This window comes from Pipistrellus kuhlii, unplaced genomic scaffold, assembly GCF_014108245.1.
Source record: "Pipistrellus kuhlii isolate mPipKuh1 unplaced genomic scaffold, mPipKuh1.p scaffold_m20_p_1, whole genome shotgun sequence".
In the NCBI taxonomy this organism is placed as follows: domain Eukaryota; kingdom Metazoa; phylum Chordata; class Mammalia; order Chiroptera; family Vespertilionidae; genus Pipistrellus; species Pipistrellus kuhlii.
In genome coordinates, this window is record NW_023425404.1 from 134,203,815 (window position 1) to 134,455,447 (window position 251,633).

The 251,633-nt window shown below is 39.9% G+C and overlaps 4 protein-coding genes and 1 long non-coding RNA gene across 10 annotated transcripts; 4 read left to right on the forward strand and 1 right to left on the reverse strand.

The window, feature by feature from the left end:
- Nucleotides 1-875: 875 nt before the first annotated feature.
- On the forward strand, nt 876-47,278 carry LOC118721315 (sodium/hydrogen exchanger 9B1). Its single transcript, XM_036442200.2, is given in 8 exon segments — nt 876-1,125; nt 2,377-2,504; nt 15,475-15,650; nt 22,883-22,989; nt 24,297-24,446; nt 44,076-44,184; nt 44,949-45,085; nt 47,081-47,278. Coding segments are annotated over 8 exon segments (1,146 nt in total). The 5' UTR covers nt 876-984.
- Nucleotides 47,279-52,157: 4,879 nt separating this feature from the next.
- Nucleotides 52,158-68,728, forward strand: LOC118703475. Its single transcript, XR_004983054.2, has 3 exons — nt 52,158-52,168; nt 52,309-52,314; nt 68,445-68,728. It is a non-coding gene; the product is annotated as an uncharacterized LOC118703475 (long non-coding RNA).
- On the reverse strand, nt 53,037-67,787 carry CISD2 (CDGSH iron sulfur domain 2). Of its 2 annotated transcripts, XM_036410379.2 has the most exons (4): nt 67,614-67,754; nt 61,209-61,378; nt 55,738-55,952; nt 53,037-53,911 (listed from the first exon to the last, which is right to left on the reverse strand). In XM_036410379.2, exons 2-4 carry the CDS (start codon nt 61,291-61,293, stop codon nt 53,822-53,824), a joined length of 390 nt encoding a protein of 129 aa, XP_036266272.1. In that variant the 5' UTR covers nt 61,294-61,378; nt 67,614-67,754; the 3' UTR covers nt 53,037-53,821. The 2 variants fall into 2 exon arrangements, with proteins under 2 accessions (XP_036266272.1, XP_036266268.1); XM_036410375.2 differs by lacking the exon at nt 61,209-61,378 and having other exon boundaries at nt 67,614-67,787.
- Nucleotides 68,729-93,992: 25,264 nt separating the features above from the next.
- On the forward strand, nt 93,993-127,968 carry UBE2D3 (ubiquitin conjugating enzyme E2 D3). 4 transcript variants are annotated; one of them, XM_036410404.2, is made up of 7 exons: nt 93,993-94,132; nt 109,598-109,661; nt 109,750-109,781; nt 120,222-120,299; nt 122,737-122,842; nt 125,072-125,165; nt 127,101-127,968. In XM_036410404.2, exons 1-7 carry the CDS (start codon nt 94,109-94,111, stop codon nt 127,144-127,146), a joined length of 444 nt encoding a protein of 147 aa, XP_036266297.1. In that variant the 5' UTR covers nt 93,993-94,108; the 3' UTR covers nt 127,147-127,968. The 4 variants fall into 4 exon arrangements, with proteins under 4 accessions (XP_036266297.1, XP_036266311.1, XP_036266283.1 ...); XM_036410418.2 differs by having other exon boundaries at nt 94,051-94,132; nt 120,203-120,299; XM_036410390.2 differs by lacking the exon at nt 93,993-94,132 and adding an exon at nt 94,456-94,507.
- A 17,502-nt stretch (nt 127,969-145,470) lies between these two features.
- MANBA (mannosidase beta) lies at nt 145,471-237,193 on the forward strand. 2 transcript variants are annotated; one of them, XM_036410353.2, is made up of 17 exons: nt 145,471-145,712; nt 159,654-159,748; nt 164,502-164,607; nt 165,436-165,606; nt 171,782-171,905; nt 180,954-181,129; nt 182,042-182,152; nt 199,201-199,352; nt 200,737-200,854; nt 203,556-203,642; nt 207,243-207,410; nt 213,803-214,021; nt 217,507-217,671; nt 229,452-229,596; nt 231,618-231,760; nt 233,004-233,261; nt 236,326-237,193. In XM_036410353.2, the coding sequence occupies exons 1-17, from the start codon at nt 145,536-145,538 to the stop codon at nt 236,548-236,550; spliced, it is 2,640 nt and encodes an 879-aa protein (XP_036266246.1). In that variant the 5' UTR covers nt 145,471-145,535; the 3' UTR covers nt 236,551-237,193. The 2 variants fall into 2 exon arrangements, with proteins under 2 accessions (XP_036266246.1, XP_036266237.1); XM_036410344.2 differs by lacking the exon at nt 145,471-145,712 and adding an exon at nt 158,319-158,596.
- Nucleotides 237,194-251,633: the final 14,440 nt, after the last annotated feature.

Consider the following 251,633-nt stretch of genomic DNA (forward strand, 5'->3'; position numbering starts at 1 on the left):
TCTCTACATATACACAGATTTTTTTCTGAAATATATCTTTAAAATAACAATTATACTCAGTATATAATTCTTGTTACTTTATCATTTAATAGGACATTTTTTACTTAATTTTAAATATCATAGAAAAGGAAAAATTAGGGAAAGACCAAATTTTTCTATAGATAACGTAACTCAAATTCAATTACAAATTTAAGTATTATAGTGTCTATAGCATCAAAAAGTCACAGTTTTTGAGTAAGCTGCGTGGGTATCTCCACTAGGTGTATTCATAGATATATCACCTGCCTGACGTGTTTATACCTATTTCATCATCTTTTTACATAACCTCCAGGTGGACAGAGGAAAATTAATGGAAAAACTATATCTTCTAAGTATTCAATACATTCAAACATTCAGTAAAATTTTAATAGACATAATCTTCATTTTATTTCTAACACCCTTTCTAAGTCCATTACACTCTTTCAGCACTTAATAAGTATTCGTTGAATCTTCTTTCCTCCTCTTCAAAATTTTACTCTTATCTTAGTTTAAGTAATGTTTCCAACTCTACCATGGACTACGGCAAAGCCTTTTCAATGTTTTTCCTCCAATGTTATTTCTATCTATTCACCAAGACCATAAATGCAAGAGTCATTATGTCATTTCCTGCCTAAAACTTTTCCATGATACCTTACTCTGCCAAAGCAGGTGGGAATGTGGAGTGGGAGTATATATTCACAATCTGAAGCCCATTCTCTTGCCCATTCTCCCACTCCCGTTTTTGCCTTTTATGTTCTAGCAACACTAGATTACTAGTTATACCCCATTAAGATATCATTTTTTTACCTTCATTTCTTTATGCTGTCTCCTCTACATGTGTGTAACTTGTCCTTCACCAAAGTAATGAAAGATATAGTGTGTTTGAAAAAGGGAAATTAAACGTATCTATTTTCCTCTTGGAAAAACGAACTGAATCAAATATGATTTATTTTCTTTTTTGAAGGGATGTTATTGGCTGGTTTTACTATTAGGAATGCTCCATATATCAGTGAGCACGTCCATATTAGTAGCGACTGGTCTTCAACTATAAGAAATATTGCCCTTACCCTTATCCTAATAAAAGCTGGACTTGGACTCGATATACAGGTATATTTCCCATCGTACTGTGAGTAAAGATACTTTAAATATTAGAGGCTGGTAGAAAAGAAAAAGAGGATGAATTTTTGTTAATAGCTATTTCAAGTGGAATCTGTGAGCACAACTAAGATAAAAAACAAAAATTTGTGGAAATATTGGGACCTTAATTTATGCTTCTTGTCATTATTACTGATATGAAGAGACATTACTGTGATGTAATATCTCCATTAGAAATAGCCTTTAATTATTTGCATAGAGATAAATGGCCCTTATCCAACATTTGTATTATTTGGGAGTTGTGAGTCTTCATTGGAGAACTATTTGCTTTTTAGTTAACAAAGGATAAAATACCCTATAAAAGGTTTTGCTTTTGTTTTTTTTTGTTTTTTTCCAGAGAGATTAAAAATGTCAATAATATTTTTGTTTTATGACTTTTCCCTGTTAAAACATGTTCCTAATTATTGTTGCATTATTGTAAAAGCTAATCTTCTATAACATTTTCTAAAATATTATTATCTAGGAATCACAAATCTATTTGGGTTTTAAAAAGATTCATATAATAGCTTCTCAAATAGATGTGACAAATATATAAGTTTAGTGGTAATATCTCAGGAGTATAAATATAGACAGTGCTAATTTATTGTTCTCCAATAGAAAGTTTAAAGCAATGAAAAAAATTATTGTTTTCCCTTTTAGTTAATTATGCAGCTTTTAAGTGATATTCTTTTTTATCATGTTGATATTTTCTATTTACAATTATTAAGTTAATCAAATAGTTGATCTCTGAAAGTCAACTGATGGGTATAAACCTATACTTTCATTATACTATTTACTAGGAAGATTAAGGGAAATAAAAATAGTTATTTAAGCACGGAGGAATTGATCTTTTTTAACAATTAAAATACATCAGTGTTTGACCCTGTCTAGGTAGTTCAATTGGTAAGAGCATCCTCTTGCTACACCAAGATTGCTGGTTCGATTTCTGGTCAGGGTACATACAAGAATCAACTAATGAGTACATAAATGAGTGAATCAACAAGTTGATCTCGCTCTCAAATCAAGTAAAAATGAATTTGATAAAATGTGCAATGGTTTGTAATCCAACCTATCATGACATATAAAATGATTTGTATTAACATTTCAAGCCCAGGAACAATCAGGAAGATTTAATTTAGTAAAAGACTATATATTTTAAATTTTCCTTCATTTTCTTGCTATCCGTTATAAGTTTTTCTAAATATGACTGTGCTTATATTTCAGGCTTTGAAGCGTTTGAGGAATGTTTGTTTAAGATTGTCCTTTGGTCCATGCCTCATGGAGGCATGTGCGGCTGCTGTTATTTCCCACTTCCTTTTGAATTTTCCCTGGCAATGGGGATTTCTTTTAGGGTAATTTTTTCTCATTTTTTCCCCTATTTACGTAAGGATGTTTGGTTTAAAAGTATTGATATATTCAGAATATTGCATAGGCAAGCTTCTCATTAGGATTATTTTCACATGGTAAAACACCTTGGAAATCAGTAGGTCAGAAGCAGTCATGTTCTAAAATTATCATATCCGCCGAGACTGGTTTGGCTCAATGGATAGAGCGTCAGCTTGGGGACTGAAGGGTCCCAGGTTCGATTCTGGTCAGGGGTATGTGCCTTGGTTGCGGACATATCCCCAGTGGGGGGGGTGCAAGAGGCGGCTGATCGATGACTCTCTCTCATCGATGTTTCTAGCTCTCTATCTCTCTCCCTTCCTCTCTGTACAAAATCAATAAAATATATTAAAAAATTATTGCTAAAAGAAATGTCCAAGATTTAAAAAATAAATAAATAAATAATAAACCTCTAAAATAAATAAATAAATAAAATAAAATAAAATAAAATTATCATATTCTTGTCAAGCATGTATAGTTCCTAAATGTCTAACCCTATCTAATAAAAGCAAATTAACCATCACTCCACCACACCCATAAGCCACGCCCATCACCCAATCAGGAGAAAGTAGGCAAATTAACCAAACCAATATGGCTGCAGTCACAGAGTGAGCAGGAGGCTTGGGTTTCCCCTGCAATGGAGGAAGCCAAACTTTCCACACACCCTGGTGGGCCCAGGCCTCCACTCAAGGCTACAAAGTTTCAGTTATAGGAGATAAACAAATCCCAGATATCAGGGCCTCCGCTTGGGTCACTGGAGGCATGGCCAGCCTGCAAACCACACAGGTCCCACATCCCAAGGGAACCCCCACCCTGATCCAGAACACCCTTCACGGAAAACCAGCTGGCCTCCACTTCTGCACCAGGCTTCTATCCTATATAATTAAAGAATAATATGCAAATTGACTGTCACTCCAACACAGAAGATGGCTGCCCCCATGTGGTCAAAGATCCTGTCCCTATGTGGACACAAGATGGCCGCCACAAGATGGCAAGCATGGGAGGGCAGTTGGGAAGGACCAGGCCTGGCAAGGGAGGGCAATTGGGGGTGATCAAGCCTATAGGGGAGGGCAGTTAAGGTGATCAGGCCGGCAGAGGAGGGAAGTTGAGGGGGCAGTAGAGGGAGTCAGAATATAGCTGCTTTTTATATACCAAAGGGTTTTTAATATATTTTAACAATATTTCTCTTTTTTTAATTTCTTTATTGATTAAGGTGTTACATATGTGTCCTTATTCCCCCATTATCCCTCTTACCCCCTCTCATGCCCTCACCCCCTTGTTGTCGTCTGTGTCCATTGGTTAGGCTTATATGCATGCATGCAAGTCATTTGGTTGATCTCTCCCCCAACCCCCAACCTTTCCTAATTTCCCTCTGAGGTTTATTGGTCTGATTGATGTTTCTCGGTCTCTATATCTATTTTTGTTCATCAGTTTATGTTGTTCATTATATTCCATAAATGAGTGAGATCATGTGATATTTATCTTTCTCTAACTGGCTTATTTCACTTAGCATAATGCTCTCCAGTTCCATCCATGCTGTTGCAAATGGTAAGAATTCCTTCTTTTTTACTGAAGTGTAGTATTCCATTGTGTAGAAATACCTCAGTCTTTTAATTCACTCATCTGCTAATGGGCATTTAGGCTGTTTCCAAATCTTAGCTATTGTAAATTATGCTGCTATGAACATAAGGGTGTATATATCCTTCCTGATTGGTGTTTCTAGTTTTTTGGGATATATTCCCTAGACGTGGGATCACTGGGTTGAATGGGAATTCCATTTTTAGTTTTTTAAGGAAGCTCCATACTGCTTTCCACAGTGGCTACACCAATCTGCATTCCCACTAGCAGTGCACGAGAGTTCCTTTTTCTGCCCATTTTCACCAGCACTTGTCCTTTGTTGATTTTTGCTGATAGCCATTCTAACAGGTGTGAGATGTACCTCATTGTCATTTTTATTTGCATATTTCAGATGATTAGTGACTTTGAGCATGTTTTCATATGCCTCTTGGCCTTCCTTCTGTCTTCTTTCTAAAATATCTATTTAGGTTCATTGCCCATTTTTTGATTGGGTTGTTTATATTCCTTTTGTTAAATTATATGAGTTCCCTGTAAATGTTGGAGATTAAGCCCTTATCCATGATAACATTGGCAAATATGTTCTTCCATGCAGTGGGCTTTCTTATTGTTTTGTTGATAGTTTCTTTTGCTGTGCAAAAGCTTTTTATTTTGATATAGTCTCATTTGTTTATTTTTCTTTAGTTTCCATTGCCCTGGGAGGAGTTATAAGTAAAGAAATTGTTTCAGCATATGTCTGAGATTTCTCTGCCTGTGGATTCCTCTAATATATTTTTATGGTTTCCCATCTTATATTTAAGTCCTTTATCCATTTTAAGTTTATTGTTGTGTATGGTGTAAGTTGGTGGTCTAGTTTCATTTTTTTGCATGTATCTGTCCAATTTTCCCAACACCATTTATTGAAGAGACTGTCTTGACTCCATTGTATGCTCTTGCCTTCTTTGTGGAATATTAATTGGGAATAGTGGTTCAGATCGATTTCTGTGTTCTCTATGCTATTCCATTGATCTATATCAGTGTTTTTCAACCTTTTTTGGGCAAAGGCACACTTGTTTCATGAAAAAAATCACGAGGCACACCACCATTAGAAAATGTTAAAAAATTTAACTCTGTGCCTATATTGACTATATATAAAGTAATTCTCTTGAATAGGAATCAAATAAACACAAAGAAAGTATTTTATAATTACTTTATTATGAAATATTAAGTAAACAAAATAGTGAAAAATTATAAAATTCTTGTCTTGTCTGCACCTACGGCACACCAGGCAACATCTCGCGGCACACTAGTGTGCCGCGGAACAGCGGTTGGAAAACGCTGATCTATATGTCTGTTCTTTTGCCAGTACTAGGCAGTTTTGAGAATGGTGGCTTTGTAACACAGCTTGATATCTGGTATTGAGATCCCTCCTACTTTGTTCTTCTTTATCAGAATTGCTGCAGGTATTCCGGGTCTTTTTTTATTCCAGATGAATTTTTGGAAAGTTTGTTCTAGGTCTGTGAAATTTGCCATTGGTATTTTCTTTTCTTTTTTTAAATTTATTTTTTACAGAGAGGAAGAGAGAGGGATAGAGAGTCAGAAACATCGATGAGAGAGAGACATCGATCAGCTGCCTCTTGCACATCCTCCACTGGGGATGTGCCCGCAACCAAGGTACATGCCCTTCACCAGAATCAAACCCGGGACCTTTCAGTCCGCAGGCCGACGCTCTATCCACTGAGCCAAACCGGTCTCGGCTGCCATTGGTATTTTAATGGGGATTGTATTGAATCTATAGATTGCTTTGGGTAGTATGGACATTTTAATAATGTTGTTTCTACCAATCCATGAATATGGAATGTTCTTCAATATATTTACATCTTCCTCTATCTCTTTTTTCAGTGTCCTGTAGTTTTCCACATATAGGCCTTTCACCTTCTTAGTTAAGTTTATTCCTAGGTATATTATTTTATTTATTTATTATTTATTTTTGGTGTGATGATATGTCTTACAAATTTTTTTTGTTTTTTGTTTTTTTGCTTTTTTGCTTTTTTTTTGTCTGTTTCTGTAAGATCACTATTGATATATACAAATGCCATAAATTTCTTGGCATTAATTTTGTATCCTGCTACATTGCCGAATTCATTTATTAAGTCTAATAGTTTTTTGATGGAGTCTTTAGGGTTTTCTATGTATCATGACAGTATCATGTCATCTGCGAATAAGGACAGTTTTACTTCTTCTTTTCCAATATGTATGCCTTTTATTTCTTCTTGTCTGATTGCAATGGCTAGTACTTCCAGTACTATATTGAACAGGAGTGGTGAGAGTGGGCATGAGTCATTCAGACAGTCCTGCTTGCCCCTAGTTATAAATATATACCTTCCTCTATATTTTATTCTTATTACTTTTATTAGCTCTATTTTTTAAAATCTTTAAAACAGCTAGAATTTATTATGTGTGGGGATCTAGCCACATTCTTTTCCACATGAATAGGTAATATCTCAACACCATTTATAGAAAAAGTAGACTTTATTTTCTTTATTTTTATTACTTTTAATCTTCACCCAAGGATATTTTTTCATTGATTTTTCCCCCTCTTTCTAGAGAGTGTGAGGGAGAGGGGGAGGAGGAGGGAGAGGGAGAGAGAGAGGGAGACGGGGAGGGGGAAGGGGAGGGGGAGGGAGAGAGAGAAACATCAATATGAAAGACACACATTAATTGGTTGCTTCCTGCATATACCCTTACCAGGGCCAGGGAATTTGCCTCTGAGGTACATGCCCTTGACCAGAATCAAACCTAGAAGCCTTTAGTCCATGGGCCAGTGCTCTATCTCCTGAGCCAAATCACCTAGGGCAGATATGTAGAGATTTGTAAGACATAACCCTGTCCTGAAAAAAATTCAGTCTCTCTAGAATTACAGGCAGGTAATAGCTAACTCATATAGTGTGATAACTGCTATGATAGAATTACATGTAAAATCCTACAAGAGCAGTAAGATTCCTCTAGTTGTGAGGTATGTAAGAAACTCTCTCAAAGATATTTAAGCTAGGCCTTGAAGGATGTGAAAAATTAGTTGGGGACAAAATAATAAACATGAATAAAGAAGGCATTGTCTCTTAAGTCCCCAAAATAGAGATTTTCATGAACACAGAGAAGCATGAATGAATTAGGTGTATTTGGAGAATGATGAGATATTACAGACAGTCCTCAGGTTAGGTCAGACTCAACGTACTTTGTTTTGTTCTTACATCACTATCTCCCATTTATTTATTTTAAAAAAAAAGTTCCATCATTTTGACGTATATACATATGTGCTTTATGTTTTTTATTATTTATTTACCACAAGTAAAGGTCAGGAATTGTTATCTTTTAAATATTTTTACTGTTGCCCTTCATTACTGCTGTGTATGTGCTCCATGTGAGTGACATAAGTGCTTATGTAGGTGAGTTCCAACTTATGATGAAAACCATATTACATCGGGCTGTAGAAACAGATCTCTGATGTAACCCAAGGACCTACTCTATTTAGTTTGGTTAAAACATTACATGTCATAGAAGGAGAGGTAAGAGAAGAAGCTACATATATGGTTGGAGCCAAATTGTCAGAGGTCTTATACACTGAGTGGGAAGATTATTATAATCTCTAAAAGCATAATAATCTGGCCACTCAGTGTGTGTGTGTGTGTGCATGCGCACACATGCGCGCGCGCATGTATGCGCGCTCCGGCAATATATTTTAGCGGTCCGGTGCATGTATTCATTACATGGGTAGGGTCCCGCCAGCCTGGCCAGGAGGAAGGGACATGGGCAGTTGACCAGCCTTTCTGCTGCCCCAACTCTTTGTTGAGGGGACAATTTGCATATTAGGCTTTTATTATATAGAATATACACTGAGTGGCCAGATTATTATGCGTTCAGAGATCATAATAATATGGCCACTCAGTGTATAGTAGACTGACATTGTTGGGTTTTTAAACAGGCAAACATACTTAGTCTGCATTCTACAAAGATATTTGATAGAATACAGGATTAAGTGGAGAGAAGTTGAGGCTGGAGGTGGATATTTTAGTTTGAAAACTTCATAAAAGATATCAATACCCCCCAGTGATACCAACAACAATCAATGCTTAACTTCAACAAGACTGCACAGATAGCCCACAAAGGGGTGCACCAAGAGCATCCACCTCAGGTAAATGCGGAGGCTGAGCTACTGGGCCCTGCTAGGACACCTTGCACACAAAGCAACTCTTATCAACTCAGGGAAGCAGCCAGATACGGAGACAAAAAGGCATGCGACAAATGAAGGAAATGGAGGAATGCAAAAGATTGGATATAGAGTTCAAAACCACAGTTATAAGGTTTTTCAAGAATTCCCTAGAAAAGGCTGATAAATTTAGTGAGACCCTCGAGGATATGAAAAAGGATCAACTAGAAATGAAGCATACAATGACTGAAATAAAAAATATTATACAGAGACCTAAAAGTAGATAAAGGATCCTAAGAATCAATTCAAAGATTTGAAATACAAAAAATACTCCTCCGGAAAAGAAAAAGAATCTAAAAAGTTGAAGATAGTGTAAGAATCCTCTGGGACAACTTCAAGCATACCAATGTCAGAATTATGGGGGTGTCAGAGAGCAAGATACTGAAAACCTATTTGAGAAAATAGTGACAGAAAATTTCCCCCATCTGGTGAAAGAAATAGACCTGTAAGTTCAGGAAGCTCACAGAACCCCAAACTAGAGGAATCCAAAGAGGATCACACTAAGACACATCATAATTAAGATGCCAAGGGCAAAAGACAAAGAGAGAACCTTAAAAGCAGCAAGAGAAGAAGTTACCTATAAGGGAGTGCCCAAAGGACTGTCAGCTGATTTCTCAACAGAAACTATGCAGGCCAGACAGGAGTGGCAAGAAGTATTCAAAGCAATGAACAGCAAGAAACTACAACCAAGATTACTCTACCCAGCAAAGCTATCATTCAGAATTGAAGGTCAGGTAAAGAGCTTCACAGACAAGAAAAAGCTAAAAGAGTTCATCACCACCAAACCAGGATTGCATGAAATGCTGAAGGGTATTCTTTAAGAAGAGGAAGAAGAAGAAAAAGACAAAGTCAAAACTATGAACAACAAGAAGACATCAAATACATACCTACCAACAAGTGAATTTAAAAATCAAGTGAAGAATCAGAATAAAGTTGTATTTCAAATATCAAAAAATAAAAAAATAAAAAAAATAAAATAAAAAAAATAAAAATAAAAAAAAAAAATAAAAATCAAGTGAAGAAAAAATCTGAAGAACAGAATGGACTGGTGAATATAATAGAATCAGGGACATAGAAAGGGAGTGGACTGACAATTCTCAGGGGGAATGGGGTCTGAGGAGTGTGGGAAAAGGTTGGACAAAACCTTACACCTATGGATGAAGCCAGTGGCAGGGGGTAAGGGCATCGGGTGGGGTGGGAATCAGGTGGAGGGGAGCTTTGGGAGGAAAAAAAGGAATACCTGTAATCTGAACAATAAAGATATATATTAATAAGAAAATGCTTTCTTAACATAATCATTAATTCAATCAGTATCACTCAACAACAACAAAGAATTCTTATGCTATATGTTTGACTTCCAACCCACATCTATTTTAATTTCTGGAGCTTCAACTAAAAGCTAACCTAGACTATAAGAAGCAAAACTATTTCAATGTATGGATTGCTACAGCTTTAGAGGTGTTGCAGTACTGCAGATAGACCCCTGGGGATGCTCCAGAGTAGGAAAAGGCAAAACTCTTCTCCTGGAGATAACACACCCACACCAGAGAAGACATATCCCAGAAATATTTGAGCGGTGCCTAGAATCTCTAGCTGGGCTGATTGGTGAAGATATCTCCCTAGTGAAGACAGTCCATAAAGACTGTTTTCAAATATGCAAATTTCACCAAATGATAACAAGACACATCTAAGGAACAACTAAAACTCCAGAAACCATTCCTAAACAAATGGAAATGTGTGAATTACCAAATAATTCAAAGTAGTATCCTTTAAATGCTCAGTGAGCTAAAAGAGAACACAGATATCTAAAAATGTCAGGAAGAGTAAAGACAATCTCTTCAATAAATGATGTTGGGGATATTGGACATATACATGGAAAAAAAAAAAAAAAAAAAAAAGAAAGAGAGAAAGAAGCTAGACCACCAACTTACATCATACACAAGAATAAACTCAAAAAGGATAAAAGACCGAAGTGTGAGTTGTGAAACCATAAAAAGTCTAGAAGAAACCATAAACAGCAAAATCTCAGACATCTCTTGTAGCAATGTTTGCCAATACATCTCTTAGGGCAAGGAAAACAAAAGAGAAAATGAACAAATGGCACTACATCAAAATAAAAAGCTTCTGCACAGCAAAAGAAACCAATAACAAAATGCAAAGGGATCCCATTGTATGGGAGAACATTTTGCCAGTGATACATCAGATAAGGGGTTAATTTCCAAAATACATAAAAAGCTCATACAACTTAAGAAAAAAAAGACAACACAATTTAAAAAATGGGTCAAGGACCTAACTATATACTTCTCTAAATGGGACATACATGTGGCCAAGAGATAGGAAAAAATGCTCAAAGTCGCTAATCATCTGAGAGATGCAAATTAAAACAATGAGGTCTCCTTTCACATCTGCCGTAATGGCTACAAATGCTGGTGGGAATGCAGACTGTTGCAGCTTTTCTCAAAAAATTAAAAATGGAACTGCCATTTGACCCAGTGATTCCCAAATCTAGGAATATATCCTGAGAATCCCAAAACACGGATCAGAAAAGATGTAGTATGCACCCCTATGTTTATAGCAGGGTTAGTTACAATAGCTAAGATCTTGAAACATCCCTAGTGCCCATCAGTAGATGAGTGAATAAAAAAGAGGTGGTACATTTACACAATGGAATACTACGTAGCTACAAAAATGAAGGATCTCTTATCCTTTAAGACAACATAGAGGGACATGAAGAGAATTATGCTAAGCAAAATAAGCCAATCAGAGGAAGACAAGTATCTCATGATCTCACTTTATGTGTGGAATCTAATTTAAAAAGTGACAAAAAAAAAATAGATCCAGAGACATGGAAGTATAGAATCCACTTTTCTTCTTCTTCTTCTTCTTCTTCTTTTTTTTTTTTTTTTAAATGAATCTTAGAGGGAAGAGAGGGCAGTAAAAGATTAACCAAAGAACATAGGTGCATAACCCTTGGACAGAGACAATAGTGTGAAAGTTGTGGGAGGAGGGGTCCTGGGAAGGTTTGGAGGGGGTCAATGGGGGAGAAGGGGACATAAGTCATACTTTTAACAATAAAAAAACAAATTCAAAAATGTAAAAAATAGAGAGAGGATCCAAGATGGCTGCTCTGATAGACACCTAACCGCAGCAGCACACAACAATTTCAATGGAATACAACTAAAATGTAGAGTGGACATCACCCAGAGCTACAGGTAATCGACTGACTGAAAATTCTACAACAAGAAGGAAAGAGAAAACCAGAAGGAAAATCAGAGGAGCTGAAAAAAGCCTAAGGTACGGAGACATGCTGCACGCACGCTCGCGCGGAGAGGTCGCAGCCAGAGAGGAGGAGAGGGCTGGGTGCTGCCTGGCGTTCCCTAGCAGGAAGAAAATAAAACCCCCAGCCAGGGCTAAACCCCCGAACCAGTAGTGCTGACCCCCAGTTATGAGTCAGACCCTGGGGACCCAGGCTCCGGCGGGGGGAGACGGGGCTGTGAGGCGGAATCCCAGGGGAGTGGCAAAAAGCAGGGCCCCTGGAGTTGCGCACACTTTGCACGCAGAGGACTGAATGTTGACTCTGATCCTAGACTCCCCTAGCGGGAAGGAGAAAAAAAAAAAAGCTCCAGACTGGAGGAATACGACAGGGAGCAGGAGCCCCTGCCAGACACCAGCCAGGACACCAGCCAGCCGGGCGCCGGCAGGAAGCCGGGCGACGGGGCTCCCAGGGGGGGGGGGTGCCCCCGAGCCATCGACCTCTGAGCGCGGGCAACGGAGCCAAGGCCGAGGGCTGCTTCCTGGGCAGCGCCGACCCCGGCAACAGGCTGGAGCAGCGCGGGAGCCCGCGGAGAACAAAGGGGTGCCACAGGCCAACCTGCTGAGCTCCCAGGACAAGGAGGAAGAAACCAAAGTTCTCAATGTGAAGAAATCAAGTGAGAGCAAAAGATAGTAAAATTACTTAAGAAAGAATACAAAGAAGATCTTGAAAAATCAAAGACTAAGTCAGAACTCAACTCACCAGCCAACATTACAACATAAATGCGTTTAAAAAAAAAAAAAGGACAGAATGTTGGAACAGCGGCGGCCAGGCCTAGAGTGCCCAGGCACAAAGCAATGGCAACCGGGCCCGGAGCAGCAACGGCCAGGCCCCAGAGCAGCAGCAGCCAGAACCAGAGCAACAACAGCCAGCACTGGAGCAGCCAGACCTGAGGCGGAGGCAGCCAAGCCCAGGGTGGCCAGTCCAGGAATACCCAGACCCGGAGTGGCCGGACCTGGAGAAGCCGGGCCCAGAGCAGCCGGGTTGGGAGCAGCCAGGTCCAGAACAGCAGTAGCCAAGCCCGGAGCATCCAGGCTGGGAGCGGCCAGACTCGGAGCGGCCTGGCCCGGGGCAGCCGGGCCCAGAGCAGCCGGGTATGGTGCGGCCTGGCCCGGAGCAGCGGTTGCCAGGCTGGGAGCGGCCAGACCCGGAGCAGCCGGGTCTGGTGCGGCCAGGCCCAGAGCAGCAGCTGCCAGGCTGGGAGCGGCCAGGCCCGGAGCAGCGGTTGCCAGACTGGGAGCGGCCAGGCCCAGAGCAGCGGCTGCCAGGCTGGGAGCGGCCAGGCCCAGAGCAGCCGGGTCTGGTGCAGCCAGGCCCGGAGCAGCAGCTTCCAGGCTGGGAGCAGCCAGGCCCAGAGCAGCCGGGTCTAGTGCGGCCAGGCCCGGAGCAGCGGCTGCCAGGCCCGGAGCAGCGGTTGCCAGGCTGGGAGCAGTCAGGCCCGGAGCAGCGGCTGCCAGGCTGGGAGCGGCCAGGCCCAGAGCAGCTGGGTCTGGTGCGGCCAGGCCAGGAGCAGCGGTTGCCAGGCTGGGAGCGGCCAGGCCCGGAGCAGCTGGGCCCAGAGCAGCCAGGTTGGGTGCGGCCAGGCCCGGAGCAGCAGCAGCCAGGTCCAGAGCAACTAGGTCGGGAGCGGCAGTGACCAGACCCGGAGCAGCTGGTTGTGGAACGAACCAGAGCAACAGAGGCCAGGCCCGAAGCAGCCAGGCCTGAAACAGCTCACTTCTCACCTGCCCCTGCCCCTGCCCCACGGCGGCCTCTCAGACATGGCTGGAAACTTTTGCGGGAACTTGAGGGTCTGCTGAATCAAGTGATAAAGGCTTAGATCTGGATGTGTTGAATTAGTATAGGGCTGGGGTGTTGATCTGTGAGTGCCTTGGTTGGGGCCTGGATGAGGCTGGTTGACCTATTTGGAAATGTCTTTTGTGTGAAATGTATCATTGGGCATGTGGTGGTATTATTGATATGAGAAAATGCTAAGTAACAGATTTACTATCTGAAAAGGGATTTACTATCGGGGAAAGGGAGGGAGGAAGAGACTGAACATAAACTGTGCACCTATAAATGAGGACAATGGGGGATGGGGATGGGGAAGGGGCGGAGGGTGGGGTGGGAACCTGGTGGAGGGGGGAAGAAATGAGGAACCTTTGTAACAATATGAACAATGAAGATTGATTTTAAAATAATAATAATAATAATAATTATTATGTATAGTATTCTTTTATTCTTTGGCATATTTCTCATTTGAGTGAATTTTTTTAGTAGATTGCTGTCGTTTAAAAGGTCATGAAAATTTTCACAAGAATTTGTTAAATTATATTTCACACATAAAATGGCTTTCAAAGTCTCAACACTTAATTGTAACGTAAGTCGTGTCACTTTCAAGGCCGGCACTAGATTTTTTTGCTGCCACCATAAAATAGAAATAATACGAGTACTGTCTGCTAAATTCAAGAAAATTTATGTATTTATGAAATATATAAGTAACTTATCTAAATTTAAAAAAATGTAAAAAATAAGCATATCAGGAAAATCAGGCATGAATCAAATGAGGTTACCAAAAAGAAAGAGAAACAATAAAAAAGGAAAATTAATTCTAAACTATAGTATACAATAACAAAATTGAGGGTGTTTTGGAATGACTACAGGAATCAATAACAGACTGAATTAATCTGAAGAATTAGTGAACTTGATGCCAAGGTTATTTGAAATCAAGTCAGAGGAGCAAAGAGAAGAACAAAGGAAAATGAAGAAATTCTAAGGACTTATAGAATACCCTTTAATAGACCAATCTACAAAATATGGCAGTTCTAAGAGTAGAAGAGAGAGATAAATGGTCATAAATCCTATTGAAGAAATAATGGGTAAAAACTTACAATAGAGAAAACGGACATACAAAATTTAAGAAGCTCAAATACGTTCCACTTGAGTAAAACCAAAAGACCTACATTGAGACACTAAAACTGTCATAAGTCATTGACTTTCTCATTGATGTTTTTATCTTTTTATCCCTCTCCCTTCCTCTCTCTCTCAAAATCAATAAAAGTATGTTTAAAAACAACAAATAAACCAAAAATAACAGTTGACCAAGATGTGCAAAAATTGGGAACCTTGTGCATGACTATTGGGAATAAAATTTGAAAACCAGTTTAGAGTTTCCTCAAAAAAATTAAAAATAGGATCACCATAAAATTATTAACTCTATTTCTGAGTATATATCTAAGAGAATTGAAAGCAGGTTTTCAGAGAGATGTTGCAGTAGTATTCACAATGGCCAAAAGTGGGAAAAGCTCAAATATCCATTGGCAAATGAATAGGTAAAGAAAATGTGGTATATGCATACAATAGGATATAATTCAGCTGTAAACAAAACAAAAACATGGAAATCTTGTCATTTTCTACAACATGATGAGCCTTGATGACATTGTGCTGAGTGAAATAAGCCAGGAAAAATATGTTATTTTAGTGATATATTTAGAGTAGTTAAAAATCATGGTAATAGAAAGTAGCATGGTAGTTGCCAGGGGTTGTGTAAGACCCCAAAACCGGTTTGGCTCAGTGGATAGAACGTTGGCCTGCGGACCAGTCAAGGGCATGTACCATGGTTGCAGGCACATCCCCAGTAGAGGGTGTGCAAGAGGCAGCTGATCGATGATTCTCCCTCATCGATGTTTCTATCCCTCTCTTTTCCTCTCTGTAAAATATCAATAAAATATATATTTTTAAATATATATATCTGCTATAAATTTTAATAAAATTAACTATTTGGTAAAGTGTATTTTTAAAACTGGTTTTCAAAGTCTTCTCTCAGTTTTGTAGTAGGTGCTGTCTCTCCTGCTGTTGTTGTCCCTTCCATGCTAAAATTACAAGAAGATGGATATGGTATTGAGAAAGGTATTCCAACCATACTAATGGCTGCTAGCAGTGTGGATGACATCTTGGCTATCACTGGATTCAGTATATTCATGACCATAGTCTTCTCTTCAGGTAAAGAAGAAAATACAACCACTGCCATATAATTCATAACTTTTTTGTTGTTATTTCCTTCAGTTATTAAGCAAGATTTTTATAAATTCAATAACTTTTTATTCTTTAAAAAATATATATATATATATATATATATATATATATATATATATATATATATATATTTTATTGATCTTTTACAGAGAGCTAGAAACGTCGATGAGAGAGAAACACCGACCAGGTGCCTCTTGCACACCCCCTACCGGGGATGTACCCACAACCAACGTACATGCCCCTCACCAGAATCCCCCTCACCTTTCAGTCCACAGACCGATGCTCTACCACTGAGCCAAACTGGTTTCGGCAACTTTTTATTCTTTATTGAAAGCTCACTCTAGACCAGGGAGGAAATTTCAATGGGTTAAGAAACCACTACTTGACACAAATTATTTCATTTTAATAACTATATATTTCAATTAATTTGATAACCATTACCACTTATCTGCTGAAGTTGCTTTGGAATTTTATCACAGTTTTTAATAGATAATTTTAAGCAGTAATATTACTAGTACTAATATATTTAATAAATATTTTTGAAATATACCTTTGGACATCATCTTATATAATAAAAAGGTAATATGCAAAGTGACTATCACTCCAACACACAAGATGGCCATCACAAGATGGCCAGCAGGAGGGGCAGGAGGGAGGGACCAGGCCTGCAAGGTTGGGCAGTTAGGGATAACTGGGCCTGCAGAGAAGGGCATTTGGGGGTGATGAGGCCTGCAGGGGACGACAGTTGGGGGCAGCTAGGCCTTCAGGGGAGGGCATTTGCAGGGGGACCAGGCGAGCAGGGCAGAGCAGTTAGGGGCAACCAGGCTGGCAGGGGAAGGCAGATAGAGGCAATTGAGCCTGAAGGGGCAGTTTTGGGCTATCAGGAAGTAGGGAGGGCAGTTGTGGGCAATCAGGGAAGTAGGAAGGGACCAGGTCAGCAGGGGAGAGCAGTTAGGTGTGATCAGGTCAGCAGGGGAGAGCAGTTGGGGGTGACCATGCCTGCAATGGAGAGCAGTTGAGGGTGACCAGGTCAGTAGGGGATAGAAGTTGGGGGTGACTAGGCCTCCAAGGGAGGACAATTAGGGTTGACCAGGCTGGCAGGGGAGGGCCATTAGCGGCAGTCAGGCTAGCAGGGGAGCAGTTAAGCATTGATCAGGCTGGCAGGGGAGTGGTTAGGGGGTGATCAGACTGGAAGTCAGAAGTGGTTTTGGGGCAGGCAATGGTTGGGAGCCAGCAATACTGGATTGTGAGAGGGATCCCAGTTTGAAGAGGATGGAGGCACATACCGCCCCCCCCCCCCCCCCCTATATGAATTTTGTGCACCAGGCCTCTATATGTAAACTAGAAGCTGGTGCATGAATTTCATGCATGGATACAGTCTCTAGGCTTGGCCTGCAATCAGGGCCATCCTCCCCAGCTGCTTACCCTTCATCACCACCCATGCCTGCTTCCCCTTTCACCATAGGGTGATCAGTGCCTGACAGCCAGAGAAAGGAGCTGAGAGGTCGGCTATTACTGCCCGCTCACCATCCCTGCCCCTGCCATAGGTTGCCCACTTTATGGAGGGTAACCAGTGGGGCAGGAGCCTTGGCCAGGCACCAACCACATCCCCTGCCATCTACCCCCAGTTCCTTATTCATCATCAGTCAATCAGTGCCTGCTAGCAGAGGAAAGAAACTGAGAGGTGGTCAGTGCACCTCATAGTGACTGGTCTAGCAGTTGTGATTGTTCTGCCTTTAGGGCCAATTTGCATATTTCCCTTTTATTATATAGGATAGAGGCCTGGTTCATGAGTGGGGGCTAGCTGGCCTGCCCTGATGGGGGCCCCGGATCAGGGTGGGGGGCCCCCGCTAGGGGGGTGGGGCTGGCCAGGGTAAGGGGCTGTGGGCAGTTTTCAGATCAGCCATGTACCCTATTGGTGTGGGGGGTTTTACAGGGCGTTTCTACAGGGGGGTGGGGCCAGGCTGGGTGAGGGGCCATGGGTAGTTTTCAGGCCAGCCAAGCCCTCAATGAGGGTGGGGGTCCCCACTGGGGGATGGGGCATGCCTGGGCAAGGGACTGAGGTCAGTTTGCAGGCCAGCCACACCACCATTGGCGAGGGCCATGGAGAGGTTGGTCAGCTTCTCAGTCCTCAATCAGGATGGGAGAGGCTGATCAATGGTGGGGCTGTCTGGGGGCAGGGGCTGGGAGTCATAGTGAGTAGTCACTCCCGTTCTCCCAATCAAGTGACCACCCATGGGGACAATTTGCATATTAGGCTTTTATTATATAGGATAGGATTGTTTTGGACTTAATTGTATGTTGCACACAGGTTTCTCTTCGGTAAATAGATTTCTATGACATTGTAATGGTCCCATAGTACTCAATTATCTGTATTATAATTTCCTGTTGAAAACTGAAGTTTCTATTCCTATAGTTTCTATTAAAATAATACTTGAGTGAACATCTTATAACTAAATAGTGGTACCTAAAGTTAATATTTTCTAAATCTTAAAAGAATAATCATTGAGCCTGATAGGAGCTAGAGAAACCAAGATGGTGGCATAGGTAAACACATAAACTGCTACCGCACACAACAATTTCAAAACTGCAACTAAAAGACAAAATGCACAACATCCAGAACCACTCTGGAAAGCTGGCTGAGTGGAAATTCTACAACTAGAAGGAAAGAGAAAACTCACGGAGAATCAGCGGAGCTGCAAAAGGCTGAGGTATGGAGACATGCGTGCAGAGGAAGGGTGGCTGAGTAGCTGACTGGCTTTCTCTGGTGGGAGGGAGAAGGAATTTCTCGACTGCACTGAACCCCAGTTCCAGGTGAGACCCTGTGGACCCAGGCTAATACTGGGGGAATCTGGACTGTCAGGAAGAGAGAAAGGTACACAGAAACGCAGAGGGAGCTGCGGAAGGCAGGGGTCTGGAGGCGCACACACGTGCAAGGCACCCAGAGAGGACTGACTGCTGAGATTGCCCTGGCTTTCCCTAGCAGGAGGGAGTTGGAAGCTCCCAACTGCACTAAACCCCAGTTCTGGGCCAGCCCCTGGGGACCCAGGCTCATACGGGGGCCAGAGGGGAATCAGGACTGTCAGGCAGAAACTCAGGGGAGCCATGAAAGGCAGAGGTCTGGAGGCGTGCGTGCAAGTGCACACAGAAGGACTGACTGCTGAATGTGCCACTGGCTTTCTCTAGCTGGAGAGAACTGGAAGCTCCCGACTGCGCTGAACTCCAGTTCTGCTTAAGAATCTGGGAATCCAGGTTCATTGGGGGAGAAACTGGACTGTCTGGCAGCAGGTGAAACTCGAGGGCGGCTTTCTCTCAGAGGTGCTTGCAGTGATTACAGAGGGACACTGAGACCTAGGGGCCTCATAGGGCAGAGCTGACAGGAAGCCAAGACTGTCTGCTCAGCCCTGAGACTACGCCCCATCCAAGCTGAGCACAGAGGCTTCTGCAAGTCTTGTCTCATAAGGTTATTTCCAGCATAGAAGTTCTCCCAGCGTAGACACAGTTGATCCTTACGGCCAATTGGCTTAGAGGTCAATTCCTCCCAGTGATAGCAACAACAATCAAGACTTAACTACAACAAGGCTGTACACACAATCCACAAAGGGGTGCACCAAGAGTGTCCACCTCAGGTAACTGGGGAAGCCGAGCCACTGGGCCATATAGAACACCTAGCACACAAAGCTATCCTACCAATTTAGGGAAGCAGCCAAATGCGGAGACAAAGAAACATCACAAACGAAAGAAACTGAGGAAAACAAATGACTGGATATAGAATTCAAAACCATGGTTATAGGTTTTTCAAGAATTTCCTAGAAAAGGCCAATAAATTTAGTGAGACCCTCATTGATATGAAAAAGGACCAACTAGAAATTAAACATATACTGACTGAAATAAAAAATAATATAGAAAGACCCAACACCAGATTAGAGGATCACAAGAATCAAGTCAAAGATTTGAATTACAAAGAAGCAAAAAATATTCACAGAGAAATAAAAAAGAATCCAAAAAGTTGAAGATAGTGTAAGAAGCCTCTGGGACAACTTCAAGCATATCAACGTCAGAATTATGGGGGTGCCAGAAGAAGAGTCAAAACAAGGTACTGAAAGTCTATTTGAAGAAATAATGACTGAAAACTTCCCCCACCTGATGAAAGAATTAGACTAACAAGTCCAGGAAGCACACAGAACCCCAAACAAGAGGAATCCAAAGAGGACCACACCAAGACACATCATAATTATCATAATTAAATGCCAATAGCAAAAGACAGAATATTAAAAGCAGCAAGAGAAAATCAGTTAATTACCTACAAGGGAACAACCATATGACTGTCAGCTGATTTCTCAACAGAAACTATGCAGGCCAGATGGGAGTGGCAAGAAATATTCAGTGATGAACAGCAAGAAACTACAACCAAGATTACCCAGCAAAGCTATCATTCAGAATTGAAAGGCAGATAAAGTGCTTCACAGATAAGAAAAAGCTAAAGGAGTTCATCAACACCAAACCAGTATATGAAATGCTTTAAGAAGAGGAAAAAGAAGAAAAAAGTAAAGAAAAAATTATGAACAACAAATACATATCTATCAACAAGTGAATCTAAAAATCAAGTGAGTAAAAAATCTGATGAACAAAATAAACTGGTGAATATAATAGAATCGGGGGCATAGAAATGTGATGGACTGAAAATTCTCAGGGGGAAAGGAGTGTAGGGGGTGCAGAAAGAGATTGGACAAAAATCATACACCTATAGTTGATGACAGTGGGGAAGGTAAGGGCAGAAGGTAGGGTGGGAACCAGGTGGAAGGGAACTATGAGGGGGGGGAGACAATTGTAATAATCTGAACAATAAAGATTTATTAAATTAAAAAAGGATAATTATTGAGCTGAAAAGTATATAGAGTTGATAAGCTTTTGAAAAATATTGCCGCAATATCATGTCCTATGTTTGCCACTTTCTCCTCACCCTTTTCAAAACTAGATATTATTCTTTTCTTTTTCCTTTGCTAATTTGGTAGGTGAAAAGTGAGACCACATTAAATGGAATACTTTTTCTACTAGTGATGTTAAACATATTTATTGGTCGCTGACATTTTGGCATGTTTTATATATTTCTTTTCTTGGAATCTTTTGCGTTATAGATGTGTTCATCTTTTGTTCTTTTTGATTTATCAAGATTCTTCCTAAAATTAAGAATGATAACCCTTTGTATTATATTCTTAGGTTTCCCCAATTTTAATTTGACTTAATTTTAGAAGAGTTCTTTTTGGCTATTCAGAAGTTCTAAAATTTCTGTTAACAAATATGGTCATCATTTCCTTCATTAATGAATCAGTTATTCTCTCAAAAAATATTTATGGCCCTGGCCTGTGTGGCTCAGATGATTGGGCATCGTTTCATGCATCAAAAGGTTGCTGGTTCAATTCCTAGGTCAGGGCACACACCCAGGTTTCAGGCTTGATCCTTGATAGGGGTTCTTGATCCTCAGTAGGGACATGCAGGAGGCAACCATCCATGTGTAGCTCTCTCATCAATGTCTCTCTCTTCCTCTCCTTTCCACTTTCTCTAAAAATGAATATATATATATATATATATATATATATATATATATATACATACACATACATATACATATATATATATATATATGTGTGTGTGTGTGTGTGTGTGTGTATATATATATATATATATATATATATATATATATCCAATACCGGTTTGGCTCAGTGGATAGAGCATGGACTGAAAGGTCCCAGGTTCGATTCCGGTCAAGGGTATGTACCTGGGTTGCAGGCACATCCCCAGTAGGTGGTGTGCAGGAGGCAGCTAATCGATTCTCTCTCATCAGTGTTTCTAGCTCTCTGTCCCTCTCCTTTCCTCTCTATAAAAAATCAATAATATATATATATATGTGTGTGTGTGTGTGTGTTCCTTTTCCATTGTGCGTGCCATTATGACAAACACTGAAGATAAACAATGAATAACAATATTATTGGGTAATTGCTTCATACTTGTTTTAAGTTCTATTGATGTTTCCACCCATTTAATGGTCACAATAGTGCTATGTTCATTTTATAGACAAGGAAACTGAGGAACATAGGTTAAATAATTTGCTGGTTTGCTCAGTAGAGTATCAGACTGTCGATCAAAGGGTCTCAGATTCCATTCCCAGTCAAAGGCACATAAATCAGTTACAGGTTCAACGTAGCCCAGGTCGATTGCATGTGGGAGACAGCCAGTCAATGTGCCTCTCGCATTGATGTTTCTCTCCACCCCCACCCCCCCACCCCCGGCACTACTCCTTCTCTCTACAAAAATCAATGGAAAAAATATCCTCAGGTGAGGATTTAAATAAGTTTTCTCAAAGTCACTAATCCATTAAGAGGGGTAGCCAAGATACAAATCTGGCTATTTGACCCTAGACCTGCACTTTTAAGTACTATTCCATACAGATGTGGTTGAATAAAATATATTGATGACTCAGTTGACCCTTGATTAGTCCCAGGATTGGCTCTAGAATAAATCTTTTATGTAGTTATTGTTAAATTGTTCTTTTGATATTTATCTTTTTAAATATATTTTTTATTTCAGAGAGGAAAGGAGAGGGAGAGAGAGATAGAAACATTAATGATGAGAGAGAATCTTTGGTTGGCTGCCTCCTGCATGCCTCACACTGGGGATCAAGCCCCCAACCCAGGCATGTGCCCTGACTGGGAATTGAACCATGACCTCCTGGTTCATATGTCTATGTTCAACCACTGAGCCCTGCCAGCTAGGCTGTTCTTTTTATATTTCAATATTTTTTTCTTTGTAATAATCGTAAGTCAGAAAATAAATATTACCAGCCTTGTGCTAGGTGCCAGAGGCGCTTCTTTGTCAGTCTTGTCCATTCTTCTACCTCACTTGATCTTGTAGTCAGGGTGTGTAAGGGAAGCACATTGCATATTACTTCTTTGTTTCCTGGCCTACTTATTCAATAAACATTTCTGAATTGAGTGTTTGTACTAAATTATTTAAGAGTACATATCTAATGTATCAAATAGATCTGCATACATTTTTATATTAATATTAAAGATTCATTTTTATATATTCTATAAAATACATACCTTTCTTCATAAATCACCTACGTTTGATTTTCTGATGTGTTAGGTATTTAAAATTTTTTCTCTATGATCTGTTTTTCCTTATGTGTGCCCTTATAGGTGGCGTACTTCAAGATGTCCTAATTTCTTTTCGGAATGTAGTTATTGGTGTGCTACTAGGAACATTTATGGGAATTTTTCTTCAATATTTTCCAAGTGCAGATCAGGTAAATAAAAAATTAGTCAAACTTTAGAAGTATAGAATTTGTTATTATTTTCAAAATTTGAACTTTTAGAATATCAATGAAATATTACATTTAATATTTATTGTCCTTCCCCAAATGTAGCCTCCATTGCCTACTTTGCTTTAAACTAAGCACAGTTTTGATTGATAGGAGTCAATGGCCTTGACTAAAATCTTTGCTTCTGGACTTGGCAATTAAGGAAGATTAGGGAAAATTTTTTTGATGGAACACTGTGTAAATCTTGTATTTATAAATGTAATGAAGGTGTTGATTAAAAAAATTACACCTTTTATAAAAGATTATGTACTTACTAAATACCTTTAAAAATATTTTTTGAAACCTGTTCTACTATGAGGATAACATATATTTTTACTATGCTGCTGCTGCTGCTATTTTTTTTTATATTTATTTCAGAGAGAAAGGGAGAGGGATAGAGAGATAGAATCATCAATGATGAAAGAGAATCATTGATCAGCTGCCTCCTGCACACTGCCTACTGGGAATCAAGCCCACAATCTGGGCATGTGCCCTTGGCCGGAATCAAGCCTGGGACCTTTCAGTCTGCAGGCCGACACTCTACCCACTGAGCCAAACCAGCTAAGGCTATGCTATTGCTTTTTAAATTAAGCTTCCTAATGCATAATACTTTGCAATGGATACTCTTTAAAAATATATAATTAAATCAGAATACCATCTCCATTCCACCCCACCCCTTTCTTCACTAAATTGCCTACTGACTTCTGACAACTTTTTCTAATCTTTCTTACTCACACTTTCCTTTGATCTAAGTTAAATTTACTCCCACTCCCTTTGATTAAGGCAACACTATTAAATTCAATCCTTTTCTACCCTAAAGAATGTGCCCCCCCCCCAAAAAAAATGAATGCGCCATTACTCTGTATATCTGTAATGTCTGTTTTGATTTCCCTGAAACAATTGTTATAGCTAATGAAACTTTCAGAAATTTATTCTTAAGAATCCATTGGATATGTTATATAGAACTACAGGTTATATTGCTCTCTTTTTTCTTTCCCTTTTCACTTACAGTTAAAATATTTTAACCATTTTACTGACATAATATATAGCAGAAGATGAAACTTAATAATTATAAATTTTGTCACTTGTTATCAAGTCTTCTAAAATATTTGGTGAGGAAGAAAGCCAAAATTTTATGCATTATTTAATATAACATATTATAGTATCAAAATGTCAATAATGAATGACAGAGAACATAAATGTTGTATTATATGTTTAATGTAAATAATTCATAAAAATTTATATAATTCTAGACAAATCTTCCAGTGAAGAGAGCATGCCTTATTTTGAGTTTGTGTGTTTCTGTCGTCTTAGTCGGCAATAGCATGGGTATACATGGAACTGGAGGATTATTCACACTAATGTTGACTTTCATTGGAGGGATGAATTGGAACAGAGATAAGGTGAATATTTTTAATACACCATTTTTATAGATAAAATAACTGAATTTTTTATATTATAATGGACATTTAGGAAACCTCATTCAGGTTGGAAGATGTTCCAAAAGTGTCTTGGAGGATGTTTATATAAATCAATAAAGAAAGTATTTAAGAAAAGGAACTGCACATATACTAAAACACAATCAGGAGTTGAGTTATCTCATCAGGCCCATTTTCCCCAAGTTTTATATAATATGATTATATAACTTTTATTGATTTAATTATTTTATTAATTAAAATTTTAGTTATACAGTTAGGACATGAAAACATTCTCATAAAAGATTAAACAATACACATATAGAATAAATTGTGAAATAGTTCTTTTTCCTCACCACTCCCAAATATCAAATAGAATTATTTCCTCTAATCAGTCCTCTATTTGTAGACATTTAGATCATTTCCAATTTTTTATTATTATAAACAGTGCTGCCATGAACAGTTCTTTTCATATATCTTTTTGCAAGTGTACAAATACTTCTATAGGAGTATATTCTTAGAAATACAATTGTTGAATTTTAAAATGGTACATTTCTATTTTGATGGGGACTGCCAAATTCTCTAGTCAAAAAGTTTTATATATTTACACTATTTACTACCACCAGTTATAACAGAGTTCCCATACCTCAACCCATCAATACACTGATATTACCACTAGTTCTATTATTTTTAATCTGATGGGGGGGAGGAGTATATAACATTATTTATGAAATATTTTTCAGCTTTAAAAAAGAACAAAATCTTAACCATTTGCAACAACATGGATGGATGTGGAGAGCACTGTGCTAAGTGAAATAGATAGAGGACAAATACTATATTCTTTCACTTATATGTGTAATCTAAAAAACAAAACAAAAATAGACCTATAGATACAGAGTATATACTGATGGTTGTCAGAAGGGAGTGGTATGGGGAATAAATGAAAATGGTGAAACACAATAAGAGCTACAAACTTTCAATTATAAACTAGTGGCCCAGTGCATGAAATTCGTGCACTGGGGTGGGGAGGGTCCCTCAGCCCGGCCTGCATCCTCTCGAATCGGGAATCCCTTGGGGGATTTCCAACTGCTGGTTTAGGCCCGATCCCTCTGTGGGATTGGGCCTAATCTGGCGGTCAGACATCCCTCTTGCAATCTGGGACTACTGGCTCCTAACCACTCACCTGCCTGCCTGCCTGATTGCCCCTAATCCCTTGGCCTGCCTGATTGATCGCCTCTAACCTCTCTGCCTGCCTGCCTGATCACTCCTAACTGCCCCTGCCTGCCTGATCGCCCCTAACTGCCATACTTTGTAGGCCTGATCTTACCCCCAACTGCCATCCCCTGCTAATCTGATCATCCCTGATAGCCTCTGTTTTGGCCCCCACCACCATGGCTTTGTATGGAAGGAAGTTGGACATCCGGAAGATGGCCAGTCGACCTGGTCTAATTAGCATATTACCCTTTTATTAGTATAGATAAATTACATAGGATGAGATTGCTTAAATGGGGTGGGGAAAAACCTTTTTCATCAGGAGGAGATGCTCTTAGCAGACTAAAATACATAATCCCCATATCTGCATTGATAGCCAACTGTATGCACTATACTGCCAACTAGTCATTAAAAAATTGAACCGCTTTCTTACATCTTACACCAAATAACTGTTGCCCTTAAAACCTTTCTTCAGACCCAGCCTAAGATTCTGCCTTCACAGTTCACCCAGATTAGGTTCTGATTGGTAAGTTTCTATGCCAGTCAGCATCAAAAGCTCTGCCTTCTAGGAAGCCATTGGCTCCTTATACTTCACCCAGATTTGGTTCTGATTGGTCAGTTCCTATGCCAGTCAGTGTCTCCAGGCCTATCAATATCAATAGGCCTGATCAGAGAGACAGAGCTGATCAGCAGCCCAGCAGAGACCCAAGAGAAAGAGAGGCATGGCTGCTGGCCAGGCCCAGAGCGAAAGAGAGAGGCAAGTGCAGATTAACCAAGGCTATGGATCAGACCCTTCTCTCTTCAGACCTCTCTCTGGGCCTGATTCACAGCCCCCTTGGCAGTCAATGCTGGTCTGGGCGCCCACAGCAGTGGCAATCAGTGCTGGGTCACCACTGCAACCCAGCACTGACTTTGGTTGGTCAAGCCTTCGGTCATTGTGGACTCTGGGTCTTTATATATATATAGATAAATCACACTGATATAATACAGCACAAGGAATATAGTCAATAGTATAGCATAGGGGTGTCGAACTCAATCAGAGAAGGGGCCAAAATCTAAAATCCAGCCTAAATCGCGGGCCGAATGGTTTACTGAACAGTCATAAACTGTCATTGTGATGGAAACGCAGCGGAGTGCAGTGATGACAGCGCGGTGTGGGCCACATTGCAAGGCCTGGAGGGACGGATTTGGCCCGCGGGCCTTGTGTTTGACACATGTGGTATAGCAATAATAAGTCTATTTTAAATCATAGGTCATAGTTTTATGTCTCAAAATCTAATATAGATTTTCTCTCATTGAATTTATTTTTAAAATACTTCTTGGCCATTCCTGAATTTTAGAAAAATTTTTGAATCAGCTTGAGAAGTTTCTTTTTTTTCTCCCCCTCTCATTTTTTTAAGCTATTATATGTATACATACCTTACCAATCCCCACCCCACCCCCAGTCATACATGCCCTCCCTCCCCAGAGTTTTGCATCCATTGGTTATACTTATCAATATATGCATGCATACAAGTCCTTTTGTTGATCTCTTATCTCCCCCAGATCTCCCTACCTTCCCCGCTATAATTTGACAGTCTGTTTCTTTTATTGTCTCTGTATCTATCCTTTTGTTCATCAGTTTATAATGTTCTTTATTATCCATAAATGAGTGAGAACATGTGGTGTTTTTCTTTCATTGACTGGCTTATTTCACTCAGCATAATGTTCTCCAATTTCATCCAGGTCGCTGCAAATGAAAAGAATTCCTTCTGCCAAAACCAGTTTGCTCAGTGGATAGAGCATCGGTTTGCAGACTGAAAGGTCCCAGGTTCGACTCCGGTCAAGGGCATGTACATTGGTTGTGGGCATATTTCCAGTAGGGAGTGTGCAAGAGGTAGCTGGTTGATGTTTCTTTCTCATCGATGTTTCTAGCTTTCTATCCCTCTCCTTTCCTTTCCTCTCTGTAAAAACTCAATAAAATATATTTAAAAGAAAAGAAAAGAAAAGAATTCCTTCTTTTTAATGGCAGCATAGTATTCTGTTGTGTAGATGTACCATAGTTTTTTGATCCAATCATCTGCTGACAGGCACCTAAGCTGTTTCCAAATCCTAGCTATTATAAATTGTGCTGCTATGAACATGGGGGTGCATATTTCCTTTTGATTGGTGTTTCTAGTTTCTTATGATATATTCCTAGAAGTGGGATTCCTAGGTCAAATGGGAGTTCCATTTTCAGTTTTTTGAGGAAACTCCATACTGTTCTACAGTGGTTGCACCAGTCTGCATTCCCACCAGCAGTGCACAAGGGTTCCTTTTTCTACACATCATCGTCAGTACTTGTCGTTTGCTGATTTGTTGATGATAGCCAAATCTGACTAGGTGTGAAATGGTACCGCATTGTTGTTTTGATTTGCATCTCTTGGATAATTAGTGACTCTGAGCAGGTTTTCATGTGTCTCTTGGCCTTCCTTCTGTCTTCTTTTGAAAATATTCTATTTAGATCCATTGTCCATTTTTTAATTGGGTCATTTACCTTCCTTTTATTATGTTATATAAGCTGCTTGTAAGAGAATCCAAGATGGCTGCACAGGTAAACACTTAACCGCAGCCACACACAACAAATTCAATAAAATACAACTAAAATATAAAATGGACATTACCCAGAACTACAGGAAAGTCGACTGACTGGAAATTCTACAACGAGAAGCAAGGAGAAAACCAGAAGGAAAAGCGGAGGAGCTGTAAAAGCCTAAGATACTGAGACACCCTGCACGCACGCAGAGAGATCAGAGCCGGCGAGGAGGGGGCGGCTGAATGCCTGGCTGGCATTCCCAAGCGGGAAGGAGATAAAAGCTCCAGACTGTACTGAAACCCAGACCCGACAGCGCTGCACTCCAGTTCTAGGCCAGACCTTGGGGACCCAGGCTCAAACAGAGGGAGCCTGGGCTATCAGGCGGAATCCCAGGGGAACGGCGAAAGGCAGAGACCCCTGAGGCGTGCACATTGTGCACAGAGGATGGACTATTGACTCTGCTGCTAGATTGCCCTAGCGGGAAGGAGACAAAAGCTCCGGACTGTGCTGAGCCTCAGTTCCGACTGCTCTGAACCCTAGTTCTAGGCCAGACCCCAGGGACCCAGGCTCATACAGAGGGAGCTGGGGTTTAAGGCGGAACCCCAGGGGAGCGGCAAAAGGCAGAGACCCTGGAGGCGTGCACATTTTGCGCAGAGAAGGGACGGTTGGCTCTGCCGTGGGATTGCCCTGGTGGGAAGGAGACAAAAGCCACAGACTGCTCTGAACCCCACTTCCAACTGAACTGAACCCCAATTCCGGGCTCATTGGGGGAGAGACTAGACTGTTTGGTAGCAGGCGAAACTCAAGGGGACCTCACTCTCAGAGGTGCTTGCAGCGAGTACCGAAGAACACTAAGGAACACTGAGACTCAGGAGCCGCATAGGGTGTGGCTGACGTGGCTGATGGAAGCCAAGGTTGTAGGCTCCACCCTGAAACTCCGCCCCATCAGGGAAGCTGCGAAAATGCCGAGACAAGGAAATAGATCACAGATGAAAGAAATGGAGGACAAAAAGCAACTGGATATAGAGTTCAAAACCACACTTATAAGGTTGTTCAAGAATCTCCTAGAAAAGGCTGATAAAATAAAGGAGACCTATGAGGATATGAAAAGGGATCAACTAGAAATAATAAGGGGTCAACAAGAAATAATAAGGGATTAACAAGAAATAATAAGGGATCAACAAAAAATAAAGAATACATTGTCTGAAATAAAAAATATTATACAGAGTCCTAAAAACAGAATGGAAGATCGCAAGTATCAAGTCAAAGATTTGGAACATAAAGAGCCAGAAGACACTCCTCTGCAGAAGCAAGAAGACAAGAGAATCCAGAAAATTGAAGATAATGTAAGAAACCTCTGGGACAACTTCAAGCAAACCAACATCAGAATTATGGGGGTCCCAGAAGATGAGAGAGAGCAAGATATCGAAAACATACTGAAAGAAATAGTGATAGAAAACTTCCCCCACCTGGTGAAAGAATTAGACTTACAAGTCTAGGAAGCACACAGAATCCCAAACAAAAGGAATCCAAAGAGGACCACACCAAGACACATCATAATTAAAATTCCAAGAGCAAAAGACAAAGAGAGAATATTAAAAGCAGCAAGAGCAAAGCAGGTAGTTACCTATAAAGGAGCACCTATACAATTGTCAGCTGATTTCTCAACAGAAACCATGCAGGCCAGATGGGAATGGCAAGAAATATTCAACATGATGTATAGTAATCTACGGCCAAAAATAATCTACCCAGCAAAGCTATCACTCAGAATTGAAGGCCAGATAAAGAGCTTCACCAATAAAGAAAAGCTAAAGGAGTTCATCACCACCAAACCAGAATTATATGAATTGCTGAAGGGGGTTCTTTTGGAAGAGAAAGTAAATAAAGATAAAAATTATGAACAACAAATATGTAACTATCAACAAGTGAATCTAAAAACCAAAAAAAATCAAAAAAAAATCTGATGAACAATATTAACTTGAATATAATAGAATCAGAGGTATGGAAAGGGAGTGAACTGACAATTCTCAGGGAAAAGGGGAGATGGGGGAGTAGGAAGAGACTGAACATAAACTGTGCACCTATGGATGAGGACAATGATGGGTGGGGAAAGGGCAGAGGGTGGGGTGGGAACCTGGTGGAGGGGAGCAACGGGGGGGCGAGGTTGGGGGGGAAGAGGAACATCTGTAATAATACAATATGAACAATAAAGAAAAAAATCTAAAAAAATAAAAATTAAAAATAAAAAAATAAAAAAGTTATATAAGCTGTCTGTAGATATTGGAGATTAAGCCTTTATCAGTGATAACATTTGCAAATATGTTCTCCCATACAGTGGGCTTTCTTGTTGTTTTGTTGATGGTTTCTTTTGCTGTGCAAAAGCTTTTTATTTTGATGTAGTCCCATTTGTTTATTTTCTCTTTAACTTCCATTGCTCTAGGGGCAGTTTCAGTGAAGAAGTTCTTTTGGCATATGTCTGAGATTTCACTTCCTGTGGATGCCTCTAGTATTTTTATGGTTTCCCATCTTATGTCCTGTATCCATTTTGAGTTTCTTTTTGTGTATGGTGTAAGTTGGTGATCTTGTTTCATTCTTTTGCATGTATCTGTCCAATTTTCCCAACACAATTTATTGAAGAGACTGTCTTGACTTCATTGTATGTTCATGCCTCCTTTGTCAAATATTAATTGAGCATAGTGATTTGGGTTGATATCTGGATTCTCTATTCTATTCCACTGATCTGTATGTCTGTTCTTGTGCCAGTACCAGGCTGTTTTGAGAACAGTGGCTTTGTAATACAGCTTGAAATCCGGTATTGAGATACCTCCTACTTTATTCGTTCTCAGGATTGCTGTGGCTATTAGATCTTTTTTTATTCCAGATGAATTATTGGAGAGTCCTTTCTAGGTCTGTGAAATATGCCATTGGTATTTTAATGGGGAGTACATTGAACCTATAACTTGCTTTGGGGAGTATTTTGATGATGTTGATTCTACCAATCCATGAATATGGTATGTTCTTCCATCTGTTTACATCTTCCTCTTATCTCTTTTTTCAGTGTCGAGTAGTTTTCCATGTATAGGTCTTTTACCTCCTTAGTTAAGTTTATTCCTAGGTATCTTAATTTTTTTGGTGCGATGATAAATGGGATTGCTTTTTTTGTCTCTGTTTCTGTAAGTTCACTATTGGTGTATAGAAATGCCATAGATTTCTTGGCATTAATTTTGTATCCTGCTACATTGCCAAATTCATTTATTAAGTGTATTAGTTTTTTGATGGAGTCCTTTTGTTTTTTTAAATACAATATCATGTCATCTGCAAATAAGGACAGTTTTATTTCTTCTTTTCCAATTTGGATGCCTTTCATTTCTTCTTCCTGTCTAATTTCAATGGCTAGTACTTCCAGTACTATGTCAAACAGGAGTGGTGAGAGTGGCCATCCCTGTCTTGTTCCTGTTCTTAGAGTGAATGGTTTTCGTTTTTGCCCATTGAGTATGATGTTTGCTGTGAGTTTATCATATATAACTTTTATTATGTTGAGGTATGATCCTTCTATTCCCATCTTGTTGAGAGTTTTTATCAGGAAAGGGTGTTTGATTCTATCAAATGATTTTTCTGCATCAATTGATATGACTATATGATTTTTTTCCTCTCAATTTGTTTATGTGATGTATCACGTTTACTGATTTGCGGATATTGTACCACCCTTGCATTCCCAGAATAAATCTTATTTGATCATGGTGTATGATCTTTCTGATGTACTGCTGGAGCTGATTTGCTAGAATTTTGTTGAGGATTTTGGCATCTATGTTCATGAGGGATATTGGCCTGTAATTCTCTTTCATTGTATTGTCTTTATCTGGTTTTGGTATTAGGGTGATGCTGGCTTTATAGAAGGAGTTTGGAAGTGTTCCTTCCTCTTGTTTTTGGAATAGTCTGATGAAGATAGGTTTTAGTTTTTCCTTGAATGTTTGGTAAAACTCTCCTATGAAGCCATCTGGTCCCGGGCTTTTGTTTGCTGGAAGCTTTTTGATGACTGCTTCAATTTCTTCCATAGTTACTGGCCTATTGAGATTTTTAGACTCTTCTTGAGATTTGGAAGGTTCTATTTTTCTAGGAATATGTCCATTCCCTCCAGGTTGTTCAGTTTGTTGGAATAGAATTGTTCATAGTAGTTTGTAACAATACTTTATATGTCGACCAGGTCTGTTGTTATTTCACCTCTTTCGTTTCTGATTTTGTTTACTTGGGTCCTCTCTCTTTGTTTCTTGGTTAGCCTGGCTAGAGGTTCATCAATCTTGTTTATCCTTTCAAAGAACCAGCTCTTGGTTTTGTTGATTTTTTATATTGTTTCTTTGGTCTCTGTGTCATTTATCTCCGCTCTGATTTTTATTATTTCCTTCCTTCTGCTTACACTGGGCTTTCCTTGTTCTTTTTCTAACTCAGAGTTAGATAATTTGTTACCATTTTTTCTTGTTTTTTTGCAATAGACTTGTAGAGATACGAACTTCCCTCTCAAAACTGCTTTTGCTGTGTCCCATAGATTTTGGATTGTTGTGTTTTCATTGTGATTTGTTGCCAGGATGTTTTTAATTTCTTCCTTGATTTCTCTGGTAACTCAGTCCTTGTTTAATAGCATGCTATTTAGTCTCAATATGTTTGATTTCTTTGGATTATTTTTATGGTAGTTGATTTCTAATTTTATGCCAATATGATCTGAGAAGATGCTTGATATGATTTCTGTCTTCTTGAATTTGAAGAAACTTTGCCTATGTCCCAACATGTGGTCTGTCTTTGAAAATGACCCATGTGCACTTGAGAACAATGTATATTCTTTGGCTTTGGGGTGGAATGTTCTGAAGATGTCAATTAATTCCATCTGGACTAGTGAGTCATTTAGGATTGATGTTTCTTTGCTGATTTTTTGTTTAGATGATTTGTTCAAAGGTGATAGTGGGGTATTAAATTCTCCAATTATGATTGTATTGCTATTAATCTCTCCCTTAATGTCCTCCAGCAGTTTTTTTTTTTTTTTCAGTGTATTTGGGTGCTCCTGTATTTGGTGCATATATGTTTACCAGGGTTATTTCTTCTTGTTGGATTGCTCCCTTTAGTATTACAGAGTGGCCTTCATTATCTTTTGTTATGTCCTTCACTTTGAGATCTAATTTGTCAGATATGAGTATTGCTACCTCAGCTTTTTTTTCATTAACTTTCGCCTGGAAAACCTTTTTCCATCCCTTCACCCTCAGTCTATGTGTGTCTTTTTTTCTGAAATGGGTTTCTTATAGACAGCAGATATATGGGTCTTGTTTTCTTATCCAATCTGATACCCTATGTCTTTTGATGGGAGCATTTAATCTATTTACATTTAAAGTTATTATTGATAGGCACTTATTTGACACCATTTTTATTCTATATTCCTGTGCTCCTTTTTCGCTTCCTATTTCTTTTTTATTTTTACAGTAGACCCTTTAGCATTTCTTGCATTGTTGGTTTGCTGGTGATAAATTCCTTTAGTCTTTTTTTGTCTGTGAAGTTCCTGATTTCACCTTCAATTTTTATTGATAGCCTTGCTGGGTACAGTATTCTTGGATTCAGACCCTTCCTTTGCATATTTGTATATTTCATCCCATTATCTCTGGCCTGATGAGTTTCTGTGGAGAAATCAATTGCTAGTCTGATGGGAGTTCCTTTATATGTAACTTTCTGTCTCTCTCTGGCTGCTTTTAAGATTCTTGCTTTGTCGTTGGTGTTTGCCAATTTAATTATAATGTGTTTTGTCATCAGTCTTTTGGGATTCATTTTGCTTGAGACTCTACAAGCTTCTTGTATTTTTGTGGGTTGTTTCTTCTCTATCTCAGGAAAGTTTTCTGTCATTTTTTTTTAAAGAAAAAAGTGTGAACTTTATTTTTTTAAATAAATCTTTATTGTTCATTTATTACAAATGTTCCTCATTTTTCCCCCTCCATTGCTCCCCTCCACCAGGTTCCCAATCCATCCTCTGCCCTTTCCCCACCCCCCATTGTCCTCATCCATAGGTGCACAGTTTATGTTCAGTTTCTTCCTGCATCACCCCACTCCTCTTTCCCCTGAGAATTGTCAGTTCACTCCCCTTTCATACCTCTGATTCTATTATATTCAAGTTAATATTGTTCATCAGATTTTTTTTTTGATTTTTTTTGGTTTTTAGATTCACTTGCTGATAGTTACATATTTGTTGTTCATAATTTTTATCTTTATTTTCTTCCTCTTCCTAAAGGACCCCCTTCAGCAATTCATATAATTCTGGTTTGGAGGTGATGAACTCCTTTAGCTTTTTTTTTAATTTGTGAAGCTCTTTATCTGGCCTTCGATTCTGGGTGATAGCTTTGCTGGGTAGAATATTTTTGGCTTTGGGTTCTTGCTATTCATCACGTTGAATATTTCTTGCCATTCCCATCTGGCCTGCATGGTTTCTGTTGAGAAATCAGCTGACAATTGTATAGGTGCTCCTTTATAGGTAACTACCTGCTTTGCTCTTGCTGCTTTTAATATTCTCTCTTTGTCTTTTGCTCTTGGAATTTTAATTATGATGTGTCTTGGTGTGGTCCTCTTTGGATTCCTTTTGTTTGGGGTTCTATGCGCTTCCTAGACTTGTATGTCTATTTCTTTCCACCAGGTGGGGGAAGTTTTCTGTCACTATTTTTTCCAGTATGTTTTCAATATCTTGCTCTCTCTCATCTTCTGGGACCCCCATAATTCTGATGTTGGTTCGCTTGAAGTTGTCCCAGAGATTTCTTACATTATCTTCAACTTTCTGGATTCTCTTGTCTTCTTGCTTCTGCAGAGGAGTGTCTTCTGGCTCTTTATGTTCCAAATCTTTGACTTGATACTTGCGATCTTCCATTCTGTTTTTAGGACTCTGTATAATATTTTTTATTTCAGACAATGTATTCTTTATTTCTAATTGATCCCTTTTCATATCCTCATAGGTCTCATTATTTTATCGGCCTTTTCTAGAAAATTCTTGAAAAACCTTATAAGTGTGGTTTTGAACTCTATAACCAGTCGCGTTTTGTCCTCAATTTCTTTCATTTGTGATCTGTTTCCTTATCTCGGCATTTTCGCAGCTTCCCTGAGTTGGTACCCCTAAAAGTCTCTGTGCTCAGCTTGGATGGGGCGGAGTTTTAGGGTGGAGCCTACAGCCTTGGCTTCCATCAGCCCCGCCATATGAGGTTCCTGAGTCTCAGTGATCCTCAGGGTCCTCGGTACTCACTATAAGCACCTCTGAGAGAAAGGTGCCCTTGAGTTTCACCCACTGCCGAATAGTCTAGTCTCTCCCCCAATGAGCCCGGAATGACAGTTCAGTTCAGTTGGATGTGGGGTTCAGAGCAGTTTGAAGCTTTTGTCTCCTTCCCGCTAGGGCAATCCAGAGGCACAGTCAACCATCCGTTCTCTGCACTCAATGTGTGCGCCTCCGGGACTTCCTTTCACTGCTCCCCTGAGTTTCCACCTTACAGCCCAGCTCCCTCTGTATTAGCCTGGGTCCCCAGGGTCTGGCCTAGAACTGGGGTTCAATGCAATCGGAACTGGAGCTCACACATTCCGGAGCTTTTGTCTCCTTCCCTCTAGGGCAGTCTAACAGCAGAGTCAACAGTCCATCCTCTGTGCATAATGTGTGCACCTCCGGGACTGCCTTTTGCCGCTCCCCTGGGATTCCTCTTTATAGCCCAGACTCCCTCCTTATATGTCCGGGTCCCCAGGGTCTCACCCAGAACTGGGGTTCAGTGCTGTCGGAACTGGGGCTCAGCACAGTCCAGAGCTTTTATCTCCTTCCCACTAGGGAATGCCAGCCAGGCACTCAGCCTCCCCCTCCTCTCCGGCTCCATTCTCTCCTAGTACACAATGTGTCTTCATACCTTAGGCTTTTACAGCTCCTCTGATTTTCCTTCTGGTTTTCTTTTTTCTTCTAGTTGTAGAATTTCCAGTCAGTTGATTTTCCTGTAGTTCTGGGTAATGTCCATTTTGTATTTTAGTTGTATTTTAGTGAAATTGTTATGTAAGGCTGCAGTTAGGTATTTACTTATGCCGCCATCTTGGTTTCTCCCGGTCATTATTTCTTGAAACAGGTTTTTTATGCCTTCCTCAGTTTCCTTTCCTTTTTGAACCCCTATTATTCTAATATTGTTTTGTTTTATATTGTCTCTATATTCCCTTAGGCTCTCCTCCTGCTTTTTAATTATTTTTCCCAGAAGCTGCTCTAATTGGGTATTTTTTTCCATCTTGTCTTCTAGCTCACTGATTCGATCCTCTGCTTCTTCTAGTCTACTTTTGATGCTTTCTATTGAGTTCTTTACAGTAGCAATGTCATTTTTCATTTCTTCTTGGTTCATCTTAATTTCCTCTTGGTTCTTCTTCATTTCCTTTTTGTTCTTACTCATATTGTCAAATTTGTCTTCCATTCTTTTTAGCCATCTTATGTCATTACTCTGAATTCTTGCTCTGGTAAGTTGCTAGCTTCTAAACTCGTTTACTTCCTTTTCTGGTGATGCCTGCTTTTCTTTCATATGCGGGCTGTTTCTTTGCCTCCCCATGATCTCTCTTTTCAGGATGTCTGGTTATGTAGTTCTATCTCTCCTGTGTTGATTTAAAGGCACAAAATACAACACAACCAGGTACAGTACACAAGGCACTTAACAGAAATGTGTTTGCGATATTAACCTCCAAAAAGGTGACCATTAAAGAAAGGGAAATTGGGGGGTAGGAGAGATAGAACAGAAAAAGAAAGAAAAAAGGAGGGGCAAAATGAAGTTAGGAGGAGAAAGAAAAAAAGAGAGGAACTAGAATGATACTATATATACAAAGGAAACTCCAATAGAACAACCTTTAATCACAGCAAATGCCAGCAAAAAGTATTTGGAGATTAATACAACTTACATCACCAACTAATATCAAGCAAGGAAAGGGAAAGCAGAAGTAAAAACTAACTAAAACACAGCTAACAAAAACATACAATCAAACAAAAAGAATAAGCAAAAACAATCTCACAAAAAAGCATAAAACTTCAATATAGTTAACATTCAACATACAACTACAAAAGGATAGAGAGACTTTTTGTTTTTTGTTGTGTTTTTTGTTTTTTTGTTGTGTTTTTTGTTTTTTGGGGGGTTTTTTGACAGCAAAAAGTGAAGTTGTGTATGTGCTTGGAGCAGGAGGTTGGAAATTAGATATACACAAGGAGGGTGAAATTTTAGCAAGTGGTAAACAGAAAGAATAGGCAAAATCTAGAGCAGGAAAGGGTTAAGATAAACAGGACACCAAAGTGGGAAAGGTTAGGAAGAGAGTGATGGCATAAAGGTAGGGTTAAAATAGAATAAAACGTTGGTGAAGGAAAGATAAAAATAGACTATAGAACACTAATCTTCAAGTAAAATAAAGAGCAAATAATATGGCACTTAAAAAATAATAAAAATAAACAAAAGTAAATAATATAAAAAGGTAAAATAGTAGTAGTAATAATCCTAATTACAAATAAAAATGTATTAATCAGAAAGGTAAAATCAAGTGAGGACAAAAGAAAAAAATAGTTTCTTGAGTAGATATTGCAAATAATGGAAATAAAAACAAAAATTAAAAAATTAAATAAAATGTGCAGTAGTAAAGGTCATTAACTTCCTCTTTCGTTCTGTTTGGCATACCTGTTTCCCAGTCTGGACAGTATTGCACTTCCCTGCATTTCACGGCTCATCATTGTTGTAATCTGGTCCTGATTTTTAAGCAGGCCTTGCTTTGATTTTTTATTACACTAGGGTCAGTTTGTAATTTAGCCTCTGGTTGGCAGTGTTTCTGGATTGACTTCCAGGGCTCTAAAGCCTCTCTAGCTCCTTTTTTTTCTCTCTCTCTCTCTGTGACACTGATCTGTGGAGGCTGGGGTACAAGTCTGAGCCGACTGCACTCCCCTTTATTCTTCGGATATTCCTCCGCGTCAGATCAAAATGTGTTTTTCTTTAGATATCTTCCCTATTAGGATCTCGTTCCACAATAAGGGGATACACCAGCCCAACACCCCAGGGCTTCTCCTTTTAAACACCGCCTCAGTCCTCCACTACTGCGCACACAGTGCACACGGGCTTCTGTCTTCATAGAGACTCCCTATCTCCGCGAAATCTGACCTTTTCGCCGTGGGGTGGTGGGCTCCTTTGAGTCCAAGTGTTCACGCCACCTTGGACCGGCTTTCTGGGGCTCACAGCTGCTTGGTGGTTGCTGCGGTTGTGGATATTCAGGCCTCTGACAAGATCCACTTTTTTTTCTTTTTTAAATCAATCTTTATTGTTCATATTATTACAAAGGTTCCTCATTTCTTCCCCTTTCCACCAGGTTCCCACCCCACTCCCCACCCCCTCCCCACCCCCCATTTCCCTCATCCATAGGTGCACAGTTTATGTTCAGTCTCTTCCTCCCTCCCTTTCCCCCAGAACAGTCAGTCCATTCCCCTCCCATATCGCTGACTCTACTACAATGAACCGCTATTATTGTTCATCAGGTTTTTCAATCTCCTTTTTCTGTTGTTGTTGTTGTTGTTGTTGTTTAATTAATAAATTTTTACACTTCTAAGAATAAATTTTAAAATCTAATAATTTTAAACCTTTTTTTTTTCTGCCCTGGGAATTGAGAGCAAACTTGTTTACATGTAAACTTGCCCTTAGGCTATCAAAAGGTGTAGTCATTCAAGTGTAAATGGACACATTGTTTAAACATAGCTGCTGGTTGGAATTGGATTACCTGTTCTGGGTGGAAAGGGCTTGTCATTCCCTTTCTCCATTAAAATTAAGGTGTTAGCTTTAAAACCTCTTTTTGGCAAGAGACCTTAAACTTTCAGAACTTTAAATTTTTCAGATAGTAAATCAGTTACATAGCATTTTCTCAAATCAATAATACCTCCACATGCCCAAGGATACACTTCACACAAAAGACATTTCCAAATATTGAATAGATCAACCAACCTCATCCAGGCCCCACCCAAGGCACTCACAGATCAACACTCCAGCGCTATACTAACTCAACACATCCAGATCTAAGCCTTCATCACTTGATTCAGCAGACCCTCAAGTTCTCACAAAAGTTTCCAGCCATGTCTGAGAAGCAGCTTTGGGGCGGAGGCAGGCGAGGAGTGAGCTGTTCCAGGCCTGGTTGCTCCGGGCCTGGCCTCTGTTGCTCTGGTCTGTTCCACAACCAGCTGCTCCGGGTCTGGCCACTGCCACTCCCGACCTGGCTGCTCCGGGCATGGTTGCTGCTGCTCCGGGCCTGGCCGCACCCGGACCCGGCTGCTCCAGCCCAGCCCCTCCGGGCCTGGCCTCTCCCAACCTGGCTGCTCCAAGCATGGTTGCTGCTGCTCTGTGCCTGGCTGCTCCCAACCCGGCTGCTCTGGGCCCGGCTGCCCTGGGCCTGGCCGCTCCGAGCCTGGCAGCTCCCGGCCTGGATGCTCCGGGCTTGGCTGCTGATGTTCTGGGTCTGGCTGCTCCTGACCCGGCTGCTCTGGGCCCGGCTTCTCCGGGCCCAGCCACTCCGGGCCTGGGTGTTCCTGGACTGGCCACCCTGGGCTTGGCTGCCTCCGCCTCAGGCCTGGCTGCCACTGCCCCAGGTCTGGCTGCTCCAGGGCTGGCTGTTGCTGCTCTGGTTCTGACTGCTGCTGCTCTGGGGCCTGGCTGTTGCTACTCCAGGCCCGGCTGCCACTGCCTTGTGCCTGGCCACTCTAGGCCTGGCCGCCGCCGTTCAACATTCTGTCCTTTTAAAAAAAAAAAAAACTAAAAAAAAAAAAGCTTTTATGTTGCAATGTTGGCTGCTGAGTTGAGTTCTGACTTAGTCTTCGATTTTTCAAGATCTTCTTTGTATTCTTTCTTAAGTAATTTTACTGTCTTTTGTTCTCACTTGATTTCTTCACATTGAAAACTTCTTCAGTTTCTTCCTCCTTGTCCTGGGAGCTCAGCAGATTGGCCTGTGGCACCCCTTTGTTCTCCGTGGGCTCCTGTGCTGCTTCAGCCTGTTGCTTGGGTCAGCGCCGCCCAGGAAGCAGCCCCCGGCCTCGGCTCCATTGCCCGCGCTCAGCGGTCGAAGGCCCAGGGGCACCCCCCCACCCCCATAGGGGCCCCGTTGCCCGGCTCCTTGCTGGCACCCGGCTGGTCTGTGTTCGGCAGGGGCTCCTGCTCCTCGTCGCGTTCCTCCAATCTGGAGCTTTTTTTCTCCTTCCCACTAGGGGCATCTAGCATCAGAGTCAACAGACTGTCCTCTGCGCGCAATGTGCGTGACTCCGGGGGCTCGCTTTCGCCGCTCCCCCAGAACTCCACCTCACAGCCCAGTCTCCCTCTTCTTGAGCCTGGATCCCCAGGGATTGGCCTAGAACTGGGGTTCAGAGCAGTCGGGAGTGGGGCTCAGCACTGCCGGAGGTTTTGTTTCTTCACACCAGGGCAATCCAGCATCAGGGTCAACATTCCGTCCTCTGCGCGCAATGTGCACGACTCTGCTTTTTGCCGCTCCCCTGGGATTCCGCCTCACAGCCCCATCTCCCCCTGCCCGAGCCTGGGTCACCAGGGTCTGGCCCATAACGGGCTCAGCGCTGCCGGTTCTGGGGTTCAGCCCAGGCCGGGGTTTTTATTTCCTTCCTGCTAGGGAACGCCAGGCAGGCACCCAGCCTTCTCCTCCTCTCCGGCTGCATCCTCTCCATGCGTGCATGCGCGCAGCATGTCTCTGTACCTTAGGATTTTTCAGCTCCTCTGATTTTCCTTCTGGTTTTCTCTTTCCTTCTTGTAGAATTTTCAGTCAGTCAACTACCTGTAATGTCCACTCTACATTTTAGTTGTATTCCATTGAAATTTGTTGTGCGCTGCTGCGGTTAGGTGTCTACCTGAGCAGCCATCTTGGATCCTCCAAGATCCACTTTTCTGTTAAAGATGGCGAGATTTCCCTGTCCAAGCCCGTAAGTAGCTCCAGGAGAGGACCCAGCCCCACCGTGGGTGCTTCCCTGTCAGGGGCACCCTGATCAGCAGCTCCCCACCTTCTCCTGGAGTTTGCCTGTCTCTTAGCTTGCTCCCAGCACGACCCTCAGCTGCTCTCTCTCTCTGCTTTGGGACAAGGCTCAGAACCCATCCATCTAGTCTTCCACCATTTTGTCTCTCCAGCTTGAGAAGTTTCATACCCAAAAGTTATACTGGCATTTTGTTTAGTATTCCAATAAAATTATAATTATTAAAAAATAGTTAATAATAAATTATAATCCTATTTAATAAAGAGGGAATATGCTAATTGACCCTCACGCTGTCACAAAGATGGTGGTGCCCACAGACAATAAGGAGGTTATATGCTAATTGACCACCCATTCCAGAGATGGAATATGCTAACAATGCCTTGCCATACTAGCAAACAGCAGCTGTGCATCACTGAAGGATGGCCTGGACCAAACCAGAGATGGTCGGGCACCACCGTTTATCCACCATCCAGAAGTGAAATACCATTGCTGACATATACACATAAGGAACTGTTTAACATTGAAATTGGGTCTCAAAAGAACTGTTGGCCCAGAAAGAAACTCACTACAGACTGATTCATTTGCCTCTCAGCATAATCATTATGGCTTGTCTCATTTTCGGTTCTTAATAAGTATATTTCTTGTATCATATGATCTCACACATCTATGGAAAGTAATGAACAGCATAAACTGATTAACAAAAACAGACCCAGAGACAGGGAAGCATCGATCAGACTGTCAAACCTCAGAGGGAAGGGAGGGGAAGGTGAGGGAAAGGGGGAGAGATCAACCAAAGGACTTGTGTGCATGCATATAAGCCTAACCAGTGGCCATGGACAACAGAGGAATGGGGGCATATATGAGGAGGGGTTTGGGATGGGAATGGGGGGATGAGGACAATTATGTGATACCATAATCAAAGAAATTTTTTAAAAAATTAAAATAATTTTTTAAAAGATGGCAATGCCCACAGCCAATAAGGAGGGAATTCATGCCAATTGACTGTCATACCCTCAAATATGGCGGCACCCACAGCCACAAGATAGCAGTGCCCAGTCCCCTCATCCCCACCAGGGCAGCAGGCATGTGGCAAGGCCACACCGCTCCCAGGCAGGCCCAGCCGCTCCACGTGCCTGCCTCCAGAGTCCCCCAGTCTCCTCAGTCCCCAACCATCTAGGGCCAGCCTGAGGCATAGGCAAGCCTTGGATGGTGGCCGCCTAGCTGACACCTGAGGTGCAGGCAAGCTTCGGATGGTGGCTGCCCAACCACCCAGAGCCACCAGAGGCTTAGGTAACCAGGTCTGACTAAGGCTTGTGCTGCCAGCAGTGGCAGCAGCAAAGGTGTGATGGGGTGTCACTCTCCCCTGATCACCAGGTCACTTCCCCCCTACCCCGTAGGGCTCCCAGACTGTGAGGGGTCAGGCTGGGCGAGGGACACCCCCCTCCAGTGCATGAATTGTCATGTACCAGGCCTCTAGTTAAATAAAATGAAAATATTAGAATTATCTTTCTATGTGATAAAGGAAATCTAACAATAAGAAAATAAACTGTAAAGATGAAAAGTAACAAATAGAAAAATGTGCTATAAGCAAGGTAGAGTAATATTGTGGGTGGGTTTTTTGTTTTTTTTTCCCCTCTTTTAAATTTCACTCTTACTATAAATGGCCACCAGAAAATCCAGACATAAAAGAAATAGTTAGATAGTTCCTGCCCCAAACAAAGGAGATCAAAGTGTTATGTATCTTCTATTTAAAAAAGATGAACTCAGCCAAAGCCGGTTTGACTCAGTGATAGAGCGTCGGTTTGTGAACAGAAAGGTCACGGGTTCGATTCCCGTCAAGGGCATGTACATTGGTTGCGGGCACATCCCTGGTGAGTGGTGTGCAGAAGGCAGCTGGTTGATGTTTCTCTCTCATCGATGTTTCTAGCTTTCTATCCCTCTCCCTCTCTGTAAAAAAAAAAAATAAATAAAATATATATTTTTAAAAAATAAATAAAAAGATGAACTCAGATTAGGCTGAAACTCTTCATCCAAGTTCCTGGAGAAGAGCCAGCACTGTTATGTCCACAGGGTCTTTGCTGTAACCACATCACTGGCAGATAGAACTGGGAGAGATTCATTCCCAGAAAGGGAAGCCTGTCAAGCAACCAAGAAAAATCTATATGTTTTGCCCTGACCAAGTAGCTCAGTAGTTCAAGCATCCTCCTGATATGCCTAAGTTATGGGTCGATCCCTGTTCAGGGCACATATGAGAAACAATAAGTGCAGTAGAACAACAAGTCAATATTTTTCCCTCCCTTCCTCTCTCTCTCTAAAAATAAATTAATTTTAAAAAAATTATATGTTTTGGGTTTGGCTTTAAGGGGGAAAAAAAATAACTGAAGTTTTCAAAATGGGTCCTTCCAAAACAGCCTAACAGATTATCAAATTTCCCCCCCTCATAGTTTAAGACTATTGGGATTCACTTTCATGTTGAAAGCTAAACTGTTTTCTTGATCTTGAGTATGTTCTCATTGGGTCTGATGTAGTTCTATCTCCATTCTGTTGCCTTGCAAACAAAAGCTATGATAGACTCTTTCTGAACCATCAGAATGTGTCTGGGCCTCCAAAGACCTTACGTGTTTCATGATACAGTTACCAAATATTTTTATTCTGTAGCTTTGGTATTTCTTTTAGTCAAATTCTACCCAAGTGTTTGAGTAAAAGAATGAACCAACTCAAGTTTTATTGTTTAACATTCCTCCTACAAATAAATATCTTAATTGTATGTAATAAAATAGACTTTCTGTTTCTGAAATGCAGTTATTTTATGTGCCACAGTAACTAAAAATATACTGCTCTTTTCTAGATTGGAGTCCAAAAACTTATTACATTTGCATGGGAAATTTTTCAACCCCTTCTTTTTGGTTTGGTTGGATTGGAAGTATCTGTTGCAGCTCTTAAATCAGATGCTATTGGTAATAATGATTATAAGCACAAAAAATATGAGTTGAAAATATTGAATAATATTTATTTTTATTTATAATATGTCTTTGAATGCCTTTTTCAGAAACTTGTGTTGAGACAGTAACATACATTTGTTCTTCTTTACCCTGTGTGGTCTTTGTTACCAAAGATAGTCCCATATCTTCCCTAAGGGACCTGAGGAAATGAAGATTAGAATTTTTTTCCCAAGGAGAAATATTAGATACCATCAGCACCTGTTTGATACTTTCACTTGTAGTAAAAGTTCGAAGTCTGTTAGCTCAGAATTAAATAAATAAATGCAATTTATTTTTTGTGTTATCTCCACCACCAGATAACAACTTCTGCTTTACATAAAGGCCTCAATTATATTTGTATTTTTTATTATATTTACTTAAAAAATAAAGACAGGAAGAGGCAATAGTCTTAACAGTTTTCAATAGCCCGAAACCGGTTTGGCTCAGTAGATAGAGCATCAGCCTGCAGACTGAAAGGTCCCAGGTTCGATTCCGGTCAAGGGCATGTACCTTGGTTGCGGGCACATCCCCAATGGGATGTGTGCAAGAGGCAGCTGATCAATGATTCTCTCTCATTGATGTTTCTAACTCTCTATCCCTCTCTTCCTCTCTGTAAAAAATCAATAAAAAATATATTTAAAAAAAAAGTTTTCAATAATTTTACAGATTGTATTTCTAGACAAAAAACCATTTCTTCCCAACTATTTTGTTATTTATATTTGTTTTTTTATCTGTTGTAGGTGTTTCTATTGCTTGTTTGTTTTTGGCCTTATTGGTTCGAATTTCTGCTACATTTTTCTTGGTGACTTTTACTGGTTTTAATTTTAAGGAGAAAATATTTATTGCTTTCTCATGGATACCCAAAGCTACAGTCCAGGTAAGAACATATTAAGTCATTCTCATAATTTTATTTTATTTTATTTATTTATTTATTTTTAAAATATATTTTATTGATTTTTCACAGAGAGGAAGAGAGAGGGATAGAGAGTTAGGAACATCAATGAGAGAGAATCATTGATCAGCTGCCTCTTGCACACCCCCTACTGGGGATGTGCCCACAACCAAGGTACATGCCCTATGACCAGAATCGAACCCGGGACCTTTCAGTCCCCAGGCCGACGCTCTATCCACTGAGCCAAACCGGTCCCGGCATTCTCATAATTTTAATATTGAAAATTTTAATATTAAAAATTCTAAATGATAGCTATTTGTGCAATCACAATATGTGGACCATTATTAGTCTTATTTTTAAAATGCTTGATTAATCATAGCTATTCATTAAAATTAATGTAATCTTTAAAAATCTCAGTTTTAAAATCGATTCTTCTGAAATTAAAAAGTGTTAAATTTTAATTAACTACTTCCTTAACTTATGAAAAATTGTTTTCTATTATTCCAAAATATAAAATAAGAGTATATCTGGAAAAAAAATTGCCTTAGCCAGTTTTCTCAGTGGTTAGAGCATCAGCCTACAGACTGAATAGTCATAGAGATACATTGTAGGCTGAACATTGCTAAATATTGTGGAGCTAAATACTATGATTTTAAAATAGAGATACATTGATTCTTTTTAAAATATATCTTCTCTTTCCACCCCCTCCACCACACATGATTGTACATATATTATTATTAATTACACATTCATTTTGTATGATTTTTTGATTACTGACTGAATCTTCCCATTAGATCACACAGAACGGATAGGAACCATGTCCAGGGTTTCCTCCATTGTTTTTCTCTAGCATTTAGCACAGTGCTGGGGAAGCAGAAAGCACACAACAGATAACCCTTACATGCCTACAAGAATCAATGAATGAATGAATGATGTAGTTTGTCCTCTAATTCAATGATACTCCCTCCTACTAACAAGGTATTATATTACTACTACTGTTAGACTTTTTTACCTGGCTGCGTAATATCTTGATTCCCTGAGATTCTTTTCTCCATTGTTATTCCAAAACAAACGCTTGTGAGCCTCCATGCAACAAAATTCTCTATGTCATAGTTAGTTAGAGAGCAGACTGCCTGTTTTGAATACCACATTACTTGCCTATAACCTTAGGCAAGTTAGTTCATAATCTCTCAGTGCCCAGTTTGTAGATTCTAAACTCCTTGTCAGTTTTACTATATCACACTGCCTCCCAAGTAGGATAATCAACAAAATCCTAGTGAACCATAAGAAACCTTCGTATTTGGATTGTCTTGTTGCAGCCAAGAATCAAGTGGTACTTGGTAAAGGCAAATAAGCAAAAACCGTGGTTCAGTTAAAACTAGAGGTTTTGAGAGTCATACAAGCATTCAAAATATATATATTTAAATAGGGGAAAGCTGAGATGACAAAAATACAAAATCTTCCCTAAAATGTCTGCATGCTCATTTGTTACTATTTCACTCTTACTCTAGAGATATTTTCTAAGAAGAATATAGCATTAATGATAACTCATGAAAATCCCTCAGCACTTTAAAGTCTTACCTCTTTTCTAATAGTCTAGTACAGCTATTTTCAACCTTTTTCATCTACATAAACTAATTACTAAAATTCTGTATCACACTAAAAAATGTATTACCTTTTTGCCAATTTGACAAAAAAAGAATAGCTGTAATTTTGATTCATTCACATTGGACAGCTATTGTGTTGTCAGTTGTCATGTTTTTTAATTTGACAATCTAAGGGAAAAGAAATCAGTGCCCCTGACTAAATAGTCAAGTATTGCATGTTTTACAAATTATTGCAGCATAATGGTTAAAAATCGCTAGCCTAGTACCAGGTTTTGCTTATTTTAACAGTCATTTGCTTTTATTATATGTTAACTTTGCTTAACATTTTTCATTATGTCTCATCTTCCCCCACCCACCCACCACCCAAATGCAGGCTGTGTTAGGTCCTCTGGCTCTAGAAACTGCAAGAATCAGCTCACCCCACTTGGAAGGATATGCGAAGGATGTGATGACAATTGCATTTTTAGCTATCTTGATCACAGCTCCAAATGGAGCTCTGCTTATTAACATACTGGGGCCCAGATTACTTGCACGCTATGATCCAAACTAAATAAAACAGAAATTGTCATAATGAGCACTTCATTAAAAGTTCATTTGTCATGCCTGCTTCTTCTAATGAATTTTCTTACATGAGACAAAAATTAAAAGATAAAAATACCGAAGGACTTGTATACATGCATATAAGTACAACCAATGGACATAAAACTCTGGGGAGGGAGGGGATATGTGAGAGGGAGGGAGGGGGGCAAAAAAAAATCAATAAAACATGTAAAAATAAATATAAATAAATAAATAAAAGATAAAAATATGTGAAAACTACACAGAAGCAAGGACTGAAGAAACATGTGATTTGATTACAGAGCTTTTCTATGATTATTATAAAGTTAATTTAATTAAAAAATATAAAATAGAATGTGTTCTTAGTATTTACATATTTCAAGAATAAAATAAATCTGTAAACACCCTTGGAACATTTAAAGTAATCCATCAGGCTGAATTGCTTCCTAATACAAAATAGACACCTATTTCAGTTGTTTTTTGCTTGAGTAACCTCTGAATTTCAATGGCCCCCACTGACCACATGATTATTATTTCTGTCTGCTCACCACCAGTTCCCCAGCAGTTCATTTAACTCAAGTTTTCATTTTCTTTCACTGACAACATTATTACTTAATAGTCTGTTGGCAACAATTAATATAAACTCCCATCAAGTAGTCATTGGATGTGTACTGTCTTCGGGAGGAAGTGTAATTTGGGCAACACAGTTCCTTTTATCTGAGGGACTTGGTTGTGACCCTCAACAGAAAACACTTGAAGATGGCATTTTATATACACCACAGAATACACTGCTGTCCACCCCTTGTGCCATTTGTGTCTATTGCTTCATATGATTTCACTGCATCTAAGAAAAGCTCCTCCAGGATTCTAGTTGGTTTCTTTTGCTGGGAAAATTTATGAAAGAACATTAGTGGAATGAACTGCAGTGCCTTAGCTCAGCAGCTGGTCTTGCACCCTCAACTGATCATCTCCCTCCTTTGCTATCCATGTGCTGTCTGGTCTACATTCCTCTCACCCTCAGCAAGCACCTCTGCTAGTCTCAGTCAATTATCTGGTGGATGAACCCAGATCATCATCCCTGAGGTGTCTGTGCCCAGGTCACCATTACTCCTCCAATGAATGTTGGATGCCATGCACAAACTGCACTTGTCTACTTAAATCAAGCCATCAAAATTAAAGAAGAGGTTACCTAACAATCTCCCAGTGGATCCCTTGGGTGCCAAACACATTCCTCTATTTCTATTTTGTATTGAAATTGAATTGCAACCATTTATCTTTTTGTAAATTATCTCTAAAATTTTGCCTTCTAATTAAATTTCTGTAGTTTAATTAACTTTGTGTTATTATGTACCTACAATTTTAGGATCAGTGTATCTTCTTAGAGAGTTTTTACTTTTATTATGAGTAATGTAAGGAGGTGAATTTGAACATTTCAAGACTGATCAAGAAAAAAAACTATGGCCACGAGGTGGCACTATCACACAAGCTCTCTTTGGGCAATGCTTTGCCAGGTCTGCAGAAGTCTTAAGTGGGAGACCATCCAGAGGCTTAAGGCCATGGGGGCCACCATCCAGGAGGGGGCAAGGGAACCCTTGGGGTAGAGAAGCATGAGGGGGCGTTTTGTGTCTCGGGGGCTTATGTATGTTGTCACACTGCAGCATTCAGCCTGGCAGGGAAATGCTTGGTCAGAAAATTCCAAAGGGTAGCAGCAACTTAGCATCTTTATAGCCCGAGGCTCATTTTGTCTGTGGCAAGCAGACTTTGGGCATAGTTTTAAGTTAAGCAGGCAAGCTCTAAATGGCTAAAAGCCTGCTTATCTGGGCTATTTATTTATTTTTTATTTTTTTTAAATGCATATATTTTTTAATATATTTTATTGATTTTGTACAGAGAGGAAAGGAGAGAGATAGAGAGTTGGAAACATCGATGAGAGAGAGTCATTGATCAGCTGCCTCTTGCACACCCCCTACTGGGGATGTGTCTGGGCTATGTTTAAAACAACTTATGTATAAAGTTTGGTTTTCTACCAGGGGTCTTTGAGCTAGTGGGTGTCAGCCTCCTGTAAATAAACATCCAATATACAAAAGCTATCTTTGCCTAATATACACAAAAAGTAGTGATTCTCTTTATCTCTTTTTTTTCCAATCACATTGCTGCTTATACTCATTTTTAAGGGTTTTTTAATTGGTATTATTGTGATAAAGCTTTAGTTTATCATGGTCCACTATCTTACTACTTATTACTCAAACTGCTTTAATAGAAATTGTACTTCATTCTTTGCTCCCACTTAACTAAAACTGCTCTTAATAATGTAATTAATTGCCTTCATTTTATCAAATCCAATTAATGTTTCAGATTTTCTTATTGGTATGTGTTAGAGTCACCAAAGGAGGAATGCACAAGGCCAAAAGTGGTAAAGAATTATAAACTTAAGTCCAGTGCACTGGGGTTGGGGGAGGTCCCCTCAGCCCGGCCTGCACCCTCTCACAATCCAGGACCCCTCTGGAAGGGTCCCTAGACTTGGCCTGAGATCAAGGCCTATTGGGGATTTCCTTCCCCTGGCTGCAGACAGCTGGCCCCACCTCCACCGCAGCCACTGCTTGCCAGCTATGCAATGCTCCTCCCTCCATTCCCTGCCAATGGTCACCTCCCTCTGCAGGTGATAGCCATGGGGTGTGATGGCTTGGTTGGCCTCTGATTGGAAGATATAAATATGCTTCTAACAGATTTTCAATGTCTTTCAAGGCCCAACCTCTGATGATGCAGCACAGCTAAAACAATAAACCAACCAATCCAAGAACAGCCATGGAGTCCTCTGCATTCCAGCCTCCGTGCAAAGGGCCAGCAAGGCCATGAGGCAGTCTGTGAACTGCAGCTGAGAGGTTTTTAAATGTGATTGCAATCCTCTGATGAGGAGGTGGTCACCTAACACAATTCATGTGGTTTAAATCACTATTCCTTTATTTAGTTTTCCTCATACTTTAACAAATTAAATTTTGTAATGAATTAGTCATGAAATAAAAAATGTTTGTTGAATGGAAAAACTTCCTATGAAGAGCTTCCAAATATCAGGAATGGGTCAAGCTATTTCCTGCACTAATTTTCAGCCAGGATATACCACTTTATTTTTTAAAAAATATATTCTTATTTCAGGGAGGGAGAGGGATAGAAACATCAATGATGAGAATCATTGATTGGCTACCTCCTGCACACACACCCCGTCCCCCCCACTGGGTACTGATCCTGCAACCCGGACATGTGCCCTTGGCCAGAATCAAACCCGGAACCTTCAATTCTGCAGGCCATTGCTCTGTCCACTGAGCCAAACCAGCTAGGGCCAGGATGTATCACTGTAAGCACTAACTATTTCAAGTGGAAACTGGAATCATCAAATACAACACATATCCTACCTTCTTAATGCCATATAGTATTGACCAGGCCAATGTGGTTAAACATTATCTTGTGCACCAAAAGGTCACCGGTTCGATTCCTGGTCAGGGCACATACTCAGGCTGTGGGTGCAGGAGGCAACAGTTGGTGTTTCTTAGATCAATGCTTTCTCTTTCCCTCTCTCTGTTTCCCTTCCTCTCCCTTCCTTTCTAAAATAAGCATATTTTAAACATCATATAGTATTTTCTTGATTCATATTCATCATCAAACATGACTTGTATATTTTGATGGAACTGTGGTGTGCAGGATCCTCTATTAAATGGTCTTGAGGTGCTAAGCTTTTCATATTAAAATTTCTTTTTGGTTTCCTCCTCCCCTGCAGTCAGCTGTCACTTTTTGTTGTTTCCCTACCTCTCACAGGACCCTGTAGATACCTGTGATTTGTCCAGAAGAAATTAGATAACCAAACATGTTAGAATCAGGTGTGATATAGAAAAAGGAGACTGTGGAGGACCTGAGGCATTCATTTCTGAATAAAGTACATGTGCATTACTAGTACATCTCTCCTGGCCTTCTCCAGATTAGTGATGCTGCCACAACTGCAATCTGAATGAAGTGCAACTAGTTAGATGCTTATGGTCACTAGTAAATAAAATATCCACCATAATTTAAGAACCTGTTGAACAACAGAGTTTTGAAAAAGTAAAACTCTCTTTGCAGAAGAATCCGAAAGCACATTTCTAAAGGAAGACCATATAAGGAAAGTATAACTATATAGATCAGCAGTTGGCTTAATTGGCTTTGCTTAAACTTATTAACAAATTAGGTAACAAAATACAAAAGCAATTTAATGAATCATCAGATGAGGTATTGAATTCAAAGCTGATTTGTAATGTGCTTTTCATAATACAACTTGCTTAATTATCCATAAGAATGAATCATTAATACCTGAAGCCTGCTCAACAGTTTTGAACACCTGCTTATGTAATGGTGGTGATCATTTGCTGAGTAAGGCAATGAGTAGCTCCCTGGGTAAGAAGTAGTCAAAATAATCACATGAGGACTACTTTAATAAACAGAGCTGTTCTTGGAGGTTTTAGAAACCCAAGATAAGTATTTCAAGAGCTAAGTTATCTTGTGTTGTATTAATTCAGATGCAGTTGCTTATTAGATGTCTATTTTTTAAAGGAAGACATGATGGAATTCTGTGAATTTACAAGAGGAAGTGACAGCAACTGATCATAATGCATAATATTATTAAAACAACAGCTTGCTACCAGCCCCAGGCTTCTGAAAAATTTGCACAGGTGGGAAAAATATTTGGGTATAATTCTTCAACATATTTAAATTGTTCAACATACACTGTATTTAAACAATTAAAAATGTGGAAGGAAACTTTATTGAGAGTATACCTTCTTTCAGAGTGTTAAAATTACCTTTTACGAGATCATTTGTTCTCAATTTTGTAAATGTTCTTACTTGACAAAATTTAAAATTAATAATTTCAATTTTAGTCTCCACATTTTTAGGAAACTTTCTCTTCTATGAAATCTAAGTATGGGAACCACTAGGACATGTGCTAAAACTTTGCTGTGAGTTACTGAGAAACATTTAAAGAAGAGCATTTCATGACCACAGACCAGGCTATTTAAGCTTTTGGTGAGGAGGGTACTTCCCAGTTTTGTGATCAACTATGTGAAAATAATTGGATAACCTGAAAGAGAAATCCCTTCAGGGTTGTTGAAGAGGTTTCAGGAAATAATACCCAGAACCAAAGTGAGAACAGTTTTATATTTGTCTCTCCACACAGGTGAGGAGAGGAAAGAGCAACAACAATTTTGGATTTATACCTTCTAAAACTTCTCAAAACCAAAACTACATTACTAACCCTAACTTTAAAATTCCTGCTGTTAAATTAAAAAAAAAAAAAAAAAAAAAAAAAAATTTAAAAAATAAATAAATAAATAAAATTCCTGATGTTATGTGAAAGTCAAGATCACACAACAGAACCTATTGTCATTGCATGTAATAAATTAAAATCTCAGGTACCCTGCTCAGTGCAGTGTCTGATACATTAAGTGCTCAATAACTTTATGATTAGAAGAGTTACATGTCTGCCCCCAAACCTTCTCCACTTACAATGAAGGCATAGGGTGCTGACTGGATTCTACCTTTAATAGACAGACTTAGAATAGCTAATAATATAATAACTGTAATACAGTATAAGATGAAACTAACAGACTCTTACGCTTAAAAATTACAAAAGTTTTAAAACTCTGGTAAGTTTATTTTGCAAACTTTTTGTATTCTGTTTTATTGGCTTCCACTGTTACAAAGAGGAAAATGTTCATATAAATACAATTTTGACCACTGAACTTTTTAAAAAATGTTTATTTCTCATTGACCTTCAAATTTCAGCAGCTCATGAGTTTAGATATAAGTGTTCTTGCCACCCCACCCCACCCTGTCAGTGAGTCAAATAGTTCAAGATACACAATATACCTAAACAGAGGCAAACAAGCCCACTATAAAGTAAACAAACTTTTATAATGTAAATAAGTGCTCCTTGTTGGAACATTTTATATCCAGTTCACATCTTCCCTGAAATTGGGATATTTATATTTACTAGACAACAATCTCTCTAAAGCAGAGTTTATCTCTTTGAAAATACAAGTAATCCTTAAGAGCAATGTTTTTCGTATTGATCTAAAAAAGAATGGCGCGTGGAAGGCTGAAAAAGAAACAAGTCCTTCAAATGATCAAAACAGAAGAAAACGGAAAGATAATATGTTTAATAGAGTAGGGAGAAAATTATAAATTATATATTCTATTGAAAATATTGGTTTTCAAAGAAATAGTTTGGGACCTATTGCCCAGACTTAGATATTTCCTCAGTTAGTTAAAATCAGAAGTGTTGGTTTTATTGGAGGAAAATACATTAATTCTTTGAAGTCAGAATAAAAGGGTTCACAATTTAATTTCTATATGATTGAATATATGAACTATCAAATATAAACAGTAGTGTAGCAAGAAAATAAATTGGCAGAAATAATTACTCCACTACTAGTAGTAATTAAGACCACCATTTGAAAGATCTATACACAAAAAATTAAAAGATATCATTATAAGATTTTACAGCACACAATTCAATCCTAATTCATTACTATTATACTTCTTTCTTCTTCAGTATTAGTGGGCCCACATTGTCTCCTGTTAATTCATTGTGTTTATTATGTGAACCATCACAGGCAGGAAACTAGAAAGGAAAAAGAATTACAAGTGTTATTTTAAATGATTTAAGTAGAAATATTTGTGAAATGTACATTACTTTGGAAAACGAAAATAACACATCAGATAGTTTGCCTGAGTAATAGATGTATTCTATACCTAACCTGACTCCATTCTCATACCTAACAATTTTAAATAGTTAATTCAGTATTTGGTGTAGATTTTAAGTAAACAGTTTGGATGATTCCATATGAGGCAATAAAACATGTTTAGAAGGTGATAATAAGCTCTCCTCTGTGGAGCTCTAAATTTTTGAACTCACTTATTCGTTTTCTTAAATTTAAAAAGAATGTAATTTAAACTCAAAATACTTTTATAATATCTTTATATAAAACGCATATTATAAAATTTTTGAGAAATTTAAAATAGTTTTTAAAATTCACTCTCAGGTAACAATGAATATTTTAGCATATTTTCCCTCTGCATTTATTGTGTATTCGTTTTTATTTAAAAAAAAAAAAACTGTAATAAGCTGGCCACGTGGCTCAGTTGGTTGAGCATCATCCCATGCACAGAAAGGTCACAAGTTCAACTCCCGGTTAGGGAACATGCCCACGTTTTGATTTCTCTCCCTTTCTCTCCTCTCTCCCTCTCCATTCCTCTCTCTCAAAAAATCAATAAAAACATTTTTAAAAAACTGTAATATACTTGTCTTGTATTATGCTTTCATGCCATTAAATATTCTTCAAAACATGATTTGTAGTGGATTCCTAATACCCCATCATATAAAAAAAAAATGCTTTTACTGATTTTAGAGAGGAAAGGAAAGAGATAGAAAAATTAATGAGAAACATCAACATCAATTGCCTCCTGCACACAACCTACTAAGCATCGAGCCTGAAAGCAGGGTATGCGCCCTGACTAGGAATCAAACCCATGACCTCTAGGTTCATAGGTCAACACTGGACCACTTAGCCACACTGGCTGGGCACACCATCATTTTTATTACACCATACTTTAATCATTCCTCTATTATCAGATTCTAGATTGTTTCTAACACTTTGCTATTAAAGGATGATGTGATAAACATTATTGTACTTAAAATCTCAAATAACCTGCCGAAGCCGGTTTGGCTCAGTGGTAGAGCGTCGGTCTGCAGACTGAAAGGTCCCAGGTTCGATTCCGGTCAAGGGCATGTACATTGGTTGCGGGCACATCCCCAGTAGGGGGTGTGCAAGAGGCAGCTGGTCGATGTTTCTCTCTCATCAATGTTTCTAGCTCGCGCGCGTGCGTGTGCGCGCTCTCTCTCTCTCTCTCTCTCTCTCTCTCTCTCTTCCTCTCTGTAAAACCTCAAATAACCTATGATTAAAGTAGAACAGATCTCATCAAGACATTTACTAGCTCATAATATAAAGCACTGTACATACATCATCTCACTGAATCCTTGAAAATGTGATGTTGATAAATTATCAGAATTAAAAATCAGAGATTAAAGATTAAGTAACTTGCCCAAAGTCATACTATAAGTGGCAGACATCAGATTTAACCACTATTCAGACTCCAAAGCTTAAATTCTTCCACTAAACCTATGTCCTCTCTCATAGGTGTATTTTGAACTATGTTACTTTAGCTAATTGCGAAAACATCAGATCTTTATTCTTCCCTACTGCTCTAACTTTCCTGATGCAGATAGTATGGATCATAAAACACAAACTTTAATTTAGGAATTCAGACTTTCAGTAACACACACTATAGTAATACATCTCATCTCACAGAACCTCAAACTTAAGGATTTCAGAAGGAAAACATTTTAATCACACAAAATTTTAATGTATATATAAATGGACATCTTACCGTCTTAGAACGCCAACATCTACAGTAAGCTGCTTTAGTAAGACACAAATCTTCAATGTTTATTTCATTCACCACTTTGGGATTTTCCTTTTGTATTTTAAGATTAATCAAACTATCCTTCTGTTGTTTTTTCTTTGGGAGGAATGGACGAACTGCAAGGTAGCCAAGTAGTGCAAGCACACCCAGGAAAGGCAATAACCGAAGCCATTCTGAAACTAAACATGCACATGTGTCAGTCTGCAGTGCTCTCGCAGTAGAATTCCCAATAGCATGTCTCATCCTCGAGCAGATTATTCTTTACTTTTCTTTACTTTCTTAAATATTTATCTTTGAGACCATGAATCAGTCAGTCAAGCCGCCTTTACCGAGAACTGCCTTGTTTCATTTGTGGGCTCATTTGAGACTTGTGAAACGGAAAACAAAATTTTCAGAGAGAGGTCCTACATCAAATATTCTGTCATAATCCTAATATATTCATGTTTATCATTATTTACTTTTCAAGAAATATGACCCATAATTATAAACCGAATTCAATATGTGATATATTTTAGAGGTTTAGAAAATATCTCTACAATATTTAAAAGCATACAACAGAATATCTGTACTTTACCATTCATACATAGTTTCAGAGAGAACATGTTTTAACTTTTTAGTTTCAATGCTTTACATTTTTTGGTAAGGCATAGTGATTCCTAAAGAAACACTAGATGTTGTGTAAAAGCTACTATTTTAAAAAACTAATTAAAATTTTTGTATATGAAATATTCTCATTGTTAGATACATCTTATTCCATAAGTGTTCTTCAAGTGCCTTCTTTAGTTCTCAGCATCATTCTGGAGCACAGGAAATAAAAGTGACATAAACACACCGAAAGTAAGATAAACATTTTAGCATGTTCTTGTCAAATATTGGTTAGTGTCCAGGGAATCCTTTCTGTCCTTACAGAGTTATCATTTGACATCCTTCCTCCAGGGCCTATCGGGTCCTTTTCTAAGCACTATGTAAAAATATTTAGTAGGAAGAAATGGAAGAAATGGCAGAGGGTGTAATCTTTTAGTCACCAAAATGAAGCTTTGTGAGGATAAGGATCTTACCTGTCATGCTGGCTATTCTATTTTCATAACCAAAGTGGAAACATTCCATACAGATCCTTTCATTAATTAAACTTCTAGAAATGAATAAGAACCGCTTCTTGGGAGGGACAGGCCTATCTATAATATACGATATATCTGTGCTGTACAATATACCTAGTAGCCACTAGCCAGACTGCTTTGATTCGTACCGGAGATTTTGTTGACAGAGACACAACTGCCTTGAAAGAAAAGCTTATTACTTACAGTTACCAATAGGAGGGGACATACCATGCCACACAGGACACAGGGGAAAGTACCAGAGTTGATCAGGTGGAAGATGGCAGGGAAGCTTGGGCACAAGTCTTTTTTGTGGCTTCCAGGAAACAGTAAGGTGGGGCAGAGTAAACAGTTTAGGAGTGAATAATTTCAGTGGGCTCTCAGCTATTGAGATGGTCTAGTTGTTTCATGCCTGACTCAGGGTGATTTGGGGTAAGGGAAATCCTGGTGGGTGATTTAGATTCAGGTGGTAGGGTAAGGTATAAGCTTTGGATTGGTTGATTTGCATATGAAAGGTGAGCTCCACAGGGAAGTTGTTTATTATCTTTGGGAATTAGCTAGTCCTGGGAGGGGCAGGTTCTCCAAGGCCAAAAAGGGCCCCAGATGTCAAAGCATCATAAAATACACAAAGTAAAAAAAATAATTAAAACACAGGTGTGAATATTAAAATAATTAAAATTAAGTAAAACTCAGAATCCAGTTTCTAAGACACATTAGTCACATTTCAGCAGCTTAACAGCCACACATGTGCCTAAATTGCTACTGAAGTTACCAGCACAGAGATTTCCATCATCACAAAAATTTTTTGGATGGTGCTGCAATAAACCATTGTTTCTATAAGCACAACTCTATAGCATGGCAAGGCTACTTTGACAGCTTCATCTCACAAACATCTCATCACTTAAGTGCTTGAAGCCACCCCAAAGCTGTTACCAAGTAGCAGTCTTCGTGTTCTCTGCATGAGTACCATAAGTCCTTCTGTTTGCCAAGCCTATCTCTAATCTTTGGCTCATTTGGGTAAACGCTTTAAGACTAAGATCAACTACTGCCTCCTCCAGAAGTCTTTAATTCACAAAGCAAAATTAATCACTTCCTAACGTGTTCCCAAGACCTTTTCCTCATGTTCTTTTATCACACTATTAGAGGCCAGGTGCATGGATCCCTAGGCCAGGCCTGCGGAGATGGGGCTGAAACCGGCTGACATCTCTGGTTCTGGGTGCATCACCTGAGAACGCAGCTGCCAAGTCACTGCAGCTCTACAGCTCCTGCGTTGAGCATCTGTCCCCTGGTGGTCATTGTGTGTCTGGTTGGATGATTGCTTAAGCTTTTATATATAGAGAGGCTCGGTGCACAAAATTTATGCACATGATGGGGGTCCCTCAGCCCGTCCTGCATCCTCACAATCCAGACCGCTGGTTCCTAACCACTTGCCTGCCTGCCTAATTGCCCCTGTCTCTGCCTCAGCCTCTGCACCCAAGACCCAGGCTTCCCTCCTCTGGGCAATGCCACTCGGGACGGCTGCAGGCACCTGGGACCTCAGGCAGCACAGCCCTGGCCCTGGGAGATAGTCAGGATGTTTGGAAGGTCATCCGAAAGATGTCCGGTCTATCTGGTCTAATTAGCATATTACCATTTTATTAGTATAAATGGTTATCTATTTATAAAGCTGTCTTCCATAAGCCTGTAAGAAGAAGAGCAGTGCTACTACTCTTCTGGAACAAAGTAGGCTTCTAAAAAAATGTTTAATGAATGACTTACTGAATGAATAATGTAGAGTATAAATGACAGTCCCTTTCTTATTCATCACATTAAAGTATTTATTTACACTTATTTTCTAGATCAGGCAATTACCTTATATGAATACTAGAGGCCTGGTGCACAAAATTCGTGCATGGGGGCTGGGAGATTGTCCCTCAGCCCAGCTTGTACCCTCTCCAGTCTGGGACCCCTCGGTGGGATCAGGCCTAAAAGGGCAGTTGGACATCCCTCCCACAATCCAGGACTGCTCACCTGCCTGCCTTCCTGATTGCCCCTATCTGCTTCTGCCTGCCAGCCTGATCACCCTAACCACTCCCATGCCACCCTGATTAATGTCTAACTGCTCCCCTGCCAGCCTGTTTGCCTAACTTCCCTCCTCTGCCAGCCTGGTCACCCCTAACTGCCCTCCCCTGCAGGGTTGATCACCTCCAACTGCCCTCCCTTGTAGGCCTGGTCCCTCCTGACTGCCTTCCCCTGCTGGCCATCTTGTGTCCACATGGGGGCAGCCATCTTGAGTGTTGGAGTGACAGTCAATCTGCATATTACTCTTTTATTAGATAGGATAGAGATCCGGTGCATGGGTGGGGGCTAGCTGATTTGCCCTGAAGGGTGTCCTGGATCAGGGTGGGGTTCCCTTGGGACATGAGGTGGCCTGGGTGAGGGGCCTGTGGTGGTTTGCAGGCCAGCCACGCCCCCTGGCAACCCAAACGGAGGCCCTGGTATCTGGGATTTATTTACCTTCTACAATTGAAACTTTGTAGCCTGGAGCGGAGCCAGGGCCTGCCAGGGTGTGTGGAAATCTTGGCTACCTCTGTTGCTGGGCAAACCCAAGCCTCCCTTCTTGGTTGGGTTTATTTGCATACTCGCTCTGATTGGCTGGTGGGCATGGCTTGTGGGCATGGCTTGTGGGTATAGTGGAGTGATGGTTAATTTGCATAATTACTCTTTTATTAGATAGGATTAGCCCCAACATCCAGTACAGTATCTTGAAATAGTTATTGAATAGATGTTTGTTGAATGTAGAATAACATTATCATACTACTATATATTACAAAATTAAAAAGTCAAAAGAGGTTAAATAACTCAGTCAAAAAGTCAATGAATGGGGGAGAAAGCAAGAAAAAAAAAGTAAATAAAGTGAAGATGGGAATGAAAAAACAAGAACAAAAGAATGTAAAGATGAAAACCTTAACATAGATTTTTAAATATCTATACTTTTATTGATTTCAGAGAGGAGGGAAGACAGAAACATCAATAATGAGAGAGAATCACTGATCAGCTGCCTCCTGCACGCCTCTTACTGGGGATCGAGCTGCAACCCAGGCATATGCCCTCGACCGTAATCAAACCGGGGACCCTTCAGTCTGCAGGCCAACGCTCTCTCCACTGAGCAAAACTGGCTAGGGCAAGAGTGTCATTTTGATTTATTCACACTGGACAACTATTGTTGTATTGGCTGGTGGGTTTTTTCTTTTGGGGGGGGGAGGGTTACAATCTAAGGAAAAGAGGTCAGTATTCCTGACTAGTCAGTTATTGCATGTTTTAAAAATTCTTGTAGCACACTGGTCGAAAACAGTAATATATAGTAAAGAAAGGTTGTACTATCTCCGACAACAAAATAACTTATGTAAGATTTTTAGTATAATCTGCTTCTTAATTATAAACTTCATTTTAACTACAAAAGAGCTTTATAAAGAAAAATAATACAGCCTATCAAGCTCAATTAAAAATTACTTTATTAATGCTGATTTTAGTAAAGAAATATGAAATACAGAAAAATCAAACAAAAACTTTTAAGACCAGCTACTTCCTATGAACTTGTTTGAAATACGTTGTGCTATTACAGGTATTTTCGATACTATGAAGGAAAAACTGTTACCTATTATTAGGTATAATGCATATTTTGTACAGTATATTTTTATTTTAAGATTATAAAAAATAGGATTTATTTTTTTAAATTTAGAGTATAAAAAAGTAACTTTCAATCCCCCCAGTCAAGAATAACATTTATATTTCTATGTTCTGGGGTGTTTTTTTAAGATATGCTTTAAATACTTAAAAAACAAAAAGCAAGATTGATACCATACGATATAGACCATACAGTCTATATAATTTTTTCACTTAATATTATATCAGAAACATTTTCCAATTCTTTAGTATCCTTTAGTAACATGAACTTTAATGGCTATATCCAACTATCATATCCCGCGTCACAACAGAAGATCTACAAGGACAGGGGCCTGATTTGTCTGCATCACCACTGTCTCCTTGGTGTGTAAATAATGCTTGGCTCAATTTATTTTATTTTATATTGAGGCTTAACTTTGTGTTCAGCCTGTTCAATGTGTGTTAAGTGTTCAACTTGATAATTTTTTCAACTATATAGACCTGCAAACACCACCTAAATCAAAATATAGGGTATTTCTATCATTCTAGAAAGTTTGCTCTTATACAATCCCTTCTTTCTGGGTTCTTTCATCAATTTAAATGCTTAAGAAATATTTCTGAGTGAAGAAATCTGATCAATATACTATTGTTAAATAATTTTTCCACTTTTTTACTAAATAATTATTAAGTACCTACGATGTGGAGATACTGTGCTAAATGTAAGTGCAGCAGCTGACTTATTTGTCTGTAGATACCCAGTGTTTACTACAGTGCCTGGCATAGAGCAGGATTTCAAGTAACTAATTCACAATTTATTTGTTGTATAAATCCAGATTTTCATAAACTTGGAGCCAGGTTTCTTTGGTCTGTAAAATAGGAATAACAATAATTCATTTATTTGTTCAACAACACAAGTACCCACCACATTTCAAATACTGCACTAGGTGCTGGGGATACAGCTGATGGTTAGATAAGGTTCCTGCTCTTATAGGTTATACATTTTAGAAAAGATTAGAAGACACGGTCCAGTTCCTACCCCAAAAGAGCTTTCCACCTAGGATGGAATACAGATCTATAAAAAGAATAATAGCACTGTGTACTATGTGTATTCACGAGGAGGCAACACAGTGACAAAGTGGTTAACTCTTGATAGGGTTGAACAAAGAGGAGGATTTGATACCTAAACAGGTTTCTGAAAGTGACTAAATATAGGCAGAGGGGAAGAGGAGCCACATCTACACAGAGGAAACAGAAGAGGCAAAGGCACAGAGATATGACATATATGAAAAGTTTAGGAAACTAAGTGCTACAATATTGCTGGGATATAATGAAAGAGGACTGTAAAAATGAGCCAGTGCCAGACTATGGAAGGTCCTAACATAAAAGGGAACCACTGAAATATTTGAATATTAGTGTAACTGAAAAATTGTTCATTTATAAAATTACATTGGTATTAGATGGAAGATGGATTAGTGAGAAACATTAAGGAAAAGCAGAGAGGGCTAGAGAAAATAACATGAGCTGAAACTAAGGCAGTGGCCATTAAGCAAAGAGAGGACTAATATAATAGTGGATGTGCTTGTGTGTGCATTTTCTGAGGAAATGGTGTACAGCTTTTATTGGGATCTCAGTGTGGGTCTGTGATCAACCCTCACTCACCTGGAAACATAGACCTGCTAGCACAGGGAGTTCAAATCAATAGGATTTGGTAACTGACTAAAAGTATGAATCATGAGGTAAATACAGGAAGTGAAGCTTCTTCATGATTCCCAGATTTCTGGTTTCATTATCTGGATGTATGAAGGTACTGGCCTCAATTAAATACATATATATACACACACACACACACACACACACACACACACACACACACACACACATGAAGGGCAGCTTTAACATGAGAAGAACATGCAGTATTGTAAAGGAAAGGAAAGGAAAAAATAGGATATCAACATCCTTAAAAAATGTAAGGAAGAGACTAAAGTTCAACAGATACCAGCAAAAGGGGATAATGATGGAGGGAAGAAGACACAGTTTTCTTTGAAGGAAAGTAAAGTAATTCCAATGTGGAAGCAGCTCTGCAGTGCCTAAAAGATGCCAACTGCCTTGGTCCCTCATCCCACAAACACAGGGAAAGATAGTAAAAGACACCCACTGAGAGAGAGAGAGAGAGAGAGCGTGCGCGAGCGAGCGAGAGAGAGCGAGAGAGCGCGCGCGCATTAGAGCTGCCTCCTGCACACCTCACACAGGGATTGAGCCCACAATCTAAGCATGACCTGGAATCCAAGTGGCAACCTCTCAGTGCATGGGACAGTGCTTGAACAATTAAGCCACACCAGCCAGGCTCCAATTTATTATTATTATTATTAAGGTATTATATGTGTACATATCTTTCCATTGCCCATCCCCCAAGTTTTTCGTCCATTGGTTTTTCCAATTTTTTTAAATCACCTGTTTCTAATATTTTAGAAAAGAAAATAAATCAGACACACTTATTATTAATACTGAGCATGGTTCTAATACTCATTTTATATTCTATTTCCCATTATTAAGATAAACAATAAGATTAAAAAGGTCAAGTAAAAGAATCAGCACTATTAGAAAAACAAAATCTAGAGAGACTATTTAAAAGCAACTTGAGTAGCAAGCAATTTTATAACACCAATTTTCTGAAATTTTAGATATTGTTAAAAGAAATTATCTCAGAAGAAATAAAATTAAGAGGGGATATATTCAACCTTTTATGTAGATGGGCTAGCTATCACACCCTATTCTTGATCAAGACATATAAACAAATTGAATGCCAAAAACATTTTTAAAAGTATATACAGACAGACACACATGGGTCTTAATGAAGAACTATATTCTAAGAAACTAGCGGATTTTTGTGGGGGTTTTTGCCCTTTCAAAGGGTTGCATATGCTACCATAAAAATAATATTGCAATTTGGTTGCTGGTAATTTTATATATTGTTTTCTTATGTATCATTTACAAGTAAGCCACATAAATGACTTCTATTTCTGAACTTCAGAAAGATAAACATAAAATATTTTCAATGGGTGGCTTTACCATACACCTTCGAACCTAATACAGACTATTCAAGACTTAAGTGCAAATAAAATAAAATAATCAAGTTTTAAATCTTTTTTTCCATCCACTATTATGAACAGAACAGAGTCATTGTTTTAAGAACACTACCTGGCCCATAGTAAGTACTCAATAAATATCTGATGACTTGAGGAATTTTAAATTGCAAAATAGTTATATGAAAGAAAATGTTTCAATGAGATCAAAATTGTCCTCTACAAAGGCTAACTAATATCATCTTTAATTAAACTTACTTTTAACTATAGTTGGTCTAATGGGGGGAGAGGGACATTTATAACTTACAGTAACTATGTAAATATTTTCCTGAGTTCTCAAAAAAAAGTTTTCTGAAATAAAATTCAATATTTCAGAAATAACTTTTATTATTTTATTAATAAATGCAACCTTTTGTTGGAAATTAATGTTTTATTATACCTTCCTATTGAGAAAACTCACTTTGGGTTCATTTTTTTAAAGAAAAAACTAAGGTACAATTTAAATATAATAAACTGACTTTTGTTTAGCTCTGGGTTGTGACAATTCAATACAACCCTGTAGCCTATGCTGAAAATGTGTAAAATATTTCTATCACCCCAGGAAGTATTCTCCTGCCCCTTTCTAGTCTATCTTCCACAACTGATTTATATAACCTAAGCTTTTTTCACTCATTATAGTTTTTGAGATTCATCAGTGGATCAGTAATTCATTCCTTTTCATTGTTAACCAGTATTTCACTCTGAATATACCATAATTTGTTTATCCATCCTCCTGTTGGTAGATACTTGGATTGCCCCCAGTTTGGGACTATTATAAACATGGCTACTATGAACATGTTCTATGTCTTCTTGTGGAAATATGTTATTAACCCTGGCCCACTTCTAAATTCTCTGTTCAAAATTGGTCCTTTCTAGATAGAGCTAAAGCCCTTAAAGCTGTTTCACTGTGTGTGTATGTGTGTGTGTGTGGGGGGGGGGTTGCCTTTAGGAGCAAAACCATTTCTTTTAAAGCAAACTAATTTAAGTGGGAAAGAACAACTATATTAAAATTTAAGAGCTAGCTTTTATTTTTTTATTTTTTTTATTTTTTTTATTTTTTTAAAATATATTTTATTGATTTTTTACAGAGAGGAAGGGAGAGAGATAGAGAGCTAGAAACGTCGATGAGAGAGAAACATCGACCAGCTGCCTCTTGCACACTCCTTATCAGGGATGTGCCCGCAACCAATGTACATGCCCTTGCCCGGAATCGAACCTGGGACCTTTCAGTCCACAGACCGACGCTCTACCACTGAGCGAGCTAGCTTTTAGATCTAGGAGTAGTTTTCTGACGTTAGAATGGGAAGATGTTTTTCATTGTTCTATTTTAAAAGTTTATATGACAGGGAAAGCTTTTGAAAGGTCAAAGTATTAGGATACACTATACTTTCAAAGGGCAAAAATCATATAAATTTATCTTAAAAGCCTGTCTTAAAAATGTGACCTAAACTAAAATAGATAAGTCGTCTCTGGTAAGTAAGGATTGTCCGTAAATACTACATGATAATGGGTAATTAAGGATCTCCAAGTATTTACTAAGAATGCAGAGTCATCATGAGAGTCATTTTTTTTAAACCGCTGTATCTAAATAGGGAAGGAAAACAGGCAACAATGTGAACTGTAACCTTTTTTTTTGCCTTAATTGTCATAGATAGAAAATGAAAATACTTTTGGACTCCTAGACATTTACACAATTGCTGAAAAGTTACCTTTCAGATTTTTATTTCAACAAAGTCTAAGTATGATTCTCTAAGTAGCTCATTCAAGGGAGCCAAATGTCACTAGCTATTACATTCGATTCTTAAGGGCAGACTCAGAGTGGAAACTGCTTGTCCTCAATGCCTTCAAAACAGAGTCTGCAACTGTTACAGTGTCATTGTCCAGAGTGAAACAGACTACTTTTTTCCCCCCCTTTTCATAAAGCAGCTATTAAAAACATGTTTGTTTCCTAAACAAAAAAGCAATACAAAAACAACTAGACACACTGTAATGAGACTTAAGTATGTACTATAAAGATATTTACCAGGGTTGTCATTGTTTCTGAGAATCAATCCTTGAATTAAATATTTAAAGGTTTAAAGAGGAAGTTACTATATATTATTGATTTAAGGAGAGACTTAGGTTGAGTTTTCTTAATGCCTTTAATAGTAAAGTAATTAAATATTTGTTGACAAGAGGGATCCTTTAAAAAAAAACAAAACACTGTACTTACCATCCATCATCAGAATTAACACATATAATTCAGGATTGGGGTAGGAGTAAGAGGGCTTTTTTTTTTTTTCTTAACTGTTAAAAATTCAGCAGTTAACTTATGCAAATATTAAAAAAGTAAGTTAGCAACTGGGAACAAATGTCACAAAATGTAACATCCTTTTGACCTGTCATTATTATACCTAAGGTATAATTAAAAAAAAATTGGTATTGGTAGAGGGCTACTTACTACTGATCATTATGAAAGATACATATATTTATATTTATATAAACATTCAAATTTTCCAGTTGCAGGGGAATGGTTAGGCCTACTGTGATGTTAATCTAAAATAAGATCAAATAGCTGTTAGAACAAGATGAGGAATACATAAAAATAAGTAAAGTGCTTAAGTAAAAGAAATAATTAAAGGGGAAAAAACACGATTTTACGTAATTGCTGCAATTCTATCGAGATACCAGTAAACTGTTTGGACCAAAATAAGACTTTGATGTTTATAAACACTTTATTTGAAATAGTTTTACCATTTTATGTTACTTTTATGTGGCTTCTGATATTCAGAAGTTTAATATTTATTATCTGATTACCAGGGTTTTCATTAAATCTATTACAAGCTTTCTACCAAATCCTTTAACATCTAGAATGTTAATATCTCACAATCATTTATCTACAGAACTCTGTCCACAACTCAAAGATCTCTAAATCTATATGCCCACCAGACTCTGCTTTTTATGTATTACTATTATTTTAATCTCCCAAATCACTTTTTTGGGGAAAGTTTTCCTTAATTAAAAAATGTTTTAGCTTCCTTGTAGTGGAGCTGAAATCATCTCCAAATAATTTTCACTAAATTAGTCCTAGTTGTCTTTTGGTCTACACAAAATAAATCTTCCAGTGAGGCTTCCAAATGCTGCATTTTAAGTCAGTTAACATAGACCTCTAGACTGCTACAAGCTAAACAAGCCTATTTACCTCAAAATTATTAAACATGCTTAACATCCTGATACTCAGAACAAGAGTCCAATTCTGGCCGAATCAACATCCTAATCACTCAGTCTGGTTTACAAATACCCCACACAGAAATACTCAGACTCAACAAAATCTACCAAGTGTTGCCTGCATTCTGGAAAATGTCATCCTTTAGATTTGAAATCTGCATTGTGAGCTACTTATTTATTTGTAAGTACATAATGTTACATATAGAAATTAAATTTCATTTTCTAAAATCCGGACCACCGTGCTAGCTTTAGAACCCTTTTTGGCTGATGTACCTTTCCTCCAACTTGTTATCACAACCGCCTCCAGGCCCACGGTAACAGGGGGCGACCTCAAATGGCCCCATGACAGGTCATCTCCCCCTACGGGAACGAGACTATTTCTAACTTTTTTACTAAATAAAGCTGTATTATACATACGGTGTATGTCACACACACACACACACACACACACACACACGGCGGCTGGGATACAAAACAAGCAGCCCACAGGGCGATGGCGATGGACGATGAGCCAGGTGCCCGCTCCCCAATTCCCTGGGAAAAAACATCTCCCCGGGAAGAGCACGGGGACAGCGGGGAGGACGAGCCCCCGAGCCTGGCCGCCCGGTCCCAGAAGCAGCGCACGGGACCCTCGGCGGCTGCGCCGACGCGCCGCAGGGTCACGGGGTCACGCGCCACTCGCCGAGCTCCGCCCCGGCCCTCGGCCCGCGGATTTTTAGACGCCTCCTGGGGGCGCGCACGGGGATGGGCCGGGCCTGAAGGTGGGGGTTACCTGTGAGCCGGGCAAACCCGCTAATGCTCTCGGGGACTGGGAGCCGCCTCAGGTACGCGGGGAGCTGCACCTTCACGATGCGGGCGACGCTTTCCAGCACCATCCTCACCGGCAGCGTCCGCTCCTCCCCAGCCCCGAGCCCCGGCGGCGCCTGCGCCGAGAGCAGAGGCGAGAGGCGGGCGGCGGGCTGCCCGGCGCCCATTGGCAGCGGGCGAGTGACGTGCGCGCCTATTGGACGCCGAGGGGGCGCGCGCGGCCGCGGGCTCGGAGCCGCGAACCGGGTCCGCAGTGGCCCTTCGGGCCCGGACTGGGAGCGGTCCTTCGCGAGGGGCCAGTTACGTCTGTAGACGCCGGAGGTGAGCCAAAGGGTTTTGTGTCGGAGGACATAAAGCCTGTGAGTGCGCTTCGTAATCTGAAAGCGCCTTTCAAAAGTGGCTCCCCCGAAGGCTCTCTACTTCTGCCACCCTCCTCCCTGCCGGCCTCCTCCCCAGGGGAAGGCTGGTGCTCCATGAACGCATCCTCACCCAGAGGACCCCACCTCCGCGGGGCCTTTTCCCGCTCCCTCACCTGCACGCCCGGTTTTTAAAAAGCAGCTAGTGTGTTCCACCTCAACTGAAACGCTTCCTGGTGCAGCCCTGCACCTCCTCTCCGAGGCCCGAGGCTCTTCCCACTGAGACAGGCCTGTCCGTTCCTTCTGCAGATCAGATCTTTGTTCGGGAAACTAAAACTGGGAACGTGATAAAAGAACATAAAGCCTTAGGGTTTCTTTTATATTTTGTTGCAGGGTTTGTGATACCATCTGAAGTATCCATAAAGATCTCTCAATTTTAGTTAACATTTTTTTAAAAAAAATTGAGGGGCGTAAGGAGACAGCTTCACTCTCTTCAAACACCTTCCTTGACGTGACTTTTTTTTCATGTTTTGATGTAAAATATACGAAGTAATGTGCTTGCTGACTGAGTGTTGTCTATCCTGTATCTTAATTCAGTCCCTCATACCAGTTCTGAATTTCAGTTGCCAACAACGTAAGGAACCGAAAACTGCGCATGGTCCAGTTTTCATTTTGTAGGACTTAATATTAACAGCCAGTTGTAATAAATACGGTTCATTTTTTACTTTTTCTTTTGTACTTTCATTTTAAAGTGAGAAAGGGAAGTAATCTTTTTAAAGCAGCTTTTCATTAGATTGTTTAAATTTAAATTTGTGATTGTCATGGGCTAAATAACCATCAGTAAGAGAGTTAATTGGAATCTAGATAAATTTACTATATGTCATTTCACCCTATTCAAAACTATCAAAGTACAATTACAATTCAAATCCTTTGAAGATATTTAGATACAGTTCACATTCATGAGGGTGAGCAATATAAAAGTGATATACAAAGTGATGATTAGAAGGTTGGTGTTGACATTAGGATTCCCTTTTGGGAGCTTCCGTACTTTGGTTTGGTGGAAAAAGGATCTAGAGCACATGTGTCAAACACAAGGCCCGCGGGCCAAATCTGTCCCGCCAGGCCTTGCAATGTGGCCCGCACCGCGCTGTCATCACTGCACTCCGCTGCGTTTCCATCACAATGACAGTTCAGTAAACCATTCGGCCCGCGATTTAGGCTGGATTTTAGATTTTGGCCCCTTCTCTGATTGAGTTCGACACCCCTAATCTAGAGCTTATCCTGAATATAATGATCTCAAACATCCTTGTCCTCTGTTTTGTTGGCAGTTACCTTTAATCTCTGCTCACACATAGAGACCATGAGGAGATGGTTGAGATAGATATCGGTTAGAAGGGAGGCACATTAGGGTAAGAAAAGCTTGGAGAATGCCATTAAATATTTGTCTCTTAGAGGCTTTGTGATTTTGACAAGGACATAAGCTGTGTTGAGTGAGTTTCATAAGGCTTCTAAGTTTTTCTTTAAAGGAATTAAAATGTATATACTTCAGTTAAGAGAGATGACATAATGATCAAGTGCCAAATGTGCAATGTGATCTGACCACTATCCAGATCAATATATATATTGTAGAACTGTGGCCCACTGCATGAAATTCGTGCACATTAAAAGGAAATTAATTAGAGGAAATATTTTAATATTGCTATTTGTCCTTTATAATAGAAGTGTCAGAGATGAAAGAAAATTAGTATATAAAAATAATATATAAATTTATTTATAAACAATCACAACATATAACAACAAAGACTTGACATAAAAACAACAAATACATGTAAAAATAACATTGATACAATGACTAATAAATTTATTCTAATATCTCCCTGTATACCACATAAGAGTGAAATACTTTCAGAATGCTTGACTAATTTCCTTTGGGATGAAGTATTTACAACTTTAACATCACACATTCTTTGAACTTGAGAGATAGCAACATATAACTGACCATGTGCGAAAACGGGTTCAGGTAGGAATATTCCTACTCTGTCCAGAGTTTGTCCTGGTGGTTTATTATTAATAAATCATAAGGACAAACTCTGGATAGAGTAGGAATATTCATCACAAATGCTGGCATCACGGGAAACTGTCTTCGAATTAATTTAAATGGGAGGCCAGTGTCAGATGGGGACAAATCAGTTAGTGGAGTCAGAACAACCTCTCCTGCAGATCCTGTTAATACTTCAGCTTTGATAGTTAGGTCACAATCTTTTGATAATAAATTTAGTACCATTACCAAGACCCCATTTACTATTAAGATTTCTCAGTAACATGATGATTGCATCCACTTTCAATTTTAATTTATGACACGGCATTCCCAAAGGAGTAATACTATTAAGAAATTCAATGGGAAAATTTTCCTTTTCAGCATCATCTGTTGAATCAATGGAATCATCACTCAAATAGGTGTGAAAATCTCCATCAAGTATATCCAAAATTTCTTCATTTAAATTTTGAATGTGCTCATTTTTTGGACAAAGAATCACATGTTCAGATATATTTTTTAATATTATCGATATACTATTTCCAAAGTTTTAATAATAAATCTGTTACAAATCATTTCAAGGTGATTTCAATAATATCCACTTCTAAATGAAAATTATCAAGTTTCCATCTCCAAGTTTTACTAACCATTCACTATAAGCAGAATCATCTGATCTCATTTTTGTTTTAAGAGACAACTTACTGAAACATCCTCAAACACTGCAGTACTTTAAACTTATTTGTACTATAGCTGATCGCATAGCATACAGTACAATACTGAGACATTGTCAAAAATCCCCTCTGAGAAGAAGAACTTTCCCACTAAATGCAACATTCAAATTCATAATTTCTCTTAGTAATCTGTCTATGGCATTTATAGCATGAATATAGAATGCCATGGTGAATTCGTCAATGAGAAGTTGGGCCTTTTTAATGGTTTTAGCAACTTCACTCTATCACCTAGAAATTAAAGTTTAATTTAATGGAATTGGTAAATTATATTGGGAATGAAAGGTTCTTCCACTGAGAAGTAAATTTGCAGCAAATCCTGTAGATGCACTGGATAAAACAGTACCACAACGACCTCTAATGTACTAAAACTTTATAAAGATATGTTTTTCCACTACCACCTGGACCATCCAAGAAAAAGCATTTGGGGTGTACAGTTTGATCCTTGATGGCTGAAGTTATTCTTTCTACAACGCCAAAGTCCTGTGCCATACTCTGGACTAATCCCTCCTATGGCTGCCTTACCCAGACCACAGGCCTCATCCCCCTCTGCTCAGCCTCAGCTCCCTGCTCATCCAGGATCGCCTCCACCCCCACTAACCCCCTTAGCCCATGGTCAGCAAACTGCGGCTCTCAAGCCATATGCGGCTCTTTGCCCCCTTGAATGTGGCTCTTCCACAAAATACCACATCCTTGGGTGAGTCTATTTTGAAGAAGTGACGTTAAAAGAAGTTTAAAAAATTCTCTCAAAAGTAATTTTCATTGTACTGTTGATATTTGGCTCTGTTGACTAATGAGTTTGTGGACCACTGCCTTAGCCTATGTCATTCTCATTCCTCCTCTCACAATCTGGGACTTGAACCACCCCTGGCGCAGGTGCATGGAGAGGCGGCTGCCTTACCCTCCTGGCCAGGGCTCTGCCCTCTGCTCAGCCTCACCTCCCTGCTCATCCAAGATCTACTCCACCCCCACTAACCCCTGCTGGTCCCTTAGCCTATGTCATTCTCACTCACCCTCTCACAATTCAGGACTTGAACCAGACCTCCAGCACAGGCATGCGGAGAGGACTCTGCCACAGTCCTGTCCCCACTGCAGATCCCCCCCCCCCCCCCCCGTCCACCTGCTGTTCAGTTGTCCAGTCGTTTTGGTTGTGACGGCCCCTATCTTTTTATATATTAGGATTTTTAATCCTCACCCAAGGACATGTTTTTATTGATTTTAGAGAGGAAGAGGGAGAGAAACATTGATATGAGAAACATCAATCAGTTGCCTCTCCTCACCCTGACTAGGGATCAAACCAGCAACTCAGGTATGTGCCCTGACCAGGAATCTAACCTGCAAAATTTGGGTACATAGGATGACAATCAACTGAGCCACTCCAGCAGGGTGAGGACTCATTTTCAATGTCAGAAATTTTACTAGATGCTTCTTGCCTCCTCTCCATCAAAACACATAGGTAATAGTGTGTGTAGATAGATAGATAGATAGATAGATATATAGTCTATAAACTATAAGTATGTAATAAATATAATGTATTTACATATGTTACATACATATTATTTATATATAATATATAATAAATGTCCACGTTCCCTGCAGTAACTCTTAGGCATTTGTAACTCAAATAAGGAAAATACTGTTAAAAACAAACATTGCGCTGGCTGGTGTTGCTCAGTGGTTTGAGCATTGGCCTGCACAGTAAAGGGTCTTGGATTTGATTCCCAATCAACGGCATCTACCTGGGATGCAGGTTCAATCCCAGCCCCAGTTGGAGTGTGTGCAGGAGGCAACCAATGGATGTCTCTCTCTCACATCAATGGCATTATCTCAAGAAATTTCAAGGTATGTTTAATGGGCCAAAGCAGAGATGAAGTTTTGATTTTTATTCTCTATACAATTGGAAACCATTGGAAATTTCTTTATTGTGATATCTTTTAATAAAAGCTGTGTTTAGTCTGATAGTGATATGCAATATAAAACAGAGAAGAGGCAAAGAAACCCCTAAGAATTTACAGTAATAGACCAAATATGAGTTAATGAGACATCATAGTGTAATGAAAAGAATGATGACATCAGAATCATAGGACTTTAATTACTGGTCTTGTCAACTTGGACAAGTCATTTAACCTTTCTGATTCTGCTTCCTATTTACATACCAGTCACCTTCTAGGCCTTCAATGGAATGAAATATTAATAACTTTAGTTTAACTCACAGAGTGGTTATACAACTATGAGTACCTTTTAAAATCCTATATACTAAAACCCTAATATGCAAATCAACTGAACAGCAGAATGACCGGTTGCTGTACACTGACCACCATGAGGCAGATGCTCAACACAGAAGCTGCCCCCTGGTGGTCAGTACACTCCCACAGGGGGAGCGCTGCTCAGCCAGAAGCTGGCAAGCACAGCGGCAGTGGTGGGAGCCTCTCCCACCTCTGCAGCAGCATTTAGGACTCTTCGGGGGATGTGATATTGCTGGTTTATACTGGGATGTCAGGAAACTGATATTCTTATGTCTTTACTACATGCCTGCTGTTAGGCCAGATTCTCTGAGTGCCTCTCTTTACATTTGTCCCTAACATATTTCAGATTGTTTTACACATGACTATTACTCTTATGAGACTTCTGTAATAATATGCACTAGACCAGTGGTCAGCAAACTCATTAATCAACAGAACTAAATATCAGCAATATAACGATTGAAATTTCTTTTGAGAGCCAAATTTTTTAAATTTAAACTTCTTCTAACGCCACTTCTTCAAAATAGACTCACTCAGGCCGTGATATTCTGTGGGAGAGCCGCACTCAAGGGGCTAAAGAGCCATATGTGGCTCACGAGCCGCAGTTTGCTGACCATGGCATTAGACTGCTTGGTTTTTGGTGTTCTGAACACTAGGGATATCCAAACCCTTCTGAGGGACCCAGACTAGAGGTGAAGAGCAGACTAGAGGTGAAGGGAAAGTGCTGAAGAAGCTGAGTGGGCAAGTCCTCAGCCTCCAACCCAGGCATTGTCTTAGTTTTACAGAATTAAGGACTCCGGGGGGAAAAACAAAATATGAAAATCATCTAAGTTTTATCCAGGAGCCATGCTCATGGCCTGATCTACTGAGTGAATATTAAATTTAAAATGCCCCTCATTTCTTTCTGCTTTCCCTTTCTTATTGGCATATAAACTTTTATTCTGTCACTTGAGTTTCTTGAGATGGGAACACTAATTTCTGAGGAAGAGTTCCTGATTTTACACACACAGAAGTACATTTAGACATAATATACTAAGTGTACCATTTTCATTTATTTATTTATATTTATTTTAGAGAAAAAGAGGTAGGGAGAGAGAGGCAAGGGTAGAGAGAGAGACACAATTTGTTGTTCCACTTATTTATGCATTTATTGATTGATTCTTTTTTTGTTGTTGTTAATCTTCACCCAAATACATTTTTCCATTGACTTGCAGAGAGTGGAAGAGACAGGGAGAGACGAGAGAAACACTGATGTGAGAGACACATCAATTGTTTCCTTCCTGCATGTGCCCCAACCAGGGCCAGGGATCCAGCCTGCAACCAAAGTACATGCCCCCTTGACAGGACTCAAACTCGGGACCCTTCAGGCCAATGTTCTATCCACTGAGCCAAACAAGCTGGGGCTATTGGTTGACTCTTGTATGTGTCTTTTTTTTTCCTTCTTTTTTTTTAAATTGATTTTCCACAGAGAGGAAGGGAGAGGGAATAGAGAGCTAGAAACATCAACGAGAGAGAAATATCGACCAGCTGCCTCCTGCATACCTCCTACCGGGGATGTGCCCGCAACCAATGTACATGACCCTGACCAGAATCGAACCTGGGACCATCCAGTCCGCAGACTGATGCTCTATCCACTGAGCCAAACAGGTTTCAGCTCTTGAATGTGTCTTGACCGGGAATTGACCTGCAACCTTGATATACTGGGACAACACTCTAACCAACTGAGTTACCTAGCCAGAGTCCCATTTTCTAAAAGGACGAATTTTAGATACATATTCAAACATGAGCAATGGAAACCTCTATTAAAAAATCCTATGGGTATTACATACACAAAGGCATTCTAAAGACTGAGGGGTGGAAAAATCATACAACCACATGGGAAATAGCCCCTACAAAATTATGATCTTTTACCTTAGGCACTTAACAAGGCCTTTCTTTTTTCTTTTCTTTGGTTTCTTCAGTGATTCCAAACTTACCAACGTTTCTCTTGCCCAGCTCATTATCACATAGCCCTCCTTCCTGTTTTACTAAGTTGAGAACACTAAGTAATAATGATCAATTTCCTGCCTGCTCACACCTAAAATTTATCTTCATTTTAACCCATTCTAATCATTTTCCCTCTAGTATCATTCAAATCCAAATACAGTTGATCCTTGAACAAGGATTTTAACTGCACAAGTCCACTTATCCATATGCCTATCCTATATAATAAAAGCCTAATATTCAAATTGACCGAATGGCAGAATGATGTGTGGAACAACCAGTCGCTATGATACGCACTGGCCACTAGGGGGCAGATGCTCAACACAGGAGCTGTCCCCAGCCTGCAGGCTCCAGGTCAGCCAAGATGGGTGCCAGCAAGGGCCCCCAATTGCCCCGCTGGTTACCCACATATCAGCCCTGACCACTGGCCAAGCCTAGGGATCCTACCCATGCATGACTTTTATGTACTGGGCCTCTAGTCAGTAAATATCTGTACTGTTTACTACCCACTGTTGGGAGTCTACAGATATATTGGGTCAACTGCATGCATTGATCTACACCATTTTATACAGGGAACTTGAGCATCTGCAGATTTGGGTATCCGGGGTCCTAGAACCATTCCCATGAGGATACTCAGAAACAACTAAGTTTTGGAGGAGTCTAAAGTTATAACTGCATGTGGTGGGGTGGTGGTGCCCGTATCTCCTGTTTTATTCAAGGATCAACTGTACTCTATTACCTATAATCGCATGATCCCTCTGTTCTTATCTTTTTCATGATTCCCTCTAGACTATATACATAATCAAATCTCTCCCATTCTAAAAAATATCCTTTGACCCTAAGTTACTCTAAGCCAGCAATTTTCAACTGGTATATTGCAAGAGGAATAATGTGCCACAAGAATTTTTTAAACATGCAATACCTTATCACTTTTTCCTTAGATTGTTAAATAAATTTAAAAAAATGACAACAGCCAACACAATAACTGTCCAATGTGAATGAGTCAAAATTATATCTATTTTTTGTTTGTTTGTTTTTGTCAGACTGGCAAAAAATATTTTTGGCATGCCAAAGAATTTTAGTAATTAGTTTATGTGTACCACAAGATGAAAAAGGTTGAAAATATCTGCTCTAAGTAAATTATCTCTTCTAGTTTCCTATCATGGCCATCCTCTCCACTTTTTCACTTTCCAACCTATATAAATTTAAACTATGTCAATATCACTAACATTCTGATGTCGTGAATGTCATCAGTGGCAAAATTTGACAGATTTCTAATCCTTAGTATATTTGAAATTTCTATACCATTTGACACATGATATTTGGGATGGGTGGTCAAATATCTTTTGGATGACCACAGTGGGAATCAATGAAGAGAAGGGAAAAGTTGCTTTTAAACTCAAATACCCATTGAATTATAAATAGCTATAGTACCCATAATAATGTACGCTTCCTTCCCTACCCCCACCAAAGATGTCCCCATCCCAGTTCCTAACCTGTGAATATGTGGTTACATAGCAAGGGGGCGAGATGTTGTGGATGGAATTAAGGTTGTTTTCAAGGGCGGAGATTATCCTGAAATATCCGTGTAGGCCCACTATAATCATAAAGCTCTTGATAAATGAAAGGAGGCAGAAGAGTATGCCAGAGTGATGTAATGTGAGGAAGACTCAACCAGCCTACTGACTTTGAAGATGAAAAGGGCGGCCATGAGCTAAGGAATGCTGGTGGCCTCTAGAAGCCAGAAAGGGCAAGAAAACAGATTCTGCCTTATAACCTTCAGAAAAGAACCAACCCTATTAATACTTTTAGATCAGCGAGACCCATTTCAGGTTTTGAGCTCCAAATCTATAACTGAGGTTTTTAAGTCACTAAGTTTTGTACTAATTTGTTACAAAAAGAAACTATGACAATTTCTAATTTTCCTTTAAAAAATAGTTGAATCTTGTGGCTTTTTCTATCGAGTCTAATTCGTTTAGTGGGGTCTTTGGGGTCATGGTCAAAAGGAAACCAGGATCAAATGAGAATTCTTTAGTTCTTTATCCCTTTAGCTACTCTCCTGCTAATCTTCATACTCTCAGCTGTTTGCTTAAATCATAAATAAACAAAAGTCCTAATACCAGAAATAGAAATTCGTATGAAAACTTAGGACATAAACTTGCTTTAGGAACAAAAGTGTAAGAAAAAATTAAACCTGTGAGATTATACTTTACCATAGTGAACAGAAGGGAAAACTTGGTGGTTCTTGTTAGGAAGCAATTGATAATCGCAGTCAAGGGGAATGTGGGTGAACCAATCTGACACTGAAAGCGGACCTCAGAGCCAACCTAAACCATACAGTAACACACAAGTGTAAATGTACAGAGTCTTTGGCAAACAATCTCCAACTTCCTAAAACTTTCATCTAACAACTTAATATGATTTTAACCTAAATCCATTTCTTCCTGCTTTGCTTGAATACTTTCCCTACCCAGTGAGGAACTTCCAACTTGCAGGCCCTATCATTTGGTCTGGCCCTATCAAGTTTGAGTTCACCCGCAGGCGGAACTCGAAATTCCATAAATCTAGGAGCTTTTATCATAGCAACATAATTTTTAAATTGATAATTTTATATGGCCTGTGAATGTTACAAATATCCAAATGATCCTTGGCAGAAAAAAGGTTCCCCGTCCCTGCTCTAAAGCATAGGAAGTAGCTATTATTGCTTAAAGCTAAGAGAATTTCTTGCTAACAGAATAGAAAGGTAGGATGCCTCATTCAGATGGGAAAGAGATAGATCATTCCGGCTGTATCAATGAAGCACTGTGGAACATTTTTTTTCATAGGCTGTGGGAAGACCTGGAGACAAAACTACTTTTTTTTTTTTTTTTTAATCATTAGAAATCATATTCTGATCCCTGAATAGGAATGAACCTTGAAATGTATCTATGCCCTTTCTTTCTCTCATTACTTTCACTTTACAATGGCATTTACTCATCTGTCCTACCTGTCATAGCATTTCTTGGCTCTACTCAGGAGTCACAAGGCAACAAATTTGATTTTAGGTATGTGACAATTTAGAATTTTTAAAACCTCTATATCAGTTTCTCAAACTAGAATTTTTTAATTCTCTACCAGATATTTTTCTTTTGTGATTTATTTCATTAATCTATAATAATTAACATTAGCAGAGTCCACATCACCTTGATTCCACTTATAACTAAGTACCGCCATGTGATTCCAGATCCTGTATTGTTTATTTACTTTTAATTTTTAATTTTTTTACATGTTCCCTTATTCCATAACCCCTCGCCCCCTATTAATGCCCCAACCCCCTGTGGTCCTGTGTCCATTGATTAGGCTCATATGCATGCACACAAGTCACTTGGTTGATCTCTCCCCCTTACTCCCACCAATCCCCACCTTCCCTGAGGTTTGATGTTCTGATCGACATTTCTCAGTCTCTGGATCTGTTCTTGTTCATCAGTTTATGCCGTTCATTATATTCCACAAATGATTGAGATCATGTGATGTTTATCTTCCTCTGCCTGGCTTATTTCACTTAGCATAATGTTCTCCATCTCCATGCATGTTATTTATTGCAAATGGTAGGAACTCCTTTTTTAGCGTAGTATTCCATTGTGTAGATGTACCACAGTTTTTTAATCTACTCATCTGCTGAGGGGCACTTAGGCTGTTTCCAGATCTTAGCTATGGTGAATTGTGCTGCTATGAACATAGGGGTGCATATATCCTTCTGATTCGTGTTTCTAGTGTCTTGGGATATATTCCCAGAATTGGGATCACTGGGTCAAATGGGAGTTCCATTTTTAGTTTTTTGAGGAAACTCCATACTGTTCTCCACAGTGGCTGCATCAGTCTGCATTTCCACTATTGTGCAAAAGAGTTCCTTTTTCTCTGCATCCTCTGTTGTTTGTTGATTTGTTGCTGAAAGCCATTCTGACAGATGTGAGATGGTACTTCATAGTTGTTTTGATTTGCATCTCTCTGATGATTAGTGACTTTTAGCAGGTTTTCATTTGTCTCTTGGCCTTCCTTCCGTCTTCTTTCAAAAAGTGTCTATTTAGATCAGTTGCCTGTTTTGTGATTGGGTGGTTTATCTTCTTTTTGTTAAGTTGTATGACTTCTCTGTAAATGTTGGAGATTAAACCCTTATCGTTGATATCACTAGCAAATATGTTCTGCCATGCAGTGGGCTTTCTTGTTGTTTTATTGATGGTTTCCTTTGCTGTGCAAAAGCTTTTTATTTTGATGTAGACTATTTGTTTATTTTCTCTTTAGTTTCCATTGCCCTAGGAGCAGTATTAGTGAAGAAGTTCCTTCGGCATATGTCTGAGATTTTGCTGCTTGTGGATTCCACTAATATTTTTATATTAGTGGAATCCACAGGTTTCCTATCTTATGTTTAAGTCCTTTATCCATTTTGAGTTTATTTTTGTGTATGGTGTAAATTGGTGATCTAGTTTCAGTTTTCCTATGTTGTGTTTAGATTTATGATCTTGTTGGCACATGTAATAGTGCTTTGTCTTAGGCAAATGAGAACAGAAATATATAATAAATGCTTCTTTCTGGCGATGTGAAAGCCAAATGACAACAATGAAAGAATGAAGAAAGGTCTCCTAAAGGTTCTGGTAGAGAAAACTTGTTATTATACATGGAACACACAGCATAATTGAGACATGCCAAATTTTAAAAACCTCAATTGTGGTAATTTTTTGTTTTAAGAGGCAATTTGTAAAAAATAAAAATCCAGTAGCTGATATTAATTTTACTACTTTATATTTTTCCACATTTAATGTTAGTTTAAATTTATCTCCTATACTATGAGTCCTTAGAATCTGCAACAATTAATTACTGCGATATTTTCTAGGGTAGGAAACCTTGTAGTGTTTGAGCAAAGAGGAGGAACAAGAAAAAAGTTTCTTTTTCATTCCCAGTTCCCCCCAAAATAGTGTTAGCCGTTAACATTTACCATTACACTTCTTTTTACACCTATGAGTCTCCAATGTCCTATCACTAAAATGCTCCAAAGTAATCTTCATCTTCTCTCCTTAGTGAGAAATCTAAATTCATACAAATCTGTGAATATCTAATTATATCTTAACTCTCACTTTTTTGGAGTGGAGACTACATTAGTCTTAGAGAGTTGAATTTCAGCACTGTAGCACCAAGGGCTCTTTTTTTCTCTTTTTTTTATGGGACTTATTGTAAGATGGGAAATCTGTGTTATACTGTTTTCTTATTAGGTAGATATAGGAAAGCCAATTTCATTATCATGTAATCATTAACTTTGAGATTTATCATGTTTTGACGATGGGATATCTGTGAAACTTTCACACTTCTTCAACTCCAAATGAGTCACTTTATATATATATATAAATGTTTAATGTTTATATATATATAAATGTTTATATATATATATAATGTTTATATATATATATATATATAAATGTTAATGTTTCTTAGTTTCATTCTTTTAGTGCCATGTGTTATGTGCAACGAAAATATTCAACAGGTACTGGTATATATTTTTTAAAATGTCTCACATAAGTGGTTTCATTAAATCACTTATATACTATATCAGGAGTCTTCAAACTACGGCCCGCGGGCCACATGCGGCCTGCAGAGGAGTCTGATCCGGCCCGCCAGGTTTTTTGGGCAGTGAGCGCAGCCGAGGTGTTACAGTAGGAATTAGTAGTTCATATAGTCCGGCCCTCCAGCTCTCTGAGGGACCGTGATCTGGCCCCCACTTTAAAAAGTTTGAGGACGCCTGTACTATATAGATCTGATTATTTAGAAACACTATGTACAACATTCCCACAATCATTCCTAACATTAATAGAAGGATTTTAAATTTATCATCACTACTGTACTACAAAAATCCTACATAATAAAAGCATAGTAGGGAAGCTGTCCCCTCAACCAGAAGTTCATCCAGGAATTCGATCAGGGGGCAGGCCAGGCCAGGGGAAAGGAGGGAGGCCCCAGCTGCTGGCAGCAGGGGCAGTAGGTGGCTGGGGAAGAAGAGGCATTACCTGGCCAGCAGCCTCTGGTCTTTCTTACATTAGCCTCATAAGCAGCCCAACTCCATCCAAGGAGCAGCAGACACGCGAGCAGCCCACTCCCTTCCAAGGAGCAGCAGCTGCGCACACAGCCCGTCACAGTCTGAGGAGTAGCAGACTCGTGAGCAGCCCACCCCCATCTGAGGAGCAGCAGCCCTTGAGCAGGCAGCCCCCGTCCAAGGAGCAGCAGTCATGCGAGCCCACCTCCATCAGCCAGAAGAGCCACCATTGCTACAAACAGCCTCACAAGCAGCGCTCACCATAGGAGCCAATGTGGTGACTGCCTGAGGAGCAGCCACCACCAAAGGAGCCGCTGCTGCCCAAGGAGCAGCCCCTGCACAACTCAACACCAAGATCCGTTGGTGGGAGCAAAAATGAGGAGACAAAGAAACCCCCAAAGGAAAGAAAAAGAAGACTCTTTAGAAGATGAGCCAAGTGAAATGGAGGCATGCAATATGTCAGAGAAAGAATTCAGAATAAGGGTCATACAGTTCATAAAACGGATGGATGAAAAAAGTAACTTACGAAAGAAGAAATAAAGTGTGATGTAGCTGCAATGAAAAACACTATGGAATTTTCCAACAGTAGATTAGGAGAAGTGGAGGAATGAATTAGCAAATTAGAAAACAGGGAAGCAAAACACACCCAAACTGAGCTGTAATTGGAGAAGAAAATTAAAGACAGGAGGAGAACCTAATGGAGCTTTGGGACAACATGAAACAAAGCAATATACAAATAATAGGGGTGCCAGAATGACAAAAAGAGGAACAAAGTTTAGAAGAAATAATGTCAGAAAACTCACAGAAGCACAGAGGGTCCCAAACAAGATGAACCCAAAAAAAAACCATATCAAGACACATTGTAATTACCATGGCAAATGTTCAAGACAGAGAAAATCTTAAAGGCTTCAAGAGTGAGACAGAAAGTTATGTACAAAGGATTTCCCATTAGATTATCAAATGATTTCTTAACAGAAACACATCAGGACAGAAAAGAATGTAAGTTTACAGTGGTGCAAAGCAAGGGACTGAATCTAAGAATACTCTATCCACCAAGGCTATCAATCAAAACTGAAGGGAAATAAGAAACTTCACAGAAAAAAGAAGGCTAAAGGAGTTTATCACCACCAAGCCAGCAATGGAAGAAATGCTAAAGTGACTGGTGTAAAAAGAAGAAATAAAAAGGGAAGAAGGAACACAGGCACACACACACAAAAAATGGCAACAAACAAGTACCTATCAATAACTTTCAACGTAAATGGACTAAATGCTTCAATCAAAAGACATCGAGTGGCTGAATGGGTAAGAAAATGTGAACCATGTGTATGCTGTCTACAAGAGACCTACCTCAGAACAAGGGACTCACACAGACTAAAGTAAAGGGATGGAAAAATATCTTCCAGGCATGGAAATGAAAAAAATAAAAAGCTGGGGTAGCAATACTTATATCTGACAAAATAGACCTCAAAGTGAAGGCCATAACAAGAGATAAGATAGGCCACTTCATAATACTAAAGATCGATGCAACAAGAGGATATAACCCTGGTAAACTCAATGCAGGAGCAACCAAATACATTAAAAAAAAAAAAACTCCTGGAAGATATCAAGGGAGAGACTGAACACAACACAATCATAGTAGGGGACTTTAATACACCACTGACATCATTGGATAAATCCTCTACACCACATGTGTCAAACACAAGGCCCGCGGGCCAAATCCGTCCCGCCAGGCCTTGCAATGTGGCCCGCACCGCGCTGTCATCACTGCACTCCGCTGCGTTTCCATCACAATGACAGTTTATGACTGTTCAGTAAATCATTCGGCCCGCGATTTAGGATGGATTTTAGATTTTGGCCCCTTCTCTGATTGAGTTCGACACCCCTACTCTACACACAAAAAAATCAGCAAAGAAATAGCAATCCTAAATGACTCACTAGATCAGATGGACTTAACTGACGTATTCAGAACATTTCATCCCAAAGCCATGGATTATCCATTCTTCTCAAGTGCACATGAGACATTTTCAAAGATAGGCCATGTATTGGGTTACAAGCAAAGTCTCTCCAAATTCAAGAAGATTGAAATCATATCAAGCATTTTCTCAGACCACAATGGTATATTATTAGAAATAAACTACAATAAAAACAATTAAAAAATTCAAACACTTGGAAGCTGAATAGAATGCTATTAAACAATGATTGGGTTACCAAAGAGATCAAAGAAGAAATTAAAAACATCCTGGAAATGAATGACAATGAAACACAACAATGTAAAATCTATGGGACACAGTGAAAGCAGTCTACAGGCCTACCTTAAAAAACAAGAAAAAAAATGATAATAAATCATCTAACTCTACAACTTGAAGAATTAGAAAGAGAATGACAGGAAAAGCCCATAGTGAGCAGAAGGAAGGAGCTAATAAAGATCAGAGGAGAAATAAGTGACAGAGGCCAAAAAAAAAATAGAAAAGATCAATGAAACCAAGAGCTGGTTCTTTGAAAGGATAAACAAGACTGATGAACCTCTAGCCCGGCTCACCAAGAAGCAAAGAGAGTCCAAATAAGCAAAATTAGAAATGAAAGAGGCAAAACAAAACCAAAAAACAACAACAAAAAAAAGCCCCACTAACCCTACAGAAATACAAAAGATTGTTAAAAAAAACAAAAAATACCATGAACAACTCTATTCCAACAAACTAGACAACCTAGAGGCAAAACCTTCTAAAATTCAATCAAGAAGAATCTAAAAATCTCAATAGGCCGATAACTATGGAGGAAATTGAAACAGTCATCAAAAAGCTTCCAGCAAACAAAAGCCCAGGACCAGACGGCTTCACAGTGGAGTTTTAGCAAACATTCAAAGAACTAAAACCTATCCTCAGACTATTCCAAAAAAAATCAAGAGGAAGGCATTCTTCCAACCTCATTCTATGAAGCTAGCATCACCCTAATACCAAAATCAGATAAAGACAACACAATGATGAAAGAGAATTACAGGCGAATATCCCTCATGAACATAGATGCCAAAATCCTCAACAAAATTCTAGCAAATAGGATCCAGCAAATACATCAGGAAGATCATACATTATGACCAAGTAGTATTTATCCCAGAGATGCAATTATAGTACAATATCCACAAATCAATAAACATGATACATCACACATAAACAAATTGAAAGAAAAAAATCAATTGTATCAATTGATGTAGAAAATACACTTGACAAAATCCAATACTCTTTCTTGATAAAATACCTTCAGCAAAGTGGGAATAGAGGGGTCATACTTCAACATAATAAAAGCCCTATACGACAAACCTACAGCCTACATCATACTCAATGGGCAAAAACTAAAACCATTTCACCTAAGAACAGGAGCAAGAAAAGGATGACCACTTTCCACATGCCTGTTCAACATAATACTGGAAGTGCTAGCCATAGCAATTAGAGAAGAAATAAAAGATATCCAAATTGGAAAAGAAGATGTAAAACAGTTTTTATTCACAAATGACGTGATACTGTACATAGAAATACTAAAGACTCCATCAAAAATTATTGGTCTTAATGAATTTGGCAATGTAGCAGGATACAAAATAACACCAAGAAATGTATGGCATTTTTATACAACAATAGTGAACTTACAGAAAGAGAGATTAAAAATCCCATTTACCATCACACCAAAAAAAAACCTAAGATAACTCAGAATAAACTTAACTAAGGTAAAAGACCTTACTTGGAAAACTACAGGACACTGAAACAAGAGATAGAAGAAGACACAAATAGATGGAAGTACATGCCGTGTTCATAGGTTGGTAGAATCAACATCATTAAAATGTCCATACTATCCAAAGAAATCTATAGATTCAATGCACTCCCCATTAAAATACCAAGGGCATATTTCACAGACCTAGTACGAACTCTCCAAAAATTCATACGGAATAAAAAAAACAAACAAAAAACCCACAAATGTGTGCAGCAATCCTGAGAAAGAAGACAAAGTAAAAGGGATCTCAATACTAGATATCAAGCTATATTACAAAGCCACCGTTCTCAAAACAGCCTGGTACTGGCACAGGAACAGGCATATAGATCAATGGAATAGGATAGAGAACCCAGAAATTGACTCAAACCACTATGCTCAATTAATATTTGACAAAGGAGACAAGAGCATACAATGGAGTTCAGACAGTCTCTTCAATAAATGGTGTTGGGAAAATTGGACAGATACATGCAAAAAGATGAACCTAGACCACCAACTTACACCATACACAAAAATAAGCTCAAAATGAATAAAGGACTTAAATGGAAGACAGAAAACCACAAAAATCTTAGAGGAATCCACAGGCAACAAAATCTCAATCATATGCTATAGCAATATCTTCACCAACACAGCTCCTAGGGCAATGGAAACTAAAGAGAAAATAAACAAGTGGGACTACATCAAAATAAAAAGCTTCGACACAGCAAAAGAAACCATCAATAAAACAAGAAAACCCACTGCATGGGAGAACATATTTGACAATGTTCTCTCTGATAAGGGTTTAATCTCCAACACTTACAGGGAACTCATACAACTTAACAAAAGGAAGATAAACAACTCAATTAAAATATAAAAATAAAAAAAAAAGGGCAAAGCACCTAAATAGACACTTTCCGAAAGAGGACATACAGAAGGCAAAGGAACATATAAAAATATGTTCAAAATCACTGATCATCCAAGATATACAAATCAAAACGACAATGAGGTACCATTTCATTCCTGTCAGAATAGCTATCATTAACAAATCAACAAATGACAAATGCTGGTGAGGATTCCGAGAAAAAGGAACCCTCCTGCACTGCGCTGGTGGGAATGCAGACTGTTGTAGCCACTGTGGAGAACAGTATGGAGTTTCCTCAAAAAACTAAAAATGGAACTCCCATTTGAGCCAGTGATCCCACTTCTAGGAATATATCCAAAAAAAAAACTAGAAACACGAATCAGAAAGGATATATGCACCCCTATGTTCATAGCAGCACAATTTACCATAGCTAAGATTTGGAAACAGTTTAAGTGCCCATCAACAGAAGAGTAGATTAAAAAACTGTGGTACATTTACACAATGGAATACTACACTTGGGTAAAAAAGAAGGAATTCTTACCATTTGCAATAGCATGGAACAAGAACCTAAAAAGGAACAAGACAGGGATGTCCACTTTCACCATTCCTGTTCGACATAGTATTGGAAGTGCTTGCCATAGCAATTAGACAAAAAGAAAAAGAAAAGATATCCAAATTGAAATTGGAGAGCATTATGATAAGCGAAATAAGCCAATCAGAGAAAGATAAATATCACATGTTCTCACTCATTTGTAGAATATAATGAACAACATAAATTGGTGAACAAAAAACATATCCAGAGACAAAGCAGCATTAATCAGACTGTCAGACCTCCGAGGGAAGAGAGGGGAGGGTGGAGGGAAGAGTGAGAGATCAACCAAAGGACTTGTATGCATGCTTATAAGCATAACCCAATGGACACAGACACCAGAGGGGTGAGGGCATGAGTGGAGGGAAGGGTGGGGGAGCAAGGAAGGAATAAGGATACATATGTAATACCTTAATCAATAAAGAAAATAAAAATAAACTTTGCATAGATACATTTAAACAATCAAATACAATATTGATAAAATAATTTTTGGTCTAAGTCATACACTATGTGTTTACTTTAGATTTTTGTATTGTTAATGAAATAAAAAGTTATAATTATTGGTGAGAGGTAATTTTAATCTTGACTTCTTGTTTTTAGTTAAGTACTGATAAAGGTAATTTATATATTGGATCCCACAAAAAGGTGAGTGCCCCAATGGCCTGGCCACATCACAAATCTAACCGAGTCAACCTGCACTTAGAGGAAACACCTGTCAAGGAAACCTAACCCACACCAATCACAAACAATTCTCCAATTCAGCAATATAGATAGCTGACATTTCCCCAAGAAATGGCACCTGCCAATCTTACAAGAAAATTCCCAACCTTCTAGCGAAACCTACTGAGTCTCTCGGTTGCTGCTTGTAATGCTCTATAAAACTCACTCCTGCTCCAAATCCCTTGGGAGTAGTATTCCACCAATTGTGAGGTACTGTATTCCCTAATCCATGTATTGTGTTTACTTGACTAAAATATATCAGATTTGTTGCTAAATTGTTTTAGCTTTGTCAGATTCTCACCTTCAAAATCCTTATCTAAGATGAGGATTTTCAATCTACTTGAGTTCTTTTGAAGTTAAAAATTCTATAAAGTAGGCCAAATTCGGTGTATCGTCCTATTTCTCACTGTTCTGAAGGAAAAATCTCTTGTTGGCTGTAAATGTTTCACATTTTACAAGGTTGCCATATCTTATTTATCAACAGTATCCTGACAAGTATTATGAGATACTGAAAATATTTCCGGACTGATCTCATATTTTGGTTTTAATTTTTTAAGTTTACATTGAGATAATTCACATATAAATTCACTCTTTTAAGGTGTACAATTCATTGGGCTTTAGTATATTAAAAGTTGTGTAACCATTACCATTATCTTAAGAGTATTTCATCATCTCTCCCTAAAAGACCCCAAACTCATTAGCAGTCATTCCCACTCCCCCTGACCCTAATCCATGGCAACCAGTAATCTAGTACTTTGTTTCTATGGATTTGCCTACAATATGTGGCCTTCGTGTCTGACTTTTTTCACTAAGCATAATATTTTCAAGCTTCAAGATACATGTTGTAGCCTTGGCTGGAGCATCATCAGGTTCAATTCTGGGTCAGGACATATGCCCAGATTTCAGGTTCAGTCCTTGATCAGGGTCCATATTTAAGACAGCTGATTGACACTTCTCTCTCTCGTCAATGTTTTTCTCTGTCTTACAAATTAAAAAAAAAATTTTTAAGATATATGTTGTGGCATATATCAATATTGTGTTCCTTAATAACTAATACTATTATATACAGTATTCTATATTTTATATATTCATTTACCAGCTGATGGACATTTGGGTTGTTTCCACTTTCGGCTATTATGAATAATGCTACTTGAACATTCATGTATACATGAAGATTTTATGTGGAAAAAATTCCAATTTATTTTTACCTCAAACATTTGTTCATGGTCCATTATGTGCCAAAAACCATCTTAAGGTCAAAATGTTCTTAACAAGAAATAGAGTACAGTCTCCTAAACCACATGACTTGTCTTGATCATAAATATGAGATTCTGAACAGATAAGCTAAGGAAACACATCTGATTTTCATGCAAACAATATGAACTAACATCTAGCTGAATAAGTTCCAAGCAGAGTATGTAAACATGCATCTACACTAATAAAAGAGTAAAATGCAAATTGACTGTACCTTTGAGACGCCCACCAGCCAATCAGGAGTATGCAAATTAACCCAACAAAGATGGTGGGTTAATTTGCATATGCAGCCCCTGAGTGGCTGGGAGTGGGGCAAGATGCTTACATTGTTGCCATGACAACGACACAGGTGTTCCGCACTGCCCCAGCCACTCTGGGCTTCTGGGCAGTGTGGGAAGGTAGAAAGGCAGCTCCTGCCAGAGCAAAGGGGTGCCGGCAGCCAGGGGAAGGAAGGCCCATTCTTGCACGAATCTTGGTGCATCTGGCCCCTAGCTGTGAATATAAAATCTGGATTCTGGGTCAGGGCACATTCCCAGATTGTGGGTTTGATCCCCAGAAGGGGGCATGCAGGAGGCAGCTGATCAATGATTCTCATCATTAATGTTTCTATCTTCCCTTTCTCTCTGAAAAAATATACTTTAAAAATAGTGTAAGCTTTGAGGCCAGGTTTAAATCGTAGCTCTACTAATCCTATATAATAAAAAGCTAATATGCAAATTGACCAAACAGTAGAACAACCAGTTGCTGTGATGCGCACTGACCACCAGGGGGCAGATGCTCAACGCAGGAGCTGCCCAATGGTGGTCAGAGCTCTTCCACAAGGGGAGCTCCACTTAGCCACAAGTCGGGTTCACGCTGGTGAGCACACTGCAGTGACAGGAGCCCTCTTCTCCTCCATGGTACTGCTAAGGACCCTTCGGGGGGCGGGGGGGGGGGGGGGAGAGGAGCCCCAAGGGCTGTCCCTCGAGGGGTCCCAGACTGCATGAGGGCACAGGCCTGGGTGAGGGATCCCTTTCCCAGTGCATGAATATCGTGCACCGGGCCTCTAGTTGTTATATGAACTTGAATGTTTCATCTGTCTAACAGGGATTTGATGAGATAATGAGGACCTAGTATACAGTACTTCAAATAATAATTATGAACACTTATTTAAAATATTTTCAATATACAGTATTTTAATTTCTTTCAACCTTATTATTTTCTATTTATGTTCTTCCACCACATTTTATTTGTGAAGGTGTTTAATGAATAAGAATAAGATAGTAAAATCTAAGTTATCCGAAATAAACTATTCTGGATAAATTTTCCATAAGGGCACTTTATAGGTATAAAAATAAAAGGGATTTTATTTTTATAAAACCATTTCCTAAACCTATTACACACTTCCATGCCTTCCTTTAAAAAATATATATATATATATTTTTATTGATTTCAGAGAAGGGAGAGGGATAGATAGAAACATCAATGATGAGAAAATAAAAATTGATGGCTGCCTACTGCATACCCTCTACATATGCCCTGACTAAGAATCGAACTGCAACATCCTGGTTCATAGGTCAATGCTCAACCAATGAGCCATGCAAGTTGGGCTCTTGCCTTCTTGAGTATATACTGGTGGCAATTAAGCTTTTTCTTGATGAATCATAGGAATAAGTCTACTTGACTCTACCTAAGACATTTTTAACATATAATACATGAATAGAAGTCAGGATGTGAACCTGGATGTGAAAAAATTACATCTTTATTTTTACTAATCTCTAACTGAAAATTCACATTTCTTTCCATTTTGAATATAAGCAACAAATTTATATCTGTGTCACCAACAGAATTACAGATACTTTATATCACAACTGTTGCAAACTCTGAAAATATATTTGTCATTTCAAAAATTGGGTCTTTCGCCAGAACCGGTTTGGCTCAGTGGATAGAGCGTCGGCATGTGGACTGAAAGGTCCCAGGTTCAGTTCTGGTCAAGGGCATGTACCTTGGTTGCGGGCACATCCCCTGTAGGGGGTGTGCAGGAGGCAGCTGGTCGATGTTTCTCTCTCATTGATATTTCTAGCTCTCTGTCCCTCTCTCTTCCTCTCTGTAAAAAATCAATAAAATATATTTTTTTTAATTAAAAAATTGGGTCTTTCTAGGCCCTTCACAAATGTGTTAATAAAGCACATTTATTCCTATATCAATTTTTAAAAATATATATTTTGTGACTATTTCAAAATGTTTTCTTTTATAATACTGTAAGTTTTATTTTATACATTTAAAAACATTCTGAGAAGAGTTCATGGCTTCACCAAACTGCCAATGTGGTTTGTAGCACTAAAAAAATGCAAGAACTTTGTCCCAGTCCTCTGTGAATTCTAAGCATTAACATGTTTCATGATACTTTCATACTGAAGATTGTTTAAACCGAAGTAATAAAAATTGGCTTCTTCAAGGTAGAAATGTTTCCTACCACCGCTGAAAGAACAAAATAAGTAGATGGGGAAATTAGTCAGATAAAATTAGATTCAGATGGCATTGAAAGTAGAAACATAAAACATCCTTCTCTCCTACTTTCTAAATTGTGAGACAATATGAAATCCCATTCAATAAATACTCTGAAGTCAACAGCATGGGTTGAAATTCTATTTCTGCCCTTGATTAGCTATGTGACCTTGAGATAGTAATTTAATCTCTGCATCAGTTTCTTTATTTGTAAAGGGGGTTAACAAGCATAGTATCTGGTAATGTGTTCCATAAATATTGCCCTTATTATTATGCTTACAGATTTATTTCACACTATGGCCAGTAATGTCTCATTGGTTAGTTTAATAACGTACATTTATATACCCCTGTAGTCTACAGTGTCCTTCCACATACATTATGACATCTAAACGACACAATAACCCTGTGAGAAAGGACAACAGCTATTACTGTGCCTAGTTTAGTGTTGAAACTAAGTAACCACACAATGACACACATATGGGAAGCTATAGAACCGGAAGTCAAACCTGGATTTCTCCCTCCATTCCAATTGCCTAACCCTGTGTTCCTACTCTATTAGACTGGTTAAAAAGAACAAAGGAAAAGATTATTGGTTGGGGGGTGGGGAGTCCAGTAGGCCAGGAGGTGAGCACTTTGGTGCTTTTGCTACTCACAAGAAGTTGCTCTGACCAAGAATAATCTGTATCACCTGGAGTTTATTAGGAATGTAGAATCTCAGGCTTCATCCTGGCCTAAATCAAAATCAGCATTTAAACAAAATCCCTAGGTGATTTCAATAGCCACTGTTTTGAAAAAACAGTTTCACTAATTGCCCTAATGACACTATCATGTTCTACTGAACAGTATGTATTAGCTAACTTAACAAACCTATGAAGTTTTTACTAGGTAATACTTTTCTTGTAACAGGAAATAAATTGCTGTTTCCCTTTTTTTAAGTGTATTTTAAAAACATGTTTGTCTTTCTATTTAATTCTTAAAGATCTCCACGTCTTTAAGTGGGATCATTGAGGAATAATAGAAAACTTTAAGCAGGTCAATGCTACCTTTAAATGACTTTAAAATTGTCTCACTAACCTTTGCCAGAAACAAACGCTAGAGAGCAAAATACTTCGGACCCAGCAGATTAAAACAGGCTGATCATATCCTAATAGTTCTCCTCCTGGATGTTTCACTAAGTATTGAGTTTTCTGATCCAGAATTTTGAATTCTTGATGGAGTTTCCCAACGCTGTGGTTCAAGGAGTAAGCACGTAACAGGAGAGGACTAGTAAGACTATTATTCCATATCTAACCCTACAGAGACCGGCAAACGGCCCGTCTTTCTCTCTCTATTCTCCGTCTATTAAATTCACAGCCGAGCTCGATTCCTAGGCTGCTCAAATTATGGCAACAGGTCTATATGGGTCTGCTCTTTTCAGTATACTGATCATCTCAGGTCAGAAATACATTGGCTTTCGGCCGATGGGAGCGCCGATCAGCGGTCCGCTAGGTTCTATTTTAAATTACGATTCCCATGCTGGGATACGCCTCCGCCCAGGGGTTCACCCGGCCAGAGACCCGCAGTAGAGTCAACATCTCTCACCTGCTCCACACCACAAACTTCAAAAGCCCGGGTCAACCCGGACCAAAAGCATCTAGTAATTAGTCCACGGCGCCTCCCACCGCGCATTCCTGATTGGGCGCGTGAGAGGGCCGTGTCGGCGCGCGCTCTTACCAGTCCGGGGAATTCCACTTCCTCTCCCTCCCACCCGCACAGGCATTCCGGGGCGGCGCTTCCCGGCCGCGGCCCGCCCCGGCTCCGACCGGTGCCTGCCGAGTCTCGCGAGAGTTTCCGGGCTTGGGGGCGGGCCCACACCAGGAAGAGGGCACAAAACTGCCCTTAAGTCATCGCAGACCTCCAGCTCCGGGAAACCAGCCACGAGGTTATCGCGAGAACCGCTTCCATATACCAAGTGAGAAAAACTGGGGGGGAGGGGGGGACACGCTGCTGGGAGGGGCGTGGGGGGTTCTACGGCGCAGCTGCCGTTTCCATTACCTTCCTGCTATGGACTCCTTCCGGTTCTCGATGCTTCTCTGAGTCTAAGGGTTTCCGCCGCCCCTCTACCCTCCCCCCCCCTTCCCCGCCCCAGCCCATGACCCGCCTCCGGCCCCCGCCCTCCCGGTCCAACCTCCGGTCAGTTTTGTAAGAAGGTGCTGCTCTGAAAGGAAGGAGAAGTGGGCAGCGCAGACGCTCGGCCCCGGCCGTGGGAAGGAAACTGCCTCCCCGCACCCTCGGGCGCGTCCTGTGCTCGCGAAGGCGGCGTTGGCGGACGGATCCGCGGCGGTGAAGAGGCAGGCGGGGGGGAGGGGCGGAGCGTGGCAGCTGGCAGTAGTTCCGTCAGAGCGGACATCTTGTGGCTGTGTGTCGTGCGCGTGAGCCCCGTAGGGCCGGGGAGGCACCCAGCTTCCGCGCGGGGAGGAGGCCGAGGCCGCAGCCGGAGGGAGGCCCCGGCCCCTCAGTACGCGTGGGTGCGGACGGCTCAGGGGAAGGGGGGGGGGGCCCGGCTGGCTCGCCGGCCGGCCGGGTGAAGAGGGGGACGCAGGAGGCCCCGGGCGGCTCGAGCGGCCAGCCTGCTGGGTGGGGTGGGGTGGGGTGGGGTGGGGAGAGGAGAGCGGAGGAGCCGGGGCCTCTCGGGCTTCAGGGGGAGGGGGAATGGGCGCGTCCTCGCGCCTCCGCCGGGGCCTCTGGGGCCGCCCGGGCGCGTGGCGGCGGGGGCTGGGCGGGGAGCGCGCGGGTGCGCGCCGGAAGGCGGAGTGGACGGTGGCGTCAGGGGCGACACGGAATCGCTGTGGCTGCGGGGACCGCCGCGCACAGCCAGCCTCTCCTCTCTCTGTTCCCTCCCTTCCCGTCCCCGGCCGCACCTTTGGGTGGAAACCGAAAGGAGCCGGGCGCCGGCCGGGAGCCTCCCGCCCCCCCTCCCCCTAGCCTTTCTCTGCCCCGGTGACGCCGGCCCAGCGCCGACTAGGCCCCGGCTCCTCCTCTGCCGGGCGCCGGACCCTGCCCCGCACCCACCCCTTTCTCCTGCGCCTCTTCCTCTCCCACCCGGGCTCGGCCTCCCCTGCGCCCCTGCCGGCCCCCCTCGCCTCCTCTCGGGCCCGGAGCGCGGCGCGGAGGCTGTCGGTGGCTTGGCCGCGCCACCCCGCCCTCCCCGGACCCCGGCGGCTTTGAGGGACCTGGTGGATTCATCGGGGGTCCCCCCGGGGCCTGTGCGACTGCTGATCCGCTTCGTTTTTGCAAAAGGCGCCTGTGTCTGGCAGAGCCGGTGTGAGACGGAGAGACCAGCCTTCCCTGGGGTTAATCAAGAGTTTTGGCCGGACCTCTGAGCGCACACACCGAGACAGTGAGGAGCCAGACGCAAAGCACAGACTATGGCGCTGAAACGGATTAATAAGGTGACCGCGGAGCTGGGCGCGATGGGGCCGGGGAGGGACGGAGGGCCGGGGCGCGGGGGCGGCGGGGAGACGTGGGGCTTTGGAAGTGGCCTGCCTGCCCCGGGTCCCTCTTCCTTTGGGGGATGGGGACGCGGATGTGCTCTGTGAAGGAAGAGAGGGTTAGAGCCAGCGAGCAGAACGCGCGTGGCAGGTGGGCTGTTATCTTGAGTCTGTTTTAGCGACATTGGTGCGTATTTGGGGTGGGGAAGGGTGATCTCAGGCTCCTTGGTTCTGCTTCTAAAGGCAGAGTTCCTCTGGTTTCGGGGTCAAAATTGAGGGGAGACGCTCCCGCGGATGTCATGGCGCTTCCTGTTCTCGGTGCTTGGAAACTTAATTGTAAGACCAGGGTTCTAGGCTTTCTAGGGATAAGAGAGGTAGGAGACTCAGCGGAGGGAAGATCGCCGGAATCCGGCGGGTCCTGAACTTTATTAGGGTGGGATCGTCTGAACCCCAGGAGCAGTGAGGGAGCCTAGTGAGAAAGAAACTCATCACTCGGGGCTGTTACACAAGAATCTGTGGTGTTGGGAGGAGAGGAGCTGACACAGTGTTGCCACTTCCTATATGGCTCAGGTTTTCCCCCCGAAGCTATTTATCTGAAGCACACCGGGAACTGATGTAACAGCCCCTGGAAGCTTTCTTTCTCTGGGCTGGGGGCTGGGGTTGGGGAAAGGGGTGCGATGGCAGTAGGCTAAGGTTAGGTGTACCTATTTTTGCTTCAGCCCGTTTAAGAACACCCTCTGGGAAGATTGATTCGCTCCTTGAAACGTTTGATACTAACCTGTCGATCTCGGTTGAGAAAAAAAAAGGGGGGGGGGGAGTATTTCAAGCCTCCGGGTGAGCGGAACCTCCACCTCCGGTGGTTTAGTCTCATTTTCTTGCTCTAACTTCTATCCCGCATTTTAAGATGGCGGCTGCTTTAACTGGTTCAGGCTTTTCCGGCATCTCCTTTTGTAATAAGAAGAAATAATATTCTTTGTTAAAGGTTAACTTTTACATTAGGTTGTACACTGCGCTAAGACCTCCTGCTCAATACTTAGCTATATTCCAACTCTCAGACCGTATTTCCCTTTTTTTGTAACTTCAGTGTATGTGTGATGTGTTTGGTTCTTGCACAATCCAGGAGGGTGGAGTATTTACAGCTAACTTGAAAAAAATGTCATGGAATAAATTCAGCCTTACTAAAACTAGGAGACAGGGGAGGTTGTGGGTTAGAATCTTTTAAAAAGGGTTGTGCGTGGAAGGAAATGCAAGTGCTTGGCTTTACTAAAATAGGACTGATACTGATTAATTTTTACATTTACGTGTCACTGGTGTTTATTTGAAAAAACTGCTATATTTGACGAAGTTTTAGATCTTCACTCCATGTACTGATGATTTGATTTTGTTTTAAGGCATCATTGCATTGTCATTGGTTTATGTAAATATAAACTTAAATCTATATATTTGAGAAGATGGAAAAGAAGAAAAACTATGAATTAAGGCTTAAAGGATTATTTAAACATCCTTTTCTGTGACCCCTTTGAAGGCCAGCAGCACATTGGAGAAGCATAGTTATATTTTACAGCATAGTTAAATATAGAAAACACAATATTTAATACGAATCAAAACCTTTTTAATCTTTGGGAATTAGGGTCACTGAGATGTGGAATAATTTCAAGTCCGTAACTTTTTATACGTGTGGAACAACATTTTAAAGGAGGGTCTCATTGATTTTTTTTCTTTTGCAGGTGATAACCAGCTGCTGTGACACCACTTTTAATGATTTAAAAGCTCTAGAGAAAGATTGTAATGGTTAAGAGTGTGAATTTTGGAGCAGAAATGCTCCAGTTAGAATTCTAGGACTGGGCAAGTTATCTGTGAGCTTCTATAAAAATGAATATTTGTTTAATATTAACAATAGATACGTAGCAGGCACTGTTCTAGACACTGGGGATGCAACAGTGAGCAAAACAAATTTTAGATTTCTAGATTTTTTATTTTTTAGTACTATATTAGATTAATGTGTGGCTTTGAACTGGCACATGGCACTCAGATTATTATTACTGCTATTTTATTATCACTTTAATCTTCAATACTTTTATTAAAGTACTTTTTAGCCAAGTAGTCTTTTTTTACTTGCTTGTCATGTAAATATTTTGAAGATGTGTATAGTATAGAATCTTGATATAATGACACCTAACAAATTGGAAAAGTCGCTGGTTTTTTGTTGTTTTCTTTTTAACCTATAGAAAAGTTTTGACTTGCGTGTGCTTTGGTTTTCACCAGTTGCTGTCAGAATCACACAGTGAGACTTTAAAAAGAAATTCAGTTCCAAACAGAATTTTAGAAGTGGACAACTGTTGAGAGAGGGTACCTTTGTTCTAGGAATAATGAGGTCAAGTAGGCATTGATGTTAGTATGGTATTTCTTGTGTCATGTACCTATTTATTTTGAATTCTTCTTTGAAAGCCTCCAATTCTGAATACTAAGATATATCTTATTATTTTAATGAAGTGCTCATTGTCCGACTATCTAACCATTGATAGTTCATTTGATTAAGCCTTTGAGTTTATTTTGTTCTAAAGCTTATGTTTTTACAATTTTGGGTTCGAATATTTCTTAGACCAAGCAGCCTTATCAAATATTTTCTTAGACCAAGCAGCCTTATCAGAAAACCTTGTTTGGTTTTTGCTGTATACTTTATTTTAGACAAGCTGTAGTATGGTCTAATGAAGCTATTTATTAAACAACAATCAAAAGTAGGAACTCCAAGTTGATTGGTGGTATTTGGGAGCAATAGTGATTTCACTGGTAAACAAAATAACTACAGTGCATGGGATATTGAGAGGACTTGGCATAAAATATAATGTGAACCAAGCCTACAAGAATTGCTTCATGCTTTGTGTGTTCAGTGTGTTAGAACTATTTGAAACACTCGTATTAACTCATTTAATCTTATAACAACTCAAGAAAGCAGGTACAATTATTGTTTCCGTTTGGATATTAGAAATTTTGAGACGCATGTTAAGGAAAAAACTCCCAGGGTTATATCAGAGTTGGAATTAGAACCTACTAATAATAGCTTGGTCATAGTATCTACTGTGTACTCAACTGTTTCTAAAACCATTGTATCAATTAACTTAATCTTTACAACAACCCTGAGAGATAGATGCATTCCATTTTATACTTAAGGGAACAGACTGAGAAGTTAAGTTACTATCCTCACACAGCTACTTAACTGAGATACAAATCAATTTACCCTCTAAAATTCCAGGCTGTACTGGTGTTTTGAACTATTAGGTCTAGTAATAATTAATGTCGTTTTCTAATACTTTTTAAAATCGAATTTATTTAAACAATACAACAAAATTTAATCAACAATATAGTTGCCGTTGTTTTCTACTACTTGTGCCCAACGCTCAGGAAGCATTTTAATCCCTCTGTTGTAAAATTCTTGTGATTTTGATGCAAAAAAATTCGGTCAATGCATTTTTGAGGCATTCTTCATTATTAAATTGTTTTCCAAGAAGAAAGTTTTGCAAAGAACGAAACAAATGGTAATCGGAAGGGGCAATATCAGGAGAATATGCAGGTCGAGGGAGAACTTCCCATTCCAACTGGCGCAGTTTTTCAGCAGTGATTCTTGCAGTATGCGGTCGTGCGTTATCGTGGTGAAGAATTAAGCCCTTCCGATTAATCAGCTCGGGTTCTTTTTCTCTTAAAGCTTGGGCTAACCTTTCCAATTGGGCACTATACACTGCACTTGTACTGGTTTGGTTAGATGGTAAAAGCTCATAATGAAGAATTCCTTTAAAATTCCACCAAACACACAACATCACTTTTTTCGCATGCAAGTCAGGTTTTGGCGTGGGCTGCAGAGCCTCATTTTTGTCCAACCATTGAGGCCGCCTTTTCAAATTAACATACAGCACCCATTCTTCATCTCCAGTAACAATTTGCTCTAAAAACGGCAAACGGTTTTTGACGAGAGAGGAACTGCAAATTGTGACTCTTTGATTACGGTTGTTGTCAGTCAACTCATGAGGAACCCATTTTCCAAACTTTTGGACTTTGCCAAGTGCACGCAATTGATTGGAAAATTGTTTTTTGTGAATAATTTAAAGTTGTCGCAAGCTCTTGTTGGGTAATTTGAGGATTTTGCACCAAAAGAGCTTGAAGAGCTTCTTAATCAAAATTGGACACACGGCCTCGACCACTCTTGTCATCTAATGAAAAAATTTCCCTCGCGAAATTTCTCAAACCAACGCTGGCATTTTCTGGCGCTAACTGCATCTTGACCAAGAGCACTACAGATGTTTTTTGCAGCCTCACTTGCTTTTCTTCCTAATTGGAACTCGTAAAGCATGCAGTGCCGAATATGCTCTTCATCCGCCATCTTCTTAGCCCTAGTTTTGCAACAAAAACCAAACCAAACACAAACTTTTTCAAGCAAAACTTGTTAATTGCACTTCACACGTTCTGTAGATACCACGTGTTTGAAGGTTATGTCAATACAAGTCAACGCCAAGCAAGATTTTAAACGAATGTTTAAAACGACATTAATTATTACTAGACCCGATATATCATTTTCTGTTTTATAGTTTTATGAGTGTCATGTTAGTCTTGGCTACCTGAAGTAGGCTCTTTTTCTTCCATTTAGCATTGACATGGGATTTAACTTTAAATACTGTGAATTAAATATTTAGCTAACATGAGTTTTTGAAAGTATGAGTGAATATCTTTTTGGCCTCTCTCTTCAAGGACTATGAGAACTACCATGTACCCAACTAATCACTTAGGGATATATTGAACTTGTCCCCAGTGAGCCTTGAGGGTGGATACACTGTCTTACATGTGTTTCTTTTAAGAATCTCAAGATGTCTGTAGCTAGCTAATTTGTTGGACAGTTGTGTGACTGAAGGATGCTTGATCTTATAATGACCTCCATATTTATTTAATTTGAAAAAGAGTGCCTTACTCTTAACACCTTGTGCTTTGGTTTCATCATGCTCACCTGTAGTTTTAATTCTGGTTTTGTTATTTGTACAAATATATAGTTAAAAATTCTTGCTAGCACTAGGGGGAAAGCATATCACATATTCCTATTGCTAATTTATGTATTAACTCATGGGTTCAGGTGCCATTAGTTATCTAAGATATCGTCAATTCTTGAAAATTTCCCAAAGCATTTTACTATAATCTTTTCTTTTTAATAGTTTAGATCTTTTTTTTTTTTTTTTTTTTAATATATTTTATTGATTTTTTACAGAGAAGAGGAGAGAGGGATAGAGAGCTAGAAACGTCGACCAGCTGCCTCCTGCACACCCCCTACCGGGGATGTGCCCGCAACCAATGTACATGCCCTTGACCGAACCCGGGACCTTTCAGTCCGCAGACCGACACACTACCACTGAGCCAAACGGGTTTCGGCTTACTATAATCTTTTCTATTAAAGAAGAGAGTAGGTTCTGATACTGAGATAAAAATGTTTCAGATTAAATTCTCAAGTCCTAGATTGGCTCTTTTTATTATAAATGTTATGTATGTGGGTTTTGATAAGAATTACATTTATATGTTAGAATGCTTAGAGTTTCTGAAGAATATAGGACAGAGACAGGGTCTTATCAGACTTACTTAGTTATACTATGGAAACACCATAATGTTAAAATACTCTCTAAGGGCATTTCTGGAGCACCCCTCTACTTGAGAACCACGGACATAGGGGATAATCATTTAGTCAATACTCACTGAGGTTTTATTCTGGCATGGTAGTCTAGTCCCAGGGAATAAAAAATACGGAAGCCTGTCATTAACCATGAGAATCTTTGCTTTGAGTGGAGGAAACAAGCATTTTAAACTCATGATTACATATTTGCACCTATACGACTTAACCTTTTAAGACTATTATAAGCCAAATAGGGGAAATATTAAAAGAAACTATAAGGGGTACCGTATTTTCCAGCGTATAAGACGACTTTTGAAACGAAAAAAAGTCAACCGAAAATCGGGGGCAAAAGACCAAAATTGCACAAAAATTACCTGCAGATCTTGACGTCAAAGTAAGTCTTTTCTTTGAAGTGGGGGGTAGTCTTATACAAGGAATATAGGCCTAAACCTATGTTTTAACTGTAAAATTAGGGGTTGTCTTATACGCCGGAAAATATAGTATCTTCATTCACATATGAGATTTACCTATAAATTACAGGTTTAAGTATTTTTCTTTTACTACATTATGTCATTGTTATAGTAAGGTTTTTGTTTTCTAACTATTCCTTCTTTGCCAAAAGAAATGTTTTTAAATTAGTGAAAATCAAATGGTTTTCATTTTTTAACTGGAAATTTTGTGTTCTTAATTTGTTTTGCTATCAGAGCAAAGAAAGTGAGTATTTTATTAACCAATTTACCCCATTACATAAGATCTATTCTTATAACTGTACCCTTGGCCCTGTTAGTGGGAAGGGAAAAAATTCCTTTTAAAAATATTGATTTTTGAGAGAGGGGAAAAAATTTTTTTCTACTGATTTTATGCATTCATTAGTTGATTCTCGTATGTGTCCTGAAAGGATTGAACCCAAAACCTTACCACAGGAGGGGGAAATTCAGTGAAGCACTTTATAGTTTGCCCAAATAGTTAAATTTCCCTGTTTGACCTTTTAGGCCTCACTTATGGTGTATTGCTTCTTGGTTACTTGTTCATTTTCAGGATGAAATACTTTTTCATGTTAATTCTGGCCTTGTTATAATTACATGGCTAATGTATAATTGAATCTTTTCAACTACTTGACTGCTGTTAATTTTTTTCCGTATGTGTAAAATGCCTTTTTTGCTTTCATGAATCAAAGCTTAGATTCTAAATTTGGCTTTCTGTCTCTGCCCATTTAGATAATGCTTACGAAAGAAGAGCTTTGAATAATCTTAAATGGCTTATCTTTAATGGTGACCTAAAGAAAGAAAATGTTAGTGTTATTCATTCAAGCCATTCTTTGTATCTTGTCTAATGAATAAACATGCTTGTGTCATCTATAATTACAATTAAACAGGAAGTTAATATCTTGTCAGTGATGTAATGAGATGGTGCGCATCACCTAAGCTCCTAGTCTTTAAGATAAACTTCCGGAATTTCTCACAAGTTATAAATTTCAAACTAAAACTTTTTAAAGGAACTATTTCTTTCTGTTCTTAAGTCTACAGTTTTATGAAATTGTTCATATCCCAAAATCTTTCTTTTAAAAAAATATATATATTTTATTGACTTTTTTACAGAGAGGAAGGGAGATTGAGAGCTAGAAACGTCAATGAGAGAGAACCAGCTGCCTCTTGCACACCCCCTACTGGGGATGTGCCCCCAACCAACGTACCTGCACACCCCCTACTGGGGATGTGCCCCCAACCAACGTACCTGCCCTTGACCGGAATTGAACCTGGGACCATTCAGTCCATAGACCGACGCTCTACCGCTGAGCCAAACCAGTTTTGGCATATCCCAAAATCTTTTGCCAAGTTTTATTCTTTTGAAATAATGTCTGATAACCATATGTTTCTGAGATGTTGGTTTCCTTTCTTACCATTTGTGTCTACATAAAGTATGTAGAAATTTCACAACATTAAAGTTAATAAATGTTTGTTTACTTCATAGTAAACCTGATCTTTATAAGAACAAGTAGAGCAGTTAATATCTGTCTGGTTGGACAGTGAATTGTACTGCATTTTGTCGCCTCATTGGTCTAAATCTATACCCTTATACTGCTAGGTTTTAAGGGTCCTTGAGGGTGATTTTTATCTTAGAAATTTTTATAGAGGCATTCTTGTTTCCTATCTCATCTCCAGTCCTCAAGGGTAGTACTTTGTTTCTTAATATAGGTGTAAGCAAAGAGGCCATGGCTGGTTTATAGTGCTGATTCACATGGCCATACAATTCTTGTCTAAGTCATGTGGAAGGTTTTTTGTTGTTGTTTAAAAGACTTTTTAATTGATTTTTAGAGGGAAATAGAGAGGGAGAGGGGAAAAGAGAAACATCAATGTGAGATACATCAGCTTCCTCTTGCACACCCCCTACAGGGATCGAGCCTGCAACCCAGGCATGTGCCCTGATAGGGAATTGAACTCAAAACCTCCCTCAAACTAGGTTTTCTCTTATGGGTCCCCATTCCATAAAGAATCGTCAGACTCATTCCTGTTTAATCATGTGTCTTCAGATGAGAACATTCACTGGCTTAAGTGTATCTGTTGGTGCCTTTTAGAGAGATTTCCGTGCCCCCTTTTCCAATGTGTCTTTTTAGGTTTTTAAGGGGAAAGGAGAATCATATTTTCCAATGGGGGAAGGCATGAATTTTCACACTAGCCAGGTAATGCAGGTTTTAGGAGAAGCAATTCAGAGGAAGGTTATCCCAAGAGAAAATTTCCCTGAAAGAGCACACCATGGCAAAATGATGTCTAACCTTCATAGGGTTTTTTAAATGGGCAGTAGAGTTTTTGTTTGTTTGTTTTGTTTTTTATGTGTCCTTGATCCAGCTTAGTGTTTCGTAAAGGAGAGTATGAAGACTTTACAGGTCTTATATGTGTGCTGTTTTTTTCTTTTTTTCAGGTCCTTGAGACTGTTCCTCTCTACTATAAAACTAAGAGTTAATTTTAGTTCTTTATCTAATTTTATGAACTTTTTTTTTGTCCCAAACCATGTGAAATTTAGGCTGTAAAGTCATTTCATAAGGTGAAAACCAAAGACAAAATTCCTTTAGAAAATTCCTTTTAGTGGCTTCATTGGAAATTGTTCTCCCAATTTAGTAAATACAATTCCCTCTTAAGTGAAACATATTCTCATTTAAATGTCTCAGTGTGACTTAAAAAATAGGTAATACTAAATTCACACTGAGTGTAATAGGTGCAAACTGAATAGTTATGGAGGAACTGATCCTAATAAAACATCAATTTATCCTACCTTATTTAATCTGAAACACCTATTTTTTCAGTCGAATAGAGAGTTATGTCGATATGGTTGAAATTTTTTTCTCCAATTTGCCAGATGCCATATTAAATATACTTCAATACATGTTTGATGGAAGGACACTTAATAAATCATTCTTTTTGGAACCTATCCCTAGACCTATTTTTCAAGTTATCTAGTAGATACACTATTTTGGCCTCCTACCTGAAGCTTAGCATGCCCTACACTTGAACTCAATCTTCTCTTTCTCCTAATAAGGGGCTCTAATATAAAGTAGGAGTAAGGACTATTTCCATTTAGTTAATGTTCTCTTACTGAATTCCTGTTAATAGCTTTCTAATATAATTATCTGTTATTTGTATTTATTATATTTATATATTATAGTAGGGTTTCCTACAGAATGGGGGTGAGAGGAGTGTCTGTGATATTATCTAGTATGTGTGAAAATGGGGAGAAATAGCAGAAATCAAATATGAGATGTTTACTACTTGGGGAAAGGCAAAGGAATCTGGGGAGTCCATGAGAGATTTTCAATTAAATCTGGATATATGTATATATATATTACACCTATATACACACTAGAGGCCCAGTGTACAAAATTTGTGCACAGGTAGGGTCTCTAGGCCTGGCAGGGGATCATGGCCTATTGGGGCCTCCCTTTGCCAGCTGCAGCCAGGGCTTTCCTTCATTCTGCCTTGCCCCTTGTGGTCAGCACACATCATAAGCGAGCAATCGAACTCCTGAGGGGACACTGCATATTAGCCTTTTATATATAGATAGATGGATAGATTTTTTAATATATTTTTATTGATTTCAGAGAAGAAAGGAAAGGAGAGAGAAACATCAATGATGAGGGAGAATTATTGATCAATCTGGACCAAGCTCGCAACCTGGGCATGTACCCTTGACTGGAATCTAACCTGACCCTTTAGTATGTAGGCTGACGCTCTATGTCTATCCACTGGGCCAAACCAGCTAGGGCCATTTTATACATTTGAACAAAGTAGTAAAAATTTTAAGCTTTGCTTAATTATCAAGCTGGACACAAACATGGATACATTAAGATATGGTTTAATTTTAAAAATTAAAAGAATAATTTTGGGTGTACTATTGCTAGTAAGTTAAAAACAAAACATGATTTCTTACTCCAGCTTAAAAACTATCCATGACTTCCCATTGTCTTTGAGAAAATCATAGACGTAATATTCAAGGCTCTGAAAAGATCCAGCCCTGATTCATTTTTCTGGCCACATCTGCTGCTCTCTTTTACTGTGTGTACCCTGTGGTCTGATATACCAAACTACAAAGTTTTACAACATGTGTTCTTTTACACTATGTCTTTGAATGAGTTTCTCTATTTAAAATGCTTATCCCTGCATCAGGACTCAGCTCAAATGTCATATTATAGACCCAGGCAAAGCATTTGAATGCCTTTATTTTAAGTGCCTAGGTTGTTGAAATGTAATTTTTTGTTTTTGCATTATGCCTACTTTTATGTAAGCTCAGTCTATTGGGGAGGCGTTCGTGCTTTTTTTGGGGGGAGGGGGTGACACGACAAAGATCTTTCTTTTTCTTTAATTCTATTTGCATTCTGCACAGACACAGAGGTAAAAGAAAATGACATATTTAAATATGAAAGAATTCTTTACAATTAAATCTACAACTTTATACATTTATCTTACGCCAGTGAAAAATCACCATTGTTTCTACTTAATCGAAAATTCTCCAATTATTATGAAGTATGACAAATTATATGTTAAAAAAATCTCAAAAAGTATATATATCCAGGTCTGAAGAGTGCTGTCGTGGCTGGAACCCGGAATCTCATGCTTTTTTACTTTGGTGTTTTCAGACCTAACATGCTTTACACCATCAAGGTCGTCTTCATACTAATGAATATATGTTTTGATGGTAAAACTTGAGCTAATAAGCTAATGTTACATTTTTCATTTTTAGAAATGGGTTTAAATTAATCTCTAGTTTCTGTAATCAGATTGAAAGTTTACTCTTTGCTAGACCAGATATATAACTTCTTCCTGTCCCTACAATTTAATTATGTTTTTCAGCAATACTTGAATGTTTTAGTGGGATAAAATTTATATAATTGGTAATGGGTTCTAGTAGCACTCTGCTTAAATTCGTCTATTTTTGTTTCTTGGATTTACTTAAAGAAAAACTGGTGGTAGTTATCAATCAAGGCAACAGATAGCTATAGAAACTAGAGAGAGCTATAACCTCAGAACCTGAAATTGCCTATCTATATGCCAAATCAGCTTTTTGCTTTCTGTCACCCAATGAGGTCTCTTTTTCTTTGGTTTCACCATGTAATTTCAGGGCACATGCTTGCCAACAGTTCTGAGCCACATTCTTATGGGTCCTAATTAGAGAAGGAGGAAGTGTTACTTCCAGCTTCAGTTTGAAAAATCTTGGGCAAGTATTCATGGACAAAGTCAAGTTGTGGCTTTGGTTATTTCCAACTCTGAGCTAATCACTGAGGTTGAAGGAACAAATTCTGTGATTAGCCCTAAGTAATTGGTTTTTGGTGGGTGACGACAGATCACCCACACTATAATCACGTTTAGATTAAGGGAAAAGTATTTCCATGAAAATAGAATAAGATGGATTATTGAATAGACATAATGTCTGCTACATAGAAGAACAGCTAAGAAGATTCTTTACTATGCTTTTTTCTCCTCTGCTATTTTTTTTTTTATATTTTCTTGTTTCTGCTATGGACATAATGTATGACAATTGTTACCTTAGAAGTAAATTCTGTTACCTAATTTAAAAACCTGTTTTGATCCTTAAAATAATTTAGGTAACTTTTCAATTTCAATTTAAAGTAGATTTTAGTACATAAATTAATTGGCCTGATTTTAGGTCTTTTGATTATTATTGTACTTCAGAGGTGTCTTGGTCATGCAAAATAAAGCATTTAGAAATGATCTAAACCAGTGGTTCGCAAACTGAGGCTTTGTTGACTAATGAGTTTGCCGAACACTGGGATACGGGCTTAATCACAAGGAACAACAACAGCTTGTAATTATTGGAAATGAGAGTCTAGGTCAGTGGTCAGCAAACTCATTAGTCAACAGAGCGGCAAACCTCGGCTCGCGAGCAGCATGTGGCTTGGGAGCTACCGTTTGCCGACCAGTGATCTAAGCAATGAGAACCTGCAGTTAATGGGAGTAAAGAGTTGAAATTCAGTGCTAACTAGCTGAAATTAGACCTTGACTCTAAAGGAGTGATAATGCCAGCATATAAAGGCTTAGTGATTCATAAATATCTGTGTGCAAAAGAACTAAAGAACATTTTCTTGATGTTCTTAATTAAAATGTGTAACTTTCAAGTAGTATGTTAGTACAGTATTCTAGGTCAACTTTATATATTCTTGAACTTTTATTTGTAATAAAATTGTTTTAACATTACTATAGGGTGTTTTGTTAAAACAACCATCATTAAATTGGTTTTTATTTAAAAACTAGAGGTCGGGTGCATGAAATTTGAGCACTCCGGGGGGAGGGGGTTCATCACCCTGCCTGCACCCTCAAGAGTTGAGAGCCATCACTTAAACAAAACATCTTTAGCACTGCCATGGAGGTGGGAGAGGCTCCCACAACCACCATTGTGCTTGCCAGCTATAAACCCAGCTTCTGGCTGAGTGGTGCTCTCCTTGTGGAAGCACACTTACCACCAGGGGGCAGCTCCTGCATTGAGTTTCTGCCCCCTGGTGATCAGTGTGCATCATAGTGACCAGTCATTCCTCCATTTGGTTGATTTGCATATTAGCCTTTTATTATGTAGAATAGCTGGGTATTTTTCTTTGGGTGTTTTTTTTTTTTAACAAGCTCATTATACTAGAACAAGATATTGAATTCAAATGCTTACTGGACATTTTTAGATAGAACCACATGAAATTGCAATTTCTAGGAAAAAGCTTAGTAGGTCACACCCTACATGGGAGTCTGTATTTGTTTCCCAATAAATTTCCACCTTTTCAGATAAAAAATTTTGCAGTATCTGTTGTTCAGAAATGGTCAAATATTAGTAATTTTGTACAACTCGAGCTAATAGCATGGTTTCTTTAAAACCTCATCTACAGATATTTCTTGAATTGCTGACTTTGTGTCATGGCTAAAATAACTGCATTATAGACAGCTAATCATAAAAAATCATCACATAGACAAAAAGATTTAAGGGCTAATGCTTTAATATGTAGCCTATTAATAAAGCAGTATTGCTTTTTAATTTTTTACTTTTTATGGAGAAGAAGGGAGGGGGAGAGAGCTAGAAACATCAATCAGCTGCCTCTTGCACACCTCCTACTGGGGATGTGCCTGCAACCAAGTACGTGCCCTTGACCGGAATTGAACCTGGGACTCTTCAGTCCTCAGGCTGATGCTCTATCCACTGAGCCAAACCGGTTTTGGCTCTATTGCTATTTTAGAAATGATGAAATAAACTTAGGAAATAATGGGTCTACATTGGATTAAAAGTGAGACTTCAAAATATGATATTCAAGGAGGATATAATGTTCTTACTTCAGGATGGTATGTTTGAGCATTTGAATTGCATATGTAAGTGTTTTGGGGTTTTAGTAGCATTTTTAAAAATTTACACTTTTATCTTTTGTGGAAAAGGGGAAAGGAGTGGGTTGGAACCAGATTATGTTTTAACCTTAAACTTTTTGGATCTTTATGTTCCTTAAGCAGAGAACGAAGTAGGCTGCATAAGTTAGCTTCTGGTTTCTCTTCTTTTTAGTGGGCTAGTTACACAATAGAATTGATCGTATACGTTTTAGAACATTGTTCATATAAGACAATGCTTGATTCTTACTTAAAGTAAGTGATGGTGTTAAAGTAGATTGCCATTATAATAAAAGTGGCTGATCATGGAATGTAAATAATTGTTATATAAGATGTGATCTAGCCTGTGAAAAAATCATTTGCCCAATAATAAATATTGGTTAATTCAAGTTGCCGGTATACTTTTTACTCAATAAAACCAAACTAATACTTATTTCAGAATAAATAGATACTTTGTAAGTTGTTTCTTAAAAGCTGAAATATGGATGGTTTCTCTTAATCTATTGTTTATCCCTGAGAAGAGTTCTTGTAACTCCTACTGATCAGAATCAAAAGTGTTTGGAATGAATTTATGTTAAACATGAGAGTATACTTATGTAGGAAGCATAAGGGTGTGGTCTGACATATCATCCTAGCATTGTGAATCCTGGGATCTTTCTGGCTGTCTTGATTACTTTATAAGCTGTTGTGGTATGACTTTTAGGACGCAGATTAGCATAGTGTATCAGAACAAATTTTTTCCAAGTTCTATTGAGATAAATAGCATAAAATATTGGTTTGTTGATGGACACACAATTCTTTGGTTAATGTATATTTTAAAATGATTACTACAAGGAGAATTCTGGACTGATTTTTTTTTTTTTTTAATGGAGTAAATCCAGACTGACCATTCTGAACAGTTTACTATTTTCTTCTTTTGTTTTTGTTCCTTACCTGAGAATATTTTTCCAATTATTTTGGAAGGAGGGAGGGGGAGAGAAACATTGATGTATGAGACACATCAATTGGTTGCCTTCCACATATGGCTGACCAGGGCCAGTGATCAAGCCTGCAACTGAAGTATGTGCCCTTAACCAGAATGGAACCTGGGGCCCTTCCTTCTATCCACTGAGTCAAACTGGCTAGGGTTAACCATTTGCTGAAGTGCATTTTGATCATATCATAAAGGCAATTATTTGTTATCTTTAATTCTCATTCATCTTAAAAAAGCCCATGTTATCTTGTGGGCCTATAAATTTCTATGAGGATTTATATATAGTATATGTACATGGAGCTATATCATCTTAATTGTTTTTAAAACCTAGTAGAGAAACAACTTTATTCTCTCACTAGATAAGACACATTTGTTATGCACCAGTCATGGAAGAGCTAAGTGCATATCTTTTGTAAATATAAGGTCAGATGGAATTATGGAAACTGCATGTTAGTTGCTAAAGCAGAGACTTAGGCTCTTTGTAATTTTACTCAGTATTGAGTAAAAAACAAAACAAAAAAAAGATTGAATTGAGGGAACAAGGAGATCAAACCAAAATGAGGTTTTTCAAGTTGACAATGAGGTCTGGGTATAATTTGGTTCAGAAGAACAGTATTTAAGATGGTAAAAAGGAAGGCCTCTGAGATGGTCTGGGAAATTCAACAAATGACATGAATGTTGAAAACAACCTTATCTAGTTATTAAGCTATGAAAATATCTGATTACAATTTTTTGGTTTGTAAATTTTTATATTGCTGTCTATACTTTTGTGAACCCTAGCCAACGTGGTTGTCTTGGATGTGTCCATTAAGTAACTAATTTTCCTCTTCCAATAGAGTATATTTATTACTAATGTGAATAGTAATTGTGTGTTCCTAAAAGAATGAGGTGAAAATGAACTGGAAGCAGATGACTCTTTGCTTATTTAATTTTCTGCTTTGGTGTAGGAACTTAGTGATTTGGCCCGTGACCCTCCAGCACAGTGTTCTGCAGGTCCAGTTGGGGATGATAGTAAGTAACTTTCAAGTTGATTTTTATGGCTAATTTCATAAAAACTTGTGCCTTTTTAGATAACAAGAGTTTTTTGTTTTGATTTTAGTGTTTCATTGGCAAGCCACAATTATGGGACCTGTAAGTATTAACAATTTAATATTTTGTGCTTAAAATTCAGCATCTATCTAGTTGTAATTTTTAACTTAGTCTTTCCGTTTCTTTTATTACATTGTAATCCTGTTTTGAATATGTCATAGTTGTACTTTTCTTTTGAAAGGAAGAGTAATTTAATGAACTAGTCATTTGTTATGTATAATATGTGTGTGTGCCTGTGGTCTAGAATATAGCATCTCTTTACCTACCAAATAACTCTTCACATCAATCTAGTATTCTTTCGTAGCAGTATAAAGCATTGTCACAGAGCTTCCTGTTATTTGTACAGCCAATAAATTAACTGGCTCTACCAGGGCCTTACTCAAAATATTATTCTATTCAGTTAACTTCCCCAAATCTAACTTTAACTGTATTATTTTGATATTGATTCTTTCTGGAACTTTGGTATTATACAAAATTTGAATATTTTTAGGTAGGAAGTGATATTTTGAATACAGCAAAATTCCTTTCTATCCTGGGTAGATAAGAAACTGTATATGCTGGATAATTGAATATTCAGAATTATGGATACCATCTAAGAATTTCACAGAATTAGAATGCAGTAAAACATCCTGGGGTAAGACTGTATCTTGCACAATACTTAACACTTTTTTTGACTTGGAAGGCACTTTCGGATTTCTATTCTATTCACTATGTGTCTTAACTGAATTTTCTGCTTTCTTCCCTTTTTGATGATTTAATCTCAACATAAATGGCAATAAGGTATTAGGAGAGAGAATAGTCAATAAGTAGATGTTTATAATTCTAAAAGATCCTTGGAATGGTTGGCCAACAGATGGGTTGGATCAAAAAATGTGTGTTCAGCAGTTCTGGTTTTGATTATTTCACTTTTTATTTTATTAATTTTTTTAATCTCAGCCAATGTGAGCCCCCCTGCCTGTGTGCCATTAAGGACACAGATGAACACAATAAACACGATTCATCTCAGGCTTTAAGATACTTAAAATGTACTGGTAAAGGCAGGCAATTAAGACATGAGAAATAAGCGATGTGTGAAGTGCTTAGTAGAAGAAATCTAGGAGAAATAAATTGAGTTAGAGTAATTATGAAATATTATGACCCTAGAGTTAAAGATTAAGAATCAAATTAAATCAAACTTGGGGGATTGTATTTAGTTTAATAACTTGAAATATATGTGAGTTATACTAATACCTAAAAAATTAGGATTATTCATTCCCAATCTCAAGAACAATTTTTACTGCTTTAAATGTAAATTTATTTTACTTTTAAAATGATTCTTTCTGTCTGATTTAGTAGCAAAATTGTGTGTGTGTGTGTGTGTGTGTGTGTGTGTATATGTATGTGTGTGTATATATATATATATATATATTACACATAATTAACTAGTGGCTTCACCTACTCTGTTCCATGAAGTGTTTTAAAAGCTGACAATCTTCACATTTAAAAAACAAAGCTCTGACTAGGCCCTCATTCCCACGAGCAAAAATAGCTTGGGACAGAGTGGCAGCTGGTTCCCTTTTTAATGTGGGGGTTGTCGTAGTTCTACCAGATTATTTTGCCTAGCTAGATAGAATCTGTAGTCACTTGAAGTTGCAACTTCTAGAATTTTCCATTTTAGATCACCCACACCCAATTTTCAAAGCAAAGAATTCAATAAAATGCATTATCTATCAAGTAAAACTCATCTTTGATCCAGAGGGTGCTTTGAGATAATTTCATTATAAAAATTAGTTATCAGTATTAATACTTGAAAGAGTTGATATTCAGCTCTTTGGTGTGCATATTAAACCAACCCTTAAAACAAGCATATTGTTTTTCTGCTTGACGAGACCTCACTTATACCAACAGTAAAGTTAAAGTGAAACATAAATGAGTAGATTATGCTAGTAATTATTCAGAAAATAAAAGAAAATTGCTATCCTGACAATTTTTTAAGCTCTTTACCTTATTGCTTTTATTTGCATTTTATATATTTTAGATTATGGCTATTCCTTGCTAAATTATTTTTCAATAGCTGTGTTTTTTTTTTAATTCACACCCCAGGAAATTTTTTCCCTTTGATTTCCCGAGAGTGGAAGGAAGTGAGGGAGAGAGGTAGAGAAACATCCTTGTAAGAAGAACACATTGATTGGTTGCCTCCTGCAAGCCCTGACCAGGTCAGGGATCAAACCTGCAACCGAGACACATGCCCTGGCTTCAGCAGCCTTTTATTGATAATATAATATTAATGACTAGCTGTTTTTGCTTTTAAAAGGAAATAATTTGATTTTTCAGGACTATTTAAATATTCACTGATTAACCAAAACTAAAAATATATGTAAACCACAACTGCAGTTTTGCTTTGGCTGCATTATTTCCTGAAATGTACTTGTTTTCTAGAGAGATTATTTCTTATTATTTGGATAATTTCAGGAAGGGGTCAAAGATTACAAAAACCCAAAATACCAATCTTTTCCTCTTTATAAGTAAGCCCTGAAGTTTAAGTGCTTTTTTATAAATAATTAATGATTATCATTGATTTTAAAAAATCATATTTTTGGCTTTTGATATCATCTTTGTGCCAAACATAGTAATTTGATTAGGTAAATGTACCTTATTTTGTTAGTATGCCTACCCTTTGTGTGATAGAGATGTGACCTAAAAGAACATGGATAGTGGTGATGTAACAACCCATAATTGCAGATCTGCTGGAAGAACAAATGGTAACAATTAATTTTGCTTGGAGAATTTTTAGTTAAAGTAATAACAGTGCCACAGAACTCAAATGGAACTCAAGATTTCTGACTTTCTAAGGAATAAAACATCTAGTAACTTTCAGTACAGAGTCACTGTTGAATTTTAGTGGATTATAATCAGGAAATGCTGTTGGTCATTAAAAGTTACGAGGCAAAAATGTTTGGTTCTAATTACATGCGTTAGCGTATTTTTGAAGGTAACATATTTGAAAGTGCAAATACTCATAAAAAGCAATCCTTTTAAAGAATTGACAGCATCGCAAAAAATAAAAATAAATAAGTTAGGCAATTCTTAAAACTTTTGACTGGTAATTCCTACTAAGAATTGATGAGTTGAAGAAAAATTAACTTGCCTATTGTTTCTGATATTTACATGCTTGATTTTTCTTTAATTGGAAATGAAGCTATCGGAAAGATATTTTGAAATGATTTAGAAAACCACACTGAACTCTACCTAATCTATGATGAAGCCATAGAAGAAAGTACAGGCATACCTCAGAGGTATTGTGGGTTAGATTCCAGATCACATCAATAAAACTGATATTACAGTAAAGTGAATCAATCTTTTTACTAGTAAGCGATCTTGGCTTCAATTTGTTTGAAAAAGCTAAGTGGTATCTGTGAAGTGTAATGAAATGAGTTGTCTATACCATAACTATGAATAATGTAACCTTTGGTAGCCTGAGCAAAATCAGCCATGAAAGCCATCTGAAATAATTGGTTCATTGGTATATTATTAGTCCATTTTCCATTTATATATTATGTTATTTCCTGCAAAATCTATTGATACATAAAAACTCCTCCCTTCACTATCTTACTCTTTAAGAAGCTTTGTAGTCTAGTGGAAGAGGGAACTATTATACAAGCAAATAAGTTACAAGTATATTGGGCATAGTAACTGTAGAGATGGGAGTATAAGGGCAGCCAGCAGATTGGACTAAAGGGAAAGCTGCATTTAGGTACGGTCCTGCGGATAAAGAAGATACGGACATGTCAGAATATTTCAAGTAAGGGTAAAGGAGATATGAAACATACTTATTTATGTGCAGTAATGAGCATATTTGTGGAAAATGAGGCTGACTGGGAACCAGATCATAAAGCACCTTGGAATTTGAACTTGATCTTGAAAGCTATACTAGATTTCAAGCAGAGGATTAACTTGTACGTATCTTTAAAAGACCACTTCAGCGATAGGGCAAAGCTGTAGTGAAGGCAGAAATACCAGTGCTAAGTCATTGCCTTAATGGTAGACAAAAGATATCTTGGAAGATATCCCCCACCACTTTCCATGGTGAGGGATATCTTCCAAGATCCCCAGAGGATGGCTAAAGCCATAGTTAGTGCCAAACCCTACATATATTATGTGTCTTCCTATGCATACATCCTTGTGATAAAACTTAATTTGTAAATTAGACACTCAGTAAAAGATTAACAACAGTAATAAAAAACAATTATAACACTACTAGAGTACCGATGCACAAAATTCGTGCTGCAAGAGTTGGCCTTCCTTTCCCTGGCTGCCAGCACCAGCTTCCCTCTGGCACCTGAAACCTGGGCTTCCCTCGAAGCACTGATTTCATCCAGAAGGTCATCCGGAAGGACATCCAGTCTAATTAGCATATTACGCTTTTATTATTATAGTGTAGAAGAAAAGCTATGTGGGTTATCTCAAAATACGTTATTGTACTGTATTTACCTTTTCCTGTAAAAGTACTTTTGGCTTTACTTTGGCAGCCTCTCCAAATTGCCAGTATCACCACTTTTGCCCTTTGGGGCCTTAATTAAGTAAAACAAAGGCTACTTGAACACAAGTACCACAATACTGTTACAGTATCTGATACTAAGTGACTAATGGCCATGAGAAGTAGCCTAGGTATGCTATACAGATGAATGCTTCGTGTTATGGGTGGAATTGAGTGGGACAACACACCTTAGGAACAGCATGGGGCTCTAGCTGGTTTGGCTTAGTGGCTAGAGCATCTGCCTATGCAGGCGACCTCAAACTTTTTAAAGTGGGGACCAGATCACGGTCCCTCAGAGAGCTGGAGGGCCGGACTATATGAACTACTAATTCCTACTGTAACACCTCGGCTGCGCTCACTGCCCAAAAAACCTGGCGGGCCGGATCAGACTCCTCTGCGGGCCGCAGTTTGAAGACCCCTGATGGACTGAAGTGTTTCAGGTTCGATTTCTGCCAAGGGCACATGCCCAGGTTGTTGGTTCAATCCCCCCAGTAAGGGGTGTTCAGGAGGCATTCAATCAGTGGTTCTCTCTCATCGTTTCTCTCTTCATTACCCATCCTCTCTGAAATCAATAAAAAAAATTAAAAAATACAAAACAAAAAAACTACATGCAATTTAAAACACAAGAATTGGTTATTTCATGAACTGAAACTGCAGAAATGAAAACACAGCTAAGGAAGGGATCACTGTAGTAAGGTATAATAGGAGCAGTGGGCATAAAAAGGAGAGTAGGATAATTCAAGAGATTTTAAGACTCGTTATGATTTGTAACTACTTTGAGTACATGAGACCGATTTGTAACTTCTTATTGTCAATGATGAGATCCTGATTTGTAACTTTACTATTGTCATTTGAGTTTTGAACATATGAGACATCCAAGTAGGAATATTTGTATGCATTTGAATATATGTCCTGGAATGAAAAACATTAGAGAAAGACTCAAGAATATGGATCAGGAGATAAAAGCAGAGGGTGGATCTGTGTGAATATTAACATTTTAGACTTGCCATAGTAGAAGAGTATAGACACTGAGAAAGGAGCAACTTGGACTGATAGGAGCAAAACCTAGGGTAGAAGGTGTGTTGTCTAAAGCAGAGATTCAATGTAAATTCTGGGTTTGGGTCAGTTTACAGATCAAAGTAGTTCTTTGTTGTATTTTCACTTTCCTGACAAGTTTATGATAAATTTGTTAGAGAATTTTGCTTTTTAGGTGGCATAGCTTATTACTCTGGATCTTGTGGTTAGACCAGTTTTTCCTCTTCAATTTGTATAATTTTTAGTATTACATTGTCCTTTTCATTTCACAAATATTTGTTTGAACAAATGAAATGAAATTTGGCTTTGCCTAAATGTCATCATTAATTGCCTTTTCAGAAGAACTCAGATAGATATAGATAGCATTTGACTGTGAAACTTGGTAAAATCTTTTGGGCTTAAATTTTATGTGAATTTTTTAGGATTATCTTTAAATTGTTAATTGTATGTAGTATGGACTAGATCAGTGGCCTGCAAACTCATTAGTCAACAGTACAACGATTGAAATTTATTTTGAGAGCCAAATTTTTTAAACTTAAATTTCTTCTAATGCCATTTCTTCAAAATGGACTTGCCCAGACCATAATTTGTGGAAGAGCCATACTCAAGGGGCCAAAGAGCCACAGTTTGCCAGCCATGGGACTAGATAGTATGAAAAGGAAGGAGTTTAAAGTCTAAAAGACTCAGAATTATTCTTTCATTTCTAATTTTCATGTTTCTTTGAACTTGATTTTTTAAAATTCAATCTTTATTCAGATTATTACAAGTGTTTTTCCTCTTCCTTCCCCCCCCCCCCCCCCCCATAGCTTCCCTCCACCTGGTTCCTACTCAACCCTCTGCCCTTACCTCCCCCTCAGTGTCCTCATCCATAGGTGTATGATTTTTGTCCAGTCTTTTCCCATACTCCGCCATACCTCTTTACCACTGAGAATTATCAACCCTCTACCATTCTATGCGCCTGATTTTATTATATTCACCAGTTTATTCTGTTCCTCAGATTTTTTATTCACTTGTTGATAGATATGTATTTGTTGTTCATAATTTTTAACTTTACTTTTTTTCCTTCTTCCTTCTTCTTAATACTTTTCAGCATTTCATATAATACCGGTTTGGTGTTGATGAACTCCTTTAGCTTTTTCTTATCTGTGAAGCTTTTTATTTGCCCTTCAATTCTGAATGATAGCTTTGTGGGTAGAGTAATCTTGGTTGTAGGTTCTTGCTATATTTCACTGAATCCACTCCCATCTAGCCTGCATAGTTTCTGTGAGAAATCAGCTGACAATCTTTATATATATATATATATATATATATATATATATATATATATATATATATATATAAACATATATATATATTATTGATTTTTTTTACAGAGAGGAGGAGAGAGGGATAGAGAGCTAGAAACGTCGATGAGAGAGAAACATCGACCAGCTGCCTCTTGCACACCCCCTACTGGGGATGTGCCCTCAACCAATGTACATGCCCTTGACCGGAATCGAACCTGGGACCTTTCAGTTCGCAGACCGATGCTCTACCGCTGAGCCAAACTGGTTTCGGCTCAACTGACAATCTTATAGGTGCTCCCTTTTAGTAACTAAATGCTTTTCTCTTGCTGCTTTTAGTATTCTCTCTCTGTCTTTTGCTCTTGGCATTTTAATTATGATGTGTCTTGGTGTGGTCCTCTTTGGATTCCTTTTGTTTGGTGTTCTGTGTACTTCCTGGACTTGTAAGTCTATTTCTTTCATCAGGTGGGGGAAGTTTTCTGTCATTATATCTTCAAATACGTTTTCAGTATCTTGCTCTCTCTCTCCTTCTGAGATCCCCATAATTCTGATGTTGGTACACTTGAAGTTGTCCCAGAAGCTCCTTACACTATCTTCAACTTTTTGGATTCTTTTTTTTTTTCTTTCTTTCTTTCTTTCTTTTTGCTTTCCCAGTTGAGTGTTTTTTGTTTCTTTGAATTTCAAATCTTTGACTTAGTTCTTGGGATCCTCTAGTCTGCCATTGGATCTCTGTATATTATTTTTTATTTCAGTTGGTGTACGTTTAATTTCTAGATGGTCCTTTTTCATATACTCGAGGGTCTCATTAAATTTATCAGCCTTTTCTAGGAAATTCTTGAAAAATCTTATAACTGTGGTTTTGAACTCTGTATCCATTCATTTGTTTTCTTTCTTTTCTTTTTTAAAATATATTTTATTGATTTTTTTTACAGAGAGGAAGAGAGAGGAATAGAGTTAGAAACATTGATCAGCTGCCTCTTGCACACCCCCCACTGGGGATGTGCCCGCAACCAAGGTACATGCCCTTGACTGGAATTGAACCCGGGACCTTTCAGTCCGCAGGCCGATGCTCTATCCACTGAGCCAAACCGGTTTTGACCTCTTCCGTTTTTTTCATTTGTGATCTGTTTCCTTGTCTCCTCATTTTCACTGCTTCCCTGAGTTGGTAGGGTGGATTTGTGTGCTAGGTGTCCAATAGATCAGCCTCCCAGTTACCTGAGGTGGACACTCTTGGTGCACCCCTTTGTGGACTGTGTGTACAACCTTGTTGTAGTTAAGCCTTGATTGTTGTTGGTGTCACACGGGGGAATTGACCTTCAGGCCATTTGGCTGTAAGGATCCGCCGTGTCTATAATGGAAGAATTGCTGTGCTGGAGACACACTTAATAGGCAGGACTTCTTCCAGTGGGGCTTTGGTGCTCACTGAGTCTGCCTCTTGAATGTGTCAATTATGGATGTGAGTAGTTGAAATCTGATGTCGTCTCACACAGGCCACTAGATACACTAGCTTCTGGATCTTCAATGGTGTGCAGGTCAGCTACTGTCTGAGGCCACCCAGCAGGAGCTACAGTGGGAAATACAGTTTTCTCCTCTTTGCTTGGAGTTCGGAGGTTTTGGAGCTATCTGATTGGAGCTGCAGTTCATTTGGTTAAGCTGGTATAGGGCATGTCATTTATATGCAAATGTCGCTGCAGGGAGCTTGGGTGTGTTTGTAGATTGTGAGGGGTTGGGTCTCAGGGTGTCACTAGGCTAGGGCATGGTAAACAGCGATGGCTGCCCGTCTGCCTTCTGTGTGTTTCCACTTTCCAAGTCCCCTTGTCCTGTGCTGCAGTAAACAATAATTGCTGGGTGCACCTCTAAAAAAGTAACACTCACTTTCTGACCCAATGGCCAACAATCCAATGTCTCCCCAGAAATTGGATTTCAGAGTAATTGAGAGCTTGTCTCTCTTTGGGTTGCAAAAAAGCAGCACATCTATTGGCCTAGCACCAGCTCGATTCTCGTGCCTCAGTACCTCAGCTTTTCAGCCCTTGTGCGTGTTTTACTGCTCTTTTCTTTCTTTCTTTCTAGTTGTAGAACTTCCATTCAGCCAGCTTTCCTGTTGTTCTGAGTGATAGATGTTTTGTCTTTAGTTGTAGTTTTGAAATTGTTGTGCGAGGCAGCAGTTTAGGTGTATACCTAGGCCACCATCTTGGTTTCTCTTGAATTTGATTTTTCATCAGTAAACGGATCTCTTTTAAACCCCAGGTATACCCTGTTCATTTTTCCTATCTGTATCATTTCTCATTACATGTCTCTTTACCAAACTGTAAGTCCATCAAGATAAGAAACTGTTCTGTCTATCCCTTATACATACTTTCTAAATAGAAGGAATTAGATTAATTCAACTAGTACATAATTATTTTACAGAGCTCTGGGGGTTAAATGAGCTATATTAAAGTGTCAAAATTATAACACTTTTTATTTGCCTAACACACAGAATGGGCATAGTGAAAAATTCATTTTAACACTATGTGCATTCTCTAGTCACTCTAAATTTTTAAATACATCGTTGTCCAAGGGCAATTAAGCAATTTCATATTTTCTGTTATCTTAAAATGCTGACTCTGTCATCACTGTTGATTGGTGTTGATCAGTGGTTTTCATAATATCTGCATTTAAATCTTGGTTCTGTGATACATTATTTGTACACTTGACGGTTTTAAATTTCTTCTTTAACCCCCTCTTTATTCATCCATAAACTGGGGAGTAATGATATCTTTTCTTAGTATTGGTTAAATTAATGTAAAATCCTAACAAGTAGTTTCATACTAATGTTGTATATAATATTTATTTACAATCAAATTCTAATAAGCAAAACAACAAAGGAGAAAGAATACTGCTATAACTTGAAAATTTGTTTTCTGTTGAAATGTAAGGGGAAAATCCACATTGTTTTTCAAATCTAGTAATTTTGTGTATTGATTTGCTGTGGAAAATTCATTATGCTTTTGTTTTATGTTTTTTTGTTTTGTTTCATTTTTTTATTAAATTATTATCTGTGTACATATTTTAACATTGCCCCCCCACCCCATCCCCCCTTCAGTATGCTTTTGAAGAAAAAACTGTCATGGTGTTAAATGAGAAGTTTAGGGAATGAAATTATCTTTAAACAACCTATTTGTTTCTATTCTTATATTGAAGGTAGTTGTATGTTACCTGCAATAGCTAACATTTTGGTTTGCCAGTGGCCAGGATGATAACAAAACCGTTTGTGTGTATATTATTATCATTCTACAAATGTAAGAATTTATTTTCAAATTACAGTTTGTTTAATAATATTGCATATTGACTATTGCTAAGTATAATATTCTTTTGTGAAAATCAGGACCTAGAACACTTGTGTTTCTGGATAATTTAAAAAATTCTTTTGTGACTTATGTAAAATAGGATTTAAATAAGTTAACGTTCATTGTTCTATAGGTAATTTTGATTGTCTTTCCTTTTATATGAGCTGAATTCTATGTAATTTAACCTTTTATTGCAGTGTAAGTAGTAGGTAATTTTGTTTTGTTATTAGAGAAATGCTTAGAAAATTGAATTGTTACATTTGGATTATTTAGCAGTAATAATTTTAAGTACCAGTTAAGCATATTTTTTTCCCCACAGAATGACAGCCCATATCAAGGTGGTGTATTCTTTTTGACAATTCATTTTCCTACAGACTACCCCTTCAAACCACCTAAGGCAAGTATCCCTCCTCCCCAAAATCTGTTAGTGTAGATTTATATTTTATTTCAGAGGAATAGAGTGTTTTTAATAATAGAGAACAGATTGACAGTTGTGGCGGGGGGGGGGGGGGGCGGTATCTGGCTGGATGAAAAAAAAAAAAGGTGAAGAAATTATGCAAAAAAATAATAATAATCTTATAGACACAGATAACAGTAAGATGATTACCAGGTTACCAGAGGAAAGGGTGAGGGGGGAAGGTAGAAGAGAGTATAGGAGGGATAAATGGTGATGGAAAGAGACTTGAAATGGTGAATACACAATACAATATATAGATGTTGTATTATATAGTATTGTACACCTGAAACTTAATACAATTTTATTAGCCAATGACACCCCAAAAAATATAAAAGGAAATTGGGGTTGTGCATAATGTTATATATAATGGATAAGAATAATTGAGGCAATATATATATATATATTGAATTGAGTCACTGATAAAGAATGCTGGCTCTTAATATTTAGTTAAAACAGCAGCTAGAGCCGGGACCGGTTTGGCTCAGTGGATAGAGTGTCCGCCTGCAGACTGAAGGGTCCCGGGTTCGATTCCGGTCAGGGGCATGTGCCTTGGTTGCGGGCGCATCCCTGGTGGGGAGTATACAGGAGGCAGCTAGTTGATGTTTCTCTCTCATCGACGTTTCTAGCTCTCTGTCCCTCTCAATTCCTCTCTGTGTAAAATCAATAAAATATATTTAAAAAAATAAAAAATAAAAAACAGCAGCTAGACCTGGATTTGAATTTTGTAAATGGAAGTAAGGAACACCTTATCTTTAATGTTGTCAGGCTCAAATATGCTATGTAGGGCCCCCCCTTTATTATTTTTATACAGATTTGGGTTATTAACCCTACTATCTTATAATAGATTTCCTGTATTCAGTTACAGGACCCATGTGCACATACTGCTGCAATTTAACTATCATTTTGCTAGCTTTTTAGGCAGAGTATAATTACTTTGGGAATTGAGTTTGCATACATAACTTTCAAAACTTAAAAGAGTTGCCTATTGTACTCACAGAGGTGGGCTGGTTTACAGGTATCAAAAACATATACTTTATTTTTCAAAGCAGTTGACATAAATTCAACCTATGCAGATAACTTTAGGAGAGGCTATACATATAGAACATTGACACTTCACTAGGACCATCTTCACCATCATCTTATGGATGCAACGTAACATTTACTTTATTTTATTTATTTATTTATTTATTTATTTTAAATATATTTTATTGATTTTTTACAGAGAGGAAGGGAGAGAGATAGAAAGCTAGAAACGTTGATGAGAGAGAAACATCGATCAGCTGCCTCTTGCACACCCCCTATTGGGGATGTGCCCGCAACTCAGGTACATGCCCTTGACCGGAATCGAACCTGGGACCTTTCAGTCCGCAGACCGATGCTCTACCACTGAGCCAAACCGGTTTCGGCTCAACATTTACTTTAGATGAAACACCTATGATATTCAAAGGTGTATACTGTATTTTATGTACAGTGGAAATGCAAAGTCAAATCTATACTTTTATAACGCGATACCTTAATTAGCTGGTCTATAAATTTTGGTTTACAATCAGCAATTTCTTTATTTTTTTAGGGTTAAAATAAAAATACCCTTCAGTTACTCTTTGATACTTACAACATGGTAGCAGTTATTCTTTGATACTTACAACATGGTAGGACCAAAGATAACCTTCAGAACATTCACTGTACCATTGAGAACCTCATCTTGAACAATTCACTTCTCAACCTGATAACCCTTTCATACTGATACCTGTATAATTACGCACACATCTCTCAAATGACAAAGGAGAGAATGTGCATTCAAATATGAGTTGAGATCTCAGGATTTATTTATACTGTGAATATTTTTGTGCTTTTTGCTTTTGCTTATAACTGTTAAATTTTCGTTTCTTATTGCACGTTTCCTTTTCATTAAATTTTCATTGACATTTCATGTTCTTTTTTTTAAAGTGTTTATAGATTAACAGTACAATAGATATGTACTATATATAATAAAGGTTAAAATGGAATCATTTGAGGCTCTGGGACATATTCAATTTACATTATTTCTAACGGGGGGGGGGGGGGGGTTCTGTTTTGGAACAACCTAACAGAATCAATTAATTCGAGAAACGAGATTCCAGTGTAATTACTCTTGCCCCAAAGTTATATTTTCTATTTTTTTTAAAAAAGAGGGACTCTTAAAGGATTTTTGATGAGAATATGAAGATCAGTTTCTGTAATTTTTGGTCTTTTTATGTATATAAATTTAGGTTTTAGCCATTTGATTTCTAAGAACTATTACAATATTTTAAGCCTTGCTAAAAGTCTTCTCTCTACCTAAGTTAGGATACTTGTTTTTGTTTGGGAGAAATGCCTAAAGGTTTTTTACTTATTTTAGGTTGCATTTACAACAAGAATCTATCATCCAAATATTAACAGTAATGGCAGCATTTGTCTCGATATTCTAAGATCACAGTGGTCTCCTGCATTAACTATTTCTAAAGGTAAACTACTTTAAAAGAATAGTCTTAAACTGCTCTGATTTTCTAATAATTAAAGGAGTTTTAGTTTTGCACCTACTTGTCTGAGTATTCCGACTTCTTGGTAAGAGTATTCCATCATCTTTGTTCTTTTAGCATTATTGATTAAAGAGATTTTGTGGGAAGAAGGTAAAATTCAAGTTAGGGTGTTGGGGCATTGTTTTCAAATAATAAAAGCAAAGTTTATTTTAATTGATTTCTGTAGTATTTTTCAATCTTAAGCTACTTGTACTTCTCACTTGCTACTTTTTGTCTTTGAACTAAAATGGCATATCTAAATTTAATAGAGCTTTTAAATTTTGAGTTTCCAGTACCAGATAATTTTGATTTTGTTGTTCTGTGTTAATTAAGATTAAAAATATTTTGATAAACCTTTATTAAGCCCTTTTTTTAAAAAAAAATTAGGTATGTGTTATGTGAATATGGTAGTTCGTTACTACTTAATAACAGTCTAAAATTAGAAAATTCTTGGAAGTCTCTCTAGATCAGTTCTGCTTTTCTACCTTTAATAGGGATTTATTATGTGACATCTCTAATATGTTGTCTGGTCTTTGAATGAATATTCCAGATGGAGATATGGAGTATCTCTCCATCTTTATCTCCTTTTTTTATTTCACTTTCACCCCACAGATAAAAATCACCTACCACAAAACTACTTAATGAGAAGGAAGTCTGCCTTCAAGTAATTTTCAGTTTTTGGTATTGGCTTAGCATTTCTTAAGTACACAAAATTAGGTTTTTAATGAGTATGGTAAATGCAAACTGAAACAGGGTGTAAGACAGGATATCATAAATTTTTCATATGTTTGTACAATGCATTTGAATCTCCTTAAGAGAGAGTATAGTATTTCTCAAACTTTTGACTAGAATTATTTTGGGTGAAGAGAAGAACAACTAGCTGCCATAATTTTTTCAAGTGTGACCTGATTTTAAGACCTGTTTTCACCTTTTTAGATGAATTTCCATTTTCTTTCAATTTAGGCTCTCTTACCCACCAGGCACCTGGTACCTAGTACAGTAGGTGCCAAGTTTTTTTTGCCATTGCTGGGAATGCACTATTATAATGAACATATATTTCTATAAGTGCAGGCTGAGTTTTATATCTGCTCCCTTGCACTTGGGTTTAAGATTATATTTTCTGTGATAATATATTGATGTTTTTTATGGTATTTTCTTTGTCGTCATTTTAAGATTGTCATACCCACTTCAAGTTTTTATATCTGAAAATTCCATAACATCTTGCACAATGTCTGGCACATTCCAGGCATTTAAAATGACAGATCTATGATGCTTGACATCTTCTATGTTAAATAGAATAAGGGTAAGAGTTAGTATTGAAAGCTCATTTAGTAATAGACCATGGTGTTGTTTCATTTAGTCAGTACTTTTGGGTATATGGCCTCCACCTTCTAAATTCAAGGGAAGAAAACATATTGTCAGTGGAGCAGCTAGGAGTTTTTGTGTAACTTCTTAGGGGAGGACAGGATAGAACGGATTTTTATTTATTATACACTGTATAGCTAAGAAGAGTATCGTATGGATGTTCCCCAAATATAGTCTTATTAAAGCCATTTTTCTCCATCAGAGTACTAAGAAATTTTAGTGACTTAAATCCTAATGCCACCTATTTAAAAAAATAACAGTGGCATTATTTGACTACCTTGGAACTCGAGTTTGACAATATTTTAATAGCCAGTACTAACGTTAACCCAACAAAGCTCTATTTTTAGCTTTTTTTTTTTTTCTTCCCACCAGGGCCTTGTCTCCTGTGAAGCAAATATCTGTAAATATTTTTCTCATTGAGATGAAGATATAAACTGATAAAAGTTTTTTGAAGATTTAGGTTTATAATAGCTTTTGATTTCTAGTTTCAGACTGTTGTAGTCAGCAAAGATGCTTTATAAAATTTTAATCTTAAATTAATTGAAATTTGTTTTATGGCTTATGGTATACCTGTCTTAGAGAATGTTCCATGTACAATTAAAAAGAATGTGTATTCTGCAGTTTTTAGATGAACTGTTAAATATATATGTTAAGATCATCTGGTGAAATGTGACATTTCAGGCCATTGTTTTCTCACTGATTTTCTGTCTGGATGATCTATCCATTGATGTAAATGGGTATGATAATGTTTTTAAGTGCACTTTAAAATTCAAATCCCGATGCTGGGTAACCACATTTGTTTTCTTGCAGTTCTTTTATCCATTTGTTCACTGCTATGTGATCCAAACCCAGATGACCCCCTAGTGCCAGAGATTGCACGGATCTATAAAACAGACAGAGATAAGTAAGTATGTAGTAGTTTGCAATTTTTCTTAATGAGTTACATTTATATTCTGCTGTAAGTTGTGGCAATGCCAAGAAGACTTGACGCTTATTTCTGGTAAGATGATAGTCATCAGTAGGTTTTAGTTTGTGTGGCAGTAAACAATAGCCCCTCTAAAATGTTTTGTTTTCTAACATGTTCAATACTTTGCCACTTTAATTATTAACTTTTGGGGAAGAAAGCAAATTCTTCACCACAGTTATGTTTTGAAAATAATATTGGTACTATTTTTAAATTTTGGTCTAAATTTCTCAAATATTTGAACTATTTTTATGTGCAACTTTATTATAACTTTTGTATTATAATTAATGCTAAGTATACTTGTTCAATTAGGTACAATAGGTTAGCAAGAGAGTGGACAGAGAAATACGCTATGTTGTAGGGTAAGAGGATCTGCACTCTATGGTGCGCTTATTCATGGTACTGCCAGCACTTGAGTGCTGCATGCTTTAAGGCACTGTATTAACTAACAAATGGTAACCAATGTGGCAGTTTTCTGAAAATGGTTCTTTAACTGCTTGATCTCTGTTTAGCTTGAAAGAATACCCAGTAGTTATTGCTTGAGAGTATTTTTGCATGAGAAAGTAGTTATGTAGCACTAGTAAAAAATGAAATTTAAATAATATTTCAAACCTCCATGGTGTTTAAATTTTAAGATTGGTATATGTTAAACTTCATACCAACACTATATGGAATGTCATGATGTAGTTTTTAGATTTTGCTGAGACAATAATGTAAGTGGGGTGGGGGAGGACTTTAAATTAAACCTACGCTTTTTATTAAGCCTATGCCTATAAACTAAATGTTCATTACTGACATGCATGCATTAGTGTCAGCTCTACTTTGTGACTCCCTATATGCTAAGTGAAACCTTTGTTTAAAAGTGCTGGCTTTTTGAGAGGGTATCCTTAAATAAAAGTAACCATGAATTGGTATAAAGAACTTCTATGTGTTAAAGTTGAGAAAAGTGCTTGAACTATGTTTAGTTCTTGGTTTGAAATGAAGCTTAGTTAATACTTAATAAAGTTCAAAACTTTAATTATCAGTTCTGTGCCCTTTGACATATATTCATTTCTTAAGGCTATCATTCTATTTTTTGTTGCTTATATAAGACTATGGCATGGGTGTAATGGAGAAATTGATGGCATTTATCAATATTAGTGATCTTCCTCAGCATAAATAACCTTGCTTTTGTGTGAATTACCTGTTGACTTTTTAAGCAAAGTTATTTCCAGTATTACCTAGAGATTCCCATTCATCTCGTCTCAAGTGGGATGTTATTTCCAATCACTTGCACTATTTGAAAATAACCCAAGTGTTAAACATACCACTCACATTCCATTCACACCAGCCTCTTGAAAACTACTCTTTTACCATCCTCTCCAATGTCTTAATCTTTTGCCTGTGCTTAAGTCTGATATTACTCGGGGTCAAAGTCTAGGATTCTGATAAAATGGGTTAGTTAACTTTTGTTTGGCTTTGATGGAAACTTCTATAGATGTACAGAATATGTGGGCTGTTCTGACAACTCCACAATGAACTGTAAAATTTTTTAAACGTTAAAATTAGTTGGAATGGATACTAACTATAGATTTTCTAAGAAAACATTAGCTCACTTGGTAATGCAGATAAAAGATCTTTGATTTTTGTTAGCTTCCCCAGTCTCAGTGCTACTTTATTGTGTTTATTAAAATACTACATTTAGTGTTTTGGAGGCATAAGGTCCTTATTTTCCACAGTGCTTTGAATACCAATACTATTTCTCCCTGTTTGCTTTATTCCAATCACAGCTATTAATTAGATGACTTTATGATTAGTCTGGAGGTAAAATAGAAGTCTTTCCCTTTTACATATTAATTCTTTTAACTTCTCAAATAATATATTCTTTATTTACAGGTACAACAGAATATCTCGGGAATGGACTCAGAAGTATGCCATGTGATGCTACCTTAAAGTCAGAATAACCTGCATTATAGCTGGAATAAACTTTAAATTACTGTTCCTTTTTTGATTTTCTTATCCGGCTGCTCCCCTATCAGACCTCATCTTTTTTAATTTTATTTTTGTTTACCTCCCTCCATTCATTCACATGCTCATCTGAGAAGACTTAAGTTCTTCCAGCTTTGGACAATAACTGCTTTTAGAAACTGTAAAGTAGTTACAAGAGAACAGTTGCCCAAGATTCAGAATTTTTTAAAAAAAATGGAGCATGTGTATTATGTGGCCAATGTCTTCACTCTAATTTGGTTATGAGACTAAAACCATTCCTCACTGCTCTAACATGCTGAAGAAATCATCTGAGGGGGAGGGAAATGGAGGCTCAGTTGTCGCATCAAAGGAAACAGCATTATTCTAGCAGCATCCATTCTTGTTTAAGCCTTCCACTGTTAGAGATCTGAGGTTACATGATATACTTTATGCTCATAACTGATGTGGCTGGAGAATTGGTATTGAATTTATAGCATCAGCAGAACAGAAAATGTGATGTATTTTATGCATGTCAATAAAGGAATGACCTGTTCTTGTTCTACAGAGAATGGAAATTGGAAGTCAAACACCCTTTGTATTCCAAAATAGGGTCTCAAACATTTTGTAATTTTCATTTAAATTGTTAGGAGGCTTGGAGCTATTAGTTAATCTATCTTCCAATACACTGTTTAATATAGCACTGAATAAATGATGCAAGTTGTCAATGGATGAGTGATCAACTAATAGCTCTGCTAGTAATTGATTTATTTTTCTTCAATAAAGTTGCATAAACCAATGAGTTAGCTGCCTGGATTAATCAGTATGGGAAACAATCTTTTGTAAATGCAAAGCTGTTTTTGTATATACTGTTGGGATTTGCTTCATTGTTTGACATCAAATGATGATGTAAAGTTCAAAAGAGTGAATATTTTGCCATGTTCATTTAAAAGTGCACAGTCTGTTACAGGTTGACACATTGATTGACCTGATTTATGCAGAATTAATAAGCTATTCAGATAGTGTAGCTTTAGTATGCTGCACATGATACTGGCAACCCTGGAGTTCATAGATGGACTGGGGACCCAGCAGTTTTGAACATGTATATGGAATTGAAGAAATTTATTTTCCAGGTGCAACCCCCATCTAACTAAATTTTTTCTTCACCTTGTACACTTGACAGCTAAAAAAACAAAACAAAACCATAACATGGGAGTAATAATGGGTTTAAATTTACAAAATAAAGTACTGTTTGGTGTGGGAGTTGTCATGAGGCTATGTTGAAGTGACTTAACTATGTGGGATATTGAGTATCCATCGAAATGGGTTTGTTCAGCCATTTACATTAATGAGCATTTAAATGCAACAGATATCATTTCAGGTGACTTAACATGAATGAATAAAAGTCATTGCTATTGGATAATTTTTTGTTTGACAAGTGCTATGTGTGCCACTGATTTAATTTCTGTAGCAACAAGGGCATTATCATTCTTCACCCTTTCTAATTCTGACCATATAGTTTTTCCCTTTTCCTAGTTATTTTGATTTGCCCATTGCTTTCTTACAATCTGTATTGGATTTCTAGCACGTCTGTGACTTTTCTTCACTTCCACGTTTTTGCACTGCTTACACTTATGTGCAATCTTATTCCTTGTCTGCACAGATGTGGAAAGCTAGATATAAAATAAATGTTAAAGCTTGATTTTTATAAACATTTTAATATGTAGTTTGGACATGATTTATTGACTAAGGTTCTCTAAACTGGAAGTGAAATGCATGCCTTCCGAACATGTTCTGACTTTAATTCTGTAATAAGCATTTCATTGAGAAATATCAATCTAACAATTTTCCAATGAGTGATTTTTATTTTTATTCTTAAAAACTGACTCCAGGGTAGGTGTCATTTAAAACTTTTGGAATCAAATTGTAAAAAAGTTAACGTACTGCTCTCTACAAGCTAAGATACACTGTTCCTTGGCTCTATTTTCAAAATCACTACTTACTTTTGAGAATCTAGTCTCAAAAACACAGCTTTAGTGGGCATATCATTATTTAAAAGCCAACCATCAAACACCTCTGTGCTTGCTGGATCACTGATTTGCTTTCAAATTGACCTTTTTAGCCATAGACAACTCTTAAGTACTTATAGAGATGACTTTCTTACACCGTTGATTGTTTAACATTAGATGTGTCCAATTCTCTGTATATGACTTGATGCTTTCTACAACACTTCTATGCCACTTCTAAAGGAATGAGCCATAGAGGCTTCTCCAGGCTTAAGAGAACAGTAAGGCACATACCTGGAAATGAACAACATTTTTGGGTGTATGACACTGGACTTGAGATCATCTCCAAGGAAACTTCAAAAGAATCCAAGAATTGGCCCTTTTATCCCCACATGTTACTAGTGCCATGTGTAGGACTCAACGTGAATATTGGCAGATTAAAAGATGATTTTGGTTGTAAGTTTCCTATGTCTTTTAATGCACAATTAGTTTCTGTAACCTATGAGAATTACAGTCCAGTGGACTTGCTAATAGTAAATTATATTGTGAGTGGACTCCTTTTTCCTGGGCAAGTTGGCAATGTGATAATCATATTTTTTTAAAAATTATAGTTTGCTTTCTTGTGTGGGTGTACTCACAATTTTTTAAAGTATGAATTACAACTAGAGGTCTCAGGGGTAGAGAACACTCACTTTTTTTTTAATGGCTTAGTTGAAATACGCTTCAGATACTTAAACGCTGTATTAGTGATTTGGGGGGGGGGGGGTGTCACTCAAATTAGCCATGTTTTGTATTGGCATAACGAGCTGTTAAAATGATTGTTGATTACACTTTTAGGTGAATTTGTCTTCTATTTTATGAGGAACCCAGTGCAAGTCACTTAATATTGTCTAGTAACATCTGCATAACACTTGTAATAGCTAAGGTTAATTGAGCTTAAAGGAATTGTTACCATTAAAGTCTATTTAAAGACACTTGGTCTTACTCAGTAATTCCAGCTAACATGAAATTCACACTTTAATGTAAGTTCTGCTTTGAACATAGTTTATATAAAGAATTTAGGATAGTGATTCTCAAAAAATGATCCCAAAACCAGTAATGCCAGTATCTGGGAATTTTTTCTATCTTCACCTGAGGATGTTTCTATTAATATGAGAGACATTGGTCAGTTGTCTCCTGCAGGAGCCCTGACAGGATAAAACTAGCAACTTTTTGGTGCACAGGACAATGCTCTGACTAGCAAAACTACCTAGTCTGGACCATTTGGGGGGAAAAATTTTTAAACATATTTTGATTTTTTTTTTTTTTTTACTGAGAAGGGAGAGGGATAGAGAGACATCAATTAACTGCCTCCTGCACACCCCCTACTGGGTATGTGCCCACAATCAAGGTACATGCCCTTGACTGGAATCGAACTTGGAACTCCACAGGCCAAAGCTCTATCCACTGAGCCACTTTATAATGGAAATTTCCTAGATGCTACTGCAGGACTATTACTGGTTGAGAAACCATGGAGTGGCACCCAGTAGCCTGTTTTAAGCCAAGCAGATTCTGAAGTTTGTTCCTAGTTCTCTCTATAATGCAGTAATCCTTGTCCCTAGAGTTATTTTACAACTGCTATTTCATGGCTACAAGTATTTAGACTATGCCCAAGTAGTACATTTCCATATAATTGACAAATTTGTACTTTGAATTACAAATGTAGGCTGATTTATACATTTAAGATAATGTACTACAACTACAGACCCAATGCACAAAGGTTCATGCAAGAATGGGCCTTCCCCTGGCTGCCGGCTCGGGGGTGGCTGTGGCCCAGAGCTGCCTTTCTGCCTTACCATGGTGCCCAGAGGCCTGGAGAGATGGGTGGTGCGAAACCCCTGCATAATCACCATGGCCAAGATACAACCATCCAGGCTGCTCGTCTGCATATGCAAATTAACCTGCCATCTTTGTTGGGTTAATTTGCATACTCTTGGCTGGTGGGCATTGAGAAGGTATGGTCAATTAGCATGTTATTAATTAGGTTAATCTGAGTAACAACATGACATTCAAATTCATAACTAAGAGTGGGGGGGAGGGAGGGTATATTAGTAATTTAAATGGCTAGATATTGAAAAAGTAACCAGGTACAAAAGTGCTAAATGTTGGTTAGATAGTTGAACAAGGATTTGAATCCTGGCCTCATTCTGTGGTTTTTATGTCAGGCAATTTTTTTTTTTTTTTTAGTGAAAAAGATGTTAGGGCTGTTTGCAGTGTTACTGAAATTAAATCTAGCTTAAGGCAGCTGGTAAAACCTTTCAACGTAATGGGAAAAATAAATGGTAAAGGTGTTTGGAAACGGGATTTAAAAGCATGGCAGCTCCTGCTCCTTCCCCCACCCTCTATAAAATGGAGGAACTTAAAAGATCAAAACTACATTTTTTAGAAAAGATTGAAGTTGGTTGAACATTTGTTTTCTTTACAACTTTATAAATTACCAGTTAGATTATTTTCTGCTAACCTATAAGTACTTGCTTTGTTGCCTCATTTTGAATTTTTTATAATTAACTAGAACAGTGCTTCTGATAATTGTCTCCAAGTTGTACACTATTTCTAGATGAACTTTTTATTTTGAGCCTTTATTTTTTCGTATATTTTAGGAAATGGTTTTATGAAATAACATTTTCATTTATACATTTTATTGTCTGAGCCTCTGTGTAATCTCCATTCCTTGTTTATCATATCAAATTTAAATAATGTCAAGGCCAAACAATGGGAGTATTTTTATGCTCTATTGAAGAACACAGTTAACCACTGTCATTTGCTGACCTCCCAGCCATCTCTCCTGAACTGCTACCTGAAAGGGTACCTTTAAGAAGTCTAAAGCTGACTTGATATCTACATATAGATGTACACATGCATACCTGTTCGTGGCCTCAATAAATGACATTCAGTTGCACTGGCCCCAAAACTAGGCATCAACCTTGGTTTTTAAGTTTTATTCCGAACCTTCCTGTTTACCATATTCACTGCTGCCACAATGGTCTAAAGCTCCATTTCGGATTATTGCAATAGTTTACTGAGTGGTCTCCCAACTTCTTTGCAGCAATCTGTCCTACACACAACACCCAGCATAACCCTTCTAAACTATGTCATATCATCCTATCTGATTCAGAGTAATACCCAAAATACTAATAGCAATTTGCAGGCTGTATTGACTTCCCACCACTTCATTTCTAACCTGCTTGCCTCCAAGACTTCGCCCAACTCCCTCAGCTGTCACACATGCCTCCGCTGAGACTTGAGATGTTTGCCCTTGTTCTTCCCTTACCAGAATGATCTTACCTTAGATATCATGTGGCTATCTCCTAATTGTATTAGCCACCTTGCATGTAATATTTATTGTTTCTCTTCATCTTCGCCCCAGAAGGCAAACTATAAGAACAGGGCTTCGGTCTGTGTTCTATATCCCTCAGGGACTGGATGAGGACCTCGCACATTGTTACAGTGGTCACGTATTCAATAGTGAATATGAGCTTAACGGTAGACTTTACCAAATGTATTTCTTGCTTTATTTTAACTCCAAGAGGAAAAAGTGCAACGTGCTATAGAAAAATAAGTGGAACATTCTTTACTCTCTCTACTACAAGTTAAATACCACTATAGCAAATAGATGGACATTTCCATTTCTATCAGTATGGATAATTACCCTGATCAACTGTCTTGTGAAAGAAAAGGCAATGAAACATGCTGGGGGAAAAAACTTTTTAAAAATATATTTTTATTGATTTCAGAGAGAGAGAAACATCAATGATAAGAGAGAATCGTTGATGTCCTCCTGTATGCTCCCTACCAAGGGGGGTCGAGCCCACAGCCTGGGCATGTGCCCTGACTAGGAATCAACAGTGATCTCCTGGTTCATAAGTTGACAACTGAGCCTTGCTGGGGGGGGGGGGGGGGGGGGGGGGACACGACACACACACTTTATAAAAGAAGTAAAAAATAGGAGTGCTGTCAAGCCAAAAATAAATTGAAACCAATAACCCAAAGAGGAAGTAGAATATAACCAGAAGCCAGCTTACATCTTGAAAACAAGTCACTTAAAAACTAAGTGAACAGTACTTTCACTTTTGTGACCCTAGCAAACCCCACAATGCATCCAAAGAGTGGTGTCAAACAAGAAAAAAATCTATCCCTAATATATACAATGCGAAATTTGTGTGACTTGAACCTTAGTGGCAGGAGCATATGCAGCTCTCAGTATTTGTGAAGATTTGCACCCCTAACCCAGAAAACTCAAAACAGAAAATTTAAAGTCCCAAATCAGAGCAACCATAAGCTGCAGGAACTCACGGTAGGGCGGGTAGGGGGAGTAGAGGGGAACTTAGCACCATGAGTGGGAGCCATCTGACTTGTAAATATTTCAGACTTGAAAAGATCATCCAAATTGGAAAGGAAGAAGTAAAACTATATTCACAGATGACATGATATAGAAAATCCTAAAGAAAAAATTATTGGTGGCAAATGAATTCAACAAAGTTGCAGGATACAAAAGTCAATACAAAAAAAAATCAGTTTTATTTCTGTAACTATTAATGAACAATCCAAAAATGAAATTAAGAAAAATAGTTCCATTGATAATAGCATCAGGAAGAATAAAATACTTAACAAATTTAACCTAGGAAGTGCAAAACTTGTATACTGAAAACTACAAAACAATACTGAAAGAAAGGAATCCTAAATAAGACATCGGTCTCTGTTTCTGGCTAGTTGGGCAATCAGCAGAGGCAGTTAAGTAAGATCACCCTTGGTGAGAAAAAGCCAATGTTGTTAGGTCCATACATAGCCTTCGTCTCTGCTCCGATGACCAGATTCATATGCTCAGTGTGAAGAACTGGAGTGGAGCATAAGCTGCCTAAAATCCACAGGACCATCTTTTTGTGTACTTGATTGTCAAGAGCCTGCTACGTGGTACATGTTCTCTTGTGAGCAGTAATGTGAGACATAAAGAAACTGATGTATTGTGCCTACTCCGATAAATGGCCATGCATATAATATCCACCCAGACCTCAGTGTCACTTGTCTTTCAATGAAGACTTTTGGCTCTGTCAGTGAGTCAGTATATAACTGTAACTCAAACTACCTCTCCTTTCACATGAATTACAAAATTCAACGTATGTCTCATAACTGTGCACTGGAAAATTTCCCTTCACCAGTGTCATTCGGAGCCAATTCTTAGGTAGGGTTATTGTGTGGCAACCATCTATTTATGGCTAGTTCTAATATAGATCGCACTAGCCCACATGTGAACCAGACATCGATAGGTCAGCTGGTCATAAGGAACTCCCCAGGAGGTCATCCGTGAGATCACCAGAGCAACAGGGATAAGTGACATGGAAGGCTAGGCCACCTATTCATAGAATTCACATGCGTCTTCTAGACTTGGCTTGAGTCTCAATGTATCACTTCCTACAGACACTGAAACTTTGCTGCCCTTGCCCAGCTTTATTTCTTGGTTTACTGGATAATCCTGTATAGACATTTAGTATACAATAGTCAGATGTTTGGTCTTTACTAAGACCCAGTAGCACATTAGGACTAATTTTTTTTAACAGAGTAGTTCACTATGGTGAAATGCATAGTCTTGCTCCAGAAGATAAGGGCCTATACCGTGACTCCTAGTGGAGCTTGCCTCAAATTCCATATATCTCTCATGGATATTTCCAACACTATCAGAACTTCGAGATCATATGACATAAATGTGACTTTTCAGGCCTCACCATAGACAACTACAAAGGCCTGTAAATATTATATTTCAAATAATTCATAGACAAACTGAGAGGCCTCATAGGGGCAAGCTGTCCTCCCACTGCAGACCTAGTGCACAGCCCAAGTATCGTGATCTCCCAAGGGAGTAGTAGTTGAAGTACTGTTGAAGCTCCTCTGGCTGTTCATGCTCTTCACACACGGTATTTACCTTCCTAGCCCCAGTGCCTTCATTACTAGGTAGCTTTATGTGAGGCATTAGGCAGGGGTCTTCCTCAGGTGTATCGGCTGAAATCTCCTAATGGTGGAAAACGTTGAATACATTTATCTCTACTTGGACTCAGTACCTAGTAATTTTTTGCTTCTGGCCCTTCCTCCTCATTCTTTACACCTCCACCCCCACCCCAGGGTCTATAAAACAGCCATGACCTTTTTGTTAAGGGCTCTCTCAACAGTGAACCAACCCCCACATCTAGGCTGATTCACCTGACCCTTGACCAGTGTGCCTGCCATTTTACAGAGAAAATGAAACTGAAGAGTTGGCATATTATCCAGTTTTTAGTCTCTTGCTTATACTATCACAGTAAAGGAGTCATGGCTTCACTATTACTTTTATTTTTTACTCCTTGTTGCTTTAATTAGCTGCTCCAACACCTGACAGCTCAGCTCTCTTTCCCAACTGAAAACTAGCTTTTGATAACTAGTTTTTAGAAGAACAAAATCCTCCAACTTTGTTCTGCAGTATTAGTGATTCTGGATCTTTTGCTTTTCCATATAAACTTTAGAATCCATTTGTCAAACCCACAAAATAACTGGGTTGGGTTTGAATTGGGACTACCTTGAATCTATAGGTTAAGTTGGGAATAGCTGACATCTTAACAATATTGAGTCTTCCTATTTGTGAACATGGAATTTATTTGTAGTTTTTCTCATATAATTATTATACATTTTTATTAAATTTATACTTAAGTGTTTCATTTTCTTCTGGAGTGCTAAAGTAACCAGTGTGTTTTTAACTTCAAATTCCAATTCTTCATTGCTGGTAAATAGGAAAATGATAGATTTTTATATATTAACCTTGTATGCTGCAACCTTGCTATATTAGTGCCAAGAGTTTTATTAATTCTTTCAGATTTTCAGCATATACAACCATGTCATCTACAAACAAAGATAGCTTTACAACTTCCTTGCCAATCTGTATACTATTTACTTTCTTTTATTGTTTTATTGCATTAGCTAGGACTTCCAGTATGATGCTGGAAAGGAGTGATGAGAAAGGACATACTTGCCTTATTCCTGATTTTAGTAGAAAAGCTTTTAGTTTCTCATCATTGAGTAAAACAAGTGTAGTTTTGTGTAGATATGCTTTATAAAGTTGAAGAAAATATTAATAAAAATCAATAAACATCTGGCCCTCTACTCTAATTTGCAAAGAATTTTTATCAAATGGATGTTGAGTTTTGTCAAGTGCTTTTTCTGATATAGTCATGTAATTTTTAATTTTTTCTACTGATATAGTCATGTAATTTTTATTTTTTAGCCTGTTGATGTGATGAATTACATGAATTGATTTTGAATGGTGAATCCACCTTGAATACCCAGAATAAATCCCACTTGGTCATGAGTGGATAATTCTTTTTATATAATATGTTATTGATTCCCTAGTATTTTGTTATGGATTTTTCTATTTATGTTCATAAGAGATCTTGGTTTGTAGTTCTCTTTTCTTGTAATGTCTTTGTCTGGTTTTAGTATAGAGCAGGTGTCGGCAACCTGCGGCTCCGGAGCCGCATGCGGCTCTTTTGAAGCATTGCTGCGGCTCCCAGCAGCAGGGCCGATAGCAGGGGCGGGGCGGGGCGGGGCGGGGGGTGGGGGGTGGGGGGGCTGTATCACTTACCTCCACCGCCTCCGGCGCTCCCGGTGCTCTGTGTGGCAGGTTGCAGGCGACTTAGCATCGCTAGGCAACCACAGCGTCCCTGTCCTGGCCCAGCCTCCTCCCTCACATCACAGCATGAGGGGAAAGAGAGGTACTGACAGAGGGGACACTGAAAAATAATAATAATAAAAAAGCAATAAAGAGAAAAAAGGGAGAAGGAAAAAGAAGACAGAGAGTACAGAGAGGACTGGAGAAAGAGAAAAGGGGGGCTTGGAGTGTGACTGTCACTGGGAGTAGAGCCTGTACAGTGAGTGGAAAGCATATATTCTGACCTCCTGCTCCACAACAAGGTCCGGTGGCTGTCCAGAGGTGAGGTGCTAAAACGCTTTGTCGTATGTTTGGAAGAAGTAAAAACTTTCCTGTCCAGCAAAGAGCTCACCTTTGCTGAGCTGAAACAACCAGAGTGGCTGGAAAAATTACATTTTATGGTAGACATGACAGCACATCTAAACACACTAAATACAACCCTTCAGGGGAAAGGAGGCACAGCCCTGCACATGCTGGAGGAGGTTTTGGCATTCGAGCACAAGTTGACAGTGTTTGTCAAAGATTTACAGAGAGGTACACTGTCTCACTTTCCCTCTTTGAGAGAGTTCAAACAAAGTCATGATACGATAAATTTGGAATATTTGAAGTCCGCAATCTCCACAATGCAAAGTTCGTTTGGGAAACGATTCTGTGAGTTCAGAGAGGAAAAAACCACATTATCCTTCCCTGTCACTCCCCTGGCAATCGATCCGTTCCTATTGAATATGACTGCATTTGCAGGTGTAAGTCAACCTGATCTTGAGGTGGGACTGGCCGATATAGCCGACAAAGATATATGGGTGTCCAAGTTCAAATGCTTGGCCGCTATTCTTGAGGATGTTGCCCGTCAGAAGGCCATTCTGGCTCAGAATCATAAATGGAGTGATATTGAAAACCTTTCCAAATAGGACAAACTTGTATTCGAAATATGGAATGCCATCCCCAACACTAATATAAACATGAAAAAGTATGCATTTGGAGTCCTGTCGATCTTCGGCTCCACATATGTATGTGAGCAGGTCTTCTCCAACATGAACTATATTAAAAACAAACATCGATCACGCCTCACAGATGACAACTTGCAAGCCTGTGTGAAAATGAAGGTAACATCTTACAGCCCTGATGTGCAGACACTGTGCACTGAGGTTCAGGAGCAAAAATCCCATTAACCAGGTAAATTAAATATTTTAATTAGGTATTAATTTGCAAAAAATATATTTTACATTGTTAAGTGAAAAAGTCTTTTTTTTTCTTCAGATTGACAGCTAACTGCATGATCTGGTATATAGCATTAAAGTAAGAAACAATATATGCAGTGTTATATTTGTTTTAAATGTCGCAATGGTTTTGCGGCTCCCAGGTTTTTTTTTTCCTTCGGAAATGGGTCCAAGTGGCTCTTTATGTCTTAAAGGTTGCCGACCCCTGGTATAGAGCAATGTTGACACCATAGCATGAGCCAGGAAGTATTCCCTCTGTTTCTATCTTTTGGAAGAGGCTGTAGAGAATTGGTATAATTTCTTCCTTAAATATTTGGTAGAATTTAGCAGTCAACCATTTGCGTCTGATGCTTTCTGTTATGGAAGGTTATTAATTATTTATTCAATTTCTTAATATATATATATAATGGCCTATTCAGATTACCCCTTCCTCCTTGAGTGAGTTTTGGTATGTTCTGTATTTCAAGGAATTTGTTCATTTGAAATAGGCTATCAAATTTGTGTTGTTCATAGTATTTATATCCATATCTATGTGATCTGTATTGATGTCATTTCTGATATTAGTTTTTTGTGTCTTCTATATTCCTATCTCCCCCCTTAGCCTGGCTAAATGCTTATTGATTTTATTAATCTCTTTTAAAAATCACATTTTGGTTTTGTTGATTTTCTCTGTTGATTTGCTATTTTCTATTTCATTGGTTTCTCCTCTAATTTTTATTTCTTTTCTTTGGCTAACTTTGGATTTAATTTGCTCTTCTTTTTCTAGTTTTCAAGGTGGAACATTAGATAATTAATTTTAGGTCTTTCCTTTTTTTCTAATATATACATTTTCAATTATGTAAATTTCACTCTAAGCACAGCTTCCACTATGTCTTACAAATTTGGTAAGTTGTATTGCTATTTAGTTTAAAATACTTAAATTTCTCTTTATTATTCATCTTTGAGCTATGTGCTATTTAGAAATGCATTAATTGCACAGCTTTTTGAGATTTTCTAGCTATCTTTTGGTTGTAGATTTCTAGATTAATTATATTGTAGTTTAAGAGTATATGTTATATAATTTCTATTATTTTAAATATGTTAATGTGTGTTCTATGATCCAAATTATGGTCTACCTTGGTAAATGTTCTATGTGAAGTTGAAGTTGAGCAAAATGTGTATCTAATGCCATTGAAGAAAGTAGTCAATACATATCAATTATATCTAGTTGAGTTTAGATATGCCATTTAGTTCAATTATATCCTTACTATTCTGCTTGCTAGATCTGTCTATTATTAATAGGTGGGTGCCAACAAAATTAGTGGATTCATCTTTCACCCATCCAGTTATGTTAGTTTTTTAGTCATATTTTGATGCTCTGTTGTTAGGCACATCACATTAAGGATTGTTATATCTTCTTAGAGAATCATCTCCTTTATCATTATTTAATGCCTTTCTTTACCTTGATAGTTTTCTTTTCTCTGAAGTCTGTTCACTATGAAGTCAATATAGCTACTCCAGCATTCTTTTGCTTGGTATTAGCAAGGTATGTCTTTCTTTATTCCTTTACTTTTAATCCATATCTGTCATTATATTTAAAATAGTTTTCTTATAGATAGCATATACTTGGCCTTGTATCTATAGTATATGAAGTTTGTATCTATAGTATATGTATGTACTCTATAGCTTCACCACCCTAAAAATCCTCTGTCCTCTGCCTGTGTATCCCTTTCTAAACCCTGGCAACTATTAATCCTTTTACTATCTCCATAGCATTGCCTTTTTGAGACTGTCATTTAATTGGAATCATACAATAAATAGCCTTTACAGATTGAACCCTTCCCCTTTATAATATGCACTTAAGTTTCATCCCTGTATTTTTATGACTTGATAGTTCATTTCTTTTTGGCACTGGATGTTATTCCATTGTCTAAACTTACCACAGTGCATTTATCCACTTACCTATTGAAAAGATACGTTGGTTGCTTCCAGATGTTAACAATTATGAATAAAACTGCTATAAACATCCATGGGAGTGTTTTCATGTGGACATTACTTTTCAACTCCTTTGGGTAAATACCAAGCAGTGTGATTGCTGGATCATATAGTAAATGCTTGTTTCATTTTGTAAGAAACTACCAAAATGTCTTCTAAAGTGGCTTTACCACTTTTGCATTCCCATTAGCAATAAATAAAGAGTTTTGACCACATCTCTGCCAGCATTTGGTGGTGTCAGTGTTTAAAATATTTACTATTCTAGTAGTTGTGTAGTAGTTTTAATTTACATTTCCTTGATGATATATGATGTGGAACATCTTTTCATATGCTTATTTGCCATCTGTTTCTTTTTTTTTTAATTAAAAAACAAAACAAACCTTTGACACGGTTACAGATGTCCTCATCCCCTCCACCCCTGTTTGTCCACCTCCATCCAGCCCCTGCCACTCCTCCCTTGGCCTTCACCACTCTGCTGTCTGTGTCCATGGCTATGCAGGTATGTTTTTTGACTAATCTCTTTGCCTTCTTCCATCCAGCTCCCCTTTCCTCCCATCCCCTCTGACCTCTGTTAATCTGTTCCATGTATCCAGGCCTCTGCTTCTATTTTGCTCGTCAGTTTATTTTGTTCATTAGATTCCACATATGAGTGAAATAATACAGTATTTGTCTTTCTCTGATTGGCTTATTTCATTTAGAATATAATCTCTAGGTCCATCCATGTTGTGGCATAGGATAAGAGTTCCTTCTTTTTTACAGCTGTGGCACAAATACACAATAGCATACTATTATGTATATGTACCAGAGCTTTAAAAAAATGATATGATTTTTAGAGACATAGGAAGGGAGAGGGAGAGAGAGATAGAATGATGAGAGTCATCAGTCAGCTGCCTCCTGCACACCCTCTACTGGGGATTGAGCCCACATCCCAGGCAATGAAACTCTGCCCTAACTGGAAAACAAACCTGTGGCCTCTTGGTGCATGGGTGGATGCTTTACTGCTGAGCCACACCAGCCTGGCTACCACAGATTTTTTTTTTTTTTTAAATCTGCTCATCTACTGATGGATACTTGGGCTATTTCCAGATCTTGGCTATTGCAAATAATGGTGCTATGAATATATGCATATATTCTTTCTGATTGGTGTTTTGGGATTCTTGGGGATTCTTATAAATGGGACCACTGGGTCATAAGGCAGATCTTTGTGTGTGTATGTGTGTGTGTGCGTGTGTGTGTGAAACTTCTATACTGTTTCTCCCATTAACGATACATGAGAATTATTTTTTCTCCACATCCTGGCCAACACCTGTTTATTTTATTAGTGATAGCCATTCTGACAGGTATGAGATGGTATCTCATTGTGGTTTTGTATATATTTGTTAGCTCATTTTTCAGTTGTGTTGTTTGTGTTCTTATTTTGGGGTTTAAGTGTTCTTTAAACTTCAAAGGGGGGCACTTATGGCCCATTGTCCCTAGCTTTGGGGATTAAGCAGATACTCTGAGTCATTTTTCTTCTCTTTGTTATACTTTATGTGATTATCTCACAGGATTGGAACATCCTTGGCCTTGGTATACCATGGCATTCCAATGAGTTTACTTACCAAGTTCATACATTTAAAGGTGAAAGGAATAGTGTCAGATGGACCAAGAGCCCTTACTGGCCTCCTGCAGCAGATCACTGACCCTGCATGTCATTTAACTTTATCTCTTTAAACCGGGGAATTATCACTTGATCTAAATAATCTGAATTCTGGGGAGCATCAAATGAGATGACCAAAATGGGATTTACTTATACAATATAAAGCTATAGAAACAGGTGACTTTTTAAAAATTGCATTTGCTTTGTGCCTTTAAATTACATTAAGTTGACAAATTTTATAAGTATTTCAAAATAAGATTTAGTCTTCCCGGAAATAATGAACAAAAAAATTTACCCTATAACAACATGAAAACTTCATCATATCACTTGTGCCAATGCCCATTTTAGGCAGAATAATTTTTTTTAAATCAATCTTTATTGTTCATATTATTACAAATGTTCCTCATTTCTTCCCCCCTCCACCAGGTTCCCACCCCACCCTCCGCCCCCTCCCCATCCCCCATTGTCCTCATCCATAGGTGCAGTTTATGTTCAGTCTCTTCCTCCCTCCCTTTCCCCGATAGTAAATCCCTTTTCAGATAGTAAATCAGTTACTTAGCATTTTCTCATATCAATAATACCTTCACATGCCCAATGATACACTTCACACAAAAGACATTTCCAAATAGGTCAACCAGCCTCATCCAGGCCCCACCCAAGGCACTCACAGATCAACACCCCAGCGCTATATTAACTCAACACATCCAGATCTAAGCCTTCATCACTTGATTCAGCAGACCCTCAAGTTCCCGCAAAAGTTTCCAGCCATGTCTGAGAGGCAGCCATGGGGCAGGGGCAGGTGAGGAGCGAGCTGTTCCGGGCCTGGCTGCTCAGGGCCTGGCCTCTGTTGCTTTGGTTCGTTTCACAACCAGCTGCTCCGGGTCTGGTCACTGCCGCTCCCGACCTAGTTGCTCTGGAGTTGGCTGCTGCTGCTCCAGGCCTGGCTGCATCCGACCCGGCTGCTTCGGGCCTGGCCGCTCCCAGCCTGGCAGTCGCTGCTCCAGGCCTGGCCACACAAGACCCGGCTGCTCCGGGCCTGGCCGCTCCCAGCCTGGCAGCTGCTGCTCCGGACCTGGCCTCTCCGGGCCTGGCCGCTCCCATAGGCAGAATACTTGGTAGGGCTTTGCATTTGCTTTAAGCTCTCTGCTTTCAAAGTGACATAATCCAAATGACATCATGTCTGTGTTCTGGAACTAAAGGAGGAACGACGTCTCATTCTCTAAAATATTTTTTAAAAAAATATTTTTTTTATTGATTTCAGAGAGAAAGGGAGAGGGTGAGAGAGAGAAACATCAATGATGAGAGGATCGTTGATGGACTGCCTCTTACACGCCCACTACTAGAGATTGAACCCACAACCTGGGCATGTGCCTTGATCTGGAATTGAACTGTGACCTCTGGATTGATAGGTCGATGCTCAACTACTGAACCACACCGGCTGAGCTAAAATATTTCTTAATATTATAGAATAACAAAATATATCTGAACACATTTGCTGGGATGACTTTTCCTTTAGGTTGGCTTAATGGGATCTCTGGGATTTACAAAAAAATTCCTTTGCCATTATTGAAGCCATAGTCATGTTATAAGTTTGAACAGACCAGGTCTGGCTGTCTATTGCCATGCATGATGGTATATTATTTGAATTGAGAGTTTTGTTCCTATCAAAAGTAAGAATGCTTCTGGGGTGAGGAAGCCTTTGAATCAGCCAGAAACCCTCCCCTTAAATATTAACGTGTTCAACTGCAGTGAGGCTGAGAGCCCGGAGAGGAGTGTTTTGGTCCTACCCGCCACTCCCGTAAATGACAGACCCATCTCCCGGCTTGTTTGGACCCTTCCACCTCAAAGACTTGGGCTGTGTAAACCCGAGATGCTAGGTTTGTGAAAAACACTGATTCTTAAAAGGTAAAATGTTGTCCTGTGTCTACAGATTCACACACGTTCAGGGCCATTATAAAGCAAAACAATTTGGATTTGTTTGGTGAGGGAGGAAGTTCTCTTCAAAGACTTTCTCCTAAGTGAGGAAATAAGGCAGATGACATCAACACAAGAATAAACCAGTCTATTTTTTGCCATAGGAAATTCTCTGTGTCAACTTCCTAGGATCACGGTAACATTTTATTGCAAAAAATGGGAGTCAAGAGGCCATGTGATTACTGTGTTTGTTTTTTCTGAGTACCCTCGCATTGTTAGGGACAACCGTCTACTTATTTTATTTTATTTTATATATATATATATATATATATATATATATATATATATATATATATTATTGATTTTTTACAGAGAGGAAAAGAGAGGGATAAAGAGTTAGAAATATCGATGAGAAACATCGATCAGCTGCCTTCTGCACACCTACTACTGGGGATGTGCCTGCAACCAAGGTACATGCCCTTGAGTCTGCAGGCCTACACTCTATCCACTGAGCCAAACTGATTAGGGCTATTTGTTTTATTTTTTTAAAAAAATATATTGATTTCAGAGAGAAAGGGAAGGGAGGGAAGGGGGAGAGAGAGAGAGGGAGAGAAACATCAGTGATGAAAGAGAATCATTGGTTGGCTGCCTCCTGCACACCCCCTACTGGAGATAGAGCCCACAACCCCTGCAGGTGCTCTGACCTGGAATCCAACCTTGACCTCCTGTTACACATAGGTCAACGCTCAACCACTCAGCCTGGCTATATATATATATATATATATATATATATATATATATATATATTTTAGAGAATGAGACCATCAATCAGTAGGTCCTTCATTTTCGCCTCGGAACCCACCTACACAAGCGCCCACGTCACTCACATGCAGCACATCCACAGCAGTAATGAAGTGACACAGTAAAAAGAATTTAAAAGAAAGATGACAATTCCTGACATTTACTTGTGCTAACTATTGTAAATAACAAAAAACATAGAGCACATATGTACATATGTTGAAATGATGGACATTTTAAAAAAATATAAATAAATGGGACATGGCGAGGTAACCACGAAAGGACGAACATCGAGTCCAGCCTAACCCGAGGACTGCCTGTATTTAACTCATGTGATGCTTCTACGGTAACGACCTGAAAAATCTCTGTCTACATTTTTTCCAGTTCAGGAAACGGAGGCCCACAGATCGGGGCAGAAGACTGTAAATTTGCCTGCGCGTGTAGGGAAGGTGTCAGAGCCCCAGGAACCTCCCCCGCGGGGCTTCACCGAACAGGAGGTCTTTCCACCAAGATGACCGGCGACCCCCTGCTGCGCGCTGGGCACGCGTTTCTCAGCCCGAACCCAGCCCAGGAACCAGGTCCTGGGAGCGATCGTCGCTCTTTGGAGGGCGGGGAGCTTGGAGGCCCCGGGGAGCTGCAGGGGGTGGGCGTCCCCGCCGCCAGGCGGACCCAGCAGCGCGGAGGGGGTCTGGGGAAACTTTGGGGAACCAAAGTGGTGGGGTGTCTCGGAGTTTCCTTTCTCCGAAGCAGAGAGAAGCCTCCCTGGCTGTGGTCTCCGCGGGCCATTGTGTCCCAGAGCTCCCGGGACTGTGCGCCCTCCGCTCCCCGGGGCTGTGGGCACCGATCGCCGTGCTCGGCTCCGTCTCCCGTTCGGACAGACACCCGAGCAGCAGGAATGCGCGCCGAGGAGGGCGCGGGGCGCAGCGCCAGGAGCCCCAGCAGCGCGAAGGGGCTGCCGCTTCCTCTCCCGCGCCCGCCCCGCGTCCCGGCCGCTCAGCTGACCCGCGGGCGGGGCCGGGGCAGGGCGGGGCCGGAGGGGCGGGCGCCTGGGCTCGCGGAGCGCTGGCCGTGGCTTCCGTGGCCTCCCGCAGACACCGTCCCGGTCCCAGCATGCGCCCCTGCCTGCTCCTGCTGCTCGCGCTCTGCGGGGCGGACCCCGCGGCCGAGGCGTGCAGCTTCAGCTTGCGGGGAACTTGGAGGATCCGCAACGGGAACGGCTCCCTGGAGCTGCCTGGGGAGGTGCCGGGCTGCGTGCACACCGCCCTGCTCCAGCGCAACCTCATCCAGGTACCGTGTGCGGCCGCCCCGCCAGCCCGCGCCCCGTTCCCTTTGCGGCCAGGGACGCAGGACCTGCCTGGGAGCCCCCTGCCCCGGGCGATGCTCCTCTGCTGGGCACTGACCCCCCCATGCAGCGTGTGGTCTCTGGGGACACTGCCAAGGCCGCGTATGTGCTGTTGGAGAAGAACACCCCTGGGGGCCGGGCTGGATGGAGACTCACCCGCGCCCGGACCTCAGGAGCTGGGAAGCGGAAGTTTCCTTAGAGCAAAAGGTCTTGCTCCTTGGGGTGTACTTACTGCCTCAGCTTTCCACTGAAGCGCGGATAGAAAGCCTAAGGCGTGTGTGTGTGTGTGTGTGTTACTGTTTCAGCTACTTGGAAACTGCAGGGGAAACTGTTGTGTTTTGCTAAGTAAGCGCTAACTATTTAGTAATGTCTCAGGCTTTCATTTTCGCGGTTAGGCCTCGGGGAATCTGATTTTGGGACTTTGCAGCACCCGGAGTGAGGAGACAGACCTGTAAGTGTAAGGTTAGGGACTGTCAGTGCAGGTGTGGAGGCTGCATAACTTTCAAAGCTGATTGGGATCTGAAGAGAGGTGCTCTTTCTTCTCAAGGCATGCGATGTGCGTGTGTTTAATAGATGCTCTAATTTGTAGACTCGTGGAGGACATTTTCCTGGTTGATTGCCTGTGTGTGCAAATGTTTGCAGACTCACCTTCCACTGTTTTCATGGTCCCCTCTGCTGCATGCAGGTCATTTTCCCATTCTATGATTATCTTTGGCTGAGACAAGATGCATTTAAAAATATATATTTACATTTATTGACTTCAGAGAAGAAGGGAGAGGGAGAGAGAGCTAGAAACATCAATGGCGAGAGAAGCATTGATCAGCTGCCTCCTGCACACCCACACTGGGGAACCAGCCAGCAACGTAGGCATGTGCCCTGCCTGGGAATCCAACCCTGACCTCCTGGTTAATTGGTCTGTGCTCAACCACTGAATCAGGCTGGCGGGGCAAGGTGTACTTGCTAAGTAGTTTGCATGCATGGTCTCATTCCTTATAAGAACTCTATGGAATGTGTCTTTGCATTAGCCGGGAGCAGTTGAGAGAACATATCCAAGATCACACAGCAACAAAGTGGCAGAAATGGAATTCTAACCCAGGCTGGCCTGATTCCATAGCCTGGGTTCTGTATTATTCTGCTCTTACCCTGGTGTTTCGAAAAACTGTGTATTTTTGAAGCACTGTGGTTCACAATCAGGAGTATCATTCACATTTTACTTAAGTGACAAGATGGTTAACGAGGGTTATTTTCTGCATTAGCTCTTTTTCAAGAATGTTTGCCAGAAAGGAAGTGTATTTGACACCGGCTACAGTTCAGTTCTTTTTTAATTTTAAAAATATATATTTTATTGATTTTTTACAGAGAGGAAAGGAGATGGATATAGAGCTAGAAACATCAATAAGAGAGGAACATCGACCAGCTGCCTCCTGCACACCCTCATGGGGGGAGGGGGGGGGATGGGCCCACAACCAATGTACATGCCCCGACTGGAATCGAACCTGGGACCTTTCAGTCCGCAGGCTGATGCTCTATCCACTGAGCCAAACTGGTTTTGGCTCTTTTTTAATTAAAAAAATATATATATTTTATGAAAAAAAATTTTTTTTAACAGAGAGGAAGGGAGAGGGATAGAGAATTAGAAACATCGATCAGCTGGCTCCTACTGGTGATGTGTCCACAACGAAGGTACATGCCCTTGACTGGAATCGAACCTGGGACTGACCTTTCAGGCTGATGCTCTATCCACTGAGCCAAACGATACGCACTTTATTGTCAGTTACTCAATCTGTGGCATAGACCACAGCTGACTTTGGCACCCTGAGGCTACACTCACACATACCTTGAGAACGTCTGTGTGTACTGCAGGGCCTCTCCTTGCCGCATTTCACTGGTCGAATTCAGCCAACGGGAAATCATTAGTGACGTTAGCAAATCAGATCCATGTTACAGGGCCACCTATCAGGAAACAGTGTTCAGTAACCAGTCAGTGAGAATGAGGTTATTCATAATATGAAATAACTGAGGTTTCCTCATGGAAATAACTTACACTGCCTATTAAATCTGTTCATAAATTCTTAGAAAACTTTGTTTCAATAAGATGATAAGGTGGATGTGGGTCTTAAATGGTAGTGGGATGAGAGACGGGAAAGCTTTCTGGGGCTTGGAGAACCCCAGGCCAATTGACAGTAATCATCAACATCAGTGTCATTAAATACTGTAATGTTAAAATGCCTGTTTTATTACAATTTTAGTATATGTGCTGCCGAAGCGAGCACAAAAATGCCTGTTTTATTACAAACAGGTGGTGACCTCAGGAAATATTCTAGAGTTTAGAGCAGACACTAGCCCAAATACTGTGTTTATATGAGAACTTGAAGCACATCTTGCTGAAGTCATTCATTCATTTATTCATTCATTCACCTAATTGTCTCATAAGTATTTATTTAATACCTCCAAGGTGGCAGGCAGTGTTCCAAGTGCTTGATATCGAATGTTGAAGAAAACAGAGTCTTTGCCCAATAGAAAATCTCTAGTGGAAGAGAGACAATGAACAGATTAATAGGTAATATAATGACAGGTGATACCCTGAAGAAAAATAAAGCAGGCTAAAGGGAAAGAAAGTGAAGGTCGATTGGGAAGGGTTGCTATTTTTTAAAAAGTGGTTCAAAATAGGCATTTGATAAAGCAACTCTTTAAAACAGAAGTCTTTTTTTTAAAAAAAAAAATATTTTTGACAACTCAAAGACTTTATTTTTATTTTTTAACATATTTTATTGATTTTTTACAGAGAGGAAGAGAGAGGGATAGAGAGCTAGAAACACCGATGAGAATCATCGATCAGCTGCCTCTTGCACACACCCCCACCGGGGATGTACCCGCAACCAAGGTACATGTCCTTGACTGGAATTGAACCTGGGACCCTTCAGTCTGCAGGCCGATGCTCTATCCACTGAGCCAAACCGAAACAGAAGTCTTTTTGATGAGGTCAGCTTTAAGAGGTGCATTCCCAGCGAAGAGGGAAGAAAAAGACAGGCATAGGGAAGGGAGCATGCTTGAAAGTTCCAGGAATAGTAAGCAGGCCAGTGTGACAGGAGCCCTGTGAGCTAAGAGGGTGGGAGGATGAGTTCAAAGGAGGCCGGAGGCAGGTAGTGCCGGGGTTGTAAGCCTTGGGAAACACTTTGGATTTTCATCTACAGCTGATGGGAAGTTACTGGGTGTTTTGAGCTTGGAATTGCATGATTAGATTTGCCTTTTAGGAAGTATTTTTGACGTTGTGTGAAGACTACAGTGCATCAGAGTGGAAGCATGGAGGCCAGGCAGGGGACTATTACAGTTGTCTGGACAAGAGATAGTTCCTGGCTTGGACCTGGGTGGTAGCAGGGAAGTGACTGTGAGAACACATTTTAAACATGGGACACACAAGGTTTGTTCAGCTGGATTAGTTGATAGATTGAATGTGAGGCGTGTGAGAAAGAGGAATCCAAGGAGAGTTAAGGTTTTGCCAGTCTGAGTAGTTGGTTAATTGGAATTGGTGTTTACTGAGAGGCTCTGTGGGCAGCCGTGGGTGGTCATAAGTGATTGTGTGTTTCCTATATAGAATGTACACCTTAGGTGACTTAGCCCTCTCCTACAAGTAATCATTCATTCATTCATGCTACTATTATGCCATACACTAAAAGAGGCATTAAAAAAACAAGTGAGACGCAGGCTCTTTTGTGGGAGACCCCATTGTAGTGAAGCAGAAAACCTAATTAATAACCTTATGATAAGTGCATAGATAAGGGGACTCTTTTAGGAATGTGCCCAGCTTTTCCGTGCAATTCCTTGGTGGTTTAAGTTTGGAAATTTTTTTTGTTTTTTTGTTTTTTTGTTTTTTGTTTCAGTGTGCCAAAATGAGGAAAAAACGGTAATATCTCTTTATACTAAATATTTTGTGACAGTTTTATGTGCAGTAAATATATTTCTGCAAACCATGTTTTATGGCTCTTTTTTTTATTCCATTGTGTACTTGCCATCATTTATTTTCTTAGATAAATTTTTAGAAGTGGAACTTCCAAGTTTTTAGAAGTGGAACTTCCAAGTTTGTTCTCCTTAAAAGCTGTACTAGTTTTATACTCTCATCATCATTTTATAAGAATGCTTATTTTAGGTGCAGATTTGGATATTATTAAAAAAAAAAAAAAAATCAAAACAGCCGAAATAGGTTTGGCTCAGTGGATGGAGCGTCGGCCTACAGACTCAATGGTCCCAGGTTTGATTCCGGTCAAGGGCATGTACTTTGGTTGTGGGCACATCCCCAGTGGTGGTTGGGGGAAGAGGGGGTGCAGGAGGCAGCTGATGGATGTTTCTCTCTCATCTACGTTTCTAGCTCTCTATCCCTCTCTCTTCCTCTCTGTAGAAAATCAATAAAATATATAAAAAAAATCAAAACAAAACAATGTACTTTCTAGTGGGGTTAAATGTATTTTATATTTTTAATATGTTTATTGGTGATTTATGTGTTTTAATCTATATTTCTATTAGCTATTTATCTTTAAAACAGATTTGTTAGACCTCTTGTTTAAATTTTTAGAACTTTCCACTTGTTAATGATTATTTTGTCATATGTTTTAAGTTCTACATATTGAAATCTTACAAAGTTTTTTCTTTTATGATGGTTTTTGTCTTTGGGATTATGCTTTGAAAGTAATCCCCTCTCTTCCAATTAAATAAATATTTACATGTATTTTATCATTTTAATATCTTTATAGTTCCTTTCTTATATTTAAAAAGGGTTTAATTTTATATATTTTTATTGATTTCAGAGAGGATGGGAGAAAGAGAGATAGAAACTTCAATGAAGAGAAGGAATCATTGATTGGCTGCCTCCTGCATGCCCCATACTGGAGATTGAGCCCACAACCTGGTATGTGTTCTTGACCTAAATCAAGCCTGGACCCTTCAGTCTGCAGGCTGATGCTCTGTCTACTAATCCAAACTGTCTAGGGCTATATTTAAAATTTTAATCCATTTGAATTTTTTCAAATGCTCAGTTAGTTTTTTTACTCTGATTTGAATAATGTTTCTTTTGTCTACTGATATGAAAGACTAGTGGCCCAGTGCATGGGTTAGGGCACATTGAAAGGAAGTTAATTAGAAGAAATATTTTAATATTGCTATTTGTCCTTTCTCTATAATAGAACAGTCAATCAAATTCACAATTGACAATGACTGACTGAAACACACGTGTGTGATTTGCACCAGCCAGAGCTTTATATGTATTGTACATGCTACGGTGCCCACAACCACTGTTTCCAGGCTGGGCTGGGCTGTGGGCTGAATTTTGCGTCATGGGGTCTTGGCAGCATTGGCTGTGATTTGGTGGGCTGTTGTTCTGGGGTGGTGATGGGGCCTGTGTCTCACTTGGGGGAAGCTGAGTGTTGCTTTATCAGCATCAGGTTCGTGGTACTGTATTTTTGTAAGTGGTCAGTGTGCGTCACGGCAGTTTCTGCATTGAACGACTGCCCCCTCATGGTCATTACATGTCATAGCGACCAGTTGGATGGTCAGAGGGACACTTTGCATATTAGCCTTTTATATATATAGATTACTTTTATCATGCATGAAATTCACATATACTGATATTATTTTCTTATTCTCTCTCTGTAAATTCTTTACAAATAATTATAAATATTTAATGCTTACTGTACAAAAAACTGGTACAGAAAAATATAAAATATAAGGAAGGGAGAAGGCCAATAAAAAACATACTATAAAGCAGAGGAAATCACTGTAAAATTTTTAATGTATATCTTTCTAGATTTTTCTAAGTATATTCAAAGAAATCCAATAATATAAAGATGAAATAAATCTTTAAGATAGTTTTGTAAGTAATTTTGTCATTCAAAATATATGGTGAACACCTTTCTGTATCTATGTATTTATTAGATCTAGAATAAATTTTAGAATAAGTTTTAGTAACTACATAGATTTTTATATAAAGATGTATTCTTAAAATCTTAAAAATAGAAGAAAATATATAAATACTAGTGGCCCGCTGCATGAAATTCATGCACGGTGGGGGTGAGGTGTGTCCCTCAGCCCAGCCTGCACCCTATCCAATCTTGGACCCCTTTGGGGGATGTCTGACTGCCAGACAGGGATTGGGCCTAAACAGGCAGTCGGATATCCCTCTCACATTCCAGGACTGCTGGCTCCTAACCACTCACCTGCCTGCCTGCCAGTCTGCTTCACCCCCAACTGCCCCCTAACCTCCCCCCCCCCCCCCCCCCCCCCCCCCCGCTGGACTGATTGCCCTCAACTGCCCCCACTGCTGGCCTGCTCATCCCCAACTGCCCCCCCCCACCAGCCTGATCGCCCCCAACTGGCCTCCTCCTCCCCCCCAGCCTAATCACTCCCAACTGTCCTCCCCTTCTGGCCTAATCACCCCTAACCGCCTCTGCCTCAGTCCCACTACCATGGCTTTGTCTGGAAGGATGGCTGGAAGGTCTTCACGTCTAATTAGCATATTACCCTTTTATTAGTATGGATACACATATACTAAAAATGGTAGGCACCAGATGCTTAGTACTTTTCTCTAAATTTTATCAGTACCTTAATTCTTCACATGTAATTGGGACAGATGGTCAGAGAAGAATATTTTTAGATGTGTAAATTTATAAAATATAAACTATAAGGTTATAGCTCAGTAGCTACACATGTGATTAACAAGTTAGTTTGAATCACTGTCCAAGGAGCCAGGAGTCAGTCTTTATCACTCATCAATAAAATATGTGCACCTGTGTGGATAAATGTATATTTTGGTATCGTTTTGAGTATTCAAGAGGCAATTGCCATGTGAATATACTTTTAAAACATTTTATTTTAGTGAATTTCAAACAAATGTGAAAACGGTAGCTAAATGAACTCCCATTTATCCAATACCTGGCTTCAAATTTCCATGACTCATTTTATTTGTTCCCCCATCCACTATGCCCCACCTCCCTTATTTTGTTTGATATTGTGTAGTTTTAAAAAAATCCTCAACCAATTATATATTTATTGATTTTAGAGAGAGGAAGGGAGAGAGAGAAACATCGATGTGAGGGAGAAATAGTGATTGGTTGCCTCCGAATGAGTCCCAACTAGGGACTAAACTGGCCTTCCGGGCGTGTGCCCTGACCAGGAACCAAACCACACCCTGTGGGGTACCGAAGGTGCTCCTACCTACTGAGCCACCTGGCCAGGGCTCCCCACTGAGTTCTCACCAACCCATCCCATCACAGAGGCAGCAACTATGGCTGTGGGTCTGTTTCCCTGCCCGTCCTCACTCTGAGAGCAAGTGTGATTGGATCTTCTCCTCTGATCTTTCATAGCAGTCATGAATCTCTCTTCAGGCATCTATCCTAAACTTTAAAAAAAAAACATATATATTTTATTGATTTTCTTTTTACAGAGAGGAAAAGAGAGGGATAGAGAGTTTGAAACATCGATGTGAGAGAAACATCGATCAGCTGCCTCCTGCACACTCCCTACTGGGGATGTGCCTGCAACCAAGGTACATGCCCTTGACTGGAATCGAACCTGGTACCCTTGAGTCCGCAGGCCGATGCTCAATCTACTGAGTCAAACTGGTTAAGGCATATCCTAAACTTTCATGAGTCTGGCCCTTAGGAGTGGGCTAAGAAAACTGCCTTGTTACCTCTTTTAAATTCCCCCTTTAAATCTTCATTGGTCATAAAATAAGAAATGTCTTTACATTGTAACCCCTTTTTACCTAGAGGTATGTTATTTGATAAGCACTATTTAGTAGTTTAAGCATTTAAAAAAATATTAAGTTCACTAAAATGTTTTTTAAAATATATTTTTATTTATTTCAGAGAGGAAGAGAGATAGAAACATCAATAATGAGCGGCAATCATTGATTGGCTGCCTCCTGCATTTTGGACCAAGCCTGCAACCCAGGGATGTGCCCTTGACTGGAATCAAACCTGGAACCTTGGGGTCTGCAGGTTGACGCTCTATCCATTGAGCCAAACCAGCTAGGGCTCACTAAAATGTTTTGATGACTTATGAGCTTGAGATCTCTTTTACCTATGTGCATCCTCTGAAGTGAGAATTGTAGCTGAGGCTCATATATATATTTTAAAATATATATTTTATTGATTTTTCACAGAGAGGAAGGGAAAGGGATAGAGAGCCAGAAACATCAATGAGAATCATCGACCAGCTGCCTCCTGCACACCCCTCACCGGGGATGTGCCCGCAACCAGTGTACATGCCCTTGACCGGAATCGAACCTGGGACCTTTCAGTCCACAGACTGACGCTCTATCCACTGAGCCAAACTGGTTTTGGCTGAAGCTCATATTTGACAATAGAGAAACTGAGCTTAGTTGAAAGTAGCTTAGCTTCCCATGAACAATTTCTTTTTCTTTTTTTTATATAGTACTCAGCACATGGAAAGTTATATGCATGTGTGTGTTTATGAATTTTAAAGTCTAATTTAAATGAATACCCACGTGCCTGCTATTCAGTTTATGAGCCTGCACGTTCCCAGTACCATTGCAATAACCTCGCGCCTCCCAGTCCCACCACCAATATCCTGAATTATCAATCTCTTGCTTTTTACAAATTAAGGTTTTACCAAATATCGGTGAATTGTAATATGTTGTTTAATTTTCTTGGTTTAAAAAAAAAAATATATTTTATTGATTTTTTACAGAGAGGAGGAGAGGGGTAGAGAGCTAGAAACGTTGATGAGAGAGAAACACCGACCAGCTGCCTCTTGCACCGCCCCCACCAGGGATGTGCCCACAACCAATGTACATGCCCTTGATGGGAATCGAACCTGGGACCTTTCAGTCCGCAGACCAACGCTCTACCACTGAGCCAAACCGGTTTCAGCAATTTTCTTGTTTTTGAATAAGTGTTCTTTAAACTAGGTTTATTTGTTTTTGCCTGTGTCCAAGAACACAATACGTACATGAAATGATTATAAACTCTTCTTTTCTCCATTGAAATAATTATGTCTGGGATAGAACCAGACATTGGACTGAAGCAGAATTGGGAGTAGAAGAGATAGTCCTTATATAGACAAGGAGTCTATGTGTCTATATGCAGATATAGGTAGAGGTAGTTCAGAAGCATCCAGAGAAAATGAGACTTATACTGTCATTTGCATGGTTGGGTGACACAGAGAGTGTTGATTTATAGTAAGTGTGGTAAATACCAATTACAATATAAACAACTGGCTCAGGCCCCACATGGCCTGTTTATCTCCTGGTTCCCACTTGGTAGGTGGCACTGGCATTGGGATTGCTGACAGCATTTGTGACATGGATGGCAGTGACAGGTATTGCTGAGGCATGTGGCCTGGAGCCAGCGATGCTGGGTCTGCACCAGTAATCCACCACTTAATAGTCATTTGACTTGGAGCTTTGGAGTCTTAATAAAGGAGTGAGGGTAATACCTGCCCCACAGGGTCCCAGGCAGTAACTCTCAGCTTCTGTTGTTGCGTGATCCCCTGGTGTGAAGGGTCAGTGTGTGCGGCGTGAGGTACAGTCGTGTGGCTGGGAGAGTGCAGACCTTGGTGTTAGACTGAGTTGGTTTCCTTCCTGGATGGACCTCAGGAAAGTCACCCCATCTTTTGGAGTGCTAGTGCTGTCCTCTATGAAATGGCATATTACCCATGTTTGCTTTGGAAATAAGAGTGTGTTAGTGCCTGTCCTAGAGGTTGACAGTAAATGGTCAACAAATTATACTGTTATTGTTTTTAGGCTTCATGGGTTTGCTTGACAATTGGGTAACTTACATGGGTCCTGGGTCATCAGATGCAACACTGAGCCACTGTTTGCCTTAAATGGGACTCAGAATTTTAATATGAGCACAGGGAGGTCAGAGCAACCTGGAACCAAATTAAGTGGGTTGCTTTCGCTTAGCATTTAGAAGAGTTATTATATAAATGTAATCTAAGCCTCTGCCACCTTTACTTTTAAGGTATTTTCTCTTAGTAAGAGAATTTTTTATAAAGACTTCAGTTTTTGGGGTTTTTTTTTTTGAGCAATTTTAGGTTCAGAGCAACATTGAATGGAAAATACAGACAGTTTCCATCACTCCCACACATGCACAGCCTCATCAGGGCTGGTACCTTTATTACTACCAATGAGCCTACAGTGACACTGCATCGTTGTCACTCAAAGGCTGTCGTTCACATTAGCATTCACTCTCGGTGTTGTACGTTCTGGGATCTGGCAGATGTATAATGATATGGATGCACCACTGCAGCACCATTCAGAGTAGTTTCACTCTCTGCTCTGCTCTGTCTGTTCATCCCTTTCTTCCCTCTGATTCCTGGCAACCGCTGGCCCTTTCACTGTCTTTATAGTTTTGTCTGTTTTAGAATGACATGGAGTAGGACTCAAACAGTAGGTAGCCTTTTCAGATCAGCTTTTTTTAAATAAGAAGAAATTTTAACCTCTAAATTCTGCCTAGAAAAAAAACGTATTTGAGAAGATGGCCCCCTCAAACTCGACATGCAGCTTCCCTCAAGAATCTGTTAGACAGAAAGGTGGCTTGTGCCCTGAAAGCAGCCCTAAGGCTTAGCAGGTGGACATGTTGCAACTGCATTAGCCTTCACACTTCCTTCTCGTAGTATTTTTAGCGCATTGGGCCGAGTCCATAGTGTAGAGTTATAAATAGAGCTGGGTGGAGACACATGGGTAGGCTAATAACTAGGTGCCTCATCAAACCTGTGTCCTTAAGTATTTATTCCATATTTGTTCACTCCTTGGAGAGGCTAAGTCCTGTGTGTGGGGAAAAGCAGAAAAGGAAACAAGTTGGCTGGCTCTGGTACACCTCATTTAGCAGAACAAAACCAGACCTTCAACGTCAGTTTGGCTTGGCCAGTATGGCTCAGTGGTTAAGCACTGATCCATGAACCAGGAGGTTTCTGTTTGGTTCAGTGATTCTCTCTCATCATTGAGGTTTCTATCTCTCTCTTTTCTGTTCTCTCTCTGAAATAAATAAAAACATATTTTTAAAAAGTTAAAGAAATATATCAGTTCGGTGATTCCTGGTTGTTAGTCAATCTCTTCAACCACTCCACCCCCTAGTAACTTATCAAAATACTGGAGGCCCGGTGCATGAAATTCGTGCACTGGAGGGGCATCCCTCAGCTCAGCCTTCCTCCCTCACAGTCTGGGAGCCTTCAAGGGATGTCCTCTGTGGGAGGCAGCCAGCTGATCTGGGGAAGGGGCCACCCCCGTCATCCTGCTGCTGCTGCTGCCCCTGTTGACCGCCGTGGTGTTTTCATCAACATGGATTCCAATCCCTTCACCACAAAAAAATGATAACTTTTAATTTCAAGATGTCTTTTTCATAGGATATAACATTTTTTTATTTTTTATTTTTATCCTCACCTGAGGATATGTTTCCATTGATTTTTAAGTTTTTTTAAAAAAATATATATTTTATTGATTTTTCACAGAGAGGAAGAGAGAGGGATAGATTGTTAGAAACATCGATGAGAGAGAATCATCGATCAGCTGCCTCTCCCCCCCCCCCCCCCCCCCCCACCCTGGGGATGTGCCCGCAACCAAGGTACATGCCCTTGTCCGGAATCGAACCTGGGACCCTTCAGTCCACAGGCCGACACTCTATCCACTGAGCCAAACAACCGGTCCCGGTTGTTTCCATTGATTTTTAGAGAGCGTGAAAGAGAGAGGGAAAGACAGAAAGAAACATCAGTGTGAGAGGAACACTTTGATTTGTTGCCTTCTGCATGAGCCCTGACCTGGGTCCCAGCCAGGGAGGAGCCTGAAACCTAGGTACATGCCCTTGATCAGAATTGAACACGGATCCTGCGGTCAGCAGGCTGAGGCTCTATACACTGGGCAAAACCGGCTAGGGCAGGATATGATACTTCTTAGCCCCTCCAGCAGTGGACCTTCGCTTTTTCCTCCAGAAGTGAGGTGGAAAAACCCTAGATCACCTTTTTGGATTCTTATTACCCAAGTTACTAAGAATATTACCGGTAGCATACAGGAAGCTTAGCCAATGAGCGGTCAGAAAAGGTGTTTCCTCTGCAGCTCATGCACAGAGGCAGGACTGCTGGTGTGCTGCGGCTGGGGCAGCCCCAGACCCCCCTGCCTGTGTCCACTCTGGCAGCCCCCTGTCTCTGCTCCGGGTTTCACCTGCACGCACAGCCTCCTCCTCCTGATCGGTTGTGACCGTTATGGTGTCCTGGCTAATTGCATACTCTCTCTCTCTCTCTCTCTCTCTCTCTCTCTCTCTCTCTCTCTCTCTCTCTCTCTCTCTATATATATATATATATATATATATATATATATATATATATATATCTTCCTTCTCGTCAGGAGCACTTTCTGGCAGGTATCTTTCTTACCACCTCGATACACACCCAGTGACGAGGTGTCTCTTACAGGTTTGGGCTCTGGGCAGGTGCCCAGCTGGCCTTTGCCGACCTAACTTGGTCATCCAGCCCTTACCTCTGTGGAACCTGACAAAGTCGGCTTTTCCGTCTCTATCTTTCAGTCCCTGAGGAAATGCCCCTGGGCCTGCCCCAGTCAGGGAGAAGCCCTCTGGTCCGCGCTGTTTTCCCCTGAGCAGCTATGGGGATGTACATAGAAGATGCACCGAAAAGCTCCGCTAACCGCTTTCCGTTCTGCCTCCTGTCCGGGAGCCCTCACCTGGGAGGTAGAGGGTGGAGAATGAGAAGGAGAAGGAGACCTAAGGATATTGAAAGAGAGGACTTGGGACTGGACCCTCCGTTGGAACAGCATCGTGAACACCCAGCAGACTGGTCACCTGGTCACCTGGTCACCTGGGCAGAGGTTGGCAGTCATTTTGATTGAAGGGCAAAGGATTAGGCTTTCTGGGCCATGCCATTGTAGCATGAGAGCTGCCATATATACTTGGTAAAGGAATGGGCATGTTCTCCACTAAGACTTTCTTTTGTTGACATCTGTCCATTCTTACTTTGCTGGCCACACAGAAACAGGTAGTGAGCTGCACTTGGCCTGGGGCTGGCTGACCTGGTCTGGGATAATCCAGGAAATCTGAAGTTTGATGGTATCTGTGCTTCCTGTGAATTCTCTATAGCACATGTGTCAAACACAAGGCCCGCGGGCCAAATCCGTCCCGCCAGGCCTTGCAATGTGGCCCGCACCGCGCTGTCATCACTGCACTCCGCTGCGTTTCCATCACAATGACAGTTTATGACTGTTCAGTAAATCATTCGGCCCGCAATTTAGGCTGGATTTTAGATTTTGGCCCCTTCTCTGATTGAGTTCGACACCCCTACTATAGAGACCCTTCTTGTGCTCTCTTAGTAAAGCTGAGTGAAAAACAACTTTGGAAATGCTAAGTGAATCCGAGGAGTGGGAGTTCTGGCAGTGGAGGAGAAACATCTGCCCGGGAGGCCAGCTGAGATGGCAGCAGCGATAAGCACAGAGAGAGCCTCAGGGCAGTGAGGGGGTGGTGGCTGCACACCAGAAGGTCTGCCTTTCATTTAATGCTAACACCTTGGAGGCTCTGAGCTTGGTTTTAACAAGGGAAGCCAGTCTTAATCTCATGCACATGTTGTTTGATAAAGAAACTATGTCATTTATATATTTCAGAGCTCTTTCATTTGAGATATTTTGTTGAACTTTAAAAATCACACACGCATTTTAGTACTTTTAGTATATGAATGCCGTGTTCACTTTGTTTCTTAACTGGTTGGAGCTTTAGCCTTGAGGATGAGATTTGCTGTCATGTGAAATGCTTGTACTCCTAAGCCAAGAGTTCATTCATTTTTAGGTGATAAGTAGCTATTGTTAATTATTTATTTCATGTTTAATTAATTTATTTTTTGCATATTTAATCATCTACCATAATTCTTATCAACAGGATCCTTACTACAGATTTAATGACCTTAACTACAGATGGATCTCCTTGGATAACTGGACCTATAGCAAGGAATTTCAGATCCCCTTTGACATTAGGTATGTATGTGTGTATATCTATATCTGTACACTGAATGGCCAGATTATTATGATCTCTGAACTCATAATAACCTGGCCACTCAGTATTAGAGGCCTGGTGCATGAATTCATGCATGGGTGGAATCCGGCCAGCCTAGGAGATATGGGTGCTTGGCCTGCCTGCCTGCTGGTCGAACTCCTGGTTGAGGGAACAATTTGCATATTAGCCTTTTATTATATAGAATATACACTGAGTGGCCAAATTATTATGCATCCAGAGATCATAATAATCTGGCCATTAAGTGTATATCTATATATCTAATCTTTATTTATGTATTTCTTTCTTTATTATTTAAGACACCCCCCCCCCGTCTCTGCAATGATCTCTTGTTGTTATTGTTGTTGTTGTTTTTTTAAATATATTTTTATTGATTTCAGAGAGGAAGGGAGAAGGAGAGAGAGATAGAAATGTCACTGATCGGCTGCCTCCTGCACACTTCATACTAGGGGCAGAGCCTGAATCCAAGCCTGAAACCCAGGCCTGTGCCCTGCCAGGAATCGAACCGAGACCTCCTGGTTCATAGTGAACATTCAACCACCCCATTCTGGCCAGGCTACCTCTTGCTTTTTAGGTAGCGTATCAGAGAGTTGTTCAACCAAAGCCTTGTACTATAAAAGTGAATATATGATTATATTTTGATTTATATATGAGGATGGTGTCATGGATTGTGAGTCATGAAATTATGTCCTAATTACCCCAGCCGGTTTGGCTCAGTGGATAAAGCGTCAGCCTGCAGACCAAAGGGTCCCGGGTTCAATTCCAGTCAAGGTGACATATCTTGGCTGCAGGCTCCTCCCCAGCCCCAGCCCTGGTTTGGGGATCCTACAGGAGGCAACCAATCAATGTGTTTCTCTCACATTGATGCTTCTCTCTGTCTTTCCCTCTCTCTTCTACTCTCCCTAAAAATCAATGGAAAAATATCCTCAGGTAAGGATTAAAAAAGAAAAAAATTGTCTTAGTCATTTTTTTCTGTGGTTATAATGAAGTCACTTAGACCTGGTCAATTCCCTTACCTACAATACATTTCCCCTCCCTGCTCACAGTAATCAACAGAACATATATATTTATAATATTGTCAAGTAGGATCAGAGGTACAGCATTTATTGAGTGTGGTATTAACAGCCATTGAGACTATTGCATTGGTATCATATTATCTCGTGAGGCCATGAGGAAAAGCATGTTCTAGTTTTCAGTAATGGTCTATGAAGCAGAATATAACCCTATTATATCTATTACTATTATTGCTAAATAAATAAAAAATGCTTCAGTTCCTTTAATAGGTCTTTTCTGGCTAATTATTTACTTGTCTTTTAAAAGAGAAATAAAGACTCAGAACTGTTGGACATTGAAATTTGGACTCAAACTTTTTTTTATTATTATATGTTTATTTCTAGTCTGCAGAGGCAAGATTTTTTAAAGGAATGAAATGCGGGGGGAAAAAAGAGAGAAATAAAGCCAGAATATGGTGCTCAATATTAGCGTTACTGTGGTCCAGGCTCTTTTTTCCAGACTAGAGGCCAATGCACGAAATTGGTGCACTTGAGGGCATGGGTCCCTTAGCTCATCCTGAGCCTTCTTGCAGTCCAGGACCCCTCAGGGAATGTCTGACTGCCAGTTTAGGCCCTATTGGACATAAGCTGGCAGTCAGACATCCTCTCGCAGTTCAGGACTCTTACAGTCCGGGACCCCTCGCTCCTTACCACCCACCTGCAGCAGAGGTGGGAGAGGCTCCCATGCTCACAGCCATGAGCCTGGCTTCTGGCTGAGCGGAGCTCCCCCTGTGGGAGTGGATTGACTACCAAGAGGCATCCCCTGTGTTGAGCATCTGCCCCATGGTGGTCAATGCACATCATAGCGACCAGTTGTTCCACTGTTGGGTTGATTTGCATATTAGGATTTTATTATCCTATATAATAAAAGGGTAATATGCAAATAGACCGAACGGCAGAACAACTAATCAAAGTGTAATATGCTATTGATATTCTAAGGCAGCTCAACCGCTTGCTATGAGGTGCACTGACCACCAGGGGACAGAAGCTCCCACCGGTAGATTAGCTTGCTGCTGGGGTCCAGCCAATCGAGACTGAGCGAGATGGGCCAGACATGCCTTGGAGCCCTCCTGTGGTCCCTCCCTGGCCCAGTTGTGCATGGGTGGGGCCCCTCCACCTGGCCTGTGCTCTCTTGCAATCCAGGACCCTTGGGGCATGTCAGAGAGCAGGTTTCAGCCTGATCCCACAGGCCACTCCCCTTGGGAGGGAGCCAGACACAGGGCTTATGACTGGTGAGCCACTCCTGATTGGGACTGATTGGGCCCTAGCCCATGGCAGGCACAGTGGGGCTGGGATGAGCAGGAGTGACAGGTAAGAGCTGCAGGTGGTGTTGGACTGTGGGTTTTGGCCCGATCCCTGCAAGCCACCCAGAGGAACCCCACCAGTGCATGAATTCATGCACTGGGCCTCAAGTATAGGATAATGCTTAAATACCTCTATTAAGGGTCTTCTTTCACAGTCAACTCAACATATCCAGAATTTAATCAAAGGACTTTCCCACTTAAATTTTACTTTGTATTCTAATAGCCTCATTGTTTCTCTTAATGTAATCCCATTTCCCCAATCTTCAATGCCTAAGGTATTTTTGTCTCATCATTCCTTTTCTTCATCCCCTTATATCCAGTCTGTTTCTGAGTCCTGTCAGTTTTTCTCTAGCATTTCTCTGGATTCAGCCTCTTATCCCTCATTTTCAAGTTTCTACTTTTGCCTATACCTTTATTAGTGTGTGCCTGGGATTAGGCCAAAACTGCCTAACTAAATTTTTTGCTTGCTCTTTTTATTTTCCAGTCTTTCATATGTAGAAACATTAGACTCATTTCCCAAAATACTGATTTTTACCATGATGCTCTTACTTAACAATATGTCACTTCCTTTTTTTTTTTTTAAAAAGTATTTATTTATTTATTTATATATTTTTAATTGATTTCAAAGAGGAAGGGAGAGGGAGAGAGAGAGATAGAAAAACATCAATAATGGAGAGAATTATTGATTGGCTGCCTTGTGCCCTGCTCTGCCCCCCCCCCTCCACCCCCCTTCACCCCCTCTCCCCTCCTCTAGGATCGAGCCCACAATTCAGGCTTGTGCCCTGATCAGGAATCAAACTGTGACTTCCTGGTTCATAGGTGGGTACTCACTGAGCACACTGGCCAGGCCAGTCATTGCCTTTTAAAAAAATTTTAAATTCTTTATTGTTGAAAGTATTACATAAGTCTCCTTTTTCCCCTACTGACCACTCCCTGGCCGCCCCCACCTCCCAGCACATGCTCTCACCCCCAACATCTGTGTCCATAGGTTATGGTCATATGCATGCATATACGTTCTTTGGTTGATCTCTTACCGTGGCCGCGCCCCCGCCCCCCCCTCCCCCCAGTCCCCCGCCCCTCTCCCCACTCCCCACTCCCCACCCCCGTCCCGCGCCTTCCCTCATAAAATTGAGATAAATAGGAGCGCTTCATACATTTAACAAAGATAAATAAGCACAAATAAGATCATGATTTTTCCAAACCACTAATTTCAGTTCAGGGTCCCTCTCAAGGCAACTCAGGGCGCAAGCGGGACCCACCCTGGCTGGGACGCCCTTCCACCTCCGGGCACTCACACTGGCACAGTCTAGACACCCGTTCACCTTTGGGAGGTGGGAGGAAACCAGAGTCCGCAGAGAAAACCCACACAGCGTGGGAGGTCATGCACGCTCTGCCCAATGGTGGCCTCCTGCGGAATCGGTACCGCCCCCACTTCAATGTTATACTGAAATGACATAGAACAAAACGACATTATTCAAGGACATGCTGTACTTCGTTTCTTCTAATTGTCAAATTAGATTTTATCGTGTGGATATGCCACGGTTTATTCTATTCCTTATTCCTCTTTAAGTTCTTGTTTCTTTCTTAAAGTCTTTCCTTATAACATAAACTCTAAAAGGACCGTAGTCTGTCCAACAAGACTGTACTACAAAGTAGAAGACACAGAGTTTTCTCTTTGATTTTAGGCTTGAATGCCAACCAGATCTCAGTCTTCTTAAATTTAGACTTTCCCCTGAGGCTTAGCAGAGTGCTGACCACATGATGTTCACTCAGGGACACTGGTTAGTTGGTTAATGCGTTCTCTTAGGTAGTGTCAGGGAATTTAATAGTGTGTGAAAACGTTTTGTGTCTATTATTTAATTTGGTTGTTAAAAGAACTTTGTGAAGCTTTCTAGAAAAAAAGTGAATTTGGAAATTGTAAGTTGTTCTCACGGTTTTATGGTGATTGGAATATTATGAAGGAAGATAAGCATCTTCAATATAAAAATGTATTAAATTAATACTTCTGAAGATTTCAGTGGAAACTGATTATTAAGGATGTACATTTTCTCTGAAACAATTCCTCTAGTTCTTTTTAAAAAATATATTTTATTGATTTTTTACACAGAGGAAGGGAGAGGAATAGAGTTAGAAACATCAATGAAAGAGAAACATCGACCAGCTGCCTCCTGCACACCTCTTACTGGGGATGTGCCCACAGCCAAGGCACATGCCCTTGACCGGAATTGAACCTGGGACCTTTCAGTCCGCAGACCGACGCTCTATCCACTGAGCCAAACTCTTAGCTAATAAAAAAAAAGGATTTATCTAAGTTAATGTTTTATACATCTTGTTTTAACAATCTGTTCTTTTTTTTTCAGCCAATGGCAAAAAGTAATTTTGATTTTTGAGGGCGTGGATACAGTTTCAGAGGTCTTTTTCAATAATGTTCTTATTGGGAGAACAAACAACATGTTCAGAAAATACGTAAGTACAAAGTAACATCAGGCAAAACCCCCCACTTGTATGTGTTTGTTCATTGTTATTACGAGTAGAGAAAGGTAAGTGTATATTTGCCCATGCAGGCTGGTACAAGCTTTTTGACGCACTGTGTAAGTTACTTTATTTCCCAGTTGACACATTTGTAGGATGATGAAAATGCTGCAAACCCTATGGAGTCGTTGTGAGGACTTAGTAAGCTCACCGTATAAAATGGTTGGCACAGTGCTTGACGCATGGGAAGTATTCAACAAAAGCTGTTCCCTTCTCTATCACTCAGTGATCCAGAGCTTCATGGGAAGTGACACTTGACACACCGTTTTAAAAGAAAACGTTCCTTCCTTTCTGGAATAATGGCACTATGAGATCACATTTTGATTTCTCTTCCCTTCCAAGGGTAGGCTTTCTAAAACAAAAATAAGTTATGACTTAGAAACGCATGCTATTTATAGCAAAGAGTCAGGCTGTTGTGAAGCGTCTAGGAAATCCTTGACAGTTCAAGGCCATATGCAAATAGCCAGAGCAGACATTACAGAGCTAAATATATTTTCGACGTGCCCTGTTCACTAGGACTATCATCTGTCAGTGAAGACGGAAGGAGAAACCTAGAAATCCATGTTCGGACAGGAGAAGGTACTCAGTGATAGCTCAAAGTCGGCCACTTAGACTATTTTGGAAACGTGCTTTCTCCTTCAAAAAGGCTCCCTCTAAAGATTTCGGTTGTTATATGCATCTCTTCTTCCATCTTACATATGCCTATATCTAAAATGCTACCCACTAGGCTGATTCCATATTTGTTCTTTCCTTTTAATTCAGAATTTTGATGTGACCTATGTGATCCAAGCCCAAAACTCCCTGGAGCTGCGTTTCCAGTCCCCGGTGCTGTACGCGGCCCAGCAGAGCAGGGCTCACATTCGCTACGAGGTGCCCCCAGACTGCCCGCCCAGCGTACAGAAGGGGGAATGCCATGTCAACTTCATCCGAAAGGTAATGGTCTTGCAAATGGATGGGAGACTTAATCTTAACCTTTCTTGCCCCCTTAGTGGGATTTGGGGAAAAAAAGGAACCAAAAGAGTACATGAATTTTTGTGGAGAATTTTTGTTTGTCAGTGTTTTTCCTTGATGCATGCGTCAGAACTTAAGTGACATTATAAAAAGAAGTCAAATAGGTGACTGGTAATGTAACTTTACAAATTATTTTTCAACATTTAGATTTATTAAACTCTTCACCAGACTGTAAGGCTCATATTTATTAGTGATTCTTGTTACTAGGGAGCATTCTGAAAATATTAATATATTTGGTTTTTTTTTTTAAAGTATATATTTCTTTATTGATTTCAGAGGGGAAGGAAGAGGTAGAGAGAGAGAAACATCAATGATAAGAGAGGGTCATTGATTGGCTGCCTCCTTTAAACTCCCTATGGGGGATGGAGCCCACAACCTAGGCATATGCCCGTGGCCAGAATTGAACCTGGGACACTTCAGCCCGCAGGCTGATGCTCTATCCACTGAGCCAAACTGGCTAGGGCAATATATTTGCTGACATGTTCTTGTATTTTACTGGTAGGTTCTAATAAAATACAAAAAAAGATAACAAAAGTTATAAGAGGATTTTTCTCTGAGTCTGATGTCCGTCTAGATGACTTGGATTGATTCTAGTTTATGGTTGGATTAGTATGCTATGTGATATTTAGCTTTTTAAAAATTATTTTAACTGTGGTAAAATACATGTAACATAAAATTTACCATCTTAACAATTTTTAAGTGTACAAAGCATATTCACATAGTTTTGAAATCAATCTCCAGAACTTGTTTCATGATGCAAAACTGAATCTCTACACTCATTCACAAATAACTAATTTCCCCCTTCTCCCAGCCCCTGACTCCCACCATTCTTTGTGTTTCTGTGAGTTTGACTCTTCTAGGTACCTCATATAAGTGGAATCATAAAGTATTTGCTTTATGACTGCCTTATTTCACTTACCATAATGTTCTCAAGGTTGATCCATGTTGTAGCATATGTCAGAATTTCCTTCCTTTTTAAAGCATGATAATATTCCATTATGTATGGACCACAATTTGTTTATTCAGTCTTCTGTAAATGGACATTGCTTCCACCTTTGGGTATTTTGAATAACATTGTTATGTGCGGATATACAAATATCTCTTTTGAGACCCTGCTTTCAATTTTTAAAAATCTATACCCAGAAGTGGGATTACTGCATTCCATGAGAATTCTCCTTTAAATGTTTTGATGAAGTGGCATTTAATTTGAACGACAAACATAATCACTGGGTTCAGTGTGAAGATACTAAGCGTATTTTTTCAGCGGCTCGTTGACCAGAACCTCCGTTAATAAATTTGATTGGTTACCTTAAGCAGCTCTCTGTAGGCTGAATAACATAGCGTTCACTCCCGTTTCCTTAAGATAGGCACGAGGGCCAAAACTATACCCCCATCTCTTTGAGTCCGCCCACCCAGGTTTGTGCCGATGGCTGTAAGTGCACACGGCTGTGACTGGACAGTGTGAGCAGTCAGGCATCTCATGAACACGTCTGCTTAAACACCAGTGTTTGTGTTTTGCCTTTGGCTTCAGATGGCACAGTGGTTTTGATCCTAAAGTTTGCTCTTTCCCCTCTCCTTTTCCATCTTTCACCTTCTCTCAAAATGAGGACTTCCTGGATCCTAACGTGAAAAGTTTACATGCTCTACCTATATCTACATCTACTTCTACCCACTGGTCACTTTGTGGCATTTAAACCACGCTTTCAAGTTAACTAGATAGAACAAAATCCTTCGTCACTGATACCAGGAATCAGACCCAGGTTTCTGTTCTCATAGTGCGTGGAACTAAACTTGGGACCAACTTGCCAGCAAATGAGTTGCATTTTGGTGTTTCTGGGCCAGGTTGACCTGACCCAGTGGGCAGAGGCCTGGAGTGGAGACCAGGTCAGGCATTTTGGATCTGAATTCTGGCTTTACAAACCCAGAGGGATCTTAGGCAAATCTATCATTTGTGTATGGAGCTAATCCCTTCCCTTCCTTCCTGATTGTTCTGAAGATACTCTGAAATGTTAATGTAGATGCACTTTCCATACTCTAAGATGCTGTGCAGCTATTCCAATGGTAAGATTACTTATTTTGGAGACTTATTTCTGTAATTACAGACCTGTAAGTGTGTAACTGACAAAATGCCTCAGCTTAGTTTATACACTGAGTGGCCAGATTATTATGATCTCTGAACACATAATAATCTGGCCACTCAGTGTACATTCTATATAATAAAAGGCTAATATGCAAATTGTCCCCTCGACCAGGTGTTCGACTTGCAAGAAGACCAGCCAACCGCCCATGTCTCTTCCTTCTGGCCAGGCTGGCTGGACCCCACCAATGCACAAATTCATGCACCAGGCCTCTAATATATATATATTATTATGATCTCCGCATGCATAATAATCTGGCCACTCAGATATATATATATCTGAGTGGCCAGATTATTATGCATGCGGAGATCATATATATCTATATATCTATATCTATATCTATATCTATATCTATATCTATATCTATATCTATATCTATATCTATATCTATATCTATATCTATATCTGAGTGGCCAGATTATTATGCATTCAGAGATCATAATAATCTGGCCACTCAGTCTATAAAGTTAGTGGGACAGAGGTGGGGGTGGATATAATGAGGATATGTACTCTGCATCTATTCTTTGACCCATCTGCTTTCTCTGCACCAGTGTAAATCCCCTCTTATCTCTGCTCCCTTCTCTGATCAGCATGGACCGTGGGGAACCTCTCACCTCACCTGCCCTCTTTGGAATATTCCACATCATCCTTCTTGCTTTCCATCTACATCTCTGCCCATTCCTGCTAAGTCTCTTTATCCAGACAAGCTTCCTCTTAAAAGTCTTACTCTGCAGTCTTCTCTCTGTTCTAGATACTTTTTCCCCCCCTTTTACTTTGTACCCTCCTTAGTCTATTTCACTTAATTTATCTTCATGTTTTCAATAACCAATCGAATTTCCAGTGACATATTTAAAAATATTTTTACTGAGTTCAGAGGAGAAGAGAGAGGGAGAGAGATAGAAACATCAATGATGAGAGAGAATCATTGATCGGCATGCCCCACTCTGGGGATTGAGCCTGCAACCCAGGCATCTACCCTGACTGGGAATCAAACCATAAGTTGATGCTCAACCACTGAGCCATGCCAGCTGGGCTCCAGTGACTCTTAATATTGTATTTTCAGTCTGGACCTCTTTAATTCCAGACCCGATATTCAGCTGCCTATTTGGCATCTTCACTTGGCTGATTCATATGGACCCAAGGTTCAGTGTGCCCAGCACTGCCCTGGAGGTCTAAGCCCTTCTCCCACTGTGCCCTATCTTGCTGAATGGAATACCATACAGGACAGCTGCTGAGGCCAGAAACCTAGGAGTTATTTTTGATACCTCCCTCTCATTTCCCCCCTCTTTCAGTCCACAACTAAGTCCCTTTGATGATGCGAATGTCACTTAAAACTCTTCAGTGGCTCTCAATCTGCCCACGCTCCATTTCTACTGCCATTCTTGAGTTCAGTGTGTCATCATTTCTTGCATGAAATATTGCCCGGTCACCTGATTCGTATCCCTACAACCTCCTTTGCCTTCCTCCAGTTAATTTCTCATGCATCAGCCAGAATGTTCTTTTCAGACAAAAATTATAGAACTTTCCTTCTTAAAATTCTTCAACGGTTTTCTAGCCCTACGCAGGTGGCTCAGTTGGTTGGAGTGTCACCTGCACACCAAAACTTTGCAGGTTCAATTCCTGGCAGAGACGTGTACGGGAGGAACCAATCAACGTTTACTCTCACATAGATGTTTCTCTCTCTCTCTCTCTCTCTCTCTCTCTCTCTCTCTCTCTCTCTCTCTCTCTGTCTCAACACATCATCGGATGAGGATTAACAACAACAACTCTTCAACAACAACAAAACTCTTCAACCTTTTCTCATTGCCTTTAGGCTACAGTCTAGAGCTCTTTAGCTCTGTCTGCCCACAACCACTTTTCCAGTCTTCTCCTCTCTCTCCCATTGTTCTCTCTTTACTTCCTGGAAGGTACCACACTCTCTTGCACGTGCTGTTACTTTTGAAGGGGATATTTCACTTCCCTCTCCTCTCAGCTCACTGGACAGGTGGGACCCACCGTTCAAATCTCCATATAAAAGTCGCAATTATTCAGAAAATCTTGTCTTGATATCTCCTCCTCCCACTTGTTCTCTGTTTCCTTTGTATTTGTGATTATTTATTCAGAGCCGGAATTTCCTGCTGTACTGTGAACACTACAAGCACAAGGACTGTGTCTGATTTGTACATCGATGTACGCCCAGCCTAACTCATAGAAAGCATTTTACAAGTATTTTTGAATAAGTGAATATTTTACAAATATTTTGAATACATTTTATTTGGAGAGGTTTTATGACTATAAGTGATTTGTAGCCCTTAGTGGAGAAAGTAGTCTGCCATAGAAGCTGTTGAATGTCTTTGCCTTCCTCTTCCTCCCTATTCCTAATAAAAAATTACACATCTGAATTTACAAACTCTTCAATAAATATCCCAGAGATGGGTTTCATTCTGAACATGAGAATCTGATATTTATGTGGTGAATTTAAACAGTTAGGAATGCTATGAAATGGTTTTAATTCTTTGTTTTTCCCTGTCTTGGAAACAAATTGATTTCTGTCTCTGATGAATACAGCGCTTAGCAAATAATACTGAAATGAGAACAGTTTGGCCAAATCCCCAGGCCATGTTCGGAAAGATCTTAGTACTTCCTCTGGGGCTTGTTCCTTTTTAAAAGCCGAACTCAATGTCTCACACATTGTAATTAATTGTCTTTTGAAAATAATTTTTTTGCTGAAACTGGTTTGGCTCAATGGATAGAGCGTCAGCTTGGGGACTGAAGGGACCCGGGTTCGATTCCAGTCAAGGGCATGTACCTTGGTTGCCGGCATATCCCCGGTGGGGGGTGTGCAAGAGGCAGCTGATCGATGACTCTCTCTCATCGATGTTTCTAACTCTCTATCTCTCTCCCTTCCTCTCTGTACAAAATCAATAAAATATATTTAAAAAAAAAGAAAATAATTTTTTTGCTTTCAAAATTAGAAATAGAAATTAGTACTAGTTCACTTCTGGTGGGAATGCAGATTGGTGCAACCACTATGGAAAACAGTATTGAGTTGCCTCAAAAAATTAAAAATAGAACTTCTGTTTAACCTAGTGATTCTATTTCTGGTAATATATCCTTACCCCCACCAAAACAAAACAAAACAAAACAAAAACAAAAAAACCCCAACAAAAACAAAACACTAAACACACACAAAAAATCTATGAACCCCTATGTTAATAGCAGTGTTATTTACAATGGCTAAAATTTGAAAGCCCAAGTCTTTATCAGTAGATGAACAAATAAAAAAACTATGGGACATTTACACTATGGAATACTAGCAACTTTGAAAAAGAGGGACCTCTTACCCTGTGGGACAGCCTGGATGGGCCTGGAAAATGTTATGCTAAGTGAAATAAGCCAATCTGAGAAAGACAAATATCACACAATACACACACACACACACACACACACACACCCCTATTTCTGTGCTCATCTCCCCAAATATTGAGGTCCTAACCCTCAGTGACTCAAAATATAATCCTAGCTGGTCTTTAAAGAGGCGACTGAGAAGTGAAGTGAGACCATTAGAGTAGATCCTAATCCAATATGAATGAGGTCCTTTCAAGGAGAGGAAATTTGGAGGCAGAGAGACAGAAGGGATGTGTGCATGTGCACGGAAAAAAGACTGTGTGAGGGCACAGCGAGAAGGCACGGTTTGTGAGCCAGGAGGGAGGCTCCGGAAGAAACCGTCCCTGCCAACACCTAGATCTTGGAGTCTTATAGATTCTGGAGCGATAAGAAAACAAATGTCTGTTGGTTAAGCCATCCAATCTATGCTGTTTTGTCATGGCAGCTCTAGCAAACATTTTGACTTTTATAACATTTTTTAAACCTTTTTTACTTATTTTTAAAAGGAAAGGTTTTTTTTTTTTTTTTTTTTTAACAATGTTTAAGTTTCATGGTAATCAGAATTTACCTCCTTTCCCCTCTTGCAATTACAGGAGCAGTGTTCCTTTAGCTGGGACTGGGGCCCTGCCTTCCCGACCCAGGGCATCTGGAAGGATGTCAGCATCAAAGCCTATGATATCTGTCACCTGAACTACTTCACCTTCTCCCCTACATACGGTAAGCTGAGACATGTGACTTCTCGCTTTCCTTTTCTGGGCTTCTTTTGTGTTGCAAGAATTGGGTTTGCGATTTGAATGTATGGATTTACTTTTCAGAGACTTGTTTTTAAAAATCTTGTGACGCATTTTATTCTAAAAAGTGAAAAATGTGTACAAACTGGGATTTGTCATAAACATGGACACTATAAAGCCGGCAGGTCGGCTGGCGGATACCTTTTAACGTGTCTTGAAAAGAAAGGAAGCTAGAAGGAACGAAAGTGCGATGAGCTCTCGTTCTCCTGAGCTAAGTGCTCTTTCCGGAAAGAAGTGAGCCTGCTGGTCTGTGCTCCTTCCCGCCTCCTCCGCGGGCACCTTCTGTACGCCGCCCTGCCGCGGTCTTGGTTTGCTGAAAGGGTCAGTCTGACTTCTCGTCACGGCACAGTTTCTCCTCTGAAGACCATGACACACCAGCCTTGTTAGGAGTTAAAAATAAACTGGAAGACCAAGTACGTTTTGTAAGACGCAGTGTACTACTTAGTCCATTGAAGGAGCTACTCACAAGAAAGAGGCATTGAATAAAAAGCTCAGGAACCTCACAGATGTCAGGGAATCAATTAGGAGCTGGTCAAATATTTGTTGAAGGCTTTGGCCAGCACCGTGTTTGTTTGGCATAGGAAATAAAGAATCTCATTCTCCCGTGTGGATTGGGCCAGAGAGAGGAGATACACGCGATTACCAAACCAAACAGACTGTGTCGTGGTCTTGTGGAATGGGAGCCCCCGCCCCCCCCTTCCCGTGGTTCAGAAAATCAAAGATCGGTGAGGATTTGAGAAGTGGGGGAAATCGGGGTGAACAAAGGTGGGTCTTCTATGGTAGCTGACGATGCTTGATGCTCAGTTAGTTCCGTGCAGGCCTAACGGGATGGCATCAGTAAGCAAGAACGTGGTGTGTCAGTACAGGAGTCCTGCTATTTTTAGGTCCTGCCAAGTCTAGGTTGCTGTTCAATCGAACCTGCTGTTCAGTGGAACCAAATCTGTGTTTCCTAAAGGCAGAAATAGTTGATATTTGAGGAGGTCATTTGGTGCTGCTGGTATTTTTTAAAATTAAAAAGGTATTAAAAGATCTCATTTAATGTGCACCTATAAATGTGGCTGTTTTAGCTCTCTAGTGCTTCTCAAACTATTCTTCAGAGGTGTAACCCTAACTGAGTCAGGCTACTAAATTCAAATAATTATTCATTTTTCCCCATCCCTATTCACAGTTTTTCTCAGTTTATAGGGTGGAGCAAAGGAGGTTTATAGTTGTGAGTACCCAAAACAGTTATTCTTTCTTTCTTTTTTTAAAAAAATATATTTTATTGATTTTTTTACAGAGAGGAAGGGAGAGGGATAGAGAGCTCGAAACATCAATGAGAGAGAAACATCGACCAGCTGCCTCTTGCACACCTTCCACTGGGGATGTGTCCGCAACCAAGGTACATGATCTTGACCAGAATCGAACTTGGGACCTTTCAGTCTGCAGATCGAAGCTCTATCCACTGAGCTAAACTGGTTTAGACTAAAACAATTATTCTTGTTTATTATTTATTAATTACTAGAGGCCCAGTGCACAAAATTTGTGCACGGGGGTGTTTGACCCTCAGCCCAGCCTGTACCCTCTCCAATCTGGTACCTGTTGAGGAATGTCCTACTGCCTGTTTAGACGTGATTCTACCGGTAGGATAGGGCCTAAACAGGCAGTCGGACATCACTTCCACACTCCAGGATTGCTGGCTCCCAACTGCTCGCTTGCCTGCCTTCCTGATTGCCCCTAACTGCTTTTGCCTGCCAGACTGATCACCCTCTAATCACTCCCCTGCCAGCCTGATTGATGCCTAACTGCTCCCCTGCCAGCCTGACTGCCCCTAAATGCCCTTGCTGCAGGCCCAGTTGCCTCCAAATTCCCTCCTCTGCTGGCCTAGTCCCTCCCAACTTCCCTCTCCTGCTGGCCATCTTGTGACAGCCATATTGTGTCCACATGGGGGCAGCCATCTTTGACCACATGGCAGCAGCCATCTTGTGTGTTGGAGTGATGGTCAATTTGTATATTACTATTTTATTAGATAGGATAGAGGCCTGTTGCACAGGTAGGGGCTGGCTGGTTTGCCCTGAAGGGTGTCCCCAATCAGGGGGTTCCTTTGGAGCATGGGGCAGCCTGGGTGAGGGGCTATGGTGGTTTGTAGGCCAGCACCCCTGGCAACTCAAGTGGAGGCCCTGGTATCTGGGATTTATTTATCTTCTATAATTGAAACTTTGTAGCCTTGAGCGGAGGCCAGGGCCAGCCAGAGCGGGTGGGAAGCTTGGCTTCCTCCATTGCCAGGAAAACCCAAGTCTCCTGCTCACTCCGTGGTCATAGTATCTTGGTTGGGTTAATTTGCATACTTGCTCCTGATTGGTTGGTGAGCACGGCTGGTGGCGTAGCAGAGGTATGGTCAATTTCCATGTTTCTCTTTTCTTTAGTGTAGATTGTATTATTTTCCATACTAACAATTGTAAACCACTTTTGTCCCACCCTATGTATAATAAGGTCTAGTTTAAGAAGGGGTCTGATTTGGTAAAAAGGTATTTATTTAATAGTTTTGAAGCTTAATCAGTGTTTGAGGTGGTTAGCAAAAAGTACTGAGTTCCAGAGACCCTGATACCTGAAAAAATTTGAATAACATTATTTTAGTTTAACATTTTAAAATATGAGGCTAAACATTTCTTCCTGAATATGAGTCATTAGGGTTCAGTTTATTAGTCACTAGTGACTCGGTGAATTTTATTGGGATTAAATCAATTAATTTAATGATGCTTATAATTTAATTAAAGTCATATAATCAGTTTCTCATAGCAACTATATTTCTAATGTTTTATGACTGTAGTTTATATAGAGAAAATATGGTTCCTGTTCAAAAGATGTGCCCTGTGCCTATTAAGTAGTGATTCTTATATTTCTGATTAATTTTATAGATTTCAATTAAAAAAATTGAAGTATGATCCATGGTTGGTAAATTGTAGCTCTGGAGCCACATGCAGCTCTTTGGCCCCTTGCTTGGGGCTCTTCCACAAAATACCATGGCCTGGGCGAGTCTATTTTGAAGAAGTGATGTTAGAAGAAGTTTAAGTTTTAAAAATTTGGTTCTCAAAAGAAATTTCAGTCGTTGTACTATTGATACTTGGCTCTGTTGACTAATGAATGAGTTTGCCGACCACTGTCTTAGCTCTTGTCACTTTTCTAGGTATTAAGAGTACTGAGTCATTGATGTGACTTTTTTAAAGACCTCTTTAGAGAATATTTATTTGAATGATTCATCCTTATCCCTGAAATATTCTAACCAGGTTCTAAATAGCAGTAGCTGTTTTAGGGCACCTATGTTTTCAGTATTGCAAACAGTGAAAGATTGACCCTGGGCAGATGCTTTTTACCAGGCATGGAAACCCAGTAAGGTTGTATTGTTCTTTGCCCTTAGGGACAAGGGTGGGGTGGGCCTCTCTCTTCGGGCGACCATGGAGTCCCCCTGATTGATCGTCCCACCGGCCAGTGACCTGGGCCTCCCTGTGCGGGGTGATTATGGGGCAGTGGCCGGGCCCCGACCAATTGCATCGCACCCGCCTTGGCTGGGTTGGCACCAATGAGTGTCATAGCGTGGTCATCTGGAAGGTCTTGTGGTCTAATTAGCATATTTTGCTTTTATCATCATAGATGTTCTGATGAAATGCTACATTGTTTAATCTTTTGTTACCACAGTCAGAAAATATAGTATAGAGCTGTTTTCAGCATGTGAATCCTCTTCAGCTGTGCTTGAACATCTCCCAGACACTGCCTTCCCTGCCCTCTTCAAATTGACCGCCCCCTCAGCCTAAAGTACCCCTCCTCCCTTCTCTGACTCAGTCTTGAGGTGAAGAGCGAGCCTCACTCTCAGCTCTACCCTGGCTGCACAATAGAAGCCTGTTTTGAAGGTCGGTGCTGCCCTTTGCTTACACCTTACTACGGGGAACATAATTCCACAAAAGAGCAGAGATTTGCCTGTCTTGCTTAGTGCTCTGTTGGATGCAATTCATTTTTCTTTCTTGCATTCATTTTGAATCACTTTTTCATTCATCATTGAATTACTTTACTCATAAAAATGACACTGTTCACCTTTGAAAATACCTTTATGGGTAGGTAGGTTGCTTGAATAATCTCCTCTTTGATTAGCTGCCTTGTTGCAAAAATGGTTTTTTCTCCTCTGGAATTTACCGATGTATCTTTGTTTTTTGGGGGGAGGGTTTTGTTCTGTGTCTGTTTTGCCTGGTGGATTTCATCTTGGAGGACTGCGTCCTGCTGAGCAGGCAAGGAGATCCTGACTGCTCAGTGCAGAAGGGGAAGCGCTGTGGACCTGCTTTCCTGGCTAATGCAAGCTGTGAGCGCTCCGAAAGGCAGCTGCTGCAGTCTGTGCTCTCATGCCCGCAGGAGCCCAGGAGCCTCTCCTCCGTGGGAGTGTAGGCATTCTGCAGCTCGGTCCTTTCAGCTTGCTGTGTCACTGTGTCTCCCCGTGTGCAGGACTGCCGTTTCACTCACTACGGCTTTTCATCATCCACTAAAGGTGCAAGAAGAGAGCAGGCAAGAGGAGGAGCTGTGAGCAGCTCTGCAGGGCGAAGCTAATCAAGGCAGCTGTCTCTGAAGAGCTTTTCGCCCCAACGAGATGAAGCGCCTTCTTTTTTATCCTACATAAGCAATCTACCAACGTTTGCAGATCCATCCCAGGCTGACCTGAATGTTCTTCCATTTCTCTGCCAGTTATTAAGCCCCAGATGCCATTTAAGAGTCTTTCTTCTTTCCTTTCTCCTCGCCTCGTACTTTTCCCATTTTTTGACATGACCTTGTGTTCCACTTCCTGAGCGCTGGGGTATTTATTCTTAAAGAGAGATTGGATAGGAAGCTCTGTTCTGGAAATGGGTCATCGTTTATTAGGCTTCTCTCATTAACTAGCAAATATGATTTTTAAAAAATAATTTTTAGACAAATATTTTTATTGATTTCAGAGAGGAAGGGAGAGGGAGAGAGATAGAAACATCAACGATGAGAGAGAATCATTGATCAGCTGCTTCCTGCACACCCCCTACTGGAGATCAAGCCCATAGTTCAGGCATATGCCCTTGTCTAGAATCAAACCCAGGACTTTTCAGTCCTCAGGCTGACACTCTATCCACTGATCCAAACCAGCCAGGGCAGGAAATATGATTTTATTCAGTTTAAAATTAGCAAGTAAACAGATAAAACCAGGAACATTATTGATTTTTGAAGACTCTAAATGTGCTTTGTGAACCTAAACGACTTGAATTCTCCATGGCTTCTGGAAGAAAGGGTTGAGCGCTTTTTGGAAGAAGAGGAGAGGGAAAAGTATGTTGTCAAGATGAACTTAGGGGTGTCGAACTCAATCAGAGAAGGGGCCAAAATCTAAAATCCAGCCTAAATCGCGGGCCGAATGGTTTACTGAACAGTCATAAACTGTCATTGTGATGGAAACGCAGCGGAGTGCAGTGATGACAGCGCGGTGCGGGCCACATTGCAAGGCCTGGCGGGACGGATTTGGCCCGCGGGCCTTGTGTTTGACACATGTGAACTAGATGATGACACAATAGGCTTGTGAATCTTCATATTGAGTTTTTAATTCCACAGCCTTAGTGTTTTCATTAGTGGCAGTGAAGGGAGGTATTATAGCAGGATGAGCCCCAGAGGAGTGCCGACTTACTTTAGAACTTTCCATGGTAGAAGACGTGGAATTTTGCCAGCTCTTTGGGGATTGCACCCTTTGTCCAGAGGCCCTTATAGGCTGCTCATTCTGCACCGCAGAAGTGATGGAAGCAGCAGAGGAACCTGCTTGACCTTGATGGTTGCTGGTTGGTAGGAGGTGCCTAGAGAGCAGACCTTAAATCTTCAGGTGGAAATTAAAAGTGGATTTCAAATCAGAATAATGAATGACTATCATAGTCATAGGCTAGCAAGAAGGGAAGCCTGTTTAGTCAGGCAGAGGTTTTTGTCATAGATATTAAAGAAAGATTAGAATGATCTTTTTGGGGAAATATTCTAGAGCAAGGATCAGCAAACTTTTTAAAAAAAGAATATTGATTTTTTAGAGAAAGAGGAAAGGAGAGAGAAACATTGATATCAAGGCATAGCATCGATTGGCTGCCTCCTGCACAGTCCCTCACTGGGGATCGTGCCTGCAACCCAGGCATGTGCCCTGACCAGGGATCGAACCGGCCACCTTTCAGTGTACGGGACAACACCGAACCAACTGAGCCACACTGGCCAGGGCAGCAAACCTTTTCTGGAAAGGGTCAGGTAATAGATATCTCAGCCTCTTTGGGTCACATGGCCTTTTGTTGCAACTACTCGACTCTGCCATTGGTGTGCCCAGGCCACCAGAGAAAACATGTAAACAAATGAGCATGGCCGTTGTCTTAGCTTGCTGGAGTCGCTATACAAAGTACGAGGGACTTCAGCAACAGAAGTGGATTTCTCATAGTTCTGGAAGCTGGGAAGTCCAAGTTCAAGGTGCTGGCTGATTCAGTTTGGGTCAGATTGGAGTGTGTGCTTCTATTTAAAAACAATAAAAATGCCATGAAAGGAAAACTGAGAGACTTACTTATATATACTTACTAGGAGAAAAGCATCTTTAACTAAAAAGTGTAGCTGTCTTGATATATTTTGCTGTGTTTTAGGAAAACATGGAGTCTGATGGTGGATAAGCTGCAAAATTGTCTGGGCCAGGACAAACCTCATTCAAGGCTTATTGACTTGTGTCCTAAGAATGAGTCAATAAGTAAAAATACTTCTTAAATCCGGGATTAGGTTTTCTTCAGTGTGGATCAAATCCATCTATACTTTGGCTGGTTGTGAGATACAAGTGATGAGATGTGGTGTGGTCATCCTTAGAACACGTCTGATGTTGTTCTACATTCGGAAGGAATGCCAGTTGTAAAGCCTTCAACTTGTGCTGATGAAATTGGAAAGTTATCAGTCCCCTTGCTATGTGTTGGAGAAGGGTCCCTATGATATTTCTCAGCAGATAACCTTCTCCCACCCCTTCTTCAGTAAGAAAAACAGAAGCCACTTAATAGGTACTACCTTAATTTCTTGCCAGGAGTCATACAAACTTAAGTGCATCAGTGCCTCCTTTCTGTGGCTGCAAAGTGAGAACGTTCACTGGTGGTTCTGACACCCTGCCCATCTGCCTTTTTGGGTATTTTTATCACTGCTTTCTCCTGGGCAACCTCAAAAGCATGGGTCCACTTTCCTACGTTGGCATTTAAAACCCCAAACTCACGCACACATCTAGTCCCGGAGATAGGAAACAAACAATGTAAATTAAATGGGTGAGGGAGCAAGGGGTAATAGTGTCCATACTTAACACACGACTTCACAACCCCCTTGTAACATGCTGCCCCATTCCCAAACTCCACTCCCAAATTCCATTTCTTAGGCAGCTGTCTCATCTTTTCTCTCCATAACTTTCCCCTTCATCCTTTTTTCCTCTTTTTCCCCCCTCCCCCCTTTTTCTTTTCCTCCTCTCCGTTCCTGGATTTCCCACATGGAACTTTCCTTTTCACAAAGGTAGAAATTTCACGTGTCTCTACTTCTTCCATTGGCATCCTGGTAATACTGCTGTGCTGGGGCCCCTCCTGAGCAAATCTGAGAATGTTACCCTTTCCGATGAAAAATCTTCAATGGCTCCCCATTGATCTAGTGAGCCACGGTTTGCCACTCCATTGACTAATGAGTTTGCCAAACACTGGGTCAGGGGCTTAACCACAAGGAACAGCAACAGCCTGTAATCATTGGAATCAAGAGTCTGGTGTGAAGTTGCCAGGCTCCTCACAGGACCCAGCATAAGCCCAATCCTTCTCATCTCCTCCGGTGTGCTGCTCTCCCTTCTCAGTGTCATGGTTGCCTAAGCTCACGCTCACAGGCTCTTTACACTTGCGTTTGCCATGCCCAGAATATGTGTTGTTTTCCTCTGACCTTATCCGCTACAGCATCCTGCTGGGCTCAGCGAGATACCGCTGTCCCAGAAAGGCCTTCCTCTCACCCTCTGTAAGTCAGGTGTTCTTTCCTGTGACTATCTTCTCAGAATAACCTTTTACTTCTCCCATCCTAGGATTATCGCACTTCCTTTAGACTAAGCTCATGAGGGGAGGGCCAAGTTCATCCTGGTCCACCATTTCACTCCCGTCATTCGGCAAAGTGCATTGCACATAGAAGGTTCTTCATAAATATTCCTTTGGATAGATGATCTACACTTAAAATATATTTCTATTTTTTAATGTTTGATTACTTCAAATACATCTAAGTTTATACCTTTTTTAAATGTGGCTTAAAACCCTCAGAATTTTTACTTTATAGAAAGGAACAAATGTAGATCAACCTTGGAAGATTTATGCTGTCTTTTCATTCGCAATTTTCTATTTGTGCCCTATTTATGCATATTTTTATGGCTTATGATTAGCTTCGCCCTGCAGAGCTGCTCACAGCTCCTCCTCCTGCCTGCTCTCTCCTTGCATCTTTAATATTTTTAGATAGAGTATGTGTAAAATGTATACTTTTAGTTATTCTTCTCTAGAATAAAGGGTTAAACTGAAGATGAAAAGAGAATTTCCACTGAACTTCGGTATCATGGCAGCATTTGTTGAGCACTTACTATTTTAGAGGCTGCTTTGGTCTTGTCTTCAGTTAACCCTAAGGAGTGCAGGATAATGCTTAGCATCTTTTTAAAAAATACATTTGATTGATTTTTTTTTTTCAGAGTGGGAGGGAGAGGGATAGAAATAGAGGGCTAGAAACATCGATGAGAGAGAAACATCCATCAGCTGTCTCCTGCACACCCCCACCCCCCCACCCCCCCACTGGGGATGTGCCCACAACCAAGGTTCATGCCCTTGACTGGAATGGAACCTGGGACCTTTCAGTCTGCAGGCTGACACTCTATCCACTGAGCCAAACCTGTTTCGTCAAGCATATTTTATATATACATTTTTTCTTTCTTCTTCTTTTTTTGCTTTAGACAACTATGCCCAGCAGTGGAAACTCAAAATAGAGTCTTCTTTTGATGTTATCAGCTCAAAGCCAGTCCCTGGTCAAGTGATCATAGAAATACCTAAATTGCAAACACAGCGGACATACAGTGTTAAACTTCGGCCTGGGAAAAGGATTATTATGCTCATTGTGAAAATTAACAAGGTGAATGATGGTACTTCCTGAGAAGCATGAGATAAAAAGCAGTATTATTCAAAAGAAATGGTTAGAAAGAAGGGTCTGAGTTAAAGAAAAATGTACTTTTTTAGTTTTCTTCTTTACTTTTAACCTCTCATATATTTTGTTTATGTGCAAGCTATGGAATGATTTCCCCAGATTTTGAGATCTAGAAATGGAAAATATGTGCTAAACTTGGCATTCTTTTTTTTTTCCTCTCCAAGAAGTCAGGTGTGTTGTATTTTAATTTTTTGCAGTATTCTAAATCCAAAGTACATGGTAAGCATTATATTTAAATGTAGTGATTATTTTTTTGGTAATTGTAAATTATTTTGAGTATTTGTGCTTGTTTTACATGCAGAATTCTAATTCCATAATCTTTCATGGGTAGATGTAGGCTAGATTTTACCTTTTCTTTTTCCTTTTTAAAAATTCCTCTAATAGATCATTGTGAATAGAAGAGGATAGAGCAAATCAGCATTCAGTAACTCTTCAGATAAAGTAAGAACACAAAACAATTTTTTTTTGTTTTTTTGTTTTGGGCTTAAAACAAGAGTCAGCATCTAAGTCCAATTCTAAATGTTAAAGAATGTGGAAGAAATGTGAGCTTGAGTGATAGAAATGGGAAGTGTTGTTTACTGAATTTCCACGTTTTCCTGTGTGTTTTTTTATTCCCCTTCTCTTTTGGCATACTAATCCATGTAACACTCCTAACATGTTGATTTGTAACTATCACCTAGGTATTGATATAATTTGACCTATTACAGAGAGGGAGATTTATATGGTTTAGAATCTAGAATTTCTATGAGAAATAGATACAAATGCTCTAAATCAGTATATTATTTCGCTGAAAATATGCTACAGATAACTTAGAATAATTTCTATTTTTTTTTTTTAAAGACAATTACTGTAGAAACTTGGTGGCCTCATGGACATGGAAACCAGACAGGGTACAACATGACGGTTCTTTTTGAACTGAATGGAGGCTTAACAATTAAAAAATCAGCTAAGGTAAGCAAGTATTTGAAATGTTTTTGTGAAAAAAAGTTTATTTATTATTAAAATAATGGTATGGATCTTGGTAGGAAAAGAAGAAACCAATAAAATTCCTATAACTCCACTACCTAGGGATAATCACGAGTAACAGCTATAGACATTCAAATGCGCGCGCACGCGCGCGCGCGCGCGTGTGTGTGTGTGTGTGTGTGTGTGTGTCTGTGTGTACAGTAAGTTCTTGCTAACATTGTCATTAAGTTATGTGACTTGAGTGAAATGATGTATTATAATGAATCCATTTTCCCATAGGTTAATTGATAAAAACAGGAGTAAAATTCCTACGACATTTAACAGTGAAATGATGTTGAACAAAATGGTGTCATTTGAGGACTTATTATATTTACTAGGGGCCCGGTGCACAAAGATTTGTGCACTGGGGGCGAGGGGGGTCTCTCAGCTCGACTTGCACCCTCTCCAATCTGAGGGCTATCAGGAGAGCCCTCTCCAATATGGGAGTTTCTGTCTGCCTTTACAATCATATGTGTGAATTGTCTGAGACCCCAACCCAGTTTGGTTTGGTGCTCACAGAATAATAGAGGTCTTATTTTTTTCTTTGCTCCATTGGTGGAGATTTCCTAGAAGTTGCAGGATATCTTCCCTTTAATTTCTTCTCGACTCTCTGACTTTACTTATGTCTCTCACCTTCGCTTTCCCTCCATCCCCCACCCGCAACAGTAACCTGCTCCAGGCTCACTTTGCTCTAGTGTCTAACAGGGGTCCTCAAACTTTTTAAAGTGGGGGCCAGATCACGGTCCCTCAGAGAGCTGGAGGGCCGGACTATATGAACTACTAATTCCTACTGTAACACCTCAGCTGTGCTCACTGCCCAAAAAACCTGGCGGGCGGGATCAGACTCCTCTGCGGGCCGCATGTGGCCCGCGGGCCGTAGTTTGAAGACGCCTGGGAGATCCCGCAAGGCTTCTGCCACCAGAACTATGATTCCCAGCATTCCTGGTGCTCCCCGCATTCTTGGTGTCTGCTTCTGGTTTAGGGGCTGCACAAACAAAAAGGACTGTGAACTCCAGCTGCCCCAAGGCTGGGCTGACAGAACTGGATACTCCAGTGGTATGCCCGGGATCCCAGCTGCTTGGCCACAGGCTCGAAGCGGGCGGGGTTCTGGGGACGCCCACCCTGTCCCTGGCTGCTTGACGCCTGCGTACCTCCACAGGCCCACCATCTTTGTTGGGTTAATTTACATATTCACTCCTTATTGGCTGTGGGGCATTACAGAGGTATGGTCAATTTACATATTTGTCTATTATTAGTGTAGATATTATTAAATGAATTGGACTTCACATATTAATTATTGTTTTTAAATATAATTTATTTAATTGTAAACTTATATAATTTAATTTTAAAAAGTAATTAAAACATTTTTTTTAGTAATAATTGACATATACTATTACATTAGTTTCAGGTGTACAACTTAGTGACTAGACATTTATATAGTAACCTAGGAAGTGATCACCTCAATCAGTCTAGCATCCTATATAATAAAGAGGAAATGTGCTAATTGACCTTCATGCGGTGCCCATAGCCAATAAGGAGGGAATGTGCTAATTGACTGCCCCACCCTCAAAGATGGTGGTGCCCACAGCCAATAAGGAGGGAATATGCAAATTGACTTTCCTGCCCTCAAAGATGGTGGTGTCCATAGCCACAAGATAGTGGTGCCCAGTCCCCTCAGCCTTACTGGGGTGGCAGGTGCATGGCAAGGCCAGGCCTGCCCCCAGGTGGGCCTGGCCACTCCATGCACCTGCCTCCAGAGTACCCCAGTCCCCTCAGCCCCCCAGCCGCCGAGGGCCGGCCCAAGGCACAGGCAAGCCTCAATGATGGCTGCCCAGGCACTTAGGGCCACCCGAGGCTTAGGTAACAGGGCTACCAGAGGCTTGCACTGTTGGCAGTGGCAGCAGCAGAGATGTGATGGGGTGTCACCTTCCCCTGATCGCCAGGTCACCTCCTACCCCTGAGGGCTCCTGGACTGTGAGAGGGGACAGCCTGGGCTGAGGGACCCCTCTCCAGTGCATGAATTTTCATGCACCAGGCCTCTAGTTATTATACTTATAAATATTTTTCTACTGTGTTTTTAAATTACTTTATATCAAAGTAATACATCTATATAATGTTAAAGCTCAAATATTACTATAAGTTTTATGTGAAAAATAGAATCCTTTGCCCAGCCCTTCCTATTCCTACTTCCTACTCCTCAGAATTAATACTTGTAAGCTTTTGCTTATTTCTCTTGTTTGTTTACCTATATTTTCCCGAATAATCCGAATAATGTGCTTTTACTGGTGTTTTCTAATTTTTCAGTTTTCTATATTACCTGTTCGTTTTTAGCCTAGCGGAGGAGGCTATAGCTCTCTTACATGATTCTATGATGACCCCTGGATCACGACTACATATTTGCCTTCCCAAAGTATTTTTGTTAACTCAGTATTCAGTGTTTACATGATTATATTATGGAAATATTGTTCAAAGCTGAACCTCATGGTGTACTAAAATTGTTTTTCCTTTCTTGTGCATCTTTCTGTTTGCCTTAGAGTTAATAATTACCTCATGTTTCTTTGTTTTCTGTTTACTTTCCTCTCAGTCATATCCAAACACTCTTATATACTTGAATACCTTTTAAATAAATATAGTCATATTCATTAGGTAATCTATCCCCACTGTTTATTATTTCTGTTATTATTCGTTATTTTTCAAAGCACTCCTAGAGCCATTTTCTCATTTCCCTGATCTTGCTCGGTCATTCTTTGGACCTTCTGCTTAACTGTTGTCCTGGAACTTCCTTTTATTATCATTCTAGGAATCACCTTAACCTGTCTTCTAGGTATTTTAGTTATTTCTCTCATCTTTTTTTCTGGATTAATTATGGAACCCTTTTTGTTAAACCCATACTTCTTATTTTCTTTTTTGACTTACACTTTTGGTGAAACACTTTTTTCAATAGATTCCTGAGGGTGGATGTATGGGAAATGACATTTTGAAAATTTGTAAATATGCAAATATAAGAAATTTATCTTCACAGTACTTGATAGTTGGTTGTGTTTATTAGAAGGCTAAGTTGGAAATCTTCCCCCCCCCCCAAATTTTTGAAGTCATTGCTTCATTATCTTTGAGCTCTTAGTAATTTTGTTTTGACCTGTAGTTACATTTTAATTTTTGCTTTCTTTCTTTCTTTCTTTCTTTCTTTCTTTCTTTCTTTCTTTCTTTCTTTCTTTCTTTTTAAAAAAAAATATATTTTATTAATTTTTTACAGAGAGGAAAAGAGAGGGATAGTTAGAAACATCGGAGAGAGAGAATTATCCATCAGCTGCCTCTTGCACACCCCCTACTGGGGATGTGCCTGCAACCAAGGTACATGCCCTTGACCGGAATCAACCTGGGACTCTTGAGTCTGCAGGCCGACGCTCTATCCACTGAGCCAAACAGTTTTCAGCTAATTTCTGCTTTCTTATGTAGAACTGTTTTTGTTTGCTTCTAGAAGTTTCTAGATTTCTTTATCTCTGATAATCTAAAGTTTGAAACTTTGAAAATGAGTATATTTTTATTGTTGTGCTAGTCATCTTATGAGCTCTTCTGATGTAGAAACTCAATCTGGAAATTGTCTTGTATTTTTTATAATTTTTCATTTGTTATCTTTGTTGTGTTTTTCTGGTACAATTGATAATCAGATATTGGATCTCTTGGACTGAACAATATTGTTAGATTTTTCTTCTATATTTCATCTCACTTTTTAAAGTCTATCCTTTGGGAGAGTTACTTGATTTCATATTCAGTTTTTAAAATTAGACATTTTATTTTTATCACTTAAAATTTTTCTCAAGAGTTTTAAATTTTACTTAAAAAATTGTATCCTGTTTGTATTTTATGGTTGCAATATATTCTCATTTCTCTTACAATGTTAATTATTAGTATTATTAGTATTGGTAGTATTTTTGGAGTTTTCGCTGTATCCCCCTCCCCCCACATTCCTAATTACTTCTTCTACTTGTTTTGGTCTCATTTTCCTCACTAGAGACTTTTCTTAAATATTCAGTTGTCTTTGGTATCCATCCATTCTGAAGATTAAGGCACAGAAGTGCAGATGAGAAGCCCTATATGAGCTTCAGTGTTAGGTATCCAGGTGGAAACCAACTTTATCATGGGGTGATGCCCACATGTCAGTTGCTATAGACTGTGTGTGTGTGTGTGTGTGCGCTTAGCTTTGTCAATGAGGACATTCTCCAGTCTCTTGCTTGTGGAGTGTAAGACTGGTCATTACCATTCAGGGAGTCTAGTGGCAGCAGAGGATTAAAGTTCCTACCATGGACCATAGAGTTTCATCTTGCAGTGGCTCCCCACCCTCAGCCTCTCTGATTGGGCAAGGCAAAATAATAGTGAGCTTCAGAATCTCTTCTTCAAAACAATGTACTTGAGTTCTGCTTTTAGAATAAAACATCTTAAAGGTCATTACACATGAAATGTCCTTTGGTAATACTCTCCAAATGCCTCTAGAGAAGGACCTGTCTTCCTTTCCCTTCCCCCATCAATCAGGACAGATATTTAAAACAAAACAAAACAGTAAAACATTTACTCCTGAAGACATAACCACTTGTTTTGCCTCCATATCTATGAATAAAGCTTGTGATAGATAACCTCAGCCAGAGAATAGTGAAAGGAGCATTTTCACTTTAGTCTAAAGAAAATACTGACTCCCGTCTGGTTTGGGATACAGCAGTAAGGATTGGGAGGAACAGCATTTTGGTATTTAGTATAGGTTACTTTAAAAAAATATATATTTTATTGATTTTTTTTTTTTTACACAGAGGGAGATAGATAGAGTTAGAAACATCAATGAGAGATTCATCGATCAGCTGCTTCTTGCACGCCCCCTACTAGGGATGTGCCCGCAACCAAGGTACATGCCCTTGATAGGAATCGAACCCAGGACCCTTCAGTCCACAGGCTGAGGCTCTATCCATTGAGCCAAACCAGTTTTGGCTAGTATAGGTTACTTTTTTAGTTCTTTAAGTTCCATTTCCTTATGTGTAAAATGGGACAGTAAAGCTGAGGTAACTTGGAGGGTATAAAATGAGTAGTAGCAATGTTAATCTTCCTCGATTTCCTCCTTCCTTGGACATCAGCCTTTGGTTTCTGTAATTGGCTCGGGTTGTACCCTGGTGTCACCCCTCACATTTTATGTTACCTCTCCCCTGGCTCAGAGACCATGCTGAGTTGGGTGATATATCCTTCAGGAGTTCATTTTCTATTTTCCCTTTTTTAATCATGCCTTTATGTTTTCTGGGACACTGTGAGTGTGTGAGTGTGTGCCCATATCATTTATAGGCAGAATGTGGTAGAGCTGCCTAAAGAGTCTAAACATCCACTTTTTTTTTTTTTTTCTTTAAACATTCACTCTTATTCTAACCCTTTTGGCCAAAGACCTGTGCTCTCTCACAGGTTGAGTCTGTTGACTGTCACCTTCATGAAAGTGTAAAAATGGATGAGTCATTCCAACTTACCACAGAGAAAGAAGGGGAACTTCTGTGGTTTTTTGTTTGTTTGTGGTAAATAATTATTCTTCACTCAGGCTAGTATGGGTGCATCATATTAAAATGCTATACTTTGACCAGCCACAGGAGGGAAGGCAGATGTATTGCTTCATGCCTTGTGTTAATGCATGTTTGTGAAATGTGCTCTTTGCTGTGGCTGCTGTAGAGTTTGTTATTTTTGAGACTCCTTTGTTCACTCACTACTTAGGGAGAGTTCACAGGGTTCAGTTACTTTGCTAGGCTTTGGCAATAGCTTAGTGCATAAGACACTGCTTCCATTTCACTTTGAGAACAGAATAAAGAATTTGGTTGGGAAATTAAATTATTAAGCCAACAATTGCAATAGAGCGTGTCAAGTTCTCTGGAGAAATTTAGAGTAATGTGGAAACATGGAGCAGGGGCCTTCTTGGACAATTCCCGGAGAAGGCGATGTCTGTGTCCTGAGGGATATGTAGAATTTGACAAAGCAACAACGAGTCAGAGGCATAAGAATATATCAAGGCCTGGGGATTCGAAGAAATAGTGTGTGTTTGTGGAGGCGAAAGAAAGGTTGTGTAACTGAGTTTGAACAATGAGTGAGGTAAAGGTAGGCAAGGCAAGATCATGCAGGGCCTTATAAACTATGTGCAGGAACTAGGCTGTCCTAAGGGCAATGGGAATTCTTTCAAAGGTTTTAAGGAGAGATTATATTTGTTGTACACAGATTATGTAGATAAGATTGGAGGAATGATAAGATTGGGAGGCCAGTGGTAATTCAGGTACAAGAAGATGATTACTCACTCTGTAGAATTGCTGAGGATTTAGATTTGGGAGAGATTAGAAGGTAATACCGCTAGGCTTGGTACTGTGGGATGGGAGAGAAGAACAAGTTAGTTGCTGGTTTGGGCCACTGAACAGTTGGCAATTCTATTCTTGGAGTTACAGTACTCAGAAGAAAAAAGAACAGGTTAGAGGGGGTAGGATAGGGTGGAAATTATTTCTGTGTTAGATGTGTTTTTGTGTGAAGTGACTGAGATACACCCAAGGAATAATATTTGATGGGCATTTTATTATATAGGTCTGGAGCTCAGGAATTAGATTGGGGTTAAAGCTATAGATGTGTAAGTCATCAGAATAAGAGATAATTGTAGCCATGGAAAGGGATAAACTACCTCAGGGAATCATAATAATTAGACATGAGAGGATAAAATAAGCCCATAGAGGAATTAAGAAGGAATAGCCAATGAGACAGATGGAAGAGTTGCAGAAGCCAGAGAAAGAATAAGAAGCAGAGGATGTTCAGCCGGGACCGGTTTGGCTCAGTGGATAGAGCGTCGGCCTGCGGACTGAAAGGTCCCGGGTTCGATTCCGGGCAAGGGCATGTACCTTGGTTGCGGGCACATCCCCAGTGGGGGGTGTGCAAGAGGCAGCTGATCAATGATTCTCTCTCATCGATGTTTCTAACTCTCTATCTCTCTCTTCCTCTCTGTGAAAAATCAATAAAATATATTAAAAAAAAAAAAGAAGCAGAGGATGTTCAAAGAGCATAAAATTCTTCATGGAACTCAATTTAGAAAAGGAGAGGGAAAGATCCTTTAGATTTGGCAATAAGGACTTGACCGATGACCTTGACCAGAATGGAAATCAGATAGCAGTGGGTAGAGGAATGACTGAAGGTGAGGAAGTAAAGACAGTGAGTATAGGCAACTCTTGAAAAATGGTTGATGAGAACCACACCTGAGCCAGGTGGTAGTGATGGCTATTTGGGGTCAGGAAATTGGCTACTATGCAAGTAAATATATTAAAGTACTGAGAGCCAGATTTTTCATGTATGCAGAAAGGTGATAATACATATAGAAAAGGAGAAAGTTAGAATGAATTGGAATTTGAGCTAATAGGGTGGACTCATGATTTCCAGTATATGTAGATAGATATAGAAATATGTATAGATGTAATAGTGTGTGTGTGTGTGTGTGTGTGTGTTTACAGACGCACATTTTCTAGCTCTCCCTAGGCCTTCCCAGAGACCTGGGAAGAGTGGCACTCTGGTAGCAATGAATAGAGGTTCATTAGTTTTTGGATACCACTTTCTAAAAGGCATCAGGACTCTTTGGAGAAATGACTGATTTGGGGTATGAAGACTAGAATATTTTGCTGCCTAGAAAGTTAAGAAGGTACTCAAGAATGATGGACCAGATCAAAAGGGACATAGGAATCAGTTTAATGTGCTTCCAATGGCCAAATCTAAGATAATTTGAGTATTAAAATAAAGAATGGTGGTAAAAGATTACAACCCACTTAACATACTAGGTGTACTGGTTAATAAGGTGGATTTTTTTCAATAGATGGAGTTATACATATGTTGATATATATGTGATTTGATATGGATGCTATTTTGTTATATTGACAGCAAGCTTCAAAACTTCATATGTCAAATTTTCTGAAGGTGTTAACATCATAGATATTTTTACACTTAAAAATGTCAAATTTCATGACAAAAAAAAAGAGCATTTGTGGGAAGTTATTTATTACTTTATTTTGAAGAAAAGTACTGCTGAATACTTCCAAAAGCTTATGGGTTCATACTCCATCTCAAGAAACTTGTGAATGCTGGTTTAAATGGTTCAAAAGTGATTATTTCAATGTGAAAGACAAAGAACATCCAGGTCAACCAAAAAGGTTTGAAGACCAACAATTACAAGCATTATAGGATGAGGATGCATGTCAAACTCAAAAACAACTTGCAGAAAGATTAAACGTTGCTCAGCAAACAGTTTCCAATAGTTTACAAGCAATGGGAAAGATTTTAAAGGAAGGAAAACGGGTGCCACATCAACTGAATGAAAGACAAATGGAAAACCAAAAAGTCATCAGTAAAATGTTGCTTCAATGGCAGGAAAGAAAGTATTTTTGCATCAAATTGTGACTGGCGATGAAAAATGGATTTATTATGAGAATCTCAAATGCACAAAATCATGGCTTGATCCAGGTCAACTATCAACATAGACTGAAAGGCCAAATTGCTTTGGAAAGAAGACAATGCTCTGCATTTGGTTGGGTCAGGAAGGTGTGGTGTATTATAAGGTTCTAAAATCAGGTGGAACTGTTAGTACTGATCCCTACTGACAACAAATAATCAATTTGAACCATGCTTTGATCATGAAATGACCAGAATGGGCCAGAAGACATGGCAAAGTAATTTTGCTTCATGATAACGCACCATCACACACTTCAAAACCAGTTAAAGACACATTAAAATATCTTGCCTGGGAAGTATTCACCAGACCTTGCTTGTTCAGTTTACCACTTGTCCTGATAAATGGCACATGCACTTTATGAGCAGCACTTCAAAACGTACAAAGAAGTGGAAAATTTGGTCTCTGGTTTGCCTCAAAAGAAGAAAAGTTCTATTGGGACAGTGTCCACAAATTATCTGAAAGATGGGAAAATGTGTAGCTGTTGATGGACATTACTTTGAATAAAGCACTTTTGATGTTTCTCTGGAAATTATCATGTTTTCTTTGACTACAAAATTTGCATTTTTAACCGGTACACCTGGTAGTAACAATCCTTGAGCACACTGATATAAATAAATACATGAATAAATAAATGAGAAAAAGGAAAGTTATTCCTCAAAGTGGAATGCCAACTAATAAATGTAGAAGAAGCAATAGAACTGTAATAATAATCATTATTCTAATAAGTAATTGAGGCAAGAAATATGAATGAATGTTAAAACTAGAGGGTAAAGTGGCATGAAATATGGACATTTATCTAGACTCTAAGCATTGCTCAACAAAATATTTATTAATTATACTGGAGAAAAAAAATATAGTGAAGAAATCCAGCAAACACCATCTTGATTAAGTGATTAAGGTTATCATCACCAATGAGACAAAGTGACACGATATCTACCCATCAGACTGCAATGAGAGGAATCCAGCATCACTTCTGGGCTAGTCCTGCCAGAGCAGATAACCTGGATCTATCGTGAGGAAGCATCAGACAATCTCAAATTGAGCTCCATTAGCGAAAGTCTTCCAATCTGCTTCAAACTACTGTAATCTTTGAAAGTATCAAGGAAAAACCAAGGAACTGTTCCACATTGAAAGAGTCTAGAGAGATGTAACAGCTGGGTACAGTACCTGATTCCCTGCCTCCTCCCCAAATAAACAGTGTCATTGGGCAACTGACCAAACTTGAATGGGGTCTCTATGTGAAGGACATTCAGGAGTTCTTTGTACTATCAGTGCAACTTTCCTGTAAGTTTAAAATTGTATCAACACAAAATAGGACATCATTAAAAGAATGAAAAGCAGTTCAATAGAATCTTGGTGGAAGGGGCCAGTAGACAAGGAAGGACCGAAAACAGCTCAAAATTAGAGAGAGAGTAAGGTCCCTGATAAGTATGGGAGGATTGCACCGCCACCCTAGGGCATGGATTCACTTGGAGATGAGAGGTTCTGTTTTTGTCATAGGGTCAAAACGTAAAATAACATGTAGAGGGAAGCATGGAGCTTGTGGATAGAGGTAATTTTGAAGATCTGTAGGACCACTTAAGATATCTATCTATCTATCTATCTATCTATCTATCTATCTATCTACAATATCTTAAGTGGTCCTACAGATCTTAAAAAAAATTATTTATTTCTGTGGGAATTGCAAACATTTCTTTAGGAGCAAAAAGTGAACGAATCTGAGAAAGTTTAGGGAGTTCTGGTCAGATCACTTTTTTCTTTCCTGGGAACTAGGATGTAGTGCTGCCTGCTGAATGTAATGGGGGAGGGGAGGTGGGAGGGAAGCAAGTTAGAAATCTGAGGGAAGTGAAGGCTTGAGATAGTGGAGAAAGTGCTAGAAAGGGCTAAGGCAACATGATAGGGAGCATTGAGAGCCCAATCAAGATTGAAAGCTGTGAATCTCTTTATCTGAGAGTCAGAATACCTTCACTTTGAAAGAACTATTGATTTCTGATTGTGCTCCATTAGGCTGGTTTGGTGGTGTTTTGTAAGACATCATAGGTTATGTGATTTGATTTGAAATTGTTTTTTGGGCCTTCTGCCTACCCTGCTTGTATACATCCCAATTAAATCTTTTATATTTGAGCAATACTTTAAAGGCTAGGGTTCCAAACGAGGTATCATTCTTTGCTATGGTTTTTGAAATTATCTTATTTCTAAAATTTATAGGAGCACTAGTTGGTGTGGCTCAGTTGGATGGGCATTATCTCATGCACCAAGAGGTTGCCAGTTCTATTCCGGGTCAACAGCATATGACCAGATCGTGGGCTTGATCCCCAGTAGAGAGTGTGTAGGAGGCAGCTGATCATGTTTCTCTGTCTCCCTCTCCCTTCCCCTTCCCCTCCCCCTCCTCCCTCCCTCTTCCCTTCTATTTCCTTCTCCTTTCCCCTCCCTTTTCCTTCTTCTCTCTCTTAACATCAATATACTATTCTTTAAAAGAGTTATAGAATCAATAATTTTATATTATCTAGGAATATTAAGGTGCTGTTTTATTTAGCCTGTTAAAACTTTCCTACAACATTTTAGTCAGCTTTGCATTCTGTTCACTAGAAGGTTCAGAGGAGAGCCATGAAGGTGATTCAAGGAAGAGAGGACAAAGGAATAAGATAATTTAGCTTCAATGAAAGCTGAGGACATACTTGCTAATTCTTTAAGTTGTTATTTTTGATATTTTTTCATTCATCCATCATAGGGTAGGTATGGAGGAGGAAGTTAGCTTAATGTGAAACATGTGAGATTGTGGTTACTTATGGGGAAGGCTGTGTGATAGCCATGGTTGCTCATACTAGAGTGGTGTGATTGAGGAACATCTCAGAATCCATTTGCAGTGGGAACTTTGAATAGCATTTATGTCCATTTGCCCATTTGACTGAGATGGGAGAGGTTGGACCAAATGATCTCTTTACTCCCCCAAAGAAGATAGCAGTGTGATATAAAAACCTGAGCTTTTTGCAAGGGTTGTGATTCAATGTTTGCTTTTGATATTTAGATAAAAAGTATAGATTAGAGAGAGAATGTTTAATTCACTCTTCTTTCCATCTAGGGTGGGCCTTTGAGGGAATTCAGTTTCTTACCAGTCCTAAATTTATGAGTGTTCAGATGATTTCAGACTTGCCACTGTTTCAGCAAGTAAGAAATTTGACTGCTACTTGCCATTATTATCTGTGTCCTGGCCCTTAGTCTTATTTCTTTCAAGCCTTTATTTGTTGGGAATGTGTCAGACTTGGGTTTCTTTTTTATTTATTGTGAAGTATACCACATATACAGAAAAGTACAGAATGTGGAGAAATGCTTAATGAATGATGACAAAATGACCACTCATGTAACCATCATCCTGATCAAGAAATAAGGCAATACCAGAACCTCAGTAGCCCTCTAACCCCCTCTCCCTCCTAGAGATCCATTCCCCTGACTTTTAACACTACAGCTTGTTTCTGCCTGTTTTTAAACTTTACATATGTGGAACCGTGTAGTACGAATTACTTAGTGTCTGGCCAATTTGGCTCCACATTATATTTGTGACATTTAATATGTTATTGTGTATAGCTGTTCCATGTTTATTTACACTGTTGTGTAATATTTTCTTGCATTGCACGTACTGCTATTGCAATTTGAATAGTTTCCAGTCTTGGCCATTCTGAGTATTGTTGGTATGAGCATTCATGACATGGTGCTCTGAGTACATACAGCATTTCTGCTGGAAGTGGGATTGCTGAATCGTAGGATGTACATAACTTCCGTTTTTAAAGAGAATGCTGAACTGCTTCCAAAGTGATGTTATTTCATTTGTTGTTGTTCAATTTGTTGGCATGTAGTTGTTTGTAATATTTTCTTACTTTTTTTTTTTTTTGTATTTCTGTGGTGTCAGTTGTTATTTTTCTCCCCTCATTTCTGATTTCATTTACTTGGGTCCTCTTTTTCTTGTCAAGTCTGGTTAAAGGTTTATCAATCTTGATTATCTTTTCAAAGAAACAGCTCTTGGTTTCATTGACATTTTGCATTGTTTATTAGACTCTATTTCATTTATTTATGCTCTGATCTTTATTATTTCCTTCCTTCTACTCACTTTGGCCTTTGATTTTTGTTCTTTAGGCATACATTTAGATTATTTATTTGAGATTTTTCTTTTTTCTTTAGGTAGACATGTATTGCTATGAATTGCCCTTTTAGGACTGCATTCACTGCGTCCCATAGATTTTGTACTGTGTTTTCATTTTCTTTTGTCTCAAGGTATCTTTTGATTTCTTCCCTGATCTCATTTTAACCCATTAATTGTTTAGTAACATGTTACTTAGCCTCCATGTGTTGGTGTTTTTTTCAGTTTTATTCTTTTAATTGATTTCTAGTTTCATACCATTATGGTCAAAGAAGATGCTGGATGAAATTTTAATCTTCCTAAACTTATTGAGACTTGCACTGTGGTCTTTTGATTTGAAGTGGGTCTCTTGTAGACAGAACATAGTGGATCTTGTTTTCTTATTCATTCAGCTATCCTATGTCTTTTTCACTTAGCTTATGTTAAAAATTATTATTGATAGGTATGTATTTATTACCATTTTGTTATACATATTTATGTTCCTCTTTTTTTCTTTTCTTCTTCTTAAAGAAGTTTCTTTAACAATTCTTATAATACTAGTTTGGTAGTGATGAACTGAGCGATTTTTTTTGTCTAAGAATCTATTTTTCTTCAATTTTAAATGTTAGTAATGTTAGTCTTGTTGGGTAGGGTATTCTTGGTTGTAGGCCCATGCTTTTTTTTTTTTTTAATATATTTTATTGATTTTGTACAGAGAGGAAGGGAGAGAGATAGTCAGAAACATCGATGAGAGAGAGTCATCGATCAGCTGCCTCTTGCACACCCCTTACTGGGGATATGCCCGCAACCAAGGTACATGCCCTTGACCGGAATCGAACCTGGGACCCTTCAGTCCCCAAGCCGACGCTCTATCCATTGAGCCAAACCGGTTTCAGCGGCCAATGCTTTTTATTTCACTGAGCCACACTGGCCTGGCTAGTCACACACTTCTTAAACCTTTTAGTTAAGGAACTCCTAACTCTTGTCTAAAAAGTTCATTCAGCTATCCTGTACTTTCAAAGTTAATCCTTCTATTTTAAAAATGAAATCATAAAGTCAATTAGAAAACCCTAGTGAATTGCAATTAAAACCTCCAACAATAGAAAAATTTGGAAATTAAAAAACTTAAAATTCAAACTAATTGACTTACATATTTAGGTTCTTAGATATTTACACCTATATTTCCTTTTAGACACTAATATATTTTGTTGGTCTTTTTAAACTATTTTTAATCTTATAAAAAGACAATATATTCAGTTTGGATGTAAATATGTGTTACTTGAGGGTCTTTTCAAAAATCTTCTTTGAGAGCCCATTATTTTCTCAGAAGTAAAATACCTGTTTTAGAGAAAGGCTTTTATGTTACTTCTCAGGACTGCCTAGGGATATGGAGAATTACTGACACTAGTCATAGACCCAACACCTTTTAGCTACCAAGTAAATTATTGCCTCTTCTTTGAGGCACTGTCAGGTGGTTTAGGGTTTACTTTGACCTGGGTTATAAAACTGTTATTGCAAGAGTTGGGAGACAGAAATAGCTGTCTTTACATGAGAATATTTGCACAGAAAAGAAAGAAAAAACATGTTGGAAAATGTGCTTTACTAGTAATATTATGTATAGCATTAATAAAAAAAATCCTCTGCTTCTTTTTTTTTTAAAATATATTTTATTGATTTTTCACAGAGAGGAAGAGAGAGATAGAGAGTTAGAAACATCGATGAGAGAGAATCATTGATCAGCTGCCTCTTGCACACCCCCCACTGGGGATGTGCCCGCAACCAAGGTACATGCCCTTGCCCGGAATCGAACCCGGGACCTTTCAGTCCGCAGGCCGACGCTCTATCCACTGAGCCAAACCGGTCCCGGCTGAACATCCTCTGCTTCTTATTCTTTCTCTGGCTTCTGCAACTCCTCCATCTGTCTCATTGGCTATTCCTTCTTAATTCCTCTATGGGCTTATTTTATCCTCTCATGTCTAATTATTATGATTCCCTGAGGTAGTTTATCCCTTTCCATGGCTACAATTATCTCTTATTCTGATGACTTACACAGAATAATCTTCTAGATTAGTGATTCTCAAATTCTTTTGGAATCAGGACCACTTTACATTTGTAAAAAATTATTAAGAACCCCAAAGTGCTTTTGTTTATGTAAATGTTAAAACTTAGAAGTAAATATTTATTCATTTCAAATTATGGTAAAAAAAAAACTATCACATCTTATTCTATGAGTTATTTTATATAAATATATCTACAAAATAAAAACACTTAGTGGGAATAATGACATTGTCTTACATGTTTGCAAATCTTTTGCCTAATAGATGACATCTGGATTCTTATCTGTGACATGTTTGCAAATCTTTTGCTTAATAGATGACATCTGGATTCTTATCTGTCTGCATTCAATTTGCAGTATGTTGCTTTCACTGAAACATGAAGAAAATCTGACTTGACACAGATAGTATGTAGTTGGGAAAGAGAGGAGCAGCCTTTTCAAACAGCTTGACTTTCCTGTGGAGATTCTTTGGTACTACACTAGAATTTAACAAGTGGTGGTTTTTTAAAGACTAGATGCTTGTGGAATCTGAAGCCATTTTAACGAACTCTTCTTACTCTGTTACATTAAATTCAATTGGTATAACATGCACCCTTAAGGGACCTTTTATTCATGTGTGATATTGTAATATAATGCTTTGGTTACTTGAAAAATGGTGTTCTAAGAGTTCCAAATGTTGAAACATTTCATTATATAAAATTATATTCAATGAAGTGGATTCTCTGATACGTCAGTTTGGTTCTGCTTCAGCATTTTTAGATGTAAAAAGACAGTGTGACTGTAGGTTGAAATCTCAGTCTTATTATCCCATTTTATGACAACAGTTCATCCTTAAATTGGGAAAAAGTATATTTTAAATTTTCCTTTATACTGAGATAAAATTTATTAAGCTCAAAAATGAGTTTTAATTAATATTAAAATATGTTTTTATTTGAAATCTTAAAAATATTATTGTGAAACAAGGTAAAAGGTACCTAGTCTTTCTGTGTTTCTGTATAGGTTACAAGGAAAGCTTTGGGGTTCAAAATCATAATTTATTGAACAGTAATGCAGTTGCAGATATTGCAGCAGGAGTAGCCAGAGGCAGCTAGTAAGAGCACAGAAGTACTGAGTTAATCTCCAACGTGCATCTTTTCATACCCTAAATCTCAACTGTGAAACTAGAACATACCAGGATATACAAGCACATATTCTATTAGCTATCAGAGTGATGATGTCATCACACATTATGTAACTTCTGGAAAATTCCACTGTACACTCAAAAGAGGGAGAGTGAAAAAGCAAATGTTTTATCTTTACTGTGAAAATAGTTTTGAACTTAAGGCCTCCCTTATTCCCCCAAACGCCGAAAGATTCCCAGGAATCCTCCGTTGTACCTCGGCCACACTTAAAGAATCCCTATTCCAGATGTATGAATCCTTAAAGGTGTTCTGAGTTACCTCTGAAAGTCACTGGACATGTTTTACATTTTGCAATGCCGAAGCAGGTGTGGTCATTCCATGTCGAGTCCTTCTCATCTAAGCCTTATTCTGTGTCTTCTCATAACATCAGCTCTGAGACATTTCATCAGGCCGATATGAATAAGGACAAGGGCAAGAAAATGGGAGAATGGTGGACACTTATGACATGGAATACATTGGTTAATTCATCTATATTTTTAATTCAAGAAGAAATGCATAATCTTGGTTCAGGGCTTGCCTTTCCTGTTGTAGAACCATGTTCCTCATTCCTTGGTCTAGTTTATGATGGTAAAGAATGAAGATTTGGATAAGAACATCAATCTGCTCTACCTAGGGTCTTGCTGCTCATGCTGATGAGGGAACCAGGCTAGGCTTTTCACAGAGACAGAGGCCTCAGCTTCCTCTCCTATAGCAGTGATGATATTGGGGTATGTGCTCCTATCCAGTCTTTAAATTGGAACATGACTTACATCTCCAGTTCCATACCAGAGCTCTCTCACACACTGAGTTTAATGCGATAATTAGCTTGGATTAAATTGCCTATTAAACAAAGTGACCTTAATCAATAATATGCTATTGTAATTGGAAAGATGTTAAGTTATTAAATACCTTGTGCTCTGTTTCTTTGATTTTGAAGTGTACATATCAACATATTTTAACAATACTGAAATGAGAATGTATTTTTCAAAGATGTGGCAGTTTAACTGGTGGACATTTCTCCATACCCCCATCCCCACTTCCCGCACAACTTTGTGAAATAGTATCAATTTTTGTTTTAATTTTGAAATGTTATCTTCAAATACATTTTTTTGTTATAATTACAAAACTCTATTTCATGAAAAAGATGACATGTTTTGTATTTAATTCTGTTCATAATAGGTCTTTTTCAGGACAGTAGAACTGATACAAAAGCCCATAGAAGGTTCTTCTGGTCTGAGTTTCTACTTCAAAATTAATGGACTGCCCATATTTCTGAAAGGATCAAACTGGATCCCAGCAGATTCGTTCCAGGACCGAGTAACCTCTGACTCGTAAGTTATCATCTTTCTTTTCTTGTTTCTCTTTTATTAACAGAGTCACAAGGCTTAAGAGTTTCCCATTCTTATTTCGTTAGTTCCAGTCAAAGGAATTGAGGGGCAATATAGAATTCTAGGATAAAAATTTTTCTATAAGATGATTAAAGTTGCTATTCCCCGTCCCCCCTACTGTTTTGAAGAGCACCTTAAATATTTTGGTTCATCCTTTTAAATACTTATCACTTCATGCTAAGATATTTGCATACTCCTTTACTTTTACCTTAATAAAAATAACTAAAAACAATATTTAAAATTTTAGATCTAGGAAAAAATTTTTTTTCTGAAGATGTGAAAATAGAACAATATAAGAAAGTAATATTTTTTATTGGGTTTGTAAACTGCTCTCTTTGGGATAGTGAAGATAAGCCTTGTGAAGTAAAAATAAACATTTTATTTAAAAATATTTTAAAAATTGATTTTAGAGAGGAAAGAAGAGGGAGAGGGAGATGAAAACATAAATGATGAGAGAGAATCATTGATTGGCTGCTTCCTGCACACCCCCTACTGGGAAACGAGCCTGCAACCCAGACATATGCCCATGACCAGAATTGACCCTTCAATCTGCAGGTCGATGACATCCACTGAGCCAAGCTGGCTAGGGCTAAACACTGTTAATGTATTTACAAATATTTAAATATGCATTGTACTATATTTTTAGATGTGGTTGGTAACTAAACTCTAATTTTGCACAAACTTGTAGTAATTTCCTTTTACTTCAAAATGTATGTATTGTTTTGAATTTTATATGAAAATGAAATTATTCTCCAGACATAGGTCCAGATAATTAGCTGTCTCTCTCTTTTAAATGCTCCTTTCCTATCTGGCTGGTTTTGGTGGCAGCTGTTCAGCACATCTGGGCCTATTAGTAAACCTGCCCGTGGCCACCTTTGCTCAGAGTCAATGCTCTGGATCCCGGGCTAGCCTGTTACTGGTCTTTTTCATTTCTTTCTGGGCATTGCTCTAGAGATGGAAGGTACATGCCATAAATTTCTAGACTTTTCTTTTTTAATTTTTATTGATTTCAGAGAGGAAGGGAGAGGGAGAGCTAGAAACATCAATGATGAGAGTGAATCATTGATCGGCTACCTCTTGCAGGCCCCCTACTGGGGATCGAGCCTGCAATCCTGGCATGTGCTCTTAACCTGGGATCTTTCAGTTCACAGGCCGACACTCTAGCCACTGAGCCAAACCAGCTAGGGCCAAACTATCATCATTTTAAAATATGTTTCTCTAGCAGAGATTTTAAATGTGTTTATCACCCACAGTGTGTTTCTTAAAACCTCTTTTTTAGTATCCCCAAGTTTTCAGATTAGTATTTATTTTTCACATGACTCTGTAGGTTATCACTCCTTTTGCAGTCTGTCGTGGAAGCTAACATGAACACTCTTCGGGTGTGGGGAGGAGGTATTTATGAGCAAGATGAATTCTATAAACTCTGTGATGAACTAGGAATAATGGTGAGTAGTTGACAGCATTTTATTTATTTATTTATTTATTTAAAAATATATTTTATTTATATTTTACAGAGAGGAGGAAGGGAGAGAGATAGAGAGTTAGAAAAGTCGATGAGAGAGAAACATCGACCAGCTGCCTCCTGCACACCCCCTACCGGGGATGTGCCCACAACCAATGTACATGCCCTTGACCGGAATTGAACCTGGGACCCTTCAGTCTGCAGACCGACGCTCTACCACTGAGCCAAACCGGTTTCGGCAGCATTTTATTTATTGAATAGAGGTCCAGTGCATGAATTTGTGCATGGGTGGGGTCTGGCTGGCCCTCCTTGATCATGGCCGATTGGGCCAGGCCGGCTCGGGGGAGGGAACGTGGGAAGTTGGCCAGCTGGCCCCGCCTATGATCTGAGTGGGAGGGACCAATAGGGAGCGGGGACGACTGGGGTCAGAGATATGGGTGGTTGGCCCATTGGCTCTACTCCCTGGTTGAATGCCCTGTTGAATTCCAGGTCAAGAGGACAATTAACATATTAGCCTTTTATTATATAGGACTAGAGGCCCACTGCATGAAATTCATGCATGGGGGGGCGTTCCTCAGCCTGGCCTGCACCCCCTCCAATCTGAGACCTCTTGGGGGATGTTAGAAATGCCTCTTGAAATCTGGGACTGCTGGCTCCTAACCATTCACCTGCCTGCCTTCCTGATCACCCCTAACTGCCTCTGCCTCAACCCCGCACCTGGGACCCAGGCTTCCCTCCCTGTGGCTGGCCGCAGGCACCCGGTACTGGGGCCTACTTCACCCAGGTCGGCCGCAGGCACAGGCACCCAGGACCATGGACAGGCAGCTTCTCCCAGGCCCAGCTTTGTCAGGAAGGACGTCTGGAAGATATCAGGTCTAATTAGCATATTACCCTTTTATTATTATAGATATGTTACTTTTTCAGCATTCTGCGAGGGTGATATTGCTCATTCCTTCTTTTCTCAGGGTCAGGAATGATATTCCTTCCCCCCCCCCCCAAAAAAAAAAAATTAAATGGCATCTTTAGAATTAAGAGCCAGAGTTGATAGCGAGCTGCTTGCCGGATTGCCCACAACTGCCCTCTTCTGTAGGCCTGGTTCCCCCCCCCCCCCACTACCCTCCCCTGCAGGCCTGGTCTCCCACAGCTGTCCTACCCTGCAGGCCTGGTCCTCCCCCACCCAACTGCCCTCCCCTGCATGCCTGAGTCTCCCCCCGTAACTGTCCTCTTCTGCTGGCCTGGTTACCCCTAATTGCACAAAACTGCCCTCCTCTGCAGGCCATCTTGTCACGGCCATCTTGTGTCCACATGGGGATTGCCATCTTTGACCACATGGGGGTGGCCATCTTGTGTTTTGGAGTGATGGTCAATTTGCATATTACTCTCTATTAGATAGGATTTTTGAATGGTAAGCATTCTCCATAGTAGTTATATTAATATCTATCTATCTATCTATCTATCTATCTACATTTTCTTTGTGATTTGAGAGTATGCATAAAAAAGAAAATAAGATATTTAAAAACTTTAACTTTAAGGAGCTCCAATAAGCCCTAGAAAGAAGAAAAATAATAAAATTAAAGTAAAGGTGTGCTATAATAGTATTTCCAAATGTGTTTTACATTAGTGAGGATTACACAAAAGAAATATATTTTTAGTTCTGGTATTACAGTTCTAAAATTTAAAGCTCTCCATAGAAGAGTAGTAATTACCATAATATTGATAATGCTGATGGTCATGATGATGTGACAATATTCTGTAATGTTCATTGAGTGCCGGGCATTGTTCTCTGTGCTCTGCATCTATTATTTTGCTTGATCTTCATGCCCATTCTATGGGTGGTGCTTGTTGCTCTATATCCACATTTCACAGAGAAGGAAACTGACACGTGCAGGGTTAAATAACGTGCCCACAGCACATGGTGGGGCTATAGCAGAGTCAAAGTTCCCACTCAGGCTCACTGAATTGGGGCCCTACTCTCAACCACTTTGCTTAACAGCCTCCCCAGGAATGAACGTATGTGGTGTTAGTACTAAAATGTCCATGTGGTAATTACTTTTGGCCATGAAACAATGTATGTTTCTTTCTTTTTCAGTTTTAATTAAATTTATCTTTATTGTTGAGAGTATTCCAGATGCCACTGATCCCTCTGCTTATTTCCCCCCATTGTCTCCCTCCACCAGGTTCCTGCCCCTCCCCAGGCCTTTACCAACCTATGTTGTCTGTGTCCATGGGCTAGGCATAAATTCTTTGGTTAATATCTTTCCACCTCTCCCCTCCTCCCTTTCCTCTGAGAAATGTATGCTTTTAATAGTCTGGTCCATCACTCAATACCAAATTCTAAGTGACAATTGGAGTGAGTTAGGAGTAGAAGGGGCTGGGGTAGGAAGCTTCATTTTGAATTTTATATCCCCCTTAACACACTCACTCTTTCCTTACTTGAATTCTCAGTCTTTCCTGCCTACCTTGCATTTTATCTTTTTCGGTTTCCCTAGGGTGATGTGTGGTTCTGAAAAGTCACGGGGACCCTGAGTGTCTCGCACATAGTAGTGCTCAAATGATCACACTCATCAGACGAACTTGATTTTTCATCTGCATGAAAGATCATCCCCACAGTTCTGAGTGAAGAATGTATTTCTTGGTGGTAAAATCCATGAGAGTGCTTTATCACCTTTGATTTGATTTGCTAGGTATGGCAGGATTTCATGTTTGCCTGTGCCCTTTATCCAACGGATGTGGACTTCATAAAGTCAGTGAGAGCAGAAGTTGCTTACCAGGTACGTTACTACCATTTCAAGAAGAAGGAAAAAGCTTAAGTTTTAGTTTTGCTTTTGTTAAACCACTCCATGTTTCTTTTTGTTGTTCTCTGTACTAAATCTCATGAAAAATTACAATCAGGTAATTGTTTTCCTAGGTGATTCCACCCAGTCTTATGGCTTAACTACATTACCACTCTCATATTTATCTCTGGCCCAACTTCTCTGCTGAATTCCTGGTTCTTATATCCAATTGCTAACTTGGTGCCTCCACTTATGGACATCCCAAATGTAACATGTCCAAAACAGAGTTATGTTACTTTCCCTGAACTTGTTTTTCCTGCAGTTTTTAGTAATTGTCAACGCCAATCTGAATTTCTCAGGACAAAAATTTAAAGTGATTCTTGACTCCTTGATTTCTTTTGTGTTCCACATACACACACTTATATTTGTACTAGAGTCCCGGTGCATGGACTCATGCAACGGTGGGGTCCCTTGGCCTGGCTTGTGGGGATCAGGCTGAAACTGGCTCTCCAGCATCCCATGAGGGAGGTCCCAGACTGCAGAATGTGGTTCTCAGGTGGCGCACCCCAGAATTGGGCTCCTTACTCTCTGGTTCTGGTGTGTCACCCAAGAACTGCCACTGCCAAGTGACTGCAGCTCGGCAGCTCCTATGTTGAGCATTTGTCACATGGTGATCAGTGCACGTTATAGCTACTGGCCAGTTGGCTGGTTGGCTGGTTGCTTAGGCTTTTATATATATATATATATATATAGAGAGAGAGAGAGAGAGAGAGAGATTTATACATCTGTAAATACAAGGAAGTGATTATATTCTAGCTCCATCCCCTGAAGAGGCATAGAAACAATGAATAGCATAGTAATATTGAGACTCCTTATACTGAAATAATATTTCCCATTAAGAGAAGGTCTTCTTAGAGAAATGGCTGATTTCAGATGTGGTACAGAAAATATGCTAGGTTATCCTGGAAGATTTTGACACACAGGTAACAAGGAGGCTATCAAAGATATGCCAAAAGGACTTTGAAGGGATTCTGACCAATTTGGTGGGACAATTTGAGTTTCAATAAGGATAAGAATGTCAGTGGGTTGAAATCCACCAACTGTGTTGAAATACACGAGTTTATAATTAAAAACTCGTGTATTTGCATGAAAAAGCAAAACAAAAGCAAGGAGATGATTACTCTTACACTCAAGATAGTGGCTATTTTGGAAGGAGGACAGGACTACGTTGGGAAGGTGGTTGGTACAATTTTCTTTCTGGTCTGGGTGGTAGTTATAAGGCATTAGACTGATTGCCTTATAATAGTTTACTAAGCTATAATTTATGTTCTTTACCTGTGCTTTATTACAAAATAAGGTTTTATAGTACAAATAGGGTCATCCCTTGCTGAAAGCCCTCCAGATAGAGTGAAGGATCCTCAGCAGGCACTGTCCTGTCTCTGCCTGCCTCTCCACCTCACCAAGCACCGCCTCCCCTGTGTGTATGCCCTGGCCCACCATCCCCATCACCTTCCCTTGTGGACCACCTACTCATCCTCTTTGGCACCTATTAATCTTGAGCAAGGCTTCTTCTGGTGAAAAAAACCTTCCTGAATCTGGAAATCTAGATGAGGTCATTTGCCCTTTGTGAAGCAAATCGCACTTTGAATTCCTTGTTCAGGTGTTGTCACCCCTGTAAAGTTGCAACCTCTCTGAGGCCAGGGCTTGTTCCCTTCTGTGTCCCTACTCCCTGGCTGGATTATTCACCAGGTGGATGGATGGATGGATGAATAACTTTTAAAGTATTAATTATAGTTATGTAGGTTGCAAACATTTCAACTTTTTTTTTTTTTTAAATCCTCACATGAGGATATGTTTTTTCATTGAATTTTTTTTTTTTTTTTCTCGAGAGAAGGGGAAGGGGAAGATAGAAATATCAATGTGAGAGTTTCTAGAAACATTGATTGGTTGCCTCCTATTCAGGCCTTGGCCAGAGATTGAACCTGCAACCCAAGTATGTACCCTGATTGGGAACTGAACCTGCAAGCTTTTGATGTATAGGACGATGCTCCAACCAACTGAGCTAGGATGCAGACATTTCAATCTTTTCTTTCACACAAATAATTTAGTATATCTGTGTGTCTTCCAAAAGAGGAGAACTTTTAATGCAGAGTTGGTTAACATTTCAAATGCAAGCTCGCCATAAAATTCTAAGTCAGTTTGAAGGGTATCATAGAGTCACTGAAGTTTTCTCGCCTCTTCAGCATCACCAGCACCACAAACATGCCAGTCATTGCTGGTAACAGCCTCACTTACCTGGGCATATGTAGAGGCAAATAAAGGAAATACTGTTTATAAAGATGATTTGGAAAAACACAGGATGTTAATCTTTTTTTAAAATGAGATATATCTCTTTAATGCATCGCTGTATCATGTGTGGATTACTTAGCATCTTGAATGGAGACCACAGTGGAAACAGCAGCTGGGACCCATCACTATGATCATCTATTACTGTGCAAGAGTATGGTACACACCACCGAGGTTCTATTGCTAAACCATGTTCCAAAAGGCTTTCTCATGACTGTTGACCCCCTTTGCTGTCCTCAAAGGTGTAATTGCCCTCTTCTATTGGGGTGCATTTTCCAGGGTGTCAGATCTTTCCCTTTGGCTGGATCTTTCCCCTTACGTAGGGCCGACCCACAGTGAGCCCAGGTCATGCAGACCTCAATTTTTTTAAATATTGTTAACTTTTTTATTGCAAATTCTTACAGTTTATTTTAATGCATAGCATACACAAAAGGATATTTTCCCCATGTCTTTTTTTTTAATCTATTGGGGTGACATTGGTTAATAAAATTGTATAGGTTTCAGGTGTACAGTTCTATAATGCGACATCTCTATATTGTATTGTGTATTCACCTCCTTAAGTCAAATCTTCCATCACCATTTATTCTTCCTATACCCTGTTCCACCTCTCCACCATACTATTGTCTGTGCCTATGAATTTTGTTTGCTTGTTTATTTGATTTCAGACCTTAATTCTGGAGCCTGGCAGGGTTTTAGACAGATTCAGTAACAGCCTTAGTTGATTTCTTAAGACATGACATTGATACTTATTTCAGGAGACATCCTCTTGATGCCCTAATCTATATTTTTTCTTTAGAATATTCCATATGTTTGTCATCTCTGGTACTCACTTACTTTGTAAAACCTTCTCTAGTTCTTACAGGTTTTGACCTTGGTGGATGGGAACCTCAATACCTCTTCCAGCCTAAGTTCTGCCTTATTTGTATCTTCACTCAAAGCTCCAACTTGTTCTTGAGTGACTAACCCTGTCATTTAATGTAACATCTCCTGCATTCTGCACTTATTAGAACCTTGTTGTGGCCTAGTCAGATAATGCTGAGCTTGATTTATTTGTCACATTTAATAAAAGAAATTATATTTTCTTCAGTTTTTGAACAGCAGAGAAGAGCAGCCTTACCTTATCAGTATTTAGAAAATTTTAAAATTTATGTGCAGAAATTCAATGGCTATAATTTTATATTTATTATAGCTCTGAATTTTTCTTTTAATGTTGAGCTTTTGAAATCTGTTTTATGTTTCCTTACATTTTAGATCAGGAGACTGAAATCTCATCCCTCCATCATCATATGGGGTGGAAATAATGAAAATGAAGCGGCGCTAATGATGAATTGGTATAGCATAGACTTCACATATCTCCCTACTTATATGAAAGATTATGTGAAACTGTATGTTGAAAACATCCGAGAGCTTGTTTTGGAAGTAAGTAAATGCTAAGGTAGAATTTGCTATTTGTGTAATATAATATATGAATATGTTGTTGTATGATCTAAGGTACAGATGTAGAGGAAAGAGCTGGTTCCCAGCTCCACTTAGGGCGGTTCTCTTGCAACACTCTTTGTTTGACAGGCATCACATACTTGTATTTACACAAATAGATATTATTGATCGATCCACACACTAATTGCATATATATTAAATTTTAATACAAATTGTCCTTTTTTTTTTTTTTTTTTTCAGGTAGAGGAAACAACCTTTTTATTTGTTTTTGAAATAGTGCCTTAATCATTTAACTTTTTAGAAACTTCAATATTTATCATGTGATTTAATAATCTGATTGTATTTACAGTTTTAATTGTAATTAGGTAGTTTAAGTATTTGCCTATATCCTGAAGCAGTTCTATACAGGATATATTTAAAAGAATACTGTATGATTATGGTACCCAAATATGCCCAGTTGATGGCACTATTCTATTTATGTGAAGAAACTTCAGTGGGATTACCTGAAAAACATAGGCTTAAATTTTTAGCTTTCCTGGTATGCTAAGTCATGTATCATGAAGAATTTTTCTATTCACAAAGTGTGGTGGTTTAAGCTTTAATTTATAGAACATTTATTTTATAGTTTTTTTAAACTCACAGTATTAGTATTATGTTTTTCATATCTGATGGATTTAAGAAATATATTTTTATACCTAATGATTTTCATTTCATAGCTTAATTATTATATTAAGTGGTCATGATTTCAAGTCCTTGCTGGGCCACTACATGTCTATGCAATGTTGGGCAAGTTACTGAATCTCCACTTTCCTATTTATAAAATTGGGTTAACAATAGGCACTAACTACTAAGAGTTACTATGTGGATTAAGTGAGTTAATGAATGGAAGGTGCATTGCACAGATTTGGGCACATAGTAGACTTTAATTCATGCTAGTCATCATTCTCAGTTTTGGTTTCTTTTACTAAGCAAGCTAGGTCTTCAGATAGTTATAGACTTTAATATCTAATATTAACACTGCATCCTTGAACTTAAATATTTATTTGAATATGGACAGGTGTAAGTGCTATATAATCATTACTGTAATTTTTGTGAAAGCACTAGGCATTTAAGGAAAAGGACCATGCTTGATCTATCCACACACTAATTGTAATCATTAGCTTCCTCTTGTACATCATACTTAAAAAATAGTCATTCCCTTGGTTTATCTTATGGTATCTCTTGGTCTGAATAAGCATTTATGGTCATGATCTTGAGAGGGGCCATTTGATAGAGTAAAAATCAGGCCTTAAGATTAACTTATACAAAAATGGAAAGAAATCATAGTGCATCATCAAGGGCAGATATTTTTAGGGAGAGACTCATTAGTGATTTTACTGAATGGCTCATCTTACCAAATTTTCAAGAATCTGGAGGAATGGGGTGGGGGGGGATCAGTCAAGCTTGATTGATTAAGGCCAATTGATTGGCCTTCTCCAATTTTACTTCAAAGCCATTATAACAGAATATTGTTTAAAATTCAAGAGTAACTACAATCTTACCATGCATTCTTATGTTTTAAATTCAACCACCACCTGCTGCGTGCCTTTTATGAGGCGTGAAGCCTCCTTCCCAATGCTGTGGGGAAACTTTTCCTCCTGGGCTTCCAGTCTGCGCTCAGGGGACACATGGGAAGAATTACAGGGTAGAGTGAAAGAAGTGCTATAAAAAATGTACTGCGAGCATGGTAGGAACTATGTGGAAGACCATCATTTATTTTTTCACTAGAGGCCAAGTGCATGAAAATTTGTTCACTTTGGGGGTGTCCCTCAGCCGAGCCTGTGCTCTCTTGCAGCCCAGGAACCTGCACGGGATATCCACCTGCTGATGTAGGCCTGCTCCCTGGGGAATCGGGCCTAAGCTGGCAGTCAGACATCTGCTGGCAGCCCGGGAACCGCATTTGGATATCCTTAGCACTGCCAAGGAGGCAGGGGAAGCTCCTGCCACCACTGCTGCACTAGCAACAGTCAGCCCAGCTTGTGGCTGAGCAGAGCTCCCCATGTGGGAGCACACTGATACCAGGGAGCTGCTCCTGCTTTGAGCACCTGCCCCCTGGTGGTCAATGCGCTTCATAGCACCAGTCGTTCCTGGTCATTCTGCCGTTAGAGTCAATTTGCATATTATCCTCTTATTAATAGGATTTTTTTAAGACCATATTTTATTTATTTATTTTTTTAAATATATTTTATTGATTTTACACAGAGAGGAATTGAGAGGGACAGAGAGTTAGAAACGTCGATGAGAGAGAAACACCGACCAGCTGCCTCTTGCACACCCCCCACTGGGGATGTGCCCTCAACCAAGGTACATGCCCTTGCCTGGAATCGAACCCTGGACTTTTCAGTCCGCAGGCCGACGCTCTATCCACTGAGCCAAACCGGTCCCGGCTAAGACCACAATTTTAAATAGAAAGATCTAGGAAGGCTTTTAAGTAAAAGATGACATTCAAAACAACCCTTAAAGGTGGAGTAGTTTGTGAGGCAAAGTATTGTTCAGTAGGTGTTTAAGGCCAACAAAACAATATGACTAGAAGTAAAAAGATCTAGGAAGCAGCAAGCAGTGCCCAGTGCTTGAAGCAAAGGATTCCTAACTTGGAAAGTTAAAGATAGAAAAGTCATCTTGGAAACAAATCTTTTTAAAAATATATTTTTATTTATTTCAGAGAGGAATGGAGAGGGAGAAAGAAAGACAAACTGAGAGAATCATTGATTGGCTGCCTCCTGCACACCCCATACAGGAGACTGAGTCTGCAGCTCAGGCATATGCCCTGAACAGTGACCTTCTGGTTCATAGGTCGATGCCCAACCACCGAGCCACACCAGTAGGGCTGGAAACAAATCTTTAAGGATTTTGAATGTTATGGAGTTGGGCTTTATTCATTAGACAATAGAAAGCTAGTGGATATTTTAAGGGAGGGACCCATTCTGGAAGGTAGCTTTACTAGCAAAGAATTAGAGAGGTGAGAGATTCGAGGTTAAGAAACCAGTTATAAAAAAACAGAAATATCAAGATATTGGGAATAATAACTGCCAGACATTGATATATTATGATTATTATATTAATTAATATTATTATTATATAGTAATAATATAAGTGGTTTATAGAATTTATTTATTTAACATTTGTAACTACCCTGGAATGTAAGTAATATAATCTTTGTTTTAGAGAGGAAGGCATTGGAGGGTTACAAAGATTAATTACTCATGGTCATATTGGATATGCACTGAGTGGCCAGATTATTATGATCTCTGAATGCATAATAATCTGGCCACTTAGTGTATATCCTATATAATAAAAGGCTACTATGCAGATTGTCCCCTCGACCAGGAGCTGGACCAGCAGGCAGGCAGCCAACCGCCCATGTTCCCTCCCCCTGGCCAGGCTGGCCAGGCTCCACCCATTCACAAATTCATGCACTGGGCCTCTAAGGTGTGTATACACACACACACACACACACACACACACACACACACACACACACAGTGGCCAGATTATGTGTTCAGAGTTCATAATAATCTGGCCACTCAGTGTAGGTAATAGAGTCCAATGGAGTGGGGCTGGAAATGAGGTGGTGGAAAAAAATATTTGAATTCAGAATAACTGAATGCAGAGTGGGGAGGAGGTAAAATAGAGAGGGGGAGAAATTGAAGATGACTTTTACTTGGGTCCCTTAATGAAGGTAGGAAGCACAAATAATTTTGTGATGAATAAATAAGGACTTCTGCTTTGAATGGTTGGATTTGAAATGTTGGCCAGACAAGCCAGGTGGAAGTGTGGAGATGGTTACTGGGAGTAGAGTGTGGAGGTGAAGTAGTTTGGGAGTGATGGGAACATTTGGTGAAAGGGAATGCCTTGGGAGAGGGAACTGACAAGGAGAGGCTTAAGAGAGAGCTCTGTCCCGGGAGAAGGAGAGGGCAGCTGGAGAAAGAAGAATCAGAGAGGTCTAAGGAGAAAGAGCAATGAATGAGCCGCAGGGTGGCAAGCACTTCAGAAACAGTGGGTGGTAATAGTCATTTATTGCACATCAGAGAGCGAAGAGTGTGGAATTTTTGCTTTGTTTCGTAAGTAGAAGTCCATGGATAGTTTTTGAAAAACCAAACTAAAACCAAGAACAATTTTAACCAAGTGGAATGATCGAGAACTTAGGGCCTGAGGAGTGAGTGGGTGTAAAGAAATCTGCTGGACTGCAGGGATCAGAGGGAATTGTTGATCAGGATGAGAGGAGTCCTTAGGCTGAGGGAATGGGGCAATAGAGAGAGATTTCTTTAAAGACTGGAGGTTAGTTGATTGGCTATAGTTTTAGAGTAAAATAAAGAGATAGCCAGAACACAGACAGAAAGGCTGGTAAAGAAAAGAAATGAGTGTTTTGTTTTTTTCTATGACAGAAGAGAAACAAAAATGGATATAACAAAAAAAGGGAAACTTAACAGAAAAACACTATTTTCTGATAATCTATTTCTCAGGGAGGCCTCAGTGACCTTCTAGAATATGTTTTGTTTTCAAAGGCCCTGTACTTTTCCTTCAAATCATTCATCAGTCTTACCCCACACTTGTTCAACATCTGGTTTCATCAATAGATTTCAATTTATTCTTTTAAGAGGTCAGCCAGATGCCTGTCCTGTTCCCTGCTGACGCTTCCATACATAGAAAGAGCTGCATGTCTGGTCCATAGCCAGTGCTCCAGAGATTTGATGTATGAATACTGGACAGCGTCACAGGCTTTCTCTATTTTTGCAGTGCTGCAAAATGCCCGCCTCTCAATCAACACTTGATACATATTTGCTAAATGAACGATTCTTCTCAGCACAATGGGAAGTGAGTTCATCTGTTGAGGTGATAATAACCAAAACCTTTTGCGTTCTCCCTGTGTGCTGGGCACTACACTATGTATCTGCAGGCTGTTGGCAGGGTTGCACTGGTTTGCATAATAAATATTTCTTACTCATTAACTCTACTACTGGCTGCCCCCGATGGACAGGCAGCCGTCCTCCTTTCTGAGACACAGGCCCTTTCCACCTTCTAGCTCTGCCATCTCCTAGGCCCTGAACCTGGGGGAAGAGGATGGGAATAAGGTGCCTTTGTCCACCGAGGTGCAGAAGCTAGGAAGCCCCTTCCTAGGGACAACTCTATATATTTTGGAAATGGGAGCATGAGTTTTGGTGGACACTTAGCTACCTCTTCCACACATAAGTTCCTTACCATTCGCAATAGTCCTATGAAGGAGGCACTGTTTTCCCCATTTTACAGATAGGCTACTGAGGCTTACGCCTATCCCAAACCAGTAATGTTAAATTTTGGTACCACCTGATTCAGTAGCCTCTATTCTTAACCACTAGACCAGTGTTTCTCAAGAGGAGGTGATTTTTGACCCCAAGGGACAGGGTACATTTGGCAATGTGTGTGTGTGTGTGTGTGTATACTATATATATATATATTTGGTGGGGTAAGGGGGCACTACTGGCATCTAGTGGGTAGAAGCCTGGAATATATATATTTGGTGGGGTAAGGGGGCACTACTGGCATCTAGTGGGTAGAAGCCTGGAATGCTACTAAACATCCTAGAATGCATAGGACACCCCAACACACACACACACACACACACACACACACACACACACACTTTATCAGGCCCCAAATGCCATTAGTGCCAAGGTTGAGATAATCTGCACTAGCCTGTATATTACCCATCATGGGAAAAGGTAAAGTTGAGGAAGACATGATAGAAAAAGATTAAGAACAGCTGCTGTGAGGAGCAAGCTAAGTGTCAATTACCAAAGGACTAGAGTCCCTCCGCATGGCTTGTGGGGATCAGGGGACGAGCCGCTCCCGCTCATCCCGGTCAGCTGAGCAGTAGCGCGCCCACTGTGGGAGCGCACTGACCACCAGGGGGCAGCCTCTGTGTTGAGCGTCTGCCTCCTGGTGGTCAGATTAGTTGCTTAGGCTTTTATACATATAGAGTAGGGGTGTCGAACTCAATCAGAGAAGGGGCCAAAATCTAAAATCCAGCCTAAATCGCGGGCCGAATGGTTTACTGAACAGTCATAAACTGTCATTGTGATGGAAACGCAGCGGAGTGCAGTGATGACAGCGCAGTGCGGGCCACATTGCAAGGCCTGGCGGGACGGATTTGGCCCGCGGGCCTTGTGTTTGACACATGTGATATAGAGAGAAAGGATTGGCAAATAGTAGAGAGGTGCCGGTGGCTGTTTAATGTGGAAGAAGGTAAGTGGTTCAATTACATTGCTATCAGCTGCTTGGCATTTCTGGGTCTTGATAGTATATTTGAAGAAGTAAATTATACCTTATCCTTTAAACCATTTTGTTTCTGAACTCAGGCAGACAAGACTCGTCCTTTTATCACATCCAGTCCTACAAATGGGATCAAATCCATTGAAGAAGGCTGGCTCTCTACTGACCCATATGACAATCATTTTGGGGATGTACATTTTTATGACTATACCAGTGATTGCTGGGATTGGAATATTTTCCCAAAAGCTCGATTTGCATCTGAATATGGATATCAGTCCTGGCCTTCATTCAGTACATTAGAAAAGGTAAGCCATCTTTGACTTCCCAGTGGTTCGGAATGATGGGGGGAGGGGGGAAGGTAGGGCATATGTTACTTGCTCAATAGTGCTTCAGAAAACAAAATGGAATCTACTTCTTATTTTAAATCACATTTTAGGAAGAAGATAACTTTTTTTTTCTTTAACCTTTGGGGAGCTAAACTCTTGTAGTCATCATTTTGGGGATAGCTTTTCTATATTGCTTTTAATTATAAAAGGGGAGCCAGTGGATGCTTAAGCCTGATTTATTATTACATATGAAAATAACCCCCACTTGCTACTTTCTGTATATCATACAACTTAAAATTTATTTTTTTTTACAGATATTCAGAACTGGAAAGTTTATCACAATATGAAAAATGAATGTGATAAATAAGTCTTTGCCTAATGTTATCCCATCAGTTCATTCACTTCTTTTTTCTCCACTTTCACTTCCCACTCTTCTTCCTCCTCCTTTTTCTTCATGTTGGTGTATTTGATTTTCAGTATGGCATTTCACTTTCTCTGTTCCTAATGATTCAGTTTCACAGATAGATTCAGTTTTAGCTTTTTCTTGTATGTGAAGCTCTTTATCTGACCTTTAATTCTGAATGATAGCTTTGCTGGGTAGAGTAATGTTGGTTGTAGGTTCTTGCTGTTCATCACTTTGAATATTTCTTGCCATCCTCACTTTTTGACCTGATGGCAGACAGTCCAGCTTCTCCCCAGAAACTGGATTTAAGAGAGATTGGGAGCTTGTCTCTCTTTGGGTTGAAGAAAGCAATGCCCACCACCAGCTGGGATCCACTGCCAGCCCATGTCACGTGCGCACCCCTGTACCTCAGTTTTTCAGCGCTTGTGCCCTGAATGCTCTTTTCTTTTTCCGTCTAGTTGTAGAACTTCCACTCAGCCAGCGTTCTGTGGTTCTGGATGATAGATGTTTTGTCTTTTAGTTGTAGTTTTGAAATTGTTGTGCATGGCAGCAGTTTAGATGTTTACTTATGCCGCCATCTTGGATCTCTCTGAAGCCTTAGTTCTTGCCACATAGCGAGAGCCCATAAAATGTAAGCTATTGTTGCTATTCATCATGGCCAGTCTGGCCATATTATTGTTTTATTTTCTTCAGATGCATCTAGATTTAAAAAACTAGAGGCTGGAACTAGACTGTACAAATTAGCATTAGATCTTGGGCAAATTATTTAACCTTTCTGTGCTTGATTTTCGCATCTGTTAAATAGGGTTATAATAGTGTCTACTCGTATGGTTGTTATGAGGATTAATGAGTTAATATTCTTAAAAGGTAATTAGAACCTTACCTAGCACTTTCTAATTCTTCCTGTTAACATTGTTATAAATTAGGGGTGTCGAACTCAATCAGAGAAGGGGCCAAAATCTAAAATCCAGCCTAAATCACAGGCCGAATGGTTTACTGAACAGTCATAAACTGTCATTGTGATGGAAACGCAGTGGAACGCAGTGATGACAGCGCGGTGCGGGCCACATTGCAAGGCCTGGCGGGACGGATTTGGCCCGCGGGCCTTGTGTTTGACACATAATATAGATGAAAGATACAAGACTTCCAAAACACAACTATCAGAAGGTGGGAAGTTTTCCACACAACAGAAGAATAGGGTTACTGATTATGGGATACATTCGGATCATTACCAATCAGAGAGAGGGTTGAGAGGCCCAGAGGTGTGTTTCAGACTTTAAAAAGGAAGAAACATTAAAAAAATAATATTATTGATATGTGCATCTCAGATGTATACAGATGACTACAATACTAATATTTCTATTTTAAATAAATAACAGGAGTTAATTCATGTTCTCTAAGTTATCTCTAAACTGTATAAAATTTGGAAAAACTTCCACATTAAATATGGCTAATGTACATTACTTATGTTTCATATAAATAAATGCCTAAAGAATAACTTTTTCCTTTTAAGGTGATTGGTCTGAGCAATGCATGATCACTGGGGATTATAAGTCATATTTTACTTAAAAGTGATTTTTAAATTGCTGTATCCTTTGTAAAATGTTTTTTATTGATTTCAGGGAAAAGAAGGGCGAGACACAAAGATAGAGACATCAGTGATGAGAGAGAACCATTGGTTAGCTGCCTCCTGCACGCATCCCATTGGGGATCAGGCCTTTGGCCTGGGCATGTGCTCTGATTGGGATTTGAGCTGTGATCTCCCTCCCCCCCCCTCCCAAATCTCTAAAAACATATCCTCATGTTAGGATTAATTTTTTAGATAAAAATACACATAACTAATGTTTATAAAAGGAATAATATTTTGATAAGACCTTCAGTGGAAATATCACATTGTAATATCCTAGGTTTGAATAAGGAAGGGTATAGGTGCGAAATCCTGGCTTTGTGATTCAATTTTGTACAAGGCTGCTCTTTCACCACTAACAAATGTGATGTAGAAAACATCTGTGATATTATTCCAGTGCATAGAGTTTATCAGAAATGTGTAGAAAAGTATTCCTAATTTCCCAATTTCTTTTTTTTCCACGTTTAATCCTATTTTATTTTATTTATTTTTTTTTGCATTTTTATTTATTTATTTTTTTAATATTAATTTTATTTTATTTTCCCCCTCCCTCCCTCCCACCCATCCCCTCCCTCCCCAGAGCTTTATGTCCATTGGTTGTACTTATATGCATGTATACAAGTCCTTCAGTTGATCTATTATCTCCCCCAGATCCTCCTCCCCTCCCCACTGAAATTTGACAATCTGCTTGTTGCTTTACTGTCTCTGTATCTATCTTTTGGTTCATCAGTTTATAATGATCTTTATTATCCACAAATGAGTGAGGTCATGTGGTGTTTCTCTTTCATTGATTGGCTTATTTCACTCAGCATGATGTTCTCCAATTCCATCCAGGTTGCTGCAAATGATGAGAATTTCTTCTTTTTTATAGCAGCATAGTATTCCATTGTGTAGATGTACCATAGTTTTTGGATCCAATCATCTGCTGACGGGCACCTAGGCTGTTTCCAAATTCTGGCTATTGTAGATTGTGCTGCTATGAACATAGGGGTGCATATATCCTTTCTGATTGGTGTTTCTAGTTTCTTGGGATATATTCCTAGGAGTGGGATTACTGGATCAAATAGGAGTTCCATTTTCAGTTTTTTGAGGAAATTCCACACTGTTCTCCACAGTGGTTGCACCAGTCTGCATTCCCACCAGCAGTGCACGAGGGTTCCTTTTTCTCCACAACCTTGCCAACACTTGTCGTTTGTTGATTTGTTGATGTTGGCCATTCTGACAGGTGTGAGATGGTACCGCATTGTTGTTTTGATTTGCATCTCTCGGATAATTAGTGACTTTGAGCATGTTTTCATGTGCCTTTTGGCCTTCCTTCTGTCTTCTTTTGAAAATATTCTATTTAGGTCCATTGCCCATTTCTTAATTGGATCATTCACCTTCCTTTTATTTAGTTGTATCTAATTTCCCAATTTCTTATTCTTTTCTCAAAAGGTTTCATCTGAAGTGGACTGGTTTTACAACAGCAACTTTTCAAGTCATCGACAGCATCATGAAAATGGTAACCATCAAATGCTTTTTCAGGCTGGACTTCATTTCAAACTCCCATTCAACACAGATCCATTACGTGAATTCAAAGATACCATTTACCTTACCCAGGTAAGGCATTCTCATCTGGAGTTCAAAAGGTTCCTGCAGTTAACATAAGAGATCATGTAAGTTTTGTAAACCTCCTGGTATATGGTGAAAATTATTTTTAATTTTTATTGATTAAGGAGTTCATCTTCTTCAAAATAGATGTTTGATGACATGTAAGACTTGAAATAGTTAATTTTTGGCATTTGTCTCTTTTGTAAGAATAGCTCAGAAAGATCAACAAAAATGTATACATTAAAATGTTTCCCATCTGGAAATGCAGACCGGTGTAGCCACTGTGGAGAACAATATGGAGTTTCCTCAAAAAACTAAAAATGAAACTCCCACTTGATTCAGTAATTCCGCTTCTAGGAATATATCCAAAGAAATTAGAAACACAAATCAGAAAGGATATAGCACCCCTATGTTCATAGCTAAGATTTGGAAACAGCCTAAGTGCCCATCAGCAGATGAGTGGATTAAAAACTGTGGTACATCTACACAATGGAATTCTATGCTGCAGTAAAAAAGGAGTTCTTACCATTTGCAACAACATGGATGGTGCTGGCAAGCATTATGCTAAGTGAAATAAGCCAGGCAGAGAAAGATAAATATCACATGATCTCATTTATTTATGGAATATAATGAACAACATAAACTGATGAACAAAGACAGATCCAAAGACAGAAGCATCGATTAGAATGTCATACCTCAGGGAAGGTAGAGGAGTGTGGGGGTAAGGAGAAGAGTTCAACCAAAGGACTTGTATGCATGCACATAAGCCTAACCGATGGACACAGACACCAGGGGAGCAATTGGGGAATAAGAACATATATGTAATACCTTAATTAATAAGGAAATTTAAAAAAATGTTTCCCAGCTCAAGATTACTATTGAATATAATGTTCGAGTAATTAAAACAGTAGCATTTCCCAAGGATAAAATGGGACATAATTGAGTCAAGAAACAGACTCATGTACAATACAGTCACCTGACTTAAGGACACGACACCATTGCAATCTTGAGGGAAGGGATAGTCTTATCCGTGAGCAGTGCTATAGATGGTGGGTATCGTTAGGGGAAAATAAATGAACTGTGACACACTAGACAAAAGGTAATTTGATCAGTGAATAAAGATTCCACTGTGAAAAGTAGTGGAATAAGGCTTTTCTAAGTTAGGAGAAAACATAAGAGAATATTTCATTATCTTGGCATAGGAAAAGATTTCTTAAACAGGACACAAAAACTGTAATTGTGAAAGAAAATAATGATAAATTAGACTTTATTAACATGGACATTTGTATATCAATAGCACCATTAAGATAGATATATACCTGATAAAAGATTTGTATATTATACAATAAAGAACTTCTAAAAGCAATAAGAAAAAGACTGATAACCTATAAAGAAATGGACAAAAGCTTCAAATAGGCACTTCATCAAAGAAGATATCCAAATGGACAGAAAGTATAGGAAAGTCGGCTCAATTCCATTCTTAATCAAGAAAATGCAAATTAAAGCCATGCCGGGATACCTCTTCTCACGGTAATTTTAGCACAAGGGCTGAAATTAAAAAGATTGACACTACCAACTGTTGGTGAGGAGGTAGGACAGCTGAAACTTTTTTTTTTGAAACTTGTAGACATTGTTAGTAGGAGTGGAAATTTGTTTAACCACTTTGGGAAATGTTATGGCAATTTCTACCCAAGCTGAACATTTGCTTACTCTTTGATTCAGCATTTCTAGTTCTAGCTATGTACTCTAGAAAAATGAGTGCATATGTCTGTCAACAGACATCTAAAATAAATGTTCATAGCAACTTTATTCATAATAACCCCAATCTGGAAACAACCTAAATATTCTTTCACAAAAGAATTTATAAGCAAATGATGGTATATTTATACAGCAAATATTCTACAGCAAAAACAACAACAACAAACAAACAATGAACTACCGATATTAGCATCAACTTGGATGAATCTCATAGGTATTATGTTGAGCAAAAGAAACACTGAAGTTTCAATATAGACAAAATGAATTAAGATGATAGAGCAAATTAGTGATACCCACTCTTGTGGAAGGGATGGTACATTACAAATAGAAAAGGGTACAAAGAAACTGTCGTGAGTGCTAAAACTGTTATAATTTGATCTGGGTGCCGGCTACATGGTGTGTATGTTAAAAGTCACTGAGTTGTACACTTACAATCTGTGTAAGTTATATATTGCATCTTCCTGGACTTTTTCTAAAACAGCTCTATTGAAATATAATTGGCAGATTATAAACATCACTCATGTTAAGTGTACAATGAAGTGATTTTTACTATATTTATTAAGTCTTGTAACTGTTTTAGGTTCCAATTTTGGAACATTTCTTACATATCAAAAGGATTTCTTGTCCTATTTGCACTCACTCTCCTTTCTCCCCTTCATCCCCAGGCAAATGTGAATCTGCTTTCTGTCTCTACAGGTTTTACCTTTTACAATATTCCATGTAACTGGTATCATATAAGACGTGATCTTTTTGCATTTGGCTTTTTTTTTTTTTACTAACTATAATGTTTTTGAAGTTCTTCCATGATAACCGTGTATATCTATACCTCTTTCCTCCTTCTTGCTAAATGGTATTCTCTTGAATGAATATGCCATCTTTATTCACCTACTCATCAGTTGAGGGACATTTGGATTATTATTAACTTTTGACTGTTATGATAATACTGCTATGAATACTTGCATACAGATCTTTGTGCATGTATTTTAATTTCTCTAAGATGGAAATATATGAGTGAAATTTCTGAGTTATGTAGGAGACTTATACTTAACTTTTTACAAAATGATTGAACTGAATTTTGGATAATAATTTCATTTGAATGTTTCCATTTTACTTTTTTTATTGGCTAAGATTTCATGAAACTATGAACTATCTAAAATTATATTAAAACCACTGCTTAGTTATTTGCTGTTTTACCTTTTCAAGTTCTAAGAAAAAACTTAAGAGCCTAACCCTCGTCATATGAGTTGATATGAAATAGATCACAAATTTTTTGTCAAACATGATCATGTTTACATTTTGCATCTTAGCACCAAAAATGTACTAATTTTTATCTAAACTCATGCTCATCCTTATCAGTTTTTTCCCGTATGAAAATGCAAAGCCTTAGATAGAAGCTGAAGCAGATAACTGTAAGCCAAAAGAATTCCATTTGTTAAAAGGCAAAAAACTGGTTAAGAGAATTTCCAAGTTTCAATAATAATCTTATCAGTTAGGGAAGTTTTGCCATTGTGATGTGTAATTTATGAAATTACCTCATAGAACACAAGTGCAAAGATAAGGTTGATATCTGACCCTTTGAAAGTGTTACATTTCATTTAAAAATATATATATTTTATTGATTTTTTACAGAGAGGAAGGGAGAGGGATAGAGAGCTAGAAACATCGATGAGAGAAAAACATCGACCAGCTGCCTCCTGCACACCCCCTACTGGGGATGTGCCCGCAACCAAGGTAAATGCCCTTGACCGGAATCGAACCTGGGACCCCCCAGTTCGCAGACCGACGTTCTATCCACTGAGCAAGCCGGTTTTGACTACATTTCATTTTTATTAGCTTTTTGTAACCAATATTTTATAAAAATCTTCTAATTTTAATATATGAAACAAGATTATCTCTGTGTGTGTGTGAACCTTTTCAGCTGTTGTTTTTCATGTTGGCTTTCCTCCTCCCAGCTGTTCATCTTATGACTGATATTTTATTCTGTTTCCTCAAAACCATATTCAGAGAACTGACAGGAATAATTCTTTCTGAACTCTTTAGCATTTGAGGTAGTTAGGAACTGGTGGGCAAGTATACTTCTATGTTGCTGGTTTTTGTTGGTGATGGTTTTGTCTGACAGTTGAGCACTAATGTTTCATCAGCCTTTGGCTCACAACTGGACCTGTCTTTGTTGGTTCCACTTTGGGACTTTCTGCTTTATTAGATGGGTTTGAAGATGAAAAAAAAAATGCAAAGTAGGATTTTTTGTTTCTTAGTGTTGGATTTTCTTGACTGAAAGACAGACAGGAAAGGTTGGGGTAAAAAGTGTTTTCCTGCCTTGCTACCTTGATTTTAGAACAGCCATCTTTAACTGTGTACTAAACCCTTCTGTGGTCCATTCTCTTTGTTTTCATTGCTCCTCTTATCCTTTCCCTCACAGACCGCCATACTGTTCTGAAGAACAGGGTGCTGGCCTGTGTGCCACTTTTTCAAAACATTCTATTAAGCATTATTTTCCATAACTTTCTTTTATTTAAAATTTTAAAAATTGATTTCAAAGAGTAAGAGAGACATAGAAACATAAATGACAAGAAAGAATCATGGACCAGCTGCCTCCTGCATGCCCCTCACTGGGGATAGAGCCCAAAACCCAGGCATATGCCCTGATCAGTAATCGAACCTGGGACCCTTCAGTCTGCAGATCAACACTTTATCCACTGAGCCAAACCAGCTAGAGCTATTTTTCGCAATTTTCAAAAATAATCTTAGCTGAGGAAGCTGTGTAGTAAATTTCTTCATATTTACTAGTAGATGCTTCCCTATGTTCTCTTTATCTTATAAGTTGTACAGGTATCCCGGGAGGCTCTTACCTCTTTAATTCTTCTAAAATTCCAAACGAATCTTTCCTCACCTTTCATTCTTCTACCACATGTGGTATTGTATTCCGCATAACCTACGTACCCAGGCACACCCGCGTCAGCTGTGTCACACAGACCTCACTGCTTAGCTGAGGACTGATTAGCTACCCGACACATCTAATCTAATTGTTAAGTGGCTTCCTCTGCAGCTTGGACTCTTACTAGGCTCTTAGCGAGGAAGCGGGGCTACTGACAGTCTTTCCTAACCCCTTAGCTTAAATCTCCTCTAGTGATTTTATTTATTCTTTCACATACTTATTGAGTGTGTAAAGAGGGCTAGATGCTTGGAGATGTCTTGGAGAGATTCATATTCTTTAGGGGCCCATTTTATCCTCCCATGATTCAGGTAACTTGATCACAAGAACAAAAGGCAGGCTGTGCCTCAGTGGAACCAGTGTTGATGACAGTTGCTACCCGGGAATAGTTATTTGTTTGGTAAACATCACTGAGACATGACGGAAGATCCAAGCCACACTGAGCTTTTAAGAAGGGGATAGGGTGGATGGAGAGGAATGAAGGTGAGATTACTAACATAGCCTATGACATACTAGTATATTATATTTATATGCATCATGTACTGGTAATTTAGCAGGTAGGCAGATGATCAACATTCTTTGAGTGTCTACTAAATGCCTGGCCCCAGGCGATGAGGTGCTTTGTATATGCCTTCTCATGTAATTCTAACATCTCCAGACATCTGTGTTACTAATTCCATTTATTATGGGAGAAAACAGAGGCTCAGAAAGACTGAGTATTTTGTCCAAATTCTCAGGGCAATAAATGGAGCAGGTTTCTACTTTTAAAATTATATCCCGTCACAATTTAGATAAGAGGAATTCTATAACTACTGAGGTGTTTGTTTGAATTAAAACATCTATTTTCAGCAGGTAAGTAGAGCAGACATCAGAAATTTGGTACATTAAGAAAAGGTCTTATTGGAATAATAGAGAAAATAAACAAAACCAAAAGTTAGTTCTTTGAAAAAAGATCAGCAAAATAAAAAATCTTTATCCAAATTGGCCAAGGAAAAAAAAGAGAAGGCCCAAATTATTGGGTGATACGACTGATTGTCGTGCAGTTGTTTATAGTATCCCTTTTTTGCCCTTTTTAGTTCTGTTAGGTCAATAGTAATGCTTCATTTTTCATTCCTGCTTTAGTAATTTGAGTCTTCTCTCTCCCCCGCCCCCCCCGTCTCTCTCTCTCTCTCTCTCTCTCTCTCTCTCTCTCTCTCTCCCCCCCCCCCCCCCCCCCCCTTTGGCAGGTCTGGCTAAAGATTTTTTATTTTGCTGATCTTTTCAAAGTACTCACTTTTGGTTTTGTTTATTTTCTCTATTATTACAATAAGCCCTTATCTTAATGTACCAAATTTCTGATGTCTGTTCTACTTACCTGCTGAAAATATCAATAGATGTTTTAATTCAAACACCTCAGTAGTTATAGAATTCCTCTTATCCAAATTGTGACGGGATATAATTTTAAAAGTAGAAACCTGCTCCATTTATTGCCCTGAGAATTTGGACAAAATACTTAGTCTTTCTGAGCTTCTGTGGTCTTGCACAATAAATGGAATTAGTAACACAGATGTCTGGAGATGTTAGAATTACATGAGAAGGCATATACAAAATACCTCATTGCCTGGGGCCAGGCATTTAGTAGACACTCAAAGAATGCTGATCATCTGCCTGACTGCTAAATTACCAGAATATGATGCATATAAATGTAATATACTTGTATGTATCAATTTTTTGGCAAACTGCAGCTCTGTTGACTAATGAGTTTGCTGACCACTGACCTAGATGAAATGGATAAATTACTAGACACAATCTATGAAATCTGACTCAAGAAGAAATAGAATATCTGAAAAAAAATCTATAACTAAGGAAATTGAGTCAGCAATAAAAATAAAAATGTCCTTTTACAAAGATAGCTTCACTAGTGAATTCTAAAGAACATAAGAATTAACACCAATTCTTCACAAACTCTTCTAAAAAATAGAAGAGAGGAAACTACCTCCTAGTTTATTTTTAAGCCATAATAACTCTGGCATCGAACTAGACAAAGACATATCAAGAAAAGCAAACTATAGATAAATATTCCTTATGAATATAGACAGAAAAAATTTTCAACAAAATACTAGCAATCCAAATCTAGAAGCATATAAAAATTTATGTACCATAATCAATTGTGATTCGCCCCAGGAATGCAACAATGGCTCATTATATGAAAGTCAAATGCCTATTAATAGAATAAAGCAAAACAAAAAACAAAAAACAAAAACAAAACCCCCTCCAAAAAACAAAAAACAAAAAAAACAAAAAAACCCCACCAAAAACCCATATAATCATTTCAATAGATGAAGAAAAATTACTTAATAAATCCAGCACAATAATGAAAAAGACACCCCAATTAAAATTGGGTAAGAGATTTGAATAGGTATTTCTCCAAAGAACATGACCAGTAAGTACATGAAAAGGTGCTCATTACCATTAGTTACTAAGGAAATGCAAATCAAAACCACAGTGAGGTACATAGATAGCGAGGTATCTAGAATTAAAAAAGGAAAGTAAAAATACAAGTATAGATGGAGATTTATTATAGCTATTGACTCACATGGTTATGGAGGCTAAGAAGTGCTACAATCTGCCATGTACAAGATGGGAAACCAGGATAGCCAGTGATGTAATTCAGTTCGAGTCTGAAGACCTGAGATCTGAGAGGCCATTGGTGCAAGTCCTGGAATTTGAAGACCTGAGAACCAGGAGCTCCAGCGTCTGGGGCAAGAGAAGTTGGATGCCCCAATTTAACAAGAGAGAGAGAATTCACCCTTTCTCTGTCTATTTGGGCCCTCAACTGATTGGATGATGCCCATTGACATTGGTGAGAATGAATCTTCTTTACTCAATCTACAAAATCACCAGAAACATCCTCACAGACACACTCAGAAATAATGTTTTACCAGCGATTTGGGCATTTTTTAATTCAGTTACATTTACCATCACAGTAAGGAAGTTAACCATCACAGTAAGGATATGGAGAAATTGGACCCTATATGTTGCTGGTGGGAATGTAAAATGGTACTACTGTTGTGGAAAAGTTTTCAAAGAGTTAAATATTAGATTATCATAGGACTCAGAAATTTTACTCTTAAGTATATATATAAGAAAATGGAAAACATGTGTTGACACAAAAGCTTCTACATAAATGTTCATAGCATTGTTCATAATAGTAAAAAAGCTAAAACAGTCCGAACATGTATCAACTGATAATGGATAAGAACACAATGAAATGTTATTCAGCAATAAAAAGGAATAAAATACTGATACCTACACCATGGATGAACCTTGAAAACATGGTAAATGAAGGAAGCCAGTCACAAAAGGCCACATATTGTATTATCTCACTTTATAAAATGTTCAGAATAGGCAAACCCATAGAAACAAAGTGGATTAGTATTTCCAGAAGCAAAGAAGAGGGAAGAAAGAGGAGTGACTGTTAGCCAGTATATTGTTTGTTTCTGGGGTGATGAAAATCTACTGAAATTAGGTAATGCACAACCAGCAACTATACTGAGGCCAAGACATGGAAACTACCAGTGTCCCTTAACAGATCATTGGATAAAGAAGATGTAGTAGATAGAAGTAATGGCATACTACTCAGCCATAAGAAAAGATGAAATACTTCTGTTTGCTATAGCATGGATAGATCTTGAGACTATCATGCTAAGTGAAACAAGTCAGACAGAAAAAGTCAGGAACCATATGATTTTACTCACATGTGGGGTATAAAACTGAAAGCAAAAAATGAACAATAGTTGAATGCAGATATCAGTGGGAGCAGGTAGTAAAGGGTAAAGGTGGTCAAACATATGGTGAAGGGAGATTTGACTTTGGGTAGCACACACACAATACACTGTACAGATAATGTGTATTGTACACTTGAAACATATATAATTTTATTAACTAATGTCACTCCAATAAATTTAATGTATTGTGTGAATTATATCTTAGTTTAGGACAATGCTTTCTTGGAAGATTCTTATTGTCAAGATAACTTTAAGTGATTATATAAAGGATATAAATCACATCTGTCAGGAGAACTTAGCCACATGGCTACTCCTAGTTCCAAGGGTTGGAGTATGATTCTGGAACATGCAGTTGACCTACAAATCTGCTACTCAGAGGGAAGGGGAGGATGGGCTTTTGAAGACAGCTGGTAACCTCCATCACAGAGCAGAGCTGGAACTGGAACCTTAGGTCTCGGTGTCCTGGCCCAGTTTCTTTTTACCATACCATCTGTTTCTCAGGAGACCGACTTCATAAGTGTAATCAGGCAAGCTGCTGAATATAGGCCTATTTTTGAAACTAAAATAAGATTTGTCTGCTAACACTGGGACTGAGTAACCTTGGGAATGGCTAAGCATTTATCTTTAAATATGTAAAGATTGCCCTCTTTAGGAAAGCGTGCATGAGTGTACAATTTTAAAGGGCAAGAGTCAGTTCCAGAGAGCCCAAAGATTTAGGATTATACAGTTTCCCTTAGAAGAGTAGTGGGAAGTGGCCTGGTGCATTTTTTTTAAACAAACATGTCATTCATTAGTCCTGACAGGCACCCCTTGGTTTGGATAAACCCAGGTCTATGTTATCTGTCTGTTAAGTGTACTGCACCATGTAGAGCCCGAAGTACTCAAGGGTCTTGATTTCTCCTCTTCACACGAAGTTACAGTATGATAGGTTACCAGTTAGAGTTTGCAAGGGTTAGAAGCTCTGCTTGCATTACATTTTTTTAAATTTAAAAATTTAAAGGATTATTCATATTTACCTATTAAATTACAAAAGGTAAATCACAGCGAGGAACTTGGGAACAGAAATAAATAATTATTGCAGGGAGTTCTGAAAATTGGAAACATCTGAAAACTCAAATGTTTATAGGCAGGTAATTTTGAATGAATGAGAGTATAATTATTGGGAATCGTGGTAAAACAGATTGTAGAGGCCCTGCCTTAAGACATTAAACAATGACAACATCAACAACAAGAAACATGAAACACCTGCATGTGGGCCAATTAAGACCCATGTGGGCTAGGTTGAGCCTGGAGGCCACCAGTTTATGGCAACTTCTTGACTGGATCATAATATAGCAATATGGAACAAAGAGTTTAAAATTTGTCATGTTATCAAAAGAGGCAATGCAGGAAGTGAAGAAATTAATTGGGACTTAAAATGTTCTTTGCTTTTTTACTTAAAGAAAAAAAACTGGCCTAATATTTGGAGAATAATTCAAATTATGATATAACTACATAACTGTTTAAAGTACAGAACTATATAGAAAGTGCCAGCACATGGAAATATACCTATGTGAAAATTAAGTGAGGGCAGAATGTAAAATTATAAATGTAAATGAGTTATATGTTAACAAAGATGGGGAAAATGTGGAGCGATGTAAATAATTTGATGGCCATCAGATTTCTTTTTTCTGAAAAGAAGCTTAAGTTAACCATGAAGAAAAAGACAATCCAGGCCATCTCTATGAAGAACATCAGTAAAATATCTAGTTGTCCTTTGGATTTGATCTAACTAAATTGGAGTATGACTGTTTCAATAGGTTATAGCTTTGTTCTATAAAAAAAAAAAAGTGGTCATTTTTACCTGAAAGAAATAACTTGACTACTTTCTCTGTTATACACTGATATTTTGTTTTTACCTCAGAATTCTGTTTTGCTTTTTTCTTCTTCACTCTGCTTGATAAATATGGATCCAAGGAAAGTGATGCCAGTCCCAAACTTCTTGAGTGAACCCCTCCTTGAATGCCATTCAAGAGGAGCCAAGTCCCTGGGGGTGATGTCAGGTGTTCTATGTTCTTTGGCTTCAGAAATGGCCCAGACTTTGCTTCAGGTTCTGAGGTTTCCAGAATGTGGCTGCCACCCAGAGTGGAGTGTCCGTGGTGGTTGCCATTCGATGCTTGTGCTTGGCCAGCAGCTCCTGAAATGTCTGGGGGTGACTGGGACCCCGCTCCTCCTGCTGTTACTCATCGGTATGATGAGGGCCTCCTCAGTCTTCCTCTTGTGCTCCCTTCTCACACAGCCCATAAAGCAGTGGCTTTTATATATATAGATCGAATGGCCACGATTTCTTCTTGGTTTATCCTTCTGGAATTTTGTGACTCTGCCTCATGTAAGTCATCACTTCATCTTTGACTTCTTCCCTAGCCAGCCTACTTCTATCTAAAGGCTCTACCTTTATGTAGTTTTCTCAGCTTTATAAGAAGGCATCTGGGCTTAGTCTTCTAGTGACCGGATATGCAAACCTTCTTTCTTCCTCTAAGACCATCCTTTCCTCTGACTGAGGAATCCTGCAGCCCTGACCATCTCTCCAGGTTCCCTTTAGTGACTTCTCCTAATGAACTTCCATTTATGAGTCTTTCCGAACTGCAACTCCGAGCTGCGAGCATGTGACACCCACAGTCTCAGCATCAATAAAAGAGATTGATTTTTCAATGATAATGACAGTCATTAAGGGTCCTGCATGAATTGGCTATTGCCTCTTAAACAACAACTAAACTCACTTATCTCATTGCTGCAGTTTACCATCTCTCCTGCCATGATGAAGGAATTGCGTTCTTTCTCAAGAAATTTTACGTTCTCAAAAGTCATGATATAAAAACAACTGCTTGACTAGAAAAAAAGGGGATAGAGATTGGTCAGGATCAGATTCAAAATAAAAGTATTTTTCCTACAGAATGTTTTCTAATAAAGCTTTGAAAAAACAGCTCTGCAAATATTAATAAAGCCATCACTGCAAAAACCTTAGTGTTTCACTACATATAGCATTTGCTCTGGAATAAATCTTTATTTCCCATCGTTGCCTACACCACCATTAGCAAAGAGCCTTCACACCGTCCTGCCTCTTTGATTACCCAGTTGTTATAATGAGTCAAACACCAAACCTCCCCAAACCAACCAGCTTTTACAGACAACAGCTTCTCTGATGCTAAGGGGGTAGTTCCAGATCTAGTATAATAATGATATAAGTAATGCTAATCAAATTCTCTGATTTATTCCATTTGCTTTAAGGATGAACAATTTGTAATTTTCTCAGACCAAACAGTCACACCTGTTTTCATGTTGACCCGACTCAGGTGATGCAGGCCCAGTGTGTCAAAACACAAACTGAGTTCTACCGCCGCAGTCGCAGCGAGATAGTGGGCGGTGAAGGGCACACGATGGGGGCGCTGTATTGGCAGCTGAATGACATCTGGCAGGCTCCTTCCTGGGCCTCTCTAGGTAAGTGTTTCAGCATGCAGTGTGGTGTGTGTGTGTGAGAGAGAGAGAGGGAGAGAGAGAGAGAGAGAGAGAGAGAGAGAGAGAGAGAGAGAGAGAGAGAGAGAGAGAGAGAGAGAGAGAGAAATCCCTGTGGGGAGAGGTGCTGAGAAAACCCAGAGGCTGAGGTGAGGTGATTCTCCAGCAGCTGGTTCATGAACTGTCCCTGCTGCCCCCCCCCCCCCCCCCCCCCCCGAGTTTTTCCAGGAGCCTGAGAGGCAGCCTCACTATGAGTTCTGTGCTGTGCAATTTCACAAATGCTGGCTAACGAGGTGGGCAGATTCATGCATGGAGATCTGTTACGTGTCATAATTAGTGCTTAGATTTGAATTTAAGAGGATGTTCCAAGGCAAAGGGGCATTTACTTATGCATCTCTTCTTCCGTTTGGGAGACTTCAACCGCGTGGAAGGTTGGCCCCACTAAGTGTTAGGAGGTCCCTTTGCTTGCCTCCCGTTTAAGACCGCGAAGGCATCTTTATTCTGCCCTATTATCTCTTGAAAGGGGAGGTAGCAGAGTCAGAAGTCAAGTAGGAAGGGTTCTCAACTGAAGCTGTCCAACTGGCAATAGGTGAGATGACTGGCATGGCCCTTGCAATATGAACTTATTCTACGTTGGTACATGAAGAACCATCCAGAAGTAATGAGGAATCTTTGGCCTTCCCCAGAGGTGGTTTGAAGCAAAGTTCAGTTAATACCAACAAAAGTTTTGGGTAAAAAATGAAGCAAAGCCATGAAGTAAAAAGGCCATGTTGATGGGTAAGACTCTTAAACCAGCTGTGGATACAAGTCTAAAATCCATTCACCACAGGCTTTGATTAGTGCAAGGTCACCTCTTGAAAGGAACTGGAGTTTTGATCAAATTCAAATTGATCAAAATGTGGCTAACTCTTTATCAATTCCAACCAGACAAAAGGGTATTGGATGAGAATCACAGGTAGAGCACTGGGGGAATAACCCTTACCACAGGATGAAGAGATACTGTTTAGAGACAGTTGGGCAGTATTTGCTTATTTACTAGAGGCCCAATCTCGTGAGGAGGCACCCCACCTCCCACCCCCTGCCTCCCAGCAAGGAAATGCCCCGCCTCCTCGGACAGCCACCCTCTCATGCCTTGCTGTGCATGCAGCCTCCTGTTGATTGGTCTTTACAGTGATGACCATTAGCATATTAGCTCTTTATTATATATTGTAGGATAGAGGAAGGGAGAGGGAGAGAGAGAGAAACATCTATGTGAGAGCAAAACATCAATCAACTACCTTCTCCATAACCTACCAGGGATTGAGCTTTCAACCTGGGCATATGCCCTGACTGGGAATCGAACCGGCAACCTTTTGGCACATGGGATGACCAACTGAGCCACACCTGCCAGGGCGACATATTTTTTAGTTTGTGGGGTTAGCATACTAGACTTGCCAACAGGGCACAGCATTCTACAGGTCCTTGGCAATTGACAACTGCCCCCTTAATTGCTGGTTGGGTGTTCTCCGGTCAGAACTTGCTAGCCACATTAGTGACAGTGCTTGTTTTGTCTCCCTCAGAGGGCTTGTGCTCATGGGAACAGGAGACTGTTAGTTCTACATCATTCTTACAAAGGAGTATTCATAGCAGGTGTTCACTGCCAGTGCTGCTGGTTTCCTCCTCCTTGTGTGAACAGTAAAAAGGAGCATGGGCGCCTTGAGCTCCCAGAGCAAGGAGTCAGCTCTGGGCCCAAAAGATGGCCCGTGGCGTGTCTGACTTAACTGCCTGAGCCCCTGTTTCCTCATTTGAAAAGTGGCTGAGAAGGTGTGCCTTCCGCAGATGTGAGGGTAATACGTGGTAACGTTCAGAACGCTCAGAGCCTCAGCAAGCATGGGTTCCCGACCTGTGTGGGCCCCCTTCCACTCTCAGTCCTTAGAATCATGGCCAATCCCTACCCGCCGGACCATGGGGGTGACGATTCTGACGGCCTGGCCCTGCCCACATCCTCACTTTCCTGACTTTTCCAGAGTACGGAGGAAAGTGGAAAATGCTCCATTACTTCGCTCGGAATTTCTTCGCGCCGCTGTGGCCAGTGGGTTTTGAGGATAAAGGAGTGTTTTTCATCTACGGGGTGTCAGACCTTCACTCGAACAGTATCGTGACGCTCACTGTAAGTTGATTGGATTTTCTCTCTGCGATGGAGAGTTTTAGATTATTTCTTTAGTTATTCGGTGCTTTTTCTTTAGGGAAAAAGAAAAGAGAAATTCATTTGTTACAAAGTGTTTCTAGCGCCTGGAGTAGAAAATGGGCTGTCCCAGAGTCAGCATGCCCCTTTTCAGGATAAAACTGCTCTTTATTCTGTGACCTTAAGCCTTAATGTCTTAATGACTCAGTTTCCTCATCTGTAAAATGATACCAGCTTATCGTCTTTTTAAAATATATATTTTTTATTGATTTCATAGAGGAAGGGAGAAGGAGCGAGAGATAGAAGCATCAATGATGAGAGAGAATCATTGGTGGGCTGCCTCCTACATGCCCCCTACTGGGGATGGAGCCTGAAACCCAGGCATGTGCCCTGACCAGGAACTGAACCCTGACCTCCTTGTTCATAGGTTAATGCTCAACCACTGAGCAATACCAGCCGGGCCAGGCTATTTTCTAAAAGGCTTTCTATGGGTAGTGGATAAAAGAACTAGATGCAACTGAATTACAAACTATAAAGTGCCATTTAAATGTAAGCTTACTGATAATCATGGGAAGCAGGAAATAGCTTTATTGAGAATGCATACAAGTAAACTTGGAGGAAAACAATGCTAGGTGAAAAGAAAGGGTAGAAACTCAAGTCTTGGGCGCTACAGTTTGGAGGACATTGAGCATAGGTCATGCTTCTGGAATAATGGCGGGGCCTGGGTACCGTGCTTCATTCAGCTCTCACAGCAGCCCGAGAAGTTAGTGCTGCTATTATTCTCCTGTTAGGAAGGAAGAAACAGAGACCCTGGTGGACTTGCATAGTTATACAGCTAGTACTTGGTGGGGCTGAGGTTAAACCCGGGTTTTATAGTATCTTAACCACTCCTGCTATTTCACCTTTCATCAGTGATTACTATTATTTTCCTCTTAAAAAAGTAGAAACCCAGCCAAAACCGGTTTGGCTCAGTGATAGAGCATTGGCCTGTGGACTGAAGGGTCGTGGGTTTAATTCTGGTCAAGGGCATGTACATTGGTGTGGGCACACCCCCAGTGGGCGGTGAGCAGGAGGCAGCTGATCGATGTGTCTCTCTCATCGATGTTTCTGGCTCTCTATCCCTCTCCCTTCCTCTCTGTAAAAAATTTTTTTTAAAAAAAATCAATAATAATAATAAAAAGTAGTAACCCAGCAATGTTTGGTTTTGTTCTGTGTTGTTTCTCCACAGGTGAGAGTGCACAAGTGGAGTTCCCTGGAGCCTGTGTGCTCTCACTGGACCCCGGATATGGTGATGAGAGCAGGGAATGCTGTCCTCCTCTATCAGGAGCCTGTGTCTGAAATGCTGCAGAGATGTGGGCATTGCACACGGCAAAGCTGTGTGGTCTCCTTTTACCTGTCAACCAGCAGCAAACCCTTGAGCTCAACCAACTATCACTTCCTGTCCTCGCCGAAGGAGGCTGAAGGGCTCCAGAAGGCAGACATCACTGTAAGCACCGGATGGTGGGGTCACTGTGGCCTCAGGAGCTGCCCGGCTCCGGGGCAGGCCCTCTGCATCTTGCTGTTTGCTAACTTTTTCCTTGGAACAGAGTTTCCCTAAGGCCTGGGGAATTTGGGCTGCTTTCCACTGGAAACAAAGGCCAAATTACAATATTTTCATTTCTAATTCAGCATTTGTCAAGGTTTTTGGTTCCTGCTACTCCTGCTGTCCCAACAGCCCTCCCACATGAGCTTTCGCAGTGGAGGGAGAGGCGTTAGGGTCATCAGGGATTCTCTACCCCCCCTCCCCCCCATTGTCCCACCCCAGAGAGCCAAACTCGGTCTTGAGGTTTCAGTGCACCAACCCCGAAGTATTATTGTTGATGTAAGAAATGGTCAAACCTGTAGAGACTTTTCATAAGAGTTTATTTGAGCCAAATTGATGGTACATGCGGAGGAGCAAGATCTTAAATGCTCCAGAGAATAACAGCTTGGCAGCTTCTTTTATGCATATGAAATGAAGGAGGGAACGAGGAAGATTGCATGAAGGTGGGAGGAAGCAACACAGGGGTTGTGTTACAGGATAGTTAACAAGATTGAGTGCTGTCTGGAGTGTTAGTACCCCTTCCAGGTTAGTACTGCTGGTCTGTCTTTATTTATTTATGTATTTATTCAGTTATTTTAATCTAATCTATCTATTTATAGATAGATACTGGTTAAGAGAATTATACAGGTTTCAGGTGCACAATTCCTCAACACATCACCTGTGCCCTGTATGGGGTGTTCACCACCCTAAGTCGAGTCTCCTTCCATCACTTCTGGTTTTTCAAAAGGTGTGTTAACACAGATACACAGCAGTGACGGGCAGGGTTTACTTAAGGCAAAGACAAACCGCTTCCTAGAGAAGTGATAGGTGTGGGCGTGACCACCCACCATGACCTGCCCAGTTAGGGATTTATGACTAGATGGCCCTGTGAAGTTACTTTCCACAGAACCCCATTTTTCATCCACTTTATCATCTGTGTTTACAAGTGAGCAGACACGTCTAGAGGGACTGACACGCTCCAGGAACATGCTCAGGGAAGCATTGGAGCCAGGAGGAGCACTCTGATTTTGAGATTTTAAGTTGAGTCTCTTAATCTTTAAATTATTCATTCTGTGCTCCTTGATTTATTGCTGCAAAATAGCTTAATTATCAAATCTCTTTATAATTGTTAAAAAAAAAAAAAAACAACAAAAAACCAATGGCATGAGCAGGCTGTGTTGTGATAAAAACCCTGCAGCTGGAGAATTTGGAATCTCTTTAGTTGATTGAAACCCTGTCCGTTTTCCTCCTACACATAGTGATTGAAAATATTTTTTCTGGAAAGGCCCATTCTCTAGTTTTAGCGAATTTTAAATGTGTCTGACCCTTTACTTCATTAGAAGCCTTAAACTGGGAGGATTTTTTACATTTATTTTAGAAGTAATGATATAGAAATTCTTAATCCTTCATTTGAAAACATCTATCTTCTTTCCAGTAATGAAAGATTCATGTAACAAAATCTAAGTTATCTGTAACAACAGATGAGAAGGAAATGACATATATTCAAGTAGCTTCTTTCCAGAAAAGAAAAAAACAATCCTACTGTGTAGCAGAGAGACCTCAGATTTTGAAAACAATTCTTTTCTCTTTTCTTAGCTAAGCCTTCATTATATCTTGGGATAATGCGGGGTGGGAGAGAAGTAGAAATTCTTTATTTTTCTGACCTCATTTGAATTTCAATGAGACTTGCCTTTCAACAACAACAACAACAACAACAACAAAGCATTTACTGCAGGCTTAACATTGGCCAGGCACTTGTGTGTCCTGTCCCCAGGTGGATGTCAGAAATTTGTTTTCTCTGCCTCCCTGAAGCCAGGGTGCAAGCTTGAGCCCAGGCTCCATAGTCAGATGAATTGAAATGAGATTCCAGTTGGAAGAAGGCAACAAGAGTGAGCGGGTACCAGAGTCACTTCCGGCCTTGGCTTTGGCGCGGCAGTGTCGGGGCTTCCATAGCAGCCGTGTGGGCTGGCCAGGGCCAGCTGTGGGAATCGCATGCTGTGACTGCTTTACCGGGACAGGGGGACGATTGGTTTGGGAATCTGACATCTAGCTTCCAGCCTAAATCTCTGACCATCTGCGAGCTACCTAACATCCTTCGTTTTCATTTCTGCTTCTTCCACAGTAGGTCTGTTTTATTGTTTGCAGCTCAGAACTCTGAATGGCAATCAGGCAGGTGTGTAAGGCCAAAGTTATGGATGGTAAAAACTCTCCTTTGAAATTCTCGATGCCACACATCACATGTAATGTCAGACCTATGGTGTGACACGTACCCATGCTAAGGACTTGTATTTCATGACGATGGCTGAGCTTGGACGACCAGGTCATGCTTATCCATATGCTGTCAGAGAGGCTCTCAGACCCCGCTCTCGGGCTGAGCTCACCTCACTGTGCCCGTGCTGCTTTGTGACAAACACAGGAGTTAAGCTGTGCGTTTGTTTGCTGATCGGTGTGGGCTTCACACATCTTAAAAGTGCTCATGATTGTGGCTTTGCGGTTCTCTGTGATGAAGAAGAGAAAGCTCTCCTGCTAGACCTTCTGTACAGGCCTGACAGGCTGCTGTCTGGGTTTCTGGGTCTTTCCGGAGGAGAGGAGGTGAGCTCGGGGCTGTGGTCTGTGGCTGGCTCCAGAGAGACCCCGAGAAAGTCATATGATGGCCCAGCAGTTACACAAAAACGTTCCCCTCTTGCTGAAACCCTGTGATATAAAGCTTTGAACTTCTCCTGAAATAGTCTCTCTAATAACAGGAGCCTACACATTTCTGCCCTTGGTTTGAGATCACAATTTGCTCATTTCCCAGAGCCTTCACACATCCCCATGTTTTTCTCAGGATCTGACACAGGGCATGGAATGCATGGCTTTGGCGGCTGATGAACCGTAGTTGTAGGAAATATATCCCTGTTAGGCCCACATAAACATGCTCTGCTAGGCGTCAGGTAAGGAACGGAGAGCTCGTCCCTCATCCCTCACTTCATTTATCCTTTTCCTTCAGGCCACCATCTCTCAGCACGAGGACACCTTTGTGTTTGACCTGGAAACCTCGGCCGTGGCGCCCTTCGTGTGGCTGGATGTCGGGAGCATCCCAGGGAGATTCAGCGACAATGGTTTCCTCATGATGGAGAAGACGCGCTCTGTGCTCTTTTACCCCTGGAGGCCCACCAGCAAGAGTGAGCTGGAGAGGTCTCTTCATGTGACTTCCTTGGCGGATATTTACTAAGGGAATCCAGCTCCTTTCGGAAGCATTCTGAGCTGCCTGCCTGGGAGAGCTGCAGGCAGCCAGAGACCAGGAAGGAGCCCGCAGCGGTCCGCCCGTGGCCAGGCATCCGGGGCATCGCTCCTGGGAGTGTGCACAGCCCTCCCGGGAAAGGCTGTGTCCTCGGGGAGGCCTCTGCAGCCGGCTGTGCCAGGCCGGTGTTGTGAGGTTTCTCCCCTTTCAGCTTCACCACCACACGAGCCAGTTATAACCCAACTGTCCCTCCCTCCCCAGAGAAGGATGTCTACACAGCCCAGCCTCTGGGGAGCCACGGCATCGTGACCACAGGGCTTCCGATTTGGCTCCCTCCAAGGAGCTTTTCAGTTCAGAGGAGTTAGATGTACACTGTTGACTCTGGCAGAAAAGTGGTGTTCTTTTTCGTTTGGGTTTAAATCATTTTACCTCGATTGATGAATTCTAAGAGGCTGCACATTACTTGATTACATGTGATCATGTTCATAAAATTACAGGGATAAAGCAAATGGGAAAAATGGTTAATAAATTGTAATAATTTGGTAAAGGTTTTATAGGGATTTTTTTGTACTGCTTTTGCAATGTCCTGTAAGTTTTAAATCATATAAAAGATTAAAATGTACATACATTGCATTAAGTGGCTTATTCCATCTGTGACTTATTTAATCATTCCATAAACATTCCATTGTGCCCAGTATTATGCTGGTTATTAATTTCCATTTAAGCTCTGGCCAAGTTTTTATTCTAGTTGATAAACTGGGAGAGTGTGGAGAATCTGACTGAGATATTTGAGGGCTTTTCTCTGGGAAGAATCATGTAGTTTTATACAAAATGGACCACCATTGAGAGTTTAGTTTTAAAATCAAGACTGATTAGGTAATAGATTTGGATTTAATAATAAGTTTGAGATATGGTTCAGTAACAAAAAAGAAATGCAGATAATCCAGGCCTTTCATTCAAAATCTAAGATTTCCTCATTTTATGTGTTATTTACGTGTACACTAAGTGGACAGATTATTATGATCTCTGAACACATAATAATCTGGCCACTCCATGTATAACCTATGTAATAAAAGGTTAACATGCAAATTGTTCTCTCGACCAGGAGTTCAACCAGCAGGCAGGCCGGTCAACCACCTATATGCCCATGTCCCCTACCCCTGGCCAAGCTGGCCGGACCCCACAAATTCATGCACCGGACCTCTAATACATATATACATTCACACACACACACACACACACACACACACACACACACACACACTGAGAGGCCAGATTATTGTGGATTCAGAGATCATAATAATCTGGCCACTCAGTGTATAGATGAACCTTATGAGGGACTGGGACTTCTGAGATATAACTCAGAAGATTCTTACTTGGTAAGCATTACTGGTACATCATTTTCTTGTTACTGTTGAAATCCCGTTTTATCACACTGCTGCTCAGGGACAGGAGGACACTCTTCTCCATAAAACTAGAGAATATTCTCTGCCAGGTGCCCTGTGAGGCTTCAAGTTGTTGGGCCAGACTTTACATCACAATTCTGCCCTTTCTGATTCCTGATCACGTTATTTCACTTCTCTGTTTAGCTTTCTTCTGGTAAAATAGGAATACACTCACCTGGTAAATTTGTTTTAAGGAATCAATTTTAAAAATTTAGCCGAAGGAATGTAAATGGAAGCGACATACTGGAGTGTGTCCTTGTTGCCCTAGAGATTGCAGGGTTTCCGCTCACACTTCCCTGGATCAGAATCCAGGGTCTGAGTCTTATTGTCCCTGTGACCTTGCACAACCCCTTGACCTTCTGGACTTCTGTTTTCTCGTCTGTAAAATGGTGAGCTAATAATCTCTAACCATCAAAGGGAGGACTAAACAGAATCTGGAACAAAATAAATGCTAAGTAAATGGTGGTAGTACTTTATTTATTTATTTTAAAAAATATATTTTATTGATTTTTTACAGAGAGGAAGGGAGAGGGATAGAGAGTTAGAAACCTTGATGAGAGAGAAACATGGATCAGCTGCCTCCTGCACACCCTCTACTGGGCCTGCGACCGCAACCAATGTACATATCCTTGACCAGAATGGAACCTGGGAACCTCAAGTCCGCAGACCGGCATTCTATCCACTGAGCCAAACCAGTTCCGGTGGCGGTAGTATTTTTTAAACATAACAATCATTGTCATTCAATCAGTCCATGAAGCTATAACAAAAATGAAGTGAATGAAGGCGAATGTTTTTTAAAAAATTTAAGAGTGGAAAAGGATATCAGAGAAGAATGAATTTTTAAAGGAAAAATACATTAATGGGTGGGCATACATATATGCTGGCTACAACTTATAAAAGGAGAGAGATCTGCTATATACCCATTATTTCTGCAAGAGAATTGTAACGTCCACACATTTTCTCACAGTTCATGTGGGAACCATGGTTAGTCATATCTGCATGTTAACAGATTCCTTTTGCCACATTTACTGAACAGTCTGATGTACTAACTCTTGGGTTTGGATTTCTGAGAAGGCTTTCCTGTTAGCAGTTATGCAAACATTTATAGAGCAATTGGGAAGATGGGGTTCAGGGCACATATTCTGGACAGAGAGAGAGAGAGAGAGAGAGAGAGAGAGAGAGAGAGAGAGACATCTTCCCATTTTAGAATGAAGACGACAATAGAAATAGTAATATTCTCATTCACATTCACTGAGTCTTCTTATTTTCCCCCCTCTTACTTGACTTTCCATTGTGAGAGGTTTTTAAACCAAGGGAAGTCACTTGGAAATGAACAGGAAGGCTTTGTTCTCTGTTGGAATGAAAGGGGGCTGGAGAGCAGGAGAGATGAAGATATGTCTCCCAAGCATTCCTGAAGTGACAGCAGGAGCACTCTCTTGGGCTGCTTCTGGCTCTCAGACATGAAACTTATTCCCCAGCTGGGTAAGATTTAGGGAGAAAGACAAGCAGACATTGTTTGCGTGGGAAATTCAAAGCGTTAAAAAATATTCCTGGAGTCTACCTTGACTCCGAATGCAATCTTATCACTTCAGTAAGTGCATAAAATAAGAAGGGTCACACAGAAACGGTATTTAGAAATATTTCCAAGTCAGTGGGGGGTGAGGGGAATTCTTGTTTTCTAACTGACTGACAGGAGGCTATGAACCCGAGTGATGCTGTGCGAAACCCTAAAAGTCACAGGCAGAACCAGTGTTCTGACTCTGAAGACTGTTTAACTTAAGGACGTATTCACTTATTTTTCTGAGCATTTACTGAGGGCCACTCAGAGCAGGCGTTGTTCCTGTCCCTGGGGTTTCTCAGTGAAAAAAGACTGACCCGTCCCTGCTCTCACGGGCTGCCTGTTAAAGCCGGTGGCGAGTCCCGTAGGTGTGACCAATAGACCGCGTGTGGGCCGACCTGCCAAGACATCTGGGAGTCCTCCATCGGGGCCAAACAGTAAGTGGGCTTTGCAGAAGTAAGGGCATTGCCTCCTCGCGCCATGTGCTGTCACCACCTCTCCTTACCTCTGTCCACGTGGGCTACGGAATCCTGCCACAAAAGAAATGTCTGTGACAGCCACATCGCTGAGCCCTTTAGGTCAGGTCTCAGACCTGACAGAGGATTCATGGGAGCACCAACTTCTCTCGCATTATGCCCTGCAGTGAGCGAGGACCAAGAATGACAGCCACACCCAGTGAGTTAGAATTCCTGGGAAAGGGATGTCGGGATCATGGAAATTCCTGGCTGGGAATTATTACTCATCTCTGCCTGGTAATGTGTGTGGGAACAACCCTCTCTTCTTATTCTGTTGTGTTATGGTTATGGTGTTTGTACAACGAACTGGCTCCTGGGAAACAATGCGCATGTTCCCAGCAGTTGGAGCAGGCAGTATTGGCCAGCCACCCCACAGTCACGTGCTCCTCTGCTCTGTTAATAGAGGTGGCTTTGTGTCCCGGCCCAGGCACTAAATCATAATCGGCTGTACGAATTCTATTCTGCCTCACAAGTGATTGATCTAGGGCAGTGGTTCCCAGCCTTTTTTTGGCCATGCCCCACCTAAGCATCTCTAAAATCCTGATGCCTCTCCTATGACATATGATTCTTACTATTCAAAAAGTGAACTCCTATTCACATGGAGGAAGCCTAAAAGGCCAGTAACTTGATCTAAAAAAGTTTCCAGAAGAACATGGCATCCATGAAAAAGAAAAAGAAAAGAACAAAAGGACAGTTGAAGTACTGAGGAAGAAATCACTAAAAAATTGTTAAAATAATAATAATAATAATAATAATAACAACAACAACATGACGTGATATGAAAAAATAGCAAATAAAGTTTCAAAACAGGTGTACCGGTTACCAAAGCATTTTTTTCCCCAATAGATGGGGTTACACATATGTTGATATATATGTGATTTGATATGTATGCTATTTTGTTGTATTGACAACAAGCTTCAAAACTTCATATGTCAAATTTTCTGAAGTTGTTAACATAGACATTTTTAAGCTTAAAAATGTCAAATTTCATGCTAAAAAAAAGCATTTGTGGGAAGTTTTAATTCATTATTTTATTTTGAAGAAAAAGTTGTCCTATACTTTGGGAAGCTTATGGTGAACATGCTCCATCTCAAGAAACTTGTGAATGCTGATTTAAACACTTTAAAAGTGATGATTTCAATGTGAAAGACAAAGAATGTCCAGGTTAACCAAAAAAGTTTGAAGGCCAACAATTACAAGAATTATTGGATGAGGATGCATGTCAAACTCAAAAACAACTTGCAGAATGTTGCTCATCAAACAGTTTCCAATCATTTACAAGCAATGGGAAAGATTTTAAAGGAAGGAAAATGCGTTCCACATCAACTGAAGGAAAGACAAATGGAAAACGAAAAAGTCATCAGTTAAATGTTGTTCAACAGCATGAAAGAAAGTCTTTTTTTTGCATTGAATTGTGACTGGCGATGAAAAGTGGATTTATTTTGAGAATCCCAAAAGCAAAATCAAGGGTTGATCCAGGTCAACCATCAACATTGAATGAAAGGCCAAATTGCTTCGGAAAGAAGACAATGCTCTGCGTTTGGTGGGATCAGGAAGGTGTGGTGTATTATGAGCTTCTAAAACCAGGTGAAACCATTAATACTGATTGCTACCGACAACAAATAATCAACTTGAACCATACTTTGATCGTGAAATGACCAGAATGGGCCAGAAGACCTTGAGGAAACATTGTTGAGTGGAGGAATGTCAGAGATGTTGAACAGTTGAACTAGCCCTGTAATTATCTGACTCTGGGCTTTTTATAAAAAATACTCTGGCCCTGTCATGTCATAGTGATAGTCAGTCTATTCTGATTTTATAACCTAAAGCACTCGGATTGATACAGCAGTAAAAGGCATGGGTGTTGAAAACAGATATACTTATGTTGACATTCCAGATTCACCGCTAGTAGGCTGTTGGGCATTGCATATACTAGTAAGTTGTTGAGTCTTTCTGTGCCTTGGTTTCTTTATCTTTAAAAATGGGGCAATAATAACTCATAGCTTAGTTGTGAGCACATGAGATGATACTTTTAAAATACTGATAGCACTCAGTAACTCTTCACCAAATGGTAGCTAGTGTAGTTATAATTGCTTCTGTGTTAAGTTTTCAAAAAATGCTTAAGGATGTGGGCAGAACCTGAACGTGCTGCGGCATTGGCGGTGGGAGCAGTGACAGCTAGGGGAGCTGGTGGGAATGGATGGGGGGAGGTGAGGTGTTGATTCCTTCCCAGAGTCACAGGCTCATCATGCTGCCTGGTCATCCTGAAGGTGCAGTTGTAGAAAAAGTATGAGTCAGGTCATATGAGTCAGCAGATGATCTGTTGGCCAAAACGGTGTTTTAAGAAGATGAATTACTTGCTTACATAAAAAAATCTATACATTCCATACAAAATCTAGATCTAACTATCTCTGATCTTCTTATAATCATATTAAAAAAGAGCCCAGCTGGCATGGCTCAGTGGTTGAGCATTGACCCATGAACCAGAAGATCACAGTTCAATTACTAGACAGGGCACATGCCCGGGTTACGGGCTTGACCCCCAGTGTGGGGCATGCAGGAGGCAGCCAACCAATGATTCTCTCTCATTATTGATGTTTCTACCTCTCTCCATCTTTATTCTTCTCTGAAATCAATACAAATATATTTTAAAAATAAAGAATAAAAGAAAGCTCCTATTTGTTTAATCCACTCATAGCCAGGTGCTCTGACTGTGAGTGGATTAAGGTTTGGGCTTGGAGATCAGACTCAGCTGGGCCTCTGAGAGGGCAGTGTGGTGCCTGGGTTTTCTTTCGGCCCAGGGATGCCTGCCCCTTCACTTCACGTAGCGTGGCTGTCTCAGTGGTGTGTCCAGGGGCCTGCCTTGCCCAGGGGAGTGAAGGAAGATGCTGCTCTTTCATATGGGAACCAGTCAATGTGGGGTGATTGGCATGCTTCCCTATCTACATTTTAGGTGCTTGAACTAAGAGATTTTTAACGAGTCAGCCTTGCAAATACAATGAACTAGATTTTGTCAAAGTTCCCAATTGTGTGTGTGTGTGTGTGTGTGTGTGTGTGTGTGTGTGAGTACACGTGCACACACACACATGAAAGCCACATGCAGTCTAGTGGCCACAGACTCATGCTCTGACATTGAACTTCCAATATGCAAGTTCAGCTCTAACACTTACAGAACTTGGACAAATCAGTCTGTAAGCCTCCATTTTCTTATCTTTAAGATGGGTTGATAGTAATTATCTCACAGGGTTGTCAGGATTAAATAAAGGGAGAACAATGCCTAGGATGGGTAAATAGGTAGTAAATGTTGGCTTATGATGATTATTCCTCAAAGAATGAGGTTGGCAGTGGCTAGAATGATCAGGCCCTGGAGTCTTCCATTTTCTTTACCAACCTGAATTGAAGGAGGAAAATTGAGAAAGACAGCTAGTTTCTAATTCCCCCTTTTCCCCCCTAAGCCTTTTTCCAATTTTATTAAAGCAAAATAAACAAACAAATAAATAAAAAAAATAAAATAAAATAAAAATTGAGTAGCAAGGCATGCCAACTGATGGGTGATTGTGTAAAGTTCTGCTTCTTCCAGCAGAGGCCTCCTGTGCACAGGAAATGCGGCTGCTGCCTGGTGCGGGGGCTGCCCTAGGCAGGGCCTGGGTCCGGGGAGGCTTCCCCAGCGTGAGACAGGGAGGCTGAGTCTGAGGAAGAGCTTGCAGGGCCTCTGTCCCCACTCCACCCCCGCTCTGGGCTTCAGAGAGCTGGGTGCCAGTGTGCTGGGATGCAAGAGTCTTTCTTGAAAGAAAGGGAAGGCAGAGAGAGAGAGAGAGGAAGGAGAGAGGGGGGGGGGGAGAAAGGGGGGGGAGAGAGATAAAGATACAGAAAGAGAGAACAGGGAAGGAAAGAAAAAGGAAGACAAAGAGAAAGAGAAAGGAAGAAAATGATACCATCGCAATAACCTAGTTATTATTAACAGGAAAGGAGTAAAGGGAGGACTATTATAGATAACATAGGCAAGCCATTTTTGCAGCTTTGCTGATTGAACACTCTGCAAGTCTTTCCCAGGGGAGAGGACTGAACAAGACAGTTTAGACGCATGCCCAGTAAGGTCTGGTACGAGGAAAGATGCATAGCTGTCAGTCAAGCCTGGACGTGCGTCAGTGGCCCAAATAGGTGTGGCCACCATAACCTGAATATTGAAACTCCCAGACAAAGGAGCCGATCTCTCTCTGGCACACCGGGTCCCTGGGTCTCCTCCTCTCGCAGGGGGGCACGTTCCCCTGCATTCGCCTGCGTGGCCCACAGCCATGTAGACTCCACACAATGGACTAGTGGACTTCAGCCCGCTGCTGGACTTTCACTGCAACATGGAACTGATGCCCTGAACCCTGGCCAGTCATTCTGCTCTGCTGGAAGCCCAGCCTGCAGGACTGACTTGAGGGACATGGGACTCTGGAACCTGAGGGATGGAACCCCACACAGTTAAAGCCTTTACCACACCCCATTCTCTCGTGTGAACCTCAGAAAATTTATTTTCTAAAGCTATCTTAAGAACCCCACTTCAGAAGCAGTGGAGAAGTTTGATTCTCTGGTAACAAAAGAAATAGAGAGAGAGAGAAAGAGAAAGAAAGGAAGACAAAGAGAAAGAGAAATGGAGAGAGAGAGAGAAAGAAAAAGAAACGGGGAGAGAGAAAGAAAGAGAAAGGGGGAGAGAGAGAAAGAGAAAGGGGGAGAGAAAAGAAAGAGAAAGGGAGAGAGAGGGAGAGAGAGAAAGAGAGAGAAACATTAAGGAAGAGAAACCGAAAAGCGGGGGGGGGGGGGGGGAGAAAGGAAGACAAAAAAGAAGAAAAGGAAGAGAAAGGAAAAAGACAGGAGGAGAGAAAAAGAAAAGGACAGAGAACAAGAAAGGGAATGAGGAGAAAGAGGAGGGGAGAGAGAGGAAGGGAGGAGGTAGAGCAGGTGTGTAGGGAACTCTGATTTCCCCCTCCAGCTGACTGCTCATAGGGTGGGACCTGCACAGCAACTTCCTTTCCTTTCCTTTCTGTGCTGCTACCTTGGCAAAGGGTGGCATCTGAGTGATTTTTAATCTTAATTTAATTCCTATGGACCTATGGACACAGCACAAAGCCTCAGGGATAGATGATTGATGGGGGAGGAGTCAGATGAGCGCTTCGAAGGAGCAGTAACAGAGGCGAAAGGGCTGGGGCTGAGTTGAGACACCATTCGAAGGAAGAAGTGACTCCCAGGGAGAGGAGGGCGTGATGGGGGCGGCTGCCTGGCTCAGCAGGGCCTTTTCTTTCTGAGGGCTGGCCCATGGGTGCGTGGATGACTCGCTGCCCACACGTTCTTTCCCGAAGGCTTAAGCCTGGAGTCTCTGCCTTTCAGAACCAATATGGTCCCTGGCCATCTGCTGTGTGCATATGCTCATCGTCATTCTAGACCTGCCTTTGGCGACGGGGGAAGGCAGTCAGGCCAGGTGCTGGCTGTGACCTTCCCAAATCAGCAGGGCAGGAGCAGACAGCAAGAGCTGCCTGGGCATCGTGCTGAGTGCCCGCTCCTCCACAGCACATAGGGCCTCCTTAGCACGTCTGTCCCTCCTGGGGAGGCAAAGTGGCCTGGGTGCGGTGGCCCAGGGCAGTGACAGGATGGGGTGGGAGGTAGGGGTTGCACCTAAAGAAGGCTGGAGCTGTTCTTCGGGGCTGTCCTGCCCCTTGAGGGACAGGGAGAGACAGGGAGAGGTGGTGGAGGCAGTGGAGGCAGTGAAAGCAGGAGGAGGCGGTGGAGGCAGGGGAGACAGCGAAAGCAGGGAGAGGTGGTGGAGGCAGGGGTGGTTCCCGTGCAGTAGGTCTGGTTCTGTGATGTTGGGCCAGGCTGTTTTCGCTGGAGCAGGACTCTGCTGACACTCTAGGGAGAGGTTGGGAGCCCTGGCTTGAATTGCTGGGCAGAACCAGGCCGATGTGGGAAAAACAGCTGCTGAGGGCCCAAAGCAGAAGGAGGAGAGCGGGGCGGAAGGAGAAGGGCTGCTCTCAGGAGCTCGCAGGGACAGTGCTCAGGGCCACGTGTGCCCGCTGCTCAGTCCATTTGCTGATGAGATGCTGGCTTCCTGCTGCTGTGCCACCACCAGAGCCTGTGCTGGGCCTGCTGTGCAGTCCCTCTCTGGGCAGATCGGTGTGACCAACCCCTCCAGTGCAGCGGTGGACTGCAGAGTGAGGCCCAGGAGCGCAGGGTGAGCACTGAAGGCTGAATCCAGTCCTCACTGTTCATACTGGCCCAGGGGCCTTGGGGACATCACATGCTTGTCATTCCGTGGATGATGGCAGGAGTTAAGACCCATCCCTGTATAGCTCTCTTAGAGGCCCAGTGCATGAATTTGTGCATCAGTGGGGTCCCTCGGCCTGGCCTGTGGGATTGGGCTGAAATCGGTTGAAACCCTACAGGGGTTATTTTTGAAACCCCAGGGGTTCCAGATTGCAAGAGGGCACAGGCCAGGCCAAAGGACCCCACTGGTGCACAATTGGGGCTGGGGAGGGACTCAGGAGGTTGGCCAGCCAGAAAGGGACCACGGGAGGGCTCCAGGGTATATCTGGCCCAACTCTACCAGCCAGATCCAGCAGCAAGCTAACCTACTGATTGGAGCTTCTGCCCCCTGGTGGCCAGTGCACATCATAGCAGCTGGTTGACCAGTCAACTGTCTGCCCTCTGGTGGTCAGTGCATGTCATAGTGAGTAGTTGAGTGGCCTTAGCATGTCATCCTATATAATAAAAGCATAGTATACAAATTGTCCCCTCTACCAGAGTTCTTCCAGGAATTCAACCAAGGGGTGGACTGGACCGGGGAAGGGAGGGAGGCCCTGGTGCTGGCAGGCAGCCAGGGTCGGGAGGGAGTGCCCAGCCGACAGCCACTTGGGACCCTACCAGTGCATGAATTTGATGCACTGGGCCTCTAGTCATTAGCATATTATGCTTTGATTTGTTGACTAGACACTTAGCATATTAGGCTTTTATTATATAGAATTTGAAATATTTTATAAATGAAAATATTCATATTTAAAGGTTTTGTTTTTTCCAAAAGTTTTTTTTTTTTAAATCAAAGTTACAAAAGAGCTTTTATTTCAAAAGCAAAAGGGAACATTTATATTTGAACAAAGTGATAAACAGGTGTTCTGCAAAGGAAAAAAGAAGTCCATGGCATGGAGCTTCTCATTTAAATTTTTAAAGCAAAAATAAGTTGTGGGTGCTTACCTAAGGAAAGGGAAGGGGAAAGACAAAAACAGTTTTGAAATGAAAAAAAAACCCAAACACCTCACTCTCTTTTTGCCAGAGAATAAACCAAACAACCTGGTTGAATGGTGCTCAGCATCAATGCCTAACCGTCCTGAGTTTGACACTCCCCCAGGCATTGTGTTCCTCCAGATTCCATCGCAGCATCTTCAGCACCAACTCTGGGAGGAGGGGCTTCTAGAATTCTGTGTTATCTGCGAGTCTTCTGGTGTGGAGAACAGTATTTCCCTAAGAAGCAACTTCCGTCCCTCTCCCATTCATCTGGAAATTGGGAATCAAAGTCCTACCTGCCCTCTGCAGGTCACAGATGAACTGGCTTGCCCCTCTCCTATGGACAGGATCTCAAGGGCCATGGTTTGTTGAGGACCTTAACCTAGACACCAACAAGCCCGTGGTCCCTTGGAGGCTGCAGAGCAGGAGTCCTCCTTGAGTCACTGCCAGGACAACAAGTCTTCACTATAATTCCCCATTTACCTGGACTGATACCCTTCGTCGTCTCTGAGGATTTCCTGATGAGAAACTGACTTTGTCCTTACAATGTAATTTCCATTCTTAACCCTGGGAAATGAACTTGCCCTTGGAGAGGGCCATTTACCATGATTGCGGACAACTTTCAGAGTGAGTGAGTGTTTGCACACCAGTTGGAACTACCGTATTTTTTGGACCATAAGACGCACTTTTTTCCCCCCAGTTTTTTTTTTTTACTTGCCCGGCTCTGTGTGGTCTCTGTGTGCTTGCCCGGCTCTAAAATGGTTCTAAATGCTGCTGTTTACTTTACAGGGTTGATTACATGTGTTTATGACTGTGATGTTGGGTTTTAATGCACATAAAATATTTTAGGACACTATTTGTTTCAGAATCTTTTTTTCTTCATTTCCCTTCTCTAAAAAACTGGTGCGTCTTATGGTCCGGAGGAGCGTCTTATGGTCCGAAAAATACGGTAATTAGAACCTTCAGGCTCAGCCACCATCATTCAGGTAAGGAATGTTGATCTGTGCAGAACCTGTTCTGGAACCTGTTCACCAAAATCAACCCTCCTCCTAATAATGGGAACAAGCCCTAACTGGTTTGGCTCAGTGGACAGAGCATCAGGCTGTGGACTCAAGGGTCCCAAGGGTTCGATTCTGACCAAGAGCATGTACCTTGGTGCGGTTACATCCCCAGTAGGCAACTGATTGATGCTTCTCATCAGTGTTTCTAACTCTCTCTCCCTCTCCCTTCCTCTCTGTAAAAAATCAATGAAATATATTATAAAAAAATAATGAGAACAAAAGTAACCCCTGTAGCCTCCCGCTCTTAGTGTGGCCTGGGACTAAAGCTTTCCCCCAGGGCAATGCGAGAGGAAGTGACTTCTACATGTACTCCTCTATGCTCCTTTGTCCTTCCAGCTCACTGGGACCGTGACCTCTAGCAAGACCTTGGGAGCGAAGGGTGGGAGGCAGCGTGCCGGTCAGCCTGGATCCCTTCATGGCGAAGTGGAAGAGAGACACCCTAGCCGCCCTGTTACTTCCTGTAAATGTGCCTCATTAGCACATGCTCCACTGGTGTCAGTAGATCCTGTAGTTAAATGTTGTATGTGTTTCCTCATCTGTACTATGGAGACAAAATTCTTACTTTACAGGGTTTTTGACTAAGTAATATAAAATAATGATTGATGACCACCCATTGTAGTGCCTCACATGTAACAGATGCTTAAGAAATCTTGTTCTTTGAGGGCTGTTGGTGATATTTCAAGGAAATGATCATTTTGAAAAGAGATAGTGATATAGAAAAGCTAGTTGATAGATGAGAGAAGCAGCCCCTCTATCCCTCTCATTCTAAGATGCTCCAACCATTTGTGCAACTGGTCCCTTATCCAGGGTAACGGAAGCAGGCTGCTGTAGATATACTGGAATCCATAATAATGAAGAATGACGTTCTTTTAATTTTAAACCCCTCCCCAGTATCTCCCCCAACCCTAGGCCAACCGACGACCTAGGAAACCAGTGGACAGGAACTTGTCCCTGGAACTGGCGTTTAAACGAAGCAGCGGACTGTAGGGGAGGCTGAATGAGGATGTGCTTTCCCGTTGTGGGTGTTTAAACAAGACGGCCACAGGGGTGAGTTGTGTAGGTGATCTTTACAATCCCTTCCAGCTCCAGGTTCTGTGATCCTTAAGAAAATAAACAGAATTTTACTTTCATCTTCTCTTGACTCCTGTGCCTCCCCAAGTCTATTACCTGAGGAAGCACAAATGCCACCAAAAGCACAAAATCAGGAGAAAGTGATGAAACCACAGGTGTCTGGTCTCTGAAAAATCCATAGCCTGTTGTTAGGGTAGAAAAGCAGGCCATGTTAATATGTAAGTGACTTATACTTTTCGTAATACTCTCTTTTTTGTCTTTTGGTTGGAGTGTAAGTCCATCATCTTTGTACAGATTCGTATGGATTTTTCTTTCTCTTTTAAATGTAGCATCTTTTCTGCCAACATCAGGCAACATTAAAGAATAAGCTGTGGAATCAGATAGATTTGAATTTGAATGTTGGGTGAGTTAGTTACTATATATACATATACATATATATACATATACATACATACATATACATACATACATATATATAATTGAGTTCAGAGAGGAAGGGAAAGGGAGAGAGAGAGATAGAAACATCAATGATGAGAGAGAATCATTGATTGGCTGCCTCCTGCATGCCCCGCACTGGGGATGGGGCCTGCAACTCAGGCCTGAGCTCTGACGGGAAATCGAACCCTGACTTCCTGGTTCATAGGTTGAGGATCAACACGCCTGCCGGGCTAGTTACTATTTTGATGATGTTTCCTTATTGTAACGTTGGGTTTACTATGTACCTGATAAGGTTGTCTTGAGAATATCAGAATCATTCATGCAAAGTTGGTGGCCTGTAATAAACGCTCAAATCCGCCTGGCTCCTCCCCTCCCTCCAGCTAAGCTGCAGAAGGCGGTCTGTGGGGCTGCACCCCCTGCTGGAGGCCGGGAACATCCACCTGTGACTCCCGCAGGGCGCTTAGGTGGGCGAATGAGCAGCAGCAGGGCTTCCTTCTGCCAAAAAGGAAAGACTGCCGATCCTGAAAAAGCCTGGGTTAGGCCTGCAGAGTATGGGACTTCATGAGGAGATAGAGGCTCTGAGGAAGCTATTTTCAAGTGGCTTCCTGCCGAGAGACGGGTTTTCAGGGCAGGGTTAGTTCAGCCCATTGCAGCTTTCCACCTGAGCCCGCGCCTTCTGGCACGTATCCCCATCTGCTGGTGCAAAACGAAAGACTCCGGCCTCAGAGGCACAGCTGGCATCGCTGGCCTTTTCTTTAGAGCAGCATGCAGAGGCAGGCCGGCACTGAGATCTGGGGGAGGGGGAGGAAGAGGAAGCTTCTGGAACTGTAGAGAAATGCGGCTTCCTACTGAAAAGGGGATGTTATTTTTAGTCTCAGCATGAGTTGCTTCGTTGTTCCTCCTGAGGTCAGCTTCTCTTTAAAGTGACCTTCTGGTGGGGGAACTGCCAGGTTGGAGACCTGCTAACAATCAATGCTGCACCCAGGGCTTAAACCATCAGTCATTACTTCATTTGCTCATGAGCTGCCATGTGGGTAGGGCTCGGGCTGGGCTGAGCAGCCTGGCTGGGCTAGGGCAAGGTCAGCTGAGGTAGCTTGAAGGCTAGGCAGGTGTGACTCAATGGCTGGAGGCTGGAATCATCTTACTTCTTCCCTGCCTCACACATCTGCTGGTTGCATTTGGCACCGGCTGTGACCTCAGTGAAGCTGTTGGCTGACACGGCCACGTGGCCACACGGCTCCCTCCGAGCATGGCAACTAGGTTCCAGGAGGGAGTGACTCAGGGGGACGAGGCAGCAGTTGCATTGCATTTTCCGACCTGGGCTTGGAAATCGCTTCTATTCTTGTCCCAGGTCCTCCCAGGTTCACGGGGAAAGGACCACCTGGCACAGAGGACCGTGGAGGAGGGAGGCATGGGTTTGTTGGAGAATTAAAGTCAGATCTATTTTTTTTTTTCTAATTTAAAGACACAATTCTCAAAAACTGGAATAATTAATTGGGACGTATGGAGAAATGGCAGTGTAATAGAAAATAGAAGAATTAAAAAAAATTCATTCATTTGAGACACACTATAAAATCAACTATTTTACGCTATTGAATAGTCTTGCTTAGAAAGGCCGTCTCTGTTTCAAGGTTATTTGTCCATGATTTCTAGTATTTCTATGGTTTAATTTCTGATAGACTTGGAAATTGTTTGGATGAAAGGAAGAACACAGGAGGAGTTCAGA

Excerpts from the sequence above, each read along its gene's own strand:
- UBE2D3 (XM_036410390.2), top strand. The coding sequence starts at position 94,466 with ATGTCATGGCGCTTCCTGTTCTCGGTGCTTGGAAACTTAATT. Across the intron at positions 109,662-109,749 it reads AGGTCCAGTTGGGGATGATA|TGTTTCATTGGCAAGCCACA; the intron begins GTAAGTAACTTT and ends TTTTGATTTTAG. Across the intron at positions 125,166-127,100 it reads TATAAAACAGACAGAGATAA|GTACAACAGAATATCTCGGG; the intron begins GTAAGTATGTAG and ends CTTTATTTACAG.
- MANBA (XM_036410344.2), top strand. The coding sequence starts at position 158,375 with ATGGGGATGTACATAGAAGATGCACCGAAAAGCTCCGCTAACCGCTTT. Across the intron at positions 158,597-159,653 it reads ACCTGGTCACCTGGGCAGAG|GATCCTTACTACAGATTTAA; the intron begins GTTGGCAGTCAT and ends TCTTATCAACAG. Across the intron at positions 165,607-171,781 it reads ATGTCAACTTCATCCGAAAG|GAGCAGTGTTCCTTTAGCTG; the intron begins GTAATGGTCTTG and ends TTGCAATTACAG.
- CISD2 (XM_036410375.2), bottom strand. The coding sequence starts at position 67,716 with ATGGTGCTGGAAAGCGTCGCCCGCATCGTGAAGGTGCAGCTCCCCGCG. Across the intron at positions 55,953-67,613 it reads CGGGTTTGCCCGGCTCACAG|TTTCAGAATGGCTTCGGTTA; the intron begins GTAACCCCCACC and ends GTGCATGTTTAG. Across the intron at positions 53,912-55,737 it reads GATGTTGGCGTTCTAAGACG|TTTCCTGCCTGTGATGGTTC; the intron begins GTAAGATGTCCA and ends TTTCCTTTCTAG.